This window comes from Ictidomys tridecemlineatus, chromosome 3, assembly GCF_052094955.1.
Source record: "Ictidomys tridecemlineatus isolate mIctTri1 chromosome 3, mIctTri1.hap1, whole genome shotgun sequence".
Lineage (NCBI taxonomy): Eukaryota > Metazoa > Chordata > Mammalia > Rodentia > Sciuridae > Ictidomys > Ictidomys tridecemlineatus.
In genome coordinates this window covers 62,972,198-63,222,997 of record NC_135479.1, presented here as the reverse complement: position 1 = coordinate 63,222,997, position 250,800 = coordinate 62,972,198, and the positions used below count along the sequence as shown (strand labels likewise).

Below are 250,800 nucleotides of genomic sequence, written 5' to 3'. Positions count from 1 at the left end.
GTGCCTCATTCTAGTTTCCATTTGCAGTTCTCTGGTGGCTGATGATGTCACTGGAACGTCTTCCTGCGCCCTTGGCCCTCTGCACATCTTTGGAGAAACGTCTTGTCCATTTAAAACGGAGTCATTTGCCTTTTGGTTGCTGGGTTCTAAGGTGAAGGGGAACCGCACCTCAGATGTCAGACCTCACACAGCTTCTCAAGGTCGTCTCCTGTGTGTGTGTGGGGGGGATTGGGGCATCTGTGAAGTTGCTTCCAGGCAACCCCAAGGCCTGCCCTTCACCCAGTCCAGGGCTTGGAAAGCGTTTTCCTGATGAGAAGCTGCTTTGCCCTGCAAACACAAGGCTGCTGCTGCTGCCCTGCATCTGTGCAGATTTGTGGAAAAAAAAGAAAAAATCAGAACGAAGCCGTTTTTCTTCCAGCTACTCCCAGGGCATGATGCCTTATTCTCCATTTCCTGGTAGATTTCTCCTTCCTTCTCTAGGCTCCATCCACCTGCGAGGTTCCTCCCCAAAGAGGTCTCCCCCTACGCCTTTCCCTCCACTCCCTAGTCCTGTGACCCCAAGCCGACTCCTACCTGGGTCCCAGTCACTCAAACCAGACATCAGCAAGGGTACCACTGCCCCCCTCTCCTCTCCCTCCCTGCCATGTCATATTAGCTATCCCATAAAGATTCCTCTGAAACAGCTCCTGGCCCATCAGATCTCACCTTCTCAGCAGCTACCTTTTCTAAGCCATCCTCCAGCCAGCAGCAGGTGAGTCCCCTGCTCTAAGCCCTGCAGTAGCTCCCTATATATATTTGGGGGTGGGTGGGTACTGAGGATGCAATTGAGGGATGCTCTACCACTGAACTACATCCCCAGCTCTTTTTTATTTATTTTTTTAATTTCAAGACAGGGTTTCATTAAGCGGCTTAGTTTCTCGCTAAGTTGCCGAGGCTGGCCTTGAGCAGATCCTCCTGCCTCAGAAACCTGAGCAGCTGGTATTACAGGCGTGCGCCAACATGCCGGACCATAGCTCCCTATGGCTCAGACCAAAATCCCGTCTTTTCAGGATGGCATATGAGAGCCCCTTCCCTGAATCCGTTCTTTCATGTTTCGATCCCTTTGTTCAGTCTATGTTCTGAGTACCTGCTGTCACCAGAGGAGTTCCCAGAGAGGGGGAAGATCTCAACTCAGGACAAACGGGCGTCCTTGGTGCACGTGATGGGGGAAAAAAATTCTTCCTATGACAGAGGTAGAGACAGATTTATTTAGGAAAGCAAGGATACATTCAAGGGAGAATGGGGGCTACTCTGACCTTCCAGTTCCTCTTCAATTATTTCTACAGCTTATCTAGGCCAGAGTATCACCCCACGTAGGCTCTGCTTGCCATCTCCTTAAGGGAAGGGATGAAGGGGAGGTGACCTTGACAACCTACACCCCTTACAGCTACTCTGTGACAAGAGCAGGATCTGCTGGTGGAAAGGGAGCGTCAGCTAGCTACCCCTTGGTCTGGGGACTGTAGCTAGGGGCTGGACAGGAGGACTGAAGTCAGGGTGGAGTTGCACAATTTTGTACCCGTTTTTCTAGCCCTGGTGTTTTGAACTTGGTGTTGCTTTTTTTCAAGTCAGGGCAAGCATGGAGCATCCAGGATGTGGGCTAAGAGCGTGGCTGGGTTGCTGGGGAGTTCATGTTCCCACTTCCAACGTTCATGGGCCTTCCCTGCGTTCCCACAGCTCCTGGGCCCTCCTCTTTGGGGACTTGGACTTTTTAATTTTGCTTTCTGCGCCTCCAAATTCCTATCTCACCACTATGTGGGAGGGACTAGGTTATCACTGGAACAAAAGACAGGACTTTAAAGAGAAGCAAGTCCTAGCAGCGTGGCCAGCAGTCCCGTCAGGGCCTGTAGGGGGACAATGTGAACAGAGAAGGGACTGAACCCAATCTGAAGGGGACTCAGGGGAAGGCAGCCCCTCAGTACCCACCCCTGCTCCAGTTGAATCCAATCACCTTCCATTCTTATAGGCACCAGGCTGTGTTCTCTCCCCGGGAGGGGACAGGGCAGGACACATCCCTGAACACGCCTCCCCACCACCCTGCGACAGATTCCTGTAAGAACAACGTGTAGAATCATCCCACCTCAACACTTAAACTCAAAGTGGAGTAGCTCCCGGCAAGCTGTTGCTTTAGGTATAGCCTGAAAACTGCTCTTCTATACATCATGGAGTAGCGGAGAGGAAACAGCCTGCTCTCCACAGGAAGCTAATTTGGGAGATGGCCATACCCTCCCATGCTGCCTTCTGAGGGGCCAAGTGGTCGCCCGCACTCTCAAATGTTTGCTCTTCTTCTTGGCCACACAGGAGACTCCATTTCCCAGCATCCCTTGCAGTTAGACGTGGTCATGTGATGAGGTCCAGCCAATAGCATGTGAGAAGTGAGGAAGTGATGTCACCACTTCTGGCTTGGCCCCAAGACCCTCCAGGGACCACCCTGGCTCTCTCATTCTCTGTCTCCCAGCTGAATGAGAAGATGACCCTGGAGATCAGGAGCAAGCAGAGCCAAGAGGGAAGGAGTCTAGGTCCTTGAATGACTGTGCCCACCAAACCCATTTCCTCGTGGAACCTGCCCTCCCCCCCATGGCTCTGATGGGAACCACTCATAGGTCTTTATCACGTTGAGCCCTGAGACTTTAGATTTCCTGGTTACAGCAACCATTTTATTTAACGAATTGCTGTCTTGGGTCAGGAGGAACATCAAAGATGAAGACCAAGTTCCCCTCCAGTTTTTCAGAGCTGACGACACCCTAAGATCCTGGGTTGATCTGAAGAATTCCACCCCTTCCCCCATTTAAGATCTTTAGTAGTTTTTGCCAACCTTGGCAAGTGGGTTCTCCAGAGGTTTAGCCTGGTATTTAGAAGTTAAGGGATTTTGCCAGGCATGGTGGTTCATGCCTGTGATCTCCACAACTCGTGAGACTGAGGCAGGAAAATCACAAGTTCCAGGTCAGCCTCAGCAATTTAGCCAGGCCCTAAGCAACTTAGACCGTTATCTCAAATTTGAAAAGTTGGTGGGGGGCAGTGTAGCTCAGTGGTAAAACACCCCTGGGTTCAATCCCAGTATAAAAATAAAGCTTAGGGACTTCTGGGGGGGCGGGTAGCTCAGTGGTAGAGTGCTAGCTTACCATGCTCAGGGCTCTGGGGTTAATCCCTACTACTGCCAAAAACAAAAAACGTTAAGGGATTTTTTGGGTACTCCACCAAAGCTTTGGCTTTGTAGGCACAAAATGGCTGCCATAGTTCCAGTCATCACACTCGGGTTCAAGGAGAGCCATCCGTGGGCTACGTGTGGACTTACATCAGCATCTCAGCCAGTGGAAATTTCCTCTGGCCAAGACTGCCCAAACACATTCTGAGTCCTGTCAGATCTGCCTGGTCCTACACAGCACCGGAGATGGGGGTGACCTGCTGTAGCCATACAACCTCTCAGAGATAAGTGTGACCTGCAAAGATGCCAACCAACTGCTAACTGTTGCAAGACTTCAGAAAGCAAGACTCCACCCCTGAAACCTTATCCCTGCCTTTGATGGACCCCCTCAAATAAACTACAACTATATATATATTTAGTTGTAGATGGGCACAATATCTTTATTTTTATGTGGTGCTGAGGATCGAACCCAGGGCCTCACACCTGCAAGGCAAGCGCGCTACCCCTGAGCCCCAGTCCCCAGGAGCCTGTGTTTAATCGCTCAGCTCCAGCTCTCGTGTGGGCTAGACCTATCAGGTGCTCTACTTCAAAACTGTCTTTCTGTCTCTTTTCATCAGGACGGCAAAATCTTTCCTAGAAATCCACATAAGATCATTGCTTGCCCAGAACGGGCCCAGATGACCAACAGGAGGGGCTGGAAAAATCTGATTACCAGACGCACGACTGATGTACAACACTGACTCACCAATGAACGAAGACTTCACAGAGCACAGAGGAAATAGATACTGGCGAAAGCCGCCAACCGTGTGGGCCTTGACTTCCAGAATCTCTACTACAGTCTCGATATAGTTGGTCCCCCAGACCTTCATCACTGGAAGCTTGGTCCCCAGGGTAATAGGACTGAGAGGCAGTAGGGCCTCTAAGAAACAGGACCTTGGGGCTGGGCTTGTGTGGCTCAGTGGTAGAGCACTTGCCTAGCCTGTGTGAGGCAGTGGCACACACCTGTGATCCTGTGGCTCGGGAGGCTGAGGCAGGAGGATCACAAGTTGAAAGCCAGCCTCAGCAATTTAGTGAGGCCCTAAGCAACTTGGCAAGACCCTGTCACAAAATAAAAATATTTTTTTAAAAAGGCTGGGGTAGAGTTCTTGCCTAGCATAGGTGAGGCACTGGATTGGAGCCTCAGCACCGCAAAAAAAATAAGAATAAAAATAAATAAATAAATAAATAAAAATAAATGTATTGTGTCAACCTAAAACTAAAATTTTATGTTATTTTTTTTTAGAGGTAAGGGCCCCTGGGTTCAATACCCAGTACCAATCAAAGAAAAGAAATGAGGAAGGAAGATGTGCTTCTGATGGTCTATGGTTTAGATCTGGCATCTCCCTCAAAAGCTCATGTTTTGAAAGCATTGATTCCAATAAGCAAGGTGCAGAGTTGGGGCTTCTAGGCAATGATTAGAGCTCTGACGTTATCAGTGGATTAATCCAGAAAATGGATTAGTCCAGGAAGTGAATTAATCCAGAAAATGGATTAATCCAGGAAATGGATTAATCCATTTCTCTAAGTTGATCATATCTGGTACTTTGGTCACAGTGATAAAAGCTGACTAACATCATAGACATTGTCTCACGGGATCCTAAAGTCAGGCCCTGGAGGTAAATGGGCTCTTGCCCCATTCCGCCCCACACAGGGATGTCACCTAGAGAAGTGTCCAGAACGTGAGTTCTGTGTCCAGATCAGGATCCTCTGCCAGCCTGGTCCTTCTGTAGCTTGTACTTGCCTCAGTTCTCCCATCTGTAAAATGGGAGAGAGAGGGGTGCTGCCTTCCTAGACTCATGGGGAAAACGCAGGGATTCATATGTGTGAAGTACCCAGAAGAAGGTCCGGCACCAGATGAGCCCGAGATGCGTGCATGCAAATATCACGGCACCCACTTTATCCATGGGGGATGAAAAAATTCACACGTGACGGCGTGTTTCCTCAAGGTTAAGCCACCCGTTAAAGGTGGAACCAGGGCTCAAAGCCAGGTCTCTCCGGCCTTGGCACCCATACTCTAAATCTGTCAGGCTGACCCCCAATGGGCACAGGTCACCAGATAATAGGAGAGCAGCGTCCACATGCATACAGTGCAGTGGGTCCCCTAGGAGACCCCAGGCAAAGCCACCTCTTTTTTTTTTAAGTTGTCGATGGATTTTTATTTTATTTATTTATTTTTAGGTGGTGCTGAGGATTGAGCCCAGTGCCTCACAGGTGCTAGGCCAGCTCTCTGCCGCTGAGCCACAACCCCAGCTCCAGCCCCTAGCACCTCATTTTGCAGCACACACCCCACTATGTGTCTCTCTAAGCCTGTGTCCTCAGCAAATCTCTCCAGAGGGCTGTTCTTCAAGGGATCCAGAACATTCTAGAGAAATCTAGAAGGCATGGGAAATAACTTTGGGGGATGAGAGGGGGATGAAGCTCCTGCCATAGGCTCCTATTCTTCTTTGTTCACAGAACTCTGGTCTCACTTTGCTCAGCGACATGCCTGACTAAAAGGAGAACCCATTTCCCAGGCTCCCTTACAGCCTGGTGGCCAATAGCCAATAACTCGGAGGTCTTCCGTGGAACTAATGAAGACCCTGTTTAAAGAGCCAATTTTTTTTTTTTAATATTTATTTAGTTAGTTAGTTCTCGGCAGATACAACATCTTTGTTGGTATGTGGTGCTGAGGATCCAACCCGGGCCGCACGCATGCCAGGCGAGCGCACTACCGCTTGAGCCACATCCCCAGCCCCTTAAAGAGCCAATTAAAATAGGAATCGGGACTTTTTGTTCTTTCTCCTTTCCTCTTCTTACCTATAAAACAGATGTGATGACCAGAGCCTCAGCCGTCAACTTGGACCATGAGGTGACTTTAAAAACAAACGGATAAACAGAGGATAGTGGAGCTGACAGTCCATCCCTGGACCTTCCCACCAGTCAGAGGCATCTTTTGTGTGCAAATAAGTCCCCAATTTGTTGAAGAAATCAGTCAGAGAGCTCTCTCTTACCAACTGCCAGTTGCTAACAGGAGTGTCACCTTTGGAATCACCCACCACGGAGTTTGAATCCTTCCTCTACCACCTGTGAGCTATGTAACGGAGCAGGTCTCTTGATCCGTGTGAGCCTCACTTTCTTCATCCCAGTGGAGACGGCTCTTCCGTCCTGGGCCCTGGCTGGAGAGTCCCCACCCGTCTCTGGGCCCTACTCTGACTCCTGTTCACTCCCACTGAGCCCTCCTCATGCCCATGACCCCTCCAAGCCAGACCCCGACTCAGAGCTAGTAGTGACACTCTGGGGGACAGTGGAGCCCCGAGAAAGAAGATAAGCAATCAACGTCGAGTTCTGAGCTTTTCCTGGTGACAGTGAGTTCAGGCTTTTTTTTTTTTTTTTTTTTTTTTTTAAAGAGAGAGTGAGAGAGAGAGGGGGACAGAGAGAGAGAGAGAGAATTTTAACATTTATTTATTTTTTCTTAGTTCTTGGCGGACACAACATCTTTGTTGGTATGTGGTGCTGCTGAGGATCGAACCCGGGCCGCACGCATGCTAGGCGAGCGCGCTACCGCTTGAGCCACATCCCCAGCCCGAGTTCAGGCTTTTTACCATTTCTTTCCTGATCGTCCAAATCAAGACGTCCACAGTTTCCAAAGATTAATCCACCCTCATTGTAACCTATAAAACTCAGATTCCTTCTGTAACCGACGGGCCATTTCCATACCCAGAAAAGGAGCCCTTCCAGTGCCTGATGGATTGACTCTGCTGCAGAATAAAGGAAAGCTTGCTGATCTGTTGGAGGTCTGCTTCCGTCCCGGTTATTTATATTTTTTTTATTATGGTGCTGAAACCATGTTGGGTATCTTTGCTTACAAATGACAGATATGGATATCACAATGGTGGATCTCATTTGGAGCCCAATCCGAATGTGTGTGTGTGTGTGTGTGTGTGTGTGTGTGTGTGTGTGTGTGATGCACACGGGATTTGACCCCAGGGATACTTTACCATGGAGCTATATTTCCAGTCCTTTTTTTTATTTGGAGACAGGATCTTGCTGGCCTCAAATTTGTGATCCTCCTGCCTCAGCCTCCCAAATTTCTGGGATTTCAGTCACGTGACACCAAAACCTACTAGTTTGATGATCTTAAAAAAGTAAATAAAAGAGATTTTTATTTTTTTTTTAACAGCAGTTTTAGGTTCACAGAAAAACTGAGCAGGAGATACAGAGATCTCCTTTCCCACACAAGCACAGCCTCCTTCATTATTCTCAGACCCCACCACAGAGGTTACATTTGTAATAATTAATGAATCTGCATGGAGACATCATTATCACCCAGAATTCTTAGTTTACTTTAGAAACCACCCTCGTTGGTTCACATTCTACGGGTGTGGACCAAATCAGAGCGACTGTATGCACCACGGTAGATAGCGTCGTGCAACTTCCCTGCCTTAAAAATCCTTTGTAGTCCTCCCCAACCCTGCCTCCCTCTTCCCCCTCTAACACTGGCAACCACTGGTCCTTTTATGGTCTCTAGAGTTTCATCTTTTCCAGAATGTCACGCAGTGGGAATCATACACTACATAGTCTTTTCAGTTTGGCTTCTTGCACTTAATAATATACATTTAAGTTTTTTTCCGCATCTTTTCACAGCTTGACAGCTCACTTCTTTTTAGCAGTGAACATTTTTCCACTGTCTGGATGAACCACAGTTTATCCATCCACTCACCTACTATAGGACACCATTGTTGCTTCCAACTTTCTGGCAATATGTATAAAACTGCTAAAAAACATCTGTGTGCAGGTCTTTGGGTGAACGTAAGTTTTCGGCTCATTTGGGTAGATACCAAGCGGTATAATTGCTGGAGCGTATGTTAAGAGTATGTTTAGTTTTATAAGAAACTGCCAAAATGTCTTCTAAAGAGTTTGTGCCATTTTGCATTCTTTTTAAAATAATTTTTTTAGTTGTAAATGGACACAGTCCTTTAATTTAATTTTATTTTTTTAATATTTATTTTTTAGGTGTAGATGGACACAACACAATGCCTTTGTTCTTATGTGGTGCTGAGGATCGAACCCGGGTCCCGCCTGTGCTAGGCAAGCGCTCTACCGCTGAGCCACAATCCCAGCCCCCATTTTGCATTCTTTCTAGCAATAAATGAAAATTCCTTCAAAAGTTCATTATAAGAAGTGTAACTGAGGGGCTGGGGTTGTGGCTCAGTGGTGGAGCGCTTGCCTTGCCCATGTGAGGCACTGGGTTTGATCCTCAGCACCACATAAAATAAATGAATAAGTAAAACAAAGGTACTGTGTCCATGTTCAACTAAAAAAAAAAATTTAAAAAGAAAGAAGTGTAATTGATATGCTAGAAAAAAAAATGGAATCACAATAAAAATCACAAAAAGGGACTGTGGCTGTGGCTCAGGGGTAGAGCGCTTGCCTGGCATGTGTGAGGCACTGGGTTCAAACCTCAGCACCACATAAAATATAAATAAATAAAGTTAAAAATAAATAAATAAACAGAAAAAAAAACCATATTGATTTTTAAAAATCACAAAAGAAAGCTGGGTGCAGTGGTGCATGCCTGTAATCCCAGCCTCTCTATCCACAGTATCAAAACAAAAAGAAAAAAGGTGCTGGGGATGTGGCTCAAGAGATAGCGTGCTCGCCTGCCATGCGTGTGGCCCGGGTTCAATCCTTAGCCCCACATACAAACAAAGATGTTGTGTCCGCTGAAAACTAAATATATATATATATGAATCAGAACAACAGATAAAACGGAATACAAATACGGTATACAGCAATTCAACTATATCTCTAATCACTTTGAATGTCAATGGTCTAAATGCACCGATTCAAAGACAGTTGTCAGAGTAGATCAAAAACACAAGACCCAGGGCTGGGAGTGCAGTTCAGTGGTAGAGCACTTGCCTTGCACACGTGAGGCCCTGGGTTCTATCTTCAGCACTGAAGAAAAACATTAAAAAGTAAATGGATGCAGGAAAACATCCTAACTCATCCTGTGAAATCTTATTACCCGGCCATGGTAGCAGTAATCAGAAAAAAGCAAAACTAGCTTTACTCTAATTTAATGCAGAGTAGACCTCAAAGCAAAGAAAATTATCAGGGATCAAGGAGGGCATTACATATTGATGAAGGGATGAGTTCTCCAGAATCCTTAATGTGCATATGCGTAACAACAGAGTAAGGAGAAATACATGAATCCATTATTATAGTTGACTCAAGAGCAGCCTCCATCAACCAGATATGATTGACATCGGTAGACCACTTCACCCAATGACAGAAGCATACAAATTATTTTCAACCTCACATGCAACATACACCAGGATAGATCACCTTAATCGGAAGCGGTGGCACCCACCTGTAATCCCAGCCACTGAGAAGGCTCAGGCAGGAGCATCATGAGTTCAAAGCCAGCCTCAGCAATTTAGCAAGGCCCTAAGCAACTTAGCAAGACCCTGTCTCAAAATAAATAAATAAATAAATAAATAAATAAATAAATAAATAAATAAATAGGCCTAAGGATGTGGCTCATTTTTAGAAGATACAAGAAGAGAGAAAACATCCTAATTCATCCTATGAAATCTTATAACCCTATACCAAAACCAGACAAAAGATCTTACAAGGAAAGAAATATGGATTAAAAAAAATCGAATCCCACTAAAGCCAATTGGTATTTATCACAGGCCTGTAAGACAGACTCAACAATTCAAGAACTAAATTGATGTGGCCAGACGCAGTGGTGCATGCCTTTAATCCCAGCTACTCAGGAGGCTGAGGCGGGAGGATGGTGAGTTCAAGGCCAACCTGAGCAACTTTAGCAAGACCCTGTCTTGCAATAAAAACAAAAGGGTTGGGGTTACAGCTCAGTGGTAGAGCATTTGCTAGCATGTGTAAGGTGCTGGGTTCAATCCCCAGCAATCAAATCAAATTTATCAATGTGGGTTGAGGATATAGTTCAGTGGTAGAGCACTTGCCTAGCGTGAGGTACAAGATCCTGGGTTTGATCCCCAACATTGGAAAAAAACCCTCAAATACTGAAGTCTATCCCATCAACAGGCTTCATTCATTCACTCATTGACTCATTCAGAAAATTCGCACGGGGGTCTCCTGAGCACCAGGCACCAAGTCTTCCCTGTCCATAATAGAAGCCAGACCATCAATGAGCCCCAGTGAGCTCTGTGTTCAGACAGGAGACAACCGGGAGTCCACAGAGGACTCCTAACCCAGCCTGGAGTCCTGGAAGGGCATTCCAGGAAGAGGGAACATCGTGCCCAGAGGCAGAGAGGACGAGGATCCTGGAGTCTTTGGAACCTGCATCCTCACCCACCTGGGGCGAGGCGGGTCAGGAGATGGGCCCAGACTATAAAGGCAGAACGTCCGCTTGGTGGTTCTCAGCCAGGGGTGTTCTGCCCCTTGCCAGAGGACATCTGGAGATGGTTCTGCGCACGAGTCATGCGGCCTGCTCCTGATGGGTAGAAGCCACAGGACAGGCCTTGGCACAATAAAGAATTATCCATCCCACTGTGGAGACTGCTGAGGTTGCAAAGCCTCGTGTTCAGCTGGGAGAGGTCAAGATCAGCTATGCATTTGAGTCTGGAACAGGAGTCCAGGACAGGGATCCCAGCAAGGGGCCAAGGATGGAGAAGTCAGGGTTGGGGCGGTGGTCTGGGGTGTGGGGGAGCAGTGGGGCAGCTCTGTTCTGACCGTGTATGAACAACAGCCCCCAAGATTCAGGCAAGAAGGTAATGAACTAGGAAGTCCAGACATTGGAGCCGCAGCTCCCCAGCTGGTGTACAGATTTGTCAGGTGCAGCTCCAGGTGCCTAGAGGCACTGAGATCCCTGCCCTTGTGGGGCCGTCATAGGCTCAAGGGACTAATGGTTAAAACATTGGGGACAGCTGGCCGTGGTGGTGCACAGTGACTTGGGAGGCTGAGACAGGAGAATCGCAGGTTTAAGGCCAGCCTCAGCACCTTACAGATGTTCTAAGCAACTTAGTGAGACCCTGTCTCAAAATAAAAAAATAAAAAGGGCTGGGGCTGTGGCTCCGTGGTAAATAATCCCCAGGTTAAATCCCTGGTGACCCTCAAAATAAAATAAAATTAAAATTAATTTCAGGGACCTCTGGTGGAGAAAAATAAGATAGGGAGGCAGGTAGGGGCAGGGTTGCAATTTAAGGACCAAGTCGCTCCCCGGGAAGATGATGTCAGTAAAGTCTTGAGGGAGCATCAAGGCAGCCACAGCAGCCCAGATGTTCCTGGCCTTCAACTTAGGAATCATCACAGGCACCAATGAACATTCTAGAACAAGCCCTGATACTGCCCATCCCAAGCCAGGGCACCAGCAGTCAGCAATGGTCAGTGGCCTTTGGCAGTCCAGTGGGTGGTGTGCAGGGTCAGGGTCTGCACCCTGCCCCCAGCCAGAGGGTGATGGAGGGTTGTGCCCACAGGGTGGCAGGAGGGAGCGGGGCCAGAGGAGTTTCAAAGCAGGAAGCACTGAGGCAGAAATGGGGAGCCTGTGGGGTGGGATGAAGGCTTTGACTACAGGAGAGGGAGGAACCCTGGCTCTGAGGGGCCAGGCCCAGGGTCGACCCTGGTAGAGCCTTGGGGAAGCAATGTTGGGGGCAGGAAGGGGAGGAGGAGGAGGAGGGAGAGGAGGAGGAGGAGGAAGAGGAGGGAGGAGGAGGAAGGGGAGGAGGAGAAGAAGGGGGATGAGGAGAAGGAAGGAGGAGGAGGAAGAAGGGGGAGGAGGAGGAGGAAGGGGGAGGAGGAGGAGGAGGAGGAGGAGGAAGAGGAGGGAGGAGGAGGTGGAAGGGGAGGAGGAGGAGGAAGGGGGGAGGAGAATAGGAGGAGGAGGAAGAGGAGGGAGGAGGAGGAGGAAGGGGAGGAGGAGGAGGAAGAGGAGGGAGGAGGAGGAGGAAGGGGAGGAGGAGGAGGAAGAGGAGGGAGGAGGAGGAGGAAGGGGAGGAGGAGAAGAAGGGGATGAGGAGAAGGAAGGAGGAGGAGGAGGAAGGGGGAGGAGGAGGAGGAAGAGGAGGTTGAGAAGGAGGAGGAAAGGGAGGAGGAGGAGGAGGAAGAGGAGGAAGAGGGGGAAGAGGAGGGAGGAGGAGGTGGAAGGGGAGGAGGAGGAGGAGGAAGGGGAGGAGGAGGAGGAAGAGGAGGAAGAGGGGGAAGAGAGGAGGAGGAGGAAGAGGAGGAAGAGGGGGAAGAGGAGGGAGGAGGAGGTGGAAGGGGAGGAGGAGGAAGAGGAGAAGGAGGAGGAGGAAGGGGAGGAGGAGAAGGAGGAAGAGGAGGAAGAGGGGGAAGAGGAGGGAGGAGGAGGTGGAAGGGGAGGAGGAGGAGGAGGAAGGGGAGGAGGAGGAGGAAGAGGAGGAAGAGGGGGAAGAGGAGGGAGGAGGAGGTGGAAGGGGAGGAGGAGGTGGAAGGGGAGGAGGAGGAGGAGGAAGAGGAGGAAGAGGGGGAAGGGGAGGTTGAGGAGGAGGAGGAGGAGGAAGAAGGGGAGGGGAGGAGGAGAAAGAGGGGGAGGAGAAGGGAGGAGAGGAGGAGGAGGAAGAGAAGGAGGAAGGGAAGGAGGAGGAGGAGGAAGAGAAGGAGGTGGAGGAAGGAGAGGGTGAGGGAGAACAGGAAGGAGAGGGTGAGGCACTAAGAAAAGGAGATCAAGATGGGAGAGGAGGAGCAGAAAGCTGCTCTATGTGTGTGTGTGTGTGTGTGTGTGTGTGTGTGTGTGTGTGTGTGGCGGGGGGGGGGGGCGGCAGCCTGCCCACCCCACCTGTGCCATTTGGTTGGTCCATAAAGCCGATGTGTGTCCCAGCACTCAGGAGCAGCAGCCGTGACGTGGACAGAGCCCTGACCCCCACCTGCCTCCTAGCTGGAGACAGGCTTTGGCAACCCAGACACTGGACAAGCAGAAGGATTTCAGGCGGGGTCAGTGTGCTGCTGGGCTGGGCTGGTGTGGAGCATGGCACAACCCTGCAAAGGAAGAGAAGAGGGAGGGACCTGGGGGCCGGCAAAGGACAGGGGCCATGGGGGGAGACGGGGACACAGCCCTGCAAGGGCTGGTGGTACTGCAGCACCTGGGCCATGCTGGGGGCTTGGGGGCCATCAGTGTGCCCTGATTTAGTTTTGTCTTTACTGTGGTAAAATACACAGCGTGTTGTTGTAGCCCTTTAAAAATACACAGTTGAGTGGCATCTGGCACACGCACAATGCTGTGCAAATGTCACCATGATCTAGCTCCAGAACATCTCCACCACCCCCCAAAAGACACCCCTGGACTCATCAAGCCATCACCCCACCTTCCTGTCTTCCTCCTGGCTGGCCACACCAGTGGGTTCTGCCTCGGGTGGACTTGCTCTTCTGCACATTTCCATATAAACAGAATCGTGCAGTGTGCGGCCTTTCCCATCTGGCTTCTTTTGATTCACTTTCTTAAAGACCTCTGGGGCTGCCCCAGGGAGAAGAGTCCACACCACACTGTGGTGGAGGCACGGAGGCCACAAGGAGGCTGTGTCCACCATCTGATGAGGGATGCTGTCCACCCGGGCTGGTCAGTTTCTCTGCTCGCTGGGATGGACATCAGCAATAAGGTGAGCACACCTGCCCACTCAAAACTTCAGGGGACCCACTCACCTACCTGCTTAATTTCTGGGACTCAGAGCTACCATGCATAGTTGCACAAGTTGGACACTGTACAACCCAAGAGGAGTACATCAACACAGACTGGGACCCAACTGGCACCCTCTTAGAGTTAGGCAGTGTCACCTATGCAAGTGGCAGTTGTGGCCAGTGTGGAATTATGTCCCTAAGGAGCTCTCTTGAGAAGAGAACAGAGTGTTGTGAAAAACGAGATGGTTTTCTCAGCCTGCAAAGGTCAAGTGAGCTCTGGCATTTAAACTCAGCTGCCGGTCACCGTGTGTCCTGTTTGCTTCCTAGGAAAAAAAGGTTGGAAATGTCAGCTGCGAGGGACACCAGCTGCCTCTCCACACAACAGCCACCTGGGAGCGGTTAGGTTGCCCTATTCTTCGGGGCAGTGGGGGATCCCCCCAGGTGCAAGGCCACCACCTCCCTCGGCTGCTCCCAGGTGTGCACACAGGACCGGCTCTGGCCAGGCAGGCCACCTATCTAGTTGGAACATGGGCCAGTGGACAGACCCTGCCGAGGCAGCCTTGTTGGGCCGTGTTAGCCACACACAGCACCCAGGGGGCTGCAGGGGGCACAGCTCCGTGTGGAGCGGCGAAAACACAGCCTGCCCTCCCTCGCCATGCTCTGCAGGTCTCCAGAGCCTGAGGTCTGGGTTCAAGTCTCAGCTGTGCCACTGGCCGACTGTGGGAACCTGTCGGGTCACTTCACCTCTCTGAGCCTTGGCTTCCTCCTCTGCCAGGAGGGAACTAGGAGTTTCTCAGGCTGCTGAAAGGGACCAAGGGGTGTGGGGAGGCCCCTGGCCCTATCCCAGAGTTCTGATCGCTCCTGTCTTGATCCCTGTACACACACACCACACAGACACACAACACACACATAACACACATCACATACAACATACACATACAACACACAACACACACAACACACACATACAACACACAACACACACAACATACACATACAACACACAACACACACAACACACAGCACAACACACAACACACACAACACACAGCACAACACACAACATACACAACACACAAACATTATACACACCACACACAACACACACCATACAGAACACATACACAGCATAACATACACACAACACACAACACACACAACACATACACAGCATAACATACACTCACCACACACACCACACACCACACACAATACATACACAGCATAACATACACTCACCACACACAACACACACAGGACAAAACACAACACACAGCACAACATACAACATACCATACACAACACACACAGCACAACATACACAACACACACAACAACACAACACACAACAGCACAACACAACACACGACACACACAACAAAACAACACACAGCACACACACAACACATAATACACATAGCACAACACACAATACACAACATACACAAAACATACAACACACAGCCCATACAACACAATGCACAACACACAATACACAACAACACAACATACACAACACACACCATACAAAACACACACACCACACCACACACACAACACAACACACACACCACACACACACACCACACACACACACAGGCTCTCTCTCCTAACAGGTCTTACAGTCCTGGTCTAAACCTCTGTCCCCTGACTTGGGGTCTCCCTGCCCGCCCCCGCCCGTCCTGGGTGCACTGTGTGGTCTAGGGTGGTCACTCAGCTCCGTCCCTGGCCTTTTCTTTCTTTGTGGGTCGGGGTCTCCCCAGGCTGTCCAGGCTGGTCCTGGACTTGCCATCTCAGGCTCAGCCTCCAGGGGCTGATCACAGGTGTGCGCCACCACCCCGGGCTCCCGCTCTCCTTTCCTTCTTAAGAAAAATATCAAAATGCAAAAAAAAGAAGAAGAAATGGAAAGGGGCTGGGGATGTACTCAGCTGATGGACAGAGTGCTGGCCTACAGTGTGTGAGGCCCGGTCAGTCCCCAGAGGAACCAGAGACAGACAGACAGACAGAGAGAGAGCGAATGCAGGAGAGGGGGTGGAGGGAAAGAAAAGAAAGGGCACTCAATGGCCATATGTCCATCCCCAGAGAAGCCACCTGGCAGGCGGCAGGCAGCTGTGACAGGGCCACCCTCCCGTACCCCTCCCCCATACTCCACGGGCCACTTAGGGCTCTTTGGGCCCAGGTGAGAGTGGGGGTCGGAGGACTTGGCATTGCAAGGGGTGGTCAGGAGCACTTCCTGGGGGTCATGGCCACGGGTCAGGCAGACGGGCCCTGCGGGTGATCTTCCCACCTGGAGAGCTTGGAGGTACCTCTCGTCCTGGGAGTGGGTGGGGACTGTTGGTCTGATGACCCCTCTGGCTGAGCTGTTCACGGAGTCTGTGGACTTTGGGAGGGTCCCTGACTCTGGACATCAGGGCCTGTGCACCTGTCTGGGCCTTGGTTTCCCCGTCTGTTAAACAGGGGACGTGGTCCCAGGTGGCCTCTGCTGAGAGACTCCCGTCCCCAGAGCCACCTTCTGAGACCTTCTTTGCTGATCTGAATTTTGGATGGACCTGGATTGGGCACCAGGGAGCCAAGCTTCCAGAGCCCCGTGGCCAGTACCACCCAGAGGACACGACCATGTTTGAGTTTCTGCTCCCCTTTCTTGGAGGAGGGGAAGGCCGAGAATGTGGGGGGACCACCTAGCACCCACCAAGCTGGAGAAGAGGCAGGGAGACCCCAGCTGCTCTGTCACACGGAGTTAGCCTGCCTGTTCTGCTGAGCCAGACTCGCGGCTGCGACCCCACCCATGCTAGACAGGCGCTGTATCGGGGAGCTCTGTCCCCGGTCCTGCTTCTTTAAATTGGCGTCCAGAACAGCACAGGGCAGAGCTGAATCTGCAGAATGTGAAAGACAGAACCTCTGAGGCTGTCCGTCAGCGGGGCCTGGCTCCGAGAGCCCTGGACAAGGCCAGGCAGGAGAGATATTGGCTTCTCTCCTAAAGAAATGACCTTATCCCCAAATTCCCCCTACCTGGAGTCACTCTCCCACCAGTGGAGGCAGCCAATGTCTGACTCAGCTCTGGACTCCTGCTAGAGGCCCCACCGAGGCTCAGGCTGCTCCTGGCTACACACACACACACACACACACACAATCCTGCCAGCTTTCACAATCTTTCTCTAAATGCTCATCCTAAGCCAGAAAATTTCACGTATGCTTTTGTTCTTCCTTCTTAAGGAAAAAAAAAAAAATCTAGCCAGGGCACACCTGTAATCCCACGATTCAGGCGACTCAGGCAGGATAATCATAAACTGGAGGCCAGCCTTAGCAATGTAGAGAGACCCTGTCTCAAAATCTATTTTTTTTTTAAAGGATTGGGGATGTAGCTCAGCGGTAAAGCACTGAGGTAAAACTGATTAACACTCGGGGTTTAATCTCCAGTACTGCAAAAGGAAAAAAAAAATAATTGAAAAATAGAAAGACTGATTAGCAGGTATAATTCCACCACTCCAAAGTAATCATGGTCCACCTTTTTCAGAGGTGGCCTGAGTATGGAACAGGGAGTTTCACCACTGAGCCACATCCCAACTCTTTTCTTTCTTTTTTATTTTGAGACAGTCTCGCTAACTTGCTTAGGGCCTCACGAAGTTGTTGGGGCTGGCCTTGAACTTGCAATCCTCCTGCCTCAGCCTCCCGAGTAGCTGGAATTACAGGTGTGCGCCACCACACCCAACTATAACTGTCCCATCTTGTCATATTGCTGTACCTTCTCTCCTTTGCCCGGAGGTAGGCACCCGAGCGGGGTAACAGGGAGGCAAGGCATAAGCATGAGGGAGAATCCTGTGCCCACATCACATTGCCCACTGACAATGGCCGCTGTGCATCCCATGCTGATGAGTGAACGAGTTCCAGTATTTCCTTATACATCCATCAGTCTGTTTCATCCCTTCTGTAAATTGCTCATTCATGCTTTTTCCCATTTTTCTGTGGGCTGTTCTGTTTTTTGTTTTTTTTTTTAATTGATCTGCAGGAGTTCTTTGTGCTAGATACAAATTCCTGGTTGATTGGTTGGTTTGTGGATTTGTTGGTTTATTGTGAAATTTACATCAGATATTGGCCGTTTATAAGTGTCTGATGCCGTGGCATTTAGTATATTCACGATGTTGTTCAACCACCGTCTCCATCTACTTCCAACACACTCCATAACCAGACAATGCCTTAAGTAATGCCTTCCCTTCCTTCCTCCCCTCTCCCCCATCTCCTAGCAACAACAGCCAGATCTCTGTCTCTGTAGATTAGTCTATTCTAAACATCTCCTATAAGTGGAACCATTCTGTGTGATCTCTTACCTCTGGCTGTTTTTTTAAACTTAGCATCATGTTTCTGGGGTTTATTCATGTTGTACCATGTATCCCTATTTCATTCCTTTATATGGCTGAATAATATTCCATTGTATGCATATACACCAATTTGGGTTTTTTTTTTTTTTCCATTCATTATTCTGTGGATGGACATTTGAGCTTTTTCCATCTTGTGACTATGATCAATAGTGAGGCTAGAAGCATTTGGTTATGAGTATTTGTTTGTTTTCAATCCTTTAGAGCATGTATTTTTTTTTATGAAATTTCCCAATAATCTTGCCCTAAAGGCAATTATTTATTTATTTGTTTTTTTAATATTTCTTTTTTAGTTTTTGGCAGACACAACATCTTTGTTTGTATGTGGTGCTGAGGATCGAACCCGGGGCCGCACGCATGCCAGGCGAGCGCACTACCGCTTGAGCCATATCCCCAGCCCTGGAACATGTGTGTTAGTCAACATCATTTTACTATCACAAAATACTTGAGAAAAATCAACTTGTAAAGAGAAAAGGTTATTTTGGCTTATACTTTTGGAGGTTCCAGTTTGTGATCCACTGGCTCCATTGTTTTAGGCCTGTGACAAGGCAGCACACCGTGGTGACATGGCATGGTAGAGCAGAACAACTCACTTCATAGCTGGGGAGTAAGAGAAAGAGGAAGGGGTTGAGTCTCAAATCTCACTGGAGGGCAGGCCTCCTATGATCTACCTCTCAGGGGTTCCTCCACCTCCCAGTAGCACCACCCTGAGGACCAAGCGAGGCCTGAATGAGTTGTGTATCTTTTGGGTGACGAGTTGTAAAAGCTCTTTATATATTCAGGATCCCAGATACCAGATGTCTGATTTTCAAACATTTTCTTCCCTTCGATGGGCTGATTTGTTGATAGTATCGTTTGATACACAGAACTTTTTCATTTTGATGAAATCCAATTTATCTATTTTTTTTTCTTTTGTGGCTCAAGTTTTTGGTACTATATGTAAAAATCTATGCCCAAATCCCAGGTCAGGAATACTTGTACCTATGGCTTTTTTTTTTTTCTGAGTTTTATAATTTTAGCTCTTAAGTTTAGGTCTTTGATGCATTTTGAGATAACATTTTTTTTATATGATGTGGGTGTGGGTGGGCGTTGATTCTTTTTTTGGGTGTGGAGGAGTTTCTGGGGATTAAATTCAGGGGCACTTGACCACTGAGCCACCTATTCAGCCCTATTTAGAGACAGGGTCTCACTGAATTGCTTATTAGCACCTCGCTGTTGCTGAGGCTGGCTTTGAACTTGCGATCCTCCGGCCTCAGCCTCCCATGCTGCTGGGATTCAGGCATGCACCACCACACCTGACTTGGAGGTTGATTCTTTTGCATGTGGAAATCAAGTTGTCCCAACATCATTTAATTGTGGAAGAGACTTTTTTCTTTCTGTCACTGAATAGTCTTGGTACCTAAAAAAAAAAAAAAATCCATGACCCACAGATGCATGGGTTTATTTATGGACTCTGAGTTCTGTTTCACTGCTGTATCTGTCTCCCCACATACCAGTGCCACACTGTTTTGATTTCTATAGCTTTGTAGCAAGTTTTGAAATCAGAAAATGTAAGTCTTCCAATTTGTTCCTTTTCAATGTCATTTTGGCTATTTGGGGTCCACAGCAATTCCATATGATACGGAGGATCCACTTTTTCATTCCCTCCCCCCACCCCCCAAAAAAAGATGGCTTTTGGGATTTTGATAGGGTTTACATGAAACCGGTTGATTTCAGATTCCTTTGGGTAGTATTGTCCATTGAGTCGTCTCCTAATCCACGAATGCCAGATGTCTTTCCTTTTATTTGTGTCTTCTTTAGTTACTTTCAGCAATAGTTTGTCCTTGTTGGTTTTGATTATTGAAAATATTTTCATTGCTTTTGACTCTTTATGCGATACATCGTTCAGCATCGGGTTACTACCACAAAACACCCGAGGCCATTCGTTTATAAAGAGAAAAGGCTTATTTAGCTCACAGTTTGAGGTTCAAATCCAAGATCAGGCAGCCCAGTGCTTTGGCCTCTGGGGAGGACTGTGGATAACAAGGGCAGGAACCCATGTCAGGGTGAGAGGTCGCGCCATGAGCCGGGAAGTGGGGGGCGGGGCAGGGGCAAGTAGGGTCCCACAATCTCCTTCTCAGGTGCACCCCCAGGGACCTCAAGAGCCCCCATTAAGTACCAGCTCTTAAAGATTGTACCACCTCCCAATAGTGCCACCCTGGAGACCAAGCCTTTGATACTGGGGACACTGATCCAAACCCCAGCGATGTGGCATCCTCAGGAGGCCCAGACCCTTCCTATCTGTGCAGTGAAATCCAGTGTTCTCTCCGATACCTGTGCACCCCGCCCCCCTGGCTTGATATTTGGGGTATTTGACAGTTCCTTTGGGGCCCTCCTCTTTCGATTCCTGCAGGGGAGAGAGGTCTGTCCCATGGAGCAAACTCTGGGTGCCCATTCACGAGCCCTCCTTCCCCTAGGTCAGCTGGACACCCATCTCCAGGTGAATGGAGTCGGGGGGGGGGCCCTGTGGAGTTCCCGAAGCCCCGATGACAGATCCCGATGTTCAGTTACAGAAATCAGCCACAGCCTGAGGCACAGCCTCACACTGGCTTCAACCATACGGTGTCCTTCTACAAATCTAGATGCCCAGCTGAGGAGGACCTGATATTGGACCCTTTACATGGAAGCCTTGGCAGGAGAGGGGACAGGAGTCGGGTGGGGTGGGGTGGGGGGTGGGGTTGAAAGCACAGGAGGAAAACAGCAAAAATAAAATCAAACGAGAGGCGGCCTCCAACAGACCCCGGATGATCATGTGCCAAGACTGGACGGGCACCGGCAGCCCAGAGGTTTCAAAGGGGGAAATCAGATCAGGCATGAGGGGGCCCAGCCAGGACCAGGTCCCCCAAGGTGAGAGGACAGGGACCTTGGCTGGGAAGGAAGATGAGGCTGTCTCTCCCCTACCTGATTAGTCCTGGGCCTGGGTTCCAAATATCTCTGGATGTCAGACCTCGTTTTCACGCCAAAGAAGGTGCCTCTAGCACTGGCTATTTCCCTGATGTAGAAACAGAAGCCGGAGAAGGACTCAAGAGGCCCACACTGCCCCATCCGGTGGGCCTGGAGCCACTCCTCCTGCCCCGGCCTCTGATCTTTCCCCTACCCGCTGCCCCAGATGCAGGCTCCAGACAGGAAGCCCCTTGGCCAAACCCCAGGATCCCCTCTGGCCACACTGGCCCCATGCCCAGGCTCAGCCCAGCCCCCCAGAAGGGCCCAGTGATGAAAGAGCTGCTCTTTCCCTTCCTTAGCAACCTGCCAGGAGGTGTGGAGTGTGAGCCAAAAGTCCCTGCAGGAGGCACAGCCCCCCCTGAGACCCGGTCCAGGCACCCGCCTGCACCCACTTCCTGGGTTGGTTGGACATCTGCGTGTTCGGCTGCCTGGCTCTCCCACTCCGCGTCCCCGCCATCCTGCCATCTCATCCTCTCTCCCTCTCTCTTGCCCGGTCCTCTCTTCCTTCCACCTCTTGTGCTGCCCGCCACTCACAGACAAGGCGAGCTGCTGTTAAGTCCATCTGGAGAGCAATAAGCCCTTCCATTGTAGGGAGGCAATGTGACAGAAAGGGACAAGGTGGCCGCTGGGAGGCAGGGTGACCAGGAGGCCCACAGGGCAGCTGAGCCCTGCCGAACCAGACCCACGTTGTAAAGAAGCCAGGCAAGAGAAGGCCAGGCAGCGAGGGGGGGTGGTGGTGGCATGGGACGGGAGACTGAGATGGTCCACCCAATGTCCCCTAGTGCCTACTGCACATTTGGCCATTAAACAAATAGAGGTCCCGCTGTAGGGAAGGGTGGCTTCGAGGGCCCAGGGACCTGGATGAGGACTGCCAGGGTTAGGTAGGAGCTCAGGGACATCCAGATCCAGAGGCAGAGACAAAATGGCGATGAGTCATCCTGTCCCTGTTCACAAAAAAATTCTGTTACCATGACAACTCCCGCCACCGAGGACTGAACCCCCATGATAACCCCCTTCACGAGTACAGTCATCTAAAATAACCAGTAGGGGTAGAGAGGGTGCATTCTGGTTATTATTCTAAAGTAACCAATTGCCGCAGTTCGGCTGCAGCAGAATAACGGGGGGGTGACCAGCAACTTGTGTACACTGATACAGCAGGAGTGGGAGCCGTCTATCGTAGGACAGGAGGGGTATATATACATTCCACACAGCTTATCTAATTAACATTAACTAGATACAGCAGTCAACCAACAAGGAATCTCCACATTTAATGGCTCGCTGGCCTTACTTCACAAACCACTCCCTCTGGCAAAATGCCAGGCGCCATCCAGACTTGTTTACAGACTCTAACATTTCCCCCTTTTGTTTAATTTTGATAGACCCAACCTGATCTTTTATTAAAATTGGGAGCCATCTTGCCACAAAGCCATGAAAAGCTAATTTCGGCTTTACTATAAATTACTGCAAATTCTGAACCTGCTTGGAATGCCTGCCCGTGCCTGGCTCTCTGACCAGATAGCAGCCCTCTCTGAAACTTTAGTGACATCTCATAAATATTGGCCTTCCCTGGCCAGACAACGACCCTCTCTGAGGCTCTAATGGTCCTCATAAATTCTGATGTTGGGGCCAGCAAAAAATGTAAACTACCATTAGTGTGATGCTTGTCAGAGTTCTGTTATCTGTAACCCCCCTTTTTGTGTAACTTTCTGGGCTATAAAGCTGGGCTGTAGGAAAGGTGGGGCTGCCGTCTTGTTCCCACTGTTTTGGGAGGAAAAGGCAGCCCGGCCGGTCGAAATAATAAGCTTGCTTTAATTTGATTTTAATTGGAGTCAGTGGTCTTTTCTTGCGTCATGGTCTAACAATTTAAATAACGACCATAGTGGTTTTTACAGAAACACCATAAATAATCTGCTACAAGCAGAAGGGGAGGATACAAAATGCTACAATACCAAGCCAATTGATGGCTCCATGCAAGAAGCCCTTGGAAAAATTATACCAGCAATGACACCGTTAGCAAAGATACGGAGTTACAATTTGTTGTAGATTACAGTTTGTTGTCTCAGTCCAGTAAAGCAGTGTCTCAATAGATTAACTCACAGTCCAGGTAAATCACAGTCCAGGTAAGTTCTGCAGGCAGCTAGCTTGATCCGAAGTCTCGTCGGGTTTTCAACAACACTGGAAATTCTTCCACTTTCGTCTTCACCGGCACTGGGACAAAGGCAGGAACTCCAGATGGCTAAAGAAAATCCTGTAGTATTCCAGCAGGCACTAAGAAAACATTATCTCAAGTTTTTTTACATTTGAAACAGGCCTTAATGGTTGTAGTTACTGGCCTTGGAAATGATCAAACTTCAGGGACCCTGGCCGTCTTCAGTCTGCAGAGTCCCGGGCAGCCCCAGGTGGCCCTGGGGAGAGTCGGGGACTCAAACTGCTTCTGGGCACAGGGAGCAAGAGCCTGCGAGACTGTGCCTCCAGGTCAGGTCTAGATTTGGGCTCCCGGCAGTGGAAGAGCCGGCTATTGCCACTTGGAAAGTACTTGCTGCACCGTGACCCACTTGCGCAAGCATGTGGCAGCCTGCCGCAACAAAAGTATTCAGTAATAGCCTTTTGCTGCAACTTTTTTCCTGATAATCCTTCTTCTTCTGAACTTTCTTTTTCTTTCTGATTAGAGTTCCTGGGCTCTTATCAACACATGCCCTAACTGCTCTTGGTTCCTCTGGGGCGTCTCTTTCCCTTATCAATTTACTTTTCACCCCTTCCATATTTTCATCACAAAGACAATACAATACACTGAGACAAAACAAGACACAAACACACTGTATCAATCTTCTCCATTTTCTCGAAATGGCCATTTTTCCTCTTGCCCTATCTATCTAGGGATGAGCAGATTTGCTCCCGTCCTACCTAAGGATGGGCAGCTTTTTTTTTTTCGTCACTTACCCCTGAGTGTCCCAGGGCTCCCCATGCGGGCCACCATCTGCCGCAGTCCAGCTGCAGCAAAATAACGGGGGTGGGGGGTGGGGGGGTGGGGGGGTGGTGACGAGCAACTTGTGTACATTGATACAGCAGGAGTGGGAGCCATTTATTGTAGGACAACAGAGGTATTTATACATTCCATACAGCTTATCAGCTTATCTTAATTAACATAAACTAGATACAGCAGTCAACCAATAAGGAATCTCCACACTTAATGGCTCGCTGGCGTTACTTCATAAACCACTCCCTCTGGCAAAATGCCAGGCGCCATCCAGACTTGTTAACAGACTCTAACAACCAATGGGGGGAAATTGGACCCTATGCTAATCAGGGGCCCTAAGGTCACCAATGGGGCAATTGGGGCAAGGTCTTCAATCAGGTCCATATGGTGAAGAGGACGCCTCACAGCCCAGCATAGGAGACAAGAATTTCCGGACATCTGGGCCCTGGGCCTCCCTCCCTTGCCTGGCCCACTCTGCCACCATCACCTATGACTTCTTGGTGTCTTTCTCATTCTTTGTTCAGGACACCAAGTCCTGGACCCCAAGTGGACACCCCAGCTATAACACTAGGGGTCAGCCTGGCCACCAGGGCCTGGTTGCTGGGCCCTGTCTCCTCCTGAGTGGTTGTCCGGGGACCTGTTAGTTTCATATACAGGATCCTTCACAACAGGCCTGGCTCAGTGACCGGACACCCTGAGTTCATGCAAGCAGGAGGATGCAGAGGGGAGACCAACAGTGGCCCAGAAAACTCATGCATTTTTTTTTTAAGAGAGAGAGAGAGAGAATTTTAATATTTATTTTTCAGTTATTGGCAGACACAACATCTTTGTTGGTATGTGGTGCTGAGGATCACATGCCAGGCGAGCGCGATACCGCTTGAGCCACATTCCCAGCCCCACCTCATGCATCGTTTTCCCTGGACCTCAACTCTGACTCCACCACAGGGCGACCTCTGCCCTGGGCACGAGCCACAGTTGCCTGTCACCCCTCCCAACAGCAAGTAGGTGCCCAGGTCCCTGGAAGAAGACAGTCCTTAGTGGCTCCATATGAGAAATCCTTTATGTGAGATGGAAGGACAGGTGCTCCATTTAATCCTCATGCCAGCCCTCGGAGGCTGGGGACCAACATTGTCCCTGTTTCACAGATGAAGAAACTGAGGCTCAGGGTTGAGGGGGCCGGGGCACATGGTTTGCACAAAGTCACACGGCAGAGCCAGGATATGACCCAGAGCCCCTCAGGGAGGTGTCCCCCACACACTGGGCTCTGAGAAATCTCGTGGTCAGCCTCGGCCCAGTAACCACAGGCTCTCCCACGGGGAACTAGAATGTTCCAAGTTCTAAAGTTACCAGGAGCCTGGCTAGAAGGGCCACAGGCTTCTCATCTTCTTTGATTTTCCTCCGTCGGGGGCTCTTTGACTCTCTAGACCCTAAAGATGGAGGAGTCCAGTCTGGAAATGGGAGACCTGGCCAAAATTCTGGTTCGGCCCCCAACTCATCAACCCAGGCAGCTGCGGGGCCTTTCGGGACTATGTGGGTCATGTTAGGTTGGGCTGTCACTCAAGCTAACAATGGGGGTCTGACTGCTCCAAAAAGCAGGTTCTCAGGGCTCACCAGACCTCCTCAGGGTGACTATGCATTTTAACAAGTTTCCTCCCAAAAGATCAATATGTACATTAAGGTTCCAGAAGCCCTGCTCTGAAATCGACTCCTAGAAGCAGAAAAATCCATCTTCAGCTTCTCTGAATGCAACCAGGTACTTTTTATACCAGAACACCTGAGACTGCAGGGGCAGGGGTTATAGAGAAAGGAAATTTATTTCTCTAGTTCTAGAGGCAGGGAAGTCCAAGATCAAGGGGCCGACAGCTTTGGTATCGGGTGAGGGCCTGGTGTCTGCTTCCAAAATGGAACCTGAGCCCTGTGCTCAGGAGGGGAGGAGCATTGTGTCCTCACACGGAGGAAGGACGGAAGAGAGGGACTGTGTTCCCTCCAGAGCAATATTCATCTCTTGGTGATCTAAACTCCTCCCATCAGGCTCCGCCTCCCGAAGCTGTTGCTGTGGGAATTCAGTGGTAACCTAGGAAGGAGGAAGGAAATGCAAATGTTCAAACCACAGCAGCAGATGCACTACTGGTTTCACTCCCCCGGAGCAGAGTTCCTATTGCTCAGCTTCTTAATTTTTTTTCCAATACAGAATATACAAAAAGATCCTGTAGTACCCTTCAAGTAATATTCATTCCCTCTCTCTCTCTCTCTCTTTCTTTCTTGTTAGCTTCTTAATTTTTATCCTCCTCCCAAGGTATGTTATCCATTCAATCATGCTTGATGCTAAGTGCACGTTTGGAGGGGAGTTCTGGGATTGAACCCAGGAGCACAAACTGAATCACTTGAGTCACATCCCCAGTCCCTTTTAATTTTTTTATGTTAAGACAGGGCATTGGGCTGGGGATGTGGCTCAAGTGGTAGCGCGCTCGCCTGGCATGCGTGCGGCCCAGGTTCGATCCTCAGCACCACATACAAACAAAGATGTTGTGTCCACCAAAAACTGAAAAATAAATATTGAAATTCTCTCTCTCTCTTAAAAAAAAAAAAAAGACAGGGCATTGCTGGGACTGAGGCTGTGGCTCAGTGGTAGAGCTCTTGCCTAGCATATGTGAGGCACTGGGTTCGATTCTCAGCACCACGTATAAGTAAATGAATAAAATAAAGGTCTACACATCTAAAAAAATATTAAAAAAAAAAAAAAGACAGGGCATTGCTAAATTGCCGAGGCTGGCCTTGAACTTGCAATCCTCTTGCATCCGCCTCCTGAGTTGCTGGGGTTGCATGTGCCACTGCACTGGCTAAGTAAACATTGTTTCTAATATGTACAAAAAAGAAATTCCAAACCACACAAATGTCTTTTCTTGCATCACTGAAAATCACAACCCACACATCCCACTTCTCCACGCCTGCTACTGTTTCCTCTCTGGTATAGCTCTGCTGTCATTCCACTGGAGAGCTCTGATGGACAGGTTCCTCCAGGGTGCACAAGGCAGAGTAGGATGGGATGCAGGAGACACTCCAGAAGGGTCTCTTGGGGACTGCCCCTCATAGCTCTGCACCAGGGTGTGGTTGTGGGGTGGCCCAAGACAGCCATTCCCAACCTTGAACCGGCTGAGCCAAGAGGCCGAGCTCTCCCTGCAACAGGCTGACTTAGAGCATCATCTGGGAGCAGGTGGCACAGTGGATCTCAGCGTGCCCTCGGTGGCTGAGGGAGTCCCAGGTGTTGGGGGAGGCTCAGGAAGCAACCTCTTGGGACTCGAGTGTGCTGCCCCTGGCTCTCGGTGCCTGTCAGGAGCCCTCCTGGAAAGAGAGAAGACCAGGCTCAGCCGCTCCCTTGGTGTCTCGCCGAAGTAGCTCAATCCTGACAGCTTAGCCCTGACCTTTGGGGGCCGGGAAGTCACTGTACTCCCCAGCCCTGCACAGAGAGAGCAGTTGTCTGGATGCGGCCTCGGAGCCTACATATTCTGGGCACTTTCTGGGAACCCCCAGTCCAAGGACTGTCAGCAAAGTCAGGGGGTGGCACTAGCTGTACCTTTAGGTTTGCAGTCCTGCCCTGGGAAGAGAATCCAGCAAGTGAGCTCAGGAATACCTGCATCCAAGGACCCTTGAAGGATTAAATAAACAACACAAGCAAGTGTCCAGTGCATCGTGGCACACAGTGGAGTCTCAGGAGCAGACCCTGGGACAAGGATTCCAGGGGACACCCCTGTCCCCAAGCACTGGTAAGAAAATGAGGCAATGAAATTCTGAAGGCCAGATGCCATTAGGGACAACTGGAGCTCACACCCCATAGGGGCCTGGAAGGTCAGTCACCCAAGAAGGACTAGGGGGGCTGTGTTCACTCTCTGCCCCGGAGCATCAGCTGAGATCAGCTCTAGTCAGGTGTAAACCCCTGGGCACTGCCCCTCTCCTAGCCTGAGAGAGGCTGCCGAAAAGCAGCTACTGGATCTGAGACCTCAGAGCTGCAGTACCTCAATCCTCATGCTGCAGGCAAACTCTGGACTCAGGCCGAACCCCGGGGGCTATTCCCGACTCTGCTCCTTGCTGGCTGGCTTGCTGACTGAGCTTCAGATCCTCTCTCTGTCCATTACTTCATTTAAAAATGGAGCCTCCTAAAGCTATTGGAGTATCCGATGAGTAAATTGCACTGCACCTGGAAAGTGCTCAGTAAACGTTAGTGACTGTCCACCCACGGTGACTGTGAGGGGTACCCAGAAAACCTTTGTGAGGAGCAGCTGCTGTGGGCAGAGGTTGGCAGCCAGTGTGGAAAACGCAGCCCAGGTGCACATCTGCTGCGTTCTGCACCAGGCTCAGGGGCCATGGGCCAGGAGGCACCTGTCAGAGGCTGGCCTGCACCCAGGCCAGTGGGCTGATCATCTCCAGCATGGTCCCACACCTGTCCCCACCGGCTTCCAAGAGAACAGACAGGCTAATGGAGCAACGGGTCCCATGGAGCGTTCTGCCTGGGAATCAGGCTTCCGAATCGCAGAGAGTCCTCCATATCATAGGCTCAGAGTGAAGATGGGCTTCCTTGGGAAGCCAATGAGACCCTGACCTGGAAAGGGGCTGGTACTCAATGACCAGAGCGGGAAGGGACTTTTCCAGTGTAACACAGCAAGAAAGAGGCAGAGGTAGAGTAAAATCCAGGCCCTGCCGACAGTAAGTCTCTCGTTCATTCTCTTATTTGTTTATTTATTATTTTTTCCTGTACTGGAGATTGAACCCAGGGGTGTTTTCCCACTGAGCCACATCCCCGGCTCTTTATTTATTAATTTATTTATTTTGAGACATTGTTTCACTAAGTTCCCTAGGGCCTCACTAAATGGCTGAGGCTGGCCTTAAACTTGAGATCCTCTTTTCTCAGCCTCCCAAGCTGCTGGGATTACAGGCCTGTGCCACCACATTCAGCATCTCTCGTTTGTTCTTGCCCTGGCTGCCTGATGCCTCCCTCATTCACTGGTGACACTAGACTATTTTGCTGGGGAGCCCAGCAGCAGTGAAGAGAGCCCACTGGCGCATATCAGCACCTGTATAGAGCCAGGGATGAACTGAATCAGAGGCTGAGCTCTAGTCAGAAAAATAACCAGCACCAAGTCCTGGCTGTGCATGCCTTAGGGCTGTTGGGGATGCTAGCCAGCACTATATTGCTAGCCACGACTCACGGGGAACGTTCACAGAGATCTGTCAGCAGCCTGTTCTTTGGTTGGTTGAATAATAATCTGTCACCTGCAGGATTACCATGTGTCAGGCTCTGGGCTGGAGCCTGTTGGACCATCCATCAGTCCCCTGCAGGCCTCTGTCTCATTGTCCCTGTACCACCCACCTTGGATGCTCTCTAAAAAAGGTACCCCCCCCAACGTTGTCCACATACTGATTCTGGAAATTCAGAAGTTTCCCTTATGTGGCAAAGGGGGAGTGGACTTTGCTGGTGTGATTAAGGACTCTGAGATGCAGAGATGAGCCCAATTTATCACAATGGGCTGCATCTGCAAATCACACCTATCTCTCTAACAGGAAGGCAGAGGATGCAGGTGGTGCACACCTATAATACCAGCTCCGGAGGCTGAGGCAGGAGGAGCACAAATTTGAGGCCAGCCTGGGCAGCTTAGGGAGACCCTGCCTCAAAAATAAAAACAACTGGGGATGCAGTTTAGTGGTAAAGCACCCCTGGGTTCCATCCCCAGTACTGGAGAAAGAAGAGGAGGAGGAGGAGGAGGAGGAGGAGGAGGAGGAGGAGGAGGAGGAGGAGGAGGAGGACAGTGGAGGGAGATGTGACATAGGCACAGAGGAGAAATGAAATGAAGACAGAGCAGAGGGAGATTAAGACGCTGACTTTGAATCTGGGGTGATGAGCAGAGCCCTGGAAGCCTGTAGCCATCAGGAATGGGAAAGGGCACGGGGCAGGTTCTCCCACAGAACCTCAGGAGGGAGCCCAGCCCTGCAGACACCTTGATTTCTTCCCAGAACCACGGACCCCATTCTTCTGGACTTCAGAACTCTGAGAGGATCCATTTCTGTTGTTTAGGGTCATTTTTTTTTGTTTTGGGGTGCTGGGGATGGAACCCAGTTCTCTGAGCATGTTAGGCAAGCGCTCCACCCCTGAGCTGCACCCCAGTCCCTGTTTGCAGTAATTCATTAGAGTAGGAAGCAGACACTCTCCAACTCCTGTGGTCTATGTCATTCCCAGCTAGAGTGTATGCTCTGTGAGGGCAGGATTTTGGGTGTTGCATCACCCCTCACACAGAATGCATGCATGAACAAATGAAGGAATGAACAGACCCACTATGTTTCCATTGTTCAAAAATAACCATAACTATTATATACACGAGGCTTACCTGGGCATGGTGGTGAGTGTCTGTGGTCCTTCCTACCCAGGAGGTTTAGGCAGGAGGATCACTTGAGCTCAGGAGACCAACAAAGCAAGACCCCATCTCTAAATAAATAAATAAACACATGCAAATCAGTTCGTTCCTTTGGGCTGTGTGTGTGTGTGTGGGGGGGTAGCTCAGTGGCAGAGCATTTGTCTAATATGTGCAAGGCCCTGGGTTCCATCCCCAGTGCCACCAAATTAACAAATAAGGAAAAATGGGCTTAGGTATATATGCTTAGAAAAAATCCTGAGGGAATCCATGCCAAATTCCTAACAGCACTTACCACTGGGGATGTAAGTACAGACAGCTTCATGTTCCCTAATAACACATTGGAGGGATTTAAGAGTCTCGATTGATATTTATCAGCAAACCAAATAAGAAAGCCAAACCACAAAGAGGAAAGGTATATCATTTTTTTTACCCCCACCCCCCCGCAAAAAAATAATTTCCTATGGAGTCAGGGTCAGGAAGAATCTGCTAGAATGAAAGCCATTAGCAGAAAAGAGAAACCCAAGAGTTGCAGAAGGCTCATTGGGCCTGAGAGCCACTGCATCCTCCAAAAAGCAATTGAAGACAGCTAAGGGGACTTGAACGTCCATCCAGTGTTAACTCAGACCGGAGAAGGGACCCCCAGAGGCTCTCGGGAGCCACTTAGACTCTTAGAGCCTGGCTCCTCCTGAGGCGGTCATATGCCATTAAGGAGCACCGCTGTGTTTTATTGACTACCTGCTCCATGCCAAGCACGGTGGACCGCTTTGAATCCTCTTGGCAAAATTTCAATATGGTGCCAGCCTCTGATTTCCAAGGAGGAAATTGAGACTCAGAGAGGTAGCTTGGTCAACAGCACAACTGCAAAGATGGCAGTGGAGACTGATCTGTTCGGATCCTTCTCATGAGGCCATGCAATGCCCCGACAGGTCTGAGCAGATGCATGGTGGTCTGCAAGGATCTTCCGTACACATGGGATGCTTCATCTGGCCACATCTGGGCCCTTAGACCTCGGTACTTCCCTACTTCAAAAATGCTTGAGCTCGATTCTGCCCCAACGCCAGGCAAACAGTGCCACCTGGTGGAAGACAGGGTCACTACAGGCATCATCATCATCATCATGAGCTAGTGGGAAATGATCCCCAAGGTGCCCATGGGATTCTAGGCCAAGGGCAGAATTATTTCCTTTGAATCCATAAGAGGAATAGGAGAGAAGGTCTAATATATTATCACAGACGAAAATCAGAGGACTGGGCTGGGGTTGTGGCTCAGTGGCAGAGCGCTTGCCTAGCGTGTGTGAAGCACTGGGTTCGATCCTTAGCGCTACATAAAAATAAGCAAATAAAATAAAGGCATTCTGTCCATAAAGGGCAGGGATACCTCTATTTTTCTGTTTCTTCTGCCTGGCAAGCTCTCCCACCTGCCACACCTGGAATCTTCTTGTCATTCAGGTTTCAGGTTTCAAATGTCACCTTCTCAGTGCAGCCTTCCCTGACCATCGGGGGGTTAAAGCATTAGCTGGTGGACGCAGGGCAAGCAACCATTCATCCGACACTTAGAGGGCTCATTCACAACCTACTCCTCAGAGACCTCCTGCTGTCTGAAATCACAGTGTGCATTTATAGTCTGCCCTGCCCCACCTCCCATCCTGACTGAACTCTACACATCAGGGATTTTGTCTGGCTGTGTTGGGTGCTGAGTCCAGAGCCCCTGCCACAGCAGCCAGCCAAAGCAGATGGTCAGTAAACACTGCATCTGCTTGATGGACCTTCATCAAGGCCGGACTGAGGCAGGGCAGTGTCTCTGCTGGGCTAACCAGCAGCAAACCACAAGACAAGGATCTGCTTGATCAACCACTCGTCCTATATAACATGGCAGTTCACGAGATGATAGTGAAGGCTGTGTGAGATGGCGCATCCCGGTAATTCCAGCAACTCAGAAGGCTAGGTCAGGAGGATTTCAAGTTTGAGGCCAGCCTGAACAATTTAGTGAGAACCTGTCTCAAAATGTTTTTAAAAAGGACTAGGGATAAAGCTTAGAGGTAGAGCACTCCTGGGTTCAATCTGCAGCACTGCTAATAATAATAGTAGTAGTAGTAATAATAATAATAATAATAAATGCCCTGTTATACTGGGAGCATCGTTATCACACTAAGAGTTTATCATGTTACCATGACTCATTGATTGATTGATTGATTGATTGGTGTTGGGGATGGAACCCAGGGGCTCAGTTGAGCTGCACCCCCTCACCCAACCATATCTCTTGCTCACATCAAGAGGCCACATCTTGTGATGGCCCTATACCATCTAGGTGTGTGTGAACACAATGATGTTCACACAATGGTGAAAACCAACTGAGGACACTTTTCTCAGAATGTGTCACTATCGTGGGCTGGGGTTGTGGCTCAGTGGTAGAGCACTTGCCTAGCATGTGTAGGGCCCTGGGTTCCATCCTTAGCACCACATATAAATAAATAAAGGTATTGTGTCCATTTACAACTAAAAAAAATATATATTTTTTAAAAAAGAATGTGTCACTATAATTAACCCATTAAGTCCCAAGTTTTCGATTCTGTGAATATAGAAATTATTTCAGAGTTACCATAAGTACTATATGTGGGGCTAGGGATGTGGCTCAAGCGGTAGCGTGCTCGCCTGGCATGCGTGCGGCCTGGGTTCGATCCTCAGCACCACATATAAACAAAGATGTTGTGACTGCCAAAAACTAAAAAAAATATATATATATATATATATTAAAAAAAAATTCTCTTTCTCTAAAAAAAAAAATAAGTACTATATGTATTTCTCAGTTTAGGTTTCTTTGGTGTTTCACATCCTGGATAATGGGACAAAATAGGTTAAGTGATATGTGACTATAATTTGGGAGGTTTATCTGGTTTGAACTGTGTGTGTCCCCTTTCAAATTCCTATGTTGAAGGGGCTGGTGCTGGGGCTCAGTGGCAGAGCGCTCGCCTAGCATGTGCGTGCCCTGGGTCTGATCCTCAGCACCACATAAAAATAAATAAAGGTATTGTGTCCAACTACAACTAAGAAATAGTTAAAAAAAATTCCTAAGTTGAAGTCCCAGAACCCCCCCACAAGAACTCAGAATATGACCTTATTTGGAGATAGGGTCTCTACAGAGATAATGAGATTAAAATGAGGTTGGTAGTGTGGGTCCTAATCCAATATGGCTGGTGTCCTTGTACAAGGGGGAAATCTGGACCAGATACACCAATAGAGGGAAGACAAGGTGACGACACACATGGAGAAGGTGACCACCAACAAGCCAAGAAGAAGCATGGGACAGACCCCTCCTACACAGGCCGAGGAACCAACCCTACTGGCATCTTAACCTCAGACTTCCAGCCACAGTAACTGAGACACAGTAACTCTCTGTTGTTTAAGGCACCTAGTCTGTAGTGCTTTGTGACAGCAGCCCCTGCAGACTAATACAGGCACCCGAGGCCCCTGCTATAGCCTAGGCTTTGGGTCCCCTTGACAGATGTAAAGGCCAAGCCCAGTGGTGGGAGTGACTTGTCCATCATCCCCGGGAAGTAGGCCATCATCCCAGACCTCTAAACTCAAGACTGGGAGGTCAAACCCTCGTCCAAGTGGCCTGAATGATAGCCCCTAAGAGCTAGGACAGAAGACCCAGTATCACTCTAGTCGGCCTGAGGACAGGAATCCTGAAATATTCAGGCCATCAGGGGTGAATGGAGATGGGGCAGGGTAGGAAGGGGGCCTTTGGGTTTCCCAGACAGAATACCCCACCAATAACAACCCACAGGTGTCTAGACATCAAGCCCCAAATGAGTGTCTGACCAGGACAGCAGATGACGGACACAGACAGGTAGAGGTAGAGCACTCCTGAGTTTCACATGGCATTTCAGAGATGACAATGAAGGCTGTATGAGATGGCGCACCCCAGTAATTCCCACAACTCAGGAGGCTAGGGAAGGAGGATTGCAAGTTTGAAGCCAGCCTGAACCATTTACTGAACTCAGTTCTACCAAACTCAAGTTCAGCTTCAGGGGCTGCCTGCCCTCCATGAGCTCAGTGTCCCACGGGTGACAGGTGTGTCTATCTAGACATGGGCAGAGGTTTGAGGCCAACCTGGGAGACTCAGGAGACCCTGTCTCAAAATAAAAAACATTATCCATAACAGCTTCCAGTCCTCCAAACGCCCTTTGGGAGATGAATGATACCCCAAATGTAGTGCATTCATACAATGGAAAATTATTCAGCTATAGAAAGGAACGAGGTCTCATCCAAGCTACCACAACAGGAGCCTTGCAAACATTTTCCTAAGCAAAAGAATGAGGACACGAAAGGCCAATGCATTGCAGGATTCCATTCATATGAAATGTCCAGAAGAGGCAAATCTGAAGAGATGGAAAAAGATCAGCGATTGCCAGGGGCTGTCTGGAAGGGGAAGGGGAAGGCTCAGGTTTCCTTTTCGGGGTGACGAAAAGGCTCTGGAACTAGACAGCGGTGCATGAGGAACTCTGCGACTACCCGAAAAACCACTGACTTGTGCCCTTAAAAATGGCCATGCTGGGTGCATTTGACCTCCTTGGGGAAGGCGAGCAAGCACAAACTGGAAAGGAAAGGGAGGAGGAGAAGACTCAGACGCCTGAAGCTGCAGGACGTCTTCCAGGAATTGCAAACTGTCCAGCGGGCGGATGGGTGGCTGAGAGCCAGGAAAAGGATTTAGAATTTAATCTGATGCCATGGGCAGCGACGGTGGGTCTGAAGCAGGGAAATGGAGTGGCTGGATTTGGAGACTGGGGAAGGTCCAGAGGCTGCCAGGGCGCAGGGGCCGCAGGCGACTGAGGTGCACTAATGAGAGGAGAGGGGCGGTGAGGGGCAGGGCTGGGGGCGGACCCGGCGCGCTAGATGGGCAGAGCCATGGTTGGTGGGCGAGGCCTTGGTTGATGGGCGGGGCCATTGTTTGATGGGCAGGGCTATGGCTGATGGGCAGAGCCATGGTTGGTGGGCGGGGCCATGGCTGATGGGCGGGGCGGGGCGGGGCCCTGCAGGCTGGGGCTGGACAGGCTACTGAGGAGAGCAGATGGCAGATGTGGAAGTGGAAGAGAAAGGAGTGAGGCTGCCAGAGGGTTGGGGTTGAGTGACTCAGACCCATAGGCCACTCGGGTGAAGACGGAAACAGGTCCAGAATGTGTTGGGTTAGAGGTGCCCCAGAAATGCCCAGTTAAGGACCACCCTTACGCACTGGGCACAAGGTTCAGCCTAAGGAGTGGTGACAGGGACCTGGAAGAGCCATTTTAGAAAGCAAAGTTACCAGATGGATGAGAACTGTGGTGACTGAGGCTCTGAAACCCAGGGGGATGGCTTCCAAAGGTGGTTTGTCTCGTGGTCCCTGGAACCATAGGCTTGGGCTCAGTTGTGAGCACTGCCACTTACAAACTGTGTGACTTTAGAGGAGTCACATAATGTCTCTGAGCGTCCTTCACTTGTTGGTTAAGTGGAGGTGATCAGGTCCTGTCTCATGGAGCAGCTGGGGAGAGTCAATGAGTTAATATTTGCGGAGTGCTTAGATGGGTGCCTAGTGATTGCTCAGTAAATGTCAGCTGCTAATGAGTGAGCATGAAATTCATTAAGGGACCTTATGCAAAAGTAAGAGCACCAGGCCTGATGGTGCACACCTGTAATCCCAGCAACTTGGGAAGCTGAGGCAGGAGAATTGCAAGTTTGAGGCCAGCCTCAGCAACTTAGACCTTGTCAAAAAATAAAAAGGAAAAAGGTTGTAGTTCAGTGGTATAATGTGCCCCTGGATTCAATCTCCAGTACTGTGGGGGGAAAAAAAAGTAAAAGTCCCAGGACCACCCACCCCTAGAGGTGCTGGTTTTGATAGATTCTGGTGGAGTCTGGGAATCTGTTTTTTCAACGGGCATTCTGCTGCCTGTCCAGTGTCACGATGAGGCAGGTGGAACCCACAGCTGTAGTAGAACTGGAGGGGGAGACCAAAGAGACCAGGATTTGCCCAGAGGGACAATCTGAAGGTGAGACCCCTAGGACAGCAGGACAGAGCAGAGAGGTAGGAGACCAAGAATCAATAAGTGGGATGGCATCAAATTAAGACACTTCTGTATGGCAAAAGAAAAGCCTTCAGAACAGTAGAGGCCCAGAGAGGTGGTGCACACCTGTAATCCCAGTGGCTCGGGAGGCTGAGGCAGGAGGATTGTGAGTTTAAAACCAGCCCCAGGGGCTGGGGGTGTGGCTCAAGCGGTAGCACGCTCGCCTGGCATGCGTGCAGCTCAGGTTCGAACCTTAGCACCACATACAAACAAAGATGTTGTGTCCGCCGAAAACTAAAAAAAAAAAAAAAAAAAAAAACAGCCTCAGCAAAAGCAAGGAGCTAAGCAACTGAGTGAGACCCTGTCTCTAAATAAAATACAAAATAGGGCTGGGGATGGGGCTCAGTGGTCAAGTGCCCCTGAGTTCAATCCCCATTACAAAAAAAAAAAAAAAAAAAAAACAGAACAGGAGAAAATCTTTGCCACTTACTCTTCATTTTTTTTTTTTTAATTTTGGTTGTATTTGGACACAATACCTTTATTTATTTATTTTTATGAGGTGCTGAGGATAGAACTCAGTGCCTTGCCTGCTCTAGGCAAGCACTCTACCACTGAGCCACAACCTCAGCTGTGAGTCTTCTGACAGAGGGTTACTAACCAGATTCTATAAAGAACAAAAATTAACAAATTGCCCAACCAATAAATGAACAAAAGAACTAAGCAGACATCTCTCCAAAGAATAAATGCAAATGGCCAAGAAATAGATGAAAAAAATGTTCAGCATCCTTAGCCCAAAGGGAAATGCAGATTAAAAACAACACTCAGATCTCATCTCATCCTGGTTAGAATGGCAAGCATCCAGAATAATAATAAATTCTAGTAAGGATGTGAGGAGAAAGGAACACCTATACATAGTTGGTGGGAGTACAAATTAGGACAACCACTTTGGAAAGTACTATGGAGATTCCTCAGAAAATTTGGAATTCAGCCAGGCGTGGTGGTGGTGCATGCCTGTAATCCCAGGGGCTAGTAGGCTGAAGCAGGAGAATCACAAGTTCAAAGGCACAAAAACAGCCTCAGCAACTTAGCAAGGCCCTAAGCAACTCAGCAAGACCCTGTCTCTAAAAAAAAAAAAAAAAAAAGAAAGAAAGAAAAAAGGCTGGGGATGTGACTCAGTGATTAAGTGACCCTGAGTTCAATCTCCACTACCAAAAAAAAAAAAAATTGGAATTGACCCACCTTATAACCCTATTATTCCACTCTTCAGTATTTATCTCAAAGAACTCAGGGCTCAGTGATTAAGTGACCCTGGGTTCAATCCCCAGTACCCCCCCCAAAAAAAATTGGAATTGACCCACCTTATAACCCTACTATTCCACTCCTCAGTATTTATCCCATTGAACTCAGGGGCACTCAACCACTGAGCCACATCCCCAGCCCTATTTTGTAGTTTATTTAGGGACAGGGTCTCACTGAGTTGTTTAGCATCTCGCTTTTGCTGAGGTTGGGTTTGAACTGGAGATCCTTCTGCCTCAGCCCCCCGAGCTGCTGGGATTACAGGCATGAAATTGTATTCTTTATTGATACCTGAATTCCAATGATTATAGCAGTATAGTACACAATTGCCAAGTTATGAAGCCAGCATATCAACAGATGAATAGATAAACATGATAACACACACACACACACACACACACACACACACACACACACACACACAAATGAACTTCTGCTCAGCCAAAAAGAAGCATGAAATTTTGTCATTTGCTGGTAAATGGAGATTATCATGCAAAGTGAAATAAGCCAGGCTCAAGAGAGTCAAGGGCCAGATGTTTCCTCTCACATGTGGAATCTAGAGAAACAAAGAATAAAAAGGGAATTATGGCTTAGATATGAAGTGCCCCCCGCCCCGAAAGCTCATGTGTGAAAAAATACATGAAAGTTCAGAGGTGAAATGATGGGATTATGAGAGTTGTAACCTGATAGGTGGATTGATCCTCTGATAGGGATTAACTGTGCGGTCACTGTAGGCAGGAAGGGTGTGGCTGCAGGGGGTGGTCACTGGGGGCATGACTTTTGGGTACATTTTTGTCCCTGGTGAGCAGAGCTCTGTCTGCTCCCTTATGGCTGTGTCCTGTCATGCTCTTTAGCCACCATGTTCTGCCTCACTTGGGCCCAGAGCAAGGGAGTCTGCCAACCTTGGACTGGACCTCTGAAAAACCTTGACCTCCAAATAAACTCTTCCTCTGATTGTTCTTGTCAGGTCTTATGGTCACAGTGACGAAAAAAGCTGACCTAAACAAAGGGGCTCTCGTGAAACAGTAGAGGAAGGGAATTGGGGGAGGGACGAGGCAGGGGAAGGGAGGAACTGCAGAAGGAGATTGATCGCATTATGCTATGGGCATGTAGAAATATATCACAATTAACTCCACTTTTATGTGTAATTATAATGCACCAATTTAAAAGCAATAAATAAGTCGGGGTGGGGACCCATGCCTATGATCCCCACAGCTCATGAGGCTGAGGCAGGAGGATCTCGAGTTCAAAGCCAGCCTCAGCAAAAGCAAGGTGCTAAACAACTCAGTGAGACCCTGTCTCTAAATAAAATACAAAATAGGGCTGGGGATGGGGCTCAGTGGTTGAGTGCCCCCGAGTTCAATCCCTGCTACCCACCCCTTAAAGGAAAACCAATAGAATAGAAAGAGATCAGGGGGAGAGAGGAGAGTAAGTGGGAAGTGCTGGGGATATGGAGTAAGTTATGATATATTTATGAATATGTCAAAATTAACCCCACTGCTACGTACAACTATAAGGTACGAATAAAAGCATTTAAAAAATTCATATGTTGGAGTCCTGACCTTAGAATGTGCTTGGCTTTGACCTTTAAAGAGGTGATTAAATGAAGTCATGTGAGTTGATCCAATACAACTAGTGCTTTTGTAAAAAGAAATGTGGACAGACACATACAGAGAGAAGACCACCATATGAAGGTACAAGGAGAAGAAGTTGTTCCACACCCGATCATGGATTTCTAGCCTCTAGGTTCTCTAGACTGTGAGGAAATAAATTTGCTCTGTAAGCCACCCCGTCTGTGGGACTTTGTTACAGTGAACCTAGCAGACTGACACAGGAGCAATATTCTTAAATATTGTAGACATCACCAAAAAACCTGGGGAAAACCTCTGAGGAGATACAGACCAAAATCAACATAGGAAAAAGCACCTTGGTGAACTTTGAGTATCCTTCCTCTGTAAAATGGAGATACGTCTTATAGAATAATTTCAAGTGTCAAATATAATATGTAAAATGCAAAGTTTCTAGTATATAAGAAATACTCACAAATCCCAAAGAACAAAATGAAATATGAAAACTTGGAAGCAACAGGAATCCATAGGAAGAAGAAAACTTCCAAAGTTAACAACCTCCTTAATACCCTCAGAGTGGGACTGGGATTGTGGCTCAGCAGTAGAGTGCTCGCCTAGCACCACTGGGACCCGGGTTCGATTCTTAGCACCACATAAAAATAAAGGCATTGTGTTGTGTCCAACTACACCTAAAAATAAATAAATAAATATATTTTTTAAAAAAAGAAATGGCATACTATGGCCATATATATATATATTATATATATATAATATATATATATATATACATATATATATATAATCCTCAGAGAGATAAGAGAATAGCAATCATAAAACAAGATCAGAACCCAATAAAAAAGGAATATTCAGAGAACAGAAAAAGAGCCAATGGAGATGATCTATGAGCCTATCTAATTATATTAATATTAAATATTTTGTATATTATTAATTCACACATTCATAATATTTAAATATACATATTAATATATGAATTAATAATATGTAAACTGTATTTTATTTATGAATATATTAAAGATGAATGTTGAAAAATTTGAAATTGATAGAACTCGTGATATATACAAAAACATTTAAATATAGTGTTATACTAAGACATTAGAGGGAGTTGGGGCTGTGGCTCAGTGGTAGAGTGCTCGCCTAGCACGTGTGAGGCCCTGAGTTCAATCCTTGGCACCACATAAAAAGATAAATAAATAAAATAAAGTTATTGTGTCCATCTACAACTAAAAATACATATATTTAAAAGGGCATTATATCTTGTGTATAGTTATCTATATTTACATAAAAGTTCAGAAATTTATACCTCAGTATATAGAGATTAGAAGATCAAATTGAACAAATCTCTAAAAGTAATAAGATAATAAGATGGAAGATAGAAAAGGTAAGAAAATGTAGCAGATCCATACAGGAGAGCCAATATCTGAGTTATAGGAGTTCTAGACAGTGAGAACAGAGAAAATGCAGGGAACGAAGTTATTAATTATAAAATCCAAGAAAACATCCAAGAATTTATTTAAAAGATTATGCAAGGGGCTAGGGATGTGCTCAAGCAGTAGCACACTCGCCTGGCATGTGTGGGGCGCTGGGTTCGATACTCAGCACCACATAAAAATAAAATAAAAATGTTGTGTCCACCGAAAACAAACAAAAAAAATTTTTTTAATTCTCTCTCTCTCTCTTAAAAAAAAAAGATTATGCAAACTGAATGGGCTCACAAAGGACCTCATCATCATGAGGATTAGGGACAAAGAGAAGACCCTCAAGGTCCCAAAGAGAGGGAAAAATGTGAAGAGGCTACCAAGGAGCAGGAATTAGATAAACTGCAGACTTATCACCAGCAACACTGGAAACTAGAAGAGGATGGAACAGAACCCATGAATCAAACTTCCAGCCTTCAATTTTATACCCAGATGAACTATAAATCAGTAGGAGAGTGGATTGAAGGCAATTTCAGATCTGAAAATGCCCAATAAATTTACTTTCCTTGAATCCTTTTTTAGAAAGCTTAGAATATGTCCTATAACAAAATGGGGGAAATAAAACCAATAAAGAGGGGCTGGGCACATCAATGTTCATAGCAGCACAACTCACAATAGCTACACTGTTGAACCACCCTAGATACCCTTCAGTAGATGAATAGATTTAAAAAATGTGGCATATATACACAATGGAATATTACTCAGCAATAAAAGAGAATAAAATCATGGCATTTGCAGGTAAATGGATGGTGTTGGAGAAGATAATGCTAAGTGAAGTTAGCCAATCCCCAAAAAAAAAAAAATGCTGAATGTTTTCTCTGATATAAGGAGGCTGATTCATAGTGGGGTAGGGAGGGGGAGCATGGGAGGAGTAGAGGAACTCCAGATAGGGCAGAGGGGTGGGAGGGGAAGGGAGGGGGCAGGGTGTTAGAAATGATGGTGAAATGTGATGGACATTGTTATCCAAAGTACATGTATGATGATAATGAATTGGTATGAACATGCTATGTATACAACCAGAGATATGAAAAATTGTGCTCTATGTGTGTAATAAGAACATAGGGGGCTGGGGCTGGGGCTCAAGCGGTAGCGCGCTTGCCTGGCATTCATGCGGCCCAGGTTTGATCCTCAGCACCACATACAAACAAAGATGTTGTGTCTGCCGAAATCTAAAAAAATAAATATTAAAAAATTCTCTCTCTCTCTCTCTCTCTCTCTCACTCTCTCTTAAAAAAAAAAAAAAGAATGTAGGGGCTGAGATTGTAGCTCAGCGGTGGAGTGCTCGTCTAGCATGGGTGGGACCCAGGTTCCATCCTCAGTACCACATAAAAATAAAGGCATTGTGTTGTGTCCATCTACACCATATATATATAAAATGAAAGACACTCCATATATGAGTATCTTTCATCTGTAAAATGGGATATGTATTATAGAATAATTTTAAGTGTCAACTATAATATGTAAAATGCAAAGTACCTAGTATATAATAAATGTTCACAAATCCTAAAGAACAAAATGGAAACATGAAACTTGGAAGAAACAGAAACCCATAGGAAGAAGAAAACTTCCAAAATTAACAACCTTGCCTAGCATGTGTGAGGCCCTGGGTTCAATCCTTGGCACCAGGGCTGGGGATGTGGCTCAAGCGGTAGCACGCTCGCCCGGCATGCGTGCGGCACCACATACCAACAAAGATGTTGTGTCCACCGAGAACTAAAAAATAAATATTTAAAAAAATTCTCTCTATCTCTCTCTTTCCTCTCTCACTCTCTCTTTAAAAAAAAAAATCCTTGGCACCACAAAAAAAGATAAATAAATAAAATAAAGTTATTGTGTCTATCTATAACTAAAAATGCATATATTTTGCTGTCAAATATAAATAAAAAATGAGAGGCTTACCTAGCATGTGCGAGGCACTGGGTTCAATTCTCAGCACCACATATAAATAAATAAATTAAATAAACATCCAACAACCATATATATATATAACAAAAACCAATAAGGAAGGAAACACAGAGCTCAGAAAACAGAAAATTCACTTCTAGAGAGAGACTCAGTGCTCCAAAGGTGCTGGTGGAGAGCACCTGGAATTGACTCAGCTAGGCCCTGGGCAGAAAGGACAGGCAGACCAAGGGGAGCATAGCTCAAGTCCCAAGAGATTCGAGGAAGTTGGAATTGATAGCACCATGATCTACATGAAAGTAAGTTTAAACAGTCTGCAGAAGGTTTGGGTTTGGGTCTGGGATGTGCATATCTCAAGCACAACCAATTACAGCTCAAGAGAGAACACAGATGTTTTTTAATCGTCTTTTTTTTTTCTTCTATCACTGTGACCAAAGCACAACAACAATGTAGAGGAGGAAAATATATTTGGCTCATGGTTTCAGAGGTCTCAGTCCATAGATGGCTGACTCCATAGCTCTGGAGCCAAGAGAGGCGGAGGAAAGCAGTTCACGACATGGCAAGAAGAAAAGAGAGAGAGAGAGAGAGAGAGAGAGAGAGAGAGAGAGAGAGAGAGAGAGAGAGAGAGCGCTCCACTCACCAGGGAGAAAATATATTCCCCAAAGTCACATTCCCAGTGACCTACCTACTCCAGCCACACCTACCTGCCAACAGCCACCACCCACGTAACCCATCTAGTGCATTAATTCAATGATGAGGTTAATGCTTTCCCAACCCAATCACTTCACCTCTGAACATTCTTGCGCTGTCTCACACAAGAAGGGGACACCACCTGTCTAAGCCATAACAACAAAAGGGTACAGAAAGGGCTGCTTCACCTCTCTCTGTGGCATGGTTCAGTTTTGAGAGTCAGTTCCTTGGGCATCCTAAAATGCACACTGAATATTAGTGGTGCTGGCTCAGGTCATGCGGGACACAGTTGCTGGAATAGATTTAGGACTACAAGAAGTTTACTGGTGAGTCACGCTTTGAAAGATAAAAGGAGAAAAAAGCAGGCTGAGAAAGGATGGTGTCTGTGTTAGTCTGTTTTGTTTTGCTGTAACAAAATACCTGAGGCTGGATAACTTATAAAATAAAGAGAAACGTGTGGTGTACAGCTCTGGAGATTCTAGAGCATTTTGTCAGCATGTCAGAGAGCATCACCCCCATGCCATCCGGGGTCCCAGAGGTGTCACAGCTGGAAGCAGTCAGCACAACCACATGCCTAGTGGTGGAACAAGGAGTGCTTGGTTTCAGGGAGCCCAACCTGTGTGTGACCATGGCTGACATTTTTACTCATCTGGGCCATGACATCATCCTAACGGAAAGAGAGGACTTGGGAAGGCCTGTGCAATGTGTAGGGCTCTCCCAAGAGCCACCTCTCTACCTTCTGTAGTAGAAAGTCGGTAATGCTGAAACCGAAAACACCCAGGAGCAGCTAGATGAGCTAGTGACAGTCACGTGTCACGGAGCGACAGGGACACACTCAGAGTAGGGCATCATTAGTCAGGTTCATTGCTCCAAACGTGCACGCACCTAGATGATAGAGCTGGCTACGCACCTAGGCCACGTGGGCTGGCACACACTCCCAGGTGACAAACCCATACAGCGGGTTCCTGCACTGAGCGCTGTAGGCGATTGAAACACAATGTCAAGCATCAGGTACCTAAATATATCTAAACACAGAAATACCAAGCCATCAGAAGTTTTGAGCTCCATTCCAGTCTTAAGGGACCGGCATCCATCTGTGGTCCCTCACTGGCCAAAACGTCATGGGGCAGCACCTGCCTGTATCCAGAGATGAAGAGATAACTCTGTAACCCGCTGAAGAATTCCAACACGGTTTCCTCTGGGGAGGGAGATAACTGGAGGAGGGGAAGAGAGACTATCTTTTTTTTTTTCCTAATAAAACTTTAGAACTATTGGACCCCTTAAACTATGGGCATGAATCATTTTTGAATCAAAAATGAAATTAGGGCTGGGGGGCGTGGCTCAGTGGGGTAGCACTTGCCTAGCACGTGCCAGGTCCTGTGTTCCATCCCCAGCACCACAGGAAAAAAAAAATCAATTGATGAATGAATGAATTTAATTGAAAATAGGACAGGACAATGAGTTTAGTTTGAACCCAGGGGTTCTCTACCACGGAACCACATCTCCAGCCCTTTTTTTTTTTTTAAATATATTTTTATCTTGAGACAGGGTCTTGCTAAGTTGGGGAAGATGACCTTGAACTTGGGATCCTTCTGCTTTAGCCTCCCGAGTCTCTGGGATTCCGGATGTGAGCTGTGCCGAGCGCCTACTCACGATTTTAAGCCATAACTTTAGCTGCTGCATGGATTGTGGAGAAAATGAATAGCGGGATGTGAGAGGTGGTGGCAGCAAGGGGAGGGACAGTGGTGACCGATGGACCTTGAAAAACTATACAGGGAGGCCACAAGAGACGTTGTGGAAACACTGCAGCCTCGGGAGCCCTGCGGCCCCAGGCTATGCCCACTCAGGCCCACAGATACTTGGGAGTCTGACTCCTCTTGCGTTCTCAGACTTCAACAGTTCCAGATGCAACCACACCTGCGCCCTTCAACCTCAGGCCCAGGTCTGGCAGGGCTGAAGAGCCGGGTGTTCCCTTTAACTCGTGTGTCCACGCCCTGCCTTCCCACCCACCGTGTCTGAAGCCAGAGCCTTGAAAGCCAGAATTCAAGATCTTGAATCTTGAGTCACGGTGCAAACCCACAGCAGCCACACACCTCGTTCTTCCTGGGCCGGCCCCAGGTTCCTGGGCCCAAGTCCCGGCCTCGTTATTAACAGCCCCCTTTCACTGTAGAAGTGCCTTATTTGGAAGATGCACTATGCTCAGACTTGGCCAACTTCTGGAAGAGGACAGAGAGTCAATATTCCAGGCTCTGGGGACCTCATGATCTCTGCCCATAACTGCTTGGCCTGTCCTGGTAGCGGGAAGGCAGCCAAAGACAGTACAATCATCCCTCTATGTGGGTATCTGTGTGTCCCCCATCCACAGATTCCATCAAAAGGGGATGAAGAATATATATATATATATTTTTTTTTTTTTTTAATTCTAGTGATGGACCGGGGTGGTGGCTCAGTGGCAGAGCGCTTGCCTCACCTGTGTGAGGCACTTGGTTCTATCCTCAGCACCACATTAAAAAAAAAAAATGAACAAAATAAAGTTTAAAAAAAAATTATAGTGAGATCCGAGACACAAAACTCGAATTCTCTGCAAAGCAAGTACTACGCTGAATCCCCATGAATAAAGTGGTATGTAGGCGTAATATTAGGTATTAAAAGTAATCTGCAGGGCTGGGGGCGTAGCTCAGGGATAGAGCATTTGCCTAGCATATGTGAGAAACTGAGTTTGATCTCCAGTGCCATCAAAAAAAAAAAAAAAACCTATAGATGGTTTGAAATATTCAGAAAGATGTGTGTAGGTTATATGCAATTACTACAACATTTATATATAAAATCTGAGCATCCTCAGATTTTAGTATCCCTGGAGGATCCTGGAACTCATCCCCCAGAGATACTATGCATCATCGAATGGGTATGGCCCTGTGCCAATAAAACTTTACCCACAAAAACAGACCGAGTTGGTGGGTGGGCCACACATTGCAAATCCCCAGAATTAAACGGTCAGTAACTTAACCCTCAATTGGGACTAGGGAAGGAAAAGTGATACCCTTATAAGAATTCTCAGGTCTCTTTTTTTTTTTTTTAATAAAGACTCAAAGTGAGATCCTTTATTTTTTTTTTAATATTTATTTTTCAGTTCTCGGTGGACCCAACATCTTTCTTTGTATGTGGTGCTGAGGATCGAACCCGGGCCGCACACATGCCAGGCGAGCGCGCTACCGCTGGAGCCACATCCCCAGCCCTGAATTCTCAGGTCTTGAAAGTTAGCATGCCAGAAGAATCCCTCAGTTTCTCCTAAATCCCACAGGCTATTAGAGTCTCTAACCTGCTGTGTTCCCTGATCCTCCCCCAGGAAGGACCCCGGTGGCATGCTGAGACGGGAGGATCACAAGTTCACGGGCAGCCTGGGAAACTTAGCAAGACCCTATCTCAAAATTTAAAGAAATCAAAAGAGCTGGGGATACAGCTCAGGGGTAGAGCATCTCTGGGTTCTATCCCCAATACCACACACAGCAAATAAATAAATAGCCCCGTCTGTGATGTTCTGTTACCACCACATAAAGCAGACTACACAGTCACACTCCGAGGGGCTGGGTGGACATGAATTTGGGGGGTTTCACAATGTCACTAGGATGGTGGCAAACTCTAGGGCTTAGCTGATCCTCCTGCCCCGGGCTTATGACTAGTTGGGGCTACAGGTGTGTGCCACCTCACCCTGCAATATGTCTCTCTCTATTTTTTTTTTCTTTTTTGATACTGGGGATTGAATCCAGGTTACTCTACCACTGAGATACATCCTCAGACCTTTTTTTTTTTTTTTTTTTTTTTTTTTGAGACAGGGTCTCGCTAAATTGCTGAGGCTGGCTTTGAACGTGCAATCCTCCTGCCTCAGCCTCCCAAATCCCTGGGATTCCAGGTGTATGCATCACTGCACCCTGCTGTCCCTGTAATGATGACATAAAGCGAATCACAAAGTGGGCAGCCTTTGAAGCCAGATTTTTTTTTCTCACTCTGCGTAACGCCGTTAAGATTCCCTGGCATCTTGCAAATACCACAGCTAACTCTTTTTTATCGTCAAATAATATTTCTTTGTATAGATGTACCGTATTTCTTGTTCATTTGTCAGTTGATGAACATTTAGGTTGTTTTCTGTGTGGGGCTATTTTAGATGAAACTGCTTTGAGCATAAGTGTGGACATATGTTTTCATTCCTCTTGGGTAAATACCTAGGAGTGGAATGGTGTATATTTAACTGTTAAAAAAAAAAAAAAGAAGAAGAAGAAGAAGCACCAGACTGCTCTCCAGAGTGACTGTACCATTTTACATTCTCTCAAGCAATGTCTGAGAGTCCCCACTGCCCTCTGTCTGCACCTGTGCCTGGTATTACCTGCCTGCTTACATTTTAGCCAGCCCCGGGTGGGGAGGGGGGGATGTGAAGTGGCAACTCATTGTGATTGTCATCTGCATTTCCCTGAAGATGGGGAACATCGTTTTGTGGGCTCCTTGACCACCTGAATCTATCTTCTTGGGAGAAGCAACTGTTCAAATCTTCTGCTCATTTTGGAGGAGGTTGTTTGTCTTCTTGTTGTTGAGTGGCAAGAATTCTAGGTTCTCTTTTGCTGAGCAGAGGATTCAGGCTCCATGAACCAACGCAGATTGCTCTGTGCAGAGGGATGCCGCTAAGCCTGCCGCCAACACCTTTGTCACCCCTGCTTCTTGGATCCCCCAAGCATCTTCCTCACGGATCCCCAATAATTTTTTTTTTTTTTGATACCAAGGATTGAACTCAGGGGCACTCCACCACTGAGCCACATCCCCAGCCCTATTTTGTATTTTATTTAGAGACAGGGTCTCAATGAATTGCTTAGCGCCTCGCTGTTGCTGAGGCTGGCTTTGAACTCGCGATCCTCCAGGGTCCCCAATCTTATTCAATGTTTCCAATGTGAAGAGCTGTCCTGGCGTTGGATAGCCTTGACTTCTGCCCAGGACCCTGAAGACGGCTCTGGTGTCTCTCCTTCTACCTTCTCTGTCCTGCCACCATGAATGTTCTTCCCTTGTGCTGGTCCTCACCCCAAAGTCCCCTCTTTCTGGATGTGGTTCCCGGTATGTGGAAAGCTCTCCTGGGTCCTTGTTCCCTTCTCCAGTGGACACACCTCATGAGTGGTCTTGCAGCTGCCCATCACTCACCCATCTCCTTGCCAGGTCACCCATGCATCCCATGTCCCAGAGCCTAGCTCAGAGCCCTGGACTCAGTCAATGATACTCAGTGATGACACTCAAGTTTCAATCAGAAACTTGGTTGGGAGGCCCAATTCCATCATCCAGGTGCTGGGGAACCGATGCATGGCTCCCTGCACCTCATCTGTAACCTGTGAGGGCCATGCCCATCACATGCTCCAGCACACAGTCTCTTTGTGGTGCCAGATTCATGAACTTGGCCCACCTCAGGGCCTTTGCACATGCTGTGCTCGCTTGTTATGTTCTTCCCACAACTGTCCCTCCTTCCTTCAGGCCTCTGTTCAAGGTTACCTCCCTGACAACCCCTCAGAATTCACCTTATTGCTCTATGTCATTTTTTCCCCCGCTCACAATGCTAAGGATGGAACCCAGGGCTTTGCACGTGTTAGATAGGCACGCTACCACTGAGCTACCCACCCCCCGCCCTACACCCTGATTTTGTTGTCCTTTCTCATGCATCCATCTGCCCAACATCTCTTGGGTTTTATTTACTTACTTACACATTATTTCTCACCAGATCCAAGATCCTCAAGGGAGGCAACTCTGTTCCCAGCTGCCTCCCCAGAGCCCGAGTCATAGTTGGCCCTCCACAAATATGTGTTGAATGAGTAACTGCTGGGGAGGGCTAAGGGAAATACCCAGTGTGGTTGTCCTTCACAACGCTCTGTGTTCACGGTGCAGAGACCCACCCAGGGCCATACGGCCGAGCAACCCACTCTGCAGCCTGTACCCCTCCCTCGGAGCCCCTCCTGCCCACTCTGCCTGGGATCAGCACCCAGAACCACACCACACACCTCCACCTCCACCAACACACAGGCCACCCCCAACGGCCACATGCACAGAGAGGTGCCCCAGGTAGGCTCAGCCAGCCTTGCACAGACAGGGATCCCGTGCACACACTCAGCACAGAACACACAGCCTGGCACAACTGGAAATTCACACAAGCACACACACACATGCACACACACACAGAGTCACATGGTCTAGCGCACTCAGAATTCCATTCACACCCCCAAACCCACCCACAGACACTCGGGCCACACACGTACCCCATGCACCAACACCCCCCCGACACAGTGGCGGGCCTTGGGGACTGATGGGCCCAGGACTCCCCTAGGCCTGCGTTGCCATGACAACAGACAGCTCCCACATCTCCGGCTGTGAACACAGCCGGCCAGAGGGAGGGTTGGAGCTAGGCTGTGCATCCCAACTGCAGCCGACACTCGGCTGAGCAGTGGCAGCCCCGGGTCTCCGCACAGACCTCCAGTGCCAGCCTCCATGGGCACAGAGTTGGTCCTCTCAGCTGTGTGTGCTGGGTGTCTGTGTCATCTTTCACACAAGGGATTCGGGCCCTGCTTTTGCTCTGTGCCCAGAACCTGCTTCCCAGCTGGATCCTCACAACACCGTTGCCAGACAAGTATGGCCTGAGAACCCATTTTACAGATGGGGACACTGAGGCTCAGAGAAGACAAGCCCCCCCCCCAGACTTGCTCAGGGTCCCACAGCGAGTTGTCAGTGAGGCTGGAATTTGAACCCTGTCTGGGTTGGCTGCCCAGGGACTCTTTCCACCACTTTGCCCCACATCTGAGCTGGGAGGGCTCATTCAGGGGCAGCCGGACCTTCCTCTGGTCTCAAGGATGGGTCCTTGCACCCCGCTGGCTTTGCTCTTGTGACACTCCCGTGGTAGTAATGAGATCCCCATCAGAGTGGCGTTCAGATGAAGGCTGTCAGCATTATGGAGAAGGACCATATACCCTGGGGGTGGGGGGGGATGGAGCAGATAGCCCTGTACTAGTCTCTGACTTGCAGGTGACATAGATACATAGATAGATAGATAGAGATACAGACAGATATAGATATTGCAGTGGTTCATGCCTCTAATTCCAGCTACTCAGGATGCTGAAGCAGGAGGATTGTAAGTTCAAAATTAGCCTTAGCAAATAGCTTAACCAAACTCTGTCTGCAAATGAAAATTTTTTTAAATATTTATTTCTTGGTGTAGATGGACACAACACAATGCCTTTATTTTTATGTGGTGCTGAGGATCGAACCTGGGTCCCGTCCGTGCTAGGCGAGCGCTCTACTGCTGAGCCACAACCCCAGCCCCTGTCTACAAATGAAAATTTTTAAGAAAATTTTTAAAAATCCTAGTGGCTCGGGAGGCTGAGGCAGGAGGATCGCAAGTTCCAAGCCAGCCTCAGAAACTTAATGAAACCCTGTATCTAAATAAAATATTAAAAAGGGCTGGGGATGTGGCTCTTTGGTTTGTGCCCCTGGGTTCAATCCCCAATACCAGGGTAGGGACAGAGGAGGGCTGTATATCGGTGGGGTCTATGTATAGACAAACATACATGTCTATATATATATATATATATAAACCAAATTGGAATGGAACTGGCTTCAGCAACAGCTCTCAGATAGTCTCAGGAACTTTGTCTGGGCTTCTCTTTCCTCGGGGTTCTCTTTATTTTTGAATCAGCTCACCCTGGCTCCGGGTACAGCTCCAGGCTTGCATGATTCCAGCATAGCGTCTCCCCAAAGCCCACTTGAAATAATGGCGGGGGTCTCCATCTAAGTGAAACCCTACTTGAAAGTCTGGGAGAGGCTCTCAGGCATCAGCGGCTTATGGAATTCCAACGGCAGAACCTGCAGCTCTCACAACCTCCGTCTCATGAATAGGGTGGCACCCGAGACAGGGTTGAAGGCCCACAGCCCTTTGATGGGCTGAGTTCATGGGCACTTCCCATCCAGGACAGGACGGTTCCAAAGTCAGTTTTTCCCTAAGGATGCAGAAGTGCATTTGCTTAACAGACAGTAAGACAAGTGCCCTCCCTCCCAGGCAGCCCCAGGAGCCGTGTGCATGGAGTTCGAAAGTCTCCGCTGCGGTGCGTGACTTTGGACAAGCCAGTCTCAGTGTTTGGCCCATTGCATGGCTCATCTGTAAAGTGGGCAGCTTCCCCCATCCCCAAGGGCAGTACTCATGTCAGTGGTAGGAGACTCTCCAGCAGCACAGCCCATAGGACTCTTTATAACGTCCCACACGGTAGCCGCCTGTGGCTCCTGAACTCTGGAAATGTGGCTAGCATCACTCAATTTTTAATTCTTGTTGCACTCTGATTAATTAGACTATAAACAGCCCCACATAGCCCAGGATAACCATAGCGAGTGGCAGAGGTCTAGGATTCTAGATAAGTACTGCATATTAATTTCTGTTTTTGTCTTCCTTTACCAACTCCTGTTTCATACTTTGGTTCCAAGCAAAAAACCCGGCTTCTTGCGTTTCCTGTCTAAGGGGATCCTGCCGGTCTCCTCCCCAGCCAGGAAGAAACAATCACCTGTCCTGCTCCATAGCACTGGCAGAGAGGTAGGAGCTGGGCTCAGAGTTGCTCCAGGACCTTTGCATCACTCTGAGGAGGAAACAGGACTTGAAAATGGCTGAGATCTAATTTCCTACCAGGAAGAATGGGAGCTTGCTTAGAATAGGGTGTAAGTTGATTCAAAGGAAATTAAGAGCCAGTTGTTTCTGACAAACCCAGGTTTTCTGGTAGGTCCATACCACATGTGCATGCCCCTGGTTTCCACCTCTGTACCCCATAACCCAGGCACACATGCCCAAACCTACCCCCCATACACCATGCCAGTGTGTGTGGATGCAGGGGCCACCATGTTCCCTATGGATTCCCTCCTCCTGAGCTCCCAGGTCTAGCAGACTGGACCCGCCGTGTGTCTGAACCCCAAGACTCCCATCATTTCCTTCCCCTCTATTTGTCCTGTCATCCACCATCCCCTGGGTCCCCGATGGCCTGCAGAGATACATGGCCGCCACCCACCCCATCTACCCACTCCCATCCTAGCTCTGGGAGGGCCCGGGCAGCAGCCAAAAAAATCCTAAAATATAGGTATGTGACCAAGGAAAAACCTAAATAGATGCTTTAGCTTCGCTTGCTTTTAGTTGACTCTAAAATCACTAATTTTGCAGGTCCTGGAGCTGGGCACTACACTATCAGTCCCCCGGTGGCTTTGCTATAGATCACACGTCTGGCTCCCAGATGGTAATGGTTGCCTGGGTTATCCTTCGGGGACCTGAAGGTCACTTTTGCTGAAAATGCGGACTCTTCCCTCGGGTCCAAAGACATCCAAGGGTAGCCGGAGTGGGAGGGAGAGGTGTGGCATCTCTATGTCCGTATTCTGTCTGTCTCCTGTGCTCCCATGTGACCTTTGGGTCAGGTTCTCCTCAGCCCTGCATGCAGACATGCTGATCATTCGAGAATCATGATATAGGGCTGCCCTGACCTTGGCTGGCCAAGTGTCTCCCTCTCCCCCATTCAAGGCCAAAGATACCTGCCGGCCAGCATGACCAGAAACACGGGGCGTGGAAAAGCTGATCTGCGAGCGGAGCTCCCTCCTCGCTTTCTTTGACCACGGAACAAAGCCTTTCATTCCCCCCAACATTCGACCCTCCACACTGTTTTTTTTTTTTTTTTTCCCATGGGCTGAGCCTCCAAAGCTGGGTTCGGTAACAGTTGTACCTAGTATAAGTTTCCCGTGGCTGCTGTAACAAATAGGCCCACATCCACTGACTCAAAACAGCAGGAATATATCCTCCTACGCTGCTGGAGACCAGAAGTCCAAGGTCAATATCACCAAGCTGAAATCTAGGCATCAGCAGGGCTGCCCTTCTGCTAGAGGGGATCCATGCTGGGACCCTTCCAGGTTCTTGTGGCTGCCTGGTAGTCCCTGGCTGGGGCCACATCAGTCCAACCTCTGCTTTTGGTGGCCATAGGCTCTCCTCCTTTGTGTCCTTTCTTTCTGGGGTGCTGGGGATGGAATCCAGGAACTCAAGCATGCTCAGCACCTGCTCTACCACTGAACCCCAGAAGGACACACGATGGTATTTAGGGAGCCCTCAGACAACCCAGAGCAATCGCCCCATCTCAGGATTCTAAAGTGAACCCCGTCTGCAGAAGCCCTTTTATGCTGTACAAAGGGACACTAACAGACTCCGGGGATGAGGAGATAAGCCCGTAGATATCTCTGGGCCATTTTTTCAGTCTACCCCAGTGAGCCCCATCGGAGCTGCAGCCCTGAAGCTTGTGAGCTCTCTGACTGTGACTGACCAGGTGACCCCGTGGGGCAGGCACAGTGCCAGGTCCAGAGATCCCCATCAGCCTGATGTCACAGGCCTTGTCAAACTGGGGCTCACGAGCTGGTGAGAGCTTCCCTAAGGGGTGGGTCTCTCAGGGGAGCAGACTGGAGACGGGAAACCAGGGAGGATTCTAGAGAGAAGGAAAGAAGGAGCGCAGTACCGTGAGCCAGGACTGAGTGGGGCCCCCTCCCTCTACCCCTCCCACTCGACCTTCTAGATGCCTTTCGAAATCAAGGCTCCTAGAGGTCAAGGCAAAGTCTTCTGGGCAGCTTACCTCTGCATGGCCTCCCACCACATCACCAGCTTCACAGAGCTAGTGCTATCAGCGGCAAGTTACCGAGGGGGGCCACGTCGGCTCAGAGAGGTGAAGCGACTTCCCCAACGTCACGCAGCAGAATGTGGCAGAAGTGGGATGGATCGCTCTAGCGGACCCAACCAGCGTCCATTCTTGGTGCACTGGTATGTGAGTTGGTCTTCGAGGATGGATAGGAATGCGGGGGGGGGGGGTATGGAAAAGGAATTAGATTCTGAGAGTTGAATGGGATTCCTCCTGGATCCTGGAAGGAGGTGCCTTGGGGGGGGGAGGGCTGATTTCTCTCCTTCTTGAGGGGTCCCAGAATAGACTCCACCAACACCCTGAGACGCTTCAGAGCAAAGGCACTCAGTGAGGCTCATGCCTGCACCCCCGTGTGCAGGGAGACTCATGCACACCTCAACAAGGAGATGCCACCCGCACCGTCACGCATGCACACTGCCAGCTGCTTAGGGTAGAATTCTGGCACGTCGCGGGCTCTGTTCCTTCTCAGCCCACATCAGGAAGCCCCATCGATTCTATCTTCCAAACATGTTGGGAATTAGAATCTTCTCATACACCCCAGCCACTGAGCACGGAGAGGTCCTTATGATGCCTGGCTGGGCCAGGGCAGCAGCACTGCCACACCCGCCTTCAGGCCCCTGTCCTGGTCCCAGGACTGTTTCCTTTACCAGCCAGTGGGTACCAGGAGTGCTCAAGGGGAGTCCCATTGCACCAGCCTCCTGGCTGCTCCTTGGACACTTCTACCTCAGGGCCTTTGCAATTGCTGTTCCTGCTACCAGGCATGCTCTTCCTCAGCTCTCCACAGGTCCAGCCCTCACCTACTCTCAGGTCTCTGTCCAAAGATCACCTTCCCTCATGGAACTAGCAAGCTGCTTCCTCACTCTCCCGCTGTCTTCTGTCCTCCCTCAAGACATTTGTCATCATCCACAGAGCCACCAGAATGTTGGTTCCATGAGGACACAGAAGCCCATCTGTCTCCGTCACTGTCCCACCCAGCCCAGTGCCTGATGTCAATCCCTAAGGAGCCTGCGGAGCGGAGGGTGCTCCAAGACACAGTCACACACAAAGGGGCACAGACAGGGACGTGCGGGGCAGTCGGTGGCCCTTGCCGGCCTGGCCACACAGGACTTCGAGGCCCAGGGGGACGTGTGCACAGCCACATTGGCACACACACAAGAGGACCAAAGGTGCCCTTGGCCTGGGCAGCAGGTGCTTGGGCAGTTGGAATCTATGTCACCTTTGGAGGCTGCAAACTGAGCCCCCGCTGTAGCTGCCGATGCCCCAGGTGGACCCAGAGGGCGAATCTCGCCACTTCTCCAGAGATGGGCCAAGTTTATAGCCCAACCTCCATGTGCAGAAAACTGAGAGCATCCACGGCCTCCAAAAGGCCAGCACGGGACACCCGTCCAGCTGGACCCCAGTTCGTCTCTCCCTCCTGTCTCCCCCCCCCTGACCTATCACGACCCAGGGACAACCACCCTATGGAGCAGAAAGGGAGACTGAGGCAGGAGACTGAGCCAGATACCCCGTTAAAGCAGAAGCAGGTGGACAAGGCGCCCTGTCCAGCCCCACCCGGGCTGTGGTCACTTCCAAACAGTCTGACCCAGCCCACGAGGGGGCCTCCGGCTCCCCCAGATCACATGCACTGAGCAGCTGCCACGCACCCCCCCCTCCAGCCCGCCCCTCCAGCCGGCTTATCACCGATGACTCTCCCGACAGGGATCGATAGAAAACCTTTTATCTCCTTCCCCGGTGGCAGCTCAGACTCAGGCCTCAGAACAGAGCCGGCTCCTGTTACTATGGTGACCCTCCCAGTCCTCACTGCCTCCCTCCCTCCCTCCCTCCCCACCCTCCCCTGCCCCTCCCCCTCCTCGTCCTCCCTCCTTTCCCTACCCTCCTCCTTCTCCCGTCCCCCATTCCCTTCCCTCCTCCTTTCCTCCCTCCCCTCCCCACCCAGTACCCCCACCCCTGGCTGCCCCATTCCCCCACCCTCTCTGCACCCCTACTCCACAGCCCACCCATGCTGCCCAGTGGAGGGACATGGTCTGTACACCTACCTGCTGGTGGCTGGTGGCTGGTTCTAGACTAAGAGGGAATGGCCAGGGTCCACTCAGACCCCAGCATCTCCCAGTGACCTTGCCAGCCCTCGGCTCCCAGTCACCTGCAGCTCCAGTGCCCAACGCCAGCCTCCTGCCCAGTTGTACCTCAGTGTTCAGGAGCTATCACAAGACTGCTCCTCCTTAGAGACTGGTGACAGTACCGCCCCTACCTGTCAAGCACAGAGCACAGGCACAGAACTTGGCTTAGGGCCCTTGCTCAAGAAATACCGGTCACTGTTAAGAAACCTCAGACTTGGGGCTGGGGATGTGGCTCAAGGGGTAGCGTGCTCGCCTGGCATGCGTGAGGCTCTGGGCTCGAAACTCAGCACCACAAAAAAAAAAAATAAATAAATAAAGATATTGTGTCCACCTAAAACTAAAAAAATACAATATTTTTTAAAAAGGGAGGATAGATCCTTAATTTAAAAAAATAATGGTCTGGGGTTGTGGCTCAGTGGTAGAGCTGCTCGCCTAAGCATGCATGAGGCTCTGGGTTCGATCCTCAGCACCACATAGATGTAAAATAAGGATATTGTGTCCATCTAAAACCTAAGAATAAATATTTAAAAATAAAATAAACCTCACTCTGTGGTTTATTAGGTGTGTATTTATTTGGCTTATCTATTATATTTATAGTGTATTACATTTGCATAGCATATTTGTATTTATATATTATATTTATAGTATGATAGTATCATAGCATTCTCTGAGGGAGTGCAGGGGTGCGGAGGGAGAGGGAGGAGCAGGTGACCCACCTACCCTCCATGGCCAGGAGCATTGGCCTCCTGTGTGCTGGCCATGGACAGCGATGTCCCGTGGGGGTCCAAGTCCCCTGTCCCCTCCCTCCCTCCACCACCTGCTGTTGGACCTGTGTCCCACAGTACCCTTGCTTTCCCACCCGGGGCTTGGGCTACCCTGTACCTTATGTCTGGGAGGCCCCAAATAAATGTTCCCTCCTCTAAGTTGTTCTCGTCACGTATTTTAGTCACAGGAAACAGGGCCCTAAGCGCAATCCTCAGGGTCCTTGTAAGAGGACACACATGTGCGATGGGAATAAAAGAGGTGGCCGGGAAGTGAGGGGGGGCGCTGGAGCCTGGGACCGCAAGGGCCACGGAGTCTGCGAAAAGCAGCGTCGAGGATTCTCCCCCAGGGCCTCCCGCGACACCGGCACTGCCCATGCTGGACTCGGACCCTGGGCCTCCCGAACTCCAAGAGTGAACGTGTGTTGTTTCCAGCTACAGAGTCTGGGGTGACTAGAGCCACAGGAAACGTCCATCCTGCCCGGCCTCGGCTCCTGTCAGGAAGATGACACTGATACAGGACCCCCCCCCCCCCGGCCCCCGCTTCGCTGGGGTCTTAAGAAGCCTCGGTGACAGCAAAACTCTGGGAAAGTCAGGTGCATAGAGTTGGAAGGTGGCTCAGCCGTGGGACACTGGCCCAGCTTGTGCCAGGCCCTGGGTTCCATCCCAGCACTGCAAAAAAAGCAAAAATAAATAAATAAATTTAAAAATTAATAATAATAATAATAAAAATCCCTGAACAGAAATAGGTGGAACTCATTGGAAAACTGTTCTAAAAAAATGATTTGCCAAGACATACCAGAGAGTACAAAATGGAAGGCCAGTTGTCAGCCTGTGCACGGCCCTGGGTTCAGTATCAGAGAAAAAAGAAAACAAAATTGAAGAAAAAAGAAAAGAAAGAGGATATGAAAGAGGATTCCGTGATCAGACCTGCATCCGCCACCCTCAGCTCAGGAACGAGACCTCCCCTTGCAGCCAAGCTCCTGACCACAGGCCGTCCCCTGCTGGAGCCTCGCTCCGGGAGCAGGGTCCTAAGGGACACAGAGGTCTGCAGAGGTCTTTTCTAAACAGAGGGTGGAATGGCCATGCTTTGGGGCCCTACAGATTTTTGTTGTTGTTACCAGTGTTGAAAATAAAAGCGCTCAGCTACTAATAAAACGTGTATTTTCTTTCCTTCTTTTGTTAACACTAGAAAAGTCTTACAAAAGCAGTCCCCAAACAGCTTTTCATCTCGCTTCTCTAAAGGCAATTTCACCCCCCTCCCCTCCCAGAGTCTGGAGGGCCTCTCCCAGCTCCGGGTGCCCAGCCCTGGCACCGACGGGCTCTGCCCGCCCCCACTTCTGGATGGTCATGATGAAGACCAGAGAAGGTGGATGGCGCACTTTCTGCATTCCTCAGCATCCAGTAAGGGCTCCATCTTAGCGCTTACCAGTGGTTGTCATTGTCATTATTGTCTCAGGAAGTGTCTCAGTGCCTCACACATGCCAGGCAAGGGTGCTACCGCTGAGCCCCAGCCCCAGCCCCCAGCCCATGAGATCTTTTTGATTTTTCCCTTTGGATCCTCCTCCGACCCCTGTTCTACGGTCTCCTTGCCTTGGACCTCAAACCCAGCTCCCTCAGCCACTGTTTCCTTCCAGAACATCACTCCTGGATTTGTCCCTCCACCCCATTCCTTGATGCCCCCCCCAAAAAAAAAAAATCACGCCTGGCTCACGCACGCCCTTCCTCGCTCCATCCCTGCAGAATGACTTACAGAGCTCTCCTTACGCCTCTTCTTCCACTCCTCCGGGCATCCCCACATGCTGTTCCCTCTGCCCAATGTGCCCTTCCCTCACTATTCAGTCGGCCTGCTCCCTCTGCACCCTGGCAGGCTCAGCTTGGGTGGGTTCCTCCCGAATGCCTCCCAGACCTCCTCAGGTGATCAGGTCTGGCTTCCTTGGCCATGCCCCCAGAAGCACCTTACATTCATTCCTCGGAAAGTCATGATTCTTCACGAGTTTGTCTTGCTTCCGGAAGCAAATTTCCTGAGGGCGGGCAGAAGGTGTTGAGCTTCAGGCAGAGCTGAATCCAGGTACCCAGAAGGTGCCTCTGTGTATCTCTCCACCCTGCTTCATTGTCAGATCCACGGCTGACCATCTTACGAACTCTTGGAGGTTCCAGCAGAGCTCCGTGGTTCCAGCAAAACTTCCAAAAGGCTTGGGTCATGTTGGCTGGTCCCTGAACCAATCGCTGTGGCTGAAAAGTGGGAGCAGTTTGACTGGCCAAACTAGTCATGTGTGTGTCCCTGAGGTCCTTCAACCCAGCCTGAACCCCACGGGCTGAAAGTGGGAGAGAAGTGTCCCCACGGGAAAATGGCCGAATTAGGTAGGACAAAGTTAATACAGAGAGCCACGGGGAACATTGGCATCAACGGGATGGAATTTTATCTTCCCTAAGGTAATTCCAAATGTTAAGATCTCCTGAAGTGATACAGTTAATCCTGGTCATCAGGGTCCCCAGAGCTGGGCATTTGTTATCTGAGATGGAAGCGAACATGGTTAAAACAGGAGCATGTTTTCGACTGTTATGGCCACTCCCCAACTTAGTCCCCCCCTCAGCCATCTCTCCCTGCTCAGCACCAGTCTCTCTGCCATCAGTTTCCTTTCTGTCCGTCAGCCTTGTTCATGCAAATGACTGACAAAGGAAACCTTCAAGTCTTGCCGAGATTTGCAGGAATCCATGAAGTTTGAGCCTGGCCTAGTGGCACACACCTGGAATCCCATCCAGTGGGGAGGCTGAGGCAGGAAGACCACAAGTTCGAGGCCAGCTTAGTCAACTTAGCAAGACCCTGTCTCAAGATAAAAATTTAAAAAGGGCTGGGGGTATATAGTTCAGTGGTAGAGCACCCTGGGTTCCATCTGCAGTAACTAACACACACACACACACACACACACACACACACACACACACACACAGAAAGGACAAAAAAAAAAAAAAAGATTTGAGTGTCATGGAGCCACGTAGTGGTCCAACGAACCCAGGAAGATAGGATGCAGCCTTTGGGTTAAGTTAGCACCTGGGGAGGGTTGAGTAAGAATCGTTAGGCAATTTTGTGGGGAAAAACAACTTTTGCTTCTAAGTATCAGCCCATGAATCTTAAGAATTAACACACAAGCCTGAATTTAGTTGCTTGAAAGAAAAAATTGTGTATTTCAGAGCTTTAATTTCATTTTTTAAAATATTTTATTTTTTAGTTGTAGTTGGACACCATACCTTTATTTTATGTATTTTTAGGTGGTGCAGAGGATCGAACCCAGGGTCTCGCACGTGCCAGGCGAGCGCTCTACCGCTGAGCTACGACCCCAGCCCCTTTAATTTCATTTTTCAAAAAAAATAATTCAACCCCACCCCTATGACTAAGAAACATTGGTTCTCGGGGCAAGGGTATTCATGTCAGAGCAGTCTTTGATTTTTGCTTCGTTGGTTTGTTTTGTGATGGAGTCTGGCTATGTTGCTCAGGCCGGCCTCAAACTACTGGGGTTCCAGTGCCCCTCCTGCTGACTCTCCCGTGTGGCTGGGACTACCAGCCCATGCCACCGCTCCTGGCTCAAAATGACCTCTTTCTCCAGAGAGGGTCTGATGTCTGTCTCACTTGCCAGTCTGTGTCACGGGGTCTGTGTCACCTTATTGCTAAAGACAGGACCTACAACAGGGTGGCTCAAAAAATGCATGTAAGGTTCTGTGTGTGACTCACTGGTAAAGCACTTGCCTAGGCACACGTGAGACAGAGCTAGGAGACATTTCCCTCAGAAACTGCTTCATCAGTTCTTCCCCGCTCTGAGCCCCTATTTTCTCCTCCGTAAAGTGGAGGCAATAAAACGGAAACACACACAGCCAAATAGATTCTGGCTACATCCTTGTTAGTGGGAGTCCTCCTGTCCCTCCCACGTTCTGCCAGGGCTGTCAAGAGCAGCTCAGAGTCTCCATCTGGGAGCTTGTGTCCCAGGGAAAGGGGACAGCAGCATGGGTGTAGTCACTTGTCCAAGATCAGGCTGAGAGAATCCCTGTTCCAGGTACAAGTTTTTTTCCTTTGATGCTGGAGATTGAACTCAAAACCTTGCATATGATAGGCAACGTGCTCTATCACTGAGCTAAATACCTAGCCCTTTTTTTAAAAAAAAAAATTTTGAGCCAGGATCTCCCTAAGTTGTTCAGACTGACCTTGGGGATCCTCCTGCCTCAGTCTCCCCAGTCGCTGGGATCAGGCAGGCACCACTTTGCCAGGCTCCAGTGTGTGGTCTTGGGCACGTTACGACACCTCCCTGCATCTGTGACCTTGTCTGAGCAAGGGGGGGCTACTGTAGCAGGAATGTGTGCCTCCTGAGGAAGCCAGCTTGGAGAAGTGTTGGCTGCAATATTTGCCCTCTGCATTCTACTGAGCAGTCGGTGATAAACCTAGTCCCTATCTTTAGATAGATCCCCTTCCCTTCCTGCGGGACAGCTGTCTCTCTCTCCCCTCCAGGCAGGAAACATTACCTCCATTTGACCCGCATGAAAAGGGGGGGGGGGAGTTCAAGGCCACACAGGTGCAAAGCTGGTCTTAGGATCCCTAATGCCTTGGGGGAAGGGGGAATGGGCCAGGTGACTTAAATATGGATCTAGAACAATAGGGAGAGGTAGGGTCCCCAAGAATTTAAATTCCTTGAAGGTATCTCAACTCCGGCATTTTTTGCACTTTTTCTTTTTCTTTTTTTTTTTTTTTTTTTCTGGTACGGGGGCTGGAACTCAGGTGGCAGACCGAGTTTTACCACGGAGCTATATTCCTAGTTCTTTTTCTTGTTTTTAATTTTGGGACAGGGTCTCAGTACATTTCTTCCTCTGGCCTCCAACCTGAGATCCTCTGGCCTCTGGTCTCCTGAGTTGCTGGGATTACAGGCACCCCTCCCACTCCCCCCCCCCCCCCCCCCCGCACCTGGCCAAGGTTTTCGCTTTTTGTTCTGCTTTCCAATCAAAATAAACCCAGGGGTCTGGGGGTGTCGCTCAGAGGTAGAGAGCTTGGCTAGCCTGCTCTGGAAGCCCTGGGTCCCTGTCCTCAGCACCATAAAACAAAACACAGCCTGGATTCGACCTTGGGACCTCTGCAGGGAGGCTGTCTTTCCTGTCTTTATGGTGCACAGTGTGCCCACCCCCACTCGCCCTCCTACCTGCCTCCAACTAAGGATGACAAGCAGGTTCTCAGCAGCAGAAGTCTCCTGGGGCCAGCGCTGCTGACAGGGATCCCTGATAAGTTCCTGGTTCTCTTCCAAGAAGCCCGCCCCATCCTCAGCCTGAACATCATTCAGAGCAATCTCAGACTGTTAGGTCCACGGCCACCCTGCTCTGCTTGCTTTCAGAAGCCCCTCTCCCCACCCCAGCCAAAGCAAGCAGGGGGGGAAAGTCATTCTTAAGAGCTCAGCCCCCAGATCACCTCCTCCCCGGAGTGCCTGTGCACTACAGCGCTTTGCCCAGGTAACTTTCACACTGCAAGTCAGAATCGACCTCAGAATCTGACCCGAGGTGGGAACTCCACAAACATCTGCATGAAGTGGGGGGCTTTGGATGAGTCCTTCAGCTCTCTCAGCCTCTTTTTTTGTTTGTTTGTTTGTTTTGATATCAGGGATTGAACCCAGGGGTGCTTAACCACTGAGCCATAAACCCAGGCCCTTTTTTTTTTCTTATCTTTTATTTTGAAACAGGATCTCATTAAATTGCTTGGAGCCATGCTAAATGGCTGAGGCCGGCTTTGAACTTGTGATCCTCCTGTCTCAGCCTCCCGAGTCACTGGGATTACAGGTGTGTGCCACTGAGCTGGGCTTTTTTTTGGGGGGTGAGGGTCTTGTTCTGATCCTACTGCCTCAGTTTCCCAAATCACCAGGACTCTAGGTGTATGCTACCATGCATGCCCAACTTAGGCCTCTATTTCTTAACTGTGAAATGAGTTGGGAGGAGGGAGGATTCAGCGAATGCATGATGTGATAAGATCCTAAAGATACCCAGTTCCAGTTACTTGGGAAGCTGAGGCAGGAGGATTGCAAGTTGAGAGCCATCCTCTGAAACTTCCAAAAAAAAAAAATTTTTTTTTTTTTTTAAGAATGTAGTTCAGGAAGGGCATCATTGGGTTCAATCCCTAATACTAGATCTAAATTAAGTGAAACAAACAAATAAACGAACAACAAAAATCTCAACCGAAGATATCTGGCTCTTAACCCCTGGAAATTGTCAATGTTCTCTTATGTCAAAAAAAAAATTAAAAAAAAAAGTGGGGAAGATGGTTCTTGCAAATAGGATTAAATTAAGGGTCTTCTTGAGACGGGTGGATTATGCGGGTTTATCCAGGTGGCCTGGAATATAATCACAAGGGATCTTAAGAAGGGCAAGGAAGGAAGTAGAAGCTGTGACAAGGGACACGTTTGTTTTCTTGCCTTTTCTTGCTTCTAGAGGTCACCAAGGGGTCATGAATCAAGAAATACAGGCAGCCTCCAGGAGCCAAGGCAAGCTGCCATTTCTCAGCCACACTGGAGGCTGAGGCAAGGGGACCAAAAGTTCCAGACCAGCCTGGGCGACTTAGTGAAGGGAAGGAAAAGATTGTCACCACAGCTCCTAGAACAAGCCAGCCCCCCCAGCACCCAGACTACACCCCATGAAGCTAGTTGTGGAATTTGGCCCCCCAAATTGCCAAGAACAGATTTATGATGTTTGACTCCACTAAATTTGTGATTTGTGCAACATCCCTAGAAAACCTATCTACATGGGAAGCACCTGGTACTCAGTAGGTGCTTAAACATGGCAGTTGCTAATAATTGAACCACATACAACCTCCTTTTTTCATTGGCCTCCATGTCCCTTTCTCCTTTGTGCATGAGATTTTGTCCTTTGGGGACACTCTTCTGAACCCGGTGCTCCCTTCTCTGCCAACCTTGAAGGCTTGGCTCAAGTACCACCTCCTCCAAGTCCTTTGTTAACATCTAGGAAAGTGTCCTCAAACAGGGCCTGAGCTATGGCCCTCAAAGAAGCCAGGCAGTGTGTGGCTTTTTATTTTTATTTTTCTTTGTATCAGGTATGCTCTACCACTGAGCCACATCCTTGCTTTTTTTTTTTTTTTTTTTTTTTTTTTTTTTAATTTTACCTTGAGACAGGGTCTCACTAAGTCGCCCAGGGCTGGCCTGGAACTTTTGATCCCCTTGCCTCAGCCTCCAGTGTTGTGAGGAATACAGGCAAGGCACCACCATGTTAGGCTCTATGATCCTCTTTTTTTAAACTGAGCCCTGAGGAGGGGAGCTGGCATCCTCAATTTCATGCATTTGATGCTGAGAAATGAAAAACATACATGGTAGAGCGCTTGCCTAGCATGTGCAAGGCCCTGGATTTGATCCTCAATGAAAGAAAGATCGAGAGAGAGAAAGAAAACCTTGTAGTCCCAGGTACTCAGAAGGTGAGGCAGAAGGAGTGTTGGAGCCCAGGAGTTTGAGACCAATCTGGGCCACCATGTGAGTTCCCACTGTTTTCCAGCTGGGCACAACGCAGTTAGATTTAGAAGCCAGATCTGTCTCCCCCAGAATGTGTGCTGAAAACAGCACAATCCACATTGTGATCTCCCTGGGACCTGGGTGGCTGAGCCAGGTGGAGAGCTGTTACTCGGTTCCTATGGCTTGAGAACCTAGACAGGTGACTTCACCCATCCACACCTCCATTTCCTCATTCACAGGATGAGATAACTGAGGTCTGAGACTTGTCCCAGGTCGTGTGGGGGGGGGAGCTCTGATGCCTCCACCTCTAGCAAAGGACAAATCGAACAGGTTTTCTCTGGGACCCTTGATCAAGTCTGCCCAAGGGGCTGGGCGTGGTGGGAGGCTTTCCTCCTAGGTGGCCGTGGGCTCCACGGAGGTGACATGAATAGAAGCACTGGAGCAACAATGGCTCAGGGGATCTATAAGTTAATCGGTTCGTTCCTGGACTCATTCAACATTCTTCCGCTTAAAACCTGCCAATGGCTTCTTTCCCACTCGCAACCAATTTCATACCAGGTCCTTTACAGCCCTGCAGGCCCTGGCCCTCCATTAAGGTCTGAATTCCACTTCTTGTCCCCTGCTCACCAAACCTAGTCCTGCCTCAGACCTTCTTGCTGTTCCTTCTGCAAAGAAAGCTCTTCCCCAGCCTCTACCCATGGCAGCTGCTTGCTGCTGTTCAGTTCTTGGCTCAGACGGGGCCTCTCCCAGCTAAGTAGTAGCCCTTATCCATCACTGCACCTGCTCATTTTCTTCCTAGCACTTACTGCTCTCTAAAAATTACATTTCTTTCTTTGGTATGGGAATTGAACCCAGGGGCACTTTACCACTGAGATACCTCCCCAGCCGACCTCCCCTTTTGAAATGGCCCCCGGCTGGCCTCAAACTTGCTATCCTCCTGCCTCAGCCTCCTGAGTCGCTGGGATTACAGGTAGCGTCACCCACCCGGGTTTAAAATTATCTTCTTTATGTGTCTAAACATTGGTTGCTGCTTGTCTCTCCTCATTGGGATGCCAGCTCCATAGGTAGTAGGAAGCACACTGTTTCTACTGATTCCTCAGTGCCCAGAAGATCCCAGGTGCCCAGCAAATAAAGAAAATTATGTCTGACCTATGGAGTTTTGAGGAATGTTTCTCAACTATAAAGAAATGGTCACAAGTGAGGGTTGGTGGTGGGGTGGCCTGAGAATGGAAGGATGTGAGTCCAAATCCTCGGCTCTACCCTGACCCCTTCCCCGTGGCGTCCCCAAGGCCTGATTTCGGGGGTGAGGGTCGTCGGGATCACACTGCAAATCCCCCTCCCCCTAGACCAGGGGTGGGGTGGCGGGGTGCGGTGGGGCGGTGGGGCGCGCAGTGGGTCACGCGGACCGCCAGGGGGTGCTGTTGGGGCGCACACGACCCACCTGGCGCCCGGGTCCGCGAGCTAGCGCAGCCAGGCCGCCCGGGAACTTTTTTCCTCGCGCTCTCGCTCTCCTGCTCCCCCCGCGCGCCGTCCGCCCGCCCGCTCGCCCGCCCGCTCTTCCTGTGCGGAGGGGATCGCATTTCCCCGCGGCACCCGCGGACACCAGGCAGGCCCGGCCGGGTGCGCGGCCAGGGCCCGCTCCCCGCGCCGCCGGCTCCCTGCGCCCCCGGGCGCCGCCCCCGCCCGCGGCTGAGCTCCGAGAGGCGACTTGGAGCGCTAGAGGCGAGCCGAGCAGGCCGCCCTGCCCGCGGCCCGAGAGCCGGCGCGAGGAGGGGGCGCCGCGGCCCACCCTCCGTCCTGCCTGGCCGCGGGCCGGCCGGGCCAACGCGCCCTGACCTCCCCCCATGGCCACCCGGGTCTCCGGGCCGCGAAGTCGCAGCGCCAGACGCAGGGCCCCGAAGTGAGCGCGGGCGCCGAGGTGAGCAGCTTGCGCCCGGACGCGGGAGGAGGGACGCTGCCCTGGGGCGAGGGCAGCGCGAGGCATTGGGATTCCCGAACCGGGTGAGGAGTCTGGGCGGGTTCGGGGACCGATTAAGCGCGCGGGTTGGCGATGCGGGGGTCCGCGGGGTCATTGCTTTGTGTGGCGTGGGGGGGGGTGCGCGAGGTCACCGGATGGCCGTCTGGGGAGCTGCAGGGTGGGGGCGCCCTGCGCCGCGGCGCAGGGTCTTCAGAAGGATTTGTGCGGCTGGCTGAGGTCGAGTGGTGGCGAGGGGACGCGGGGAGCGAGGGTCGAATGGGGCCGGGGGCTCTGCGTGCACCCAGGCACCGGGTGTTTGCCCAGCGTGGGGTGGGAATGTGGGGGGCAGTCACACGGCGCCAGGGGCGGAGGGGAGCTTTGTGAGTGCGTCCGGTGGGGGGCGGGGAGCTGACTTGTCGGTGAGTTCCACGCGGGTGGGAGCCGGGGCTGTGATGGCCGTGCGTGGCGAGATGGGGCGCGCACGGCTGTCCGCGACGTCCCCGCCCCGGCCTGTAAGCAGGCCCCGCGCCTGGGCAGGAAGCGGCCCCCACGACCTGGGGAGCTCGGTCGCGGCCAGGCCTCGAGCTCGGGGCCCCTTCGGGGGTGACGTCACGAGCGGGAGCACCGGACACGCGAGCACAGTGTCCCCTAGACTGCATCGCGGCGGGTCGGGTCGGGCCCGCAGCCCCACAGCCCCTTTCCAGTCTGAGCCCCCCGCGCCTTTGGAGTCGGGAGAGCGGGGTGGAGGACTTGGGGGGGCAGCTGCGGCCGGGGCGGGCGAGGGGATGACCGGACGCGGGGGTGACATTTGGAGCTTTGGTCCCACTGGGGCGTGCGAGGACGGGCCGAGGGGAAGCGAAACAGCAGCCGGGCCCGAGGTCGCTGCGGCCCCTGCTTCCTGGGGCGCCCGTTTTCCCAGCCAGCCTTTTCCCTTCTTGGGGCTCAGGGTCCTTCTCAAAAAGACACACCGGGGACCGGCGAGGTGCCCTCCTTCCGGGAGCCCCCGATTGCCGAGAGGAGCGGTGGGGCTCCGGCTCTGAATGGATAAAACCGAGTGTAACAATGCGCTATTGGGGGCCTGGGGGAGGGGAGGCTGCGCGCCTGAATGGCGGACCCGGGGCCGGCGCTTCCCAGCACGCCGCACTCCCTCCCGCAGCGCCTTCTCGGTGGCTTCAGCGGGCCTCGATGCAAGGACCCACGCGGGACCTGCGCGGTTCCCTCCCACCCAGAGCGCATCCCCCCACCCCCCTTTATTTCTTGTCCAACGCAGTGTTGTATTGAGAATTCAAGGGCATTACATCTGGTTGCAATCCAGTTTCATGCCGCTGCCGGGCTGTTAAGTCCTCGCACTGACGTCAGAGCCGGGGAATTACTTCTTTTTATTTCATCTTTTTTTAGTTGTCTGTTGTCCTGGGAGGGGAGGTGGGGGTGGGCTGGGTAGCTCTGCTGTAGAGATGCCAGCGCGATGGAAACCCTGGGCTGGGGGTTCTGCTTCTCTTTCTGCCTGCTCCCCCACCCATTCTCCATACAGACCTCGTTTCTGCTCCGGGTCAGGCCCAACACGGGTGGGGACAGACCCAGTGGAGGGACAGACACAGCTGCGTTTCCATAGGCTTCCCTGGGATGTGGCCCTCAGGATCTGGAGGCTGGAGAGGAATCTTCTAGTTTCCCACCCCCTCCCCTCTTGACAGCCCAGAGGGTATATGGGGGCCCAGGAACAAGAAGTGGACCTGGCCTGTCTAGTCTCCAGGCAGCCTCCATCAGAATCTGGCAAAAGCTCTCAGTCAAAGGCTTGGAGAGGAGGAGTGTATCAGGGCGCCATCCAGGTTCCAGAAGCCAACTGTGGACTGGGCAAAATGTGACCTTCCCCAGCAGCCACACATCTCTCGGGCTTCAGCTGAGAGGGAACTCAGCTGCTCCACGACCATCTCTACTCCCCTCGGACCATGGGCTTTTGCATGCTGGGCACCCTGTCTTCCTCCTTTGTAGATCTTCAAGCCCAGACCAATGTCTTTAAGATCCTGCCGTGACCTATTGTGTGAAATACATTTGAGGTCGTATGGCCAGTCACACCCACAGCATATAACGGAAACAAAAGTTTAGTGAATAACCCCTCTGCTATGTGTGCCTGTCTCTGATACCTTCTGCTCTTGTCTTTTGATTAAAAAAAAAAAATTACTGGTTGCAACCCACTAAGTCAGCGATTTCACAATCCACGAATGGGTCATCCATCAGTAAAAAAAAAAAACAAGCCTAGAATGTGGATCTGCCACATATTCATTCAACAAACAGCAATCGAGATCCTAACAATTGTTTTCTCTTTTCCATTGCTCCAATAACATTTTTCACAATAAATCCTCATTGTGAAAAATGCAAATAATCCAGAACTATACAGAGCGAAAGACTCCTGAACACAAATTAACTCCAGTTAAGAGTTTGAATGTATCCTTCCATACTTTTTGTAACTCACCTAATGTACTAGTGTTTCCTATGTACAAATATATAGTTTTATTTTTCTCCAAATGAAAACATACCACGAGCTCGTTTTCTGCAACTTCCTTTTTCCTTTCTGATTGTCTGGGAGGAGTTGTGGGGTGAGGTGCTTCAGAGTGAAGCTCTGGGTCACCTCCTGGCTCCACCACATACAGAAGTTATTTACTTTCTCTGGGCCTCTGTGTCCCCATCTGTACGGTGGGGAAAAAAAATCACAGAACTGATCTCACAGGACTCAAGCGAAGACTGAACGGATTAATCTCTAAAGTTTAGACTGAAGCCTCTCCCAATAAATGCTGGTTGCTACTGCCTACATTATCATTGTCTTCATTACTGTTCTGTGTCCGTGGTGGCCCAGGTTCGTACCTCTTGCCTTATACCAGCTGCTTGAGCTGTGGCATGGTTGTCTTTTTGTGGCTCCCCAGGGAGGAGGAGGTGAAGGCAAGGGGGAGATCAGGTACACAGAGCAGGGTCTCAATGGGACCAGGCACCTGGATGCCAAGCCCCAGCGGATGGAGCAGGGACTCACTGTTTTCGAAGCCCTGTGTTAAATGTCAGGGTTCAGGATGAAACATCCCTGCACCTGCCCCCGAGAAGGTCACAGCCTAGTGGCTGATGATTGAGACCGAGAAAACAGCTGAGTCTTTAGCTAGAGTTGAGGGGCTTTGTGCAGGTGGGGTTTCATGGAAGGCAGAGCTATATTCATGGACCCAGGCATGGAGAGGGAAGAACAGAGGGACATTCCTGGCAGTGGGAATGCACTGAGCATGTCTGGGAAGGCTGGGAGGTCCTACGTGGCCTGTGTGCTGTGGCCAAGAGGGGAGGACTTGGCTCCAAAAGAAGGGCGACTGGAGAGGCTGGCCTGTGGCCAGGGCCTCCTCACTGGCCTCTCTGCCTCCGTCCTGCTCCTTCCCAGGTGCTGTTGGAGTGATCTTTCTGAACCATAGCAGATACTTCCAGGGGCCCCTGCTCCTCTGGAGGGAGGGCTCTGTCCTCATCCCTACCCACCTCCCTTCAAGGGGCAGTCATGTGCAGGCCTGCCTCTGTGCAGAGTGCTGACCCTTCCTTCCACCTGGGATGCCCTTCGTCCTCCTCCCTGCCTCCCAAGACCCAAACAGATGTCCTGTTTCCTCCTCCTCTGACCTCCAAGGTGGGATGAGTCATCCCCCTTTGTCTATCCCAGTGGCACAGCGTTTATCACGGAATTATTGGCAATTCTGTCCGTGTGTCCTCCCCACGAGGCGGGAGCATCTAGGCCTGAAGGCAAGTCTCCTTCCTCCCCGGCCCAGCGCCAAGAGCGAGGCCTAGATACTCAGAAAGGCTTCCTGGCAGAAGGGCCAGGTGAGGTGGAGAGGGTGAGAATCTTCCAGGTGGCCCTTTGATCCTGAGCAGGGGCCTGAAGATCTATGTGAATTCTGTGCTGTCACGCTGTTGAGGGGAGGGGAGGGGAGGGGCCGGGGTGAAGAGAGCTGGGCCAGCTCCCCCCAGGCCGCTCCCCAAGGGGGCTGGGAGAAACTGGCTCATCCTGTTTCTCCGGGGATTGAGGCTGAGCTGTGCCCTGTTCCTGGGGGTCACTGGGATCCAAGGTTGGAATGTGACACCAGGGGAGGCAGGGCTAGAGGTGCAGGTTGGGGCCTGGCTGGCAAAGGGCAGATTTGGCTCTAATGGTTCGTGAACCCGTTTGAAAAGTGTGTATGTGGTGGTGGTGAGAGAGAGATGGGTGAGGGAGAGAGACAGGGCAGAAGAGAAAAACCTGGGGGCAGAGAGACAAGAGCGGGGAGAGGAGGGCAGCTGGGTGGGGGGGGTTGTACAAAGAGGAGAGAGAGCTGGAAATGGTGGGGGAGACACCGAAAGAGGGGGAGATGTTCTTGTTGCAGATTAATCTGTCTAAAATCAGGAGATCCAGGCACCGTGGTGCACACCTGTAATCCTAGCAACTCTGGAGTCTGAGAGGCAAGTTCAAGGCTATCCTGGGCAAACTTAGCAAGACCCTGTCTCAAAATAAAAAAATAAGAAGTGAGGACTGGGGATGTAGCCCAGTGATAAAGCACCCTTGGATGCAATCCGCTACACACACACACACACACACACACACACACACACACACACAGAAATCCAGGGTGAAAACAGCCAGGTGCACCAGGATTTAGGGTTCAGGTGATACTGGACGTTTTTGTTCACTCATCCGTTCGTTCCTTCAGCAGCCATTACTGTGCTCACGCTGCGCCCATGTCTAAGCCAGCTTGTGGTCCAAACTTTAAGGCCCTCTGTGGCTAAACGCTGGGTGGGCAGCGCACATCCAGCTTTTCTACAGAGTGGTCTGACTTGGAGGTGTGGGTCATCGAGGATGCCCAGGAGAGGCGGGGAGAGTCCTGTGAGAAGAGAATCGAGGCACTGGGCCTAGGATGAGGCTGTTGGGACCCATTTGGTTAGGAGCTGTGGGGTGGGCAGTTAGGGCTGGTCAGGGCATCTCCCCACTGTCTTCTACACCCAGGTAGTGTGGGCTGCTCTCAGACTAATGGTCTACTGGCCCAAACACCCACTTCTGGGACGGCCCCGATGGAACAGGGGTAGTAAACATCTGCAGTGCACCTCCAAGCTCCGGCTAGGGGGCTCAGCAGAGGGGTTCCCTTCTTGGAGACTGTGTCCATCTTCAGGGTGGGATAGAGTTGGGATAGGGCAACAAGCCCTAGATTTTGGAATCAGGAAATAGTTGGAGTTCCAGCTGCTGCTTTGGACAAGCTAATTTTCCCTCTCTGAACACCAGTCTCCTCTTCTGTCAAAAATAGGAACAGGCATGTTGCAAACATTAAAAGTGGTGATAGTGTTTGGCGTATTTTGTGACTTGGAAAATGAGGAGGCCCTAGAGCTGGGGATCAGAAACGAGGCTTTGGGTCAAGCTGGCCTGGGTTCAAATGCCAGTACCACAGGTCTGTGGGGGGCTCCATTTCCCTCCCTTTAAAATGGTCATAATAATAGGCCTCTCCTAGTTGCTGATGCATAGCCCTCAGCTAGGCTGTTATTGTTGGGCTGTTATTTTTATTTTATTTTATTTGCAGTGCTGGGGATGGAACCCAGGGGCCCACGCATGCTAGGCAAGCGCTCCACCACTGAGCTGCAACCCCAGCCCTGAGCTGCTATTTTTATTGCAAAAGAACTTTGCAGGAGGAAGGAATTGCACTGATTATTCTCATCTCTAAATCTTACCTGTGGTAACACTGGTCAGAATGAGGGCTTTGGTGCTTGTTTCCCTGCTAGAGGTAGAGGCCGATGGGCTAAGTAGATCTTTCTGCACACGGGGCAGGTGAGAATCATTGGTTTTTCTGGTTAGAGTTTGTCTCCAAAGGGACTTTGTCCGAATGGTAGGAGTGGACCCCAAGAAAACATGGAGCAACTCGGGACTTCAGTGGCAGGGTAGCCACTTATTCATTCTTGATTCATAAATCACATGCTGAGTGTTCAGTGTACACCAGGGTGGGGATTCAGCCAGGGATGATAATGTAGCTCTGACTGTCTGGGTGCAGATCCGGTTACTGATTAGCTTGAGCAAGTGAGTTATTTCCTTTACTCAGTTTCCTCATTTATAAAATGAGAGGAAGTGTCCATACCTTCCTGATAGGGATTGTTGGGAGAATTCACAGATCTTAGTTCCTACAGATAAAGGACAACAGCGTCTGGTACCTAGAAAGGGTTAGAACCAGGCTCTGTGGCACGTGTCTGTGATCCCAGTGACTCCAGAGGCTGAGGCAGGAGGATGGCAAGTTTGAGGCAGTCTTTGGCAACCTAGTGAGATCCTGTCTCAAAATAAAATAAATAAATAAATAAATAAAACGGTCTGGGGATGTGGCTCAGTAGTAGAGCACCTCTGGGTTCCATCCCTAGTACCATTAAAAAAAAAAAAAAAGGTGCTAGGAATGACTCCTCTTCATTGTTTTATTGCTCCTCTGACCTCACAGAGCCGTGCCCAGGGAGGTTGGTTCTGGCCAAGCCTTCCCTGCCAGGGGTGGCACCAGGAGTGTCAGCCCCTCTACAAGATTTGTACTAAAGCAGCCTGATTCCCAGTTCTTAGACTCCTCGCTCACCCCTCCAGCCTTGGTCAGCCCTTCTGGAGTGACCTGGAGCTCCTGTCCTTTCACCTGGGAAGTCTGATGACTGGGAGGCCCTGTGAGACTGCGTGCACCCAGAAAGGTCTAACCCTGCCTGGCAACAGGTGGCTGCAGACTTTAAGGAATTTCAGTATCCAGTGTCTAAGCTGGAAGTGTCTTCTGATTGAGACATCCTCAGTTGCCAGAGGACACCAGATGGTCTTTATGTGTCCTTAGGCAGGTCCCTCAAACTCTCTGAGCCCATGTCCTCATTTTTCAAATGATAAAAATGAGTATCTATTACACAGTTTTATTTTTAAGAGGATCAAATGAGATAGGGCCTCTAAAAACACTTAGGCATAGTGCTTACTATGGATACATAGTGGGGTGCTTAATCACTGTCACCTATTAGTAATAATAAGAATTCTCTAAAATGTAAAGGAAAAGCCACCTGAAAGATTTTTTTTTTTTTTAAGGAACTTCTTGGAGATGTGAAATTCTGAACCTCCCTCTAGTTCAATAAGACAAAGAATAACTAGAGAGACATGGAGGCCCAGAGAAGCTTTGCAGAGTCACCTGGCAATCCAGGCTTCGGGTAGGGAAGTGGGGAAACTGAACTGACTTTCAGACTGATGCTCTCTGACACTTGGTTATTCCTTTAGCAAACAGTTATGAGTGATCAGTACCAGTACACAGAAAAGACAGCATGGGCCTGTCTTCTGGGAGCTTCTGGTCTAATTGGAAAAGTGAAATTCGGACATGATTCTGATAGGAGTTAAAATGAAAATCACTTGTTCTGATAGACAGGGGCAGAGTCTTGCCTTCACTCATTCCAAGGGGGCAGTTTGCTCAGCTGTGGAACAGTGGTTCTCACTAGGAGGTGAGTTTGTCCCTCAGGGGACATCTGAGCCATGTCTGGAAACATTTTTGGTTGTCCTGACTGGGGAGGTGCTCCTGGCATTTAGTGTGTGATAGAAGCCAGAGATGCTGCTCAACATCCTACAATGCACAGGACAGACCCTACAGCAAATCATCTGACCCAAGATGTCCATGGAGCAGGGGGTTCAAGAATCCCTACCTGGGTGGCTGGGTTGTGGCTCAGTGGTAGAGTGCCTGCCTAGCACATGTGAGGCCCTGGGTTTGATCCTCAGCATCACATAAAAATAAATAAAATAAAAAGGTATTGTGTCCATCTACAAATAAAAATATGTATTAAAAAAAAAAAAAAAGAATCCCTACCTGGAGAAGCAATAATGGCCAAGCAGACCCTGAGCCCTTTAGAAGTGTCCAGTCTGGTAGGCAATCAGACATTAGAGAAATATTGCATAGTAATCAACAGTTGCATAATAATATTGCATATAATTGTGTTGTGGACTAAGAAGGGAGAGTGCAGGAAGAGGGGTACAGGCCTCAGGGACCCAGGAAGCCACTCCAGAAGTGAGAAGTTAGAGGAGAGAGGAACATTCCCCACCTCTGGTTTGAGAGAACTACAATTCCCAGCATGCTGTGCTCTGGGGGACCAAGCAGAAACCTGGTGGATGGGTAGGAGGACCCTAGGCCTAGTGCTGCTTTGGGCCAGGGACCTGGCTTCTGCCCTTTGATTTGCCTCTCTCTGATAGGTGGGAGAGAAGCAAGAGAAAGAGAGAGAAAAGGAAGAACAATATTTTCATTTCAAACACAGGGGTGGGGGAGGTAGGAAGGAATTTGGTTTATGATACCTTTGAGACAAGAACAGAAAATCCCCACCGTGGCCCGAAATAGCACTAAAAACAGAGGTTTTGCCAAATCAGACTTAATTGAGTCACTCTCTCTTCTTGAGTCCAGCAGGATGTGGATGGAGCTGGCTTTGTTCCCTGGGGGTGACACTGTCCCCTGGGGCCCCTGCCCTGGCAAATTTAACTGAAAGGCCTTGGTCTCCCAGGCAGTACAGGAGCCTGGGGAGCTCAGCTTGGCAGCCCACGGCCTCTGCCTCAGCTTTGCAGAGGGGTAGAGACGGTGGCAGGGGGATGTGTGGCAGCAAGGTCATCTGGTCACAGCAAAAGTGGGAGAGGCTTGGTTCCTCTAACAAATGAATGGTTGTCTCTTTCAATACCAGAAGACAGCATGGAGAAAAGCCATCATTTATTGAGTGCCTGCTGTGCTGTGCCAGGCATTGGGTGGTCCTCTCGCAACCTTATTAGAGGCTGTATATGGATTATCAAGGAAACTAAAGCTCAGAGAGGTTAAGTGACCCGCCCGAGGTCACATAGCAACTAAGTGAAAAACTAGGATTGGAGATCAAATCTATGGGGCTCCAAAGCTGACTCCCTTCCTTATAGTAGTCACTCATCCATTAGGGAGATAATCACTGGCCAAGAAATAGGACTTAGCAGGTGGAAAGTTTTTAAGTCTTGGAGTCAGAAAGCCATAAGCTTGAATTATGACTGGCACTTTTTGTTCCTGTGGCTTTCCCACTTGGAGCCTCCTGTGTGTTTCCTCTTCTCTGGGTACAATCCTGCCTTCATTCTGGAGTGATTGCAAGGGTTAAACTTGGCATGGAAGGGGAAGAGGGAGGCCCCCCAGGAAGTGAGGACCTGCCCTGGGCCACCCAGCCTGGCAGGGTGTAATAAAAGCGCCTGAGTGGAGGGAGTCAGGCCAGATTGCCTATCTCTGTGCTGTATCAGTGTTGGGTTTCTTTATTTGAACGGGGAGAGAGGGCAGCCTGCAGGTAGAGAAGGTGGTGTGGAATGTGGGTGTTTATTTTTCTTGGTCTGTGAAAGGCCTGTTTCAGCTCAGCCTGACTATGTATGGCTTTCCAAATTACCCCAGTGGGTTCCCACATCTGCCACACTCTGGATGCAGGGGGATGGATCCAGGTATCTGCCCAGAGTGGCCACAGAGAGCGTACTCACCCTGTGAGGCTCCCAGTGCAGCCTGTGAGCCTTCACTCACTGCCCGGGACATCTGGGAGTCCCCCAAAAGGGTGAGGGGTGAATGAGAGCCATCAAACCCATGCATCATTCCTCTGCCTCCTCCAATGAGGCCCTCCTGGTCCCATCCATCTCCTTATCTCCTGGTAGCCTGTGGGTTGCTGGGAAGGCAAGGGCAGTCTTCCTGATTGACAAACAAAACAAGCCTTGCTCACAAAAGGAGAGGGGTGGCTGGCTGGGCCTCTCTGTTCCCCTCCCCCTGCCCCAGGCATCTCTCCTGCTCCACCCAGCTGGCACCCTACATTCTGAGACACAGTGAAGGGGCTCTAGAGCCATTGTTGTTGTTGATCAGGCCACCCAGGCTAGGAGCCCTTTGCACTGGGGAGGTGGATTCCAGGAAAGATAGGGTGGGCATGAGGCAGGGTTTGCTGCAATGGCCGCCCCTCCTTCCCTTCGGCTGGCTGGGAAGGCGGCTTGGAAAGGAAGCCCAGCCGGCAGGTAGTGGAGAAAGACATCAGATCCAGGGGGAGCAGCAGAGAAAGCAAACAAACAGGGCTTTGTGTGGCTGCAGATTGGCGGCTCAGAAGGGAAGCCAGGCCTGTGGTAGGCGGGAGGGGGAGGAGGGGATAGGCCAGGCCATTGCTCTGGGCCTGAGATAGGCGTCTGGACCAGCCCAGGCTGGGCAGGCAGGGAGCAGGGAGTGCCACTACGTGTGGACAGGCGTCTGGAGTCACAGCTTGGCGAGGCCTCAGCTCTGCTACTTCACTCCTGAACAGATCTGGGCTTGTTTGCCCACAGCAGGACTCTGGCAGGCCCAGTCAGTGTCAGCGGCTCCCATCCCAACCTCGCTCCCTGTTGTTGCTGGGAAGACACACGATTAAAAGGGAATCATGGTCTCCCTGCGGGGACTCCAGCCTTGCGGGGTCTCCTGGAAGGGCAGGACTTCAACGCAGATCTGGGGGCCCTTCGGGGGCTTTGACACGGGAGACAGCCCTGCTGGGGGGAAGCAGGTTCGCTGTGCAATTTCAGATGCGGGGGTTTGTGGGCAGAAGGCGGCCCCCAGCCCTGGGGAACCATTGTGCCACCCCCCCCCCAGCAGGCAGAACCCAAAGACGAGGGAGTCAGGGTGTCTTTGAGGGAAGGGTGTCACAGTTTGGGTCCCAGTGAGGGCAGCCCCCAGCGCATCTCGCTGGGCACTGGGCGGGCCCAAGCCGGGGAGAAGGCTCGGATAGAAGCTGTCAGGCCAGACACGCAGGCAGCCCCGCGATAGCCGCCGGGGCCATTTCCTCTCCTCTCCCCGACCTCGAGAGGCGGCGGCGGGAGGGCACACGCCCGAGCTTCCTGTCCGCCCCGCCCGCGACGCCCACCATCTTGATCGCGCCGGGGCCTCCTCGGAGGCGGCGGCGACAGCGGCTTCCGACGAACCCCGGCCGGAGCCGCGAAGCCCAGAGGGGCCCGGGAGCCCCGGGGCTCCGCGGCTGCGCGGGGGGGCGGGCCGCTCGCGTCGCCATGGCAGCGCCGGGCCCGGCATGCTCCGCGGCCCGGGGGTGGGGCTGCCGCGGCCCCGCCCCCTGCCGGAGCCGGGCCTCTTTCCGGGAACGCGGAGCCGTAGGCGGCGGCTCTAGTCCCTGCGCTGAGGCGGCGTTTGTGGGGCCGCCGTGTCGGGCACGCGCCTCTCCGGGCCTCCCCGCCTCCTCCCCGGGTGTTTGGGGAGGAGAAGCAGGGTCATGTGCAGGTTGGCCTCCTCGGAGAGCGGTTTCCGGAGGTCAGGAGACTGGAGAGGAAGAACACCCCACGCCCACCCCCGTGGAAAGTGGGGGCCACGCAGCCTCTCAGCTGAAGGCCCTGGACCTCCAGCTCTGCCTTTCCCCTGGAACCGCCCGCGGGCCATTTAGGGCCCCCTCCCTGCCCTAGGCCCAAAGAGTGGAGGGAACCAGGAGGGCGCACCCCCCCCCCCCTTGTCCATACTGGACCAGCAACCCCAGCTGGCCTCTCGCCAGCCCAGGAGCACTGGCCTCCCCTACTTGGCAGTTGTCGGGTTGTCTGGCCAGGAGGCACATTCCTACCTTCTGAGCCCGGGCACCCCGCCTACCCTGGGGGCAGCCTCTTCCGGAACTTTGCTGCCAACCCAGCCCTGCCCTCCTGCCAACACTGCCCTCTCCCCGCCAGGCTTTCTGGGGTCTTGAGTCCCCAACTGCTCACTGCAGGAATGCCTTCCTTCCCCTGGTCTCTGAAGAGGCACCCCCTCAGCTGACCTCAGTCCCCTCCTACCTGTTCTGAGCAGGCAGCTAAATTTAATGCCGAACTTTGGGTCTTGGCAGGAAGGCTGTGTGACTTGAGCAGCTGTCCACTTGTGATTTTTCTCTGGCCTCAGGGTAAATGGACCAGGAGGATGAGAGTGGGCTTCAGTTGCACCTGGAGGGACTTAGACTTGATATCAAAGAGTTCTTTATGATCCTTCCCAGTCTTAAGCATTTTGTTTTTAATGAGTTCATCAGATAATTAATATGTTGATTTTAGAGAAGTACAAAAATAGAACAAGATTGGGGCCCCCACCTGTAGTCGCAGCTACTTTGGAGGCTGAGGCAGGAGGATGGCTTGAACCCAGGAGTTCCAGGCCAACTTGAACAACATAGAGAGACTGTGTCTCTTAAAAAAAATTAAAAACAGCACAAATAAGTAAAAATTCCCTGTAATCCTCCACCGGGTTGTAACCGATGGAGACATATTTTCTGTCTATAATGATAAACAATTTTAATAGGTATAATAAACATAAAATATGGAGTCATGCTATATATTTGGTTTTGTAAGGCACTTGGTGATTTTAATAGCTTTTTTCTCACTATAAAAGGAGGACAGGCTTATTATAGAGCTTTTGGAAAATATGACAAGTTGGAAGGAAAAAATTCACCCATACTCTGTCTCTAAAGGTAACCACAGTTGTCTCCATTGTTTCATGGTTTTTGTTCATTTAAGAATGCTGCTTCTCCTTTGTTTACCAATTTATGGCCTGCTTTTCTCCCTTAATACCATATGACACCCCTTTGTCCTGTCAGTATGTGGGAGACATGAGAGAATTGGAACCATGTTCTTGGGGGAGCTTTAGAAAAGAGATTTCCAGGGGTGATTTGTGGACCGGGTGGTCCCTTTTTGACTTTGTTTATCCTCTCCCTACCCAAAGATACCCCACCCCTAAGGACACCTTCCCCATTGCCACTAACTTCTAATAAGCCTCTTGGGTCAAAGGTCCTGCTTGCTGGGGACCCAGGAGGCCACCTGATTAGCACAGGGACCTGCAAGACTTGTGACCTCCATGACTTGTGACCTCCACTGGAGATCTGGGCTCAGGAAAAGGGTTTGAATCGGCCTAGGAATTTCAGGGAGGTCTCAGACCTCATCCAGGGCCCTCTTTGGCCCAGCCACACTCAGACCCAGAGGCCCCTGGTTGGTCCTGTGACTCACTCTGCTTGGACTTCCTAGGAGTGGGTTTCTGCTGCCTTGGCTCCTCACCCTCTCTGAGGCATGCAGGCCTGGCACCAGGCACAGCCTCCCTCTGCCCAGCTGCCCCCCAGGCCTAGTTACAGGCTGCCCTCATCTCCACCCATCCCTGCTGCTAACCTCCCGCTTCTTCCCCTTTCCCAGACAGTTAAATTCTAACCTACCCAAACCCTATCTGAAATAGGACTTGAAAAATCACAGTTGTTGGAGACGGATTGGCATTTAAAAGGCATCCAAGGCTCGGGGGGGAAAAAAGGTCGCAGAGACAAGAGAATGCAGGGCCCTGTGTTTCGAGCGGCAGCTGGATTTAGTGGATGGGAAAATCATAGCGTGCCCTGTTACCTGGCACAGAAGCATTGGGTATGGCAACAGACGTGCCTTGCTGTGCCGGGTCACCACCTGCCACCACCACTATGTGCTCTCAGAAATGAAAAGGTGAAGGAGACCTGTCAGCCTGCAGCCAACATCCCTGTGGATTATTTTCTCTTAATATTCACTTATCAGATATTTTAAACTTGGTTCACTTTACCTGTCTTTAGGAGGCAGCCAGGTTGGGGCTGAGATTGATACTCTGATTGTGGTTTGTTTATCTGGTCTAGGCACTGCCTGTGTGTGGAATGTAACCAAATGACAAGGTGGGCATGGCTGAGTTGGTGGGCTTTGGGGCCTGTGAGTGTGTGGTGTGTATTTGCCAACTGGGGGGAAGGTGCATATTCATGGAAAGATTGATGGTGAGATAGATATTTATTTATTTTTATATGGTTCTGAGGATCGAATCCAGGGCCTCAATGTGCAAGGCAAGCGCTCTACCGCTGAGCTACAACCCCAGCCAGGATTGATGGTTCTTGTATGGTTGATATGTTCACATATATCTGAGTTTTCCCATGTTGGGTTGTTGCGTGTTCTCGTGTGTGTATAATATGTAAGTTTGTGTTCATGTGCGTAAGGGGGAGTGCTGTTGGGTGGTTTATGTGTCTGTGATTGGGACCGGTGTCAAGTTGTGTATATGTGTATGTGGTTTGTGTATGTGGCTGAGGATCTGTGTGTGCCCTGTGGCGTGAGGCCCAGTTCCTTTGTGCTCATGGAGGAAGGTGCTATGGGATTTCTCCACCTGCTTTTTGTGTGTTGGGGACTAAACCCAGGGCCTGTGCATGCTAGGCAGGTGCTAGCCAAGTACTCTACCCCCGAGCTACACCCCCAGCCCTGCACTTGCTTTTTTTTTTTTTTTTCCTAAATCAGTGGCAGGCAGTGGCCACTGACTGAGTTGCTCTTTGAAGACATCTGCTTTCCCACTGCGCCCTGAGCACGACGCCAAGTGAGGTGCCTAGCAAATCTTGTCCCTGTGACCCCAGTGTGGCTGAATAACAGGAAGGACTGCTTTGGGGGCTTGAAGGACACTGACAATCCCTGACTTTCCAGGAGGGCTGGGATGCAGAGACCAGAGGGCTCTGGGGTCAAGGTAGTTCAAGCCCACACTTCACAGATGAAGAAATCGAGGTCCAGAGGATTAAAAACTGCTTGTTAGTGGCCAAGCCAGGGCCGTAATGCAGAGCATGGCTCCTACTCCAGGTCCTCTGTTTCCGCTCTGGTAACACAGCAGGTGGATTCCCAAATCCCTTTGGCCTCTGCCACACATGAGCCTCAGGGCAGCTCATAGCCAACTTAGGGCATCAGGACCAGAATGGCCAAAGCACTGAGAAGGCTGGAGTTTGTCAGTGAGTCGAGGCCAAGCAGAACTCAAGAACATCAAGGGCAGACGGGAACACCCCTGCTCTAGGACTCCAGTGTCAGTCCTGCACTGGGGCATTGTCTCTGTCTCTCCCCCAAGCCCAGCCCCTGACCCAGAGGAGGCCCAGTGGCCTGGGAAGTGGCAGGCAGCGCTGGAACAGCCCTTTCTCCCTCCCCATCTCTTAACAGCTAATGTGTCTGTCACTACTCCCCTAATGAGGCTGCCCAGGACCCCTGGGACAGATAGTTTTGCCAACCAGCTGGCCTTTGGGGTGGGAAGCTGGGGTAAGCCGTGCCCTGCCTGTATTCTCCAGGCCAGTTCAGCTGTGGAGGCACTGAAGCCCGTCGAGGCCCCTGAGCCAGCTGTGAGAAGGAGAAGGGGGGTGGGGGGCTCCAGGAGGCAGGAAAGCCCACACCAGACACAGATTTTTCCTTGGCACGGTGACTATAGTAACAGTGCTCCCATCTGGCCCACATCTACCTTCGCAGGCCTACTGTGCGCCAGGCAGTGAACTGCACCATGATCTGGATGGATAAAATCCCTGCCCTTGGGGAGGTGTGGGCACTGGAGGGAAGACATTGATCAAAGAGTCCAGTTACTCACATCATGCATTTGTGTATGGGAATGCTTATTGATCACAGGCTAAGCCAGGACGTGAAGGATGCACAGGGAGTCCTGGACCTAGACCGGAGGCTGATCCAGGTACAGGATAAAAGTTCAACCATCCAGGACTGAGCAGGAGACCTGACTCCTGCTGTGTGGTTCTGGGCAACTGCCCACCTTCTCTGGGCTTTTCAGCTGGAAGGCATTTCCTTCTTGCTCCAACGCTGCCAAGTAGAACCAGGCAGTCTTCCTTTTCCAGGGCTCTTGGCCCTCCCCCACTGGGGCCTTCAAGACGTCTGTCGGCAACAACCTTGACTTTGGAATGCTCCAGGCACTGCCCCCGGGGACGCCAGGAGCCACAGCACAGCTCAGCACTGCTGCCTCAGGCCCCACCTGCCATTTCTTCTTAGCCCTTGTGCTCTCCTGGAGCCACCCCCCTGGGCCGCAGAAAGCCTGGAAGATGAAATCAGAGGACCTGCCCCCCCTCCCCCCATTGGTGAGAGAGGCATTTATTCATGCATTTGTTCATTCGTTTGCTTGACTGGTGTTTTCTGAACACCTGTTAATTATCAAGAACGCTGCTGTTTGTTGGACCAACGTGGCCAAAGGGTGGTCCTCCTGCCACTTCCAGCCAAAGGGCTGATTTTGAAGGTCCACCTATTGTTGGAGGGGGGAGCAGATCCATTGATTTGCCGGCAAGTCATCTCAGGCAATTCCCAATATCCAATTTACAATCTGGCTTCTTTTTTTTTTTTTTTTTTCAATATTTAGTTTTTAGTTGTAGTTGGACACAATGCCTTTTTAAAATTTATTTATTTTTATGTGATGCTGAGGATGGACCCCAGGGCCTCCAACATGCTAGATGATTGCTTTACTGCTGAGCCACAGCCTCAACCCCAGTATGGATTCTTACATCCTGCCTCCCGCAGGCCATGATTGGTGGAACTGGCTACTGTCTGCTGGGTAGGAAACCCAGCCCACCACTTGGCCACAGCTCCCACCTGTCCCTGTTACCTCTCTTGGCAGGCCACACGTGGTAGGATGGCTTCCTGGTTCTGAGACCAGCCTCAAGTTCAAATCCTCACTGGCTTTTCACCAGTCATGAGATCTTAAGTGTTCCTCCCCCAGCCTCAGTTTACTTCTCTGTCAGGTGGGATGGAAAGAGTTAAACTACACTCCAGCTTCTAGAGTAGTTGGAGGAATAAAGAGAATATGGCTAAGTGCTTTTAGAACTGGCATAGCTTAAGCTACTACTATTTTCAGTGTTGTGAACCAACTGCAGGCTGGGGGGTGCTGGGTGAGCTGCGGGGCACCTCGGTTTCCAGCTGTTTCTCTGGCTTCTGGGTTGGGCTTCCTCCCTCACCTGCAGACTCGTGCTCCAGGGACCCGGACTGGGCCGCCCAGGGTCAAGTTCACACTCCCTCCTCTGGTCCCCCAGCCTGGTCTTGGGGACTCCCAACAGAGCGGCAGGTCCCAGACCTGGCTTGGGGTGGCTAAGCGCCGCGGGCCCAGGCTGCCTGCCCCGCAGGTGGGGAGCTGGGCGCCGCCCTCAGCCCTGAGGCTCGCACGCTGCCCCGCGGGGCCCGCCGCCATCAAAGCGGCTTCTGGTTCTTATGCTAATGAGCTGCATTAATGCTTAATGGCCGCGAACGCGCGGGTTTAATTGCACCTGCCCGGGCCGGAGGCGCGGCCGGCCGCGGAAGCAGCTGCGCGCCGGCCCGAGCGGCCTTAATTACCTGGAAAACGACGCCCGCCGGGGAGGGCGCGGCGAGCCGGGCCTCCGCAGCCCAGCCCCGCTCATCCCGAGCGCCTGGTGGGGCCGGGGAGGCTGGCGCTGTCGCCGCCCGGCGTCCCACCTCGCCACCGGATCGCGCGGCCACGGCCTCCAGGCCTCCACCGGCCTCCACCGAACTCCCGACCTCAGCGCTGCCTCCCAGCAGCCGGAGGCAAAGAGCTGCCCCCGGGCCTCCTGCCGCTGAGCCATCTTTGGCTTGGCCCCTGGGAACCCGCGACTGCCCTCTGACTCCGTGCCACTCTGACCTGCACACAGTTGTGGTTTGCGTACCGTGTGCCTGGAGCCCTTGGGAGCAGTACTGTGACCTTGTAGAGAAGCGATCTCACCCCCCCATCTTTGGGTTACTACCCCCCACGAAGCTGTTCCTGCCCTCTGCAATAAAGGCCCTTCTCCTCCCTCAATCCCCCCAAACAACCCCTGATCAGCCTCTGACCCCGGGGATTGGCCTGGTTCCTTGGGTGGAGACAGAGAGCCTAAGGTGAGGGTTGTCTGAATGCATCCTTCCTGTGGACTCCCAGGTCACTGGGGCAGTCTGGTCTGACTGCCCTGTCTCCTCAGTCCCCTGCCTGCTCCCTGTGGGATGGCCATGGGGTTGGGGCTGCAGTACAGTCCTGAGCCCTCTTCCCAGAATGGGGGCCCTGGGGCCTGTAAGAGCCCTTGTGATCTCCTGGAGTGCACTTCCCCGCCCTACCCCAGTACACCCTGGAGGGACCCTCAGCCCAGGGGTGGGCTGCATCCCATCCTCTCCTCATTCTCTCCTCTCTCTACAGAGGGAAGGGAAAAGGGAACCAGGAACAGGTGAGCTGCTAATGTGGTTTCTGGAAAGTGTCCCCCTTGTCCTCTCCTCCTCACCCCTCTTTCCCTTGCACCTGGCCCACCTTTTCTGCCCTTCCAGTCCCATCCTTCCTCACCTCCTGATCTCCTCTGTGCTGTCTCAGAGTCAAAACCCTAAAGCACATTGCAGCATAGGAGGTCCCTATGGGGCCTAGTCTTCTGTCGGGTGATGCTGGGGGCACAGAGAGGAGTCACGGTTGGGGTCTGTGCTCCAAGGATCCCAGTCTGGAAGAGGCAACCCTAAAAAGGAACACATTTGCTCTAATGCACAAATAACCCACTTAGATGAAGCAGAGAACCATGTTTAAGCTCAGACTGGGAAGATCCAGAGAGGCTTCTAAGGTCTACCTGCAAGGAGGGATAAGTGTGGGCGAATCCAAGGAACAGCATTCCAGGTAGGGAAATGGCTGCAGCAGAGGCCTGATTGGGGCAAAATACTGGCTGCTTATTGGGATGAGGAGGTAAGGTGCAACCATAGCATGCTTTAGCTCACTTGAAGGAGGCGGGGCATTGGGATGAGGAGGTAAGGCGCAACCATAGCATGCTTTAGCTCACTTGAAGGAGGCAGGGCGTGAGCCTGGAAAGGTAGGCAGAGTTTGCTCTGCTATGCAGCAACCTTCAGCAACTTCTGGGCTTTTTTTTTTTTTTCCTCTCTCTTGGTGGTGCTGGGGATTGAACCCAGGGCTTGTGCATGCAAGGCAAGCACTCTATCCACTGAGCTACGTCCCCAGCCCCTTCAGTGGCTCCTTATTACCAAGAAGGCCAAATGCAGGCTCCTCAGATGGCAGTTAAGCTTTTCACCTACCTCATCTCAGGACACAGCCTGGCCTCCACCCGGCTCCCCACCACTACTCCAGGCCACGGATGCTTATTGTGGACCTACTGTATGTGTATGTGTGTGGTGGGGAGTGGTGTCCTTATGTGAGCTTCTTGGCAGTGTGCCCTACCAGGTGGATGTCTTATGGCTGGCTGAGGTCCCAACTTGCCTGGCCTTGGGAAAGAAGTTGGCCTGCCTACCCCCAGCTTTGAACCCCTACCCCTGTCCTTGTCCCCAGCTGTCCTTGCGCACAGAATGGAGGTGAACGGGCAGGTTGCCAGGGGCGTCAGGTGGCATCACAGCCGGGCAGACAGTCCGATGTGACTAATGAGGTGGCGGAAACCTGAAGGAAGGTCTCTTATTGGCATACCTCGAGCCCTGCCCTCCCCCCGGGTCAAGGTGACCAACGTGGCTCACAGGAACTGTGCACCTCCTCCTTGCCCGGCTCTGTGTGAAGCTCCTGGTGCCCAGGAGCTTGTCACCACCCATGAGGTAGATCCTGTTAACATGTCCCTCTGCAGTTGGAGACAGGAGCCTAGTGGGGGAGAAGCAGTGTGCCCAGAGGCACCCAGCTGGCAGGTGGCAGAGTTGGGCTTCAAACCCGGCCCGTGTGACTTCAAAGCCTGTTTGTAACCGCCGAGCCGTATGGCATCAATAACGGGTAGAAAGCGTCTGCTAGATTGTGGTCTCTCTGGAGGCGTGGCCGTGTCCTTTCAGCTTTGGTCTCTCTCCTGGTGGCGAAGTACAGAACTTTGCATGTGGTAGGTGCTCAGTAGATGCTTGTGGACTCGATGCCTGGAACAGTGAAGAACACAGAGGACTCAGGCGAGGAGATGGCTGTCACTCACTCTTCCTCCCCCACCTCCCACCCCTACCCCCAGGTGGGCAGGGGGATAACGTGGGAACTGAGGAACTGAAGGCTTCCAGGCAGAGATGGGGTGACAGGAGGCTGGGGACAATCCACTTCCTGTCTCAGCCTGCCACATCCACCACAGCTGTCCATGGAAGGAAGCAGGCCACCGTGACTGTTCACACTTGCCTGGGGACTGGATGCAGGCTTAGCATTTGACTGCGGGATGGGACCTGCTCTCTGACGAAGCTCCTAGGTGCGTGAGAGGGACCCTATGAGGTCACTTTTGTAGTGGTTGGAGCAAGGGGCCCCACTGTAGCTCAGGAAGGGTCATGGTCCTTGGGCTCAGGTCGGGGGACCGAGTAGGCAAACAACTATGATCCTTACTGGATCCTACGACTGCCACATTTATTGAGCACATACTATCTGTTGAGCTGAGGACACTGGGTACTTACTGGGTACATCGTTGGCAATCTTTTTCTTTATTTTTTCATACTGGCGAGAGAACCCAGTCACTCAGTGTACCACTGAGCTTTTCTTTTTTCCTTTTTCTTTTGAGACAAGTTCTCCCTAAATTATTGAGGCTGCCCTCAAAACTTGAGATCCTTCTGTCCCAGCCTCCCGAGTCTCTCAGATCATAGGCAGGCACCGCCGTGCTGGGCGCAACATTTGTAATCTTGATCAAGTTCCTGTTTTCAGATGAGAAAACAGAGGCTCAGAGAGGTCAATGTCGCAGAACTGGGTCTGTTTTCAAACTCCACTGACCTCTCTTCTTTGTTCCATGCTACTCTCTGCAGCCCTCCCCTTCCACACACGGCTTCTCAGAGGGCCCCCGAGGCCTTTGTTTTTGGAAATCCTGGGTGTGGATTCTTGGTAGAGACGCTTACCCTATTCCACACTTCTTTCACCTCCCTGGTGGGTCTGTCCCTAGAAGCAGTGAGCCACCACCTGCTAACCAGCCAACTTGCCCAGCTCTTAGGAGCATGATCAGCTCCATGGGCCAGGGCCTGGCACCCTGCCTGGGTGGCCCATTGCAACCTTGCCCTGGCTGCTGCTTGGTAGAGTTGTGTATGCCTGGCCAACCCAACTTCGGAGGGGCTCTGGCTCAGACCAAGGCTTCCCAGGGCACCTACTGTTGTCGGGGCAGTTGGAGACTCAAAGGTAGAAAGAGACTGGGGCTGGGATTGTGGCTCAGTGGTGGAGCACTTCCCTAGCAGGTGTGTGTGGGGGGGAGGGCACTGGGTTCCATTCTCAGCGCCACAGATAAATAAGTAAATAAATAAATGTCCTTCAACAACTAATAAATATAAAAAAGGAAAGAAAGAGACTTGTGATCTGATCTCCGTGACGTGACCTGGGGCCCATCTCTTCTTCCTCTGGGTCTCAGTTTCTCTTTCTCTCAACAAAATCTGGAACTGGTCTTATCATTTCCTGGAGTTTTAGCATAGGATGCCTGGGAGTGGACTGTGGAGAGTCAGGAGGCTTTGTATGACCTCCTGCGGGGGACACCTGTCTAGCCAGTGCTTGACCATCAGCCAGCTTCTACAGAGGAAGCCAAGGGCTGGCTGGTGCTGGCTGTGGGCTGTGTAAGAGTCTGGAATCACACAGACCTGGTTCTGACCTTGTCCAACCTCTCACAAGCTGGGTGACCTTGGTGAATCTGTCCCCGCTGGGTTTCAGCTGTCTCAACTGCAAAATGGGGACATTTCTAGTCTGGCGACAGAATGTTACCCAAGAGTTTTTGTTTGGTTGGTTTTTGTTTTTCTGATGCTGGGTATTGAACGCAGGGGTAATTTTTACACTGAGCTGTCTCCCCAGCCCTGTTTTTTTATTTGTTTATGCTAGAGATAGGACCCAGGACCTCAGGGGTGCAGGGCAAGTGCTCTACCATGGAGCCGCGTTTACCGTGAATACTAAATGCATCTCCCACTCTAAAACCTTCAGCCCAGCCTCCAAGGCTCAGGAGACCTCCACTCTCATACTGTCTTTGGTGTTATTTGGAGTGTTGGCCCAAGACTTTGGGTCCTCCACCTCCCAAGCCCATGGTGGCATCTTCTGCTTGGGTGGGGTCATGGGAATAGTCCTGGCCAGGGACATCTGGGCAGAAGTAATATGTGGTTCTTCTGAGCCAGAGCATCTCATAGGCAGGGTGGGGTTGCCAATGTCTTTTCTTCTACAGCCCAAAGTTGGGATAGCAACTGCTCAGCGAGAAGGAGCCTCTTGCTGCCTTGATGTCTGTGTCGTGTTGTTTTGAGCTCTTGAGATTTGGGGGTCTCGTTACCTTAACGGAGCACAGCCCATCCCGCTTGGTACACCCTCCCATCACTCAAGCCTGTCCCCCACCTGAGGGGGTCCACATAGAAGACTAGAGAGCCGCAGAGACCTGCCCCAACCCAGGACTTGACTGTCGACTTATTTCTAGAATTGCTCAGCTGATTCACTCATTGATGTACCTGCTCACTGATTTGTTTCTGTCATTATTTCTTTAAAAAAAAAAAAAAAGTCTGTTGAGTCTCTGTTTCATAGGCCCCAAGGGAGGCTCCAGGCCAGCAGGGGTGCTGGAGGTCACGCTGCAGAGCAGTAGCACAGCAGCACGTGGCCCAGGGATAGGGCTGCCTCCCTGGGGGACGCCTAGGGTGGAGATCAGACTCTCAGAGTGGGCGGAGGGAAGACAGGCCTTTGCCAGGGTCTGTTTGAGAAAAGGCCCTGGGGTGTCGAGAGGCCCTGGGCAGTTGGGTCCAGCCAACAGGGATGGGGCTCAGTGATGGCCAGCCTGGAGGGGAACTTTGGCCTTTGGCCCGCGGGACATGGGGCACCCGTGCTCTGGGTTGAACGACGAGGATGGTGTGTGCGGGCGGGCAGAGTGTGAGGCCAGCAGCTGGTGGGAGGAAGACCAGGTAGGAGACGGGGCCAAGGTGGGCGAGGGCTGGCTGGGGGCCTAGAAGAGAGGGCTCAGGGGAGCAGGGGGCTGGATGGGGTGTTCTGTGCCGTGACGGGGAAGGTTCGAGGGATGAGTGCAGAGTCTGGGTGCCAGGGAGCCAGGAAGATGTCCGGGATTGAACAGCGAAGGACAGTGTGAACCACCGCCCTTATCCATAGGCAATCCATTGACCCGGGGACGGGGCCTAGACTTGGAGGGGGTGGCACACGTTTCTTCTCCTCACAACACGCAGAGCCCTACTGGGAGCCAGGCAGGCTGTGGGTGCCCACGGATAAGCAGACAGTGTTCTCTGGCCTGGTGGAGCTCCTGCCCCTGAGCAGCTGTTGAGCGAGCGCACTGAGCAAGTACATTGCCGAGCCTCTCTCATGGAGTGGGGCAGAGATTTGCAAGTTTGAGTTTGGGGCATGGGGCGGAAGAGGCCGCACTGAGAAAGCAAAGAAGAACCAACCCTTGAGGCAGTTGAGTGGGCCCCGTGCATGGCTGAAGGGTGGTGCTGGTGGAGGGAACAGCCGTGCAAAGGCTCTGGGGCAGGAATGTGCTTCCTGGGGTCGTCAGAACACCGAGGGGGCCAGTGTGGCTAGAGGGGAAAGATTTTCCAGAAGGTTTTTGCGGTTTTCATTCCCAGTGAGATGGGGCTACTAGAGGCTGAGCCAAGGCCGACTCTGAGCTGACTTAGGAGATCACAGCCCCCCTGGGGACTTGATGTGGCTTAGAGGACAGAAGGCTCCTGGAGTCCTTGGGCAGGCCTATAAATCTGCAGCCACATAGCTGGGCTCCCCTACTGTCCACCTATAAGAAATGAGGGAGTGGGTCCCCCGCGTATCTCAGGTCCCATCTGCCATCCTCCCTCCTGCCACTTCTGCTCTTCTGTGACCCTGCTCTTCTCCCTGTGACCCTGCTCTTCTCCCTGTCCTCTTTGGGTCCCTCCAAGTGTATGTGGATCTCAAGATAAAACAGGGGGTGGCCCTTCTGAGAGAGGGCCCTTGATGAATGCTGGGAAGCTGGTCACTTGGCGCACCCCCGTTTTCTCTGCTGACCCTAATGCTGATTGGCGTCCACCGAGTGAACGGGAGCTGGCCTTGGCCATCTCCCGCCCTCCCCTCTGGGCCGCCCTCTCAGGCGAGCCTGGGGGCCCGCTTCTCGAAGCCCGAAGGCTTAGCACCCCAGGCTGGGTCCTGCCTCGGAGGGCGAGGGGAGTCCCCGCTCTCGGACGTCTCCTGGGATTCCCAGACAGCTCCCGTGCCGCATCTGAGACTTGGGGATTCTCTGTGGCCCTGTCCTTCTGTGCTGGCCACCTCCTGCCCACGCTCCCTTGCTCACCGGCCGAGCGAGCGTCGCAGAGCAGTGGCCTGGGAGTCAGGAGAGACCAGAGACCGTCCACCCTTCCTCCGTGCTCGGATGCTCAAGCTTTCCGGAGACACCCAGCAGGTTCCGACTGTACCACTGCCTCATCGGGGCCCTGCCACCCTCTGATCCCAGCACAAAGGGGACATTGATCTCAGAGTCCTTTGAGGGCTGCCCTCTCCTCAGGTGCAGGGTGGGTGTGGAGTCCTCGGGAGACGGCAGCCACACACAGGCCAGCTTTCATCTCCCAAGAAATGAGTGGGGGGGGCCGCCGGGTCTCTCAGGGGCCCCCCACCCCAACCCATTTGAACAGGTGGGAAGGCCGATCCAGAGGGTGGAAGGGAAGGGGAAGTGTGTCCTCCTGGGACTCCTCCCGAGTCCCTGGCAGCAGCAGGACCACCGACGGAGGGCCTGAGTGCTGCAGGCCTGGCTGAGAGCCTCTGAAGATGGGTCGCGTCCTTCCTCCTCCCAGGGCAGCTGGGGAAGCTCAGGAAGCCCGGGGCCGGTCAGTACCAGGGCAGGCTCTGAGCATGACTGTGCTGTCCGCCATCGCAGGACACTCAGAGCTGGCTCCTCTCATTCTCTCTCTGCTTTCTCACACTCCCAAGTGCTCCTCTCCCTTCTTATCACCTGTCTCCAGAGGCCCCTGCTCACCAGGGCCTGGAAGCTGACCCTCTCCACGCCGGTCCCAGTGGACACAGCAGTGGGATGTGTCTGGTCCCACCTTGAGGGACCTACCAAGGACTCCCTCTCTCCCCCCCACACCCCAGGTCTCTTTTGTGCACAGCCCCAGGCCTGCCCTCCACACCCCTCCACTCCTAGGCCTCAGGACTGGCTCTGGAACTGCTGGGCCTTGGGGAAGTGGGGTCCCCTGCTCAGGTTCCACGAACCCCAACAAAGTCCAGAGTGCCGTGTGTCAGGGCACGTGTCTGGGCCAAGGGCCCGAGCTTGGCTCTGCACCCTGAGGGGGGCCCATGGCTACGTGCTGTGCAGGCTGCTGGGTGCAGCTCCCTGGCTCTCGAACCCACTTCCCAAGGAGCTCGGAAGAGGACGTGGCCAAGCCTGGCTCTCGGGGAGGAAATTCTCCTGCCCACCCACCGCACATGCACGCACACACCACACCCGGTGCCAGCTCACTTGGCAGCAGAGACGGCACCCACACGCTCATTCAGGTCCACGTGGACACGCCCACGCGCCCCTGCCACTTGTGGTCAATTCATGGACACCCACACACCCCTCTCCTACCCTCCCAGATCCTCTCGCCCAGGCTCACACACACTTCCCACCGCCCCGGGCCTCACCGCATGACCACGGCACATCAGGGCTCCGCGGCAGAGACGCACATGCACACCCGGGAGGCCCCACGGGCGGTTGGTCAGCCCTCCACCCCCTCCTGCCATTAGAGGTGGTGGCAGCAGCCAAGGTGACTCAGGAACCTACTTCTCAGAGAAACAGCTCTGACACACAGTGTCCCACAGACACACACACACACACTTCCCGTCCCCCGGATCCGTGATTCAGGCTCCAAGCCACATGACCAGAGCCTCCTGGGGTACCCGTCCCGCTCTCCAGCATGCACGACTGCCCCCCCCTCCCAACGTGGACACACAGCTGTGGCTGAGGGCTGCTGCTGTGAGGAGAGGTCCCGCCCCACCCCTGACCTGGGGTCTACCCAGAGCCCCTCCTCATCCTCTGGCCCCTGGGCCTGTGAGTCAGAGATTGCCAAAGGTGGTCTGCCACTAGGGAATGGCCGCACAGCAGCCACCGAGACCAGGGCTTCTTGTGGGAGGCCCTGCCGGCTGGCCCCAGCCTGGCGATTGGCACAGGTGACTTGGACATCCGGGCTCTCCATGTCCAGCTGCGTCTCCGGGTGTGCCTACCCAGGTGGGGAGACTGAGGCCAGGGAGGGAGCACTTCAGAAACCGCAGGACGGCACCTTGCCTCGTCTGCTTCTGAGAGCCTTCTCAGAATCCCGGGCCATCCTGTAGGTGTGGATCTTTCAGGGTGGTTTTCTCCAGAGACCCAGAGAGGGCAAGGGTCTTGCCCGAGGTCACACAGCAAGTCCACCGCACGAGCTGACCTGCCTCATACCCCAGAGCTCTCCCAGGAGCCCCATGTGTGCGTGGAAGGGGGGCGCTGGGGGCCGGGGAGGGAGGAAGCAGGGTTGGGTTTGTTTCCCAGCCTCCCCTCCCCCTCCCCTGCTCCTTTCTCTCCCTCGCACGGTTTGTTTGGAGAATGACTCACAGGAATGCAGCAAAATCCTGATGGATGGGAAGGCAGGGCCCGCAGTACCCGGAAAACCTCTCCAGGATGGGGAGGCGGGGCCGGGCGGCGGGGCCTGAGAGGCCGCTGATCAGGGGGGCACCCATGGTGGGTGGGGAGACTGAGGCCTGGGGAGAACGTGGGACGCGTCCCAGCGTGGAGCCCTCGGTCCTGGTCCTGGGCGCGCACAGCTGCCGTGGCCGGGCTGGACCCGTCTCCCATTGCAAGCCCCCCGCCCCCCGCCCGCCACTGGGTTTTACATGACCCCTGGTGCATGAGAGGTGACTGACAAGGGCATGGGGGCACCGGCTGTGACCCAGATCAGACCCTCAGCCCTCCTGCTGCCCCCACAGGGTGCTCCTGGGTCACCATGTGCCTGCAGGCCCACCAGGTGCCAGACTGCGCTCTGCCAGGGCCTGGGGGCGAGCGTGCCCCCAGCTCAGGGTCCAGGTGGAAGCAGGGCACACCAGGCACAAGCACGAAGCCGGGGCACCTCGAAGGCCCTCAGGGGAAAGGGGGGCCCTTGGAAGACACAAGATGGAGTGGGCACTTAGGGGTGGAGAGAGCTCCGTGCGCTCAGGAAGGTCCCCCAGCGGAACCAAGACACGGAGGACCCTCCTTGGGGGCCGGGGCCCTTCAGGGTGCTGAGACGGCTCTGGCCTATCAGGCGGCAGCAACTGGGGAGACCTCGGGTGTCTCTCAGGGGACAGGAGGCCTTCAACCCCAGGGCGGATGATGGGCGGGAGCCCTGGGTCCAGCCTCTCGGTGCTGCTGATGGTGGTGGTCCCAAGGGTGGGTGGCCGGCCCCTCAGGACCAGAGCCAAGTTTTCTGGAGCAGCCGGAATCTGGATTTTTTTCTGTGACCTCCCTGATGTCAGGATGCTGGCTCACTTCTCCCCGGGGCCCCGGTGTGGTTCAGACACCACAGGCCCACCTTCTGGGCGTGACGTCTGCCATGCGGGGCGCCTGGGTTTATCCGTTTGCTTCTTTACATTCCTGGTTTTATTGGAAACAGCCCAACTAGTCACAGCTGCGACCCCAGGCGAGGTGCTGGGGATCTATCAGCGAACAAGACAACCTGCCACAGAGCTGCCATTTTAGAGGGAGAGAAGGCAGTGAACAGACAGAGATATCAGGTAGCGAGTGTTAGGGAGAAAAAGACAGCCGGCCTACCTGCATAGAGAGTGGCTGGGGTGCTGGGCCGATATCTAGGAGAGATGTGGTTCCAGGCAGAAGCAAGGACCCGTGCAAAGGCCCTGGGGTGGGGCTATACTTGGCGTGTTAGAGCAGCGCCCAGGAGAGAGTGGGAGAAGGTGAAGTCACTGAGTTTGGACTTGTGTCATTGGTGAGTTGAGGAAGGTGAGGCATGGAAACCCTTTATCCCGACCTTCCCAGCCGCTGGCAGTGCCTAGCAAGTAGAGGTCAGATTGCACGGGGGACTGCCACTTGTGGCAGGGAGTTGGGTTTAAAGTCCTCTGGGAGATGAGAGCCATTAAGAGTTCTGGCTCAGGGAGGAACGGGATCTGACTTCCATTTGGCTCTTGTCTGGCTGCTCTCAGGACCAAAGGAGGCAAGAACTGGGACAGGGAGGCCAAGGAGGAGGCCACCAAACTGGTCTGGTCCAGCAACAGTGGGGGCCTCAGCGAGCTGTCGGGGGTCACCGGGAGAGTTACGGAAACTATTAAAAATCTCTCCACGGTACGCAAGAGTCCAGCCTATTTATCGTCACGATCTTGGTGGCAATATGGAACAGGTGACTTTGTCATTCTAGGTGAAAATAGGATTCGAAAATTGCACATTAAAACGACACCAGTGCCAGGTGCAGAAGGGCCTCTGACCCTGTTCACATGAAATGACCAGAACATGCAAATCCTGAAGTTGCTGAGTAGGTGCCAGGGACCCGGAGCAGGAAGAAAAAGGTGGCTGCTGATGGGGCGGGGCTTCTCTTAGGGAGGGAGTCAAAAGTTCTCATATCAGATGATGGTATTGGCTGTACGGCTCCGTGGATGTGCCAAAAAACCACGGGATTGTCTGCTTCAGGGGGTGTTTGTTTACGCAGCGCTGGGGACTCATACGTGCTAAACCACTGAGCCCCACCCCCAGCTCTTTTCATTTTTTTTTTTTTTTTTTACTTTGAGACGGTGACTTGCTAAGCTGCCCAGGCTGCCCTCGAACTTGTGATTCGCCTGCCTCAGCCTCCCAAGTTCCTGGGATTGCAGGCGTGCACCACCGTGCCCAGCTAAGAGGGATACTTTTATATGATGTGAATCATATCTCAATAAAAATTATTTTGAAGCACATTAGGATTTCTAGCCAAAATTGAGGCATGCACAAAAAGATGGCAAGGAAATATTGAGAGTCTTTCAGGGGAGGATGATTCTGGACCGCCGTCTTCTTTCTATTTTTGTGTCTTTTTTACACCTTTCTCGAAACTAAAGGTAGGTGTTTGCCTCAAAACATGAAATTCTTGTGACCTGGGGAGGGGACTTGGCCTCTCTCCAGTCCCCCACTTTTCACGTGGGGATTTGGAGCAGGAGTGCAGCCGCCCTGGCCCCCAGCGCTGACCTTCTGGAATTCCATTCCTGCTCACGTGGCCTTGGGTCAAGTCACAGGACCAGAGATGCCAGCAGTCTTCTCCTGGGCAGTGTCCCGGCCGCCCACCGGCACGGCCCGCCCCCTTCTCCTTGCATGCCTGCAGTCCCGGGCCGCTCACCACCGCCCATCACAGATCACCCCTTCCATTTCTGGGCAACTCGGCCTGTTAGCAAGCTCTTCCTTATATGGAGGTGAAATCTTGTCTTCCGGTTGCTTCTACCCTTCTTCAGCTCCCTCTCTGAACCCCAGTTTCTGGGTCTGCAGCTAGGAGCCCCTCACATGGCCTCCGGGAGGTCATGAAGAGATGGAGCACTCGTAGCCCAGGGCACATGGTGGTGGTCACTTGGCGTGAGGGTCAAAGTGGGGGTGGCCTTCGGCTTGACCCGACAACAGAAGCGAGTAGGATTTCTCAGTTCCATGTTCAGATCATCACTGTGAAATTGGAAGGTGATCCTTCAATCCCAGAGATTGAAGCCTTACCTCTGCACGGACCAGGGAGAAGTGACAATCATCAGGACTGACGTTTCTCAAGGGCTCACAACAACATGACTTCTGAGTACCTCCTCAACATGAATCAGGCCCTGCTTTTTTCCCCCATTTTAAAGGTGGGGAAAACTGGGGTTCCAAAACACGATGTGAAGTATCTGGGCGTGAGTCTTTTGGCACGTGTCTTGGGAGCTGTGTGAGTCAGTTTTTTGTTACTATAATGAAACACTGGGGGCAGACTACTTTATAAAGAGAAGAGGTTTATTTTGGCTCACGGTTCTGGAGGTTCAAGGTTCAAATAGCAGGGCATAGGCTCTAGCAGAGCCCCTAGGGACCGCATCATATCGTGGTGAGAATATGTATCTGTGTCTCTGTGGTCCCTCTCCATCACCTCATAAAGCTATGGGGGGGGGCTCTACTCCAATGACCTAATCTAGTCACTTCCCGAGACCCCACCTCTAAATGCCATAGTGGGATTAAGTTTCTGCCCTCTTTGTTTTGTTACTGAGGCTGTGGGGTTGGAAGCCAGGGGTGCTATACCACTGAACTACCTCCCTATCCCTTTTCATTTTCTATTTTGAGACAGGGTCTCCCCCAGTGGCCCAGGCTGGCCTTGAACTTGCAATCTTCCTGTCTCAGCCTCCCAAGTCACTGGGATGACAGGCGGGTGCCATGGCACCCAGCAATCTCCACCCTCTTAATACGATTAGTATAAAGACTCTGGGATTAGAGTCCTAGATGAATTCGTGGTTCCAGACCATAGCAGGAGCCTTGTGGATCGTCTAAAAAACACTCCACCATCCGCCTTTCCACCTCAGGGGTGGACAGAAACAGGACCAGAAGCGAATGCTCGTGGTTGGTTGGGCCTGGCCCTGGGCTCTGTGAGTTGACGGGGTGAAAGACCTGCTTTCAGGTGTGCTGGGAGGGTAGGATTCCCCAGCTCTTGGCGACGTTGGGGGGCGACAGCAACCTCGCCCTCCACCTTTGGGGCTTCAGTGTGGAAAACTGCTTTCCATCTCTCTCCTAACACCAGCTGCGAGGAGAGCCCTGGGCCCAAAGCAATATCCCTCTTCTCAGCTCCAGAAACAGGGGCCCAGAGGGGGTGCAGAGGTGCCCAGGTAACAGCCATGATGGGACGGTGCCGGGACTGGCCCAGGGGACAATCAGGAGCCGCACCTTTCCTGTTAGGGGGTAAGGAGGATGGGAGCGGTCACTTTTCCACTCAGGACACTCTCTAGGTATCCAGAGCTGTGCTGGGGATGGAACGCAGGGCCCTTGTGCATGCTGGGCAAGTGCTCGGGCACCAAGCTACACCCCTTAACCCGATCTATCTATCTATCTATCTATCTATCTATCTATCTATCTATCTATCTATCTATCTATTTATCTTTGGTGTTTGGCATCAAGTCCCAGGCCTCACCCAGGCGAATCAAGGTTCCGTTTCGATCAGCAATTTCTTTTTTTTTTGTAGTGGTGCTGAGGATCGAACCCAGGGCCTCATGCATGCTAGGCGAGCGTCCTACCACTGAGCCACAGCCCCAGGCCTTCGATCAGCAGTTTCTCTTCCATCTTTCCAGAGCCCATCTCTGCAAATTCAGGCTTTGACATTCACAGGGTCCCTAGGCTCACCCTGTCCCCAGGCTCCTGCTGGGACGTCCTTGCCTTCCTAACCCCCCCGCCCACCGCCCCGTCCAGAGTTGAGTGGATGAAGCCCTGTCCCAGGCAGGTGGAGGCTCCGAGGGGCTGAGCCGCCCCTGAACCTCCAGGTACTCAGGTCCATGTCCTCCGGTTGCCTGACTGTTCTGAACACTCCAGGTCAGCCCAGTCTCGTCTCATTTTGCAGATGGCAGACTGAGGCAGGGGCCTGGGTCTCCCTCAGCAAGGAGGGAGCTGAGCAAGTCATTGCCAGAGACTTAAAGGCATGTCATCACCCGCCAGGGCGAGAAGGAGCTGTAGCTGCCACTCAGATAAAGCTAGGGGTCCTCACCTTGGGACCAGGAGGACCCCGTGGTCAGCATCCCCTGGGAGCATTATGTCCAGGCTGGGCAAAGTCCCATGGAGAACTGAGAAAGGGGCCAGAGGGTCCCTGGAGGAGCGGTTGAGCCATGCAAGATCCCCACAGCCTAAGGACTCCCATCGTTGGGGTCAGGGAACAAAAGATGTGCCAAGGCAGGTGACTGACACCTAAGTGTGCATGTGTGTGTCTGCGCATGTCCCTAGGTGTGCATGTCACATGTCTCTGTGCACATCTCTGTGTGTCTGAAGGTAGAGTGTGTGTGCCCCCAGGAGGATGCATACTTATACACGGGCTGGCAGCCCCAGGGTGCAGGTGACGTGGGCCCCCAGGTCTCGGTAGCCCTCCAGCAGTGAGCACGCCCCGCCGGCTCTCTGGTTCTCTCTGAAGCAGTCAGAGGAAGCCGAAGGGGCTCACGGAGGGCTGGGGCTGCCCCCAGGCCCCACAGAGACACAACCAGGACTCAGTCCTGGGTGCTTTCCTGGGCTCCTTTCAGGAGGAGAGGAAGTGGGGGTGTGCAGTCATTTCCATTCTTGGGCACGTGGGGCTGAAGGACGGTCCAGGTGAGGAGGAGCAGGTGTCCTGGGAGCCCTGTCCAGTGGCAGGGGTGGGGCCTTTGCACGTGAATGCATGTCTGGTTGGATGCGGGAGTGCGTGTCTGATTTAAAAAAAAATATATATTTATTTTTTAATTATAGTTGGACCCCATACCTTTATTTTATTTATTTATTTTAATGTGGTGCTGAGGATCGAACCCAGGTCCTCGCACATGCTAGGCGAGCGCTCTACCGCTGGGCCACCACCCGAGCCCCGCGTGTCTGATTTTGTGCTTACTATTTGTGTGTGTGTGTGTGGTGCGTGTGTGTGTATGTGTGAGTGTTGTGCTGTTGTGTGTGTGCACTGAGGTCTGAGCCAGGTGTCTTGTCCTGGGGTATCTGTGTGTGTGTCTGGCTGCACACCCTGGCCGAGGGGCCACTCTGGCCCCTGGCCAGCTGCCCCCACCTGGTGCTGCTGGACTTCTTTTTAGGAAAACGTCAGAAGCTGCAGGCTCTGTGGTCACCCCAGCCCTGTGGCCTCAGCACAAGGCAGGTGCAGGGTTAATAGTGCGTCGCTGGGGTGGGAGGGCGCCGAGCTGGGCCTCTCCTGGCCGTCCCGAAACAGTCCCTGGTGGCCTGGTGGAATGTGTCCTCCAGATCGTCACCACTGTGGGCCTGCACCAGCATCTGGGATCAGGCTGTGGCTGGGTCAGCAGCCAGGTGTCTGTTTGTGACGAGGCACTGTGGCCGGGGGTCAGAAGTCCACATATGGCAGAGAGTAGGGGTCAGCCTGGGGCTGGGACTGGGGTCAGGGATTGGAATGTAGCCCCTGCTGCTGTGGCTGAGGTGGGGGGGGTCAGTCTGTGGCTGGGATTGGAGTTCAGTCTGTGTTGGCGCCAAGAGTCCTTTAGGCCTCAGCCACCTGGCCCAGGGGTGGATCTGGGCCCTGGGCACCGGGGCAGGGGGCAAAGCAGGCGTGTGGCTTCGCTGTTCCGTGGCTGTGACAGAGACCCTGTAAGACTCCTCTTCCTGTGAGACTGAGAGCTGGGCCCACCCCAGTGACTCTGCCACGCCTCTCCCCTCCTCTGCCCACCTCCCTCCTTCATCTGCTCCCAGGCCCTCCTCCTCCCTCCCCACCTCCCATCCATCTGGCCTTCTCTGTCCCCTCACCCGCTGGCCAGTCTCCTGCTATGGCCCTGGGACCCTGCCACTTCTAATTCACTCAGACGCTGAGGCTGAGAAGGGGAAGTGAATGCTGTGCCAGGGGAGGACCCCCTCAAGACCCCAAGAGGAAGGACTGACCGCCTTGGTCACCCTGGAGAAGGACGCCATAGAGGCGGTGGAGATGAGGCCACAGACCTGCAGGGAGACCCCATGACCCGTGAGCAGGGTCCCGCCCCGGTGGCTGGAGGGGGGGGCCTCCACTCACACTCGGTCCTGCGTGAGCCTGGAGTTTCATGGGCCTCCTCCGATGGCCTCCCACTGGCTCGTAAGGAAGGATGGACGGACAGGTGGCAGGACAGGTGGCAGAGAAACCGCAGACAGAGGAGATCCAAGACCACTCGGATCAAAGGCAACAGAAAGAGCACTGGTCCTGGCCCGGCCACCAGCATTGTCGGGTGGACCCCAGTCCGGGGAAGAGATGGAGATGTGCCCCAGCGAGAGAGGTGGACAGCAGGGTGGCCTTTCTACCGTGAACCTCCTCCCCGGGCACTCTGGCTTATCCTCCCACCTCTACTGCCAGCCCCTGGGGTTTGGGGAGGAAGGGGGACTCGGGGGGAGGGGGACATGCAGGCTATTTGAAAATGTGCCCAAAACTTAAAGAGAACTTGGATATTTATACTCCTGATGGCTCCCCACCACCGCCCCGCCTTCCACTAGCTGAACTATGAAGTTCTTTGCCTTCAAAGAAAAACATGTTTTCTGGCGTCTGCTCAGTTTCACATGGTAGCCCAGCTCCCCGAGGGAGCGTGGGGCGTCAGAGTGTTCTGATGGGGACAGAAAGGCACGGGGCTGTGATTGTCAAATGCACCCCCCCCCCAGACCCGTGGAGGCCGTCTCCCGGTGGCCCAAGCAACAGCACCTGGCACGCAGTGGATACGCCAAGGGAGAAATTTGCGCAATCGGTGATCTTGGTTGGTCTGGGAGACAAAACTGGATCCGTGGGAGAGGGAGGTCTGGCAGCCACCAGCCCAAGTCAATATGCTCATGAAATGGGTGGGCGGAGGTTTGCACGGTAGGAAGGTGACTGGGGAGGGTCACCCGCGGTGTACCCAGTCAGGGCGCAGTTCACGGTGCATTCTCTAAAAATGGGGCCTCTTGGGCGGTTGAAAGTTAACCGATTAGCATGAAGGCTTTTAAATAATCCCCCCCCCTCACACACACACACACACAGTGAGGGCCACTCACCGGCCTCCTGGCTTCTGGCTTCTGCTCTGGCTCAAGGGTCCATTCTCTTCATGGTCGCCAGGGGGCGCTATGAGGACCTAAGGGAAATCATGTCCCTTCTCTGCTCAAAACACTACAAAGACCCCACATCTCATGTACTGTAAAAGATTTAGTCTTTATAGTGGGGTACAGGGCCCGATGGGTGTGGTGGCCTTTTGCCCCCTTTCTGTCCCCAGTTTCTTCTGACTCGCCACATTGCTCACTCCAGCTCTGCCTCAGGGCCTTTGCCCTTACGGTGGCTTCCACATACACAGCTCCCTCCTCCCCCAGGTATTTACACTCTTCCTACCTTAATCTTTCAAGTTGGTTGTCAGATATGAGTTCCCTGACCACCCAGTGTCAACATGGCCCTGCCAGGCTCCCAGCCTTCTTCCCTAGCTTTATTTATTTGTTTTTCCACAACATGCCTCACCTACATGTAACATTCTATAGTCACGCACCGCATAATGTTTTAGCCAGTGACGGACCACATGTGCCACAGGGGTTCCATAAGACCACATTTCCTAGTGTCATTGGTAGCTGTCTCACTTTGTGTAAGGACACTCAGTGATGTTCACACCATGACAAAAGGGCCTAAGGATGCATTGCTCGACTGAACCACAGGACTAGACATCATTTCCTTATCCAGTCTGTTTCTGGTCTGTCCCAAGACTAAAATGGAAGCATTGCCCCCTTCCTTGATCTGAATCCTCAACATAAAAACAGTGCCTAGCATGTAGTAGATGCTCAGTAAATATTTGCCAACCCAATGGATGAATCATTCCGCCACACTCCAAGTGGGTGAGCTTGGGAAAGTCAATCATCTGCACCTGTCTGTCACCCAGTCTCTGAAATGCAGCAGGTGACTGGTGGGGAGGAATAAGATACATAGAAATTTGAAATTGCCACCCCTATTCAATAAATTGGTTACAAGCCCGATAAAACCTCCCCCCCCAAAAAAAAAAGATGATAAAGGAAAAACCTGACCCACTTTATGACCCCTCACCCATTCCTCCAGGCCTGTAGACTTGCAGTCTGAGGGTACCAGCCCAGGTCTGATTTTGAATTTGAGTTTGCATCTGGTATGGGATGGAGTCCATAGTCCTCTTCTCCACTCCTTGCCCACCTGGTGACCCCCTGGCTAACCCTGTCCCTGGTGGCCTGTCAGTGAACCTTATCCTCAGTTTGCATTCCTTCTGGTGCCCCCAGCCGCCTCTACATTTTCCGTCTCGGTGGATAATGCACTTTGCATGAAAGCAGCTATTCAGAGCAAAAGGGCAAACAAAAGGAGACCTGCCCAGACCAGGACCCTTCAGAGCGCAGGCCCGCCTCACCAGGAAGTGCCAGGCCTTTTGAGACCTATGAGCAGCCCCCAGATGCCCCACAGATCTCTCCTGAGCCAAGCAGCAGGGATCCCCTCTCCCCTGGGGCAGGGTCCACATGGTAGAAGTTGGAGTTAGATCCTGGGAGAGCAGAAAACCCACCCGCCTGCCCGCCATGCTGTCTCCTCTGCTGGTCCTTTCCTCCTGATGGATGTCATTTGTGCTGTGTGCTGATGCTGCACCGTGACCCCGTGGAATCCCACTAATAGGGTCTGATGGGACAGGAAGAAGTGTGGGGGCCATGCAGACCTGAGTGTGAATTTTGACGTCGCCACTCCGTCTGTTCATTTAATCCATACATATTGAGCTACCCAGGTGCCATGTTGGGCAGAGGTGATCAAGGCCTCTGTTGAATCTTGCAGTCAGGTGGGATCAGACTGTCTTTATTTGGGTCCTTGGCATGAGCCTGGGTTTCACCTCTCAGGGATGGACCGATCCCAGCTTTTTCGTGCTGTCCTGTGACCCCTCTGCAGTGACACTTATGGAAGGGCCTTGGCCAGGTAGGGGAATCCATCCGTCCACCCTTGACAGCCCTCTGGGATCTGGGCTCCTCTGCCACAGGACTACCTTAAGAAGCTCTAGGGAGCAAAAGAGAGACCTGCAGAACAGTGAGATGCAGGGCGCTGCTCTCCTCTGTGACAAGGCACCCCACCACCATTGTATCCCTGTAGACCCCTGGGACAGATCCCCAGAATCCATGAAAGGTACTTGGAGGGACTCAGGTGAGTCATGAGACCTGTCCCAGCTGTGAGGTTCTCCATGTGCCCACTCCAGTTTTCTCTAAGGGGGCTGTCAATTTAAAGAGGAGGAGCCCATTCCCAGTCAGGACAGGGGCTTGCTTCAGCAAGACACAGAAATGGGAACCCGCACCATTCCCACCCACCGTGGAGACACCAAGAAGCAAACAAAAAAATACCCTTGAAATAAATACATGAATAGGTAAATTCTGCAGTGCCTTAGAAAGTTGGTCCAGGCAAAGGGGGACCAACATGTGCACAGGTTCTGAGGTGAGAAGGTACCTGTTGGATTCAAGGAATAGCGAGGGGTTCCACAATGAGTGAGGGTGAAAGGGTGGGCCACGAGATCAGGGAGGTCTTGGGGGCCTGATGGGATGAGGGGGTCCCATAAGCTACCAGGAGGACTTTCTCCCTCTGATCCCTCAAACAGGAGGGAGGTAAGTTTGTCCATGCCCTCCAGGACAGACAGCTAATCCAGGATGTGCCAGGGGTTAAGGGGTCCATCTTTGACGGGGTTGGTGGTCCCCAGCAGGGATTTGGGTTTTCTGCCACCAGGCTCAATGGTGCCCACAGTGGGCCTTCTCTTGGCTCCCCCAGCAGCCTCAGGACCCGGTCGCCCTTGTTCCCAGTCCCAATAATTAAAGGTGGACACTAAGAAGCCCTGTTTTAAAGATGGGGAGTCTCGAGTCCAGAGAGGAGCTGGGGCTGCCCTGGGTCTTGGGGATTCACTTCTGATAGAAAGGCTTGCTCGTTAGGCGGCTGCTTGGGGGGCAGCACTAAGGTCTGGGGAGGGTGTAAGATGCATCATGTCAGTGGTGCCCCACATCTGGCTGCAAGATGCTGATTCCCAGGCAGAGGCTCTGGGCATTCTGAGGACTCTATCTGGGATACAGCCCAGGAATCTGTTCCTATTTGACAGGTTTCTGAGTAACTTTCAGTTCACTGGGGTTCTGATGATGCCTCTGTGTCATCAGGCCCTTACAGTCCTCAACCGGTGACCTGGAGGCACCAATATGTATCCACACCCACCTGGAGGCCAGCGGGGACTGAGCCTCAGGCTTCAGGGAGGGCCAGGAGGAAGGTACCCACACCCACCTGGAGGCCAGCGGGGACTGAGCCTCAGGCTTCAGGGAGGGCCAGGAGGAAGGTACCCACACCCACCTGGCACACAATTTTGGGTGCAAGCCCTAAGTGTGAAGTGATAGAGGCCCTGGGGTGTGCTCCTCTCCTGCCAAGCAGGAAGAAGTGGAAGTAGGGACCTAAGAGAATGTGACTGTCTGACCAAGGGGACAAAGTGGGGGGGGGAGCCCTGTCAGTGTGATCCTTGGCGTGGATAATCAGATGGATGGAAAGAAGAGTGGTTGGACGGATGGATGGATGAATGAGTGGATGGATGGATGGATGGATGAATGAATGGAGGGATGGATGAATGAATGGTTGTTTGGGCCACGAGCAGCCTAAAAAGGGGCGGGCTAGAGAAACACTCAATCACAGCCCTGGGGCTAGGTGACCGCCAGCTCGCTCAGAATCTGGCTTTCCGCGGCCCGCCCCGGGCGCGTAATTATGTGCCCCTGGGGCGCTGGAGTGACTCCCCATACTCGGGCGAACTGGGGTCGCGCCACCGCCGCCCCACACCACGCTCTGGCCTTTAGCGCTCGGGCAGGCCTCCCCTCGGCCGCAGTCCAGCCCCAAGGCCCCCAGTCTTCTTTGTCTCGACCTAGTCCTTGGCTCTTTCCCGGTTGCGACCCGCCTCTCTGGGTGGCCTTACTCGTGTGCTTCTGGGCTCTCCGGGAGTCGTTCCCTGCTGTCCCCTTGGCCGTAGGCGTCTTCCCCAGCCAGGCAGGGGCTCCCAAATCCTGTGCCTCTAGGACCTTGGAACCGGGAAGTGGCAGGATCTCCGCCGAGCTGCATCTCTGGTGCGGCGAGGGGAGCCGCGGAAAGAAGGCCCCCCCTTTCCCTCCGCCTTCCCCTTCCTCCGTTACTACACGTCGCGCTGCGCCTTGACCCCATCGCTGCTTGTTCGCGCCTTAAGCGGTTCTTCTGCGGCGGTGCGATCCCCGACGCCACGAGGGCTAGCCCCCGCCCTCCAGGCCTCAAACCCGCACAGAGAACACAGCCCCACGGCCGCCGGCGGCTACAGACCATTGCCTCTGGCCAGCCCACAGACCGCACAGGCGCACTGCCCCTCCATGCGCAGCCCACAGCCCCACACAACCGTCAGCCCACTCGCAAACAAGCCCGCACGGGCACAAAGCTCCCCCGGCCCCACGCAGGCACAATCTCATACATACACGCACAACCCCACACAGGCGCAGTCCCACCCACGCAGCCACACTACCCCCTACAAACAATTGCACACAAACACACCACTCCACGCAGGCACCGCATCACTCAGTCCCGCCGAGACCCAGAAGCACATTCACAAGCTAGTATCCAGCTGCCCCCCCCCCGCCCTCCGGAAGCCCCGTGACATTCACACGCAGGGTAAACCAGAAATCTACAGCCACACTGATCCACACAAGGACCTCAACGCACAACCAAAAGCTTACCCGCGGGCTCCTAAGTCACTGAAAAATATTAAAGCGTTCTGTCCCTCCCCTTCGCTCTTTGACGCGCGCGCGCGCGCGCGCGCACGTGTACACACACACACACACACACACACACACACACTCACTCACTCACACCCCCAGTCCCTGAGCGCCTCGGAGCCTCGCAGCCGGTGACCCCGAGCCCCAGCGGTGAGAGCCACGGGAGCGTCTCCCCGGCGCCCCCTCCTCCGGCTGCCTCTACAAGCTCACCACTCCTCCCCGCCTTCTCGTTCCCCGCCCCTCCCCCTCCCCTCCCCTCCCCCGCGTCTGGGGCGCGGGCTGCGCGCAGCCAAGCCCCCTCGTCGCGCGCCCCTCCCCGCGCGCGCCCCGCGACCGCATCGCGCTCGCCGAGTGGATGCGGCCACGGGGCCGTCTCTAATTACCTCCTGTCCCCCGGCGGCCCGTGAATAATGGCTACTGAGGGCGCTCGCAGGGGCTGCTGAGAAGGAAACGCGGGGCGCGGGAGGCGCGGCGCGCGCGGGAGCGCGAGGGAGAGGAGCGAGCCCCCGGCCGCTGCGAGCGGCGGGCGGAGAGAAAGGAATCGTGCGAGCGCTCACATTTTTTTCCTCCCAAGGATCTCATCTGGCCGCCGCGTTCTGGAAGAAGAGAGGGGGAGAGCGCGCGCGAGAGGAGAACAGAGACGGCGGTGGAAAGGGAGACGGCGAGACGCGCAGCGCCGGCGCCCCGGAGACCCAGGAGGAGCCCGCAGGTATTGTTGGTGGCGGAGCTTTGTGTCCTCGGTAGGCCGTTCTGGGCGCGAGGGCTCCCTGAATCCTTGGCCCGCCGCCGTGCTCAGACCTGCCCGGAGTCCTGGGTTGCAGACTAGGGTCGCCACCCGCCGCGGCCACCCCTCCCGCCGCGCCGCGATCTTGGCTGGAGTTGCGGATTTGCCTGATTTGGGGTTTTCCACGCTGGTGAAGGGAATCGGTCTCAGGAGAAGGAATTTCTTTTTTTCCTTTAAAAAAATTTTTTTGGCCGCAGTTTGGTTGTGCTGGGGATTCCCCCCTCCCTTTTTCTCCACAATGCATTGGTGAGCGGTCTTGGCGACAGTGGCCCAGGCGGAAGGCTTGGGGCCGAGATGGCGGGGCTGGTGGCCGCGGAATGGGAGGTGAGGAATGCTGGAGAAGGAAGGAGTTCTGTTCAAGTTCGCCATCTGCGCCCCGGAGCTGGTCGGGCCAGGGAGGGCGGTCCGCGCACCCGGTCCTGCTCCGGGCAACCGGTGGGAAACTTCCCGGGAGCGCGGCCTCCCGGGGGACTCGGCGCCCCCGACGTCTCCCGGCGCTACCTCCGGCCGCCGGGGCCCCTCCTTGCCGCCCTCAAGTGTTTAAGGTCGCGCTTTCCCCACCCCCACCTTCCTCCCTCCCCCAGCGGCTTCCGGATCTGGACAGAGCAGCTTCAAACACTTCCCCCGGAGACCCCTCCCCATTGCCCGCACAGAGCTTTCCCGGACCCCCCCTGCCCTGCGTCCCCGTCTCGCGCGCGGCGGAGTGGCCCGGCTGACAATGAAATCTCGCGCCTCTGCCGTGGGGGGGGGAGAGGGGGTCGTGGCTCAGTCCCTCCTGGGGCCGCTGACCCTGGGCCCCGGGCAGGGGGAGGGGGAACACTCTGGGAAGGGTCTTGTTTAGGTTGGAGACGTTGACGTGGGATGGCGCCAGGGCTGGGGGCACGCGGGGGAGGCGAGGGGCTGGGGTGAGCTGCCGGGGGTCGTTGGATTCTCGACCCGCTAGGGCATGGCGATTGGCAGTTGCCCTGGGGCACGTCGAGGGCCCCCTCTAACCTCAGCCTCCTCCCCTCCTGTACAATGCGGGTTTAGAGAGGTGATCCCGAGGGTGATGTGCTGGTGTGACGAAGTGTTTGTCTCCTGCGATCCACAGCAGACACGGCTGCTCTGATGACCCGGAGATCCGGAGGCCTGTGCCCCTCCCTCGGGGGTGGGCAGATGAAGGGGGAGGGCAGTGGTGGGAACAACTTTTTTTTTTCCCCACTGGGGTCATGGGAAGGGAGGGTTAAGTCAGAGAATTTCTGGGGACCGCAGTCATGAAGCGGGGGCACGGATTTAAGGGGGGGGGTCTGCCGGATCAGAGCCTTCTTGGCACTCCAATCTCCTAGATCCTTTTGCTTCTTTAGGGGTGAACGAGTGAGGGAGGTGTAGAGGTGTGGGGTAGCTGGACATGGGGGAGGGGTTCATGAAAATCAACCTTAATTGGATTCCCAGGCAGGCTGCCCAGGGGGTCTGGGTGACTCCTCCCCTTTCTTTTTCCGGGGGGTGGGGAGCCAAATCCAGAGACCTCAAGCTCTCAGTCCAGGCTGGTGAGAACCATTTTCTTCCTACCTAAAAAGAAGATTCCTGGGGGAGTTGGGAGGCATCCTGGAGGGCAGGGGGCTGGACTGTGTTCAGCCTGTTCTCTCCTTCAGTCCAGGAATAGAAGGAGTTAACCCTCCCCCAGAAATCTGTCAGCCCCCCACACAGCAGGGACACATTGTTGGACCCTCTGACATGCTAACAGTGTGACACAGGCTGACAGGAGTGAGCAGATTCCAGACCCTGTGTTCCCCCTTCACAGCAGCCAAACAGGACCTGGCCCGGTGGTTCCTTGTTGGGGGACTTTGAGGGAGAGCCTCTCACAGCCAGGCTTTGGACTTGTGGTCCAGAGGGAAAAGGGGGTCACCCGCCAGGTCCCCTGGGAGCTGAAAGGGTGACGGGGAATGTGAGGTGGAGGAAGAGAGAAGCCCCTTCAACCTTTTGGCTAGGTTCTGAGGGCTTCTGGACCAGTGGGCTCCTTTGCTAATAACTGCTCAGCTCCCTACCCCTGCCCTCACCACCATCGGAAGGCCTGGCCCTGAAGGGTAACTTTCTGACCCCTTGGTTGGACTGAGACCCTAGCAGTGGAGGGGTAGCTGGGGGAGGGTGGCCGGACGCAGGATTGATAGCTGCCCATTCCTTGGCCCTGGGGCACAAGCCCTTTTAGCCTGGGTTTATGGTTGCCACCTTCCCTTCTCCTGGAGGGTAATCTCCATTTCCTGGAGGTGAAAGCAGTTCGCTGAGAGCCCCCCCAGGGCCATGCACGCTGCGGACACTCACAGTGTCCTGTGTTTGGCAGGAGTGAATGGATGGGTACCGAATGAATGAATCGATGAATGAAAAGGCAAAGTTTTCTCAATCGGAGGCATCTAGTCATTGTTTAGAGAAAAGAAGTGTTTTTTGGATTTGTGTGTTTTAAAATGGGGTTCCCAGAGAACCTGAAAAATGGAGAGAAACAAACAAAAAGGGTTATTGACAGCCCTAGCGGGCTCCAGCGACGCTAACGTTTTGATGTGAGTCTTCCCAGGCCAGTTGGACGTGGTGGTTGGTCGGTTTTTTAAGGGCTGTGTCGTCATTCCCTATATTCACATGTATATCCTGCCTTTTTTTTTTTTTTTTTTTTTTTTGCTGGTGACAGCACCAGCCTTTTCCTGTTTTGTAACCAACTCTTCATAAACACCACGGCTAATGTCTTCAGGCTTTTCCAGTCGAGTGGATGTACCATAATTTACTTAATATTCCCCTTTTGTTCAACATTCTGGATGCTCCTGACGAATGAGGTCGTGGATGTGTTTTGTGAGGGAGCCTTTCCTTATACTGAAGACGATTTCCTCAAAATGCTGTGCTTCTGGTGCCCACAGCTCTGACAGGCCTGCAGTGCCAGGAAGGAGAGCGCCTCTCTTTTTTCCCAGGATAAGTGGGACACCGTTCTTCCTTCCCCACAATCTAGAAACTTCCACCCGAGCCCAAAAAGGAGCATTGGCGATGAAATCACCTATCCGACTTCCCTCCTTTGACCGAGGAGGAAACCAGAACTCAGAGAGGGGAAGTGAGTCCCCAAGGTCACACAGCAGTCACTGGGCTGTGCAGCAGTAGCCAAGAGCCAGAGACTAATCTGCCTTTTTTTTTTTTGCCTCTGCAAATGGTCCCTGGTGGTCCTCTAGTCGGACCATGCCCATTTCACAGAGAGGGGAACTGAGACCTCAAGGGAGGAAAAGCACCAGCTGATTCTTAGCGGTGCCAAGGCATTCTGTGTCATATGCACTTCTGTGTCCTTAGACCTGGGGCCACCCATGGGCTTCCTGTCTCTTTTCACGGCTCCCTTTGCCATTCCATTTTCCATTTCTCCCCCCGCCCCTTTCTTAGTGGAGCTGGGGGTCAAGCCTGATCAGTGTGCATGTTAGGCCAGGGCTCTACCTGACCTCCATCCCCAGCCCTTGCCATCCCCGTTTCCAGAGGGAAGAGCTGAGGACCCAGAGTAGGTGCAGTGAGAGGGGGTGGGCTGCAGTTTCCAAGGGACCCTGGTGGTGCCTCTTGTGCCTCAGTTTACTTGTTCAGGAGCCAGGGGCAGGTGTTGGCACAGACCCTGTGTGTGTGGTGTAGGGGAGTGGGGAAGGACCCGGAGCATCTTGGACTCTTCTTCAAGCCTGTGATTGAACCCTGAGTCCCCCCTGGGGAAGAAGGCAGGAAGGAGAGGAGGACTTGGAGAAAGGTAGACAGAAAGAGATTCAAATGCTGGAAGGAAGAAAGTGGGGGAAGGAGAAAGCAGGAAAAGAGAAGAGTTATATCAAAGTAAAGAAGAGAGAAACATGCCCTCCCCCCCCCCCTGCTGGGTGACATTACTTCCAGCAGGGGTGGGGGGCGCGTCAGAGCTGGCCAGGACTGGATACTGTGGATTGGGCTCTGCAGCTGTTTGGGAGACAGATGAGCAGCATCTGGGGGTCAGAAGGAACCAGACTTAAGTGGGTGTCATACATAAGACCAGGGGTGGTGGCTTCTCTGTTCTCCGAGTCCCCTGTGGGACAGGAGGCAGGGCACTCCAATTCAGGAGCTTAGGGATATTTGTGAGGTGCAAGGGTAATTGTGGCTCTGAGTCCCCATCTGAGGACAGAGTCTTTTTGCTCCTTTCCCTGATGGCTTGCCAACCGTCAAGGTTAGGAGAAACCCTGCTATGAGTGTGTCAGTATTTGGACATTTCTGTGATGTGTCTCTCTGCAATGAGCAGGTGCTCATCGGTATGTGTGTGTGTGTGTGTGTGTGTGTGGTGTGTCTGGGTGTCTCTGTCTTGGGGGGGGATGACTGTGTGTGCATATGTGCATGTCTTTGTGCTTCTGATTTTTTTTTTTTTTGTATATTTCTTAAGGGGTCTGTCTGTGTCTCCCAGCTCAGGCATGTGCTGTGCATACATGCCTGTGTGTTTGTCTAGGCGAGTCTGTTGTGTTCCCTGTTGTCCTCCGCGTGGGGGTGCATGCACATGTCTGGTGCATCTCCGATCCCGCTTGTGCATTTCAGGGGGGTGTGCCCCAAGCTTGTGTGTGTCTGTGTGTGTGTGTGTGTGTGTGTGTCTGTGTGAGCACACGCTTCCCTCCTAATGGCCCCACCAGAGATCCAGGCACCAGGCTCTTGTGCTCTTCTCAAGGTTGCGGCTGGGTGGCTTAAAGCAGGGGACAGCCTTTGGCTGGGAAGGTTGGGCTGGGGGAGGGAAAGGAAAATCTTAAAAGACCATCTTCCCTGTGGTCTCCAAGGAGATCAGCCTGTGAAATGATCCGCACGTTAATTAAAAACGATTATATCCTGATTGAGCCATTCCTGCTCACATCCCCCAGTCGGGGAGAGAATGAGACTGACACCAGAGGATGCAGGGTGGGCCCGGGGCCACCACCCGGCACAGCCAGAGTGAGCCCCCAGCTCACAGGGGGGGCAGAGGCTCGGAGGGCACGAGGCAGCAGGGTGTCCAGGGCCATCTGCCCAAATCAGATTTGAGCTCCTCTTTTGAATTTTCAGGACTCTTCTCCAGGTGGAGTCTGAGGTCTTGGAGCCTGGTGGCAGCCATCTCGGCCACATGGGTCTGCACTTCTGTGCCCAGCACTAGGCCTTGTTGTTTGAACCCTTCCCTCCTGTCTGTGTGTGTGTGTGTGCGGTTCCAGTGTCCCAGAGCATGGACACGCTTCAGGTCTTGCAGCCAGACTGGACCCAGTTGTCCGACCTTAAGGCCTAGAGCCCATTCTTAGCCCCCAACTGTCCCTAGACTCCCACCAGAAGCCCCCAGCTCAGCAAGACTCCTGAAAAGCTGGGGCTCACAAGGCCTTTTCATTTTCCAGGGCCTCTGAGATTGTTCCTTTCTGAGATCTAAGCCATACTGGGCAGCTGCAAATGTCCTTTTTTTTTTTTTTTTTTTTTTTAATGGGGAGCCGGGTGACTCGCTGGCCTGGAACGGCTCTGGCCTGACTCATGTCATCTTCTCCAGCCTCCCTCCCCACACCCCGCCCCCCATATTAGTTGATGATTCTGCAGGATCAGCCACAGGTGCCCCTGAGGCCTGCTGGGTACCCGGTACCCACACTCCTGGGCAACATAGGCCAAGTCCTGTCTGGAAAAAGTCCAGACCCGGTCACACTATGCCTTGCCACCTTGTCTTAACTCCTAGTCAACCCTATAAGGACCATGGTGGTAGATCCACGGAGTGACAGACATTCAGGTAAATGGGTGAGCTGGCTCTGTGTGCCCAGCGCCTACCCAGAAGCAAGGTCTCTGGCCGTCAGCAAGAGCTTTTTCTGCTTCTCTGAGCCTCAGCTTATCTTTTGTGCACTGAGGATCATAACTTTTTGCTGCCAGAACTGTCAGAGAGTAAGGAAGAATCGAGTCAAGTTGGTTCAGGTGCCCAGAGGGGCTCGCTCGGGCGTCCGTTTGCCGCGTTGAGGATATGTGTGTGTGGCTGCAGCCAGGGTGTTGAGTTTGCTGGCTTCTGGGGAGGGAGACGTAGCAATCCAGTGCTTTCTAGGAGACTGTCTGGGGTTCCGGTGACTCATCTCACTATGAACCCGTGTGGGGCTAGTATCTTCACCAGACCCACCCAAGGTTATGTCATCCAAGGTAGAGTGTTTGGGGGAAAAGAGGGGATGATCCTGCTGGACTGGGTCCCAGGGAGGTTTCCTGGACCTGGTCCCACATTCTCAGAGGGAGGTTGACCAAGGAGTAGGTTTGAAAGCAGGAAGTCGTGTCGTGAGGGGCAGGTAGAAGGGGAAATACCAGTGTCCACCTCTTCTCCGAGGGCAGAACTGGGAGAGAGGGTAGGCAGATTATTTCTACTCTCGTCACCAAAAGCCCTTTGGCCCTGAAGCCTGCAGAGGCCCAGTCATCCATTAGGTCCCACCTCTCAGGAGTTTTTTTGTGACCTTGGTCTCTGCCGTCCCTCTAACTCTCTCTCACCTGCCTTCCCTGGGGCCTGAAGTGCCCCCATTTGTCACTGCCATGGGTCAGAGCGTTGAAGGCCCTGCTTAAAATGCAAACATGTTACCTTGGAGGAGGGATCACAAAAAGACTAATGTTTGTATAATGCAAGGGCCACCACCGCCCCCCCACCCCCACCCTCCGCACCATGCTCTGCACAGCCGGACAGGCGATGCGGATGAGGGCCGGGAGCCTGCTTTGGACCTCCTGGGTCGTGGCAGCAGCTCAGCCAGGGTGACACACTGGAATGCAGCCAGGGTGCCTGTCACCCACTTTTTCAGGAACCAGGTGTCAGATGTTCCCATGACATGTCCTGGTTTCTATATGCTGTCACCTCATTCAGCAACACAGCTACAGGCCACATTGGGACCCCATGCCACCGTTGTGCAGCCTCTGACTTAATTGCTGTTACCCAGGGCTTCCCACCAGAGTCCTGCACTGCAGGTGGGGCAGAGGTGGCAAAGCTCTCTTGCACAGCTTAGGCCTGTGAGGCCCTGGCGGGGCTGGGGGATCAGATGAGGTGCCCTCCCCAGGATCAAGAAGGGGCCAAGGCACAGGGCGAGGCTTTGATGGCCAAAGAGATTTGAGGGACAGAGGCAGAGAGAGACACTTTGCTGATGCTGTCCTGCTGTGGACCTGCTAGCCACTGGGGCCAGATTCTGGGTTGGTTTATATCACAGGGCGTCAGGCCCGAGCGCCGCCCCCACCATGTGTGGCCAGGCCCGAGTCCCCCACCCCCATCCCAGCGTGGCCAGAAGAGGCCATAGGAGATGGTATCTGGGGAGGCAGGCCCAGAGAGCCACTGAGTATCAGGTGCAAAGCCAACCAGCCTCATGCACTTTCACACCCAGCAGTGAGGATGTGGGGGCAGAGGGGGTTGGGGCCAGGTTGAGGCTGGTCAGCCTGACCCTGCTCCTGACTCAGGGTGGCGGGTGCTGAGCCAGAACTCCTGGGCCTCTGTCTGATCCCTGCCTCGCATCCAGGCTGCATTTCATTTCCTCCATCCTTCAGCCCTTACAGATAGCCTCCATGGGTCTAACCAAGAAGCCCTGCCCAGGAAGAGTCCAGCAGGCATCCTGGAGGAAAGGACCTGGGTCCAGCAGTGTTTTGTGCAGGAGGAAGGCCTGGGGCCTGAACAGCATGTATGTGTGCTCTGTAAGCAACTCTAGAAGGTCCAGGAGAGCAGGGAGTCTAGAAATGACTCTGGCGGCCTCCATGCCATGAAGGGTCCTCCAGGCAGGGAACGTGGCTCTGCCACATGGGGCCACTGAAGAGAGGGGCCAGGAGGATGGGAGGGGCTCTGGGTGGGGCTGCGTGATCTTAGGCTACCCATGCTCTTCTCCAGGCCCCCCCTCTTTCCCCCTGAGCACTCTTGAGTCTAACAGGTGGGGTGTGGATGGAACAGGAACTTCCTCCTGGGGGCCCAGGCAGAGGAGGCAGGGCCTGGTCCTGCTTCCAACACCCCCTGCCTGAGCCCAGAGCAGCTCAGCCCAGCCCAGCCCTGTAGCACCAGGAGCCCTGGGAGGGATTGTTAAGTCTCGGAGGAGGTGGTGGTGGTCCTCTGGGACCAGTAATTAAAGCCCAGCAGATTGCAATTCCCTAAAAGAAAGCCTGGCCTAGAGGGAGGAATAGTACCCAGGGCCCGGGCTAGGGCCCAGGAGAGGCCCAGAGCTTCCTCTGCACGAGGCCTCTGGGATGCCAAGCCCCGGGACCTTAATTTCCAGTCTTCAAACCCTCCCTGCACAGAAGGGTTCCTGCCACCCCCATTTTTCAGGTGAAGAAACCGATTTTAAGAGGTCAGGAAACTCTTGTTTAAGATCCCATGAACCAAGAAGCAGTCACCGAGGACCTTGGGCCGAGCTGCTGCACAGTGTGATTGACTTAGGAGAACAGACCCCCCCACCACCGCCCCCGACCGTACATGGAACTCACCTTTGTGAGGCCCTTCCTCCCTCACCGATCCCACAGATCCTTCTCAAGCCAGGGACTCCTGCATTCCTCTCGTCCCATACTGGACTCTGTTATCATCCCCAGAGCAGGGCCCAAAGAGGCCCCTGCCGCCCAGTGGCCAGTTTGTCACCCGAGTGTATTTCATGTCCTCCCTGCAGCCCTGACCCAAAGGCCATTCCCTCCTCCCACACAGGGCCAGCCCTTCTCTCGGTAGACCACCTGTCTTCCACAGACAGTAATCGAGGCTGAAGAGATGATGTCCCCCGATGGGTGCCGTTTGGCCAGCCCAAGTCAAAAGAACATCAGATTTCACATAAAAATCTACTTTTTTGCTTTTCTTTTAAAAACCCAGCAAGTGGGCATTGCCAGTCCACGGGCACCCTAGACCCAGCACAGGGGCTGCCACCTGGGGCAGGGTTGAGCACCCCGTCCCCAGCTTTGAGCTCAGATCTGACCCCACTACTCTAAGTGTCCCTGAACAGCAGGCAGATTACGTGTTTTGAAGTTGATTAAAAGTCACAGCCCAGGACCTGACTGAAAACCAGGTTTTGAAGGTGTTTTCCAAGAATTCTCCCCTCCCCCCCCCCATAAAAGGAAGAGGGTACCCCAGGTGGGGCAAATGACCGGGAGGTGGGAGGGGGGAAAGGGCTCAGAATACTCGGGGACAATACCATGTTCCCTTGGCCTGTCAGATACTTGGTTGGCAAAGCCTGAATATCAACTCTGAAGGGATTCTGCTTGTTCTAGAACATGATGCATTCATGGCCATCAATCATGTGACCCTCACGGCATCCCCAACAGGGCATCCTGTGGGGGCTTTTGTTCCCATCTGTGGCAAACCAGAAAATCAGAGCTCAGAGAGGTGAAGTGACCGGCACTGGGTGCCCGTGAGGACAAGACTCTGACAAGGACTCCTGTCCCTCCCTCCCAGGTCCAGTGCTCCACCTGAGCTGAGCCCCTGTAGAAATGGGCTCAGAGGTGGTCTTTTTTTTTTTCTTGTGCATTTTTAAGAATGCTCTTTTTAGTTAATATGCGGGAGAGATTTCGGTGTTCTCGTAGGTAACCTTTTGCTGAAATGAACACGTGCGATAAAAGGGTCCCAGGAGAGCTGGTGTCATTTGGGCTGGGAGGGACAGAGAATACCAATGCAGGAGACTCTCCCAGGAGCCAAGAGACTGGGGGTGCTCAGCCACTGCCACAGCCCGGCCCCAGCTGGCCTCCAGATTGGGCCCTGGGACCCACCCCCCCACCCCGCCCGCCCGTGTTCATTCAGATTCAAGTTCAATTCTGGTTTTCTTTATTCTGCTCCCATTTTGGGGTGAGGATCTCAGTTCCAGAGGAGGGAGGTCAGGGGCGAAGAGAAAATGAACCCTCCTGGACCAAGATGGGTGATGGACCAAGGATGTTTGGAGGACAGATGTCCACGCCCCTTTTCTAGGCCAGAGCTGGCTCGTTGGGGGTGTCCGTCAAAGAGCCCACGCTAAGGGCACATTGAAGGGCAGAGTCGAGTTCTATTCACATCTGCCCTTGGATCCCAAAGGATCAAAAAAAGGGGGCTTGGGAGGTTCCAGTTAATTGAGGCTGGTTCTAAATTGGGAGTCTTAATAAATGGTAATTATCCTCCTGTGGGAGCAGACCAGAGCTAAGCAATGCCTCTGGGAGTGGAGACCGTGGAGCCAGAGCCCCTTTTCCTCCCACCCACTTACCTAAGGGCTCTGAGAATTTCCCCTGCCCAGGTGTCAGGGGCATTGGGGTAGGACAGATCTGGAGCAGGACAGGGGCTCATGACCTTCCTCCCATGTGTGGTGGTATCCGTGTAGGCTTAACCGCATGTCTGTGTGCGAGTCTGCCTGTGAGCTCCTTGCACACGCATGGGGCACATCTGAGTGCTTACACCTAAGTGTGTGTGCTGGTACGGGCCCATCCTGCACTCACCTACCTCCTGATCTCCTCCTCCAGCACAGCTGCCCCCCTTTCTCCTCCACCTGCCATGGAGCCAGGAGGAGAGAGTCTCAATCTGAAATTACAACAGGAGAAGGGCTCCATGTGTCTGAAGAGCGGTGCTTGGCTGTGTAAGCAAAGATGTCAGAGCCTGATTCTGGGTCCTGGGTTCCCCAGAACATGTTGAGCACCCCATCTTAGTAGGTATGCAAGCAAATGCCAAATGTGCATCTTCTTCTCTTCTATAAGTCTTTTCTAACTTCTTGGGCCATGAGTTTCCCCGGTTGGGACCAAGGCTGCCCCATCTTGTCAGCCCAGACCAGCTGGGGAGTATGACTGACAGAGGGCCTCTGCTCCTGGGTGTCCCCAGAATAGGACCCATGAGAGACCTGGGGAATGGGGGGGTGAGGTTGGGTGCAGGTGTGGGAAGTCAGAGAGTGGATCTATATGTGAATCTGTGTTGTGTGGACGTGGGGGGGGGGGCGAGGAGACAGGTGTCGGGTGCCTGTTTCCATGCTGTCTGTGTTGTGTGTGGCTCTGAAAGGTGGGACGGGTGTTTCTGTGCCCTGTGTAGGTGTCCCCGTGAAATAGAACTATGTACACTTGGGCCAGTGCTGGTGTTGATGGGGAGGAGGCTGTGCCAAGATCTTCACCAACTCCATCTTGGTTCATTTCTCCCCCCACCCCAACCCCTCTCACTCATCCTGCCCCCGGGACAGATTCGGAAGGTTCCCAGACACCAGCAGCCCTCCCCATTCACGCTCCCTCGTACCAGAGACATCAGTACCTGCAGCGTAGCTCTCGACTTCATCCTTGTTCCTCAGACAAGGACAGACCCAGAAGATGGTCAGGAGGTCCCAAAGGACCAAAGGAACAAGGGTGTAGGTCTGGTCACGGCACAGTCTCTCCCCGGGAGATCCTGAAGGAAGAGGGTCTCTTGAGTTTCTGCTGCATCTGGGCCAGACAGGGAGACCTTGGCCATGGGCATTTCCCAGCAAGTTGGAATATTTCCAGAAACGGGATGTTTCTAGAAATGAAACAGTAGCACTCTGGAGACATTTCTAGAGATGAGATGGTCAGCATTTCTGGAGGAGGGGCATTTCCAACAATGAAACGGGCATGTTTGAAGATAAAATGAGAATACGTCTAGAGATAAAGAGGATTTTTTTTCTTTTTCTTTTTCAAGTAAAGAGGAGGCCTTTCTAGATTCTGAGCATGGCCAGAAATGTAACATTTCTGAGAAGGAAATCTTTCTAGAGATAAACTGTAGTGCCTCGGGAAGTGGAGTGATTTTTGAAGATGATGCTGGAGTATTTCTGGAAATAAAATAGGGCACTTCTGGAGAGGAGGTATTTTTGGAGCTGAAATGCAACATCTCTGGAGATGGGATTATGGCATTTCTGGAAGTGGAACACATTCTTGGAGTTAGGATGGAGTCTTTCTGGAGAGTGCCGGCATTTCTGGAGATGGATCACATTCGAAAATAATAGGAGGTGTTTCTGGAGATGGAACCTTCTGGAGTTGAAGGATTTCTTGCTTAGAAGGAAGCATTCTTGGAGAGGAAGTAAGTCATTCTCAGAAGGGGATGTTTTTGGATTGAGAATGGACTTTTCTGGAAATGTGAGGGTTGGCTATTTGAAAGTCTCTTGAGGAGCAGATAGGAGAGGGTCTCATGTGGCCCAAAGAGTCCCCTTCTGTGACTTTTATTTTGCAGGAGATGGCTCTGACCCCAAAAGGTAGGCTGCTACCTGGCTCACTCCCGTGAGTGGCAGACAGTCCTTCTGGGGACCTGGCAGAGGTCAGCTGCTGCCGTGATCCTGTCCCCCCAGGCCTATGGAGGAATCCCCAAGCCCCACTGGTCCTTCTCTCAGGGTCCCTACCCCACCTTGCTGGGCCTCCATCCTCATCAGGTACTACAGAATGGTTCGATTTTTATTAAGTTCAGTTTTTTTCAGAGCTAGCCGAGTCTCCCTTCCCAGACCCTCTGTCCCCCAACATTCCCTACTTTGGAGTGATAACCCCTCAGGCGGAAGGATTGGAGTGAGGGCTAAGGATGGGACTGACCATGGGCAAAGGTCCACATCCCTGCTTGGACCCAACCTAGCTAGGGGGTGTCCAGCCACCTACTCCTGCGATACTGAGGCCTGTCTCCACTTGAGCTACTCGGGAGCCCCAGAGTCACTATTTCTCTTTCTTAATTGAAATTTCAACCTCAGTGATCCAGCCTCAGAAATGTGAGGAGGTAGAGACCCTGCCCCTGGTGGGGAATGTCCCCTCCCCTGCTCCCAGAAGGAGGGAGGCAGTGTCTTGGTCACTATGCCCCGGGGGACAGGTGGCTTCCTGTGTCCTAGACATGGGTGATGGGGTACAGTGTCCAGGCCTGTGGCTCAGGGCAATGGGGGCAGGGGACTCTCAGGGGGGCTCAGAAGAGCTGTCCTCCCATCCCTGACAGTTTGGAGGAAGATGGGGAGGAAGGACCCCGGGCAGGTGTGGAAACGGGGGCAGCTGGGATGTGGGGGGACTGAGCTGGGGTAGCAGGAGGAAGTGGGGTCCCGGGAGAACCGCTCCCTCCTCTCCATCTGGTGGGGACCTGGAGGGTGGCTGGCATGGGGTGAGGGGCTGTGACTCAGGCAGAGTGTGAGGATGGCTGATGGCTGCAGGCCCAGTTCCTGGTTCAGCGCCGGGTGAGGCGGCTGGCCGGGTGGGCTGGGCCAGGCTGGGGGGGCAGCGGAGGAGCCTGTTTTCCCGGCTGGCTGTGGTTGGGCTGGGCGGAGCATCCGGGCTGGGTGCTGGGTCACCCCCCCAACACACACACACACACACACACACACACACACACACACACTCACCACACTGGGTCACCACACATGTACTCAGTCCCTCTCCTCCTCGCTCACCACCTGGGTGGTCTCTGCCGCCCCACCGAGCCCTGCCCGGCCTGTCTGCAGGAGAAGGGGGGTGCAGAGGACTCCTGTGGACCAGAGGGGAGCAGGGAGAAGCCGTGCACTTAAGCCTGCCTCTCCTTGAGCTTCTGAAGGGTGACTCCATGGTGCCGAGACGGCCAGCCTTGGATCACATTTGTCCAGACACAGACAGACCCGGCCCCGGGCCAGGGAACTCTGTGCTGGAACCTGGGTTCCCAGGGCCTGTGGGAATCCCGAGAAGCTGCTTTTGGGCCTCTGGGTCTCAGTCTTCCCCATGTGGGAAATAGGTCTGCTTGGTGGGAATTGTTGGAACCTCACGGAAAAGGGCTCAGCTGTTGTTGTGAACCCACATGCCCTGGGCAGCCCAGCACCCTGCACACAGGAGGCACTTGGGGAAGGGCAGGAGCGGTCATCAGGGTGATTTCTGAAATGGCATTTTCCTGGCATCCAGGAAATATCTGTTGACAGGAGCACCCTGCTCAGACTCTTTCTTCCCCCCAGGGTGAGGGGGAGGCAGGAAGATGGAGGCAAAGGGAGTAAAAATTGGGAGTCGGGAGAAGCAGGAGGCAGCCACCTCCCCACACACGTGGGCTCACACACACACACGTGGCCACCGATCCTCCGAATGCTCTCTGAAGGATGCAAGCTCCACAAGGCCCTGTGGCGGCAGCTCCGTGGACTCCTGTCTACACAGTCACGGCTTGTGGTGGTTGGGGATGAGTGGCTCTAGTTGCCCTCCAAGTGGGAGTCGGGGGACAGAGGTGGCTGGACAGGGCAGGGTACATCAGCCCCCCAGGATTCGGTGCAGTTGAAAATGTCCTATCCTCTTTGCACTCTTTGACCCTGAGTGGGAGGAGGAGGGGACGGAGAGGGGATGTAGGGACAGGTGGGTGATGAGGCAGGGAGTTCTAGGGCCAGGAAGGCCTGCCAGACTGGAGATGCTCTGTTCTGTCCAAGCTCTAGATCCCCCATCCCCACCGCACACCCCACACCTGTCCCTTCCCCTGGCCTCTGCCATACCCTGCCTCCACTTTCCTGGGGATTGTGAAACTGTAGGCTTCCCTGCGCAGTGGCCAGGCCGGGGGTCTAGATCTGTTGGGGATGACCTGAGGCCGCCTGGGGTGGGTCTCAGGCGCCAGCTCAGCCAGCCAGACGGCTGCTGGGGCTGACCTTATCACCTTGGGCACAGACAGGGCAGCAGATGCTTGCCCCCCCGCCCCCCCCCCACACACAGCCACCATCTGAGCTGACATGACTCACCGGCGCAGGCCACTCCCTCTCCGCACTGGGGAGGAGGGTGGGAAGTCTCCAGATGCTGCTGCCTTTGCACTCCCCCCCTCAGGAGAATCACAGGCCAGACTGAACTCCTGCTGAGGGGGACGACCGGGGATCAGACATCAGCATCCCAGGCGGTGGGGGCTGCTCACCCAAATGGGCCAGTCCCCGTGCCTCAGGTGCTGGGCTTGGTGACCATCGAGAGCCTTGGGAGGCCCTGGGGACCCCCACATTCCACGGGGGGAGAAGGATCTGTGTGGCATTGTGTTGACCAAAATGCAACCTTTAGGATTCCTCCCTGCCCCACACTGTTCCCATGATCCAGATCCCCTTCTAGGGGGACCCCAGCCAGCTAGGGATGGGTTGCCAGTTCTTCCTGTCATCCAAAGTACCCTCTGTGCGGCCACTGGAGTCCTCGGGTCCTGGGTGTACCTCTTGGAAATAACCACCCTGACGCAGCTGGATCCCCACCCCTCCTGTGGCTCCCACTCTGGTTTGTCCCCTCCAAGCCCTGTAGATGACCAGGCGGGTGATAGAATTGACACTTGCACCAGAGCTCTCTACAGGTACAGGCCCTTCCCATCTGGTCACCCTGTGTGTGAGGCAGGAAAACTGGGCTCAGAGAGTGGAAGAATCTGCCCCAGGCCACAAAGCAGTGGTGGTCCAAGGCCCTGGTTGGGATTTGAACCTAGTCTCGGTGCAAAGCCCTGTTGGCCACACCTCCCCAGAACTCAGCTCCAGGATCAGATGCCTAGTGGGACAATGCGATGATTTTTTTTTTTTTTGTGTGTGTGTGTGTGTGTGTTTATCTCTGACCCCCACCCTGTTGCCCACCCGTGTAGCAGCCTCTCCCACCCCCAGATCCTGTCTTGGTTTCCTCCAGAACAAAGCAGCCTCTGCTAGACATGCCAAAGCAGAGCTTTCAATGAGAGCAGGTGAAAGAAACCCAATCTTGCCTTTTGTTACTTTAAGGAGGGAGTGAAGGGAATGGATTTGCCCTTGAACAGGGAAGGGGGAGGCCGGGGTGGGGGGTGGGGGGGGTGGGGGGTGGGGGGGCCACGTGGAGGGAGGACAGGGGCCCGAGGTACCTGAGCTGATACCTGCCTCCCACCCCATCCGAGCCTCAGGATGGGGACACCATTTTAGTATGCAGCACAACACATGCACACACACGCACGCACACACACGTTCACATGCATACACCCATATCACCCCCCACCCTCCCAGGTCCCCTTTAAACCACGCATGTAGCATCTGACCAGCGGTGGGGGGGGGGGGAGAAAAGAAAAAAGAACGAGAAAAGGAAAGAGGAAAAAAAAAGAGATTAGTGGGGAGAAAATCGGATTCTGGAGTTACCTTAGTTACCAGCTCCTAATGACTCGCGGGGCGGGCTCAGCCACCTTCCTGAGCAAGAGGACCCTCCCTCCCGGGCCCCTCCATCACCCCATTAATAAGACGGGGCCCTTGTTCATGAGTTCTGCAGCAGAAAGGGAAGAATCAAGGACTTTTCAATAAGAGAGAACTCCCTGGGTGGTTTTGAATAGTTGCTTTTTGTGTAAGCGGTGAGGGACACGTCCTCGTCCTCGGCTCTGTGCCCTGGCCGCCTCCCTCCACCGGCTCCGTCTGGAACCGCCTGCTCCCGGGTCTCCACACGGATGAGCTTGTATCTCCGGGAGCTCAGTCTTTTATTGTTCTTGCCCTTCCCCTCCTGACACCCTCAGCTTCACGGAGGCCACAGGCAGTGTTTGCATCTCCAGCGAAGCCAGAGGATCCCCGAGGTCATTTTAAAAGGGCTTTAAAACCGGGTGCTCTGCGTGAAGGAGACAAAAGCACCGCTCCCACATCCGGGGTGCTGGGCCTGGTGACCAAGGCCAAGCTCATGGCCATGGCTTCAGTGCCAGTGGAAGGGGGGGATGAATGGAGGCGACGCTGGCCCAGGGGAGAGGCAGGTGGAAAATGAGGCAGATGCGTAAATCCGCTTTATCAGACACCGCATATCTTAGGAAAGCACATTTCAGCTCTTTTGGCTGTTGGCAAAGCTGGTTGTACCCTTAAATTTTCTAATAAAAAGGAATTACATTTGCAGCAAAGGCAGTCACCAGCCTCATGTCACTTGTGTCTTGTGCAAACCATAATTCCTGTCTTGGGTGCCTACCAGCTCTGGGCGGGGGAAGAAGGTAGGTCCTGTAGCCACAGGTGATCTGTAGGGGGGGAGGCCAAGGGCAGGGTCACGGAGGCATTCAGAAGATACCAGGCAGTGCCACGTGGCTTTGCCCTGCGCTCTTCACTCTGGCCCATCCACCCTCCAGCACAACAGCAAGCCATGCTTCTAGGTGTACCACAGACACTGGACTCACAGAGGCCCCCCCCCCCAGAGGCTCATAACAGACACTCAATAAATATTTGTGGAATGAATGAATGGATTCTCATTGCCGAGGCCTGGGATAGCTGGAAGGTTGCTCAGAGGGTGGGATCTTGGTTGAATGAATAAATGGATGCTCTCCAGACTCTGAAAACCCCAATCTGGAAGGACTTACCAACCCCGTGCCCCCCGGGCCCTGGAATTGAATTCACTGGAAACTGCCCCAAATCATATCAGACTCTTTGTATTTTTATTTTTTTTTAAATCATGCATTCTTTGTTTAAAAAAGGAAAGGGAAAACAGAACCATGTGAGGTCAGAAGTTCATGCAGCTCCACGCCTGAAGTCCCTCCAGAGTCAAGGTGGAGGGCCTGTCTTTTCGATCTGCCTCCAGGTATCGGGAATCCTCTGCATTTCTCACCTGGTTTGGGGTTTGATTCCTTGCGCCCCTTTCACATTGATGACAGTCTCAGTCATTCCCCAGTTGTCTGTAGGAGTGTCCCAGATGTAGCCAGACCTCTGGGAGCTGCAGAGGGGCTCTGCCTTTTTTTTTTTTTTTTTTTTTGCTATTACAAATACATTCCAGTTCCCAGTTTTAAACAAAATCATGTAGGCAGATTACTTCAAGTGAGCCTTTGTGATTGGAGAGGAATCTACCCACTTCCACGCTAAGGTCCAAGTCCTGAACATACCTTGAACTCTACAGCGTGTCAGGCCCCCAAGGGTACAGGACCACGGTGTTCTGGAAGAGTGAACTGAGATCCAGTATCTAGGAGCCCAACTGTCCCCCTCCCTCCCAGGAGATCACTGTTAGCACACAGGCTCCATCAGAGCATAGAGTGCGGCAGGTCTCACACACAAGTGTTTTCTCTGGGGCTGCCTTTTGACCTCAGTGGGAGGCAGCCCCCCTCCTCCCCCATGCTCCAGGCTGGTCTGGTCTGGGAAGCTGCCTGCAGAAATGTGTCTGGACACAGCTCCTTTCTTGGGGCCTGCTGAATCTCCAGTCAGGGTGGGGGGTGGCCCAAGAATCTGAATGTAACACAGCAATCAGGTACCAGCCCAAGTGGGAATTGGCACAGGGCAGAATAGAGCCAGGGACATATTAGGCTGGGTGAGGCCTGGTCTGCTCTGCAGTCTCCTGGCTGGGTGGAGGGAGAGTAGACAGGCTCAGGGCAGGGAGAAATGGGGAAGGGGAGACCAGCAAGGGTGCTGTCTCCTTGGAGATAGCATTCCAGTTTGGATAGCCGCTCCCCCCCCCCCCCAACTGTGGCTTCTGCACAGTTCTGGGCATATTGTAAACACTTAAGAGACTGTATGCAGGCCTGAGGGATGATCAGTGGCATCTGGGGACACTGGAGAAGGCACAGGTTTGGAACACACTTGACTTTGGGGTTCCTGTGGCATTTCCAAGATCACCCTACTTTGTCTTACATCCAGCATGGTTGGAGAAGATTCAGTGGCCATCAAATAGCATGGGATTCCGGTTTCCCTAGGGGCCATTGCTGTCCCATCTGCCCTAGGTAGCTCTTGCGTGCTCAGCTTCTATTTGTTGTTCTGTAAAGTGGACCCAACCATGGGAGCACCTTCAGGGTGGCTGTGAGAGTTAGCAATCAGAGCAGATATGGCCTTGCTCAGAACTAGTTCCTGGGGGCCATTTTCAGGGGCAATCTTGGTATGGTTTTAATTAAAGTTTTTTTTAATTTACAAAATAAAAGGTAGTTATATATAAAAAAAGGGAAAAACTATATATAGAGGACATACATTGTTTAAAGTCCCTCTCTAGGCTTCCCTGGAGGTCATTTCTTTAGCTTCCCTGGAGGTCATTTCATTTCTTTAGAGTTTAAGGTGAGTCTTTGGATTTTTGTGTATGTGTATTTACTGATATTTAAATCTCTATGGAGCACCTACTGTGTGCTGAACCTTGAGAATTTAGAAATGCATTAACCTGAATTCTGCCTGAAAGGGTCGCTTACAGTCCCCTGGGGGAGACACCCCCTACACTGATCAATTACCCTTGGATGGGGAGCTGGCCTGAGGTGGAGGGAGGTACACACAAAGGGGCAGAGTAGGCGTAGGGAAGGGACCAGAAATGGCTTTAAGGAGCCAATAGGAAGCATCCGAAGGAATGGAAGTGTTTGGGACTCCCCAGGATCAGCCACTGTAGGAAGCCCCCCACCCCCCACGGGGCGCTGGGTCCAGTTTTGTTCTGCAGGTGGCAGAGCTGGGAAGTGGCTCGTCTCTGCAGCAGGGCGAGCGAGGGCACCTAGGCGGCGTCCAGGGCGGGCGGGAGCAGGCACCGGATCACGGCCCGGCGACAGGAGACGTGGCCGCAGGAAGGGGGCGGGCTCGGGCCTGGGAGGGGAGCCGCGCTCGGCGGTGATTGGCGCGGGCGGTGGGGGGGCGGAGCCCGGCGACCCCTGGGGACAGGGACCCGTGCGTCGTGCCGACTTGACCCGAAGAGCCCAGGAGTGACCGACCGCCCGCGGGGAGGCGTCACTCAGGGCTCGAGACCGCTTCCAGCCGGGGGAGACCCTGCCCTCCGGGGCCGCCACCCACCGTGGCCCCCTCCTAGCAGCACCTGTCAGCCCTAGAGCCACCACGGGCCTTTGTGCAGCAGAGTCCTCCTCCAGGGATGCAGCGATCCCCGCGCCTGGCTGAGCCCCTCCGGGGGCGCCACTCTGCCCCCACCCACCACCTCTGGTGTTCAGCTGCTCCCCGGAAAGAAAGACCTTGTCACAAAGGGAGGGAGGGAGGGAGAAGACGGGCTTCCGCGCGCAGCCCATCTGGGAGCCAGCGTTATTCTCCTGATTTGAGAAAACATCTGTTCAGTTCTTTTTTCGAGAGGCGGGCAGAGCATCCGAGGCCCCGGTGCTGGGCAGGAGGTGGAGACTGGGTGCTGAGCCCAGAGCCTGTCCCAAAAGGTGGTTAAGACCAGCCACCACTCCTCCCGGTTCCTCCCTAGACTCCTGCTGGGGGCTCCTGCTACCCCCCCCCACACACACACACTTTAAGATGTCCCTCCCTGACTGTCACTGCCTCCCTTCAAGAATGGGGAGGCTCCTAGGGAAAAAGTCATAGCCTATCCCAAAGTGCTGAGTGTAATGATGGAGGAACCCTTCCCTTATTTCTCTTTCCCTTTCTCAAAGATGTGCACACACTTCAGTCATGTTTTTGAAAGATATGGCTGCCAAACAAACTGCATTTATTACGTAATGATTAATTCATTGCACCCATTTCTTATTAATCAAAGACATCCATAACTGCCTATCTGAGCTTTGGGTTGGGGGTGGAGAGCCAACAGGGCCTCCAAGCTGACAGCCTTCCAGCCCAGAGAAGGGGCACTGGTGGATTTGTGTCAATGCCACCTCATTTAGGATAAATGCATAGTACCCCTGAGATTTCTAGAAGAGATGGACACAGCTCCTAGACCCACACACACACATCACTTCCCTAACCCCCCAGGGCTGCCTGGGAAGTTTTATAATCCCTTCCTCTAGCAGCCACTTGGCACTTAGCCTGCTGGCTGACCAGTGACTTCAGAGGTTGAAGGATGTGGAGGGGGCCAGCCGTCCCCACCCGTGAGTGGCAGCCTGGGGAGGAGTCTGGGGCCTGAGCCAAGATCAGGACCACCCCGGGCAGAGCTTGAGGATAGTTAGCCGGACCATCTTGGCAAGCTGGTCCTCAGCTGGGACAGGGACATTGCAAGATGCTCAACCTCTGGCCTTCAAGGGACAAGGCAGGCTTGTGCTTTTGGCCCTTGGGACAGATGAGAAAGCTGAGGCTGGCCTGTGCCATACCTTCCTCTTCATTCCCTCATCTAACACTGTCCATGTGACCAAGCACCAGCAGAATGTCCCCGCCATCAAAATCTTCATGGGCTTGTGTGGACGGGGGTAGGGGTGGGGCAAATGCCCCAATAAGTCATTGTCGCCCTTTGTTGTGCCATGCTAGCTAGGCTGAGGCACCCATGGGAGGACACTTAGCCCCAAGCAACAGGGCATGGCTGGCTAGGGAAGGCTTCCTGGAGGAGGTGCTACTCTAAGACACTAGGTAGAAATCTTTGGGTGTTTCTTATTTTTTTAATTTCTCGCTGGGGATGGAACCCAGGGCCTCGGGCATGCTAGGCAGGCACTACACCCCCAGTGCAGGCCTGCTTTGTAAATATCTACCCTGTGGACCATGCTCTGCGAGGACTTTTGACCTCTATTGTCATGTTTCCTTGCACTAAGAACCATGTGAAGGGGGCTGTAGCTTCAGTGCATTACCAGGGAGTTAAGCTAAGGATCTGAGAGGGGAGGTAGCTTGGCCACCTCCGTGACTCAGTCATGATCCAGGTGGTTCTTTAAAGATGATAGAAAATATGTAGGGGGTGAGAGGTGAGGCTGGCAGACCTGGTAGAAGAAGCGGCGGTTGCCAAGCACGGCTGCAGGGGGCAGCGGCAGCGTGGCCTATTGCACTGCAGTGAGCAGCGGCAGGCTCGGGTCATGGAGAGCCTAGAATGCTGTCTGGGAGCAAGGGAGCCGCTGCAGGTGTGTAAGAAGACGGAGTGACGTGTTCCTACTGCAGTTCACTGGGGGGAATCCAGCTCCTGGAGGGATACCCCTCTGCCTGCCTGAGCCCTTTTAAGCACCTGGCAACAAGCATACCTCCCACATCGGACACATCTGTCCCTGCTCTGGAGATGGCAGAGAGGCTAGCATCAAGCCTCAGGAAGACGCACAACACATCAGCCCACAGGGGCTTCCTGAACCTCCCCTCCCTCCCTCCCTCCCTCCCTGCCAGGGCCTATCTCTACTGTCCCTGTCCAGAAAGAGGCTGAATGGAGGCCAGCATCTGCCCGTCAGCACAGAGTTCCCGCTCTTAGCACCAGCTCGCCCAAGCCGCCTCCAGGGACAGTCCTGCCCGCCTCCCCTGAGAGCCAGTGCTTCCGAGGGCTGCTGCCTAATAGCTCTTCCGGCTGGAGAGGATCCTTGATATTTACCCTGCGTGGCAGCAGCCCTAATAGCAGCAGCTCTCCCTCCCCGCTCCTGCCTCCTGAGCCCCGGAGACAGCCCTGCTCACCTCCAGAGCTGACATCCTCCCTGCGATGCCCAGGCATTGGCCACCACAGGAGTGAGTGAGCATCCCATTCAGGAGCACTGTGCTTGCAGCATATGGTGTCTTCTCTGAGATCCAGAGATGCCGTGGAAGAGGGTGTTATTGGCATCGTTCCCATTTTAAAGATAAGGTGACTGAGGCCCGGAAAGGGGCCAGGATGGATATAGACCGCTCTGGCCTCATCTTAACCCCCTTTTGTTCCAGGAAGTGGACGATGTTCCCTCCTACTTTTACCATCTGCTGGTCTCTGCCTAGATGTCTCTCTTCCTTTCATTTCTCTCTTGTCCTTAGATCTCTTCTTGGGGCGCCTTTCTGTCCCATGCCCATATTTACTAAGGATGGCCAATGGCCTTTCCCTTTCCTTTTTTTTTTGGTTATGCTAGGCACTGAACCCAGGGCCTTGCATATGCTAGTCAAGTGCTCTACCACTGAGTTACACACCCCCAGCCTCACCACCACCTTTTATTGCCCCTCTCGGTATCCCTGGCCGCCTTTGAAGGGCATGCAGCTTCTACAAGGCTTCTCCACATACCTGTTGAAGGAATGAATAAAAGAAGGGGTGAGGGAACGTTGGTACAACTGAGGGTAGTGCCTAGCTGCAGTAACAAACAGACCCTGATATTTCTAGATGTTTATTCTTCCCATGTCAGGTTGACAAGAGCTTCTGGTTGGTGGAAAGTTTGTTCCTTGGTCCTACTGTGCAGGGTCTTGCTCCCATTCACATTCTACTGGTCAGAGTTCAGTCATGTGATTATGTCCAACTGCAAAGGAGGTTGGGAAATGTAGTCCCGCCATGCTGTAAGGCATGGTCTTAATTTCTTTTCTTTTTTCCTGTTTGGTACTGAGGATTGAATCCAGGGGCACTTTGCCACAGTTACAGCCTCAGTCTTTTTTTAATTTTTTTATTTTTTGAGACAGGGTCTTGCTAAGTTGCCCAAGCAGGCCTTGAACTTATGATCTTCCTGCCTCAGAGTCCTGAGTCACTGAGATCACAGGCATGGGCCACCGCGCCCAGCAACTGTCAATCTTTCTGATCACCAGAGCCAGGTCCTACCGCCATGCCTGTTCTAAGCAGTTTGCTCACAACAGCCCCACAAGGCACTATTATTAGCCCCGTTAACAAATAAGGAAGCCAATGGCCAGTGAGGGACACAGTAGATTCTGGAAATGCAACACTGGTGTCTGGACATGCTTCAACCAAAGGCTGAGACCCTCAGCCCTGACTCTCTGCACAAAACATTATGGTCATTTGAAGAGGCAGGTGAGTGTCCAGAAAAAAAATGACCTATATGTGGGCTGAGCTGAAGTCACAGACTTCCTTGGCCCTGGCTCGTATCTGGGTTTTGCTTGCTAGAAGCCGGGGGTAGTAGAGTCCATCTCTCTGAGGGCCTGGCCCAGGGCTCAGCACTCTCCCATCATTTCGGCTGTCCATTTTTGGAGGGCCTCTGTTCTCTTTCCATCCATGACACAGGGAGAAGAAGAGCATGCATACAGAGACAAAAACAGTAGCTGTCAACTGCCAGTTTTGTCTCTCTGGCCCCTAATGATTGACGATTGCTCTCCTGTTGGCCTTTCTGCTACTTAACAGCTGCCCCTGCAAGAGAGCAGAAACGTGGTGTGTGTTCAGGGCTGTGACAGGGTCAGCATGCCGGGGAGCTCCGGGAGTGGTGCCCCCACCCAGCCAGGTAGCTCAGGCTTCCCAGAGAGGCTATATCTGAGTGGCCCTTGCAGGTTCAGATGGGAGTCTGTCAGATCCAGGGCGTGCCTGCCAGAGGGGAGGGCTGTGCTGAGGCTGAGAGCCAGCTTCCCAGCTCTGGTCTCTGCCTCAGCCCCCAGAGACAGGTCATTGCCTTGGCAGGTGACCCAGGTCCTGAGGTCCTTCTGACCCATTCAGGATCGGCTCAGCTTACTTGGTTCATCTCAGCTCAAACTGGTAGAGTAGGGAGGAGCCATGGGAAAAAGAGGAGGAAAGAGAAGTTTGGAGAAGTGTCAAATAGGGACTGGAGCTGAGCACCTGCTGGGACAAGCCCCAGAGAGACCCATTTCTTTTTGGCGTGACACTTCAGACCTCTCTTCCCTTGAGGACCAAGCTCCTCCCACAGATAGCCACATAGCTAATTCTCTGTTCCCAACACCCTGTGCCATTGACTGACTTATATTTTTGCTTATCGTCTGTCCCCTTTCCTCACATATTTCCCCATCTTCCTCCATATAAGCCACAACGAGAGCAGGATTTTTTTTTTTTTTTGTCTTATTAAATGACAGGGCTCTAGTCCCTGAACACAGTAGGTGCTCAATTAACGTTAAAGTAATTGAGGGAATTCAGCCCCTGGCAAAGTGTGACCCCATTTCACAGAGGAGGGAGAGGAGGCCGAGGGCCTTGCAGCCACGTGGTGGAGTAAGGATGGCCTCGCATCCCGGCAGGAGCCTCGGATCCCCGCCTTCCCCGGGGGTGGGTCCTTGGCTGAGAGCTGGGCGGTGCCAGGGCGCAGGTAGCCATGGTTACAGTGCCCGTGACTTATTGTGTTTCCTGCCTTTTGTGCTTACCCAGGCTGGGGATGTGGCTCAGTGCCCCAACACCCCCAGCCGGGGCCGCCGCTCCCGATTTGTAGTCACTCTGCGGAGGGGCGGGGCGAGGTGAGCTGTGGAGTGGGCGTGGTTAACTCGTGTGGGCGGATCACCAGGATGGGGCTGATCGCCTACTGGTGCGCAGCTGGTGATTAATGAGGGCGCGGCTGGAAAGGGGCGGGGCTTCCAGAACAACCACCCCAGGAGCCGGATTGACGGGGGCAAATGCTTCTTGATGGTCATCCCCCAACAAAAAGGATGCTTCACTCCCTGGGGATTCCTCTCTTCCTTGTTTCTCTTTTGCCCCTCAGAGTCTGAGCACCTAGTCTTCATTCTGCCCTTATTGGTTGGCCCCTGCCAGTCTGTCCAGGATCCAGGCTAGCTTCTCCCTCCCCTTCCTACCACAGGGCCTTCCTATGCCCTTCTCTGTTCCTGGACACTTTGGAGGGGGTACCAGGGATTGAACTCGGGGGCTCTCGAACACTGAGCCCCATCCCCAGCCCTATGTTGTATTTTATTTAGAGGCAGGATCTCACTGAAGTGCTTAGTGCCTCACTTTTGCTGAGGCTGGCTTTGAACTCTCCATCCTCCTGCTTCAGCCTCCCAAGCCGCCGGGATTACAGTCGTGTGCCACTGCGCTGGCATGTACCTGAACACTTTAAAAAAAAAAAAAAAAAAAAGTCCTTTTTCCTAAGCCCTCCGTGTAGACCACCTACCCTCCTCTCCTTAGCACTTGTCTTTGGTTTATCTGTGTCTTTCTGTGCGTCCTCTTCCCCAACCAGACTGAGCATTTCCGGGGCACCACCTGTCTGTGGACCTGCACACAGTAGGTGCTTAATTCATATTGCTGAATGCATCCATTCATTCATCTGGCTACCCCACAGCTTCTTTGGTAGACCCCAAGCTGGGCACTGGGACTTGGAAGGAAGGGAGACAGATGTGCTTTCACATCCAGACACAGCCAGGCTTGTCTTCATGTCCGGGGAATGGGCTGAGTGTCTGGCCTGCACCCCAGGCCACATGAGCCTGGTTTGGTGTGTGTCCTTGGTGAATAGTCCACTGTACTGGCCAGAGGAGGAGCCTAGCGGGCTGGCCCTGCCCCAAGAGGAAGGCGTGGTCACAGAAACAGGCTGGAGAGACCTGCAGTGGGGACCATTCAGCACCAGTTGGGGCCAGACCTGAGGTCCGGCGTCTTTATAGAACATCTCTTCTGCCTCGTTCTGGCTGGATGGTGTCGGGGAGGCGAGAGAGCAACCAGGGGAGGAGAGAGAGCACCAGTCAATGCTGGTGGTATGCCCACGACCCTCCAGGGAACACAAGTCACAAAATGGGTTGTAGAGCTACACATGGACACCCCTTTGGGGGTTTTAATGGGCTCTGGGGTATATACACACCCCCAAAAGAACAGTAAAAGTGCAACATACAGTAAAGCTAGTGTATGAATGTAGAGCGAAGCTGGTGTATTTAACCAATGAGATTAGAGGTTTGTGATCTTAGCAAGCATTATGAACAACCTTGGAGCGTGTGCTGGGACAGATTCCTGAGCTCAGCCATCCCCCAAATAATCAATCTTAAAGGTGAGGCTCACAAATCTGCCTTTTTTCAACCTGCCTGTGTGGCTTTTTTTAAAAATATTTTTTTAGTTGTAGATGGACACAATATTTTTATTTATATTTATGTGGTGCTGAGGATGGAACCCAGTGCCTCACACGTGGGAGGCGGGCGCTCTACCAATGAGCCCCAGCCCTAGCCCCTGTGTGGTTTTTTTTTTTTTTTTTTTAAAGAGAGAGTGAGAGAGGAGAGAGAGAGAGAGAGAGAGAGAGAGAGAGAGAGAGAGAGAGAGAGAGAGAGAGAGAATTTTTTTTAATATTTATTTTTTAGTTCTTGGCGGACACAACATCTTTGTTGGTATGTGGTGCTGAGGATCGAACCCGGGTCGCACGCATGCCAGGCGAGCATGCTACCGCTTGAGCCACATCTCCAGCCCCCCTGTGTGGTTTTGATACTCTTTTTTTTTTTTTTTTTTTTCCTTTTTGGTCCTGGGGATTGGACCCAGGGGTGCTTAACCACTGAGCCACATCTCCAGCCTCTTTTTATAATTTATTAGAGACAGGGTCTTGCTGAGTTGCTGAGGCTGACTTTGAACTCTCGATCCTCCTGCCTCAGCCTCTTGAGTGGCTGGAATTACAGGCGTGGGCCACCACGCCTGGGTTGATACTCTGATTCTTAAGTCTACCATCTGAAGAATGAAATGACAGGTTTTTGTGTCCCTCAGTATGTTCACGCCTTCTCCAGGCTCGAGCAAGTCCCCTCTACTACTCTTCATCCCAGACTCTAGGTCCAAAATCAAGTCCATACTGGAGCGACTGGACACCCTGGAAGTTGGAAAAAGGCCCCAATCCTTTTCGGAAACACGGTGTTTGTGCCCACCCATCTGGATTTTGCTTTTGATCTCAGGAAATTCTCACATCTGGGCTGGGTGGTCCGAAAAGCAGGGCTGACCTATCCATGCTGACCTGAATCTAGGGCTAAAGAGTCTGGCTGTACAGGTTGTACACTGCACAAGTGTTTCAGGCAGAAATCCAGCCACTGACCACGCTATCTGTGCAGCTTGGTACCTGGGGTGTCCTTTTCTGTTTTGTACAAAGGCATCATGTGGCACCTCCCCACCTGCCTCATGACAACTCCGGTTAGTGGCATTGATGATGTTCCAGAAATTATGCGCATGCCAGGGTGGAGCTGGCCTTCTGTAAAGTCTGTTATTAAAGCTATAAAGACTGACCTGACCGCCCTTGCTCACTGATGTTTGGCTGCCAGGGCTCCCAGGGCCCAGGACTTTGATGAGACAGTGGTTGGGGGACTGTCCTGAAAGAAAGCTGAGGCTCTGAGCGGGTGAGAGATGTGGAGTGGAGAAGGACCCCCTGTCCAGGGAGAGCTGATGGACAGAGGTTTGGGTGTAGGACAAAGAGGAGGCTGAGGAGGCGGAAAGGAAGCAGTCCCCATAACACTCACCTCATGCTGTTGGCCAGTGTCGGCCACCTCCTCTTGGAAGCCTTCCTGAACTTGTGGCTGATTAGAGGTCTTCTGGCCTCATACCCTGGGCCTCCTGTCACAGCCCGTTTGTGCACTGCACCCCAAGAGTCTGGCCGCACCCCAGCCCTGGACTGTGGATCCTCAGACAGGGTCCAGCACACAATCAGTGTAGAACACAGCTTGGCTGAATGGATGGTAAGTGGCCAGCTGAGGGGGCTCCAGGCTTCTAACAGCCTTGGGGTGAGGACAGGGCTGGGGCAGAGAAGAGGGGCTCAGAAGGACTCCAGGAGAGCCTCGGGCACTGGCATCTCGCTGGGGCGAGATGGCATTTCCTGTTTGCCAAGACCGCAGCGGCCACCCTCCATGACCTGTCCTAGCTCGGCCTGACTGAAGGCAGCAGGGCCTGGAGAGAGGCGCCGGAGCAGGGCAGGGGTGGCAGAGCTGGACAGAGCCCTCCACACCGAAGTGTCCTTCTACCAGACACTCAGCCCCCTGGGGGAGCTGTGTCCTTCCCACATGTAGGCTGGACACTGCCTCCTTAGGGACCCCTTGAGCTTTGAGAGCCCTGAAATCACCCAAGACCCCTGGGAGGCCGTTTCTGGGTGACCATCGGTCAGGGTCCCTGAGCCAGAAGAGGGGGAGCCCCCAGCCCCCTCCCTGATCAAGGACAGGGATCGCAGATCAAGGACAGCTTCTCTCCTGGCAGCCAGCACCCCCTCGGGACACATGTGCTGCATGGCCCCCCGCCTTGCGTCCTGCAGGGCTGGGTGGCTCTCCTGGTCATCAGTTGAGCAAAATGTTCTTCACCGCTGACCTGGGACCAGCGCAGCCCTCGATGCACACCCAGTCCTGTCCTGAGTTCCAGGCACTGCAGAGAGTCAAGGGAGCCAGACAGCCTCCCTGGTGGCTTGAGGTCACTTGAAGACCAGGGTCACTTGGGTATGTTTGCCCCGGCTCCTCAGGGCCGGAGGTCTGGAGCCTGGAAGCTGGAAACTTACGCACCCCTCACTGGGCCTGGCAGCGGGTGTCCAGGATGCCTGGCCACAGCATGAATGAATGAGTGACCGGTTCATGGGAATCAACGGCGACCTGATCAGGGAGGCGGGAGGGGAGGGGAGGGGGGCGAGCCGCGACAGCGCCTGTCCCTCTGCCGCCCCCGCTGCCCCACCTCTGCCCTCTTGGGAGGGCCACACAGTGCGTGCTCGCACGGGCTTGGGTCCCTTTAGCCTCCACGATGCCTCCTGAGTGTCCTGTGTGCCAGGCTGTCCTGGATGCTCAGGGCATGGCATGAGCAAATGGACAAATGTCCTTCCATGTGTGACGCCGATGCTTGCGTGAGAGGTCCCCCACAAAAACCAACCAGCGGCCAGTACTAAGGTGGGGCGGGGTCTGTGGTGGGGCGGGGCCTATGATGGGGCGGGGCCTATGATGGGGCGGTGTCTGCGGCGGGGGCGGGGTCTATGGTGGGGCGGGGTCGAGTTGGCCCAGCAGGAGGTGTTGTCCCTGTCTTCTCGCCTCTGCAGTGGGGTGAAGGGCTCCCCCTAAGCACGGCACTCTGCTCATAACTTGCCATGAGTAGCAACGTGCCCACAGGCCGTCAGTTTATGGGTCCCCTTTTTGAAGGTCCACAGGGTGTCCGTCATGGGCTGGCGTGCATGCACCTGGCTGTGCTGAGCACTGGGCCCTGTGTGCACCTCAGCCCCTCGGGCCAGGCCTGCCACCTCGGATTGGCAGAGGAGCGAAGGGAGGTCCAGGGAGAGGCGAGGGGTCCTCTAGGCTTGGAGAGGGGGTCAGGAGAGCTCCTAGACTGAGCATAAAGCAAGGGCTCCCCATTTGTAGGAGTGGAGAATGTGGAGCTGAGGGGGCCAGGCTGGATGTCGGGGTCCCTGTCCCACGCCTGTTCTCTGGTCCAAAGAGCTCCCAGGGCTGCCGAGGTGAGAAGGGTTTTCTGAGCCTGGCTGGAGGCCAAGGCTCACGTGAGGGGCAGGAGAGCCCCAGGTTGGGGGAGCAGCCCGGACAGAGGCTTGGAGTAGGTCAGAGCGCCAGAGTCAAGAGGGAGGCCCCTTCCTGCAGACCTGCACCACGTGATGAACCTCCAGCAAGGGATCCCCATCCATGCAGGGGTTGGGGACAGGGTGGCCACCCTGGGGCCTGGGCTGCCTGGCCTTCTAGGAGGGGTGTCGGGACCCCAGGCCAACAGTCCTGCCTCCAGCCCATCGTGGCCCCCGCACTCTGCACGGAGGATCCCCATCCCCCTCGCCCCAGCCCCAGCCAGCCACTTGCAGCCAAGCAGAAGGGAAGTTGGGGCTTGCTCTCTGCCTCCGTCGTGCCTGTAATCAGCCCCACACAGCCCCCGCCGCAGGCGCCCATCAACGCCGCTTCCGGAGACTACTTGAGATACACCTGCTCCCGCTAAAAGGAGAAGCAGTAATCCATCAAAACAACCCCAGGCGCTGGGGCGGGAGGGGCCGGGACTTGGTTTCCCTTTCCTTGGAGCCAGGGGCTGCACGGGGCATCTGAAGCCTCAGCGGATCCTGGCATCCGGAGCTCCCCCCCTGCAGCCCCGTGGCTGGGCTGTGCCAGGCCTTGGTTTCCCCCGTCTGCCCCAGGTGCAGGGGGTGAGCTCCCAGCTCCTGCCTCCAGGCCTCTCCGTCGCCCCCACCCTCATCTCTCCCTTTCCAGAGACATTATAAATCAAACGGCTTAGAACGTAAGGCATCAAAAATTCTGAAACCTTCATCTATTATTAACACTGACAGTAAATTCCCCCTCGGAGCGTTTTACATAGCAACTGTTACCAGGACTTGCTGGGGAAGCTGCCTCTCCAGCCAGCCGCATCCCCGGCAGCTCCGGGCGGGATGGCAGGCCTGACACCCAGCCGTACCCGCCGGGCCACCACCTGGGCACCTGCCAGCCTCTCTCTCTCTCTCTCTACGGGGAAGAACTCCTTAGCAGGGAGGTGGCTGGCTTTCTATTGCCAAAGGGGTCCCAGTTGCTTTTGCCAAGCCCTGCTGGAGGCTCCTGGTCAGGGAGGAAGGGTGCTGAGGCCTCCAGGCCGCCGCTCCCCCACGTAGCCACTGTGGGCAGAATGGGGTCCCCCAACCAACGCCGGTAAAAGGAGGCCCGGGAGATGGAGGACAGGAAAAGGCTTCTTGCACTGTGAAGGGCTGTGCAGATGTTGTTTATGGACTCACCCACCTGTCAGCGAGACGTTCCTGAGCGCCTGTTTGTCTGCAGGCGGGATCTGGGCACCAGGGATTTCAAACAAAGACAAGAGAGAGGCCCAGTCCCTGTTGCGTCCGGTTTGGTAGGAGACAGACGAATCAACCCCTAATGGCAGTGAGCCTGACAATCCATGTGGGTGTCAGGAATCTATGAGGAAATAGGGGGCCCCCCACCCGCGGGGGGGTGGGGCTGATGCTTGGGCAGAGTTTTGAGGGGTACATTAGGGGAGTCTGTCTGTCTGGACAAAGGAACTAGCATGTGCAAAGGCCCAGGGGCATGAAGCGGCCCTGGGCTGCTGGTGGGTTGCAGGCTGACCTGTTTGGGAGGCTGGAGGAGGGAGCAGAAGTCAGATTGCCTGCTGGACCTTTAGTGCCAAGCAAGTGGGGGGGGCATTATTTGGGGGACCACTAGGGAGTCATGAAAGGTTTTATACTGGAAAGGAACAAAGTCAGGTTTGGGTTTGGAGAGGAGCGTCAACATGGAGAATACCGGCCTAGGTGCTGTTATTATGCTCTTGCTGTATGCCTAGCCCCACATTGAGCAGATCCTGGGGCTGGCAAGGGTCTGAATGAGGGAGTCCAGGAGTCTTCTCTAAAGCTCCAAAAAGGGATTCAAACCCCTCATGGACTTCTGCCAGCCCTGGGGCCTCCGCTGGCCCAACTCTCCCCAGGATCAAGCCGTGTCTGTTTACTGCAGACAGTCCGGCACAGAGACAGAGGTCTCAAGGGAGTTCGGCCCCGGGGATCCTGCCCCCCGAGTGCTGGCCAGGTTCCGGGCCCCAGTGCTGCAGAAGCAGGCAGGGGTACATATTTTTTTTTAAAAGCAGAAGTGACATCATATTCTTTCTCACATGCCCTTTGGTGACCCGCTTTTCTTAATTCACTGGGAAGAGTTCCCACATGCTCACACATTCCGGAGGCCAAGCTGCCCAGAGGGCTCCCAGCTGATCTGGAATGTAGAGGCCTGCTGTGGAGGGCAGATCCGGCACCCAGGGGCAGCCCAGGGCAGCAGGGGAGGGAAAGAAGCCAGGGCTTTGTCTCTGAAGGGGGGCGAGAAGAGGTTGGTTGAACCCTCTGGGGTGCTTCAAGGGGGCAGCTCTCTGCTTATTAAAGGCTCCTGATGGTCAGGGAGGGCTTCCTGGAGGAGGCAGCTCGTGGGATGTTGCATACCGTGAAATAAATTCCTACCTGTCGACTCAGCCACTGGAACCCAGACAGGGCTGAGCACCTGGGTGCGAGGTATCCGAGCTCCACCCCCTCTCCTGCGACACCCAGGTTAGAGGGTACAGTGCTGCCAGGCTTGGGAGAAGGAAAACTAAGTGCCCAGCCCCTGTGGCTCTGTCTCATGCTGAGAAAGTCTCCAGGGAGAAGCCCCTACCTCTTGGCCAAAGAATCTGAGGGTAGTGGTGATGCAGCTCTGTGGCACAGCACTCAGCTGGCATATCCCTGGGTTTGATCCCCAGCAAGGGAAAAAACAATTTTTTTGAGGATTGATTGATGGCAGGGAGCATATCAACAACAGGGAGTAGCTGCAGGTGACGGCAGTTGGGGCAGTCAGGAGAGAAGCTCGGCAGGCAGCCCACCCCGCCAGAGATCCCAGGACCTTCTAGAACGGTGTGTGCTGGGCAGTAGACAGTCCTCGCGGTTGAAAGCCCTGGTTTGCAAGTCAGGCGAGTGGACTTGAGTTCAAGTTCTGGCTCCTCCACTCTCTGGCTGTGTGACCTCCAGCAAATTCCTTGTCCTTTCTGGGCTCCACGTGCTGATCTCTACACGGGCGGGTAATGATGATGGCGCAGGGTCAACTTGAAGGTTGAATGAGGTGACCCACGTGTGAATACCTCCACACAGCGCCTGGCACACACTAAGCCAGAAAATGGTGGTTGCTTGTCTCTCTTTTTCCCTGCAGGATGGAACCCAGGGGTATCCCTCTCTTGAACTATATCCCCAGCCCTTTATATTTTTATTTTAATGTTTTTTTAATTTTTTGGGGCAGGGTCTTGCTAAGTTGCCCAGCCTAAACTCAAATCCAGTCCTCCTGCCTCAGCCTCCCAAGTCACTGGGATTATGGAGGTGAGCCCCTGTGACCTTTTTCCCAGTGCCCAGGGCAGGTGAGGTCACGGGAATGCAGACAGCTCTGCAGTAACCAGGGTCTGAGTGGACGGGCAGGGGATGGAGGTGGCGGAAGGAACCCAGGACGGGCGTCTGTTGGAACATCTCAGGGAGCCGGAGAGGAGCTGAGCCCACGCGTGCCAGGCTCCTGCCCAGCGTGTGCCCAGCAGGAAGAGCAGGGCACTGGTGTTGGCTGGACGTGGGACGTGGGGACGGGGAGGGTGGTCACCAACACCAGGCCCAGGGGGCAGGGGCATTGTCTCCTGGGTGATGGCCGCCCCAGGGTTAAAGGTGAGCGAGAAAGAGGCCAGTGACCGAGGAGGGGGCCCCGCGCAGGTGAAAGGGGACGGAAGGACTCCCAGAGCCCAGGGTCCTGCAGGCCTCACCAGGAATTCCTGAGCCTGAACTTGGCCTGCCCCAGCCCCTGCTCCAAGATGGGGTGGTCAGTGTTCACGGGCCCAGTGAACAGGCCTGCCTGTTGTGTGCCACCAGAGGACGGGGGAAGGGTGGCCCAGACAGAGAGAACGGCATGTGCAAAGGCCCAGGGTATGCGATGAGCCAGCGTGGCTGGAGTCCACGCAGGAAAGGGTGGGAGATGAAACTGGGGAGGGGTCTCCTTCCCCTAGCACAGCATAGGCTGAGCTAAGGGGTTCACTTGGACCCCAGGGGATGTTTTCTACCTCCCATACCCCCCCCCCCCCGTAGCAAGGGAGCTGCCAGCATGGCTTTTCCCACGTGACCTGAGCAGGTGGCTTATACCCCCTCTAACTTCCAAGTTCTGTGGCCACACAGGAAGGCGATGCACTTGCTCAGAGCCTGCCCAGCTGTGACCGTGCTCCCACCCAGTCCTGCTCGGTGGTGGGGACTCGTGGGGAAGGGAGAACCAAGAGTGCCCAGGACAGGAGACCCCCACCCACAGGGTTGGCCCAGGACTGGCAGAGGGCTCCAGGAGGTCCTGGGGCCAGTGTTTGTAGCTGAGGCTCCAAGGCCAGGGCTGAGCCCCAGAACCCATGGGGAGACCTTGCTGGGAAAAAGGACCTTCCCTGGGGTCACAACTCACACAATCCGAAACAGGTTAATGAAGGGCCTAGATTCCCATGGAGCATCCCAGGTCCTTCCCCTTCATTCTCTGAGCCATCAAGACAGGGGGAAGGACGACCCTTAGAAATGCTGGGAGCCAGAGTCGCGGACCGCGGTGCACACCTGTCATCCCAGAGACTCAGGAGGCTGAGGCAGGAGGATCACAAATTCAAGGCCAGCCCGGGCGACTTGGGGAGACCTCAGCAATTTAGCAAGACCCTGGTCTCAAATTTAAAAAAATGAAAAGGACTGGGGTTGTAGCTCAGTGGTTAAGACATACTGGGCTCCATCCCTGGTACTGAAAACCAAACAAGAAAAAGAGAAGGAACAACAGGTCCAAGTTGGGTTGTGCTGGCCGTGCGGAGCCCATGAGAGCGGCAGAGTCCCCCTAGGGGCTGCAGAGACTGTTGGGAGGGATCCTTGGGATAGACCAGGCACCCAGGCTCCCAGGCTGTGCGAAGCTTTGTGATCAAGGGCAGGAGCTGCCCTGGACGTCACTTCCCCAGGAGCTGGAGGTCAAGAGCCCTGAGCGTTTCTTTCTTGCTTGTTGTATGAAATCTAATGATGGACTGCTGCCTGCAGGCCCTGCCCTCTGGAAGTCATTGAAAGCAGCAGGAGGAAATTGGACAGGCACGGGGAAGGGGTCCTATGCTGGGTGCAGGTATAGAGGCCCAAGACACTACACACACATACACACTCAGGTGCAGCTCAGGAACAGGTATGAGATCTCAGCAAGCCCAGAACATAGAAGCCACCAAACCTACTGCCAGAAGGTGTCTTTTTTTTTTGCAAAGCAAGAGATGTCAGGGACCAGGCACAGAAAAGCCTTAAAGGCCAGTTGTATGAGTCAGGATGGGCTGAGGTGTGCTGCATAACAAATATCCCCCAAACACCAGCACCTTCACTCAGGGTTTATCCCTTACTTAGGCTATGTGTCTGTTTGGGGACATGGAAGATTATTCACTGAGGTCACCCAGGATCACAAACATATGGAACAACAGCCATCTGAAGTGCCTGCCTGTCACAAAGAGCCACAGACAGACAGACAGGTGTGTAGAACTTCCTCCCTGAAGCCGAACATGTCACCTCCTCGAATTATATCCATCAAAGAGGGCCACCTACATATTCTTAGATTCTCTGGGGAGTGGAAACAGGCATGCTGCTATTGGCTAGATAGAAGAGGAAAAACTTGATATTGACCCTGTGGGCCACGGGGGTTTTTATACTCTAAGCTAAGCAAGGAGGCTTGGAAGGGATTAGGTAGAGGAGAATTCTGTGTCATCTTTTAGGGGATTGAACCCGGGGCTTGGTGCCTGCTAAACTCTACTGCTGAGCTGCAGCCTCTGCCCATTTTGCTGTTTGACTTTTTCATGGTTGCATACAGAGAAGAGCTTGAATCATAAGTGAATGGCCCGGCTGGGGTTGTGGCTCAGCGGTAGAGCGCTCCCCTCTCACGGGCGGGACCCTGGGTTCGATCGTCAGCACCGCATGGAAATAAGTGAAATAAAGGTACCGTGTCCCACTACAGCTAAAAAATAAATGTATATATGTTTAAAAAGACCTTCTTTAAAAATAGATTAAAAGAAAAAAAAGAGAGAGAGAGAAGCCAAAAGAATCGGGTGGCTGCATTGTCCTTTATAAGTTGATTATATTTCGGAGATTTGTTTAGGAACAGAAAGCTGACACAGTTTTTTATATATGTGTGTGCTAAACCTTCCCCTCACAGGAAGGGGACACACCGAAGACCCCCCGAGTGTGGCTGAACAGATAGAGCCACACACCCTACACTCCCTACGTTTTCCTTACACACCCATTACCTACGATGTGAGTTTAACCCATAAATTAAGCCCAGGAAGAAATGAGCAATACCTCAGCCATGTTGCTCTAATAAAAAAAATCATTTTTAATTCCTCCTGAATTAAATTGACTTCTGGAATCTTCCTTTGGATACTTTTGGGCTGGGGTCAGCCATAGGTAACTAAAATCGTGGGGAGAGGGGAAACCACGGAGAAGGGAGAACTTCGCTGCCACCGGGTGTGTTTATCCGTTCTCCTTCTGAGGGACATTTGTTGGGATGGGAGGTCACAGTCTGAGGATCTGCTGAATAAACCTGCCACGGAAGGTTCTAGAACACGTTCTCTGGTGCCCGTGTGTGGCATTCCCATGCGAGGCGTGCTTGGAAGTGGATCTTCAACCTCAGACTCCAGAAACATCCTCCACAGGACTCGGGGGATCACCGTGGAGTGTGCAGCCCCAAATGGAAGCACGTAGGCCTTCCCGGGTGACTCACAGGGTGACATTCCAGCACATTCTAGCACCCAGGCAAGAGTGGCTATAAAATGCGAAGGCATACAGTTCGCATCCAAGAGCCTGTGTGAGGAGTACCCTCCCGAGTCTGAATCGGGGAAGACGAAAGTCCAGAGGGGGACCTTGGGCCAGGGAGTCTGGTGACCCTGGACTGGGGGCTGGTCCCCGCTGAGCTCCTGGCTTCCAGGCACACAGGACAAAGGGTCTCGGTGCCCTTGGCTGCCGGGGAGGGTGAGATTCTCCCTGTCCTGCTCTTGGTATTTCTTAAAAGAGGAGCCAACCGAAGGTACATACATCCCTTTGCCCAAAGTCAGGCCGGGAGAGCAGTGTGACTTCGGGCTGCCTCTGTTGGAGAACAGGACTGATTGGCAGCCACCTGGAATGAGCCAAGGAGTCCATGGTGGCTGTCAACTTGGGCTTCGTCACTGGGAAAGAGCTGGCTGCTTCCAAGCCTGGTTTGGAGACCGTCCTGCAGCCTCTGCTCCACCGGACCTTCCACGTGAACTTGACGCTGGGGCCACCAAGCTGCAACTTGCAACTGAGGCCAGATCCGGGGCTGGGCTGAGACCCTCAGGCTCGGCTGGTAGGAGGCGTGCCACCTCCTGAGCCCTTGAAGAGTGGCTGGGTTCTATCTCCAACGATGGAGGGCTGGTGACGGGGCCCGGTGGTAAGAGCGCTGGCTTGGCACGCGTCAGGGCCCGGGGTTCTATCCCGGGAACCACAAAAAGGGAAAACAAATACATGGAGGCCCAGTTGTTATTCTGGCTGGCCTCCTCCAGCCTTGTGTCTGGGGTGACCCAGGCATGGGTGGTCCCTGAGTGACCCCCACTCCCCCCAGCGCTGGAGAACTGGGCCAGGCTCTGACAGGCGGCGTCTGGGGAAGCCGGGGGAGATGCTGGAAGAAATGCATCTTGGTCGCAGACACATGCAGGGCTCTTTATGTAAATGGTTTCAGTGCCTAAGAGGAAGGAGAAAAATGAGGCTTTGATGCGAGCCGCCGCCTCTCAGCCGGGTGTGGTGTCACTCAGACGCGGCGTCCGGGGCCTGCTTCTATTAAGGAGCTGTCAGCTCTTCTCAGGCCAGGGACCCAGGGGGCTCTCTGGGTAGGAGGTGGCTTGGAGCTGTCTGCGGAATGCCAGGCGTCAGCGTGGGGGGCGGCTGTGCTGGGGGGACCTGGGCCCAGCCCACCTCCAGAGTGGGCGGAGGGGACTGTGGATGGATCCCCTGGACTCCACCCTGCCCTGTGCTGGGAAGTCGGATGAGCCCTTTGGGACTGGGACTCCCAGGAAGGACAGAGGGAGGTGGACATTACAGAGGGCAAGGGTCCCAGGCTGGGCAAGAGGTCAGTAGTACACACTGGGATACGCTTCCTAACAGGCCACCTCCCTGCCCGAGGGACTGGGAGGAAGGGAGAGCCCTGAGACCCTTGGCCCCCCGGGAAGCCCTGGGTGGAGTCCTTCTGCAGGGCCCCACAGTCCAGAGAGCCCACTTCCCCTCAGGGAGGGAACCCCAGGTCCCCCAGGCCCTAAGGAACCTTCTGGATCTGCAGATAAAAGAAGGGAAGGGAGTCGTGGACCAGGGCGGGCTTCGAGCCCGGAGTTCTGGGTCTTGGCGGATGTCTGATCCCCACATGGTATCTATGGCAACTCTCCATTAACCAGCATTTGTTTTCTACCAACTCCTTGTCCACATTCGTTCTAGGAAACTCAGAGCTGCTGACCTCTTTAAAAACCTCCCTGGATGGCTGGGGTGGAGGTCAGTGGTAGAGAGCTTGCTCAGCAGGTGCTCCACCCAGGGGGTCCAGTCCCCAGCACACCCCCACCCGAGACACACACCCCCCCACTGCATAAACACAGAGGAAAACCTCAAAGAAAAGAGAAATTATCTGTAGTCCCTCCGATGAGAAGACAAGACACTGATTTTTTTTGAACGTTTCTACCCCGTTTAACAAAATTGTGATTGAGTTGAACGTCTGCTTTTGCATCTGGACTCTTTTTGTTGTTGTTGTTGTTGTTGTGTATCTGATCGGGAACATTTGCCCAGAGATGGAAAGGCTGCTGGGGGCTGGGATTTGGAGGGCCGGCTGTGCTGTGTGATCTTACAAGGGTCAGTAGCCCTTTCTGAGCCTCCGTCTCTGCAAGAGATGGAGGGTGGTTTCTCAGGTTCCCACCAGGGGTCTCACTGTTCCAATCTTTGGCTCTCAGCAAAATCTGTGATTTTTTGCAGCAGGGTACACAGGGGACCAACCCTCCCACTGTTGGTGTGGCTCCGTGTGGGTGCTCGGAACATGTTTGGGGTTGGTTGGTTGTGTCATCCGTTGATTTTACGGATGCATTGTGCTTGGCACATAATCGGTGTTCAGCAAAGAGGAACCGTGGTTACTACTGGGATTACTGATACCTGGTATTGTCTATCAGTCGCAGGTATGACGTGAGCATCACCTGTTGAATTTCCTGCAGCACTCCGCAGAATTCCAGGACCTGGGGAACACTGCCAGGGACCCGCAGGTGCTCCCGTGACCTCCTCTAGCCATGGTGGTCTTCATGGGCTGCAACTGGGGTAGCTGCCCAGGGCCCACATTCAGAGACACCCTGTGCTTGTTTCAAATGCTACTGTCCCTGCCTCAGGGTTTTTAAGACTTCTTGAGTCAAGAGAAACATTTTGCAATGAAAGTTTGGTTCTGCAAATGATAAAGCTTCCCCACTCCTTTTTTTTACACCCCCAGTACTGAGGATTAAAGCCACGGCATCACACAGGCTAGGCAGGTAGGTCCCCTACCCCGGAGCTAAAATTCCAGGCCTTTTGATTTTTTTTTTTTTAATTTTGAGATACGGTCAAACTGAGGCTGGCCTTCAACTTAGGATCCTCCTGCCTCAGCCTCCCTAGCTGCTGCAGTTACAGGCAGGCACCACGGTTACCGGCTCTCCCTGCTCTTAACGATGGGACTGCTCACCCAGGTCCCACAGGACAGCCTGGCCTGGCACAGGCAGAGACGCTCCAGGGCTATCTGTGGGGTGCAGGCAGAACTGGGTGAGTCCCTGTTCAGAACAGGGACTGAAGCAGACAGGGCCCTGCCGGTCCCGGGGGCTGCCAGGCAACGGTGAGACTGTCACGTCGAGGAAGTCCTCTGCTTGGGGTGCCAGCCAGAGTGGGCAGGGCAGAGCGCGCCCCGCTGCGCTGCAGCCAGACACGCTGGGAAGACACAAAACGACTCAGGTGGGAACCGACCGAAGCCGAGCCAGAGAGCTCGGGCCTCCGAGTGCCAGGGAGAGGACCTTCCCCCCGGGGTGGTGGCCCAGCCGGCTCTAGAAGCTCCAGTGGGAGGCCTCTCTGCCCTGGGGCTCCGGCGGGCAGGGGAGGCCAGCTTGGACACCCTGCATCCATCCGTGAGCAGGAGAGAAGCTAGGACCAGGCCACGGAGGGTCCAGAGGGCCCAGGGGATGGTGCCAAGTTGGGAGAGATGAGACCACAGTAAAGGGGACTGAGGCCACATGTGCTGGGCAGGGAGAAGGCAGAGCCACCTCTGCGTGGACCCCCAGGTCAGCCATCGGCAAGGGGCCAATCCTCCCCCTCTGGGTCACCCCCCCCAAGGCAGGAAGTGCTGGGCCCCAGAGGAGAAGTGGACAGATAGGGCTGGTCCCCCTCCAAAGGAGAGGGGGATAGATCCAGGCTGATCTGTCAACCTTCCGTGTCAGCTTTTAGGAGACCAACTCTGGCCACTCCACTCACCCCTGTCCCCAGCCTGTGTCCCCAAGAGGATTGCCCCATGTGACCGGTGGGGCAGCCGAGGCTCTGAGGGGCACAGGGGGGTCCACCTGGCAGGAAACCAGGCTCATCCAGGCGGGGAGGACGAGGGATCCGTGCAGAATCAAGGGAAAGGGCAGGATGACCATTTGGATCTGCCGTGGGGAAGGAGGGTCAGGGGACCCAGGAGAGGAAAGGCTGGGGAGGCTGGAGATACAGAGGCGGTAGGTCTGGAGCCACAGAGAAGGGTCCAGCAGAGGGGAGAAGGGAGGTCTGGCCTCTAGGTCACCCAGAAAGGCCCTGGGAGGAGGTGCCAGAGGGCTCTGCTGGTCCCTCCAGGACCCCAGGTGCGCCCTCTCCTGTGGGGACCCGGGGGGGGGGGGACGAGACCTGTGACAGCAGGGAGTTGGCGTCAGGTGGGCCTGGGTCCCCACAGGGGCCATCCTGAGCCGAGGTCTCAGGACAAGGTCCCGGTCCCCCTGCCCAGAGGGGACATGCACTCTCTCTTGTAGGGCGGTGGGGCAGCCGGGCCTCAAGGACAAAGGCAGGCGGGGGCAGGGGAAGGAGCCTGTGGCTGGGAGCTTAATGGCCCCGAAAAAAAAAAACATAAAGCTGGAGAATTATGGGCAGACATAAACAGAGCTGTCAGGCATTAGCTGCAGGCAGACGGCTCAGCCGGGGAAGAGCTGCCGGCGCTGAGCTGGGATCCTTGCGTGTGCATAAAAAAGACAGAAGTTATAAAAGAAGAGAGATTAAGGAAGCTGCTGCCTCCACGCTTGGGCTCCCTGGCCAATTCCTTTCTCACGCCCTGGATGGCCGAACCCCGGCGCCCCCCCCCCCCACCGGCTACACACTGACCTCCCGGAGGCCGGGCCTTGAGGAGGCCTGGCTGGGGCAGAGGCCAGACCCCCGCCAGTAGCCAGAGGGGCCGGTGGGGTGGTGGGGGACTGGCAGAGAGGGGCGGGAGGTGAGGCCCGGGGAGGGAGGCGGCGCCAGCCCCGACGATTCATGGGCGGTCACACACCCTGCCATCTCCATTTCGCAGTGGCCGCTGATGTCATTAGCCAAGCACTAATGGGCTTAAATTTCACCTTAAACCATCCCACTGTCCTCGGCAGATGACAAACACCCCGCGCTCCACTCCCAGGAGCGGCTGAGCTGCCAGGCAGGCTGGGAGCCCTGGGCCGGCTGCACCTCTCCTGTCCTTCGCCCCCGCCCCCCCCCCACCACCACCAAGGAGGCTCCCAAGGACCCTGGGGATCGGGGACACTCAGAGCTTGTGGGGACGTCCTGGGGGGCATCTGAGGCAGCTGTGGAGGGCCTGGATGGTGTGGCATGAGAGACAGGGTCCCGGGCTCTGGTGACCCCTAAGTCTTCCAGCATCAAGGGGACAGCAACAGGGACCCTGGGTCCAAGGAACCACATGCCATGTTCCTACAAACCTCGGGGAGATGGTGTCCTGCCTAGGCTGGCCAACACAGCCCGTCCCTGCAGAGGGCCGGAATCCCACCCACCCATGCGTCCACTCAGGGGTTCCACCGACGTGTGGCCCAGGCTCCCTGGCTCGTGCACGTCGACCAAAAGCTTGACTCGCTGTTCTTTTGAGCGGGCGACCTCTCAGCAGAGTCTGGGAGACATGATCTCGGAGCACCGAGAGGGACCTAGGAGCCCCAGAGGGTTTTTTTTGTGGACCTGGGGCCCATCTGGTGACGAGGACAGGTGCCTCAGAGCAGGGCATGGGATAAAGACAGAGCGGAGGCCGGGGAAGGAGGAAACTCGGTCGGGCTGCCCCCGGGTTTCCCTGAGCATGTTTGCACACGCCCATGGCCACCACCCGCCGCCGCCGCCGCCTTTGTTTCCTCGCGAGGGGCAGGTGCCCAAGGAGCCGGCTGGGGTTGATCTGCCATCAAAACCAGCCTGTAGGGGGGCTGGCACACGGAGCCATCCCTTTCCCATGGGAACCTCACTCCCTTCCCAGCCCCCAGTGCCCGCCTTTCATCACCGCCCTGGGAGCGGGTGTTCCCACTGACACCCTGAGAGCCATGCCCAGGAGGTCCCAGCCAGAGGGAGGCCACAGCCGTGCAGCCCTCGGATGTCACATTCCCTGGGTCCCCACCACCCCCTGCAATCGGCGGGAGACGGAGGGGGTGTCCTCTCAGAACCCATGCTGTGTGGCCCCCTTGCCCTCTCTGGGCCTCAGACCTGCCACCCGTCTCCTAAGGGCGTTGAACTTGCCGGGCTCCACGCAGACTGCTAAGCGAGACTTGGGTGGGCGTGGCGGTGGATGTGCAGGTGGGTGGACGGATGGGGCGTGGGCTGCGGGGACCCTGGAGGTGCGAGCCGTGGGATTCTCTGTGCTCAGTGGGCCTCAGTGCCCTGCCTGGACCCTGGTCCTTGAGCTACTGTGGCTGGTGCAGAGGCTCCAGGGGAGCAGGAGTGGAGGCAGAGAGGCCCACCAGGCCGCTGGCCCCGAGTTCCACAGCCCAGGGATGCAGCGAGCTGAGCTCTTTGCACCCAAGATCCGTTCTGAGTAGCAGAGATGGGCCACGTTCAAGTCCAAATACGGCTTCTCACCAGGAAATCCCCTTTGCCGCCCGGGGCCTGGGGTGCGGTGTCTGTACCACGGGGACCGGGAGAAGCCACTTCTCCTGAGGGTACAGAGGATGCCCCAGAGAGGGCTTAAAGTCCCCCCACCTGAGCCAGGTGGTACACAGCCAGCTTCAGCAATGGCGAGGTGCTGAGCAACTCAGGGAGACCCTGTCTCTAAATAAATACAAAATGGGGCTGGGGATAGGGCTCGGGGGTCGAGTGCCCCTGAGGTCGATCCCTGGTACCAAAAAAAAAAAAAAAATCCTACCACCCAAAGAGAGGTGCTTCTGTCCCCCCCTCCTGCCACTGCGGACAGACCCCACTGGGGCCACACTGGGCCTTTCTCCCAAGGCCAAAGCTACTTTTGGAAACTGAATTTGAATCCTGCAAACCCGAGGCCCGAACGGACAGCCACCAATTATAATAATTATATGACGCCTCTGTATTTCCCTGACAGGGTGCTTCTGCCACTCAGAAGCTGTGTGATTTTTCGACCAGGATCTGAACTAGTCTCAGTGCCTGTGCCGTTTCGTCTGTCAGGTGGTTTATAATGTACAGACTGCTTCTTAGGGGAAGGCCTGGCTGACAACTGGCTATGAACCCGGTGAGGACAGGGCCTTTCTGTCTCCGTGTTTTCATTGCTTAGCCCTGTCACAGGCTCTTGGGTGGGTTAAGGAAACAGAGGCCCAGAGAAGTGGAGTGACTCACCTGAGGTCACACAGCAAGCCAGCATCAGGGCCTTGGGTACTCGATGTTCTTTCCAAAGACTCAGGAGACTCCGCTCTGGAAAAAGCCAGGGCGGAACAGAGAGAGCTTTCTGAATGCTGCTTCCACGGTCCCTGGGGCCGCAGGGGCTTCCAGCCAGTCGGCCAAGTCGGTTCCACCCAGAGTGCCAGCCAGGGAACACAGACGGCTGGACCCTGCTCGGGCCGTTGCCCGCCAGACCTCCGTGCCAGGACGGTACGTCCGCCCACCAGGGCAGTGACCAGCTGCTCCTTGGGCCCCTGGGGCCGGAGCCAGGTTTCTGTCACTTCCAAGGGGCTCCTGCTTTCCTGGCCCCACCTCCACCGCTAGTAAGGAGCAAGCAGGGATTTTCCTGACCTTTCCCACATTATTAAAAAAAAAAAAAAACTAAGTAGCAATATTTACCTTTTTAAAAGGATGGCTAACTCCTTGGCACCACCCACTCTGCCCAAGATCGCTCTAACTTTGCATATATCATCTCGGCTCATCCCCACGGCACCTCGGAGGGGACAGGACACCTGCCCAAGGTCCCAGGGCTCTGCAGTATGTCCGCGCTGTGTCCAAGTGGCAATTTGGACCTGGTCGGGAACCTCCTTGTCTTGGGGCTCACAACAACCTAGAATGACTTCTGCTTTTACACTCCATAACATGTGTCGCTTTGTTCAGATGACGGAAGGAAAGATATTGCTGGTGGAAATAGAGAGGAAGAGCCAGGCGGGTGGTGCACACCTGTAATTCCAGCAACTTGGGAGGCTGAGGCAGGAGGATCACGAGTTGGAGGCCAGCCTCAGCCACTGAGGGAGAACCTGTCTCAAAATAAAATAAAAAAAAAAATAAAATAAAAGGGGCTGGGGATGTAGCTCAATGATGGAGTATCTCTGGGTTCAATCTCCAGTACCACCAAAAGGAAAAGAGAGTAAGGTAATAGGTAAAACTAAGTTCCTTTGAGCGTTGGCCCCACACCCACCCAGGTTAGTTTCTTGCTGCTGTTCCCGAAGACTGTGCTGGTCCTCGTTACAGATTGGGAGGATAATCCTTATGGTGCCCACCGTGGGACACACAGGAGCTGGCTTATGTTGGCCACTGGGCCTCATCCCATTGTGCTGAGGAGGAGTCTGAGGCTGGCCCACTAGCCTGCCACCAGCCCACAGGGCAACGCACAGGCTGCACCTGACTGACAGGAGGCTTGCTCTTCAAACTCATGTAGCCCAAAGGGTGGATTTTAATTTTTTTTTAATACTTGGGATTGAACCCAGTGGTGCTGTACCATTGAGCTACATACCCAATACTTTTAATTCTTTTTTTTTTTTTTTTTTTTTTTTGGAGACAGTATCTAAATTGCAGAGACTGACCTCCAACTTGCAATCCTCCTGCCCCAGACTCCCAAGTAGCTGGGATTACAGGTGTGCACCACCAGACCCAGCCAAAGGGTTTTGTTCTTGGATCAGTTTTTAAATCTCTTAGCAGGTATTACACGTTCAGGGTCAAAGGAAATTTAATAACCAAATATATCGTCTTTTTTCTTTTTCTTTTGGTACCGAGGATTGAATCCAGGGGCGCTTAACCACTGGGCCATATCCCCAGCCCTTTGTGGTATTTTATTTAGAGACAGTCTCGCTGGGTTGCTAAGGGCCTCGATAAGTTGCTGAGGCTGGCTTTGAACTTGCAATCCTCCTGCCTCGGCCTCCCAAGTGCTGGGATGACGGGCATGAACCGCGGCTCCTGGTCCACACTGCCTTTTTTTATACACGCTGTGCACACTTTTTCTCCCCGGGGCTGGGGATGGAGCAAGGACCTTGAACTTGCTAGGCAAACGCTTCACCACTGAGCTACACCCTAAACCCTTCCTCCCTCTCTTTAAGCCCCCGCATATGGAATTTCCCAGATGTATTTCCCCCATCTCCCCCCCCCAACCCCCAGATGGACATTTAGGGGATCTCCAGTCTCTTGCTGCTGCGGATGATGCTACGGCCATTGGCCTTGTGCATATTGGGGCCATGTTGCCAGAAAGCTCTCCAAAGTGGCTGAGTCAACCTCTCCCCTCGTCCAGGAGACCAGGGCACCCTTTCCCCACGCCCTCCCCAACTAGACCAGTACCGTGCACTGTGTCTGCACCTGCTGAATGCCAAGGAAACCAAATGGGTCGTTTATTTCCCCTTATGACAGATCCAAGGGCTAGGCCTCTCTGGGGTAACTCGACCTAGGGGTTGGCCAAACGGGCCAGGTTGCAAAAGAGCCCCAAGTTCAGCTTCCACCTGTGTCAGACTCCAGGAAAATAATGCTACCCAGCTCATCCTCCATGCTGCGGAACCAGCCAAGGGTTCTCCTACGGGTTTCCAGAACAAGGCCAGTCCTGGGGTCAGGCCAAGTCAGCTCTGTACAGGAAGAGGCCCTCCCCTCCCTCCACTGGCTTCTTGCAAGGAAGAGAAGGACACTACAGCTAAATGCCGAGAGTGCTCCTCAGCCCGGGAAGGCACCACAGGAGAACTGCTATCTTTCTTTTTTCTTTTAGTCTGGGTGAGTCTGTTACCTCCAGGACTCCAGCCAGGGATGGGGTGGGGACCCAGCCCCTGGAGCTGATGCTGAGATCTCAGGAAAGGATTCAGGGAAGAGGGGTGCAGAAAACCATCGAGGGCAAAGGGTGGGACCCGCTTCCCCCCAGCTTCCCTCTGTACCAAGGGAATCGGATACCAAGTCTAAGGGCACTCCAGGTTTTGCCCAGGCCACTGCGGAAACCCGGCTCTGGGACAAAGCCAGGTCCTGAGGTTCCCGGGGACCGTCTTCTGACAGAACAGACCCCCATATCCCCTCCAGGAGCCCAGCTGCCAGGACGCAGCAGAACCCGGGGTCCCCTAGGACTGAGCTCTCACTTTGCCAGGTGCATCTCCCACGTGCCAGCTGCACGGGCCTGGAACTCGTGAGAACCTCAAGCCCTCCCTCACCACGCCTCAGATGTACGTTAGTGTCTGAGGGACACAGGGAAGACACCCGTCTACCCTGGGTTGGACAGACCTCCCATCCGGGTCCCAGAATGCCTTGCTAGCTCAAGACAAGAGATAAGACTTGACCCTCACTCCCATGACTGGGTGGCACTGGCCTGTGCTGAGTCTCTACCGGCTGTCAAGCATGGTGTCCCGTTTAGTCTCACGTTATGCCTGCGAGAGTCTGATGTTCGGAGGACTTTACAACTAAGGAAGCACAGAGCAGTTAAGTCAATGGCCCAAGGTCACCCAGCAGAGAGATGTGCAGGACTAGGATTTGAAGCTAGAGCTGTCCAGCCTCAGGTCCCAGTCAGTGTGGACACGGGGACATGATGACGTCCCTCACCCTCAAAGTTAACCCTCTTTCCCCCACGGTGAGCTCTCAGAATGAGCTGGCCTGGCCCTTGTAAATGAGACCTCTCTCTAGAGCACCCCACTCCCTGGAGAAGAGGCTTGGTATTCTCTATGCTGCGGAACCAGCCAAGGATTCTCCTACGAGTTTCCAGAACAAGGCAGTTCTGGGGGTCAGGCCAAGTCAGCTCTGTACAGCTGGAAGAGGCCCTCCCCACCCTCCCCACCCCCGCCACCCCAGATGCTGATTGATTGGAAGCCAGGGGGAGGGCGTTCTAGAAGGGTCTGGTGCCGTTGGAGGTAAGGCCAGGGAACGAGGGAACCGGTACACAGAATAGGAGTAGAAAGTATTGCATTCACCCCGAGAGGGAAGTGAGAGCGTGGTTCAGGACAGCCAGACGCCGGATCCGACGGTTACCCTCAGCCTCATTTTTACTCTTAAACACCTCCACGTCTCATGGCTGTTTGGAGACAGGGAAATCAGCCAGGTGTCCAACTCAGACAGCAGCTGAAAACCAAAGACAAATATTTTCCGTCCCGAGGAAAGCTTCTCAGGCAGTTAAGTCAATTGCCCAAGGAGCAGTGGCGGCTGGTGGCTCACCATCCCCAAAAGCTGGGGCTTCTGGGGCACCAGGCTACGTGCCTGGCGAGGGCTGGCCAGGATCCACGGGGCACGGGGTTGGGGTTGGACAGGGGGTGGGGGGGGGAGATTTGGAGCTGCAGCCAAAGCATGCCAGAAATGGGAGATTTCCCTTCCTGGTGATGAGGGCCACCAAGGGGACACTGTGGGGCCCAGCCGTCATCTAAAGATGGAGAACCCTTTAATATAAAAATTGGAGCTATTAGTCTGTTGTTGAGCAGAGAGAAGGATATAACTGCCCAAAGCCACGAGTCCTTAAATGAATTTGTAATTTATTCATCACATTAGCTGGGCGTGCTTGAAAAGTAGTGGTATGTGGCTCCGTGAGATTTATATTTGGTCCTAGAGATGAATAAATGAGACCCACGTGGACTGCAACCTCGTGTGGAGAACCTGCAGCCCCCCAGAGCCAAAACCCCTCTTGGGAACACCTCCTAGGGAGTTTGGCAAAGTGTGTGTGTGTAGGGGGGGCGTCCATGGTGATTGGTCATGGGATTTCTTTTTCCAATCCCCACTAACCCACTGATTCTGCCCTTTTTTTCCTCTCCAGAAAATCAGTTTTCTGAAATTTCCAAAGGTGGAAACATGTCTCCGTCCATAACTTGTGTCCTCAGCATTTATATGCATTGAAGGTCCCCAGGTTAGGTCCCCAGAGGCTGCTCACATCTGTGAGACGAGGTGTGACATCACCTCCTTGAAGGGCAGTTTGTGGCCTGGAAGTCAAGTCTCCCAAGGCAACTTGGACATAGGAGGGGCCAGACAGCATCAAGCCTTTGGGCTGCTGTGACACAGCCATGGGAAACCAAGAACTTCCCACATCTCAGGGAGGCCCCGAGCCCAGTGTCTGGCTGGCTGGGGTAAGGAGCCCCTTGAGAACCCCCACTCAGCCATTGGAAGACCCTGCCCGTGCTTAGGAGCCCTGTCCCCCCTCTTTCTTCCCTCTGGGACCTGCGTCACTCCACTCAGGCTGGGCCCTTGGAGCTGAAGCCACTAGTCCAAGGGTGTCACCAGGACAGCTGCTGTCCTGCATCTGTATTCCACATGCATCCTCACCCCTCCACCCCAGATGCTCCCAGCCCACCACCAGGCTTCTGACCTCTCTGCCTGAGCCCTCCCCTCCTCCCAGAAGCTCCCTTGGGCTGGAGGCCCGCCCCTGCCCCACCCCAAACCCCAGCCCTCAAGGCCCAGCCCAGCTAAGCCTCAGAGAGAGATCCATCTCAAGTTCCCAAAGAGGCTGCGTTCTTTCCTGCCACTAAGCCAGCAGCTCCTGGCAGCTGGAATGCCCTCCTTTCTTCTCGGCCCACCACTTCCTCCACTTTCCCTCCTCTGCTGCAGCGTGGTTACCCGACCTCCTTCAGGGAGGGAGGAGCTCCCGGGGCCCCCCAGCCCGTGGGTCTTCCGGATTGGGCACGGAGCAGTCTGGAAAATGTCAAAAGTGACTGAGGGATCCAGTCAAAGCCCCAGGGGGGTTTCTGGACTCAGCCACTCCTCTGCTGCCCACCTCCTTTGGAGGGAAGGGCTGGGGTTTGGGTGGGTGGCCTTCTGGAGAGCAGAGTAATGGGAGAGGACGTGAACTTCCTGTGGCCTGGTTCCCCCCCCCCCGAAGAAGGGGGTGGGGTCTGAGCTGGGGGCCTAGGGTGCCGGGCCTGCTGGCCAGGGGTGGTGGTGGGGGGGGGGTCCCACGGAGGGCGAGACTGAGCAGAGTGACAGAAGGAAGTAAACTACCTTCGATGAGGCCCTTCTGTGCGCCTAGGCACCTTCCCAGCCCCCTGGCACCTTCCCGACCCCCCCCCCTGGCACGGACATGTCGCCCTGGTGGGCTCTGCCTGGAAGTTGTTGGTATGGCAAGCCCGCTGCTGTTTAAATGATGTGTCTGTGTGTGTTTGGAGTGGCTCAGGGAGGGGGGGGTTAGAGGTGGGGGGACGGCAGAGCCCCACTTGGCGCCGCCGCTGCCCGAGAGTCCGCGCGTTGGGAGCTCCAGCTTCTACAGGACCCCAGAAGGGTGGGCGTTGGGGAGAGAAGGCCGAGAACCGAAGGGCCCCCCCGCCCGCGCCCCGGGCCGGCTGCCCCCTGTTAGCGGGAGGGAGAGCAGGAGCCGCCTCTCGCAGCCACTCTGCGCGCAGGGTGGGAGGGAGAGAGGGAGGCGAGGGGACGAGAGCGCCGGGCTCCCCGCCCCCATCCCACCCGGTTCCAATATTTCGCTGAAAGGCACGCGGCTCCTAATCGGTCCTTTCCAGGCTGAGATTTAGCCGCGCGATGCCCGCGCACGGGCGGGGGCCGCGGGCCGGGGGAGGCGCTCAGAGTCCGGAGCCGCCGAGCGAGGTGAGGAGCCCGCGTCCTCGGCTGGTGGAGCGGGCGGGCGGGCGCGCAAACCCGAGAGGCAGATATAGAAAGGGGGGCAGGTTAAAAATAACCCTCTCCGGCTGGGAAGCTCGCGCGCGCTCTCTCGCCTCGTTCGGTGCCAGAGGACTCCAGGGGAGGTGGCGTTGGGGAGGGCAGAGCGGGATTCCCCCTCCTCCGCTGCCGGGCGGGGTGCCCGCCTGCGCGCCGCGGCTGCACGTGTGCGGGGCCGCGCGCCCCGGCCCCCCTCAGCACCCGGCCGGTGGGCGCCCCCTCCCCAGGACCGGGCGCATCTGGCAGCGGCCCCCGCCCGCAGCCTTGCGTGGCTGGAGGGAAGCGCTCCATTATTCATTATTTACGAGCGTTAATAGGTTTGAGGCCAGGCGGGTGGGGGCTGGAGGCTAGGCGCAGAGGGGGCCCAGGCATTAGGGGAAGGGATGGGGAGCGAGGGGGAAGGGCAGGGGCGGGGACCGGGCTGCGGTGCCTGTCTGGAGGGAAAGGTCTCCACCTTGGGGCCTCCCCGGCAGTCTGGGCGCACCTCTCTGCCGGGTGCCGGGTCCAAGCGAGGTGCGGGGACGGAAGCTCGGGCCTTTGGTTTTTTGCCCCTCGGCCTCTGTCCTTCGCGTCCTCGCCCTTCCCGAGGCGTGGGGAGGGGGCTGTGGGCTGCACGCCCCGCCCTGCGCGCCCCTCGCCGCCGCCGCCGCGTCCCCGACGCAGCCCCGGCCTCATTTATCATCATCTTTGGTCAAGTGGAGTGTGCAAGGAACAGCTGCTTCACTCGGCTGACTTCCGAGGGAGGCTACAGCGGGAATCAGGGAGATGAATGATGGGGTCTGGGGGGGGTGCATAGCCCCCCGGGGTCTCCGCGCAGGCGGGAGGCAGTCGGCGAGCGTCCGGGGCCTCTGGCACCTCGTGGCGAGTACAGCGCCCCCTTCCTCTCCCGACGTTTCCAGTTACCTTGGATCAGGGACGGGGGCGCCCCAGGAGGGGACTGGGCGCGTGGTGGTGGTGGGGGGGGCGCCCTTCGCTGGCGGAGGACGGACGGGCGGGCGCGCTGCTGGCGGAGCCCGAGGTCGCCGTGACCTTGCTGGGGTCAGCGGGTTGGGCTGCGGAGGAGGCGGCGCGGTGTCTTTGGTGGCGCTTTCCGGATTGGCGCAGAGGCGGGGGGAAACAAGGCGAGGGCGGGCGGGCGGGGGTGTGAGGGTGGTGGTGATGGTGGGGGGGAACACAAATAGAAGGTGAAATTTTACCTGCCCCGGAGGGAGTCCTGCGGATTTTCTCCCGGCAGCGGCAGGCGCTCTGCCTTTGTCTTACACAGCTGAAACATCTGTTGCCGAGGGGCGGTGGGGTTGCAAACGGCCCCCACACACCCCGCGCCGCTCCCAGCCCCCCGCTTGGCCTTAGCAGGCTCCGCATTAACCCTGCCAGCGCTGGGCGCACGCCCCTGCCGCAGTCCGCGTCTCCGGTGGGGTGCTCCTGGACCTCAGTCCGGGAATGGGCCCTATGGTGGTGGTGGTGGTGGGGCGCCCGGTAGCCCTCCCTTTTCCTTGCCAAGGTGTCATGGCATCGATCGAGGGGGCGGTGGAGGAAAGGGTTAATGGCTTAGTCGCAGACCCTAATTGTCAGAGCCGGGCCCCGCTTCGTTTCAATTACCCTAAGTAGAGACTGAATGCGCAATTAACGAAGTCAGCTTGCCAACTGGAAAGCTGTCCCCGCTTTCACATTGAGCAGAATACTCCACCAGCTGACTTGGACCGAGCTATTTCCTCTCTCTCTTCTCTCTTCTCTCTCTCTCTCTCTCTCTCTCTCTCTCTCTCTCTCTCTCTCTCTCTCTCTCTCTCTCCCTCTCTCTCCCCTTCTCTCCCCCACCCCTTTCCAATCCCCTCCCTCTTTTTTCTCTCTCCTTAATAATAAAATTATACCAAGCAGTTCGCGGTGTGGCAGGCGGCCAGAAAAGCGTTTCTTTAAACGCCGCCGTCTCACAATTAGGCAGCAAGAGGATTTGACACGCCGTGGCGGCCTGACAGGCGGCTTCCTCCCCTGGGGGTTGGGAGGAGGGAGGGGGCACCAATTCCCCTGCTCCCCCAGGTGGAACCGGAGCTGGGGAGGGCTGGCACGCTGCTGCTGCGCCTCCCTGGCTGTCAGGATGCTGCAGCGAGGGGGTGTCGCAGGCAGCGAATGGAGGGGTAGTTCCACCCAAGCTGGGGGGAAGACAGCGCATTCCGTGACTGCTGTGGGAAACGGGCGGGGAGTTTAGGAGGAAGGCCCTGTTCTCTCTTTTGGGTTTGACTGACAGGCCAGCTACAGAGGAATTCGGCCCTGCTGGGCCTCCTGGATCAGACGCTGACCTTCTCTGGGCATCCATTAATCCCTCTGTGAAAAAAACAAGGGGAAAACTTGAAGATGGTGCTCTGCAGAAAGTGGCTTCCTCTGCTCTTCTCTGCTGGTCTTGGTGGCTGAGAGGAGTAAGGATCGCAGTGCATCTAAAACAAGCCCGGCACCTCTCTGTGACCTGGGCGACAGGCCAGGGTGCCCCCAAAGGCTCACAGGAGAGGGACAGCCAGGGAACTGCACCTAGGCAGCAGGTGACTGCCAGGGATCGGTGCCCTAAAGTTAGAGGACAGTGACAAGTGGCCGCAGTAGCAGGACCACCTGAGCTGGGGGGGGGGAGGGTAGAGAATTTGGCAGAGGTGGGAGGTAACTGCGGTGACCCACTTGCTCTCTGCCACCTCCCAGCCATTTCGGGCTGTGGCTTCACCCCTCTTTTGAGTGGGTAAGTCCTCTGGCCTCTCCACAGTCCCTGGGTGTCACTCCATCTGGAAGCTGTGGACCATGTGTCCACCTCAAGAGAGCATGGGCATGCCGCATCTTCCTGTGCGTCCTCAGCGCCCAGCTGGGTCCCCGTCCAGACTCCACAAGCCAATGAGTCCAGGCGCGCGCGAGGGCCTCGGGGGAGAGAAGGCGCGGACACTTCCCCTTCCCTTCCTGGCTGGCTGGCTGTTGCATGTGTCCTGGCCTCCAGTCCCCTCATCAGACCTCTCTCTGGACCTCCTCCTGTGGCTGTGGTGAGGTAGCACAGAGGCGGACAGGTCCCCATGCATCCTAACAATATTTGATAGGCAGTAACTCTGGTGACCAGAACAGAAAGCCCCTGCCCTGATCAGTCGACATTCCAGAGAGGGAGGTGCGTGGGAAACAGCTCATTGTGGCATTAATTATGTAATTACCGCTGTGATGAGTGTCACCGAGGAGCTGGGGTGGGGGGACCCAGGAGAGTGGGGGGCGGGGCTCTGCCCTCCTCAGGTGCAGGGCACTCGCCTTGCTCCAATCCAGTGCTTAACTGGGTCCTCCTGGACCCCCCAGGGCCAGGTGACATTCTGGGTGCGGCGCCTGCTCTCATCCCTTTCCGTTGAGCACCCACTCAGTGCCCACACCCCCAGCGCAACCAGGCCTCTGCCTTCACTAGTGCTCAGGCCTGCAGCCCTCGCTCTGCATTCGACACCTGGGAGCTTGTGACCAGGTACATACAGCCCGCAGCCAAGTTCCCTTGTTACTCTGGAGGGTTTAAAAAGAAAATAAAAAAGGCAGGTGTGATGACCTTGGCACAAACCTGTAATCCCAACGATGGGTGAGGCTGAGGCAGAAGGATCGCAAGTTCCAGTCTAAACCTGGACAACTTAGGGAGGCCCTGTTTCGAAACGAAAAATAAAAGGGCTAGGGATGTAGGTTTGTGGTGGAGTGTCCCAGAGTGTCCCCTGCGCTCAGTCCCCAGTACCACAAAAGAAATATAAATAAATAAAGTTTTTTACATTTTTAAAATGAAAGACATCCCTTTTTTATAAATTCCTGATTTCTGGCTTAAAGGGAAAAAACAGGCCTTCTGGCACCTGGGTTCCATTCCACACTGGAAGCAATCGGCTGGGCTGATGGGGGGCTCCTTACACACACACACACACACACACACACACACACACACACACCCCTGATTTGGCACCACGATCTCCAGCTCCCTGTGCCCACATCACTTAGGTGCACCCCCGTCTCCAGAGTTGTTTTATCCCTCCACCCTGTTGCTTGCTCTGGGTTTTTTTTTTAATAGGGTTAATGTGACATTTGGAGCATGAATCATTCAATAAATATTGTTCTGGGCATTGGGGATATGACTGAACAAAATAGGTGAAAAATTCAACTTTCCTACTAAACAGGAGAGAGCAGTAATAAAGCAAGTTAAAGTTTATTATAAGGAGGTAGTAAATACTTTGGAGAAAAATATGGGGAAGGGGTATCATCTCAAGGAGGGCCACTGGAGACAGTGACAGATGCGCAGACTTAGAGCAGGGTTAGGGAGCTGCGTAGTTGTCTGAGAAAGGGATTCCCAGAAGAGAGAATAGCCCGTGCAAAGGTCCTGCGGCCCAGGAAGGGAAAAGGCTTGCCAAAGTCCGAAAAGTCAATCAGCATTCCCAGGAGCCCACTGACTCGGCTCCTCTGTCCTACCACTCCCCCAGGAAAAGTAAGTCATGGTCCCTCTGGGTACGTGGGCAGGGGACAAGCCTGAGGGTGAGTGAGGCGAGGATCTGTGGTCGTTTGCCTCAACCTCAAAGCTGCCAGCTGCACCCCCTTACCTATTGTGTGGCCTCTTGCCAGGGCAGGCACTGCCAGGGTTTGGGGTAAAGAGAAGAATGGCACAGACTGGGAGCCCCCTCTGGGTCCCCTGAGGCCCACTCTGGGCCTGCCCTTTGATCTTGCCGGTTCTGGGACCCGGTTCTGTTGGTGGCACCAGCCTGGCTGGGGGTGGGAAGGACCCTGGAGTGGGTGGGGCATCCGCATCCGAGCAGTCGGCTCCCTCTCCATACTTTTCTTCATTTTGACAGAGACGTGATGCTTTTTGTTCCGTGGTGAATAAAGTGATCTAAAAAAAAAAAAAAGAAATTATTGTCCACAAGAGACTGATAAGTACAGAGCCCATGATAGGTGAGCGCTCCTCCTGCCAGTCTCTCCCGGGAGGGCCCTTGAGTGCCAGCAGCTGGGGCAGATCCCTCGCTGCTGCCCCTCACCTCCTGGACGGTGTGGGGGGGTGGCCTATGGCCCGGGACTCCCGTCTGTCCCTGGCTGCAACCTGGGAACACGCATCATGGCCCACGGGGTGCGGGGTGCAGCTTCAGAAGCCAGGGGCCCTCGGCACTGCACTGGAAGGGGGACTGGCCTTGGATGAGGCTGGCCTGGCCTCCACATCCTCCTGAGTCAGACTCCTGGTGGACAGCCCAGGCAGATGTCTTGGTGGATCTCAGCCGCTGCTGAGCTGGGTCCTTGGAGGGACAGTGTGGGTGGGCTGTGGAGGTGGGGCAGGGGGCGTCCCAGACACCTGGAGAGTCCAGAAGTGTTCCCCTGGGAAAGGTTCCTCCCAAGAGTTCTGAGCCCCCACGTTTGCCAGGGGTCCCTCAGCTCAGCTCAGGAGCCCAGCTGTCACTGTGAGCTCTGGAGAGGGCTGTCCCTGTGTCATTTGCCTCTGGCCACTCAGGACCCCCAGGCTCTGCAGACGGAAGCACGCTGGGGCCCTGTGGGGTTTGCCCATGAGCCAGGGGACCTTAAATGAAGGTGGAGGGTCATGCTTTAGGGAGGGGGCTGTCTTGTCCTCAGGTGGCTTATGTTCCAGGAGGGTCCCCCTGGCCCAGCCGCCCTCACCTGTCCCAGAGGCCTCGGGGCACCCACTGTTGGCTCCTGAGTAAAGCCAGGCCCTTGGGACTCGGCCTAGACCCCTTCCCCAGGAGCAGCCAGTCTGGCTCAGGATCATCACGTCCATCCGGGCGTCCCGTCTTATATCACTCATCACCCACAACAGATGGGGAGACCCCAGGGGTTCCACCCGCCCCCCCTGGACACCCCCTCAGTCCCTCCCTGGCCTCCTTTCTCTCAGGCAAAACTTCCTTCTGTCCCCTCCTGATCAGGCTCCTCCTATGCCACAGCTGTGCCCATTTCCTGGACAGGGATCCAACCCCGGAGGCTAGAGAGGCCATGGACCCAGTGACCCCTGAGTCCAGCTGCCCAGAGGACAATGGTTGCCATGGTGCAGCAGGTGGTCAGTGGCCATCACTGCCCATTAGTGGACCTCCCTCTGGCTGCTGGAAGATGAGGGCCAGGTAGGCTGAGATGTGCCCCCCCACACTCCACTCAACTCCAAAATGGGAATGCTTGGTGTGGGGTCCAGGCGAGGGGCCTGGTCACTCCTGCTGCGTCACTGGGGTCAGGGCCTAAGCAGGTCACTTGCCCCTCGGAAGCTCGTGTTTTTCTGTAAAAGAGAGAACAGCCAAAGCGTGGGGGAGGGGACTGGTGCAGAGGAGTCACTCTGGCGGCTACCGGAGGTCCCCGCTGAGGTCCCAGGGTCTCTGAGGGGAGGGCCATGTCCCTGGCTCCCCCTGCTGCCAGGGCCTTTGAGGAACTGCTGGTCTCACCCTGGGGGGAGTCTGAGGTGAGAGTCTCATCCCTCGATGACACTATTTCATGGTGGCCTAGGTGGCTTTCTCAAGGGGTGAGATCTACTGCTGGGCAGGAGGGAAGACCTGGGACACTGCATTCGAGGGCTGGAGCCCCGGGCGCAGTTCTGGGCTGTGGGGTCTTGTGCTTCCGCCCCATCAAGCCCAGCAGGCCCCGCTTCCTTGTAAGGACGAGGTGCTCAGGAATCTCATGGTGAGAGGTATTCATTCGGGACTTGCTCTCCTCCTGACTTCCAAGCTCAGCAAGACCTGGAGAAGACGGGAACGCTGTGACTGTCCTGTGTCTACCACCAGAGATGTGAAGAGTTGTGCTCTCTGGGTGTGTGTGTGTGTGTCTGTGTGTGTGTGTGTGTGTGTGTGTGTAATACGAACTCTCACGCACTCTGCTGTCCTATGTAACAAATGAGAATTTAAAAATAAAATTAAAAAATAAAAAAGAACTGTAGAGAGGTGGCGAAGAGGCTAGTGGGTAGGGGACCACAGGGCAGGGTGCTTTGGACCAGGACTTGTGTGTGTGTGTGTGTGTGTGTGTGTGTGTGTGTGTGTGTGTGACCCTTTCTCCCTCCTGCCTAAGCCACGGTCTGTCCCCCTGGTGTCCTTTCCTAGTGCTCTTGAAAAGTAATCATAATCACAATAATTAATAACAACGGAGCCCAGGGCAGATCTTAAAGAGACAGTGCTCCCATTTTCTCCTGACCTAGGCCTCCAGGACCTCTCAGGGCTCTGAGAGGTGAGGCCTTTGTTCCTGCCTCCCTCCCTCCGATCCCGATCCCGGGGCTGGAGGGAGGTGTTGGGCGAGCATTTGGGTTGCATCCTCCATCAGGCACTGGGCCTCTCCTATTTTAATTGAACTGTCTCTTCTTAGAGATAGATGTTTCGCCACAATCCAGCTGCTCGGGTGCATTGGGAAACCCGCCTGTAATCCAGCTTGGCTAAATTAAAAGACGCAGCAGCTGGACTGATTAAACAGGGAGGGGTAGCTGTGGACAGAGAAAGTTGGGGAGGGGACGCGGGCGAATGGCACCTCCCACCCCCCCACCCCACCCCCACCCCTTTTTAAATAATGTTTCTGGTAATGCATTTTGGAGAATGTGAAAGGGAGGGAAAAAAAATAAAAAATAAAGCCGTAGAAATGTTAATGATATCCACAGGACAACTCAGCAGGAAATGAGAGTGATCTGGGACTAATAAAAGCCGAAATGTAATTTGTGCAGATATACGAGGGAGGTGCAGCCTTCACATCGGTCCTGGGTCTGTGCATTCTGGGCTCATAAACATGCGCCCGTGGAGGGCAGGGAGCGGCAGGCCCTTGGCCTCGCAGCCAGACCCTGAGCAGAGCCGGCCACCTGCAGCCCTTGGGCCTGGACAGTGCGGGAAGGTGCCTGCTGACCGCCCCCCCCACCTCCCCTTCCACCCTGGGCAGCTCTGTGGCAGTGTGGCTACGCCCTTCTCTGCAGAGATCCGGGCGGGAGGCACAGGACTGCCCACCTGGCTGGGAGCCACCAAGCCTGAACCAAGAGCTGCTCTGGGTTGGCACGTCCTAGAGCCTTTTATCCAAGCCGCCTGGGCTGGGCCTGAAGTGGGTCAGCAGGGCGGGCACACAGCTCCTTGCTCCGTACCTGTGGTGACTCCAGGGAGCGGAGGAGTAGAGGGCAAGGGGGCTTTGGTGGGGAGGGGCTCTCTTGGGAATGCTGGCCCCCCTGTGTGCAGCTGGGACTGGCCGTCTGACTCTGGCGGGGTAGGACAGATCCTCATGGGGCCCCCAGCATGGCTGGGTCACGCCTGAGTACCGCTAGCCACATAGGAGGTGCTTTGGGCCAAGCTCCTGGGATAGAGGGACCTGAGACTGTGCCAGTGGGCTCCTGGGGGGCGTCTGGTGGCCTTTTCAGCTGGATGGAAGTCCTCCTCTGTCCCCTTTCTTGGGTCAGTCCCCAGATCCCATACAAGAGGGGTTGGGGCTGGACCTCCCTTTTGGAAAATCGCCCCCCACCGCCCTGCGCATCTCTCTACGTCTTTCCTCTCACCCTATAGCTCCCCCCTTCTCACATCTGTTTATTCTGTGTCCCTCTTGCCCGGCCGCCTCTTTCCTTATTCCTTTCTTTTTTTTTTTTTTTAATATTTTTTTAGTTGTCATGGATTTTTTACTTTAATGTGGTGCTGAGGATCGAACCCAGGGCCTCACACATGCCAGGCAAACGCTCTACCCCTGAGCCACAACCCCAGCCCTCTGTCCTGATTCCTTTCTGATCCCTCAAAACACTCTGGAATCTTTGGAGCCCAAGGCAGGCCATCCCCTCTTTTTTAGTGTTTAGTGGGAAGGAAAACTGGAAAGTCCCTGTCCCCTTCCTGGGGGCCTGGGCCACACAAGACAGGCAGAGGCCACTCTGGGCCTGCATCCATCATTGTGCTGGGTAAATCCCAAGCCCTTGGGATCAGGGCCTGTGGCTCGAGTTTCTCCTTTCCATCCTTCCCCCCCCCCTCCGCTTTGAGGGCCTTCTGGGGCCACCAGACCTGCCCGTCCACTGCGGGGAACCTTTAGCCCTAGACGCCCACGTCCAGCCCGTATTGTGAATCCTGCTGCTCTGCCCTCAGAGGTTCTTTGAGGATCATTTTCTAACCCAGGATCCTGCTCTAGGGTAGGTTAGACCCCTGCCTGGGCCCCAGCCCCTAAAATCATTACCAGATGGGCTGCTCCCCCGTGCCACCTGACCTGGGGAGGCCGGGAGGGGGCCCTGCCATTGAAGGACCAGGTCCCATCACCCCTGTGCCAAGGGTCTCAGCTCAGCTTCCCCGTCCCTCATCAGCATGCGCTCCCTTACCCTGGATCACGTAATCTGTTTATGCACCTATAATATCCCAAACAGGAGGCAGGTGCGGCTGTCCTACGTTCCTAGGAGTCAGAGGAGGGGACGTTTTACATCTACAGTGGCTCGGCAGCCCCCCCCCCAGTTGACGTCTGCTAGAGAGAACAGACAGATTCCAGATGGCATGGCAGTGATAGGGGAGGTGTGTGTGTGAGAGTGTGTGTGTGTGTGTGTGTGTGTGTGCGCGCGCGCACACCTTTGGCAAGCGGCCTCTCCCTGGCGGGGTGGGACAGATCCTCATGGGTCCCCAGCATGGCTGGGTCACGCTTGAGTACAGCCACCTAGGGACTAAGATTACAGGATCCAGAGAGCCCCAGGGGACGTGAGGAGCCGGAATTACTCTGCTAAATGATTTTGAGCTGTCTTGGAAGAGCTGGGAGTGGTGGTGGGTGGGGGCCGAGGGGAGGAGCCAGCCGGGTGACTTGGCTCAGGCAGCCCCCCGTTTTGCACCTCCCGCGCCCTGCGCCCGTGGTGGCCCTGTGGAAGTGGGGATTATGGAGCGCACCTCCTGGGTGCAGAGGTTGTCAATCTGCGCACAGCTGGTGGGGAGACTCCAGGCCAGGCAGGGCTGCAGGGCGAGGCGGGGTGGGGGGAGGTGGCTGAGGGGGACCAGGACGTGGTGGCCCATCTGAATCGCTCTCCCTCTCGCCCCCCACCCCTCCCCTCCCTGTCTCCCTTTTCTCTTCCACAGATCGCCAGCCCGCGTCATGCAGTCTTTTCGAGAAAGGTGTGGTTTCCATGGCAAACAGCAGAGCTACCCACAGACCTCGCAGGAAGCGTCTCGCCTGGAGAATTACAGGCAGCCGAGTCAGGCCGGGCTGAGTTGTGACAGGCAGCGGCTGCTCGCCAAGGACTATTATAACCCGCAGCCTTACCCGGGCTACGAGGGTGGCGCCAGCACCCCCTCCAGCACCGCGGCCGCGGTGGCCGCCGAGAAGTACCACCGAGGTAGCAAGGCCCTGCCCTCCCAGCAGGCGCTGCAGGGGAGGCCGGCTTTCCCCGGCTATGGTGGCCTCCAGGACAGCAACCCCTACCCGGGACGCTACTCTGGGGAGGAGGGCCTGCAGGCCTGGGGGGCCCCCCAGCCGCCACCCCCTCAGCCACAGCCCCTGCCAGGAGGGGTGGGCAAGTACGAGGAGAACTTACTCAAAAAGACGGCCGTGCCCCCCGGCAGGCAGTACCCAGAGCAGGGTGCCCAGCTTCCCTTCCGGACTCACTCCCTGCCTGTCCAGCAGCCCCCGCCGCCACAGCTGCCCCAGCCCCAGCAGCCCCTGGCGTACCCCAAACTCCAAAGGCAGAAACTGCAGAACGACCTCGCCTCGCCCCTGCCCTTCCCCCAGGGGGGTCACTTCCCCCAGCACTCCCAGTCCTTCCCCACCTCGTCTACCTACTCCTCGTCCGTCCAGGGCAGCGGACAGGGGGCCCACTCCTATAAGAGTTGCACAGCACCGTCGGCCCAGCCCCACGACAGGCCACTGACCGCCAACGCCAGCCTGGCCCCGGGACAGCGGGTCCAGAACCTTCACGCCTACCCGTCGGGCCGCCTCGGCTACGACCAGCCACAGCAGCCAGCACTTCAGAGCCGGCACCACGCCCAGGAGACCCTCCATTACCAAAACCTCGCCAAATACCAACACTACGGACAGCAAGGCCAGGGCTACTGCCAGCCGGACACGGCCGCCGTCAGGACCCCCGAGCAGTACTACCAGACCTTCAGCCCCAGCTCCAGCCACTCCCCGGCCCGCTCGGTGGGCCGCTCCCCTTCCTACAGCTCCACCCCGTCCCCGCTCATGCCAAACCTAGAGAACTTCCCCTACAACCAGCAGCCACTCAGCACCGGGGCCTTCCCCGCGGGCATCACCGACCACAGCCACTTCATGCCCCTGCTCAATCCCTCCCCGACAGACGCCGCCAGCTCCGTGGACACCCAGGCCAGCAACTGCAAGCCCCTGCAGAAGGACAAAATCCCCGAGAACCTGCTGTCAGACCTCAGCCTGCAGAGCCTCACGGCCCTGACCTCCCAGGTGGAGAACATATCCAACACGGTCCAGCAGCTTCTGCTGTCCAAGGCCGCTGTGCCGCAGAAGAAAGGCGTCAAGAACCTGGTGTCCAGGACCCCGGAGCAGCACAAGAGCCAGCACTGCAGCCCCGAGGGCAGCGGCTACTCCGCGGAGCCGGCGGGGACGCCCCTGTCTGAGCCCCTGAGCAGCACGCCGCAGTCCACGCACGCCGAGCCGCAGGAGACCGACTACCTGAGCGGCTCCGAGGACCCGCTGGAGCGCGGCTTCCTCTACTGCAGCCAGGCCCGCGGCAGCCCGGCCAGGGTCAACAGCAACTCCAAGGCCAAGCCCGAGTCCGTGTCCACCTGTTCTGTGACCTCCCCTGACGACATGTCCACCAAATCTGACGACTCCTTCCAGAGCCTGCACAGCAGTCTGCCGCTGGACAGCTTCTCCAAGTTCGTGGCCGGCGAGCGGGACTGCCCACGGCTGCTGCTCAGTGCCCTGGCTCAGGAGGACCTGGCCTCTGAGATCCTGGGGCTGCAAGAAGCCATCGGTGAGAAGGCCGAGAAGGCCTGGCCGGAGACCCCGGGGCTGGCCAAGGATGCCAGCAAGCCACCCTTCTCTCTGGAGAACCACAGCGCCTGCCTCGACCCCGTGGCCAAGAACGCTTGGCCACGGCCTGGGGAGCCCGAGGCCCTGCCTGACTCCTTGCAGCTGGACAAGAGCAGCAACGCCAAGGACTTCAGCCCGGGGCTGTTTGAAGACCCTTCGGTGGCCTTCGCCACTCCTGACCCCAAGAAAACCGCCGGTCCCCTCTCCTTTGGCGCCAAACCCACCCTGGGGGCCGCCACCGCCCCGGACCCCACTGCCGCGGCTTTCGACTGCTTCCCGGACACCACGACCGCGTCCAGCTCAGCAGACGGCGCCAACCCCTTTGCCTGGCCAGAGGAGAACCTGGGGGATGCCTGTCCCCGCTGGGGCCTGCACCCGGGCGAGCTCACCAAGGGCTTGGAGCAGGGCGGGAAGGCCCCGGACGGCGGCCTGGGCAAAGGGGACGCCCACGAGGCCTCGGCCTGCCTGGGCTTCCAGGAGGAGGGGCCCCCCGGGGAGAAGGTGGCCGCGCTGCCCGGGGACTTCAAGCCGGAGGAGGCGGGTGGGGTGAAGGAGGAGGCCGGTGGCCTGCTGCAGTGCCCCGACGTGGGCAAGGCCGACCGGTGGCTGGAGGACAGCCGGCACTGCTGCTCGGCCGCCGACTTCGGGGACCTGCCCCTGCTGCCGCCCCCCGGCAGGAAGGAGGACCTGGAGGCCGAGGAGTACTCCTCCCTGTGCGAGCTGCTGGGCAGCCCGGAGCAGAGGCCCGGCCTGCAGGACCCGCTGTCACCCAAGGCCCCGCTCCTCTGCACCAAGGAGGAGGCGGAGGAGGGGCTGGACTCCAAGGCCGGCTGGGGCTCCCCGTGCCACCTCTCCGGGGAGTCTGTCATCCTGCTGGGCCCCACGGTGGGTGCCGAGTCCAAGGTCCAGAGCTGGTTCGAGTCCTCCCTGTCCCACATGAAGCCCGGCGAAGAAGGGCCGGAGGGGGACCGGGCTCCCGTGGACTCCACCACCCCGGACGCCTCCCTGGCCCAGAAGCCCAACAAGCCCGCCGTGCCCGAGGCCCCCATCGCCAAGAAAGAGCCCGTGCCACGGGGCAAAAGCCTGCGGAGCCGGCGGGTCCACCGGGGGCTGCCCGAGGCCGAGGACTCCCCGTGCAGAGCCCCAGCGTTACCCAAAGACCTCTTGCTCCCCGAGTCCTGCACCGGGCCCCCCCAGGGACAGATGGAAGGGGCGGGGGCCCCAGGCAGGGCGCCCTCGGAAGGGCTCCCCAGAATGTGCACCCGCTCCCTCACGGCCCTGAGCGAGCCCCGCACGCCCGGGCCCCCGGGGCTGACCACCACCCCCGCACCCCCCGACAAGCTGGGGGGCAAGCAGCGAGCCGCCTTCAAGTCGGGCAAGCGGGTGGGGAAGCCCTCGCCCAAGGCCGCGTCCAGCCCCAGCAATCCAGCCGCCCTGCCCGTGGCCTCGGACAGCAGTCCCATGGGCTCCAAAACCAAGGAGCCGGACTCGCCTGGCCTGCCGGGCAAGGACCAGCGCTCCATGATCCTGCGATCGCGCACCAAACCCCAAGAGGTCTTCCACGCCAAGCGGCGGCGGCCCTCAGAGACCCGGCTCCCCAACTGCCGGGCCACCAAGAAGGTCCTTGCCAACAACCACCTGCCTGCCCCATTCAAGGTCGCCGCCACCGCCGCCGCTGGCAGTCCCCAGAAGGAGGGCCGAGTGAGCCAGCGAGCGCGGGTCCCCAAGCCTGGCACAGGGGGCAAGCTTTCTGACCGGCCCCTCCACGCGCTCAAGAGGAAATCGTCCTTCCTGGCACCTGTCCCCACCAAGAAGAGGAACCTGGTCCTACGCAGCAGCAGCAGCAGCAGCAGCAGCCTCAGTGCCAGCGGCGGGGGGGACGGGAAGGAGGACAGGGCCGAGGGCTCCCCCTCGCTCTTTAAGAGAATGTCTTCTCCCAAGAAGGCCAAGCCCAAGGGCAGCGGGGAGCCCACCACCAAGCCCCCGCCCCCCGAGGCCCCCGAGGCCTGCATGAAGCTCGCCTCGCGGGCGGCCTTCCCGGGGACCGTGAAGACCAAGGTGCTGCCCCCCAGGAAAGGCCGGGGCCTGAAGCTGGAGGCCATTGTGCAGAAGATCACCTCCCCCAGCCTCAAGAAGTTCGCCTGCAGAGTGCCCGGGGCGCCCCCCGGGACTCCCCTGAGCCCGGCCCTCCCCGAGAAGGACCGCGGGGGGCTCAAGAGCGCCGGGGGCAGCCCGGCCGGGGCAGAGGAAGGTCTGGTCGGCGTGGGCACGGGGCAGAAGTTCCCAGGGGCTTCGGGAGGGGAGCCGTTGTGTAGAAACCCGACCAACAGGTCCTTAAAAGGTAAACTCATGAACAGTAAGAAACTGTCTTCCACCGACTGTTTCAAAACTGAGGCCTTCCTGTCCCCGGAGGCCCTGCAGCCTGGGGGGACCACGCTGGCACCCAAGAAGAGGAGCCGGAAAGGCAGGGCCGGAGGCCTCGGGCTCTCCAAAGGCCCCCTGGAGAAGCGGCCCTATCTTGGCCAGGCTCTGCTCCTCAATCCCCGAGACAGGGCCAGCGGCACGCAGGCAGGCGGCGAGGACAACTCTGGTGGAGGAGGCAAGAAGCCAAAGACCGAGGAGCTGGGTCTGGCCTCCCAGCCCCCTGAGGGCCGGCCCTGCCAGCCCCAGACCAGGGCGCAGAAGCAGCCGGGCCACGCCAACTACAGCAGCTATTCCAAGCGGAAGCGCCTCACCCGGGGCCGGGCCAAGAACACCAACGCTTCACCCTGTAAGGGGCGTGCCAAGCGGAGACGGCAGCAGCAGGTGCTGCCCCTGGATCCCGCGGAGCCTGAAATCCGCCTCAAGTACATCTCCTCTTGCAAGAGGCTGAGGGCCGACAGCAGGACCCCAGCCTTCTCACCCTTCGTGCGGGTGGAGAAGCGAGACGCCTTCACCACCGTATGCACTGTGGTCAACTCCCCCGGGGATGAGCCCAAGCCCCACAGGAAGCCTTCCTCCTCCACCTCCTCCTCTTCATCTTCCTCCTCCTTCTCCTTGGACGTGGCCGGGACCTCCCTGACCACACTCCCGGGGGGCTCCATCCTGCAGCCACGACCCTCGCTGCCCCTCTCCTCCACAATGCACCTGGGGCCTGTGGTCTCCAAGGCTCTGAGTACCTCTTGCCTTGTCTGCTGCCTCTGCCAAAACCCGGCCAACTTCAAGGACCTCGGGGACCTCTGTGGGCCCTACTACCCCGAACACTGCCTCCCCAAAAAGAAGCCAAAACTCAAGGAGAAGGTGCGGCCGGAAGGCACCTGTGAGGAGGCCTCGCCGCCCCTTGAGAGAACACTCAAAGTTGAGTGTGCAGCCCCTGCTCCCGTCGCTGCCGCCGCCGCCGCCGCCACCACCACCACCACCGCCGGGAAGCCCCCCAGGCCTGACGGCCCAGCGGACCCGGCCAAGCAGGGCTCACTGCGCACCAGCGCCCGGGGCCTGTCCCGGCGGCTGCAGAGTTGCTACTGCTGTGACGGTCGGGGGGACGGGGGCGAGGAGGTGGCCGCAGCCGACAAGAGCCGCAAGCATGAGTGCAGCAGAGAGGGTCCCGCCGAGCCCGGCGGGGACACCCAGGAGCACTGGGTGCACGAGGCCTGCGCCGTGTGGACCAGCGGGGTCTACCTGGTGGCCGGGAAGCTCTTTGGGCTGCAGGAGGCCATGAAGGTGGCCGTGGACATGGTAAGAGGCCAGCCAAGCCAGGGTGGGCAGCATGGGTTTTGGAAGGACAGGCAGGCGGGCAGGCGGCCGCTGGGGAGCCCCGGTCTCTCTAGGGCTGCCATGGCCACAGCACCATCCACAGACCCTGAGACCCCTGGCACAGGGCACACCTGGACGCACTCGCCCACTGCCCAGGGAGCCTCCCGCGCAGCCCGACCTGCAGTCTGCCCAGCCAGCACCCCCGCGGTGCGCCCTCTCCTCGGGCATCTTCCAGTCCCCACCCTGCTGACCGAGGTGCCCACGAGGGCAGAAGGCCCCAGAATTAAACGCCAGGGTCCCCCCCTCCCCCGCTCAAGTCACTCCTCCAGGTCACCTAGCTGGGCTTGCAGGAGGAGCTGCCCCCGGGCGCAGCCTGGCACCCCACACAGGGCTCTTCCCCTCTGGGAGGTGGCCCCGGGGACACCTCGCCCCGCAGAGTGAACAGGGTGGCCTGGGAGCCTCTGACCCTCTCCTCACAACACCTCCACTCCAGGGGACTGTGGTCACTGAGCTCTGTGGAGCTGCCCGAGCACCCTCATCCTCGGGGTGGGCGCCCTGTGCCCTCCAGAGGGAGTGGCCGTGGGGTGTCCTGAGTCAACCCCTGTCACCACTAGGGTGGCACCCGACCCACCCCCAGGGCTCTGTGTCAGTCACCGATAGGACATCCCTACCTTCCAGTACCTCAGGCCACCAGCTGCTGCTCCTCGGCTCCCGTCTGCCGGGGGCACAGGGCTCTTTGCAGTGAGTGCCCAGGGGCGGGCTCTCTCGGCCCATGGAGACTGGGCCCCTGTCCTCACACACTCTAGGCCCCAGGTTGCCCCGCCAGGCTCCTGGGGACTGACACTTGCAGTGCTCTGCCTTAGGCCCTGGACTGTCCCCGTGGACACCCCCCTCCTAGCCCCGCCTCTCCACACCTACCATCCTGCTGCAGATGGTCCAGAGGCCTGTGAGACAGGGGCTGCCCGGATCTGGATGATTTGGTGACCCAGCAGAGCTGACCACCCCGGTGGCCCTCGCCCTGCCCCATCTGTGCTCCCCTGCGACCCTGCCACCTGATTGCCCCCCAGCTCTCCCCCGCATTCCCCTGCACCCACAGCCGGCTGCAGCGCCGTCTGACCCCACCAGACCCCGGGGGCCACGGCGGACGCGGCTCACACCTGCTTCCCAGGCTCCCGGCTCCCCACGGCCCCTGGGGATGATGGCGACCTCTGTGCCCCGACGTCCTGTCCACCCCACTGAGGAAGGCCCCGCCCGGACAGGATGCAGCTGCCCAGGGCCCCCACCTGCACACTCAGGCGTGGCCATGGGCCCTGGGTCCTCTCTCTTCCCTTCTCAGTGACATTTTCATCCCTGGCTCCTCTGCAGCCATCTAAAAAATAAAGTCATTTCTGACCCTTCAATAAAAACAACAGCCCTGCCCCGGGACGGCCACCCCCCAGCTGACGGCCACCCTGCCCTGCCGACCACCCCAGCCACACTGACCTCCGGAGCGCTGGTGTCCCCGCGTAGCCCCCAGGCTCACGTCCAAGGCCTTCCTGAGGTCCAGGCCTGGGATCTGGTTATCTCTGTGTCCCTGGCTGGCCTGGGTGAGGAGGGGTCCCTAGAGAGTGGGTGAAGCCCCTCGCCTGTCCCAGGCCTTTCCCTTTGGTGCCTTTGGAGTCTCAGCTCACTGACCTGCACGCAAAGAAGGTCCCATTGCACTGAGGGGGACGCCTGTGTCAGACATGGGTCAGGTCCCCCGCTGTCACACAGCTGGGCTGGTCATGTCCCCCCACCCCACCCTCATGTCCCCCACCCACCCCGAGTTCCAGGGCCAGCCTGGCAGCCACAGCCCTGGAGGCCAGAATGAGAATCACACACACCAGAGGTGTTTGCTGGTCACTCAAGGCGTCTCTCTGTCCAGCCAGCAGAGCCTCAGGGGGGCTCATCACAGCCCATGTCCCTGCAGCATGGTCCCCAGGCAACTACCCTCCCCAGAAGAATGAGCAGGGTCACCGCAGCCCATGTTCCTTCCCACCACGTCCCACGGGCATCAAACTGGTCCTGATGCAGATTACAGCTCTGCCCAGGGCCAGCTCCTAACTGCAGGAAACCATCTGCCCTCGGAGCCCCAGAGTGCTGGACCCCCCTTAGCTGGATGGTGAGGGTCTGCGGATCCCAGAAAACTGCCGAGTCCCCGGCCCACCTGTCACACCTGCCCGTCCATGGACATCCCCTGAGCTCCCTGGAGAACAGAGCTGTGGAGCTATGACTCCTCCCCACCATCATGGACCCCATCCGCTACCCAGATGAGGCCTGGCCCTGCCCTGCCAGGGTAGAGAGTCAGGTCCCAGGGCTGAACCCATGTGGCCTGGCCAGGCACGTCCGCTGAGGCCCCAGTGGGTGGCTGGGGTCAGAAGCACCTGAGGCCTCAACATCCTGGACTTGTTTCTTGTCTAAAGTGGCCGGTCCAATGGCCGCCTCAAGGGTTGCTGGGAACCACAGTGGAGAGAAGCCATCAGCCCAAGGAACCCCACGGTGGCCCAGGGGTCACGGAGGATGACAGTCTCCATCTGGCCTGGGGTCCCCACTCTTGCTGGGCCCCAGTTCCACAGGAAGCCATCCCTGATGAGGCAGGAAAGAGGCTGGGGGGGGGGGTCTTGGGGTGGTGACTGGGCCTGTGTCCTAACCAGGCTACGAGGCTCAGGGCTCAGTCGGAAGCGTGTGCTGGCAGGCGGGTTACCCGGGGAACCTGGAGAAGCTAGACCGGGCTTCCAGCCAGGCCTGCTGGGAAGCAGGCCGGGCCTCTGGGAGGGGCCCACGGTGTTCTCGGCTTTCTTTCTGCGCCTCAATCCCCCCACCCTCCACCCCCGTGGACGGCGATGGCTGATTCAGGAATGTGGGTGACTTTGGACCCGTCACTTTCCTCCCCAGGCCTCGGGGTTTGGCTTGATTCTTCCGGGGTCTTTCTTGGGGGTTACCATCCTCTCCTGGCCACAGGACAGCTGCACCAAGCAGGGCAACCCCCTAAGCTCAGCAGGAGACACTTCTGAGAACTGTAAGGGACCAGGCGCATGCTGGGTGGCACCAGGCGTACATGAAGTCAGCATCTCAAGGTGGCATGCTGTCTCCAGGTCTGCCACCTCCTCCATCCCAGGGAGGTTGACCCGTCTGGTCCTGCCACTGGTACTCCTGCTGCCACCAGAGAGTGTGGACAGCAATGCTCATTGCTTTTGCTTTTGCCTGTGCCAGGGACACTTTGGTGTCACCACCTAGATAGTTAATAAGCGCCACCCACCTCAAGGGCTGTTAGGAGCCAGCAGCCAAAGACCCACTCTGCCCGGCCTTGCAGGAAGCATTTGGCAAATGTTGGCTGGTGCCCACGGCCATAGTGGTGACTAGTTCCCAGGCCTAAGAAAGTCCCCGCCCAGCCAGCCAGCCCAGGGGTGCCAGAGAACCAGCCTGTGTGGGCATCTGCACCCCGAACCTGAGCCTCCTCCTCGGTGCTGAGGTCCAGGGTGGTTTTGGAGGAAGTGGGTGGGCTGCGTGGGGCCGGCCCCCGGGAGCATGGGACTCACTGCTTCTCTCTCTCTCTCTCTCTCTCTAGACATGTTCCAGCTGCCAAGAAGCCGGGGCCACCATCGGGTGCTCCTACAAAGGATGTGTCCACTCGTACCATTACCCGTGTGCCAGCGATGCGGGTAAGAGCCCACCGTGGGAACAGGGCCTCCATCCCGGGCTCTTTGCACCTCTTGCGTCCCCTCTTCTCTTGCCCCGGCAATTCTTTACCTCCTCATCCTTCCTAGACAGAGTCCTTCCTAGGCCAGGAGATACAGACCACAGCTGGGCAAGGCACCAATGGAGGCCTGCCCGGAGCCGCGAGGAGAGACAGGCATGGATTAGAGTCAGGAGGGCTATTTGAGGAGCCGCCGTTGCAAGGGGATGTGGGGATCTCGGAGAGAAAGATGCACTGGGGCTGGGGAAAGATCATCCTGCCACAAGAAAGACGGATGCGCTGAGGACAGGGGGTTCCAACACACTGAGGCCAGGTAACCTTTGGTTGGCCACCGGGAAGCCCCATGGAAGGTTTGAAGAAGACACTGGGGTTTTGAGACAGGCCTAGCCTCCTCTGTGGCCTCTACCCCAATTCCCTACTTTTATCCATTTGTTCCATTGGGCATTTATTAAGCACCTACAGTTGCCAGGCGCACAGGAATAGACCAGAGAGACCCAGGAACTCCAAAACCTCGTCCACCACATGGGGAAACTGAGGCTCAGGAAGATTCCCTTATTTCATCCAGAGAAAGCAGTTGTTCACTGTGTAATGCCCGTCACGGGGGACAGCAATATCGTAAGGGTACTTGAGACCAACTTTGGCCTGGATTCAAAGTCTGGAGGCATTGATGGGTTTGGTTTGGGGCTTTTGTGTGTGTGTTTTGAGATGGGTCTAGCTACGTGGCTGAGGCTGGCCTGTAGCCCGTGATCCTCCTTCCTCAGCCTCCCAAGTCTCTGGGGTTCCAGGTGAGCGCCCCGACACCCAGATGGCGTTTCTGAAGGTGTGGCCTTGGGCAGCTCACGGACGTCTCTGCATCCGGTTGCCCCATCTGTAAAAGGAAGATGTTAATAGTCCCTTTGTCCCAGAGCTGTCTGAAGGAGAGTGAAATACTGAACACTGTCCAGGAAATGTGACCTCAGTCCTATGGTGGGCCCGTGACCCCTGTCCCCTCGCTTGGCATCCCTCCCAGCTCCGGCCTGGAAGGGGGAGAAATGACCCTGTCTGGATGTGGGCAGACACCAGGGGGGCTCATGTCACCCGGAGATCCTCACAGTGCCCCTCCTCCTGACAGCATGCAGGTGACCGCAGCCTGTACCCCACCTGCCTGCTGGGTCCCTGACCAGTGTCAGCCCTAGAGCCAACCCACCCCAGGGAGCACCCACAGGACTTTGGTGACAGTTTTTCAGCAGGGGGCTGAGCGGCTGGTACCCAGCAGGAGGGGACTTGCCAGAGCTGAGTCACAGGTGGGGACTCTCGGTGGCTCTACCCTCTCCCTCGGAGCCTCCCAGCCACTTAACCAGGCACGTGGCCTCGCTCCCCCAACAGCTCCCCTGAGCCCGGTCCCCCTGCAGTGATCTGTTGAGCACCCTCTGCCCCTCAGGCCCCTGCACCGTCTCCAGATGAGCTGTCTAACTCCTGGCACCACACCATGACACTGTCAAACGCCCCGTGGGATGGCCCGGCTTTCCCACTCCCCATCCTGTGCTCTTTCTCCTACCCAGAACTGTCCAGCCTCCCCCGGGGGCTCACCTTGAAATAGGACAGAGAGGAGAGCCATAGTTTTTACCAGCAGTTGTGGAGAGCAGATGAGGAAGAGAGAGTGGACGTGGGAGAGGCTCTTCCTGTCTGAGCTGGGAGGGAATCCAGGAAGACTTCCAGGAGGAAGTGATATTTGAGCCAGGCCTCAAAACATCAGAAAAGGTGGGCTGTCGCTGGTTAGCTGGAGGACTCCGCATACCAGGCTTTGAGCAAGAGAACGTGTGTTTCAAAGGAAATCTTAGAAACCCCCAAATGACAGGAATCTCTACAGAGAATGAGACGGGGAAGTGTCTGGGGAAAAAAGGATGATTGGGGCTGGCTGATGAACTACTGCAACAGTCCAAGCAGGAGAGGGTGGCCTGGTACAGTAGAGCTGTCTAGCTTAGAGGCTATGTTGGCACAGAAGCCACAGGACTTGATGGGAGAGATGAGGGAGAGGGAGGTGTCGGCCTGATGTCCAGCTTCCCCATGGGGAGGGAGAACCAGTCTGAGCAGGATGAGCATGAGAGAGAAGGTATCAATGACTGCTACGTAGGTCCTCACCCTGGCAGGCTCTGCTGGGGCAGGATGCTCCACGTGATGCACGTGGTCTTGTCCTCCAGCACAGCAGGGGCCTGGAAGGTTGGAGGTCACACAGCCTCTCCCAGCCTGGGCTCTGGGCTTCAGTGTATTCTGTTGGCCAAAGCAATCTAGGTGCCACCCAGATTCTGAGGGTGAGGACAGGCATGCCACATCTCCATGGCACGGGCTGCAAAGGACCTGGGTACAGAGAGGAGGATCAGGGCCGTGTTGGCAGCCATACAGAGCAGTTCTGCTTCGGACAGGTCACTTTTGAGCTGTCTGTAGACATGCAAAGGGAGCTATCTCAGCTGGGCTCAGGATGGAGACTCCACAGCAGGTAGGGGACAGTGTGTGGGGAGATGCCACCTACAAAGACCTGGCAGAGGGGGAGGGGACTGCTGGCTCAGCAGCCAGAAAAGGTGAGGGAGGACTGAACTCCAAGAAGCAGGGAGGGCTGTCGGTGGTGACCAGGCAGCAGCAGATTGAGAAGAGCAATCTACCCCCAGGGGGTCAGCAGGGGCTCTCCAGTCTGGCTCTCAGACTGCAGGGTGCTAGCTGCCACCCCGCCTTCCTGCCCTGGCCCACTAACCCTGCCCCCTTCCCGTCCTTATTAAGGATCCTCTCTCTGGAGACCCGCATTGACTCCAAGAGCAGGCAGAGGCCACTGCACCATGGTGTCCTGTCCAAACCCACCAACTCTCAGTCAGCCCCAGGTCCACCTGGTCTTCCAGATCCAAGACACCAGGCGAGGGACACGATGTCGATACCTGGCCCTTCCCAACCACTCCCTCCCACACCGGGCATGGGAGATGCTGGGGTCGCTGAGAACCCCGATTTAGAAGTGGCCTCCTACCCTTGGCTTCTGGTGACCCAGGCACTTGGCCCACGTGCCCAGAGCTGACCCAGAGGGCTGCCACGTGGGCAGCAGGCGAGCCTGGACTTCTAGCCCATGCTCTATGGAATGTCTCACTTTGTCCCAGAACCAGAAAAGGAAAGTTGCTGAGTCGCCCCAGCTGTGGCTCTAGACCATGGAATCTCACAGGGGTTCAAAGGTGGGGGGGCCCCGTAGCTTCTGGCAGGGGTTGGTCAGGGAAAGGAAGGGGAGACGCCTTTGAAAGGCCTACAGTTCTGCTTTGGAGCTGCAGATCTGTCCCCTTCCTGCCCTGCCTCCTGGTCCCCACCCTGTGATGATGCCACCCTCCAGTGTGAACTGGAAGATGGTGCTAGGGCAGGGTGACCCTGTGGTCAGTGAGGCTGAGAGAGGAGAGATGAGCTCAGGACTTGGGGGTGACGGGTGGGGGTGCACAGGGAAGAGCCAGGGTGTCCATAGATGGCAGCAGGCAGGGAGCGGAGGACTCGTGGAGATACGGGCACAGTCTGGCAGAGCTGGGCATAAGGACTGGCCAAACTCTGCTGTCCCCTGGCTCGTCTGTGGCTGGAGTGTTCACCAGGATCCTATGTGCACCTCGTTCTCATCTTCCCTTGTTCCCACGGGAACCAGCCCCTGCATTTTGAGCACCTACAGTGTGCCATGTGTGTGTGTGTGGGGGGTATTGATACATGCTCTCTTCATCAATCCCCACGACGGACATGCTGTAGGTGACCACCGAAGCCATCAGTGATTGAGTCTTTCCTGGGCTCTTCTAGGGGCTGGGCACACATCTCAGGGGACTGTGGAGGGCAGGTTCTGCTTTAGTCAAGGAGCCAGCCACGCGGAAACAGGATGGGGGGGAAAGAGTTCCAGGTGGAGGAGGTGAGGTGAGGACAAAGAACAAAGCAGGAAGGAGCAGAGCCCCCCCCCCCAGCCTGTTCTGTGGTGGAACTGTGATTATGGAGGATTTAAGCAGGACTTAGGTCACTCTTTGAAAAGAGCTCTTGCAAGCTGGGGCCTGGCAGACCCCACCCTGTCTAACCACCGAAACTTCTCTTTGGTTACAGGTTGTGTATTCATCGAAGAGAACTTTTCTTTGAAATGTCCCAAACATAAGGTAGGTGACCACAAGGAGCCCCCACTCCATCAATGATGGCCTTTACCAGCCCCTGCCCTGACCTGCAGACCCTCAGGAGACCTAGCCCCCACCAAGTCCAGCCAGGACCCAGTTTAGCTTCCCCTCACCTGTGGCCAGCGTCCCCTGGGAGCCTTGAGGCAGATCTGCATAGGCTACTCCGAAAGCCCGCTTTGTCCACCAGGCAGGTCCCCAGGGAGGGGCCCGCCAGGGACATTCCTAGGGGACCTGCCCTAAAGCCCTTTCAAGATAGGGGGCAAAGAGAGGGCCGGTATGGCCACGGGACTGGACGGAGGGCACTCAGGTGAAGGTGGTCAGACGAAAGGAAAAGCCAGAGGGGGGACTCCCGCTGCCTGACACCGAAAGAGACCCTAGGGGCGCCCACCCGGCACGCGGGCGGAGTCCCACGGACGGCGGGGCCTGCGGCTTGGAAGGAATCGGCCCCTTCCTCCTCTCCCCGGCCCTCAGTAATGGACGGCGGGCGTCTGCTCTTCTTTTGCAGAGGCTGCCGTTGTAATCCACAGCAACGGCTGGAGAAGCCGCCGGAGCCGCCCGACGCCCGCCTCCGAAGGAGAGAAGCAGCCTGCGCAGCCCTGGGGCCTTGGAGCTGCTCCCAGCGCGCGTCCAGAGCCGATCCTTGATCCGCGTCCCGGATCTTGGATCCGGCCGCCCAGGGCGCCGACGTGCGGCCCCGGGTTGGGAAGAAAACCTGTTCCGGAGCCGCCTGCTCCCGGAACCGGACGGCACAGGGCGGTATTTTTTTTTTTTTGCCCACACCCCTGGGGCCAGGCTTGGAGAGGGAGCCCGCGGAGCGGCCAGACTTCTCGGCCCACCCAGCCTCTGGCGGGGGTGGGAGACGGCTTTGGGCTGGGGACACTTCCCCCTCCCGGAAGTTCCAAGACGACGTGGCACACATTCCTCGTGGGTGCTGCCGTCACCGCAGTCGGTCGGTCGTGGCCTGCAGCTGGGCGCCCTGGGTTCGGGAGAGGAGATCCAGACGACCCTGCCAGGGGCCGAGGGCGGCTCCTAGCTCCATGGACGAGGCAGGGGAAACCGGAGCCTTTCTGGAGGGGGCCCGGCCAGCGGGGGAGGGGGCAAGAGGCTTCGAAACCCACCAGTCGGAATGCGTCCCAGCGCCCCTTCCCACCCACCCTTTGCCAAAGCTTCCCTGCGGTTCCGGCCAAGCCGGGGTAATCGGGGGCCTGTGCTCAGGGGATGTGGGCTCCCCGGGTGTGGGCGGGACTGGGGCATCTTCTGTTCGTCCCCTTTCCAATCCTCCACCCCACCCTTGGAGCCCAGCCTAGGAACGCAGCAAGAAAGGAGATCCGATCCGAGCATGAGCGTACCTCCGGCGGATGCGCGATTGTCCCTGTGCACCACCACCGTCTTCAGGGACCACAGCGCCCACTCAGTACGGGAGCAGGGACAGCGCTAGATTCGTGTACAAAACCTGTGTACCCCTCTATATATATGTTACATAGAATGTATATATGTTGGGAACATGCTCGCTTCTCCTGTGTGTCGCCGCCGTGCGTCGTGCGCCCTACAGCAGAGCCCCAGCCGGGCCCTTGCCGAGTAGGGGAGTCTACCGCGATGCCCCTTCCCCACGCAGCCACCACCGGCTTGGGCCAGTCCCTGCCAGTCCGTCCGCCTGTCTGTCTGTGTCCTCACCTCAGCTCTGTCCACGCTTCAATAGGCCTGACGCAGCCCCAGCCAGGGGCGGCCCTAGCAACTTCCTGTACATATGACTGTAAAATGGTAAACGTGTGTATTATATCTGGCCTCGTTATATAGTGTATATATATGTATACATATACATATATATAATATATATGAAGACTGTAAATGTTAAGACGACTAGTGTTCTTATTAGTATATTGCTTCACACTGAAGATTGTGTGTATCGAGCTGTTTCTAAAAGATGTTTATTTTCCTTAAGAGTAAAAAAACAGTCATTGCATTCAGAAAAAAAAAAAAAGTCAATAAAGATACAAGATTGTTTTGGAAGTCTGCAGCCCATGGATTCTGACCAGATTCTGCTGGGATTGGGGACCAGACTTTAGGTGGGGGGTGATCATGGATCCAGCCCATTTCTGGAGAACAGGAGACACCCTCAGATGGTCTCACCTGCCTATGTGACCTCAGATTCTAACTGATCCAGGGTTTCTCCCAGGACAGGCAGGAGGAGGTGAGGGAGCTGAGACACTCCAGAAGGCTTGGGCCAATCCCTGCCAGCTGTAACTTGGGAGACCCAAGTTATAGCTCCTATCAAACAGGCCCTGGAGGAAACTGTCTTGGTTTCCAAGTCACCCCAGACCTAGTTGGGGCCAGGAATTTCAGGGACAACTTGAAACCATCAAGGCCCTAACCGAATACAGACGAACATTTGGCCCGAGGGGATAGGTCAGCTAGGGGTCATTAGGTCAGAAGGGGGTAAATACTGTCCTATGGGGGCTGGAGGATGGGAGGCCTTGGCATTGGTGCTGAAGAAAAAGGCCCTAAGGTGTGTGGTCAGCATGTCCAGCACACATATTCATCCCCAAAGGAACAAAACCAAGGTTATAAATAACGTCATTTTTTATTCTCTGTACAAAACTTCTCAACCTACGAAAATAAAGTTTGCAAAAGTAGCACATGAGCCTCCGAGGCAAGGAGGCTGGCCCACGGGGGCCCACCCATCTACACTATGTACAAGTCTCCCCCAGAAGGGAAAGAGGTACCTTGGGGAAGGGCCCCCTCAGCTCAAAGAAAGGTACCCCCTCCTCCCCCTAGAAAAGCGAGGAAAAAGCCACTAAGGTGCCTGCAGAGCAAGGGCGGTGGGGGGAACACGGCCGATTCGGCTCCTGTAATTCCCCGATCGGCCACCAGAGGTCAGCACCATCCTGACGGCCGCTTGTCAAGTTGAGGAGCGGGCTGGGGTGGTGGGTTGCGCCTCCCGCCTCCCACCCCTCAGGGACGGAGCGGCCGCGGGTGAGCCGTGGAGACCGGGACACTGAGACTGGACGACGCCGGAGGTCTAGCTGGAGGTAACTGTAGTCCCACCACCCAGGCGCATGAGCATCTGCTGGCAGTCGTGCAGAAGCCGGTGATCGCCCAGCTTCTCAAGCGTGCGAGCCGCCTCGGTCAGCATGCCCACGCGCTGCCCCGGCCCCGACAGGAAGCCAGGCGGCAGGTAGCAGGAGGCCAGTAGCAGAGCTTCTGCGTGCTCCCGCCGCGTGGGCCGCGGCTCCAGCTCCCCCGCCGCGCCTGCGCACACAGGGCTGCATCAGGGGCGGGGCTATCTTACCATTCCAGCCTGTGGGCGGGGAGGCCGAAGACCAGCCCCACAAGTCACGCAGGTTCTCCTGTGCCCACCGTCAGAGGCTCAGATATGGAGCCCCTGACGACTTTCCCAGTAGAACACAGACTCAAAGTCACAAATGCATTGTATTCTGCAAATGGTGTCACCTCCAGTGGATTTCAGTTCCTAGCTCCACGCCCCCCCCCCACACACACACACTCTCACGCCCGCCCATGTGCAGTCATCCCCAGTATCCGGCACACCCATCTGAGCCCTCCCACCTGGGCGAGGAAAGGGATAGTGGAGAAGGCTGCATGCTGAGCCAGAGCCCCCACATCTCTGTAAGGTCAGCCACCCTCACCTTTGCCACCAGGACCTGCCCGCCGCCTCAGACTGCGGTCCAAGAGTTGGTGTGTCCGGGTAGGGCTGGCCCCTGCCATCAGCCGGGCTGTGGCCTCGTGTAAGAACACCTGGGAGGGGCAGCAGAGATGAAGTTCCGTCCCTGCTCTCTCCCTCCAGGCAACTGTTGCTTCAGGTCCTCACTGTGAGGTGGGGGGCCCACAGGACTCACCCTCCTCATGGCAGGACGGAAGCTCTGTGCCAGACACCTCAGGCCGCTCAGGTCCCGTTGGAAGCCACGTAGCTCGAGGGCAGAGGCCTGGGGGCCGCTGCTGGCACCCTGAGCCACCTGTGCTGACGTTGGGGGCTGCTGCTGCCTCCACAGGCTAGTGCGGACCACGAGGAGCAGGTCACACAGGAGCAGCTGCATGGCCTGGGGGTGGCAGGTAGGGCAGGCAGGGTCATGAGGCCCCTCCAGCTCTGGGAGGGAGGCTGCCGGCTCCAGGCTGCACTGCTGAGGCACTGCACCCGCCACACGCGTGCAATGCAGCAGCAATGCAGCAGCAATGCACACAGGCCAGCGGCCTCTCCAGGCCCCCAGGTCACCATCCACCCCAGGAGCAGCCCTCCAGGGAGCCCGGCCAGGCTGCCCACACCCCTCCTGGGCATGAGGATTCAGCCCAGACAGGGAGAGTCACTCTTCCCTGGACTTAAACTGTAGCCCAAAGCAAAGTCTCCAAGGCCCCCAGTCCTGAGCTCCTTGGGCGAACCCCAAATGACTAGGGAGGAGAAGGCAGTGACCCAGACCGGCAGGCCTCCAGCCTACCCCTCACCTTGTCAATGGAGCTGCCAGTTGGTGTGGTGGCCAGGCTGTCCCTCAGGTACCCGCTGGCTTTCTCACAGATGGCCAGGCTGGCTGGGCCAGACTCTGCCTTTCCACGACCCAACACAGCCCGGGCAGCCTTGAAGGAGTGCAGGGCCGCCTTGGGCAGGGGTTTCCTGTGGGGGCCACAGCAGAAGAGTGCCAGTCAGTGAATGCCCACCCATCTGCCCTGATTCTGGACTTTGGGGAAAGAAAGCACGGTGACCCTGACCACACAGAGCAAAGGCGGGTGCAAGTACAGTGCTGAGGGGCCGGGAGGGTGGGAGTGGGGGCAGGGCAGGGAGAATCTGGCCGGGCACATACTCCGTCTCCTGCAGGGCACGGGGCAGGTGCTCCACCAAGGGGTAGAGCCGCTCAGCTGCCTCCTCATCCCGCCGCAGCCAGTGAATCACCACCGCCGTCAGTGAGCCCCACCACTTGGCCACAGGGTCTGTGCCTGCAGAGGATGGAGGGGTGCCCTGAACCTTCAGCCACAGTGTCTGGGCTGAGCAGGAAGCCCGGGGCAGGGGTCTCAGGGTCTCAGGCTCACCGGTGGTGGCGGCCATGCTAGAGCTGATGGAGAAGCTGCATGCAGGAGCCCCAGCAGCATCAGAACAACTGGTCAGCAGCTGCAGGTATCCAAGGGCATCTGAGAATTCCCTGTGGCAGGAGAGGACTGGCTGTTAGAACAGATGGCAGGGGTCCTGGGAGTCCTGTGGGAGAGCTGGTCCTACATGCCTACCTGGGGACAGCCTGACCCCATGGCTCTACCAAGGGCCACATTCTGCCTGGCTGGTGGGGAAAACGAGACCAACACAGGCTCGGGGGGGCACCCAGCAAGTGGACAAAAGTCCCAGCTCTGGTAATCCACACAGATCCCTAGACAGGGTCGTTCCCGGACTACATGTTGGTGGTATCTGGAGGCACAGGGACACTTACCTGTCCCCATCAGCTGACCCGGGGCTGGGGTTGGGGCTGGGCTGGGCCACAGAGTTCAGTGCACGCTCCAGGAGATGTTCACGGAACAGCTGTGTCACCTGGGCCAGGGGGTCCACTGTGGGTAAGAGGGGGTGAGTGAGGAGGAGCCCACCCCCCACTTTACATCCACCAAGGCCTTCTTCCTGAATGGGCAGGGACCATCCCGTTCCCATTGCAAGTGCCAGCTTTGGTCCTAGGAGCAGCCCTTGCCATAGGCAGGTGGAAAACGGCCTAGCCCCTGCACACTGGCTTCAAAGGCGCCACCCCTTCCCTGTCTCACTTCCTCACTCCACAATGAGGTGGCCCGAGGTGGCCCGGGGTCGCCTCTCAAATCAACTGTCATCCCTCTGGCCTATAGGTTGCTTCTGAAGAGCCTCAAGTGGAACAGAGGACCAGCCAGGCCTTGAGTCCCCACAGCCCTGTAGTTACGACCCACACGGGAGGGTAATCTGGGGGGAGGATATCCAGAGATGCAGGGGATAATGAAGGACAGGAATGGGGGACAAGGCACAGGATGAGGGACAGGGGCAGGGGTGAGAGAGCACCTGGGTTCCCGGCCAAGCTGTACAGGCTTTCCCGCGGGGCACTGCGCACGGCCCAGTCCCCATCCACGAAGAAACGGTGGCCCACGGGGTGGCAGAGCCACTGCATGGCAAGAGGCACTGAGCCACTGTGTGCCAGGCAGGCCTGGCGGGCGCTACTCAGGAAGAAGCGCTGTGGGGGAGGGGAGCTGGGCTGTCACACTGGCGCCAGGCAGGGACTCAAACCCAGACCCCTGTTGAGACCCCAGCTGGGCCTAGAGCCCACCTCGTAACCAGCTGCCAACTTCTGTGCAGCCCCATGCCCAGGAACCACGGGAAAGAGCTGCAAAGACAAGCCCCCAGCCCCATCCCCACCAGCCCACCACCCACTCACTGTCAGAAAGTGCAGGGCCCTTGGCAGACTGGTCTTGACCCTCAGGGCAGCTGCCACATAGATCTCCGCCAGCGTTGCCATGGACACGGCATCCCCCGCACACTCTGCCAGGTTCAGAGCACTCAGTGCCAGGTTGGTGGCAGCCAGGTGCCCACCCGTGTACTTCCCTGGAAAGCAGGTGGGGCATGAGGCCAGGAGGCCACGTGAGGCAGCACGGTGGCGCCCCTCTGCCCAGCTCCACGCCCAGTCATACCCATGGTGTGCAGCTGGTGCAGCTTATGGTAGACGAGGGCTGCATCTCGGGCGCTGGTGCGTGCGTCTGCCCTCAGGGTACAGTCCCTTCTCAGGCCCCCAGCATGGCCGGCCAGCCAGCGGCCCACCCAGAGTCGCTGCAGCAGGTGGCGAATGAGGTTCCAGAGCAGGCTGCAGGCCAGGTCCAGGTGGGAGGTGGGCAGGGGCCTGCCCAGCGCCTGCAAGGCCAGCCATAGCTGCTGAGCAGCCTGGGCGAAGTCCCCCTGGGAACAAGGAATTTCCAGGTGAGAAATGATGTGGCCTCCGAGGGTCTCATTCTGTCTAGGAGTCAGTGAAAGTCTGGGGGAGAGCAAGAGTGAAGAACGGGGCAGATTCATGGTGCACACAGAAAGCAGGGAGCCAGGGGCTTGCTCAGCACCTCCTGGACTGCAGGCCCTGATGCTGCCCTGCCCACTCTCTCCCCGGCTAGTCCCTTACCCGGGCCAGGTCCAGGTCAGCCTGCTTGCGATGTCTCCAGAAGTTCACAGCAGGGGCGGAGTGGGGCCGTGTCACCGGCTCCCCACAGACAAAGAGAAATGCCAAGAAAGCCAGCACCACTAGCCCATTGACCAGCCAGACCACAGGGGGCAGCAGCCACTGGGCCCAGTCAGGGCCATCTGTGGACAGAAGGAAGGGCTGGGCTCCCAGGGAATCCACAGCCCCCAGTCCACAGCCACGGGTCTACCACCCAAAAGTCCCTCCCAAATATCCCCGGGCTGGCCTGTCCTACCTCTGCCCTCAGTGCCCAGCATGCTGCGCCCAGAACTGTGGTGGATACCCACAGGATCTGAGGGGCCAGGAAGCGTCCAGCCACCCAGCAGGGAGGCCAGGGGGTTACAGGACAGACAAAGGAAGACAAGTGTGCACAGGGCCAGGCGGGAGCGGTCCAGCATGCCCAGGCTGTGGGGAGATGACAGCTGTTCTGGCTTCACCTGGAGGTGGAGGGCAGGAGGTGAGGACGCAGCTGGACAGCCCCCGGGGAACACAGGGCTACAGGAGGAGTCGGGGCCCCGCAGGGCTCTGGGCCTGTTTTTCTGTCTATGAACTGGCAGGTCAACTCCTTTAGGGGCCTCTCCCTGATCCAATCCTAGGACTCAGAAGAGATCCCTGGGAGAGGACAAGGGGCAGTGTTGCAGGACCCAACCTGGCTGTCCTCAAAGACTGGGCTGTCAGGCTCCGAGTCACTGCTGCTGCCACCACTGCCACTACCCCGGCTGCCAAGGGACAAGGGGCTGCTCTGGGAGGGTGAGCCGGCATCTGAAGGTGGTGGGGTCAGTGTGTCCACCAGCTCAGTCTTCACACCCTCCATGGGCACATCTGTGTTTCCTTTACTGCTGCAAGTGGACACCAGATCCTTTAGTGATTCTGCTGGCCAGAAAGAACAGAGCTGGGGTGAACACCAAACATGTCTCATCAGAGCACAGGGCCCTAGGGTGGGGTAGGGTGGGGTGGGGTGGGGTATGGCCCAGGTTCTAACTGAAAGTAGGGCCAGGGCTGAGGGATGTCCGGCCTACTGGAGGCAGGGCCAGAGCCTGGGCAGGGTGTGGCCAGAGGCAGGGGAGGGGAGGCCAGGACTCACTGCTCTTGTGGGCAGCAGTTCGCAGACTTAGGTTCTCCTGCTTGAGTTTCTGGTTGCTGTGTTGTAAGAAGCGGATGTAGTCGATGGCCTTGCGCAAGACAGCAGACTTATTCAGCTTTAGGGGGCAAGAGAGAGAAAACAGTTGGCTAGTCAGGTCTGGCTGCGGGCACCTAGCAAGGGAGCACACAGTTACTTTGCCACACAGCTGCCTCAGGACCTCTGCACTTATTCCTTCTGCCCAAAATGTTCCTGTGCAAATATTCCCCAATAGCACCTACCTCTACCTCTCAGGCAGAAATAAGGATTAATATCTAAAACACATACCGCAGGTCTTTGCTCATGTATCACCTTACCAAGGTCTTCTCTGATCACCCAATTTAGATTTGCAATTCTTACCATTTTCTTCCTGCCCTATTTTCTTTCCTGGCACCATGTGGGGTCCTCGAACACTGACTTACCTATTCTGGTAAATGTCTGTCTCCCTATTAGAATGTCAGTTCCTTTGGGTAGGATTTCTGTCCCTCTTGTTCACTGCTACACAACCAGGCGGAGTATACCCTCCCATGCACTTTATCTCAAAGGCCCTCAGTAAAGTGGAATGAGTAGATAGGGTTCTGGTTGCCCAGCCTGAACCTCTGCAGGCTCTGCTCGCACCTTTGCCTCGGGGCCCACCACCAGGTCCTTGAGCTCCACTATCTTGTCGTTGATGGAAGAGCGGTAGCGCTTCTCGATGGCATTGTGGGCTGTGCGCTTCTCGCCACGGCTCTGGGCTGAGCCCGCAGCCTTGCTGCCGGCTGCCAACCGGTTGATGGGCAGCTTGTCAGTGTCCACAACCAGTGGGACTGTGGCCAGGATGGTTCCGCCACTCACCAGGGTCTGCAGGGCCAGACACAGGTTACCAGGAGGACATGCATGTGCACAGGCTCCCCCCACCCCACCCCCCACCCCTCGCAGCCTCTGCCCAGTCCAGACTGCCCACCTGCAAGGGCGCTGTCTGTACAGCTGTGCCGGGGGCCAGGGAGCTGATACCCGCAGCCTTCACAGTGGCCCCCACATCGGTCTTCATGGTGGTCAGGAGCAGGGAGTCTGCCTTGATGAAGTGGGGCTGCAGCAGGACCTGGGGTGGCAGAGGCCTGGGCCATAAGCTGTGTGTAGGGGCCGAGGGCCACCACCTTCCCACAGCTTGGCCAGACCCCCTCACCGGGACCTGCTGGATCTGTGAAGTTACAGTGGTCGTTCCAGGGGCCGCTGTGGCTGTCAGCAGCTGCTGGGGGGCCGCACTCTGGACCTGGCTATGCAAGGAGACAGGTGGGACCCCTGGCGGGGAAGCCAGTGGCAGGCCAGGCAGCGGCTGCTGGGTGCTCCCAGGAGGGGTCCCTGCAGAGACAAAGCCTGGGGCTGCGGGCAAAGGCTGCCCTCACCCACTTTCAACCTGCTCTTCAGCTCTGCCATCGTATGGCCCCAAATGAGTCATGGTCTCTATCTGGAATATTCCCATATTTTCTATCGGGACAGGCCCTGCCTAGGATCTGATGCAAATGTGCCAGCCAGGCCTCTGGTGGGAGGCGGTACTCCACCCGGCACCTAGGACAGAGAAATGCCGCTAGCAATGGGGCGACCCAGCCCGCACAGTGGACACTCAACTTCTAGAACCTGCAAGTTCCTCCACTAGGACCACGACTGACACTTCTTCCTGTGTTCCTAGCAGCCTTGTCCCCAATGTCCCCTCCCTCCATACACCCCTCTTACCTGCTGAGAAGCTTCCAGGAAGGTTGGAGTAACCCAACACAGGGGCTGAGTTGAACTGTGGGGGGGCTGAGGATGCAAAACTCTGGGGCAGGAGAGTCCCCGACAGGGGTTGTGGGGTAGGGGGCTGCAGGATGGTTAGTGGCACTGGCTCTTCTTTGATACCAGGACCAGGGGAGAAGGGGGACACAGATGGGTACATGTTCAAGGGGGTGGGTGCAGACTGGGGAGGGGACAAAGGTGGGGATGCCGCCTTAGGGTCCCCCAGGAAGGCTTCCAAAGGGGAGCTCAGTGAGGCAGGAGACGGAGACAAGCTGCCTGGGGAACTGGCACTGGGGCTGGCAGGCTCTGTGTCCCCTGCCCCACCCCCAGCATAGGGTGGATCAAACAGGCCAGGGAAGTCGCTGTCTTGGTTGTTGATGAGCTGGAGCATGTCTGGGGAAGAGAGAAGAGCGTATGAGTGGAGACTGGACCTGAGCAGGGCCTGTTTGTCTGCTCCCTGATCACCCACAGCTGTTCGTGTGGGGGTAAATCCACAGCAACAGGAGCCACCTACACAAGGCAGCACTCTCAGACAAACAGCCATCTCTCAGACACGTGTTCAGCGACATCTGATCCAGCATGTGTGTCCAACAGCCCTAATAACACTGGACAGGGTAGACACCACGAGGCTCCCTACCCTGCCCCACCACTCGTCTGGATTGAGCTGGGGTCAGGTCTGAGATTACGCATTTCAGGGTCTGACCTCCTACCACAGCCCCATGTTTGCCTGATCGTCTGACAACACACTCAGTCCATCGCACACCGTGGGCCCACGCTTGTTCATTCATTCATTCATTCATCCATTCATTCATCATTCAATAAGCAGGTACCTAGTGCCTACCCCATGACAGGCACTGTGAACAAGACAAAAATCCCTGCCTAAGCCAAGTGTGGTGGCACATGCCCGTAATCCCAGTTATTTGGAATGTTGAGGCAAGAGGATCCCATGAGCCCAGGAATTTTGATGCCAATCTGGGCAACACAGCCAGACCCTATCTGGGGAAAAAAAAAAAAAAAAAAAAAAAACTTGCCCAGAACCAAACAACTTTCTGGGGAGCCAGGGATGGCCTGTATTTTAGAGGGGGTCTTGTTTGTGTTATTTGGCTTAGTGCTGGGAACTGAACCCTGGACCTGGCACAGGCTAAGAACTGCTACACCCCCAAGCTCCTATAGGTTGATGTAGACCGCGGTAAACTTTCATTCCTATCTCCGTGGAACAGCCACCTCTGAATCCCTACATTCTTGCACATCTACAATGTGATTTGAAGTGGCACCAAGTGATTGCCTAGCAGGTGACAAGCCTTTCCAGACAGCCTCTCCTGTCCTTCCAGGCAGTCCTCCATTACCACACACTCCAGGACCTAGCTTGGTGAAGAGTCCTAGCAGATCCACTTCTTGGAAGGTACCTGGCCATAGGACTCAGAGGTAGAAGGCAAGTGGGTACAGGATAGAGAGGGTCTTCATATAGGTGCAGTGGGCCCCATTCCCACCTACTGGCCATTTCTGGACTCTTTCCTCAAAGCTGCCCAGCAGGGTCCTCTAGACACAGAATTTGAGACTATTGAGGGTTAAGTGATGACACCCATCTTCTCAATTTGCATGGGGAATATATAGGTGCTGAGAAAGGAGCCCCTGAGGAGGTGGCGAGATGGCCTGTGCTCAGACCCAGCTGTGCAGTCATGGCCTACTCCTCCTGGGACAGCCTAGGATCTCCAGAGAGGGCCAATCAAGAGGGCAGACCTCCAAGAGAAGCCCAGGTCAGAGCAGGGTTCTCGCCCATGCTAAGAAGAGTCCAGAAATGGCCAGAAGGGTAGGCCTGAATCAAGATCCAGGTCCACACTGGGACCACCCACATTGATGGGGCTAAACTGCACTCATAATCCCCCTGACATTCAGCTGCAAGAAAGTACTGCACAGAATGTGGTGCTCCCTTCTAAAGATGAAGAAACTGAACAGTAGAGTTACTAGTCTAACAAAACTAAATCCAGACCAACCTGACCCCAAGGCCTCTACCCCTACTCAGAAGTTTAGCCCACCTATCTTGGAAGCAAAAAATGACACCGAGTTCAATAAGGGCCACAAGCATTCCAAGAGCATGCAGGGGATTCAAACCCAGGTTCACAAAATGCCAAACCTCTGCACCTTTCCCTGCTGCACCAAAGAAGGAAGCTGTTATCACTAACCCATTCCTCCACTGAACTGACAGAGACTTGGGCCTGAGCCAGCTGCTGGCCACATAGCCAACCAGTGTGTCTTTGTGTGTTCTGGGCACAAACCCAGGCCCTGCTGCAGCCAAGTGGCCTCGGGACCCAGGTCTGGCCATTCAGGGCTTTGGTTTCCCCTCTATAAAAGCAAATGCTGTCTGTCCAGACTTCTTCCTCCTCGTACAGACTGGGACATACTCCCTGCCTCAGTCCCAACCTGGCCAAGGGCCCTCTTCCCGAGCTGGCGACTAGCAGCCTTACTGGCTCAGCCCAGGGCCCTCTAACCCACTCAGGGAGGCCACATACTGGATCAAAGGGTTCTTTGGGATCCATAAGCACAATCACAGGGTCCTACAGTATTCTCAAGTCCCCTACCCTGAGCTTCATCCCTGCCTATCAGCTCTGCTGACCACCTGCCTACCACTTGGTTAGGGCTTGGGCTACTCCCCTCCTCTCACTGCATCTCAGTTTCCTCATCTGTACAACAGAAAGGATTAAACCCTTTTTGGCAGCACTACCTGAAGCTTTGCTCAGCAGAGTGGAGACAACATTGCCTACCCACAGATGCTAAGGCAAGAACATCACTCCAAGAGGGGACCTGTCTAAGGCCATCAACAGAGAAAGAGGGCATGGCAAACACTTTGTGGGCCCTTCAGATTTATGCAGATCATAAAGTCATACTGTATTTCTCATTGCAGGACTCCCCCTCCTTAGCCCTTCAGGTGAGACCCTCTTTATAGATGGGGAAACAGTCTCCCCAAATAGAAATCGACAATGTAGACAGTCTAGGACTCCCACTTTCTACTCCTCGCAAGAAGCAGGGCGACCCAACAAGTCTGTACGAGGAGGAAGAAGTCTGGACAGACAGCATTTGCTTTTATAGTGGGACTGCCTGGCAGAAAAGACAACTGGCCCTACCCCTTGCCTCTTCCTGACTCTGCCCAGAGGAGATGTGGGAAAAGCCACTTAAACCCCACTAGTGTAACCGTTCTGCTGTTGCGTCTCTGAGCAAACCCACTCCTCGGGCTGCAGAGGGGACTCACGGGGTTGGAGGATGGTCTACCAACTTCCCCGGGTGAGCCGGGAACTGGTGCGCCCTCTCCCTGAGGAAGGGGCCTCCACGCCCCCTCTGTGAGAACCCGCGACGGTGACCGGCAGCGGAGGCCAGAGGCAATGTGATAAAGGAAGCGGAGGTCTTCCAACAAATACCTTCGAACGTGCAATCCATGGCTCCGTAGCGCGCGCCCCCCGCCCCCTCGGGGCGTCCAGGCGGTTGGCTCTGACCGCGTCGTCCCCGCGACGACTTCACCTGTCAAGGCTCCGCGGAGTTTTAAAGCCGGCTGAGCGCCTCAGAGAGCCCCGCCCCGACCGCCCCTCAGGCCCCGCCCCTCAAAGAGGCCCCGCCTCCAGCCCCGCCCTCCTCGGGGCCGCGGGCCGGGCATGGGGTGAGCGCGCGCGACCAATCAGCAGCAGTGCCGCCGCCTCACTAGGGCCCCGCCCCACCCCGACGGCGGCTGGGCTCGGGTTTCTCCCCACGGCGCTGAATGGGGCCGAGGTTACTCGCGGGCGTCCGCCTTTAACCCGCTCGGCGCCAGCGTCCGCCGGGGTTACTAGCGGTCATCCCCCTCGCCAGCTCCCCGCTCCTCCCATTATCACTTCCGAGAAGTGCCGCGGAGCTGGGGGTCGGGCAAGGGAGGACCCGGCAGGGATGCAACGTCCCGAGCTCTGTGGTTACAAATTGCTAGCTCACCCAGAGCGAGCCTGGACCGCTCAAGCCTCAGTTTACTACCCCGGGAAATGGGACAAGCTTATCTCCCGGTTTGAAGGGCAAAAGTAAGACAGAGAATTAAGGCCAAGGGCTCCCAGATGTTGCCCACAGTGGATACAGGGACCTCTCCCTTCAGGGGCAGCCCCAGTGTGGGGCTAACCCTCACCTCAAGGAAGGGTCTAACGACCCCAATCCAGATCACCTAGGGAAAACTGCAGCTTAGAATAAGCAAGGGAACCGCCTGCCCCAAATTTGACAATCCAGCGTCTACTGACTCCCAGCTCTGCAGTCAGTGATGTCTGCACACCACAAACTTGTGGGTCTCAGATCCCAGTAGTTATCAAAACTGACTGACTCACCATCATATAGGCCTAGGAGACCAGGACCCAGTCCCTGAGACCCTTTGTGAGAAAGGCAGTGGTGACAGGCTCTGAGGGTTTGTAGCAGGGTGGTACCTAAGCCTGTCTCCCCTTCTGTCAAAGGTAAAAGTTCAACACCACTCAGACAAATGACCAGAGCTTGGCTAGCAGCCGACAGCCTCAAATTGCAAGGATAGTCCCCATTCTGCTGCAACGTGTGAGGGCGGAATCCTGGGCAGGTCAGCCCAGTGTCTCAGCAGTTGGGGTGCTGGGGTCTCTTGGGGCCCCTGATCTCTCTTCAGGAGAAAATGGAAAATGCAGCCATGTTTCTTTCACATACACCTTGCCCCCACCACTTTCCCAGGTTCTTCCTTCATGGCCTCGGGTTCCAAGGACAACAAAAGTCTTTTCTGGCACCTCTACCTCCCTCTCTGGTCAGCCTGTGGGTGCTCACATGCTCCACTGCCAACCCCCCACCCTCCAACAAAAACAAAGCATTGCTTTTAGAAAAGGCCCTGAGCTCAGGTGAACAAGTCTAGAAGAGTCCTGGCACAGCAGGACACAGGGGGCTGGGTTCCAGGCAGGAGTCTCCCCAAAGTAGACTACCCAGGCTCCGTCTCTTCATGACTTTGTTCCCCAGTTTCAAATCCTAGAATGTGGCAGGACCCGCAGGTAGATGCCCATCTGAAACTCACCCGAGACAGAGGACTAGAGCCACCAGAGTCCCGTCCTCTCCACCTTTTTTCTTTCTTATTTCTGCCACCTCCCTGCTCTGTCCCCCCATCCTATCTGGACTGAGGAGGAAGGAGGGAGAGGACAGTTGCTCACTGACCCCCTGAGGCACAGGAATCAGGGAAGGCTCCCAAGAGGAAGAATGCGACCCTGGCACAAAGGGCTGGTCTTCAAGCCAAGGGCACAGCTTCAGCTAAGCTACAGGATCAGGGCAGAGTCTGGGTTCCCTCAGGCACCTGGTGGCTTGTAAAGGTACAGCCATCCCCTGGAACTTGTGGCCTGGTTAGATCCCACCTCATTCTTCCCTGGAGCCAGATTTGCTGGCCCATTTCTGCAGATGCTGATGGCCAGAGTTAAGAGTAGGATGGAAACTTGAGATCCGGTCCCATAGCTTCCCCCTAAAGATGTAGCCAATCCAGGGATCTGGAGCCATATGCCAGGGCCTGCTCTTCCTTCAGCCCCTACTTGCTGTGTGTCCTGAGGCAAGTCACTCCCCTTCTCTGAGTCTCTAGGCCCAGTCTCCACTCTTCAAATCTCCAGGGATGAGGATTCTGGGAAAGCAAAGTGTGCAAAGCACCCACCACCCAATAAGGCCTCAACAGAGGTTTCCTCTGCACCAACTGGAATCTCTAGAACTGGAAAGTCAAGTAGTGTCTGACCCTTGCAATATTCAAGTCTAGGCTCCGTAACAATTTTTTTTCTGGGGAATTAACAGGGCTAGACTAGGGTGAGGCAAGTGGAGCACCTACGTGTCCCATTAAAGGGAGTACCTCTTTTGTCTCACCCCAGGTCAGCAGGACAGTTAAGTCCCAGTTCCCTAGGAGTGGGACAGTTAAGTCTCAAAAGGCACACCCAGGGTGCCCAAACTGTGGACCATCTGCTGCTGGGGAGCTGAGCTCTGGGCTGCCCATGGCCACTGAGAAGCACTTTTGGTCTCTATACACTCTCGGAACTGAGGGAAAGGGGGATGGCCCAGTTCTAGGCCTCAGTGGGTCCAGATGCTCTCTGAATCCTCCATCTTCCAGGCTTGTGAAGCCCCTCCCCAAGGCTGAGCCCTCCTTTTCCCCTCCTCCTCTCCTGCCCAGATTCTATCAAGCTCCAACAGGAAGTTGGCTTGTAACGGTACAGTTCAAAAGATCCAACAGGAAACCTGAACCCCCTCCTGGCTCTACCTCCAAGTTCCCTCTGAAGGCCAAGGAGGAACAGGCTTTAACGCCTCTGGCCTATTCATGCTGTGAATTAATCCATGAACCTGCAGAGAGCCCACCTCTGACTATCACAGAAGTCTACCATCTGTCCAACCCACACAAGTCCCTGAACCCCAGACATGTAAATGAGGTGGTCAGCCCAGGCCTGCCTGAGTATCTGAGTGGAACCTGAGTGAAACCAGGCCAGAAGGGAGGAAGGACATCCTGGAGAAAAGAAAGAGCACGTGTAAAGGTCCTGAGGTGGGCACGAGCTTGATGGGATGGCTGCAGTGAAGGGAGTGGTGGGCAGGAGAGGCGGCCCTGGAGTCGGGATTCCAGCCCAGGATTGTCTGGCTCTGTAATCTGGGCCGTAGACACTGATTCTTAGAGATTTGCAAATGGTCCCATGCAATGCAGATCAAAGGTTCTGTGAAGGGTAAATGGTGTAAATGGTGTCAGTCCGTGGGGCACCACCTTCAGGGGAGGACACAGGGTGGGTGGCTCCCGGGACCCTGGAGCACGCCATCTCTGCCTGGCGATGGAGGTTGCAGGGCTGGGGAGGAAATGGCACTTGCCCATCACTCCAGGGAGCACCAGCTTCACCTGCCTGAACTGCCCAGAATCCCTGGGCTCCCACCAGCCCCTCCTTGATCCTTCTGATCATTGAGATCAGCAGGTGCTGGCACCCTCTGGCTGGTCATGTATGCAACAGGGGGACAGGCTGCCCTTTGTGTGCTCACAGATGCCCCGAGGGCACAAGTGTGCGCCTGTTCTTCTTGGAATGGGATGAGCCCTGGTGCACCTGGTCACAGGCCCTCTTGATGGATACGGAAACCAAGGCTCAGAGACTCGGTGCCTGGGGTCCCTCTACTGCCAAGGTGGGATCTGGGACTTCAACCCAGATCTGCTGAGCCCAAGGCCTACTCTGCAGCCCTAGCCTGCCAGGGCCAGGAGTGAACCTCAGCTCCAGCTTGATTCTGTCCCAAGCTGCCTTGTCATTGGTCCCAGCTTGGGAAGTGTGTGCACAGTGCAAGAACCCAGGGGAACAACACAGAGCTCTTTATGGGTCTCCTCCCTGAGGCCTTCCTAATCACTCCCCACTCCCAGGGCCCAATGTGCCCGCCCCTCCCCCTGCCAAATTCGGAGCCAGGTTTCTGTTGTGCTCCCTCGAGGCAGCAGAGCCAATATGGGAACCAGTTCTGTGACCCCAGCCTTCCCCAGCAGGCCTGAGCACAGTAGGAACACCTGTTGGGTTTGCGTGGTCTGCAGTCCGGCTCCGGCAGAGCCTCGTTCCCCCTGCCTGCTTTCTGAACCCATCTGGTTCCTTAATGCCACTGTACATGTGCCCAGGCGGTCCCCTCTGCCAGGAATGCCCTTCCCATTATTCTCTGTCCACCTGGCAAATTCCAATTCCCTCAAAACATACTTGGATGTCGCCTCAGAATCTCCCCTCCACTGGACCTGGCCATATTGTCCTGTAAAACTGTTACCCGTCCACTTTCCCCAGGGGCTCGTCCCTGACCTACACCAGAGATCCTTAATATAAGCTGTAATATGGTGATTAAGCAAGATGTCACTCAGCACCAGTTCTGACAGTTGGTCTCAATCGAGGGCGGGGTGCAGTACACATTCTTATCATTCCAGAAACTGAAACTCAAGGGACCACCCCACAAACTGTCCCTTATTATTATTCCTAGACTCAATAGCAATGCTGTGCCTTTCTTATAATGTTTCCTCTCCCTTTTGGGTTGTTTTAAACCTGAAGCAAAGACAGCATGTGTCATTTTAGAGTCATTTTGCTTTCCAGGAAAGATAAATCCCTTTACAACCATGTCTGCAGTGTCATCTATTTACTCAGCATCACCAGCACTAGGTTTTATTGTTTTTAATGTACTTTTAGGTGATCTGCTCAGTACCAGAATGGTGTGACTGAAACCTGAAAGGCACTTCATTTGCATTTCCAAGGCCAACTTAATGTGACTTAACCAGGAAACTAACAACTGTGGTGGGAGATGGAGAAACATCTGCTCCACTTCCCACAACAGGAAGTGAGCTTCCTCAGCCTCCCCAGCTGGCCCTCCAGGGAAGCAATCTAGGGGCTTGGCCTCCGGATCGATTGGTGGCACATCCCCCCCACTCCCGGTCAGCTGCCACTGGGCCTGAGTCACACAAGGCTGGCAACTGGAGGGGCTGGGAGTGAATCCCCACCTGCACAATGCACAGGGACACCATCTCCTTCCACTCTCAATGGATAAGGACGGGGTGCTTGTCCCCCGCTTGGTAGTAGGGGACGCCTAATAGACTGTCTCATGCAGAGAGCCAGGACCAACCCACGGCCAGTGCTCAGAACTGGAACCATAGCCTGGAACATTCTGGAAACTTCTAGCACAGGCTCCTTGGAGAACTGTTGCTAACATTTGTTGAGCTAAATATATCAAAGTCCCCAGTAAGTGTTCTATACGGTGGTAATAACAACAGTAACTGGCACTGTTGAGGGCCTACTATGTGTCACGCCCTACTTATGCTTTTGACCTAAATTAGCACATCTGATCCTCACAAGTCCAGGAAATTTGTTCTAGTACTCTTCCCCTTGAACATAAAGGTCAGAGATAAGAACCTTAGTCAAGGCTCTTGCTCAAGGTCACATAGCAGGATGGACTTGAAGAGCTTTGGGCTCCATCCGGAGCCTGGTAGGAACAACTTGGAGGTGCAAGGTTTGTTGGGAGAAAGCTTGTGGGGGAGGTCAGTTGGGAGAAAGCTTGTGGGGGAGGTCAGTCGGGAGGGGAAAATCTAGGGGAAAATCTCCAAGTCACAAAATTTTGAGATTGGAGACAGCACTGCCCCCCCCCCCACTGCTAACAAGCCTTGAACCCAGAGGGCTCCACACTTGGAGCCAGCTCTAAGGCTCCCTGCCCTCTTGCCAGGAGCCCCTGACATGTTTTAGAAGTCCCCACTACCCCCAACTACCTCTATGGGATATGTCGGATGCAGGGCTCATAGGATGATAGGACTGTGAAGTCCCTGCCAGTCCCAGGGTCAAAAAGCACATATGCAGGGCATATGGCTGGCAGGAGACAAGGCCAGAGACACTTCCAACCCAGGCTATACCCGTCAGCAGGCAAAGTCCAAATCTCAGGCCTCTACCTGGCAGCAACCCCTGCTTGGAGCTCACCAGGTCTGACCAGGTCACTCGAGATGTTTGTGTTCAGCTAAGTAACTGTCGGGCAAGAGGTAACTCCCAGTCACTGGCCACCTGCCTCCTTGGGCCCATTCCCAGCACAGTCCTCTGCACTCCCCCAGCCCTGCAGCTGCAGAGGAATTAGGACTGAACTCTCAGGGACTGAGAGACAGCAAACTTGATAGCCACCATTTCCTGTTTTTCAAAGGAGGCCCCTGTGGTTCAGAAAGACAGGATACTTTCCCTAGAGAAAGCAGTTCACGGCCATGTTGGGATTAAAGGTAGATCAGATACCAAGAGGCAGAAACAGGCAAGGGAAGAGAGCGCCCCTCCCAGGCTCTCCTCCTGAGGGCTCTGCACATGGAGGTGAGGGAGAAGGGGTGGGCCTGAGAGGTGGGTTCTGAATAGGTGGGCAAAGTCACAGGAGGGGCGGGGAGGCAGGCTTGGCAAATCTTGCACATCTTGAATGCCATGTTGAGACAGCAGAACATTATTGGAGAGGCACTGGGGACATTTATGCCCAGAGCTGGGCAGTAAGCAGCCTAGAGTTGTTTCCTAAGGAGTGCCAGTGCTTGGTGGGACTAGAAAGAAAGTTGAGATACCCTGGGGAGAGGTGTGGGCAGTAGAGGGCCTCCAGTGTGCCCTCTCCACCAGGGTGGGTCTAGATCCAGAAAGCAGTCAAACACAGGCTAGAAACAAGGCTCCCCAGAGGTGGGGTTGGACACAGAGGGAGGGACATCAGGCCAAGGAGAGCTCTGCTCACTTGGGGTGAGGTGGCACTGGGGTGGGAGGGCTGAGATGAGACCCAGGAGGGTCTACCAGGAGGCCACACTTGATCAGAGCTTGGCAGATATCTGGGGTCTGAGGGATAGGGCAGACATAAAGGTATCCAGACAAGAGAGTGAAGGAGTCTCACCAAAGACTCTGGGCTGCCCACAGCCCCCAGAATGACTCCTCAGACTCCTCAGCTGGGCCTAGTTCCCCTTCCTGGCCCCCAATCACAATTCTGTCTCCATTCAACTCCTCTGCACTTTTAAACTTGTGCAAGATCTGATAAATTAGTCCTCAGCAGGGAGGTGAAGCCTGCCACAGGCTTAATAATAATCCTCAACATGTGTAAGGGCTGCTCTCCTTCCTTCTCTTTCCCTAGCCACCAGGGACCCCAAGCGGGGAGCAAGGAAGGGAGAAGGTGGAGCTCACCTGAGGTCAGGGTGCAGTGGCTGGGCTTAGACCCAGAGCACACCATCAGGTGGCAGCCCCACCCCCAAATCCACTCACATGACAGAGGGTTTGGCAGAGGCAGGTGGCAGGGCTGGGTGAGGCTCAAGGCCCTCAGCTGGCTCCCTCGTGCCAGTTTTCAGTCTCTTGGCTCAAAAGCCACTCCAAGCCCCTCTATGACCCACTCCCAGGACCGCAGAAAAAAATGTAGAGCACATTCCCCAACTGGCCACTCTGTTTTAGGAGCCCAGCAGTTGAAACTCAGGAGCTCTGGAGCCCAAAGCCTGGGGCTGAATCCTGGCTCTGCTGTGCCTGTGTGACCTTGGGCAAGTTATTTTACCCTCTCTGTTCCTCAAGACCTTCATCTGGAAGATAAAGATCCTAAGTTTACCCAATTGGGGCTGTTGAGAGGATTCAATGAGATCATCAACACAGAGCCAGGCATGCAATAAGTACTCAGTCCATAAGATCCTCCAGCCCAGCCACAAGAGGAAACTTCTAGCACACAAGTCAACACACCCCACTCCCTTGCCTCCCTGCACTGCTGGAGGCAGTGGGACTCTCCTCCTGGGACTCCAAAAGCTTCTCATTCATGCCTCAGGACACCTGGGCTTAACACTCCCCAACCCACCTCTCTCTACACCAGTTCTAAGCCTGGTAGAAGTTTGGAAAGCACCATTCAGGCCTATAACCAGCAGTTCTCCCAGAGTCTCATCCTATCATCCTATGGATCTGGGCAAGATTGGCCTCAGGGTGCAGCACAGTTTATGGAACAAAACAATCCAGAATCTAGATGTCCATCAACAAGGGATCCCGCAGATAAATGAGGGAACTTGACTGTTCTCTGGCCATTGATGTGAGCCAAGAGGCTTCCAATCCGCTGTGACCAATGGATTCTATTCTAATTTATTTTAAAAAAATATGTATATATATATATATATATATATGGGCTGAGGTTGTGGCTCAGTGGTAGAGTGCTCGCCTGGCTTGCATGAGGCACTGAGTTCGATCCTCAGCACCACATAAATGTAAAATAAAGATATTGTGGTCACCTAAAACCTAAAATAAATAAATAAATAAATATTATAGAGAGAGTCATGGTTGTCTGCAGCTGGGGAGAAGAATGAGGGGGAAATACAAACATGCACAACAGATCTTACCTGCATGATGAAAATACTCTACAACTACTGATGGTCATACAACTCAGTAAATTTACTAAAAATCACTTGATGCATCTAAAACGGCACATAAATTATTATTTTTTCTTTGCTTTTTATGATATGTAAATTATACCTCGATAAAGTTTTTAAAAAATGGATGAAGAGTTTGCAGCCATCTTAACACACATACAGGCAGTAAGCAGTTTATCTCTGGGTGGTGTGTTTGGGAGAGATTTTATTTTTGCTCACCTGTGCTTCCAAATTTTTCTACAATGAAAAAACAGAAAATGTGAATGCAAACTGAGAACTCAACTGCTAGAGTGGGAAGACTTGGGCCCCCATCCCATCAAGAGGTGCTCAAGGGCCCTGTTTGTCATCTACAATGGCTGCTCACACCAGTGATGTTTCTTTACCTATTTTTTATTCTTTTTGGTACTAGGGATTGAATACAGGGCGCTTAACTATTGAGCCTGCCCTTTTTTATATTTTATTCAGAGACAGGGTCTCGCTGCGTTCCTCAGAGCCTTGTTACGTTGCTGAAGCTGGTTTTGAACTTGCAATCCTCCTACTTCAGTCAACCATGGCTCTGTCCACGAGTCAGTGGGAAAGGTAGAGGCCTTTGTGACGGACCAGAGGCCTGAACACCCCTCAGCATTAGCTCCCTTGTGAAGGAAGCGTTTGCATCTTCATTTTTCTGGAAGGAGAAACTGAGGCTTAGCAGGTGAGAGGGTTTGTGCAAGATAGCAAAGGAAGTAAGTAGTCTTCAGGCTCAAGTCTGGACCCCAATGCCCACATACTGGTACTCTAGGGCTGTTCCCAATGGGCCCAGAGCTACAGAACTGCTAGCTGAGTCAGTAAGGCAGGATTTGGGGTGGCTTAGTTGGGTTGGTTTTGCCAACCCCAGGGTGGCCACAGTCTCCATGGACAAGTCCATCCAGGTTGTGAGAATTCAGGCAGCTTGTGCTTTTTGTCTCAACTTCCCCGGCAATGAAGTGCCAAGTAGCTGGTGTTTCTAAAACTCCTGCACAGCAACCGTGAAGGATAATCTCCCGGAGGGATTCACTTTTCACCATCTAGAAAGTGGAAGCCACAGCCTCCTAACTGGCACCTGCTGCCACCGTTAGATATAACCACCAGAGTGGTTTATGCAGTTTAAGAGGCTGGAGTGTGACTCAGTGATAGAGCCCTGGCCTGGCATGGGGGGACAACCTGAGTTCGTTCCAGCACTGAAAAAAATTTAAAAATGGGTGCAAGTGGGCACCACTGCTCTGCTCTGGTCCTCAATGGGCCAGGTCATTCCCTGTAGGAGAGCCCTCCACTAACCTTCAAACTTAGGTCCTTCCCCAGGGCCCTGGCCTTGTCCTGAAAACATTCTTCCTCATTGGTCCCAGGGCTCAAATCAGTCGGAAGAGACCTCTCCAGACCGCTGGACCCAAAGTAGCCACATCCCTGCCCCACCGAAGCGCAACTAAATACCGGTCTGTGGGTTTCCTTGGGAACTCTTGTACTCCCCAATAAGAGGGAGAGCCTGGATCTGTGAGCCCTCAGTGCCTAGGCCGGGACGGTATTCTGTAGATGCTCAATAATTTGCACGGAAGCCAATGCGACCCTACACCTGGTGTACGGGGGGGGGGGGGGGGGGGGGGGGGGGCAAGAGACAGCACCGTGCGCATGCGCAGGAGCTCCAGGGCCGAGCTGAACTCTCGGCCGGAGGGAATGACCGTGAGTAACCCCCGCTGATGTCACGGCGGGGGCGGAGCTTCGGCGACGCCCGGGTCCCAAGCTCTAGCCTCCGCCGCCGCCGGACTGGGGACGCGGTACAGAGCCCCGGACACCTAGAGACGCACGTGCCCCGACCCGAGTCGCCAAGGGACCCAGCGAGGTGCGGCCCCCGAGGGCCCGCACCCCAACGCGCTGCGCGAGACACCAATGGCGGACGCCGGAAAGGCGGGACCCCAAGGCCCACAGCGCAGCCCAGAGACGTTAGAGAGCCCCGCGTGCACAGCAGCACCGAGCCGCCGCCCGCTCCGCAGCGCCCCGCGAGGGCCGGGAAAACAAGGCCCGAGTGCCGCCCGTGCTTCCCCCTGTCCTAACGAACCTTCCATGTCGGTCAGCAGTGTCGTGTCCAGCTCGCATAGCTCGGCCAGAGCCTGCTCCAGAGCCGTCTCGCCGAAAGATGGCCCGTCCATGGCGCAGCTGCCTCCTCCGGGCGGCCCGCCGGGGCCTGCCGCCTCACTTGGCCGGTCCCTGGGAGCGCCGCGCTCTCGCGTCCCGCCCTGTCCTCGGTGGTGGCCCGGAGGCCTTGAAAAGTTCCTCGGAAACTGGGTTCCCCCGGCAGCAGCTCCGCTGGGCGGGCGAGGCTGGGGCGGGGCTAGCGAGAGGCCCCGCCCCTAACAGTAACGGCCTCGCCCCCTGGGGAGAGCAGGGTGAACCCCCCCTGCTCCCCGGACTGCCCTATAAACTGTTCTCAGAGTGCCTCCCAGTCATTCAGTATATCCAGCCTCAAGCCCAGCAGCCTTTGGCAGACTTGCCCATTTCCAGAGCAGACCCTAGCCTGGGCCTCAGTTCCTCTAGCACCTAATGAAAAGGCTGAGTGGGAGCCCCAGGACAGAGCCCAGAGGTCTCTGGACTGCGGAGGGCAAGGGAGACCCTACAAACCTCACTTTCTGGATTTGACTCTTGAGAACAAGACAGACTCTAATCTGAGGTACGAGTCATGGCTCTTCCAGACCTGCTTTGTGGCTTCAGGCCAATTACGTCACCACTATGTGCCTCTGCTTTCCTCCTAACAGGGATCTCATGATGCCTCTCCATGGGCTGGCTGGGAGGTTAGGGATGATGTGGAGGAGGACACAGCCTGTGAGATCAGCATAGGAACCAGAAGACTGGCCTCCAGAGAAAGGGAGTGATCAAAGGGAGAGCCTAGTAGAGGCTAGAATTTCTCATCTTGTCTTAATCTGGTTTCCTACCAGATCCAGCCATGGAGGCAGGAGAGGGAGTTGGGCTTGAGGGCCAGCAGCTTCTGAAGGAAAAAGCCAGTACCCAGATGACCTAGAGAAAGTGACCAGCCCAAGGTCACACAGCTACTTAGGGAGCAGCAAAGTTGGACCCTGCAGGATTGTCTGACTACAAATTTGGTGCATGTTTCTGGGATCTACCATGAGGAAGAAATGGACTATGTGTTAGACCTAAGCCCAGTTATCCTGGACCATGACAGGCTGGGCAGGTTCTCCTGGTGGAGGAGAAGGCTGGAAGTGAACCCTGGGCCCTATGACAGGGACTGAGCCAGGCCAGGCAGGAGAGAGGAAGGGGTCCCTAGGAGGTAGACTGAAATAAACCAGAACTGAAATTCAGGTATCTGAAAGTGAGCCTCCAGAGGTTTGCAACCGTGAGGGTAACTTATTAGGGAATAGTCATGGAGAATAAGGGCTTGGAGCCCCAGGCCTCAATGAGACAGCCATCCTGACTATTGCTGTGCCAACCCCAGATATAGCCTGTCTCGCCAACCCCCTCCGGGAGTAAAATTAGTGCTATACTTTAGAAGGGGGTGGGGTGGGTAGGCCAAGAGTGGCCAGAGAGGCCCAAGTCCCTGGGGCTCAGCCTGGATGCACAATCCTCTTTGTTCCTTTCCTGGAAGTGGCTGCTATGGAAAATTACCCAGAACAGGATGGCCAGGAGCCATGGGGGTCTCCAAACCACATCTACAAGTAGCCCTTCTCAAGATGAGCCTCTGCTAGGGAACACAGGGAACACAGTTGGCTTTTCAGTCCACCCTTCCACTCGCCTCTCTCCTTTGGTAACTTCCCGCAAATGCAAATATTCTTCCCAAAAGGTGGGAGTAGGGGGTACTGGGTAAAGTTCAGGACCACCTTATTCACTCAGCTGATCTGGTTTTTCACCTGCTTGCTATATGACCTGGGATCACTTCACTTTCCTGAGTCTTTAGCTTAGATTTGTCACTTTGCCAAAGCAGCTAAGGTTTTGGAGTCATCGATTGCATGAGTGCATCGATTGCAACAAATCTGCTTTCAATGTTCTCAATTCACTATTCTTGTAACGAGTTTAGCACATATGTGAAGTGCACAGCTCAATAAATATGGACTTCAAAATTACAGGAATTCAAGAGAGGGGAAAAAGTAAGTCAAGGTCAACATAAAACCTGCACCCCAGACTAGAAAAGCTAGTTGAAACAGAAACTTGGCTGAAGCCCCCTGTAGAGGGTGAGGGAGTCTTTGCCACCAAAACAAATCTTTGCCCCATAGCCTAGGATCACCCAGGCAACCAGCAACACGAGAGTCAGGCTAAAGGCTCCAGTTCTTCAGGGGAATCTGCTTGTCTGGGTGGTTTCTCCCCAAGGATCCCTAGACTTCTAAATAGGACCCTCAGGCCATTCTTGGCTGGAGAGTTCTGAGCCTTGGCGCTTAGGGCACAAACCTTTCTGTCCTGGTGTACCCAGGAGTGGGCAGGATCTCAGTCTGGTGGACAAGTGATCTCAGTTGGCAGGTTTGGCCACTGTCTATAATCACTGAGCCATTGAGCATACTTATGATGTGCATATACATTCCTTATATTAACCCGTTCTTTCCTCCCAACATCCTGAAGAGGATTGTCCCCATCCCATTTTACAGATGAGGTAACTGAGGCTCAAGGAATTGAAGCGACCAGCCCAGGGCCTCCCAGCGCTGTTGCCCTGATTTTGCCAGGGCCGGGGATAGTCAGAAAGCCAGGCTTGACGCACACGCTGCCAGGGCAGGTCAGCGGCTGCAGACCAGGGAGTCGGGGCGCGGAGCCAGACGAGCCCCGCCCCCGCGGGCCGCCGCAACCAATGGGGCGCTCGGCCCGGAATGGGGTGACGCGGCGTCAGCGCGTCCTCCCGGGAGCCGGGCCCTGGGTCACATGCGCCGTGCGCATTGGACCCGGGGGCGGGGAAGGGCCGGCGCTGGCGGGCTGGGCGCTCTCCGCCTGACACCTGGCTGGCACTGAAGCCAGGTGCGCATCTTGGTCAGCGAGCTGACCCGGGACCGCCCCGGTGGCCTTTTGCTATTGGGACTGTGCGGGCGCTCAGGGAGCCTGGGGTTCCTCCTAGGTAACCCAGTCCGATCCCTTGCCTGACCTTGGTTTTATCAACTGGGACCCACTTGGTCCCCGAGGTCGTACAAACTGGAAGGCAGCTGCTATGGGTTCCCAATCCTTTGGGGCACCTGCCAGGTATTCAGCGTGGGCAGAGCCCATAGGGTCAGTGGTGCGGAACCATGCCCCAGGTGCCTGCAGCAGGTTCAATTTGGAGGGGCCCACACCTTTGAGGGTTTACTAGGCTAGTAAGACTGCTCCTTCAGCCCTTGCCACTCTGCCTGGCCCTATTAATTGATTGCTGCAGGAGCTGAACTAGGATGTACCTGGGTTACGTCCCCATCTCTAGGCAATGAGAAGAGAGACCAGAGTTCTCCTCCTTCCATCTCTCCATCTGTATATCATAGAGACAGATGACCATGACATGGATGATTCTGGTCCTAGATGTGGCCTCATTCCAGTTGGCCTCTGCAGTGAGCTGGACAAATGATTTCTAGTCCTCTCAGCCTCCACGGCCACCTTTACCCATGGAGGCTTGGACTGTTGGTGGGCACTTCTAGCCACTTGATAGAGCCACAAAAGAGCTGGTTGAGCCCCAAAGCCTATTGCACAGTGAGGGTGAGGTTCACAGACTGAGAGGATGAGGGATGGGATCCCTATCCCTTGGGGCTACCTGGCTGTTTGGGGAAAGGCCAAGTGCATATTGAAGGGGAGTCACAGAATAGTGTGGGTCTAGTTGGTGGCAGGAAGGCACAGGATCTCAGGCATCATCTGACCCCCATCAGCCAAATACAGTCATAAGTGGGTTATGACTTTGAATTGTCAAAAGAAGGAAATTTCACCTCGTAGCTGGATTGCTGCCCATTCTTTAGTGGAACTGTGGGTCAACCTTGGACTTGACAGTTAGCTGCCTCATGAGCCAGCTCTTTTCCCATGGTCCCTACCACTTCCTGGTGTCATACCCAGCCCACTTTCTCATTTATAAATGAAAGTAGGCACTGAATTTCTTGCCCACAATCCCATTTTACAGACAGGATAGTGAAGATCAGAGAGGAACAGTGATTTACCCAGCACCCCAGGCAAGCTGCCTTTAGAGTAGCAGCCTTAGAGTGGGGAGGAGATGGCCCCAGACATGGAGTCCACTCCTCTTCCAGAAATATCCCAGACTGACTCCCTGGTGAAGAAAGTAGAGGTTTTGCTTCCTGAGATGATGAGGGCATGGCCTCAGAGGCCCTAGACAGGGCATTTGTGGGTCACCCAGAAAGCTCCAACAGGGTTCCCTCTGAAATACCTGGATAGACTTTCTGGGTGAGTCATGCCTATCCAACATGTCTGGGTTCTGTTTCCCTTCTAAGGACTTTTTCTTTTCTTGGAGTACTGGAGTGTCCAGAGGCACTCTACCACTGAGCTGCATCCCCAGCCCTTTTTTAGTTTTTGAGACAGGGTCTTGCTAAGTTGTCCAAGCTAGCCTCAAATTTGAGATCCTCCTGCCTTAGCCTCCTGAGTGGCTGGGGATTACAGGCATGTGCCATTCCTTCCAGTCAAAGACTCTTTCCTTGGAAAAGAGGTGAATGGCAAGGATTCCCTTCTCAGGTGCTCAGGCAGAGATGAGTGGGCAGATGGCCATGAGCTACTGCAGGATACCAGTGCACCTGCACTGCTCCCTTCCAGATTTCTGGAGAGGGAATCTATAGTTGGAAAGCAGCTCCTGTCCTCTCAGGGCTCCAATGACATGACTGGAAGTAACTGAGGACTGAGGAGGGAGCACTGAGAGATGAGTCCAGAAGTTTGTCTCTGTCCAAGCCTGTGTCCCCAGGAACATCAATCACTCCCGCCTCTGGCCCTCTCCATTGACACCACAGTGACCATCTATTGTTCACGCCTACCCAGATTTCATCCTTTTTCTGCTAACAACCTGATTTTCAGGGTCAGTTCTTGGACTTTTATGGGAACTATTGAGAAAGAAGCATCTTCTGCCAGTAGGATGTCCGCCTCGAGCTGCAGGCAGCCTATAGTCAGCCACAGAGAAGAGCCAACCCAGAGAAAGGAGAGCCAAGACACACAGAGAAGCAGATTCCTGATCAAATCCATAAGCACCTGGATTCAGCTATTCCTGAAGCTGATATTCAGTTACTTAAACCAGTAAATTTCTCTTTCTAATTAAGTAATTTCTGCCACGACCAAAAAAGATCCCATATTTAATTTCTGAGAAATTTGGCTTGCAAACTCCCTTCATCATGGACAAAGAATTCCTAATGCTGCTAAACTTTAACATTTCCACACAACCGCCTCCCCCCCCTTTTATTTTTGGCATTGAAGATTGAATCCAGGGGTGTTTTACCACTGATCCACATCCTCAGCCCTCTTTCATATTTTATATACAGACAGGATCTCTATGAGTTGCAAAGTGCCTCGCTAAGGTGCTGAGGGTGGCATTGAACCCATGATCCTCTTGTCTCAGCCTCCTGAGCCACGTGTGCTGCTGCCCCTCTTTTTTTTTTTAGGAATAGCTACTACTGTATTTGGGGAAATGCACTTTAGTGAATGCTCACCAGGGATCATGGAGTCCCTCCCAGGAGGCTGGTCAGCAGAGTCAGTTGCATGAGTGCCCTCCCCTTCTTGCTGTTGGCCTACGGACTGAAGCAGCCCTTTGGCAGCTGAGTGTTCTGGGGCTCAGCTACTCCCAGACGGCAGAGCCTTACCTCCCTGCAGACCCTGGGAGAGGACTCTAGGGCTTCTGAGCTGCAGATTGTCCTTGATTCTGGGAACCCAGCTCCCCAAGGGCAGGACTGGAGCCACCCTCCCTTTGCCTCCCTCCCCTTCAGCACCAACCTGGCAAAGAACAGGCTATCAGGGACATTGGCTGAAAGCATGAGTTGACCGGGTATCCTGGCAAGTCCAGGGTAGTGTCTCAGGTCTGACTTGCTCTCCACAGGCAGGGACACTGCTCAGCCCTCTTTCAGGGCCATAGTGCATGACTGTGGTGATGGCCGTACAACCCTGTGACCTGTGCCCATACCCTAAACTACTCAATTGTACACTTTAAGTGGGTAAATAGTGAGTGATGATTTTTAATTTTAGGTATTTTTTATGGAACTAGGGGTTGAACCCAGGGGTTCTCTACTGCTGAACTACATCCCCCAGCCCTTTTATTTATTTATTTTTATGTTTCAAAAGATGGTCTTGCTCAGGTGCAGAGGCTAGTCTCAAACTTGTGATTCTCCTACCTCAGCCTTCCAAGTAAACAGTGCACTTAGCTGGTAATGTCAGTTTTATCTCAATAAAGCTGTTATTAAAAGGTGAGGGGAAGAAAGATCTGTCTGCCTTGGAGCAGTGGCTCTTCAATTCAGTGCTGGGCATAGGCTCTGCCGAAGATTCTGATACCTGACCAAAAGTGGAGCCCAGCTGAGGTGGGCTCAGGGTGTGCCTCCAGCCTGCTTGCTCTGGGCAGGGGTGACTGGCCTCCCTGTGCAACTCTGGGACCTGAAGTAAGACACAGAAAGACCTATAGCACCTGACCCTAGAGTTCTCAGGCAGGCTGTGACGGCCTTGTGGCTGCTACCATCAGTGGCTATCTGTGCTTAGTGCTTAGGGATTTTCGTGGCCTGGCAGCTGGGCAGCAGGGAGAGGGACAGGGCATTCCTGGCGGCTACCCCAGCACAGCCCTGAGGCAGCCCCTGATGAAAGGCAAGTGGTCTGACCTGGCAGGCCCCCCAAACAGTCAGAGCAAACGCCACAGAGGCCACCCAGGAACAGTTTGTTCAAGTATTTATTTATTGTGGATTACTTTACATGCAAGAACCCAAACTAGAGAGATGGTATCTGGAAGGAGAGCCAGTGGGGCAGGTGGATGCTCCAGTGTCCCTCTGAGACTTTCGATCACTGACCCGCCCTCCAGAACCAGCTCTGCCCACAGAAACACAGGACAGTGACAAGAACACCAGACTTCTGGAACGAGGGGACAAAGGACTCAACACATTCCTCTTCTGAAACAGTCACAAATTAAGTGCAAACTTCAGGAAATAAAGATCCATCCCCCATTCTCCAGGAGAACCTGGAGATTTGGGACACTGTGACAAAATCAGTCATGATGCAGTGGTTGACAGCTGCTCCGGAGTCTGGTGGCCACAGGGGAGCCTGGCCTGGATCCCCATGGACAGCAGGGCTGGAGACGGGCCTGGGAAAGGCAGGTACTACAGGGCCCGAGCATCTTTGGGGTGGGAACATTCCTTGGGTGAGGGAGAGTGGCTGTTTCCCTGTGTGGCTGAGCAGGAGGAGGAGCCCAGATGTCTCATCAGCAGGCTGACAACAGACCATGGAGTCTCGCAGGCCCCACCTGGTAGTGCAAGAGGCTAAGAGCCAGCACTTCTCCCTAGGGCTCTTCCCCAGCTGCCAGGGGGTTGACCTGGCTCTTAGGAGGCCCATGGCCCACCCTGAACCATCCAGAACCACCCTGGGCTCCAGTTGGAGGGGCATTTGCAGTGACAGGAAGGAGGGACAGGAATGGGGTATGGAGGAAGGCAGGAAGGGAGGAAGGACAGGAGCACTACAGCCGGGCCTGCAGAGCCCTGGCCATCACTCTGAGCTGAGAACACCACGGAGTGCCCAATTCTCACCTCCTAAGGGGCTGCAGTAACAGCACAGGCCCCAAGACCATGGGTGGGAGAGGAGGAAGGACAGTGAGCCAAGGCACGGTCACTCACAGAGGGGCTGACAGACAGACGGGAGGACAGACATAGACAATCATTTTTCCCTCTGACCTGGGCTGACAACAAGCCCTTTCACTTCTGAAACCCCGTGTCCCACGACTATTGGTCATTCTCAGTCTGGCCACAGTCCAGCTGCTGTGTGCCTGGGCAGGGACCACTCTGCAGCAGGCAGGCCAGAGCCTGCCACATGGGGGTCAAACTGCATATAGTGCCATTTACTGTTGTCCGCTGGCCAAAAAGGTAGGCAGGAGGAAACAGTTAGTCTTCACATCTCAGCACACAATGAGCACAAAAAAGGTTAAACACGTCCCCAAGAAAATATTTTGACAAAATAAATATTTTAACCTATAATCAGATATAATTAGTGCTTATGAGGAATCCCAGCAATAATTTAGTGTAATTAAGTACATACTGTATCTGTGATTTCTAACACTTCTGGAGGCTGGTGGCTTGCCAGGGTCCAGCGTTCCCACCACCAGGGCTCTGCTCCCTGCCCTAAGCAGGTGACCTCAGGACTGTGCTCCCCAGATGGCAGGGGTAAGTGGGAGCCAGAGGTCTCAGATAACACCCCTGCAAGAGCTGAGCAGTGCGTCCTTCAGGGCACCTGCCTGTACATGCTCCCAGGGCAGGCCTCAGGCCTGTGTCCCCTCTGCCTCCTGACAGGATGTAGGAGCAGGAGATCTCTGAGTCACCAGCTCCAGGCCACAAAGGCAGGGGACCTTTGTCTGCACACTAGAGGACTCCTGCTGGCCCACAGGGGTCCTTCACCAGCTGCTGCCATAGGGCTGCCAAACCTCTCCAACCTGTACCAACCAGCTGGAGCTGGATTTGGGGGACAGCTTTGGACATAGGACTTTGCTGGGGACCCCAGGATGTCATTTATCTCAGTCTCACTCACTTCAAAAAGAGTTCCCTCTTTCTCTCTGCACCCTCCTCAAGGCAGGAGGCTGCTGGACCTGGCTGCCATCACCTGTGGCTCCGGCAGGCTGGCCAAGGTGGGCTCTGACCCCCAGACTATTCCAAAGAGCTGAGACCTCTGGGCCACCCCAGTTACCTTCTCTTCAGCTTGACTCAAGCCAGCCTCCTTTTGAAGTTTTATACCTAAGCAGGCCTCAGGAGCTCTGCCCTTGAGAGGTGCTGCGAGGGGCGTGTGCTGACCAACGGCCAGGGAGCAGAGAGTGAAAGAGGGACATGGGCTCCAAGGAGGAGAGGGCTGGGAGCTCTGAGGAGGGGCTTCCTGGGTGTCTCCACAGAACTAGGCTGAGCATGGGGTTCTGGGGTGGGGCTGTTCCTGCTACTCCTCAGCAGGGCCCTTACTGCAGACCTGGCCCTAAATGCTTCCCAGAGCCTGGTCACTGTCCCTGTGCCTGTGCAGCTGGCTTCCTTTCCCTGCTGGGGCTGGTGCTCTGGCGGTGACAGGTGCATCCTCTGGGCCATCCTGTCAAATGGGAAGGAAAGGTTGTCAGCAGGACCAGGGCTTGGGTAGCGCTGTGAGTTCATGGCCAAGAGACACGCCAGCAAGGACAGGAGCAGGTGTCACCAGCCCCCATTTTCTTAGCCCCAGGCTGACAGCTTTCAAGGTCTGTTTGGGAGAGACTGCAAATTAGTGGCTGGGGGGACATGTGCAGTGGGAGGAAGTCAGCCTGTCAGGACAGCTTGGGGAGGAGGCCAAGGCCCATGCCAGGGACCTTCATGTTATTCTGGCCACTGGGTCATGTGGAACCTCCAGGCACTGTGCAGTGCTGTCTGCTGATGGCTCTGGAGGTAGGGTGTGGAGGACACTCAGGCCAGGCCAGAGCCCCAAGCATGGAGTGTAGAAAACCCACGTAACTTCCAAGCAGTCAGAGCAGTGCCTCCTACAAGAGCCTCCTGCACACCCCGGAGCCAAAGTATGTGGGTGTGAGTGTGCAGGATATGCGGAGGGGGGGTCTGGTTCATGGTAATGCTACCTGATCAGCGTGCCACATGGCCATTGTGTACAGGTTGCATGTTGCCCTCCTGACTTTGAGCCACAGGTCCTTCTGGGGCCAGTTAGAGCCAAGCTCAGCTGCTCAGCCATCTGGGGCACAAGGCCTGGGCCAGCAGGTGACTGATGGAGAGAGGGTCAAGGGCATGAAAGCCACATGTGGGTGCCCCATAGACCCACTCTAAAGTGCCAAGGTGCCACAAGGTGACATACAGTCAAAGGACAGAGACTGAGCCTGTAAGTACAACCAACTGAGCCCTGTTCTTCCAGAGGCAGTGCCACAAAGCCCTTTCTGGAAGAGGGGGCAGCATGCCTGAGGGAAGCCACCGGGCCATGCAGAGGCAGGGCACATGTGGCAGGCAGAGGCCTGACCCTCTTCTCCATGGGCAGGTGATGGGGAGACAGTCCATGGGATCTGCTCAGGAACAGTGTCATGGGGGCTCCCCCACTGGGGCCAGGCCACTGGCTCTTCCTGGGAGAACACACAGCCAGCCAGTCAGGGAAGCCTGGTAGGCGGGGAGCAGGGCCTCACTGCAGCCTCTGTCCCACCACTTGGAGAAAGAGTGGTGAAAGCTGGCCCTGACTAGGGAATGCCTGGGAACAAACAGTGGTGTTTCCATGGAGACACGGGTGTGCAAAGGAGCGGGTCAGGGGTAGGGAGGAGTGGCCAGTGCCCAGGGTCCACTGGGGGAGCAAGCGGTAACCTGCCATGGTGGAGGCAAACTGCAGAACAGCTCACAGGGCGAAGAGGGCATCCTCTGACCGCTCTGGCTTCTTCCGGCCAGAAGGGTTTGAGGCTGGGGTGGGGGCCTCCACAGGGGGTGAGGGGAGGTCAGGAACCATCTCAGCAGCTTTGGCTCTTTCTTCCAGGAACTTATCAAATTCTGTAATACAAACCAAGGCAAGGGCCCGGGTTGGTGGAGGGTATAGCCCACCTGTTCCCTGGAGTTCATTCCACTTCTCCCTGTAGGTGTCTCCCCACCTGCACCCCAATGCCTCCCAGCTTCAGCCTGAACGAAACTGTGGGGCCACCAGTTGGGAGGGGAGGGGGGTGGTAGGGGGAGCAGCCAGAGCATGGGTGCTTCTAGGGACCAGCCCCAGGGATCCTCCCCACTCCCTCACCTGTTTCTCCCCTGCCTTCTGAAGACAAGTAGGGGCGGGAAGGGCTACATGCATTGCACTGTGGGGAAAGATGGGGAGAGGGCTCCGTGAAGGCCTGTGAGTTGGAAAACAGCGCATACCCCCTCTAATCCTCACCTCCATTGGCACTGGAGGCAGGGCAGGCAGAGTCAGTGAACTCCTCCTTAGACTCGGCAGAGAACACCTGCCCTACCTCACCAGAAACAGGAAGGGGCTAAAGAGCCACTAGGGAAGGGGGTTACCCAGCACAGAGGGCAGGTCTTCGAGGTGCTCGGCGTGGGCCATCTGACCACAAGAGCAGGGGCAAGAGGGGCATGGACTGGGTTGTGCCCCAGGGTGGGTGTGCCCACTGTTCACCAGCCCTGTGACCTTCTGAAAGTCATGTTCTTCCTGACCTCTGTTTCCCTTAAAGATGGGGAAAATGACACTCTCTGCATCTGCATGAGACTGGACTGGACCAAGCCCCCACGCAGGCAGTGGCTCAGGGCCTGGCACCCACAGGGACTCTGACAACAGAGGCTCATGGTGATTGTGCCAAAGCCTGGGGCAGGAACAACAGAGGGTGGGGGGTTGCAAGGCCACTGGCTGGGCCTACCTTCACTTGTGACTCCCTCTTCCAGGTCATCGCCCTTCTGTGGGAAGAGCAGAGAGAGCAGCATTAGGGCTTGGTGGTCCCCACTTTGACTGCCCAGCCACCTCTGCCCACCTGTAGCCAAACCCAGGAGAGTACTGCCCAGGGCAGCCCAAGGGAAACTTTCTGATTTCCCTGTTTCCAGATTTCTATAATAGCAAAATACTGCTCTTTCTGAAGAAGCATTAAAAAAAAAAAAAAAAAAAAGCAAAACCAAAAAGCTAAATAAATTGTAGGTTTCGATTTCCCAGAAGGGCCAGAAAGAAAAATCCAAAACTGGTGCGGGGTGGGTCCTGGCCTGGGACAAGAAGGGCAGGCCTCACCCACTGACATCCTTTAGGCTCTGGGGAGAGACAGGGGTGGCCACAGGAGACTGAGCAGGAGGTGCACTGGAGTCCCCATATGTGCCCCTCTACACAGGGTACCTGCTGCCAGGGTACCCGTGCAGGGGTTCTAGGAAGGCCCTGTCCATACCAACAGCTGGAAGCTGCACAGAGCCTGGATAGCCCCCGGCCTGGCACTCAGGAGGTGCTGTGGCCGTGGAGGCTGTCCCCTGTGAAGTGTCCTGAAACCTCCTGGGGCTGCACAACCTTCTCCCCACAGCCCAGGTCCATCCCAGCTGCTGGCTTTGAGGGGGCCGTGGAGGCTGTGCACACATGAAAACGGAAGCACATCACACTTGATTGTGTCTGGGAACACTGCACATGCTAAGGCCTCATCAGGAAGGAGGCCAATGAAGAGTGAGAACCCCACCCTGGGTTAGGAGGCCTGGGTCCTTTCCCATTCCTGCCACTGACCTGTTCTGTAGCCTTGCTGGACAGGTCCCTTCCCCTCTCTGGACCCGGGGGGTCCCCCTTGTAAGGGCCTTAGCCCTTCCTTCTTTGCTTCTGTGAGGGAAGGTATTTCTTTCCCAGGCATCCCCTTCAGAAAGATGTTGTGGGGCCTCTTCTTCCTCCCCTGGCCCCTGGGTGGCTGCCTCCCTTGGCAGTGTCTTGGAAAGCCTGGCCTCCCAGGGAGGAAGCAGTGAGAACCTCAATCTGAGGCCTGCTGTCCTCCTGTAGGAGGTGGCTGAGTCATCAGCCACGGCCACCAGGCTGACCCTGAGATTAAAGCACCAAAGAGGTTATGCTGCTCTGGGGAGAAGATCCCCCAACAAGGAGACAGCCAGGAGGAAGAGATAAGGTCTCCAGGTCTGCCAGAGTCCCGCCAGCCCATGACCCTGGGAAAGGCACTTCCCAGGGCTGCTGAGGACCAAAGAGCTTTGTAGGGAACAAAGGGAGGGATCTGTTACCACTTTCAGATTCACAACAACCTCAGCTTCTCACTCGGTTTCATAGATTGGAGACAATGGCTTTTGGGGGAGGGGTTCTTGTCTTTTATTTATTTATATATATTTTTAGCTGTAGAGGGACACAGTACCTTTATTTTATTTATTTTCATGTGGCACTGAGGATTGAATCTAGTGCCTCACATGTGCTAGGCCAGTGCTCTACCCCTGAGCTACAGGTGCAGCCCTAAGTGGGGGAGGGGTTTTTAAATCCAAAATACTAGAAGATATCCCGAAGGGGGATGATTGTCATTTTAAAACGACCCTATTCATCTGTGTGCATATTTCATAATTTAAGAAAAAAAATAAAAGAGGGCTGGGGATATAGCTCAGTGGGTAGAGTACTTGCCTTGCATGCCCAAGGCCCTGGGTTCAATCCCCAGCACCACACACACACACACACACACAAAAAAAAAAAAAAAAAAGGAAAAAAGAAAAAGAAATGAGGGCTGGGGCGTAGCTTAGAGGTACAGTGTATGCTTAGCATGTACAAGGCCACGTATCCCAACCCAACACTGCCAAAATAAAAATAATAATGAAAAATAATAATAAAAAGGAAAATCCCCAAAACAAAACAAAACAAAACAATACTCTCTCAAAATTCCCCTCAGGGCTGGGGTTGGGGTTCAGGGGTGGAGTGCTTGCCTAGCATGCATGAGGCACTGGGTTCAATCCTCAGCACCACATAAAAATATATGAAATAAAGATATTGTGTCCATCTACGACTAAAAAGTGTTAAAAAAAAAAAAAACTCCCCTTAGCATGCACACACCTTCGAAATTGAAATAAAAACTGGGGAGGAGACAGGTGCCTGTTGGGAGCCGGCTGTTCTCATGGTGGGGTAGTGTGCCAGCTGAGGACCTGTCCACACTGCAGGACTGTGCCCTGAGCTGCTACCTGTCACAGCAGCCGCCCAGGCCTGGTGCTGGCTGTAGGCGCCACCCTGGCCTAGGTTACGTTGGAGAGCAAGCTAAGCTGAGATGAATGGGGGCTACAGCACCCCTGTCTACCCTGACCTCCCTCCTCCACCCACCCTGATGGTGGCGCAGCCCCTGAGGCCTGTCCTCAGAAGAGCCTCTGCCTGGCCACACCCCACACACAAAATAAAAAGTCGAGTCTCACCAGGTCCGTCCTGAGCCACACCTCAATGTCGTCCATGACAGAGGGCTGCGCAACGGGGATCTATGGAGGCGGCAAGCAGCGGGGCAGGCAGCCCCACACAGCCAGGCGAGAGAAGACAGAACACCGGAACAAAGTAAATCGTCAAAGCAACCCCAAACAAAACCAAAACATACACGAGGAAAAAAAAAAAAAAAAAACAACTGGCATGGCACGCACGGGCAGCACAGGGCAGCCACATATGAAATGGCAGGTGAGGAAAGCAATGAGGTGGCAAATTATAAGAAGCAGGGCTAACTGGCAGGGGCCAGCGGCAGGGAAGGTGGCAGTACGCGTTCTTGAAATGGATAACTTTTTGACTACGGGTGTGTGCCCTTCAATCATAGGGGCTCTTGGACTTGGAATGCAGAGCACCTTGTGATCTCAGGAACGTGCTGGTGCTGCAGGTTGATTCTGAGCTAACTGGACGTGACTGCAGGAGAATGACTGCTCTCGGTCAAGCCTGATCCAGGGAGTGACTTGAGGAGCCAGGAGTGGGTTCCTGATGCCACAGGGAGGTGTGTGGCGGCCTGACTGGAGCAGGATGCAGGGCAGGGCAGTTCCGTCCCAGAAGACACCTGGGGTGCTGTCTACGCTGCCAAACGTGTTGCAGAATGCATCTGGGTGCATTCCTGAGTGGAAAGGGAGAGCAGGGGGGCGTGTGCTCCGTCAGCCTAGATGCGGCCTGGTTGACAGAGGTAGGCATGCTTTGCAACCAACGGAAATACAGTCCAAGCCAGAGCTTTGATGACAAAAGGGACCATGGAGCTTTAGTCTTCTTTGTGTCTCTTTATGAGGAAAAGAAATCACATAGCAGCCCTGAACTCAACAGCCTCCTTTAGTCTCATCCTTTCTTCATAGCTTTCAATGGCTGTCTGTGCTTCAGTAGTCAATGAAAAGAAGTTTGCTGAGGACTGGGGAGCAGAGCAGCCAGGGTGCCAGGGAGGTGACAGAGCTCCCCAAGAAACCTCACAAGTGCCTGAGCAGTCAGTAGGCCTGGGCCACCCAGGCCAAGGGCACTAAAGGCAGATTCTGAAAAATATGTGTGGCTAAAAATATTAAAGCTGTTGTCAGGTATGATGTGATAAGAAGAAGGTAACCTTTAACCCCCTAGAAGCCACGTTCATGAAACATTGGCTCCCAGCCTAGACAAGTGGGGTGATGACCCTTAATCAGGGTGACCTGCCTCCTTATCTCCCTGGGCCTGGGCTGTACTCTCCAGGGGACTCATTTGCCAGCTCACTCTTTTTAGAAAAAAAAAAATCAGTACTATGTCTATAGCTGGCTACACCCCAATGTCATGATCCAGAGTTAGAATAAAGTTAAAATAAGCAATAGGAAGACTGCTTCAGCATTAACCAAGTGTAAAACTAACAGCAAAGGAAAAAAATAAAGAACTTGTATCACTAGCCTTGATGTGATAATTTCAGTCCCAGAGGCTGACACTGGTTGCCTTTTGGGGAGGCTGGATACACACTGAGCAGGTGTCTGCAGTGTCACGAGAGTGCTTCACTCCCTTCCCCAGTGAGCCTGGCTGACCCCTGGCTCCAGGTCATGCTATGCCCTAAGTTCAACCCAACATGGGGAGCCCCATGAGCATCTTCAGAAAGGCCAGAGCTAACCTCTGACCACAGTAGGGAGTTTCTCTCTATGTTGCCATGTTGGTCCTTAGACTTACTTGGGGACTTCAGATTGTTGAACTGAAAAAATTCCAGGGCATTCTTATCACCCTGACATGAATCCTAGGGACAGAAAACATGTGATTACTCACTTGGGGTGGGGGCATGAATGCCTAAGATGGGCACCCACCTTCCCCATCAAAGAGCAGCAGGGCCCAGCAGGTGCCACCTGCTATGTGATGCTGGCTGGTAGGCCTTCTGCCTTGACATGTTCCTGGAACAGGAGATGCCAAATTTTCATGATCTGGATGCCTGTAAGTCAGAATACCTGGCTTGGGGAGGACACATGCCATGCCAAGTCCCCAATCAAGTCAGCAGCTTTCCCAAAGAGAAAAATCAACCTACAACAGCTACCAGAGCACACACAGGCACTTTTATATATGTATCCAGCCTCAATCCACCTAGAAGAGATTGAGACTTCATGGACTGAGCTTTTTTTTTCATTTCCTTCCTTCTTTGTGCTGAGAATGGAACCCAGGACCTCATACCTAAAGCTAGGCAAACATTCTACCACTGAACTTTTCAATGTTTTACCAAAGCTTGGAAAAAGCCATTTAGAGTCATGGGCCTAGCTGGGTATAGTGGCACTTGTCCATATTCCAGCAAGTCAGGAGGCTGAGGCAGGAGGATCTCAAGTTTGGGGCCAGCCTGAGCAATTCAGCAAGAACCTGTCTCAAAATAAGAAATAAAAAGGGCTAGGGACATAGTGCAGTGGTAGAGTACCCCTAGGTTCAATTCTTAGCACTGCAAAAAAAAATTCATTGAGCTTAAAATATTTTTTCTTATAATTTTTTGTTGTTGTTGTTATTGTTGTTGTTACTAGTAAAACATAGAGAGCAGAGGGTGTAGCTCAGTGGTACAACACCTGTCTAGCATGCGTGAGGCCCTGGGTTCCATTCCTAGACCCGTAAAAATAAATAAATCCCTTGAGCTTTGGGTCATGTTACAATTTTCTTTGAGGATTAATTTTGAGAACCAGTACACTCAGAAAGTAAATGCTGGCATCTGAGAAATTCCTCATCCCTTAAAAAAAAAAAATTCCTCACAAGCTGGATCATGGAGATCCTGCTGTTTCCTTTTCTAGATGTGTCTGAGGGAGTCAGATTTGTGTCTATAGAATGGTGGCCTCCAGACCAAATCCTAGGAGCCTGAGCAGGAAAGTGCGGGCAGCAGGTAGGGCTGGGCTCCCAGCTGGGCTGCAGATCTTTCTGGTATCTGGTCTTGGGGAGACTCTTTGGACCTGTTTCTTCAGCCTTTTCTTTTTCTTTTTTTTTTTTTTTGTACCAGGTATGGAACCAGGGGCACTTAACCACTGAGCCACAACTCTAGCCCTTTTTAGTTTTTGAGACAGGGTCTCCCTAAGCTGCTTAGGGTCTCACTAAGTTGCTCAGGCTGGCCTTGAATTTGCGATCCTCCTACCTCAACCTATAGAGTTGCTGGGATTACATGCATGCGCCACCATACCTGGCTTCTTCTGTCCTAAGAAGACTCAGAAGTTTGGGTGGAGAGGTCAAAGTAAGGGCTTGGGCAAAGCATGGCCTCAGCTATTTCACCTGAGAAATAGGGTGACTGCCAGGTGGTACTTGGTTTTCAACACTCATGACTCAGGACCTCCTACGTTCCAGATTGACCTTTTATTTTCTAATTCAGACATCCAGGGAGGTTGGATTATCGGGAATGACTGTACAGTGAAAGGCACTGGGCCTCAGAGCATGAAGCACCGAGGGGCCAGGTGTTGTTTATCAATGAGATTACTTAATGTAAGGCAGGGGTTGACTTTGTGTTTGGAAGCAAAACATTAGCTATCTAAACTAAGTAGCTCGAGTACTCCAACAGGGCCAAGGTCCTGTAGGTGCTATCGCCCCCAGACTAAACAGTATACTGTCAAGAAAATATGAACTCCAGAGGTTGACAGGGAGAGGAAGCTGCTGTCTTAAGGCTGGGGTGTGTGTGTGTGGAGGGGGGGGGTATGACGAGGGAAGAAGCACTGCACCAAGTCTTAGGGGATTCTGTGTCTCTGCCCTGTGGCTTCACTCATGTCACCAGGTCCCTGGGAGGCCTCAGCATCCTCATCTGCCAAATGGGGGGCTGGCCCAGGAGGTCCCTAAGAAGACTGTTAGCTCTTAAAAGGCCATGGTTTTAGCATCTTCTTGGTCTGATCCAAGGGGTCTGAAGAAGAGTGTGCACTAAACAAGGGAGACAGAGAGGAAGGAAAGACTATACAGAAAAGGAAAAAAAAAAAAAAACAACCAGAGGAGCTACCCTAGGACATCCTCCCACAGAGACCAAGACCTTTGTTAAGCTAACCCCTGTGAGGACTGGCAGGCTGGGCTGGCAGGGCCAAGGCACTGCTTATGCCAGTCCTGCCAGTCTTCAGAGTCTGAAGAGAAAAGGCCTCTGGGGTGCCAGGGCAGGAGGGCTGTCCTGTGTGGGCTGACTCTCATCTGGAGCTGAAGGAAGAGGCAGCTCTTCTTTAGGAGTCAGAGAAGGAGGAGAGGTGTTCCCAACTGCTTAGCTACAGTCAGCACTCTGTAACTTCTGGTGTGTCGTGTTTGGGGGTCTCCCAGGGCTACTGATCATCTGTCCTGAGTGGGAGGGGCCTTTAGGGCTCCAATCCCAAGGTAGGCTTCTGCAACAGCAGTCTCTTTTTAACTAACCTGCTTCTGGACTTGCTCTGACTTATATTTATTCACACCAGGGCATCTTCCTGGCTGCATCCTGCAAATGGGAGACATCCCTAGCTGATCACCAGCCAGGCAAAGCAGAAAGATGCAAGGACCCAGGGGTAGGGGAAAGGGGAGGGAGCCCTGGCTCATGCCAGAGCTCATTTCTTTTCAACTGGCAATGAATCTGGCATGGTTAACTAACTTTTTTGTTGGAAATCCCTACACCTGAAGTCCCAGGAGAAAGAGGCCCTGGTGAGGCTCTCCTTTGCAGCTTCTCATAGTCCCAAGACCACAAAGAGACATACCCACCCAACTTTCAATGCAATAGGAGCAAGTCTGCAGCTCAGGTGTGCTACTTCCAGAGGAGCTGTGAGACTCTTCCCACAACACTGCAACCAAAAGGAATGGGAGGAATAGTCTGAAAAGCCTCGAGTCAAACTCAACAGTACAAAAAGTTTCCATGTAAAGAATTTGTACTCAGAAGGTTTCGAAAGACTCAGAGTTTCTACACTATGTGGAATAAGGCAAAGCAATTAATATACATTGTTTTAAAGGAAAAAAATAACTGCAGGCAGGCAGGTGAGACACCAGGTTAGCTGTTAGTTGGGTTTGCTTCTGGGAAGTCAGAAACTGGAGCTCTATATGGGGACAGGGCAGAGGCAGGTGCCACAGCCAGCTGCCAAGGACATAGTCAGGGTAGTTTGGGAGGGCAGTATCCTTTTTTACAGGATTAGTAGGCACAAGGGCACATGAGCTCCATCTTCCCAATTTGGACAATGGAATAGATATGGTCTTCTAGGAAGCCTGGGCCCCCATGTGACCCAGGGCTCAGCCTGTCCCTAAAGAAGCAAATGAGGCCAGACCAGCCCATCTCTAGGAATGGCCTTGGAGGTTGATGCAGGAATTGCCTACTCACTCAGGGAAGGAGTGGATGGTGGCTGTGCACACATCACAGCCCAGGCTCACACCCATGGCTCTTTGTGGCCTCCTGCTGGCCCAAGGCCATGCTCAGGCAGGTACTCCACACTGCCTGCAATCTGGAACCTGCTGATCCTGTCTGGGCCCCTCCCCTGGTGAAAGGCCAGCCTGTTGCCCGGGGTGGCCATGCACCTTCCCCATGCCAACCAGCTTTCCTTCTCTACCTTCTCTCCTCTGGCCCTACCACATGGACCCAGAGCTTTGGCCACTATATTGGAAGTGAAATGGTCACACTGAGGCAAGTGGCCTAAAATGAGGTCACCCTCTCTCCATGCACCAGAAAAGCTCTTACTACATGAGACCAGTGTTTATTTATTTTTAATTTTTTTTTTTTGTACTGGAGATTGAACGCAGGGGCACTCTACCACTGAGCTTCATTCCTAGCACTTTTCATTTTTTATTTTGAGAGGAGCCTCACTAAGATGCTGAGGATGGCCTTGAACTTATTATCCTCCTGCCTCAGCCTCCTGAGTTGCTGAGATTACAGGCATGTGCCACTGTACCCAGCCTAACTGGTTTTATATAAGCTCCCCATCATTTTCTTTTCTTTTCACTCTGTTCCTACTGGGTGCATTTCTGTGAGAGGTCTCAAGTTCTTTGGGGAAACTTGGAGGACATAAATAACTATAGCATACAAGTCCACCAAATCGAGGCCTGCCAGATTTCCAGGCACTAAACTCTAGCAGGGCCTTCTCTGAAGGGCCAGATGCATCAGGTCTGCTCCTTCAGAACCAGCTCCTCCTAAGCAAAGGCCACGGTGTCTTGTGCTCATCTTGGAAAAATGAATACTGCCAAGAGCTCCAGAGACAAAGGAAGGAAAAGCCCTCCCCTCACTCCTGCTACTGTCACAGACCCAGAAGGCCCAGGGACATGGGCCTCAGCAGAGAACCAGAGAAGGTACTTCTGGGACTGGAGGTCTGTGGTCTAAGGAGATTAGACAAAGACAGGAGGGGAAATTTGGCACCCCCGTCTGAAGGAGCGAGCATGGCCTTGTCCTGTTGGATCACAAGGGGCCTGCAGGTGGCAAGAGGAAGGCATCGACTGTTACACAGGTAAAGGGCTGGGGTGGACAGCGGACTCGGCTCAGTTGTGGCTCCTCACCATTCCTTGGGTCATGAGCCAGCTGTCTATAGGCTCCAGGTCAGAGTCCCCACCTTTCCCTCTCTGCTGGGCCGAGGACAGAAAAGTCCCAGAAAGAAAAGTCACGGCAAGCCCCATAATAAAGAAGTCAGATAAAGAAGTCACAGTACATATTATGGAAACAGGAAAGTCACTGCTCAGACTTGATTGTCACATAAGGAAATATAACCTGATACCCCCAATCCCCACCTCTGGCATGTCCCTCTTACCTGCCTGGAAGAGAAAAGAAAAGTTTAGTAGCCATGAATCCCAACGGGATTACAAATACTCATGCCAACTACTCCTGGGCACTTGGAAAATCCCTGTGAGCCCTACTGCCTTTTTTAAATGATAAAAACATTTAAAGGGAGACACTGAATGATGGGGTCTTACTTATGGTGGCAAGGCTGCACAACATTCTTCCCATCTTCATTGTGTTCTGCATTTCTCCCTTGGCCCAGTTTTTATTTCTAAGACAGCATGGCCTAGGATGGGACAAGGTAGCCTGCAGTGATGTGTGTGTACACACAGTGCCAACATGTGCCCTGCTGCCTTGTCACTGAGGCTGAGCCTTGCCCCAGTGAGCAGTAAGCATGAAAAGCAGTCTGCCTACCACCACGTGGAAAAGGCATGAGTCATCAAGACCTTTGAAAACAGGGAGTCGGTCCAAACCCCGCACACCCAGAGGGTGAAGGGCAAGAGGGTGGGGAGTCACCCCCATCTTCTGGACTCAGACTCAGGCCCAGGGAACTGCTAAAAGCAGGGGTGTGCAGGACGCTTGCTGGCATGGACTGGGCAGGCCCTGGAACTAGAGCTGAGGAAACAGGCATGGTCAGACAGGGAGGCACCCCCACACACACCCAGGAAGGATGACAAAAGGCCTCCAGCCTGGTTCTCTAGTGCCCTGCCTGGATTAGGTTAGGAGGATGTGAGGGGAACTGAGAAAGAACCACCACCACTGCATGGATTGGGGTATCTTAAGGGTTGGGTGGCTTCTGTGAGAGGGAAGGGTGTTGAGAATCTGAGGCAACCAACTGGCTCTTCTGCGCCCCCTTGTGGCCAGTGCAGAGGGACACATGTCTTCAGATAAAGTTGGCTGGACCAGCTGGGAGGAATTCCTTCCCCTAAGGGACAAATATAGATGCCAGGCGGCTGCCATGCTGCCTGACTGGGCCCATTTGGACAGGGGTTGCAGGAGGCTAAGAACTATCACTTGAGAAGCAAAGAGCCTTTTGCAAACCTTGCTGTCCAGTGGACGAGTGGGCACTGCCCTCTTTTAGCTCAGCTGGGGACCCTGACAGGAGTTCCAGCTGTTATAGGCAGATGTCCCAAGAGCCCTCCTCCTTCCTCTCCCTGTAAATGGCATGCATTCACACACATTTCTTAGCCAGGCTCAAAAGAGAAAAATCTCTGGAGAAGCACTAGACATAAATCCTTTCCCCTTCAGTAATCTGAAATCTTACAGGGCTCATGCAAATGTCATGCTGCACTTCAAAGTGCCTCCGCTGTCTCAGGCTCTGCTCCTCCCAAACCCAGAGCTTTCCGGGAAACCCTCCCAAACATTCCTGACCCTCCAGTTCTCCATTTAATTCCTGAACCTCAAATGCTTTCCCCAGAGCTAGCACTGCTTGTCTAGGGTAGCTACCAGTGGTCACCAGAGGGATGGCCTAGATTAGTATTTACCTTCCACGAAAGGGCCGTTATTTTGGCAGCACATGTCCCAACCCAGGAACCAAAACACGCAGGGAGAGGCCTGTACTCCAAGCATTTGGGTCACCTCAGTAGGAGGAACAGGCTCTGGAGTCGGACATTCCTAGGATGGGGATGGCTATGTGCAGCCCGCACTCTGGGTGTCCTTTGGCTTATCTACCACCTCCCTGGGCCTGTTTCCTCTTCAGTATCATGAGTATAATGGGAGCGTCACTTCACAGGGCGAGGAAACACTAATGAGGCACTGCCTGGTGGCACACAGGTTCCTCGGGTCTCTCCCCCAGTGCGTCCCTGCTATTTACACAAGCCAATTTCTGCTGAATTGATCATCCAGCTTTACCAAAATGTCAACTTTCTCTCTAGAAGGCTGGACAGAAAAACAGAGTTGAAGACCTACCACTTCTGAGCTCTGTTTCCGACTGTCTAGTGCAGAAGCGAGTCCTCCGACAGCCTGGGGGTCCTCATAGGTGACCCTGGGGATGAAGTAGCACAGGCACAGTGAGTTCCCCCAGGAGTCGTGGGGGCAGGGCGGTGATCTTCAATCACTCTCCATCTCACAGCACCTTCCTCAGGTGTGACCCTGGCTTTGGGCAGAGGTTGAGGGTTCATGTCCGACTCCCTGCAGCTGGAGTAAGCAAGCTTAGCTCCAGAGTGAGCTCATAAACTCCTCTGGGACCTGGAAGACTGTGCATTTCAACATCCTTCTCCTGAATAACAACACTGGGGCCTCTCTGAAGCTCACTCAGGGGCAGGATGTCAGAGTGCTCTAAAACTCCTCAGGAGGGGCCAGGTAGAGACAAAGCAATATTAGCTCTTATTTTATAAGCAGCAGTCTGCCTTTAAGCTAAAAAGAAGGCTCAAAGCATGTTCCCTGCCTCCCTGAGATGCAGGGGGTTGTCTATTTTGGAACCAACTCCCCCAATTCCATATGGCTCATTCTTGCCAGAGCTGCTGTCGGAGAAGCCTCTGCCCTGATGGCTTTTTTTAGGCAGTTAAATCTCCCTGCTAGGAACCGTTTTGGTCCCGGCCTGGCTGTCCCCTCCTGTGTCCAGGCTTCCCTTGAGACAGCTGGGGGAGATGGTGTCTGCAAGAAAGAAGAGTAGACTTCTGTGACTGACAGGAGAAATGACACTACAGTCAACCCCAAGGGCCGGAGAGAGTGAGGGGTGCTGGCATTCACCAGTATCTGCGGTGAATGCCAAGTCCCCACGGCCATATTTTAAAGTTCCTGGCAGTCTCGAATCTGGTACACAAAAGGCTTCTTTGTGTTGGCCTGTGATCAGGCCTGGGTCAGCTCCCCCTCACCCCCTAACATCTTTGGAGAGCCACTGGAAGGGGCCCCACGTACGTCTTGCGTTGCTCCGCCAAAGAGTTCCCTCTAGTCTGGGCAAACATGTCAAAGCCGTCACGAGGGTTACACTGCTGGAGTGAACTGAGGGTGCCACTGACGCTCTCTGTCCCCAAGTCTATGGCAACAAAACAAACAAGAGGCAGATGAGAACAGCATGTGGACTGTGGACCTGAGGGGGCCTCAAAGCCAGAGGGCCAGGAGAAGGGTTTGTGGGGGATGGGACTGTTCTTAGCACTGCCAGTAGGTCATGTGCAGGAGGATGGAGGGCTGCACTTACACCCAGGCTGCTCAAGGAGGAAGGAGGTGTCATGAACAGCAGGGAGACCGCTGGTGGCGAGACTGAAGTGGCCCAGCTAGCGCCCTTCTCAGGGTGCTCCTTATTTATTCAATAGGGATCTGGACTAGTTACTCATTTGGCAGGTACTTCTTAGGTCCCCACAGGTCAAGAGCCAGATCTCAAGGGGACCTAATAGGACCTGACTTGGTCCTGGCCTTGAGAAGCTCAACCAGTAGATGGGAAAGGGACAGAGAGCCCAAGTGCTTGGTTTGAGATAGTGAGAGGCACTCAAAACCAACGTAAGGGTGGGTCTTAGAGGATGAGCAGGGCTGCAGTAGGGGGAGAAGGAGGAGAAGGAGGAGAAGGTGAGACTTTGTGAAGTGTCTGCACTCGTGGGAAAGAGGGGTAGGGGAGGAAGCTGGGGGACAGGTGAGAGATGGGCAGAACAAGCCTCAAATGCCCAGTAAAGGGTGATTGGGGAAATGATGGACACTTTTTAAGAAGGGAGGCAGCAGAATCAATTTTGGTGGATTAAATCTGGTGACTATAGTTGGACAGACTGAAGGCAGAGATACCTATTACAATAGAGACAGATACAGAAAGTATTGGAATGGCTACACATACAGAAATATAGAGACGCTAGACCTGCTGCAAGTGATAGGTCATTAAATAAGTTTAATTCAATTGAAATGAATTGAAGGTAGAGAAATATTCCCCATAAAAGAAAACAGAAAAGCAAGGTAGAAGAATTTTGAGTGTTATGCTTATTAATTATGTCAATATTATAACTTTGTTATAAATTGGTATCGTCTCATATAAACAAAGCATCTAGAGTTATATACACACATTTACTATGGAAAAGAGGGGAGTTTCTAGCAAGTTTTAGAAAACAGAACCCTTTAATCTAATGTATAGCTCAAGGAGAGCAAATGTGTCAGTGCCACCACCACCTCCTACTTCTCAGCCCACTGCAGACATCGTCAGTCAGTCAGCCAGCCGTCTCTTAGGCCCTGAAGTGGCTCTAGTATTAAACCTGTGTTCCAAGCAGTCAATGAACTGAAACCAATTTGCCAGCCTTGGCCTAGTTATGCTGAAGCGTAGAAGTTCCTCAACTTTGCTTTCCAACACAGGTTTAAACTTCAAATTTAGGAAAAGAAGTTATAAATTGAAAGGGGTACACTTTGGCTAGGACTCAGAAATACATCTTTCTGGATTCTTCAAAAGGTTCTCTTCTGGCCTTCCAACAAAGAGAAAGACATAGCTTGTAAAGGAGGCCAAACGGCTGTAGGCAGCCTCTTTACACAGCTGTGCAACACTCACCCAAGCCTGCGAGCTGGGAGGAGAGGGAAGATGGGGGTGCCGTGCTCCCCACCACTGGGCTCACCACAGCAGGAGAGCCAGGGCCCAGGTCTATCAAGTTATCTTCAGTTACTTCATTCAGCACCTGTTGGGACATTGAGGTTGGCGGTGAGGCTCCATTCCCTGGGCTGAGCGCCAAGGTAAAAGCCAGGACCTAGCTGGATGCAGTGGTACAGGCCTGTAAACCCAATGGCACAGGAAGCTGAGGCAGGAAGATCACAAGGTCAAGGCCAGCCTCAGCAACTAAGCAAGGCCCTAAGCAACTCAGTGAGACTGTGTCTCAAAGTAAAAATTAAAAAAAAAAAAAATGAAAACAAAACAAAACAGTGGGGATGGAGCTTAGCAGTAAACTGCCCCTGGGCTCAATCCCCAGTACCGGGGGAAGAAAAAAAAAACTCAGGACCCGTGTTTTTACCACAGGAGAAAGGTGGCCCCCCTCACCCACCTTCAGAATCACAGTGGGCCCAGGCTGTCAATGAGCCCCACACTAGCCTCCCCTGTTCCCCAACCAGAGGGAGGCAGTACTGAGTCATAGGAGGGTGACTGTCCTGGGAGCTCTGGACGTGGGCTTTCTTGCCACTCTCTCCTCAAGGGTGCCTTCCAGCCCTGCTCCATCTGCCATCAAGCAGACATTTTATTCCCAGTTAGAAAACCTAGAAGCCAGGCCCAACTGGGACAGGTCTGTGTGAGGGGACAGCCTCACGAGTACAGGGACGGCTAAAGGCACACTTACTCCATTGCTGGCATTCTGAACCGATCGGCCCGACCTGTATCGCTGGAACCTAACAAGGAAGGGAAAGGAGAAGTAAGGAAGGAAGGGCCATGTGTGGCCTGCCATGCTCATAGTCCTGTGAAGAGTGCTGGGTACTCAGCAGAGGATGAGGCTCCAGGGAGGGGACCAGTCAGTCCCATTTGGGGACAGCAGAGTAGACTCCACATATACATCTTCCTCTTTGTGGAGCTCCTACCTCCCAGGAGGATGAACTTCTCTGCCTCTCCCATAGGTTCCCTGATTCTGGCCCCTGGGGTCAACCACTTTCCCTAGAGGCATCATGCCGCATGCCCATCTACAGAGCCAGGTCCTAACTGCAGACCCCTCTCTACTCCTGCTCCTGAGGCTCAGTTACCCCCACCTCCATCTCTGGAGAAAGGAGGTAGTGAGGCATGGGCACAGGGCCATAGCCAAGGCCTGGTGAAAGGGCTTGCCAGAAGCTGTAGGGAGGTTTAGGCCAACCACCCAGAGTGCCAGGAGGGCAGGGTGGGCTGGCCTTTCCAGGGCCAGTCTCTTCTGCACCATCAGCAGATGGCCACAGATGGGGCTTGCCTGTGGGCACTTGCAGAACATTTCCCTTCTGCCACACCCAAGTCATCTTCGTACCAGGTGGGACAGCAAGAGCAGCTGGGATGTGTGTATGTGTGTGGGGGGGGACAATCGGTCCTGTTCAACACCATATTTAAAAGCTCCTAACACAGTGGGCAAAGAGGTAGCCCAGAGACTTTCTACAGATGGGACTTGAGAAACTGGGATTTAGGGAGCTGCACTGCTTCATGTTTGCTGCCAACTTGGTAGGTCAGTACTTGGTGACAAGGAATTCCCAGGAGGAATGATCTGGCTGGGCTGTGTGTATCAACTGCAGATTTAAGGAAAAAAAAATTTTTTTTCCAGTAGAGTTCTATAAGGAGAACAGAGATATTAATATATCTGAAACACTCTTAATCATGGGGTATTATCTATCTCACACTCTCTTCAAGGGACCTACAGTCTAACCATGATGGCATCTCAGGGCCAGTGGCCTGAGGTAGCACTTCCGAGTCCTCTGCAACACGGGGACTGGTGTAGATGACAAGGCCCACACCAGTTCCGGTTATTCTATTCTACCTAGAGTTTAAATGACTCAAACAGGTCAAAACCCAAGCTCGGGTTGTGGCTCAGTGGTAGAGCGCTTGTCTAGCATGTGTACGGCACTGGGTGTGATCCCTGGCACCACATAAAAATAAACAAATAAAATAAAAGGTATTATTTCCATCTACAACTATATAAAATAAAAACCAAAAAAAAAAAAAAAGAACAAATTTCTTAAAAAAAAATCAAGCACATTTAGCGTAGGGAAACTGAGACCATGTGGCAAGACAAGGGGGGGTTCAGGGTAAAAGTGAGGATGCCTTGGATCTGCTCCTATTCTTTGATTGGTAGACAAGGGGGCTGTTGGGTGGCCACACAATCCTACTGCAGAGGAGTCTTCACCTTTTAGATGGGCACAGGAACATCTATCCTTACTGCCACCATCAGAAGTTGAAGAAACCCAAGAATGTGACAACCACCACATCACCCTCTGAGCCCCTAGAGGTAATGCAAATGCAATATTTGTTCCCCTGACCCCAATGGGTACCAGATCCGTTTGTCCTCCTGACCAGTCCACATAGTAAGCCATGATCAGCTGGTGGACAGAAGGGCCAGAACAAGTCTCCAGGAAACTCATGCTACTGTCTTGCTTCTTTTATTTATTTATCTATTTTATTTTTAAAATATTTTTTTTAGTTTTAGATGGATGTAACTTTAATAATCTATTTATTTTTATGTGGTACCGGGGATCGAACCCAGTGCCTCACACATGCTAGGCAAGCATTCTACCACTGAGCCACAACCCCAGCCCTGCTCTGCCTTCTTGAGCCTGATCTTTAATGGGAGAAGGGTGGCCTGACAGAGGTCCTTTATGGTCCTCCACTGGCTCATTCAGGAGAGCCCAAGGTGCATCCATCATGATGTAGAGATGAGAACTGCACCTCCTACTTGAAACCTGACCAAATATGTTTTGGACCTTGTCCTGAGGAAGTCTTTGGAAAAGGAAAGGAATTTTCAAATTTGTTACTTGAAGCCTAAAAGTGATTTGGCTGCAGAAAGAACTGAAAAGAATGCGTGTGTTTCCTTAAGCAGCAGCAGCAGCAGCAGCAATCTGGCACTTACACCCTGCCTGCTTCTCCGGAACACTCTAGACACGCTGACATTTACAAAAAGAAAGCTCTTTTTCTTTTTACAAGATGGGAAAGAGGAAATCCTTTTTCTTAGCAGAGTTTTTTTTCCCCTTTAATCCTTTTCAAACTCAAAGGATCATCAAAGGAGCAGGTGCAGAAACTCCAGGCCCAGACCCCCCAGTCCTGGTCCTCCCTGAGGCAGGTCATGCGGGGAGGCAGAGCAGCCCGAGGCTTATAAAGGGCACAGTGAATTCTGCACGTCAACTTCCTGCTGCTTGTTCCCAGGAGAACAAGAAGCATTTTCTCTGTCATCCAGGGGAACAAATTAGCATCTCTGATGAGTATTTTCCAACTCTAATCTCTCTGTCTGTGTATGTCTCTCTCCCCTTTGTTTATCAAAGATATCCCTCTGTTATGGCAACAATCTTTTTAAGAGAAAAAAAAAAACAAAAAGGACTCTGGCTCCCACCTCTCATAGCGGAGGAAGACATTGTTGAGGTCATCATTGACATGCAGCAATTCCTCCGTGACTTCCTCATTGGACACGCGGGAGATGAGCTCCACGATGCGGTGCTGCATGGCCCGGCAGGTCCTGTTCAGCTCCTAGGGAACACAGGCACCTCTGCAGAGCCTGCTGGGAACGCTTTTTGTCACGTTCTATTGCCTTTGAAAAGATTTGTACTGATTCTTAAAAGTCACAGAAGGAGTACATGCTTGTTCATAAAACCAGACGTGTGCAGAATGCAAAGGAAAAAGCTCCCTCCTCATCGTCTGCCCCTCCCACCCCAGGAAACGGGTGCTTTTCCAGTGGATGAACAAGTGTGCACATGTACAGACAGTCGTTGTGTGAATATGAATACATCATTTTTAAAATATAAAAATGCAATTCTCAAGGGCTGAGGTTGTAGCTCAGTGGTACAGTGCTTGCCTAACATGAACAAGGCCCTGGGTTCTATCCCCAGCAATGAAGGAAAACACACACACACACACACACACAAACACATACACACACACAAACACAATCATATGTGCTTGCAAAAATGTGATTCTTTGTGGCTTGCTTTTTCCCTTCAACAAAATATTTCAGACCCATTTCCCTCATCATTGGGTACAGAATGACTCAATCCTTTGTGTGTGCACTGTAATGTAGCTTATCATTCTGCCATGTTGGGCATGTGACTTGTGTGTGTTCTCTCTTTGTTTGGCTAACCCAAATAATGTAGCAGTGAATACTTGCACACATACATGTTCACACACTTACTGCACTTCCACAGGCAGAGTTCCTCAGGAGGGGAATTTTTGAATGAAGTAGTACGTATGGTCTTTTAGAATACTGACTGGTAATAGTCAGAGGTTCTCCAAAAAAGATGACATCAGTTTATTCATACTACCAGCAATGGCGTAAGTATATTTTATGACCATATAGGTGCTGTGTGGTGGCACGATTGTCACTGTGTAGAGGTCTTGGAAGCTCCACCAACTCCCATAGGCCAAAGATGATAATCACACACCACCAGTCACCACAGGAGCCTCTCAACCCTTGGAAGCAATGTCCCCTGAGGACAGAGCCTTGTACTTTATGGCCTGGCTTCTGTGAGCCTTCCCTGCCCCAGAACAGCCACCTTATTAACACTCTCATTTAAACTTGCTTGTGGAGCCCCCTCAAATACCTTCCAGGCCCCTGCCCTCTTGTATGCCAGACTGAGGACGCTACAGATAAGATCAGTGCCAGGCCTGTCGGGCTGGCTCCTCAACTTCCCTGACTGCATGAGCTGCCTGCGGACAAAGCTCCAAATCCCAACAGGGTGAAGGGAGGGCCAGGATGCCGTCCTCACCTACCTGGACTCTGCAGGCAGCTGATGAATCAGTGAGTTAAGGAATGAAGTCTCCCTTCCTGCAGCTCAGTCTCAGAATTACCTCAGTTTGAAAACATGTCTGGCAGAAGTAACTGATCCATTTGCAGCAGGCAAAAGCAATCTCTGCTTAGCTCCTGCTTTCGTCACACCATCTGGCTGCCTGGGCCAGGGCTCCTTCCTACCAGATCATGACCTTCTTGAGTGGGATGCTGTCATGTATTCACCTGTGGTTGTCCTTACGCTGAGCACTGACTCGCGCACAGTGAAGACGTCCAAGGGGCATCTGCTGAATTGGGTCACTGAGGTGGTCAAATGAGCAAAGTGGGGAATCCCAGGCAGTCCTTCTGCAGGCTCCCCAGGACCTGGCAACACAGCACCTGCCTCAGGGTTGCCACTGCAGGGTTCTAGTCAGCCTCCCACTCCAGACCAAGACTCCATGTCATTCTTCCTATCTCCCAGGAAGGCAGGCAGGCAGGCAGGCTGGCCACATCCCCTCAGCCCACACGCAGTCCACCTGCAGTCCATGGTATCGGGCAACATTTCTTTCTTTTTTCTTTTTTTTTGTTTGTGGTGCTGGGGATCGAATCCAAGGCCTTGTGCATGTGAGGCAAGCACTCTGCCAACTGAGCTATACCTCCAGCCCTCAGACAGCATTTCTGACTTCACTGCTACAACGCCTACGCTGGACCTACCCTTCAGGTAGGAACAGGGGGGACCTTAATGGGTTGCTTTGTCTTTCTCTCCTTCTGGTGCTCAGTCCCAGGGCTCCTTTCCTAAGAATGGGGACAGCTGGGGAAGAAGACCTGACCACGTGGATCGACCCAGCATCACCTGAGTAAAGTCTTATTTTTCAAGGCAGAAAGAACCTGGATATGTGCAGCTGGGTGCTCATGAGTTTGGTTTCACACTGATAACAAGCTTCCTTGGAGATTCCTCAACCCTGGATCTGGTCACCTTGCTGAGCCCTGACTCTCTGACCACGGCAATGTTGCCGTTTGTCTTGGTTCTACCCTCAACCAGAATGGTGCTATGCTGAGGGCCATTACCAAGTAGGAATGACGCATCGAAATTTCCTTGCCAAGCGTACCCCATGCTGCTTAGAGGACATTTGATGGAACATTGCATTCATGCTTTAATAAGGTGACCTTGCTCAAGGACCAAGGCGGATCCGGGTTTAGAGCTGATCAGGTTTGAGGAAGTAACTGGTTCCTTGAGTTTAAGGCGTTGCCAGTTTAAGATAATGGGTTTTAGGGAAGTTGGAAGTTGAAGATTATTGCTGGGATTAGGGTGTACCTGCTGCTTGTTCCCATTGAGTTCTCGTGAGATTAAAATGGGATTTGGAGAGAGCCTCGTGGAGTAGGTGAATTGTGCGGGAGACGGCAGAAGGCGATTGCCCCTGGACCTGTGTGGAGGCGGTGTGAGAGCGGGAATAAAGAATTGCTGTTTGAACCTACGAAGCTGTGTGGTGGCTCGTGATTCTGGTGCCAAGCCGAGACCTTGGCAGTGCTATCAGACTCTCTTGGTCACTGGGGAAAGAAAGCCAGTATCTGAATCTTTTCAGATTTTTCTCTAAACAGACTCCCAGTGTTGGCTTTCCCAAGACTCCTGCCTTAGGCAATCATTCCTAGGAGTCTTCCAGTGAAGGCAGACCCTACCACGTAAGCTCAGGGCAGGCAAACATGGCCCCTGTCTGGTGCTTGGGTAAAGCAACAAGCCCTGGCTACCCTTGGTTGGGGCAGGGGAAGGAAGAAAGCCCGTCACTTGTCACTATAAGGCATAAGACCTACAAGTCAGAGAAGTGTTGGGAGGAACATTATGGGAAATAGCTTTAAGGTTCTCCAGAAGCTTGGGGTATCAGAAACCAGCCCCAACATACCTCTAACCCCTTAGACTTTCCAAGCCAGCAGGTGGCCTCAGGCACTCACCATGCAGCTCAGGGGCTGCTGAGAAGTCCGCCTGCTGCTTGTAATATCTCTTACTTTCTTTTCCATCACTTCCACTCATCCTTCAAGACGTTAGGGTGTTTCCCCACCCCAGTATCTCATCATTCAAAACTTCAAACATACAGCAAAGTAAACATACTACCACTTGTAGTCTACCCTCAATGTTTTACAGTGTCACCTGTGCCATGTGTCTCCCATTTATCCATCTCCCTGTCCACTCAGAATTTTCCAGGACCCCCAGCCACTGATTCTCATCATTTTCTCACAGCATTGTAAACACGCCTTAACTGCAGCTGCCAAGCCAGACGACATCAGAGCGCTTCTGGGAGAGCCTCCAGCCTCCGTGTGATAGCCAGCCCTACCACTACCCTGAACTGTGGGAGTCTCAGGACAAGAGCAGGCCTGAGGTGTTCCCCTGGATTCAGAGAGATGCCAAACCAGACTCTTCAGCAAGCTTCAGGGAATGTCTCTAAAATGTGACTACAAACCCTCAAGCACCAAGAGAGCTGAATGAGAGAAGACAAGGGCTCATCTCTCTCTCTCCCACAGCGTTCCAGCTGGGTACTGAGACCAAGCAGCAGGCAGCAAGTGGCCATGAGTGGATAAGCAATCAACGGCCCTGATGCTCTCCCTCCATAAAATAAGGGGGCTGCATACATGTGTAACAAGGGGGAAGTGCCAGAGAATGTCACTGCATTGCCCTAGGGCAGCCAGGGCAACTCTGCTTTTATGTATTTTAAACATTGTCATTCCCTGTAGAATTTTATTTGTAGAGAAAAGGGTTCCATTACTTTCAAATACTGTTTGGAAAGTGCTAGAGGATTACTGAGGCACTAACATTATGACCTCAGCTTGGAAGAAGAATGAGACCCAAAGGTATAGACTGTAGAGATTTCATGGATGCTAAGTGCCAGAAACATCCACTATAGCCTCACTTCTGCTGCCCTGTCCCCACTACTTCCTGCGGGGTGGTAGCAGAGATGGTCCTCACCCCTCTGGCAGAGCCTCACAGGCTTCCGTCCTAGAGGGGCATCCCAACGGCTTTTCCCAGCCTTTCGCCCAGAGATAGGCCCACAGGGTCTCTAGGGGTCTCTGTACAGAGAAAGTTACCATTCTTGGCTTTAAAGCATTTAAGTTACTGTTTCAGAAAGGAAGAAAAGCTGGGCACTGTGGTGCACAACTGTAATATCAGCTACTAGGGGAAGATGAGGCAGGAGGATGCAAATTCAAGGTTAACCTTGGCAATTTAGCAAGACCCGAATGAAAATAGAAAACAGAAAAAGGTCAGGGGTGTGGGGGTGTAGCTCAGTGGTATAGTGCCCCTGGGTTCATGCCCAGTACTTAAAAAAAAAAAGATTTTCTGTCACCACCACACCAGATGGCCACCCACATGGCCTCTCCAGTGTCATCCAAGCCAGCCCTATGGCAGGCTCAGTTTCAGACTTCCCCGCGTCCCTCCACCTCTAAAGCACCAGACAGAGTGACATCTTCTTGGTCTAAGGTATCCAAGAGCTCATAGCATGCCCAGGACACCCTTTCAACTACACAGGAGCTGGAAAGCGGGACAGGAATCCTCCCAGTGTCACAGATTACAGCTTCAGCTTCCTATTTCTGGTTCTCAACAGAGAGGGAGGACAGCTGGTCACTTAAGCAAAAGTATTCCATCTATCAGAAGACCTTATTAAATATCCTCTCTTTTCTGTTGAATTAATTAATCTCAGGTCTTTTTCTTTTCTTCAAGGGACAGTCTCAGCCCCACCTCACAAAAGTCTTTTAATCATCCTTGTTGTTTCCTCTGGACCCTCTCCCAGTTCCCAGAAGCATGGAAGAAGATCCTAAAAGCCTGTTCTGTTGCTGCAAGGGCACTGGGAGGGAGAAAAAAGTCTGTTAACAAGAAAGGGGAAATAATGAAGCACAACATGTAGAATAAACCAGATTTCTCTAGAGAAAATGGTTTTGGCTATTCTTTGTTGAAATCAGATGCAAGAAGCAAGGAGAGATATACCATCTGCTACTTAAAGGAACAAATTTGGAGACAGCTTCTTTTGTTGTCTGATGAATGGCCATTGAAGAGCGTCCATTTTTTTTACACCATTGGATGAATTAAAAGTTATTATTAATTGAAGGCAAAGCTCAAAAGCCTAAATTAAGAGGGAGAGGGCACCAGATGATGGAATCGGATCTTTCGAGATCCCAGGAAGTGGCACTCAGCTCCAGATAAAGGGATGTGCTTTAGCAGGGACAGATGCTGTTTCACATTTTGGGCCTACACTCAAGGGTCCACACACAGGATTAAGAGGATGTGGCTCAACAGTCCCACACGGAGATTGGAAAGGGTTTTATATGATGGAAGTTCTCCTTTTGACAATTTCTGACTTGTGACATTGATGAGTTGCCTGCTCATCTATAAGGTGAGCTATCAAGAGCCACACCTGTTCCAAGCAGAGACTGGGCAGTGGGCAGGGCCCATGGCAATCTTGTAATACTCAAGGACCCACCATGTAGAAAGAAATTCATTTTGTTCTGTTGTCTAGGACAGACCAGGGTCGAAGCCTCAGAAAAACAGATTTGAGCTCGAGAAAGCAGAAGAGCTTTCTAACAATGGTCATAGAAGTGACAACCTGTGGAGGACTTGCCTGAGCCCAGCCCAGTGCCACACACCTGCATGGTAAGTAAATGCAATCACTTCAGGCCACCAAGGGAGAAGCAGATGGAGAGAGGGCTGGTGACTTGCCTGGTATCACTTGGCTCATTGGTGGGAAGATGAGCTTGTGCACCCAGTGATCTGTAAACCATGTTCTCTCCACCTTGTGCTATTTCCAAAGTCTAACCAAGACCTCTATCTAAAAATAAAGTGCTTTCAGGGTCTGTGGGAACAGCCTGTAATTAGGGATGTGGGGGGGAAAAAAACCTCAAACAGCAGGCACTAGGACAAATGCTGGAGAGGAAGCCTGAGCACAAGTGTGGAGTTGGACTAACAGCCCAGAAGGTCTCTCTCAGCTCAAGGAGTGGAGGGGTCAACAACCGGCCTGAGAGGCGTTGCTGTGTTCACTCCAGGCATCTTGCTTCCCTTTTTCTTGGGTTCATGCTAAGCTGACCAAACAGGGGTCCAGAGTGGACTCAGCCTTTCTTTAGATACCAGCCACCTGCCCACGAGTCCTCAGGCAAATTGCTCACCAGCTTCCCTGCTGTTCTTGCTGGGCTGTAGGGGGGTACGCCAGAGAACTGTGCCAGGCACAGGAAAAATCAGGATATAACCTGCCCACAATTACGATTGGCCACACCAGAGCACCCCAGGGCTGACCCTCCCGATGACCTCTCTTCCCACTCCCTCTACTTTCTAGACATCAATTTACACTTGAATCAGGAGCAGCTTTTGTTGGTGGGGAGATCAGGGCTGGTGACAAATGTGTTTATTTCCACGACCCTGGCCAGCACTCTGAGCTCTGGCTGCGGCTGCTCTGAGCACTTTGGATGTCCTCCAGCTTGACTGAGGGGTCTGGGACAGATTCTGATCCCAGGGCTTTCTGAGCAGACTGTGGCATTTTCCCATGTGGAAGGCTCACTGTTCCGTGCTGCACCGACCCTTGGGAGCTCCTGCCTGCTGGCTTCTGACAGCCAGGGAAGAAGAGGGAGGATGTCAGGCACGTGGCCACCAGCCAGGAGCACTGAGTATGTTCACACGATCCTGCCCACTCTGACATCTCCCATGCCGAAAGGACAGCCTCCCACAGGCCCCCAGAATTGGTCTTTTTCTGTTTGATTTATACGACAGCAGTGAGGGCTGGGAGACTCAGAGTTGGAACAAAACAGAGGGAAAGAAAACGTCATGGGAAGCAACCTATTTTTGAAAACTGTGAGCTGATGCCAGGAGATTAGGTTCTGTTTGTCTTGGCTGAGGGCTTGTTTAAAAAACAACAACAACAACAAAAACCACACAGACACACACACACACAGACACACGCACACACACATACAAGCATGCATGCACACACATATACAAGCATGCACATGAGTGCACGCACACACACACACACGGAGTATTCCTGCTGTCTGGGTCTGCTCTGGCTGTCTGGAAGCATCTTGGCTTTGTTCAACACACCGCCTGCTGCCAGGAGCTCAGTTCTGTCCAGAGCAAACCCCCCTGTCAGCAGGAATTCCGACGCTGACACAGCACAAAGCTGCCTCAAGAGGCCCTCTTGGTTTCTGAACGGCCCTCAGATTCCTGTGCATCTGGGTAATGCCTGGCAGCTGCCTTCCTGTAGGCTGGGGATGGAGGCCAATGACAATGCATTAAAGGGAGGCAAGTCCTGTGGAGTGTGACACATGGATAGTTGATCCCGCTGAGCCGAACAAGTCAGGTGTCAGGAATAGGTCTGGAAACTAGGGGCTGCTTGAGCTCCTCACTGGGGCTAGGTCAAGGGTATGCTTCTTAGCTTCAAGAGCAGCTTGGTGTCCAGGTTACACGGAGGAAAGCTGTCCTTCTATTGTGAAGTCTTCCAGAGCAGGGACTATAGCTCCTGCCTGTCTGTGGCCCTGGGGCTGTGCTCTGAGCTGGTCCCAGTGCAGGGCTCCACCTACCCTCACCCTCATAGGAGCTGATGGTTTGGAAATGGGGACTGGGCACTCCAAGAAGTAGCCTGGGACAAGGTTAAGCCACCAGGCATGTGCTGTCCCAAAGGGTAAGGCCACAAGAGTCAAGCTGCCCAGGGAGTCAGTGTGTGCCAATAGCAGTGTGGGAGGTGTGGCACCCAGGAGCCAAGGCTGATGACTGAGTACGAACCAGAAACAGAAGCAGCAGGTGCAGTGAGAGCCACTCACACCAGGTTGCCCAGTCAGGCTGGCTCCTGACCTGTCTACTTCCATGTCTTGCATCCTGCTATAAAGACCTGGCATTTGTAGTTCACAGTATCCTTTCTCCACCTCTCTAGAAGGTCACTGCTCCTGAGGGCAGTGTTGCTGCCATTTTCTACAAATGTCAGAGTCATCTGAGGCTAGTATGGTCACTGGCTTTGGGCCTGGTTGGCCTGGGAAATAGATCCAAAAGGGGCTCCTGCTTCTAGTCCAAAGATGGGACGGCAAGCGAGCTTGCTCAAGGGCCCTTTCCATGTCTGAGGTTTGTAGTGTAGGCTCCGGGTTTGGCTCAGTGGCACAGCACTTTCTTGGCATGCATGAGGCTCTGCATTTGATTCCCCACTACTGGAAAAAATTTTTTTGAAGGGTGATCAGAGTTGGGAGGCCAGGTACAGCAGCTCCTTGGAAACCATGATGTGAGCCTGGGCCTCCTCAGCATTTGGGAAGAGAACAGGAGCTTCAAGTTCACTCCAGTCTCGGGAATTCCTGACTCAGGGTGGGGGTGGGGGAAGGGCCCTACATGCTGTCATGGCTGAAGGGGCTCCGCTACACAATGTTCGTGATCTGACAACAGGCAGCAAAGGCACACACAGACTGGGACACATAGCATCATCTCAACTAGATTTAAAATAAACACAGCAAACATCCTGAAAGGAAATACAACAAAAAGTCAACAGTGGTTTTTGTGGATGTGTGGGTTAAAGAAAATTATTTTGTTCTTGACTTTCTTTTTCATTTGATGGGCATGTACTCTACAATTGGCACTTTCTAATCAGGACAACATACAATTAAGGAAAATAAAAAACAGAGTGGTACTGGTCTCTATCTGTCCCTAGGATAGTATGAGGCTATGAGCCCCCAAGGACTTAATCCTTCCTGACAACAGTGCTACGAAACTGTCCAAACTCATGGTTGTGACGTCCCCAAGAGGGGTCCTGCCACAGCGTGCAGCAGTGGTGCTGCCCCCAAAGGCTGTGACCCTGTGCTCAGCCCAGCACCTCCACAAGACGGGGTTCTCCTCACCTGCAGCAACTCCAGGTCTGATGAATCTTCCTGCCCAGGGACCATCTCTGTTAACATCTCCGACATGACTTTTGTGTTTCCCCGGACAACGTCCAGCTCACTCCGCAGCCTGGCAATCTGTAGTGTGGCAGGGAGGAAGGCGCCAAGGGGAGGTCAGTGATCTGCGCTTGGAAGATCCGAACCAGCCAGCCCCACAGGGTGGGGATGGTCCCATCCACCATGACACCCACGTCATTCTGAGTGTATGCTCTAGGATCTGCCTTCTCTTTTCCCTCTGGCTTCCTGGGAGGGGACGGCAGCTTGGGAGCTCAGAAGAACTGAATGTGGGAGCAAGGCTGTCCCAGAGGCCCTGGTCACCAACAGTCAGTCACAGGTGCCTCTCTGCCCATGACACTAACTGAAGAGCAGAGTACAGTGACAGGCACTGGGGCAGAAAGAACTGAAGAACCAAGCTTGCGGTCTCACACTCTCCCCATAGGACCCTGGGTGTGCCCCACTCTGTGGACCTCACGGTTACAGGCTCTGCCCCTTGAGTGTCATCATCTAAAAGCTACGATTCTCTGGGAGGCCTTCCAGTGCTAAGAACACTTTTCTAGTGTGGCAATGATAAGAGGAGGAGCAAGAGAAAAATCACAGGGGGCATTCCCCCACACCCAGCTCCCTACCTGGTAACCTGAACTTGAAAAATCTCCCACCCATTAGCACCCCTAGGCTGAGGCCCCTCACGGTCTCCAGCAGAGACACAGTAGACCACATAAACCGCCTCTTCTGGGTCTCCAGTCCTGAGTTTCTCTAAACCCCTTCGAGACATCTGTGGAAGCCACAAGGACCTTCCTTGTCCACAGTGAGATATCCTGGAATAATTTCCATAGACCTATCTATTGCTGATGGAAGACCCACACACACTAAACAGAGAACTTTCGGGACAGTGGAAGGAGCTCCGAAAGATTCAGCAAGCTTAGGACTCTACCACCCAGAGATGGACCCAACTCTCTGAGTCTAGGGAAAGGCCTAACCCCAGACCTCATGGGTTGCTGTGCTGCCCATCTAGTAAATGGGCACACACGTACACTCTCTGCCCCACATGTGGGCTCTACTCCTGTGCTCATCTGCACTGGGACTCTGATCAAGCGACACCTCCTCTCCTCAGTCAGCCCTTTTCTGCTCTCTCTTGCCTGCCCTGAGGTGGAAATGGCCACTCCCAGCCTCCTTCAGCCTCTCCTGGGCAAGTGGGCTCTCTCAGCAGACCCTTAACTTCTCAGGGCTGTGTGGTGGTTGAGTTCTGTACCCTTAGCACAGGGACAAGGACGGAAGACCTCAATCCGTCAGAGAGATGGTCCAAGTCCTGAGAGGCTCTTGTTGCCTGGCTCGCCTGATGGATGGCTTCAATGCCTTGGCCATGAAGAGGTTTCTGGGCAGGGAGGCCCAGGCATGCTACCTGGTGACCACACTGAAGCCTTGGGGTCTCTAGGTCAGGCTGGGCACCAGCCTTCTGCCTCGCTTCCATGCTCCCTGGCGGCAACTGGTGCCATGCACCTGGGCCCTCTCTCTCTCTCCAGACCATCCTCTTGGCTGTTCTGGCACTGGAAAGCCCGACCCAGTACCTGCTGCACTGAAGGTCAGTGAGCCAAGGGACTCAGAGATTGTTCAACTTCAATCACGTTCTGCCTTCCCTCAAAGCACACAGTGACAGCTCTGCCCATGGAGGCAGCGCCTAGAGCCAAAGCCTTCTGCCCCAGGGCTTCCATTTTAGGGAAGACCTCATGTGTGTCAAGAGGAGGAGTGGCACTCAGTGACCCAGGCCCACAAGCAGTAAAGCCCCACTGAAGTCAACACTGGTGTCACCTACACACAATCCCCTGACTCCCCTATTTCAGTGAGGTTTCATAATAACAACCTGTCACAATGAGGAAATAAGGATTCTGAAGTACAAACATTTGAAATCATTTTTCAAAGCTTAAGAAATTCTTAAATTTTAACTCATAAATCTTAAATTTTAATGGAAATTCTATGGATTCATCTGAAGACCAGTCTTAACAAACAATGCATCTAAAAATAGTGGTTTGGGGTAAAACTGCATCAGCTTATCAGGAAGTAATCCAGGGAATGGGGCAGTGTTTGGGATAGAGCAAACAGAGTGCTTCTGGAGACCTCCCTGACTTTGGACTCTGCCCCCACCAGCACCTTCCCCTCTAATGGCCGACATTTCCTATGGGACTGACGTGAACCTCTTTGTGTGACAGACAAGTTCATTCACAACTCAAGTGCATTCCTCTGCTTTTGGCCTTACTTTATGCAACGATTTCTTCCTCTACCTGGGTCCAACACCCACATCAGCTATTTCCCAATGATTCCCAATGCTTTGTGCTTTGCATGTACTGATGCTACTGCCTGAGCAGGGCCTCTCACCTGACAAAGCCCCATGCCTGTTCCAGGGTCCTCACTGCCTCAGCTCCTGGGCTCTCTTCCAGGGACTGCTCAACCCTGGTACGCCAGAGCACTGGGCTCTGCTCCTCATCATGGTGTGACCATACTCTATCATGATCGTCCTGCAGTCATCTCCCCCAGATCTTGGGTCCTTCCATCTTTGTGCCCCACACCCAGGGCACTCCTTGGCCTGGGTAGGCTTCTAAATGCTGGGAAGGTGAAGGAGGGTCATCAGCTGGCTTGTTTATGGCCCAGAAGCACACAAGTACCTGTTCTGAATTGGCCGTGATGGGACCAGTCACACTGAGAGCCGGGGCCTGGGGAGCGGAGTAGGAAGCAGGAGGAGGCGAGGAATAGGAGCTGGCATTGGTCCTCTGCTGCGACTGGGACCTGGGCATGGTCGAGGCTGGATCTACTTCTGGGACACTCTGGCATGGCAACAAAAAAGTCCTCCGTTTTGTTGGGCTGCCTGTGTGGCCAGACCCGGCACCTCCCCCAGCCTGGGCTGTGCTTTCTATCAGAGTTCACAGAGCCCACCCGATTTTACCATCTGGGCAGTGAAGCCACCAGTGGCTCCTCCCTCCACACTCCTCACAAGGTCTCCTGTCCTTGTCCCTGGCAGACAACCAGTGTAACTCCAAGAGGCTGTGGAGAATGCTCCATGAGCATTCTGGTCATAGTTCCATTGTTAAGACCACCTTGGGATCCAAGTGGAAGGAGGGCTGTCATTAAGTTTTGCTAATCATGAATCTTTATTTGGAACCATAAGATTACATTTTGGCCTTTACAAGTAGACTAATATAAATAGCAATTATGCAATTTACTGAATGTTCTTTGTAATTATAGGAACAACACTGTTCTGTGTCATTATTAGAAGAATAAAGCAGGTTATGTTTATTCCACTAAGCATAGTAAGTGGTTTGGAGGGATCATAATGAGAATAATGCCTTGTGCCTTCCCTCAAAGCATGTGGGGATGGACTGTTCTGTCCATGGAGGTAGGGCCTGGGCATTTCAAATAACCTTGTGAACATTAGTGCATATATTCACAAGAGACACACACATAGCACACTGTCCTCCTTGAAGACATGGGCAGAAGAGAGCCAGCAAGGCCAAATGTGCTATGATTGTTGCTTCTCCAGACCTGGAGCTTTCCAGGCTCTCTCCTTGAGCTAGGAACTGGTTCCCAGTCAATAACAGGACCAGATTCCCTGTGAAACCATGACTGGCATCATGTGTGACTTCTTTCCATGTTTTTTGGGGCATTACAGTTGTATATCTGCATGCTCTTAATTCTGAAGTGCAGAGCTTCCCCGTCCACTGCTGGCATCTGAGAGTGTCGGTGGGATTCTCAGACACAGACCTTCCCTGGGCTCTGCATCCCACAGCTGCTGGAATTCAAAGATTTCTAGACTGATGCTGAAGGCTCATAGTTCAAAATACATTTGAGATCCATCTAATTGGGCTGGGGGGGGGTATAGATCGGTGTAGAGAGTGCTTAGCATGCATGACGCCCTGGGTTCAACTGCTAGCACCATATCAAAAAAAAAAAAAAAAGGAAAATAAAACATTTGATTTACACAGTTGAAAAAAGTAAACACTGCTCTTTGCTGGAGTAAGAGTAAAGTCACCCTGCTGTACCACTCTGAGGTGCTCTGGTCCTGACAGGAAAGAGGACAGATTCCCATAACACCTTCTACAGGCCTTGGCAGAGCAGGTGCTAATGACCCTCACAGGATGGCTCCGCCCAAGCAGCCATTTCCATGAAAACGCCTGAACTGATCCCTCTATTATATTCCTCCACAGTCAGTGTGAAAACCAGGGGGGGACACTGCTGCCACTTAATCACCAGTCAACCAGCTGTCTCACTTCTGCATTCCCCTTGTTATTAAAAAGAAATGCCCTGGAGCTTTAAGAAAGCATGATGACAAGCTGAATAATTCAAAGGCAGTGGCAGAAGGGTGGTGGCAGCGGCTTGGCTCCCCTGTTCTACAGTCCATCTTTCTAGAAAATGCCAGCTGGAAGCTTACCCGCTGGGGTGTATGGATGGGAGACAGTGCATCCAAGTCTGCCATAGGAAATTCGACCCCCTTCCTCTTCAGCTCCTCATAGATGTGCACAACACCGGTGAGGTCAGGACTGCTCCGAAAGGCATCAGCCCACGCCTAGGAGGAGAGAGCACGGCCTGTTAGGAAATGGTTCTTAGCCAGGCCTGTCATAGTGCTGGAAAGTCAGTGCCAGCCCTCTGCAATGCCAAGTGCACTGGCAAAACCTATTCTGCTCCTCTCTTCCTGCAATCATTGCCACGACAAGGCTGGCGAGAGCCTGGCTTTCAGCAGTGCTACTGGGTGTGCACAAAATTTACTTCAGCATGTATTTCCTTGGAGAGGAGGCAGAGAAATAACACCCATGTACCGTGGTGCATCCTAAAATGCAGGCATTTTCCTAATGGCAAGGAAATCAATTGCTGGGGCTGTTTAGCTAAAGGGAACAGAAGGCTCGCCTTGATGCCTCTGTGTAGAACACCCACCCTCACCGGTGGAAGCAGGAACCGGAGGCAAATTGAGCAGAAAGGAAAGGAGAAATTGATGTGCGATGGGAAATTCAGGCTCACTCTAGGTTTCCTCAATAAATCAGCAACCGCTGACACTGAGCTCGCTCACCAAGCCCAGACCTGTTGTTGGCAGGTGAGATGACTCTACCCCAAGGGCGCAAGAGCACATTAGGAGCCGGACTGTGGGCCAATGGCCAAGGTTCACCCCCAGAATCCTGCTCCCAGGCCGTGCTTCTTTCTTGATGTTGCACTCCGATGATCTCAACATACACCTGGCCAAACAGAAAAACCTAATGGAAAGCATGACCACTATACTCCCTTAAATGCAAACACAACAGAGAGGGAAGAGCAGAAATTTAAATCGAGCACCACTTCTGTTGACTTGTAAAACTCTTAATAGTTAAAAATACACATGCACACACCCTTGTTCTTTGGAAGTTACAGAATGTATTAAAAAACTGAAATGTAGAGCTGGGGAGACAGAAAGTGGTAAAGCACTTGCCTAGCATTCATGAGGCCGTGGGTTCAATCCCCATCACCACATAAACGAATAAATAAATAACAACAACAATAGATACACACACACACACACACATTATTTAAAAAAACCACAAAACTGAAGTATAAGTGTCACCTCTAGTGTGTCCCTTCACTACATATATGAACCCAGAGGGGGCAGTACCTCCTGTGCCCATGCCACTGCCCAGTCTGTCACCATCATGACGTTTAATTGTCTCCTACCTCCACCAATGCATTCCAACCAAACCAGAGGCAGCCACAGAAACTGATTCTCTCTCTCTCTCTCTCTCTCTTTTTTTTTTTTTTTTGATACCAGGGATTGAACTCAGTGGCACTTGACCACTGGGCCCCATCCCCAGCCCTATTTTGTATTTTATCTAGAGACAGGGTCTCACTAAGTTGCTTAGTGCCTTGCTTTTGTTGAGACTGGCTTTGAACTCTTGATCCTCCTGCCTCAGCCTTCTGGGCTGCGGGGATTCCAGGCATGCGCCACAGCACTCAGCAGAAACTCTCTCTTTAACCAACAGATCCATTCAAAGTTAAAAGGTCAGCTTCCAAAAAGCCTCCTTAATTACCACCAGTGCTTCTCACTTACTATGCACAGCACTGTCAGCCTGGCTTTCCTTGATGCCCTTAATTTGCATACTTGGGGATTTAACACCACCACAGCATCAGGACAGCCTGTCTGGGCCAACACTTCCTTCTGGATTCTGAAGGGAACTGAAGGTGCCTACAGAAGCTGTCAGGAAGGCCCAGCTGGAAGAGCTATGCTGCCTCCACCTGCCTTACCACAGCCCCAGAGCCCGTCGGTTGCTCCATTGCATCTATCCCACTGAAAACTCAGCTGAGTCCGGAGACGCAGCCTCAAAATGCTGTTGTGTTTTCATTTGGGGTCTAAACTTCAGAGGTTAGGAGCTGGGATATAGTTCAGTAGTAGAGTACTTGCCTAACATGCACGAGGCCCTGGGTTCCAACTCCAGCACCACACAAGCACAAATAAAATAAAAACAAAACAATAATAAAAAAATATATACTCAAGAGTCTAAAGAGCATATTCACAGCCCCCTGGGGGAGAATAAGAGGGAAAAATGCTTGGTGGTGCCTTCTGGTGCCACCCCAGGACTATTTCTATAGAGGTACAAACAATTCCAGGGACCCCGCTAATTTCCCTGGCTTCACACCCAAGCTGAATTTGAGATTGCAAGAAGACAGACTAAAGAGCCATGCCATGTTGTTCTTTCTAGCCAACGAACATTTCCCTGGGTGCCCTCTTCCATGGCACTCTCCTCCCCTACATTCAGTCACCTAGTAGCTGTGCCTGCCACCAGAGGTCTGGAGAGGAAATGCATATCACAGGATAGGTCTGTGGATTCTCCTGCTAGTAGTTCTTCCCTAGGCTCAGGGTAAGAAAACTATCCTCTGAAAATGTGGGATGTAGTCCCATGCCAGCCCAGGACCAGGGGACAGAGATAGTCTGTGGTCTGGAAAAGGAGCCACTGGGCGTGCTAGGAGGTGCAGATATACAAGGAAAGAATTCAGAGGCCGTTCAGGTCCCTTCTGTCCTTTCCCAGGCCCACACACTCCTGGCCTCAGTAACCTGGGCTTCTGAGAGGCCCTGCCTTGTCAGGGCAAACTCTTCTCTTTGCCTAGGCAAGCAGAGTTGGCATCTGTTATTTGCAGCCAAGCAATCTTGGCTAATGCGCCCTGTCCCCACCTGCCACAATTCCAACCCCTGTCTGGGACCCCTGTGCAGTCTGGGTGAGATGGCTGCTAACAGAGCATATGTTCCTGACAGCCATCTCCACTGCACAAGATTCTGATGCCAACAGAGGAACACATGGGGGTGGGGAGGACTTTAAAGGAACAGTCATATGAGGAAATCCAGAGATGGGAGAAATCCAGAGATGCTGTGTGTCTCCAACATCTTCCTAGAACATGCCTAAGTAACTGCTCCTGTTGCCCCAGCCAAGTCAGCCACCTCCAGAAGGTGACAGTCTCTTGCCCTTGCACAGAGAAGGCAGCCAGCTGACATTTGTCAGGTTAAACTGAATTCTGTTCTCGTAATTACTAAGCATCCTTATTTTCCTACTTCAGAGAACAGAGGAAAGATGGCCACTTAGGCTGTCAACAGACTGAAATGACAGTGCTAATGGGTCCCCACTGGAGGCTGAGCCAGGGGAGAATCCTCCTTGGGGAGGGGGAGCAAATCCTGGGAGGTCTGGTCGGCCCTGAGTCCCAGGAGCAGGGGGGTTGGGGAGGGCGAGGGCTGCCTCCCTGATGGCTGCCTTATCCAAAAGCCAAGTGTCATGGCAGCAGCAACATTGGCATTCTCTCAGGGTCCCCTATCACAGGAACTGGCCAGTTAAGAACTGAGTGGCCATCTGACAGGAAGTCACACTCTTTAGATAATTCCCTCTTTTCCCTAGCCTGTGGCTACAGTGTCGGGAGGCTGAAGGCCCCAGAGGCAGGTCTGGTGAGGGGAATAAAGGGGAGATATGCTCATGTTTTTATTTCCTTCATTTCTCTGGACTGTATGCCAAACTGCAGACACAAACACAACCCCCTCCTATCCACTGCTGTGTCTCTCAGGGTTTTGACAGTCTTCAGGCATCAACTTTCAGACTGACAGACAATTGCTGATTTAAACTGTGGGTTCCGAGATAACTGTGGATAAAAGGAGGCTGTCTTCTTCTGCTTATATCCCCAGCTCAGACTTCCTGATCCCTGTGACAGGGTCCCTAGGGGCTGCCTGTCCACACAGAATGTGGCCAGAGGCCTTCACTTAAGGGAATCTAGTGGTTGTGTTTTTCACTGGATTCTGAGGCAGCCACCAGGCCTCTGACACCTTCAAAGAACACAGCCCCTGCAGCCCCTTCCAGCCCTCCTGCCTCCACTTCCATCACCACCTGGATCCTTCCCACTTTCCTCAGTGGAGAGTATTTTTAGACTCTATCGCTGGGGTGCCAACGAGGCACGGCCAGGCTGAGGTTATTCTACCAAGGTGATTCCATTCCTGTTCCTCAAAACAATTGGGGAAAGCCTGAGGGAGACTGTAGAGGGAGAGCAGCATTCTTGTCTTCTCAGTGAATGAGACTTCACTTGAGGAAAGAGAGAAGAACATGAGCAACAAAACCAGCCAAGGAAACCCTAGGGGCGAAGTGAAAGGTGGCAGTGGAGAAGCCTGTAATGTCAAGGAGCACTGGGAGGTTGTAACCAGGGTTTTCTGCCCTCTGTGTCTTTCTCAGTTGGCCTACCAGGGAGACTAGCCCTACCCAGAGAAGCAGACACCGTGTTGGGGTGTGTGGGGGGTGATCCACCGAGCCCTTGCACCTGAGTCGGGTGCAGAGTCCCACAGCCATGCTGCCCATGCATGATTCATGCACTGAGCTTGGTCTCGGGGAACACAGAAGGCATCTCTTCCAGCTTTCTGAGTGTCAGACCCCCTAGAATACACGGGCCCGTGGGATGGTTTTTCTGGGGGGGTTGGTGACAGGGTGGCTGTGGATGTCTAGAGGGCAGCCTAAAGACACAAGAAACCTTGATGAGGGACAGGTATGAGTGTAGGGTGGGGTACCAGTGGACTGTCTTCACAGTTGGCCATGGGGGCTGAAGATGGCAAACATACACCACTGGAAGTGCCACTTTTGTCCAAATCTGTGTCTAGCACTCAAGGAAGGGAACTGGGGCACAGTGAGCTGGGGACAGGTGACATGACAGGACAAGCTCCATTACCTATTTCCCTCAGGGCACAGAAGACTTTAGAAAAGCCGTTTTAAGCGTTGGGTATGTGGTTCAATGGTAGAGCATCTGCCTAGCATGTGCTAGGCAAAAAAAGTCTGAGTGCCCTAAATTTATTGATTGGTCCACCCTGTTGTTACAGAAGCCACACTGTCCAGTAGCTCTGAGTGCGGCTCTTGTCTGTGTTGGATGACCACAACAAAGGTGCAGGCTCCTGAGGAACAGTGCAAAGCCTGGAGTGGAAGATCACCAGTCCCCACCTAAAGGATCTTCATCTCCAGCCCCCTGCCTTTCACAGCTGGGTCAGGGGACTGTATCCAGTGTGTCCAGCCTGAATGGGAGCCAGCAAGGTCCCTTGAGGCCC

At 54.1% G+C, this 250,800-nt stretch overlaps 3 protein-coding genes and 4 long non-coding RNA genes across 34 annotated transcripts in view; 1 reads left to right on the top strand and 6 right to left on the bottom strand.

The window, feature by feature from the left end:
• The first annotated feature begins 66,085 nt into the window (after nucleotides 1-66,085).
• Nucleotides 66,086-181,579, top strand: Rai1 (retinoic acid induced 1). 5 transcript variants are annotated; one of them, XM_078043009.1, is made up of 6 exons: nucleotides 66,086-66,536; nucleotides 106,075-106,209; nucleotides 166,057-171,694; nucleotides 175,299-175,392; nucleotides 179,505-179,554; nucleotides 180,075-181,579. In XM_078043009.1, exons 3-6 carry the CDS (start codon nucleotides 166,073-166,075, stop codon nucleotides 180,087-180,089), a joined length of 5,781 nt encoding a protein of 1,926 aa, XP_077899135.1. In that variant the 5' UTR covers nucleotides 66,086-66,536; nucleotides 106,075-106,209; nucleotides 166,057-166,072; the 3' UTR covers nucleotides 180,090-181,579. The 5 variants fall into 5 exon arrangements, with proteins under 5 accessions (XP_077899135.1, XP_077899136.1, XP_077899139.1 ...); XM_078043010.1 differs by having other exon boundaries at nucleotides 66,086-66,619; XM_078043011.1 differs by lacking the exon at nucleotides 66,086-66,536 and adding an exon at nucleotides 105,538-105,650.
• On the bottom strand, nucleotides 84,808-86,942 carry LOC144376202 (uncharacterized). Its single transcript, XR_013436419.1, has 2 exons — nucleotides 86,644-86,942; nucleotides 84,808-86,133 (listed from the first exon to the last, which is right to left on the bottom strand). It is a non-coding gene; the product is annotated as an uncharacterized LOC144376202 (long non-coding RNA).
• On the bottom strand, nucleotides 96,057-105,734 carry LOC120884249 (uncharacterized). The gene is made up of 3 exons (XR_005726586.2): nucleotides 100,776-105,734; nucleotides 99,796-100,684; nucleotides 96,057-96,997 (listed from the first exon to the last, which is right to left on the bottom strand). It is a non-coding gene; the product is annotated as an uncharacterized LOC120884249 (long non-coding RNA).
• LOC144376201 (uncharacterized) lies at nucleotides 142,194-157,843 on the bottom strand. Of its 5 annotated transcripts, none has more exons than XR_013436416.1 (5): nucleotides 157,261-157,843; nucleotides 156,968-157,116; nucleotides 153,391-153,538; nucleotides 146,351-150,504; nucleotides 142,194-145,813 (listed from the first exon to the last, which is right to left on the bottom strand). It is a non-coding gene; the product is annotated as an uncharacterized LOC144376201 (long non-coding RNA). The 5 variants fall into 5 exon arrangements; XR_013436417.1 differs by having other exon boundaries at nucleotides 142,194-149,737; nucleotides 150,428-150,504; nucleotides 157,261-157,839; XR_013436415.1 differs by having other exon boundaries at nucleotides 142,194-149,013; nucleotides 149,663-150,504; nucleotides 157,261-157,838.
• Nucleotides 160,226-162,833, bottom strand: LOC120884248 (uncharacterized). Its single transcript, XR_013436418.1, has 2 exons — nucleotides 161,065-162,833; nucleotides 160,226-160,919 (listed from the first exon to the last, which is right to left on the bottom strand). It is a non-coding gene; the product is annotated as an uncharacterized LOC120884248 (long non-coding RNA).
• A 552-nt stretch (nucleotides 181,580-182,131) lies between the features above and the next one.
• On the bottom strand, nucleotides 182,132-203,767 carry Srebf1 (sterol regulatory element binding transcription factor 1). 6 transcript variants are annotated; one of them, XM_078043014.1, is made up of 19 exons: nucleotides 203,509-203,766; nucleotides 189,566-189,997; nucleotides 189,018-189,193; nucleotides 188,796-188,933; nucleotides 188,471-188,692; nucleotides 187,817-187,931; nucleotides 187,382-187,605; nucleotides 186,968-187,169; nucleotides 186,676-186,854; nucleotides 186,200-186,461; nucleotides 185,947-186,113; nucleotides 185,577-185,745; nucleotides 184,993-185,107; nucleotides 184,604-184,713; nucleotides 184,378-184,510; nucleotides 184,025-184,190; nucleotides 183,424-183,624; nucleotides 183,214-183,322; nucleotides 182,132-182,818 (listed from the first exon to the last, which is right to left on the bottom strand). In XM_078043014.1, the coding sequence occupies exons 1-19, from the start codon at nucleotides 203,597-203,599 to the stop codon at nucleotides 182,589-182,591; spliced, it is 3,441 nt and encodes a 1,146-aa protein (XP_077899140.1). In that variant the 5' UTR covers nucleotides 203,600-203,766; the 3' UTR covers nucleotides 182,132-182,588. The 6 variants fall into 6 exon arrangements, with proteins under 6 accessions (XP_077899140.1, XP_077899141.1, XP_005339510.1 ...); XM_078043015.1 differs by having other exon boundaries at nucleotides 187,382-187,602; nucleotides 203,509-203,765; XM_005339453.4 differs by lacking the exon at nucleotides 203,509-203,766 and adding an exon at nucleotides 193,018-193,173 and having other exon boundaries at nucleotides 187,382-187,602.
• A 6,468-nt stretch (nucleotides 203,768-210,235) lies between these two features.
• The window catches only part of Tom1l2 (target of myb1 like 2 membrane trafficking protein), a 118,617-nt gene continuing 78,052 nt past the window's right edge, over nucleotides 210,236-250,800 (bottom strand). For 4 of the 15 annotated variants that reach the window (XM_013364806.4, XM_078043021.1, XM_078043023.1 and 1 more), the window contains 12 exons: nucleotides 245,656-245,790; nucleotides 243,896-244,054; nucleotides 241,200-241,316; nucleotides 231,993-232,126; nucleotides 229,284-229,332; nucleotides 228,512-228,635; nucleotides 226,912-227,029; nucleotides 225,961-226,036; nucleotides 223,836-223,901; nucleotides 217,376-217,435; nucleotides 214,891-214,927; nucleotides 210,236-214,039 (listed from right to left, as the gene is read on the bottom strand). In XM_013364806.4, the coding sequence (XP_013220260.1) occupies nucleotides 213,891-214,039; nucleotides 214,891-214,927; nucleotides 217,376-217,435; nucleotides 223,836-223,901; nucleotides 225,961-226,036; nucleotides 226,912-227,029; nucleotides 228,512-228,635; nucleotides 229,284-229,332; nucleotides 231,993-232,126; nucleotides 241,200-241,316; nucleotides 243,896-244,054; nucleotides 245,656-245,790 (1,224 nt within the window). In that variant the 3' untranslated portion in view covers nucleotides 210,236-213,890. Of the gene's footprint in view, nucleotides 214,040-214,890; nucleotides 214,928-217,375; nucleotides 217,436-219,089; nucleotides 219,154-223,835; nucleotides 223,902-225,960; nucleotides 226,037-226,911; nucleotides 227,030-228,511; nucleotides 228,636-229,283; nucleotides 229,333-231,992; nucleotides 232,127-241,199; nucleotides 241,317-243,895; nucleotides 244,055-245,655; nucleotides 245,791-250,800 lie in introns of all 15 variants that reach the window. The other 11 variants (XM_013364808.4, XM_078043020.1, XM_021736016.3 and 8 more) reach the window with 8 other exon arrangements.

Coding starts and splice junctions, on each gene's coding strand:
- Rai1 (XM_078043013.1), top strand. CDS start 166,073: ATGCAGTCTTTTCGAGAAAGGTGTGGTTTCCATGGCAAACAGCAGAGC. Junction 171,695..175,298: donor TGAAGGTGGCCGTGGACATG/GTAAGAGGCCAG, acceptor CTCTCTCTCTAG/ACATGTTCCAGCTGCCAAGA. Junction 175,393..179,504: donor CCCGTGTGCCAGCGATGCGG/GTAAGAGCCCAC, acceptor CTTTGGTTACAG/GTTGTGTATTCATCGAAGAG.
- Srebf1 (XM_078043017.1), bottom strand. CDS start 203,599: ATGGACGGGCCATCTTTCGGCGAGACGGCTCTGGAGCAGGCTCTGGCC. Junction 186,462..186,675: donor CTGACCTGGACCTGGCCCGG/GTAAGGGACTAG, acceptor CCTTGTTCCCAG/GGGGACTTCGCCCAGGCTGC. Junction 183,625..184,024: donor CTGGCAGCTCCATTGACAAG/GTGAGGGGTAGG, acceptor TGCCACCCCCAG/GCCATGCAGCTGCTCCTGTG.